This window comes from Denticeps clupeoides, chromosome 6 (assembly GCF_900700375.1).
Source record: "Denticeps clupeoides chromosome 6, fDenClu1.1, whole genome shotgun sequence".
Lineage (NCBI taxonomy): Eukaryota > Metazoa > Chordata > Actinopteri > Clupeiformes > Denticipitidae > Denticeps > Denticeps clupeoides.
The window spans coordinates 13,220,665-13,499,852 of record NC_041712.1 but is presented as its reverse complement, the minus strand read 5'-3'; the positions used below and the strand labels follow the sequence as shown (position 1 = coordinate 13,499,852).

At 42.1% G+C, this 279,188-nt stretch overlaps 8 protein-coding genes and 1 long non-coding RNA gene across 15 annotated transcripts; 3 read left to right on the top strand and 6 right to left on the bottom strand.

Moving 5' to 3' along the window:
* Nucleotides 1-11,419: 11,419 nt before the first annotated feature.
* Nucleotides 11,420-13,713, bottom strand: LOC114792635 (UDP-glucuronosyltransferase 2C1). The gene has a single exon (XM_074933633.1). The coding sequence runs from the start codon at nucleotides 13,671-13,673 to the stop codon at nucleotides 11,955-11,957; it is 1,719 nt and encodes a 572-aa protein (XP_074789734.1). The 5' UTR covers nucleotides 13,674-13,713; the 3' UTR covers nucleotides 11,420-11,954.
* Nucleotides 13,714-14,666: 953 nt separating this feature from the next.
* LOC114792636 (cornifelin homolog B-like) lies at nucleotides 14,667-17,118 on the bottom strand. Of its 2 annotated transcripts, XM_028983955.1 has the most exons (4): nucleotides 16,654-16,789; nucleotides 16,354-16,468; nucleotides 15,904-16,058; nucleotides 14,676-15,749 (listed from the first exon to the last, which is right to left on the bottom strand). In XM_028983955.1, the coding sequence occupies exons 2-4, from the start codon at nucleotides 16,460-16,462 to the stop codon at nucleotides 15,624-15,626; spliced, it is 390 nt and encodes a 129-aa protein (XP_028839788.1). In that variant the 5' UTR covers nucleotides 16,463-16,468; nucleotides 16,654-16,789; the 3' UTR covers nucleotides 14,676-15,623. The 2 variants fall into 2 exon arrangements, with proteins under 2 accessions (XP_028839787.1, XP_028839788.1); XM_028983954.1 differs by lacking the exon at nucleotides 16,354-16,468 and having other exon boundaries at nucleotides 14,667-15,749; nucleotides 16,654-17,118.
* A 3,924-nt stretch (nucleotides 17,119-21,042) lies between these two features.
* cldn7b (claudin 7b) lies at nucleotides 21,043-25,206 on the bottom strand. The gene is made up of 4 exons (XM_028983724.1): nucleotides 24,763-25,206; nucleotides 22,393-22,557; nucleotides 22,216-22,300; nucleotides 21,043-22,102 (listed from the first exon to the last, which is right to left on the bottom strand). Exons 1-4 carry the CDS (start codon nucleotides 24,983-24,985, stop codon nucleotides 21,946-21,948), a joined length of 630 nt encoding a protein of 209 aa, XP_028839557.1. The 5' UTR covers nucleotides 24,986-25,206; the 3' UTR covers nucleotides 21,043-21,945.
* Nucleotides 25,207-37,473: 12,267 nt separating this feature from the next.
* Nucleotides 37,474-75,873, bottom strand: fgf11b (fibroblast growth factor 11b). The gene is made up of 5 exons (XM_028984616.1): nucleotides 74,362-75,873; nucleotides 53,162-53,272; nucleotides 49,392-49,495; nucleotides 39,731-39,929; nucleotides 37,474-38,411 (listed from the first exon to the last, which is right to left on the bottom strand). Exons 1-5 carry the CDS (start codon nucleotides 74,552-74,554, stop codon nucleotides 38,278-38,280), a joined length of 741 nt encoding a protein of 246 aa, XP_028840449.1. The 5' UTR covers nucleotides 74,555-75,873; the 3' UTR covers nucleotides 37,474-38,277.
* A 22,424-nt stretch (nucleotides 75,874-98,297) lies between these two features.
* nlgn2b (neuroligin 2b) lies at nucleotides 98,298-181,840 on the top strand. 5 transcript variants are annotated; one of them, XM_028982512.1, is made up of 9 exons: nucleotides 98,298-98,497; nucleotides 135,807-136,700; nucleotides 149,186-149,239; nucleotides 155,952-156,101; nucleotides 173,867-174,052; nucleotides 175,813-176,078; nucleotides 176,469-176,622; nucleotides 176,722-177,088; nucleotides 177,761-181,840. In XM_028982512.1, the coding sequence occupies exons 2-9, from the start codon at nucleotides 136,202-136,204 to the stop codon at nucleotides 178,698-178,700; spliced, it is 2,616 nt and encodes an 871-aa protein (XP_028838345.1). In that variant the 5' UTR covers nucleotides 98,298-98,497; nucleotides 135,807-136,201; the 3' UTR covers nucleotides 178,701-181,840. The 5 variants fall into 5 exon arrangements, with proteins under 5 accessions (XP_028838345.1, XP_028838344.1, XP_028838346.1 ...); XM_028982511.1 differs by having other exon boundaries at nucleotides 135,803-136,700; XM_028982513.1 differs by lacking the exon at nucleotides 149,186-149,239 and having other exon boundaries at nucleotides 135,803-136,700.
* Nucleotides 181,841-198,215: 16,375 nt separating this feature from the next.
* LOC114792166 (uncharacterized) lies at nucleotides 198,216-202,564 on the bottom strand. The gene is made up of 5 exons (XM_028983069.1): nucleotides 202,039-202,564; nucleotides 201,267-201,969; nucleotides 200,455-200,732; nucleotides 198,417-198,690; nucleotides 198,216-198,242 (listed from the first exon to the last, which is right to left on the bottom strand). Exons 1-5 carry the CDS (start codon nucleotides 202,200-202,202, stop codon nucleotides 198,216-198,218), a joined length of 1,446 nt encoding a protein of 481 aa, XP_028838902.1. The 5' UTR covers nucleotides 202,203-202,564.
* A 5,052-nt stretch (nucleotides 202,565-207,616) lies between these two features.
* Nucleotides 207,617-222,182, top strand: gigyf1b (GRB10 interacting GYF protein 1b). 2 transcript variants are annotated; one of them, XM_028983384.1, is made up of 25 exons: nucleotides 207,617-208,271; nucleotides 208,642-208,959; nucleotides 209,196-209,263; nucleotides 210,975-211,104; nucleotides 211,181-211,276; nucleotides 211,642-211,756; nucleotides 212,177-212,279; nucleotides 212,539-212,732; nucleotides 213,043-213,254; nucleotides 213,345-213,465; nucleotides 213,551-213,733; nucleotides 214,098-214,261; nucleotides 214,375-214,603; nucleotides 214,805-214,971; nucleotides 215,160-215,257; nucleotides 215,390-215,490; nucleotides 215,689-215,753; nucleotides 216,301-216,432; nucleotides 216,526-216,747; nucleotides 218,893-219,077; nucleotides 219,898-220,052; nucleotides 220,148-220,317; nucleotides 220,410-220,454; nucleotides 220,678-220,786; nucleotides 220,935-222,182. In XM_028983384.1, exons 3-25 carry the CDS (start codon nucleotides 209,229-209,231, stop codon nucleotides 220,994-220,996), a joined length of 3,093 nt encoding a protein of 1,030 aa, XP_028839217.1. In that variant the 5' UTR covers nucleotides 207,617-208,271; nucleotides 208,642-208,959; nucleotides 209,196-209,228; the 3' UTR covers nucleotides 220,997-222,182. The 2 variants fall into 2 exon arrangements, with proteins under 2 accessions (XP_028839217.1, XP_028839216.1); XM_028983383.1 differs by having other exon boundaries at nucleotides 220,407-220,454.
* A 2,536-nt stretch (nucleotides 222,183-224,718) lies between these two features.
* Nucleotides 224,719-225,927, bottom strand: LOC114793180 (uncharacterized). The gene is made up of 2 exons (XR_003750208.1): nucleotides 225,351-225,927; nucleotides 224,719-225,093 (listed from the first exon to the last, which is right to left on the bottom strand). It is a non-coding gene; the product is annotated as an uncharacterized LOC114793180 (long non-coding RNA).
* Nucleotides 225,354-257,248, top strand: efnb3a (ephrin-B3a). The gene is made up of 5 exons (XM_028984929.1): nucleotides 225,354-226,311; nucleotides 238,390-238,685; nucleotides 254,060-254,152; nucleotides 254,765-254,827; nucleotides 254,959-257,248. The coding sequence occupies exons 1-5, from the start codon at nucleotides 226,214-226,216 to the stop codon at nucleotides 255,396-255,398; spliced, it is 990 nt and encodes a 329-aa protein (XP_028840762.1). The 5' UTR covers nucleotides 225,354-226,213; the 3' UTR covers nucleotides 255,399-257,248.
* Nucleotides 257,249-279,188: the final 21,940 nt, after the last annotated feature.

The following is a 279,188-nucleotide window of genomic DNA, read 5'->3' as shown; positions in this document are numbered from 1 at the left end:
AATTTGGGGGCCAGTAATTATTCACGGACGAATTTGTATTATTTTATTATTATTGTAATAATTATGGTTATTTTTTTTATGTTTTTAGAATCTCGATAGTTACCATAGACACCAGGAAACCCCTAACAGTTTAATTTTTTCATCAAGTTTCAAAGCATCTGCGTCAGATTATTCATAACATTGATGTAAAAAAAAATGCATATAGAAGTATTTGGCTAGAGACGCAAATACGCAAAGCCACTTTTATAAACCTGTTTTCGAGCTATTCTTGTTGTATTGTTAGTGTGGGTATGGATCGTTGTTGCCAGATTCGCGCTACCAAACCAGCGCAACTGTAATTAACGTGTAATGTTGAAAGCGCACGACCCTTGCGAAACCAACACCGGTACACGTGTTGAACGGCCGCCATTCTTCCCAGTCGGTTCGAGGGCCCGGTGCGGTGCAGGCTGGGTTCGCTGAAGAGTTGCTGCAGCCGGCGGTCCTGGCAACGCCGAGTCAGGTGACGGACAGCGACGTCCGGGAAGCGTGAAATGCGGCGAACAAAAGGCGCCGCTGAGTAATTACGGCGCATCTGCATACGCGGGGCGCGTCGTGGGTCGCGCGTCGCGCGTCGCGCCCCCGGCGCTCTTTTTATTGCGCGTGTCTGCCGTTGTCAATTTCTGCGCACATTTGGAATGGAGGTCTGGCAGACGATATGCAAAAAGACGCGGCTGCTTTTGAATAATAAATGACGGCGCTTTTATAGCCGCTCTAAAACGCCCGTGATGGTACAATATGAAAAGGCCACGATAAGTAATAGTGCATTTAAAAAGGATCTAGTATGTTTTTATTACTAAATTTTAAAAAGGCACGGTGCGAGGGGGAAGGAGAGAGGGATGCGGGTCGGGTGGGGAGGGGGTTGGGGCGAGAGAAGGAGAGAGATATCAGTATTATTGCAATAAAATCCATGAAAAAGACGAGTGAAATTCCCTCCCAGCGAAATACTCTGCTTAATGAAAGTTTAGCGCCTCTCTCTGTCTCTGCGCCGTTCTTGTCTCCCCTTATGAAATATTAACCTAAATTTTATATAAAGCTCTAAAACTTAATGCTCTTTCGTGGATTCACTTTTTCCCCCTTTTCTTCGGCTCCCTGCCGTCGTTTCCACCTGATTCTCTGCCAGTAATGGAGCTGCTTTTCATTTGCTTCGCACTGAGCTGCGGATCGACAAGCAGCTTGGCGCATTTGGATATCAGGCCTTTCTTTCTTTCTTTCTTTCTTTCTTTCTTTCTTTCTTTCTTTCTTTCTTTTTCATCTGTGTGCAGTCGTTTCTGTTGAGTGCCTTTAGCTTTGTAATACAAAACACTTCAAATACTGACAAACAACATATGCTTCTAAATGTCTTCATTACTAATTCATAAGGGATAACACAAGCTTTCTCTCCCCCTCTCTCTCTCTCTCTCTCTCTCTCTCTCTCTCTCTCTCTCTCTCTCCCACACACACACACACACACACACACACACACACACATATACACACATCTCTTTAGATGGAACAAGGTGCAGAAAGTTTCAGATATGTGTGTTAGAAGCATCAAGTGCAACAATTGATTTTCATTTTTTTTTATAAATCTGCGGTGGACTTTTTGACCTTTACGTCAGTGTGCTGTTACAGATGGGCTCTCTTTACACAGCTTCACAAGGAGGTTTTTGCACCGTGGCAATTGGTTCCTCGTGTTTGTGATCATTATTGTGGATACAGAGGTTAGTAATATTCACATGTATTCATACGTGAAATATCTACATTTCCCACATGTCTATTTGTCTGTCTGTTCTCAATTAAATAAAGTAAATTGTTGTTATAAGAACAGGATACAAACTGTAAAGTCACTTTAGATGACATCAACTACCAAAGGCCATACACATAAAATGTAAATATGTCCCCACTGGCTCCCCCATATGGAAGGGTGCCATTTACCACCCATATCTCTCTATCTTTCCCTCTCTCCCACTCTCGCTCACGGGATTTACCGAATGTATGGATGCTTAGACAAACAGGAGTGAAATGTCATTATCATCACAGAACCATCAAGCTTCAGCGCAGCACTCAGAAGAGGCTCTCGGCCAAGAGGGAAGAAAGGGGAGCAGCGGAGGACGTGGACGCTCTATGTGGACCTGTGTGCGTTTCAGCCTTCAGCACTTGATTAGGAGACATGAAAAGAGGCGGGGTCGAGCGGCTCACAGGAGGGCCAGATAATGGCTCCGCAACTGACAGCTGTTTAAAACAATGGGGCAGGCTTCACAGTAACCCGCTCGCTGGGAAAATTTAAGGAAAAAAGATCGGAAAGAGGATCCGCCTCGGGGATGGAACGGATACCGTCCCTGCCCCGATACGTACACCCCCCCCCCCCCCCCCCCACCTCCCTGATCCCTCTCTCGCCGTCGTCTTGCTCCCTAACCCCAGCGCACAGATGAGCAACGCTCCATTGAGTTCGGAAACTGAGAGGGAGTTTAACACGCCACGCTGAGTGGAGATGAGTAACAATCGGAAGTACTTTTCTTCCCGCCCTGTCTCCACCCCCACCTCTCTCTCTCAGTCTGTCTCTCATCTATAAGTGATTGTCTGGTTTTCAGAAACACTTAGTCTTTGATGGATATAAAGCAACACTTAAGGTCCCATAATAAACTCCGACACTGTTACGACTACGCTGAAATATATGCATGCCAGTGACTCGGTGCTTCGCAGGCTCTGGAAAAGTCTCGTCTGGCCAAATGATGTGATCTGAATGGTCATTTCATGGACTCATAAAGATCAGAGAGGACATGTAGAAAGATTATTTATTGCCATCCCAGCCGTATACAAGAAAACAGAAAACGTTCGACTATAAAGTTCAGGATGAGCCATGACGGTGGCCAAGACATGGACAAGACGACGTGACAAATGACACCATGAGAGGGTGGGTTAGGTCGGGCATGGATCCGAACGGCAAAGTGGTGGCTGCTCTGCTCGGCCCTGGTGTGCTGGGAGAGAGAGAGAACGCAACTGCCTCTCTGATGGTTGAATGCCTGGCTGCTCTTCACGCTAATCAAAGGCACGGAGGGGGCGGCTCGGTGGTTAGTTTATCGAGGGCTTTGAAGAGGGGGGTGGTGACCACAGAGAGGGACTTTGTCTTTTTGGCTGCCATGGATACAGATCGGGGAAAAGAACATGTAGAGTTATTTTTTTTTGACGTATACCTTGTCTGTGGGTAGTGCGTTTAATTGTGTCGTCTCTGGCTGATGTAGTTGTAGAAGTGTGAATGTGCGCTTGAGTAGGTGCGCGCCTGTGTGTGTGTGTGTGTGTGAGCAGCCAGACGTGTGTGTGTGTGTGCGGTGTTGATGTCAGCCACACTGCGATCTGTGTCAGAAGCAGTCAATAAAAGGCGATTATCCTGTTTGTCGCTGTGCCGCTCTTTGTCTTCCTAACGACTGCCTTTTGACCTTCTCACCCCGCCTGCTGCCTGACGGCAGGGGGGGTGAGTGGCGGACCAGCTGCCACCAGCCACAGTGTTCCTCTCCTTGGCAGTATCGCTACTCCAGCCCCCTGCTCTGCCCCGGCCTGCTGGGCCCTCAGGGTGGAGCAAGCTGTTGAGCCACCAGCCTCCCCCTGCCGCCCCACCTGCCCTGCCCGAGGCCAATAGCCCGTAGCCTGGCTTCACAGCCCCATCACCTCGCCTCGGGCTCTGCCACCACCCTCCTCCATCCATCTCTATCCACGTAGCCCCGCCACCACCAGCCCTTCCTTTCCTTCTCTCTCCCTCTCTCTCCCTGTCTCTCTCTCTCTCTCTCTCTCTCTCTCTCCACAGCTCAGCCTTTCCTCGCTTTTGTTACTGAGTGCTTTGTATTGCAGTGATGGATCTCGTTCATCTTGAGGGTCATATCTCCCTCCCACCTCCACTGTTCCCGTTTTTTAATTGTTAAGTGGTCTCTTGCAGGGAGAAATTAATCCCAACACCACTGAGCTCCAGTCTATGCAAATTACATTTTACTTACAGCGCTTTATAAAATGTTATTATATCAAAAGTCTTGTAAGACATCGTTAACCCCCCCCCCTCTTAAGTAAGAGTGTAAAGTGAAACAGCATCATGCCCACACAAACACCTCCTAACCGTACGGAAATTCACAGAATTTTGATTCCATAAGAAGCACGCGAAAGGGGCGGCTTCAGTCGGTCTGCTGCTGCTTCTCTTGCTCATGATGGATGGGTCTCAAACACGGACTTTATGAGCTGAGGATTCATCTGGATTCAGAGCAGCGAGAGAGGAAGAGGGCGAGGGAGCGGACTGCAAGGGAAGAGGAAGAGGAGAGGCAATGTGTTTGAAGTCTTTTTTTCTCTTCCACGGAAGGCCACGGTTCGGATGGAGATGAAGACATCGTTTGGAGAGACGTCTCATGAGCAGGACTGGTGCATGTGGCCTTCGGCCCTGTAAACGAATCAATAATCAGGATCAAATTGCACCCATGTGCTGGAGGACACTCCCAAAGAGGGTTTCCACCTTCAGTATCCCACTACTGCAGACAAGGCGTCATGGCTAAGCTGTGTGTGCTGCGTATTTCAGTCCCTGCAGGATTTCACCATGTCATGATCACAACAGTTAACACAAATTCAGTCCACCAAGGCCAATTCAGCTCATCTTGCAATGTTCCACATGTAATCATCATGTTCTGCTAGATCTCGGCAGATGTTCTTCCACCAGATGCACGTACTGCTGCGCACACACTGGGTTGTGGTTATTTTTTAGTTTTCATTAAAATGTCTTATAATGCATGTATGCTGATGTCTAGATGCTTATATTTTTATGCATGCTCTTGCCAGTAAGGCTTGGACAGCCAGACATAAGTCAGACATTTTAGGATGCAACAATTCCCCGCCTCCCAAAAAACTGGAGAAAAAAAGTCCTGGATTTTTGTTTGTATGCTTATCTCATTCAAAAAAATTCACATTTTTTTGTGCATGATGCTGTGTCTTCTTGTATAGAACTCTCACTGTTTTTAACCCTATATATTTCCTTTTAACCCGACATATTTCCTTTGCATGGCAAAAAAAAAATGTCACTTATGCCATAATATGTCTAAGGAATTTAAGTTTCCGATGACCATGAAAGGCCTCTGAGTTATATAATGAATGCTCCTCTTCTCTGTCTATGTGCGCCTCTCTTTCACTTTTTTTTTTCTCTCCCTCCATCCTTCGTAGCGATTAACGCCCTGAGGAAAAGACAATAAATCTAGCATGCGCTGAATGAACGCCATTCATCATATTCATTTTCCTGTCGATACAATTATGAAAAGCCTCTGGCCTTTCTCTCTTTCTCTGGAACTCAATTCTGCTCAGGGAAAACACAATTAGTGTGGGGTGAGTGGGAGAGGGGCTAGCTGAAACTCCCCGGCCCCCCCAAATCCAACTCTCTTCCTACTTGCCCAACTTTAGACTTTTTTCCTGTCTTTTTCTTTTTTTTTTTTTTTTTTTTTTTTTTAAGTCAAAACCCTTGACATGTGCTTATGAGAACCAGTTATAAAGACTTCTCCCTGGGTCTGATTTTAAACTCTGTCCAAGATGAGAGTGGACTGGGATTAGTGCTCGATACTGACCTCTGCTGGCCAGTCGTTGCATTAATTTTGTGAAGCACATTTAACGTGAAAGATCAGAATCCCAATCCCAGTATTTTGTTGTCAAAATAAGCAATTAATAGGCTGCAATAAATTTTGGCTTGATGTTATCATCATAATACAACAGTAATAATTAAATGCATTTTTATGATATGTATATGTGCAAATATATATATGCATGATTGGATTCTTAATATTACCATAATGATAACATTATAATATTATTTTTAATATAATAAGTCAATGTAGTAATATTATGTCATGCAGTGTGTAATTTGTTGCTTATATTCTTTTATATCTTTTAATATTTACTTTTCATTAGTGATTACTAACACTGTCATACTTTTATTGAAGGAAGCAGTAACAGATTTTTTATCACCAATAAAATCCTATAGATCTTTTTTAATAAAAAGACAAGATAGAATAGGAGGCCAGGGGAGACCCTGGTGAAATGAGAGAGACAAAGCATGAAAGGAGTTAAAGGAAGAAAAGCCCCGTTGCTGTGGCAGAGTAAATTATTCATCCATTGACAATTGCTGGTATGCAATAAGACTGGCCCTCTGGCCCTGTGCAACTAGAGTATTTAAAACTTATTAAGACAGATTCTTAAAGAAAGCAGGAGAAAAGGAGAGAAGGCAAGGTGAAGAAAGGAGCAAAACGACGGGAAAAGGTGAAGTAGAGAAAGCAAAGCAGAAGAGAAGAAAGAGAATAAGACCATGAGCGCAAGTGAAACTCAGATAGGAATCCAGCATGGACCGTGTCTGAGAAACAGGGCTCAATGAAGGAAAAGAGAGATGAGCGAGAGAGAGAGAGAGAGAGAGAGAGAGAGAACAGGCCAGGTGTGAGAACAGACAGGCATCCTCTCTGGGTCTTGCCCCCCAGTGGTCTCATGCATGGCCCACCCCCCTTCCTGGTGCTAATTGATTCCGACTGAGCTGGGCTGATTGGTGTGAGGACTCCTCAAGGTAGGGGGGTCAAACCAGCTGTCCCTGAGCTGTGCGGACCCCCATTCGGCCTTTGCACTCACTGGGGGCACTATCGCCTCCTACTGGATAAGGCCAAATCTGCACAAACGCCAGAGGAGGAAGAGAAGGTGGAAAGAAGATCGGGCTTCAAACCACCATCTATGTTCTTCCACGTGCCCCACAGAAAATATGGAACTGCAGGCTGTGAGAGGTGAAATATGGCAGCAGGCCCTGACAGGATTCTGATGGAAGCCAATTGCACTGCAATGTATCCAGTTTATGGGTCTTTATGTGCAGTTATATGACCTGAATATGAGTTAAGCAATATTTTATGTATAAAACCTCCAGCAGTTACGAAAGCCATTTCTGTAAATTACGGTTTCAGTACTTTGCGCAACTTGAGTCAGAAAATGTGATGGAATGTGATGTACAGACCTGGGGATACGCTCTGTTTCAGGCATTGCACCGTTTGCTTTAGGGCATAAAAAAGAGAAAGAGATGGAATTTTAAATAGGCGTGAAGGTAAAGCATAAATCTAAATGAAAACAAGTGAAACAACATTATAGCCAGGCTTTTATTTCCTGTCTTTCACAGGAAACCTGCATGTCTGCTCAGACTCTCAACAGAAGCTGCCATCAATTACCCGCTGATGTGTGGGTGTGCTCACAGTAAGCTGCAATGAGTGTTAATGCCGACCTGTTTCAATCCATAAAACTGTGTGTGTGTTTGTATGTGTGAATGTGCATGTGTGTGTTTGAGTCTTTGGTAATTGGTTGTATATTAAAGATAGTTGTGATGCTGCCCTCTCTAACATAGCAATAAAGCCCACTTAAAGTGTATTATTAAAAACTCACACACTCACAAACGAGCACACACACACACACACACACACACACATTTATATGTATACACAGAGCTGTGGGGAGGTGGAAGAGGGACGGAGGGGAAAAGTAAGAAGAGAGAAATATTGGACTTTTTCTCCCATCATTTTTTGTCTTTAAAAGTCCAAATGACCACTCAAATTGGGTAGTGCATCATTTTCTGTCAAGCCACAGAAAGCATGGCAGACAGTTCTAATTCATCATTTTGGTGATTTAATAGCGGAGAAATATATTAAAATAATAAAAAGAAGGCTGAAATGCCCTGGATTTGCAGTGATAAATAGCCTTCCCTGTCCTGATCGGATTAGTCCCGCTAACAGATATATTGCGGCCAGGATTCACGCCGGCACGCACGATTGTTTTCCAATAAAAAGTTGCATATTAAATTCCAACACAGAAGAGGAGGGGATAGGTCCTTCTCATTCCTTCTCTCTTGTTCCTTTTCTCCCTTTTCCTTTCGCTCCCTCTCATTTTCTGTCCCCTTCTTCCCCTCGAGATAAAAAGAGAAGGGAAGTGAGGAGGAAAGATGTAAATACGACCAAGGAATCCGTGATTAAAGATTCAAACTATTATGCCAATACCACAGCAAGACGTATTATCTGTGCAAACACAACAATAAGTGAGGATCAAAAATGTACACGCATCAGGCTGTAGAAGCTCATCATCTCAGGAACACACACACACACACGCACACACACACACACACACACACACACACACACACACACACACACACATGCAGTGTTTTTGCCTTCCTCTCATGGGATTCTCAGGCCAAAAACTCATCAGTAAGTGCTTAATTGTAATTAATTAGCTCATTTGTTTATGCAAATGTATGCAATTAAGTCATATTGTTTACTAAACAGATCACTTTGTAACTCCTGAAAGCACGCCCCTGATCTGAGAGGAAATGATGTTCTTCTAATTAGGCTCATTAGTCTAAAATTGTAATTAACAGTGATAATAATTAGGAGGGAGGAATCCTTGTGTGTACTGAAGTAGCAACACCACCCAACACTGGGGAAGATATGAATAATATTATTTTTTTTTTTTTAGAATGTGTTCTAAAGTGAAGAAACACTAAAACTCCATAATCAGCAAACACGACGAAATGAAAAACAAACGAGAAGAAACATATTAACATTACATTACATTACTTCAGCAGCCGCTGGAAACGTTTACAGATGCGTTTCAGAATTTGCTGCGGTTTCAGAACAAATAGCACCAAAGAAAAGTCACTTTTTTGCAATTTTTCTTCCAGAGTTTTTTTTTTGCCTGCCCAGTAATTGGGAGCATACTTAACATTGTAGTATTGCTTGTATGTAAATTATGTACCAATGTCTGGGTTTCTGTATTTCCAGCCTTAATCTTGGCTATGTGTGTTCTTCGTGTGTGTGTGTGTCTGTGTGTGTTATTGCTAGGGTTCATATATCGCATATATTGTGCATGCCTGCATGTTACATTTATGTGTTTGTGTGGTCTTGTATTGTTTTTATGCATGTAGTTACATGCGTGTCTGTGCTCATGTGTTTGGCTTTCTGTGTGTCTGTGCTTGTGTGTGTGTGTGTGTGTGTGTGTGTGTGTGTGTGTGCAAACGCAGCCAGGGTCAGAGGCGCTGGACAGTGAGGGGTTAAATCCCTTTCATTATTACTCCTCAAAAGCAGCCGGAGGGGATGCAAGTATAAAAGATTAGAGAGAAGAGGGGGAGAGTGAGGGAGACAAAGTGAGAGGAGGACTGAGAGAAAAGAGCTCAGCGCAGCCGCGTATAAATCATAACCATCATAACCCCGGGACATCTCATGAGAGAGCACAGGGATGCGGGAGACGGTGCAGCCAGAGAGGGGGAACGCCGGAGAAGTGGAGGAGGAAATGAAAAGCAGGAACACACACAAAATGATGCGGCGAAAATCATTTGCTTACCAGTTATGCTTTTATAAGAACGTGACAAGGGCCAATTTGATCAAGGAATCACAAAAAATGTGTTTTTTGAAAGAAATTCTCATTCAATGCTAATGTACAAGTCTGGTCAGGGTGGGAGCTGGCAGTCATGTGACACCAGGCCTAACAGGGCACACAGGACAATGCGGGCAGACGGACTTCCGTTATCGTTCAGACGGGAAAGCGGTTGGCAGAGAGTGACGGAGTGGACGGAGGGAGAGAGATGAAAGGATGCCTGACTTCTTTTGGGACCTCGCCTCTCTCTGAAGCGATTTCCTCTGGGTGAATCTCGGAGAGAAACAAGTCACAAATGAAAAAATAATGTACAAGGATCTTGTTTCAATTTTCAAGGGAAGTGTGCATGTGTGTTTGTGTGTGTGTGTGTGTGTGTGTGTGTGTGTGTCTGTGTGTGTGTGTGGGGGGGGTTGTGGTGAAATTGTGAGATTTACACTAAACCAAGAGTAAAGCTACTGAGAGCAAATGGGGTCAAAAAGAATCTCTTTCTGAGTGGAGGAGGGACATGAGGATTTTTTTTATTGGTGCTGCTACACATGCACACACACGTACGCACACTCACATGTAATAAAACTGCCGCAGTGGGTTTATATGGCAGACATCAAAGTATTTTGTATGAAGAGCTGATTAAAATTATAAATGAACATTTTTGCCGGAAAAAGCTGGTTTTCAGATGGTAGAGTAGAGCACCCAGTCGTCCAGATGAGTTCTGAGTGACCCAGTAGCTGGTAGGGTGTGAGGTGTGTTCCGTGCCTTAATTGGTTTTTAGTTTTAATTTCTTTGTGTTTAACACAAATAGGACGGTTCTATTAATGCTAAGTAGGCTCCTGTAATATGTTTCTGTGACCTGCAGGAATTCATAATTATCACTGTGAGCGCGAGCTAATGACCTCCTCATCTCAAACGGTTATTAAGAACATCATTCTCTCTCTCTCACGCGCACGCTCTCTCTCTTGCTCATCTCTTGGCTTGTCCCCTCCCACCTACTTGTCTCTACATTTCTCCAAAGGAAAGCTAATTAAAATAGCCATTTGGCAGCCCTATATCCTAATTGCTATTCCCATCATCACTAACCAGTTGGGATAGGGGGTAGTGAGAGAAAGAGTGAGTGAGAGGAAAATTGATAATGAGATAATGAGTCATTAGAAACAGACATTAGTGACTCCAATCCCGCTTAATATCTTTTTGCTCAGTTTTATCTTGCTACACTTTGCCCAGCAAGTCAATGTCCTTTTTTTTCTAATGGCATCGTCGCTCCCTTTCACTCGATTGTTCTGGGTCCCCCCCTTGGTTTAATCATCTATCATATGATATCTATAAATGATGTTTAATGGCGGTGCCAAAGCCCCTTTTAGATGGCTGTGTGATTCTCTTTTCCAGGGAGCAATTCCATCCATCTCTGTCTGATGGATGTGTTCCGAGATTAAAGATATCTAAATCTGACCTATTTTAAACTGGACTAATTATGCTGATTGGGGGTCATTTCAGAGTTTCTTTGTTCATTTGCTCAAGAACATTTCAGCCACGTTGTTCTCTCTGTTCTCTCTGCAGTCTGATTGGGTTCAAGGAGTTTGTCTTTCTGCGCCATCTACTGGTGAGTCCATGTAATGAAAAGAATGCTCAAATTGTTTACTGTAGCTGCAATATTCAAAACACAAACTTAAACATTTCCTCAGTAATTAAAATGTATTAACATTACTATTTGGCAGTTTTGTACGTATTGTTATTTTGGACAATGACGTCTGAATGACGTCTGTATAGCTTTTTGTTTCCCAGTTTTAATGCAGACGTGCCGGTCAATCAGAACGAAATTGTCAACCAGGGCTGCTTATAACAATGCATAAAAAGAAACATTTTTAACCGACTCAAATGTAAATCATTTTTATTTTCAGCTTTTATAAGCTTATCAGAGCAAAATGAATATTTGAACAGAAACCAATCGTCTGAAAATGATTCCCATGGCAATTATTCCACTTTTTGTCATTTAATTAAGTGTCTGATTAAAAATGCATTCCATGCCATTTCACAAGTTTCCACATTTTTTTAGAGGTTTGTATTAACAGAGATTACGGGAGTGCCTTGAAACGTCTGGATCCAATCTCATGTTAAGCTTCATCATGCTGTTTAGGCTTTAGCCTGATGTTACTAAATTGGAATAAACTAAAAACGTTTATTGAGGGGGCAAAAGATTAAAGAGGATTTGGGTGGACTCAGAAGTTTATTCCTGGAGACTTACTGGAATGCTTCATCCCACAGAGCAACCAGGTATTTTATCTACAGTATGAAAAACCCCAAAAATCTACAGTAGCAGAGAAAAAAATGGTCAGAGAGAATTTTATCTGGTAATAGATTTAGCAATAAAAGAACAAACATGCGACTCTCAGTTATGTCTTAAACATGTTTGCAGTAAAAGAAAGATCAAATGGATACTGCTTGAATATGTTAATCTAGACATCCAGGTTTTTGCTCCAAATGTATTCTGTATTGCTGTAGTGTTTACTAAAGCTGTAAAGCTGCAGAAATTTTTTAAATAGTCAGTCTGCTTTCCGTGACTTGCATTTACGTTTCAGAATGTCTTTTGAATTCAACTGTGGAGCCCCCTTTGGTTTGTTTGGAAGAGTGTCCTTTGATTCATCTTTTAGCCTCTTGCTGGGCAGCTTTGCTTCCATCTTAGATTGTGGCAGTTGCATCCTGTTTGCTTTCCACTTCCACGTGACTCTAATGAGCAGGATGCAGGGAAATAAGCCTCCTAAGATCACCGCCATAAGCAGGGCAGCTACGTCCATGCTGTAGTAGGAGTACCAGGGCATGCTGTATGCATCTGTGTGCAAGTGTGGGGCTCCTTTGTTGCGTAGGACGAACTCAGTCCAAAATACGGCTTTATCCAATGGATGGAAAGGCTGGTCACGGTGCAACCGTGAAAGTCTCTGCATGTTTCTGCGATAGGATTTATTCAGGAGGACTTCCCGGAGACCCTGTGAGAATGTTTCTGCCGTGAGCGTCGCTGTGCTTACAATCTGTGCCGCTCCTCTTGTCTGCAGACGCACCAGGTTGTCCATCTGGTCAAAAAGCAGCGGCAGGCCCAAGATGGGTATGCCATGGTAAATAGCTTCATAAATGCCATTGGTGCCTCCATGAGCAACAAAAACACAAGTTTTAGAGTGTCCCAGTAGGTCATTTTGTGGAATCCAGTCCAGAAGCAGAGTGTTGTTCCCCAATGATGAAGGCCTTTTACCCTGGAATCTCCAAACTACCTTCTGGGGCAGATGGGCTAATGCCGTGGCAATAGCTTCTGTCATGTCCTCCGGCAGGGTACTGATTAGGGTGCCGAAAGAAATGACTACTACCCCATACTTCTCCGAGCTTTGGACGAAGGACTCTAAATCACTTGGAAGTGGTTCAGCCGGTCTACACTGAAAGCCTCCAATGTAGACCAGGTTAGGCATGCCTGGACGTGGAAACTCAAGCACAAAGTCCACCCGAATTAGCCAAAGGTCTGCAGCTTGCTGCATGGCTAAGAGGTCAGCTCCAGGAGGGAAGTGCTTGTGCAGCAGGTCTGTGTAGGTAGGTACAACCAGCCAACGCTCTTGCAAAAAATTCAGAAAGTAGTGAAAAAGGTTCTTGAACCTCTGGAGAAAGTTCATCTGATCTGTGAGCCCAGACCCTGGTACAGGGACATAAGAAATTGGGGACGGGGCAATAGAGAAATGAACCTCTCCGAAACTCATCCAACGTGCATTGTACACCATGGGCAGATGAAGGTAATGGGCCAGGATGACGCCAGCAGGCATGGCTGGGTCAGTCAGCATCAGATCAAAATTGGCATCGTCCAGCTCCCTCATGAGCACCTTGTTCTCCAGCATGACAGACAACATGGAGCAGGTGGCGCTGTGGGCAAGCTTCAGAATCCTGATCATCTCTCTCACCTGAGCAATGGAACCCATCAGCAAGCCCTTCCTCTGGCTTTCAATGATCTTCTTCGTAGCGTCCTCAAATATCTCCAAACCTATGTCCTTCTCAGGAAGCTTCACGGTGACTGAGGAGTAGTGGGGCGAGTGCTCGTGGATAAACCAGCTGTCCGACTGGCGCACCACGGTCAGATGGTGTCCCCTTGAATGCAATTCTCTCAGCAACACCTTCATGTTTATCCAGTGGCTGCCATCCACAGAAAATACCAAAATCCTGTCACTGTGGCAGGCAAGGGGCAGTGCCAGGAGCAGAAAATGAGTAATGTGGATGGGGAAAGGCCCCATAACCTTGCTTCGTCCTCTTTTCTTGCTCTAACTGCTACTCTTGCAGAATTCTCACAGGTGTCTGTCAGCAGCGTATTGCCCGAACTGCTGCGATTATGCACTGCTAAGGTAGGGAGCAAAATCGGGCAATGGAAAAAATCTACTTAAAATATTCAGCAAACAATGGGGTGGAGTTAAAGGCTTGGATTAACATTTCTTAGTCCAGAACTAATGCCTCAGTTTGGCAACTATATTTTTGTTTGTGAAACATTTTTCTTTGAGACGTTGGAATGAGTTTCAGGCCTTCTGATATTCTTTTCTGATTTTCTTAATTTTTACATTTTTTTAGTTTGGTGATTTTAGATGAAAAAGATGAATCTATGAAAACTTAACTGGAGTATATGGACAAAATTAGAGGTCAAATTGGTAAGGAACACAATTTGAGATTGAGCCGTCATTGCTGCATTCCTAGTGCAGCTGTATTATGATATCACTTCCTGGTTTTAAAAATGACTCAGGCTCTCACATGACTGCCTTTGACCTGTTTATCTGTTTTTGCGCAGAAACATTCTATTCAGAACATTCCATTCTATGCTATACTATTATATTCTATTCATTTACAGTACAGGCCAAAAGTTTGAACAAACCTTCAATGTGTTTTCTTTATTTTCATGACCATTTACATTGGTAGATTCTCACTGAAGGCATCAAAACTATGAATGAACACGTGGAGTTATGTACTTAACCAAAAAAGGTGAAAACCGTCAAGGTATCACTGAGGTGCCAATGAGCAAGGTACCATTCCCACACACAGCTCACCAATGTGAGGGTTAAATGCAGAGGACAAATTTCGTTGTTTGCATTGTGTGCTGTTCTGCAGTGTTTCACGATGACAATCACTTCACTGTGTATTTTTACACCGACGTTTTGATGTGCAGTTCCAACCAGATGCTTTACTTTATTTCATTTACTTTGGAATAAAAAGGTATCATGGCATTAGACAAAAATAATTATGCAATTCATTTGAGATATTGAACAGTCCATCACCAGCTAGGATCTCTTTTGTGGTAAGCCTTAAAATTTCATGTCAAAGACCATAAAACTTCAGGTGATGGAAAATAATATTTTCATTCTTTTACACAGTACAGAAATATTTTCTGGATGAGCCACTAAAATTTTTAAACAGCCCCTGTCAAAGTAATTAAAGATGATATTGACTTCATTGATCTGCATCAGTTCCCTTTGCTGTACCGTAAGTGTAAGTTTACACTTTTAAGACTGTACTGGAAATGACTGCCATTGGATAAAACAATTATTTTCATTAGCAATTATTTGTACATTTTATTCATACCAATACAATAATAATGCATTACAAATTTCAGTCCATTCATAATTTCTTCTTAAATATATTTCCTGTTTCTGATATTATTAACGCAGGAGGAGGTGTCACTTCTGTCGTCATAATATATAAATACCTAAGGTCCACATCTTTAAGTCTTCATAGCCTATATATGTTGCTTGATAAAAAAGAAAAAACTTATGCTACATGTGACAGGGATCTCTGAGATAAGTTCATGACTGAATAGCAGCGTGTATGGAGACTGAAAGTACTGTCCTCCAATATCAATGATTTGTTTGGGATATTTTGATTCATTTAATGAAATAATAATAATAATAATAATGGATATTGCTAAGTAAATTGAAAATATAAAAGGTATGGACACTATAGATCTCAAACACTCTCTTCAAATAGGAGCTCAGGGCACTAGGCAAACCTAACAAACACTGAGCTACACCCTCGCCTCATGGGACAGTATAAAAAAGGCCGGATGTTAAAATGCTGAAGATCATTTCATGGTGAGCATGAGTGCTGAGCGTGAGCAGCAGCTACATGGACGTTAATGATGCAAAATACACAGGCGGCATGGTGATGAAGAGAAGAAAGGAGGAAGACGAGGCTGCTAATGCCCATTAAGCGGTAGGCTTGGCACCAATGAGGGCAATGGGGATGGTCCTCCTCTTCAGCTCTTTAGACATCTGACACCAAGAGCAGGCCCTGCAGCATGTTGCGAGCAGGCAGTCTCTGCACATGGTGTCCTGAAAGCAGAAAGCACCACCCTCCATCACCAACTCAGTGGAACCATCCAGAACAGGGTAACACTGCTTTTACTCTTATAGTACTGTCATTAGTGTTTTTGATTAAAATAAAGCGTGCGTTATAGTAGTCAGATCAAGGAGGAATACAACTTACTCTGATTCCGTACCGCTCACGCATGGAAACCCTGAACCCATAAGTGACGGGAGGAATAATCCAAAACAGGTCCAGCAGTGGGAGACAAAGACACTGTCCATACTCACGAGAAATCTTACAGGCGAAGCAGGGAAGGCAGCAGAAGGCAAAACAACCTGGAGACAGAATGTCAAATGAGTGCAAAAAAGGTTTTAAGAATTGGACATTTCCATGTGCTGAGGTTGTTCGTAACCACATACGGCCATAACGTACACTTCCTGGAATCACAAATCTGCGAGGTTATCTTATCATGGATGTGAATCTATGGCCTTTCGCTAATATATGTTTTAGTGTCGAATATCCAGAGGGGAACCGAGAGGTAAATGACTATTATACCAAAATACAGCACTGGCAAGTTTACCTCTGAACAGAAAGTTTTAACACACATTGAACAATTAAAATCAAACTCACACTCGGCTTTATCCTCACAACAGTCACAGATTTCTGATCCCCACTCATCAGATTCTCTGGACTGTAGGAGGTCGACTGGCTGCTGCTGAATCACAAATTTTGACGTCATTATGATCTGAAAGGGTCCAAAGAAAACCCAGAAAAATGTATTGTTTCATTAAAATGGTCTAAAAACAGCATTATTTATATTTTATACATTTGTACCGAACTCCAAAATTCGAACTCTCAGCAACATAAAAAGTGCAATTCCATTCTATTAATTGAATTCATCTTTAATTGAATTGTAAATGGCCAGCATACCTGGGAGTTGGAGGCTCTTGTGAACGACAGAGAGACTGAACACGCAGTAAAATAAATCTGAGGTGACTGCGTCAGTGTTGCTACATACAGTCTCACACACGCAAAAAAAAAAAAAAAACTTCACAAACGTGTTTGACCTGAAACTGGCATTCTCACAAATCAGGCTCACTTGAGAGGCATCTGATGCTTGCCAAGAATGCGCTGTGCTGATTTCCTTCGGCCCGCACATGTTTGTAGCTTTTCGTTTTAATTCTCTCCTTGCTCATGAGATTCAATTACCTGACGTTGCTCATGTTTCTGGAATCGTTCTTGCTTGTGACTTTCGAGGTGCTCCGAGGGAGATACAGTGGCCGCATGCTTATGCAATGCACGCGTGTCACCAAATCACTTGTGAAGGCGTGGCCCTGACACTAACTTTTCAAAGGCAAAAGCATTAGTGTTAGAGGAACCAATAATCATTAATAATCAACTCCATAATTAACTTCACCTTTAGTAAAACTGAGGAATTTAATTCAGAAAATCAAAACGAGCTCATATGAATGGTGATTCCCCCCCACCCCACCTAAGGCTTGGTTTATATCATGTGTCGTAAAATGCTGTGCTGCTTGGTATTTTTTCACGGGGTGAAGACTCTTTTTGTGTCCAGATCATAAGAACATTCATAATTCAGCAACATTTCCCAGTTGTTCATCAAATAAACCCCCGCTTGCCTGCATCATTTGACGTAGCCCCAAAACGACCACGTGACCGTGGCGCCGCGTTGATGGGGAGGAGAGGCCGGGAAACCCCCGAGAAGCAGAAGAAGGGCGTCTCCTTTAAGACGTCGCGGGAGGGGGCCGCGCCGCGCCGCCGGGGAAGCCGGGGATCGGGCGCTGGAGGAACCGGCCGCGGGGACGAAGGTCAGTATGGAGGCGGCACCCGGCGCGTCGGGCTCGGACTGACGCACATGGACGGTCGGAGGACGCCGAGACTGCGGACGTCATGAAAGACATCGGTGCGCGACTGGCGACGGTGCACCTTGGTTCGCAAGTGAAAGTCGTGTTTTGACGGCGCTGGTGAGCGGAGAACAATCTCTCTCTCTCTCTCTCTCTCTGTGTGTGTGTGTGTGTGTGTGTGTGTGTGTTTCGTGTGTCCTGCGCAGGCTTTGGCGTCGCATTGACCCGTCCACTGTCCTGCATGCTGTACTGTTGCGGAGGAAAGGACGCGGAGGAGGCGCTGGGGACCGCGGGATCGGATGTGCTGAGGGGACGGGACGAGGTCCCCCTTTCTGGCTACGACATGTGCGGAGTGGCGGAAATGCCCGAGCTGATCCCCCCGACCCCGTCCTTCCACCCGAGTCAGACGCCCACCGAATACCGGCCGGGTTCGACGCACAGGAGACCACCAAAGCTGGGACAGATAGGGCGATCTAAAAGAGGTGAAGGTGGCCCTAAGAACCCCGTTTTTTTTAAATATACAGAGGATACATATATTCTCATTTGTTGTAAGAAGACCAGGAAGATCTAAAGAATATGGTAAATATTGCATGGTCCGGCCAGTGTGACCAGTCACCAGCATTATTCTGGAAGCATCACCAGCAAAAACAACCCATTAACCTGCCATCTTTGATGGATGTCAGAGCAGGGAATGCCTCGGTTCCAACAGGTCATTTATTAAGGAGGAGGATGGGAAATGCACTCGTGCAAAGGGGCTTGTACTTAGTATATCAACGAATACATTAGCCCAATGCCCTGGAGTATGCGAGGCATGGAGACAGCCGTGGTTACCAAGGAGACACAGCACAACGGCGTTAGATGCCCCCTTAGTGCTCAATCCCCTAGTGTGGCTTTTAATCAAACGGCTACTGCGCCTCGAACCAAGTCACTGGTCCAGTCACATCGTGCTGCATCACAGCCTTGAACTGTAGTGAAGACAGATGTCCATTCCTCCAGGTCCTGGAAGCCGGAGGATTTGCGTCGCCGTCCAAATTTAACACCGTCCACTTTCGCGTCGATCCTGAGCAGATTTCCGTTACACGCCAATAAACAGCATCATAATGATTTAGTGTGGCATGATACACGCCATAGAACCTTCGTCCACTGGGATTTTGTCACATACTGTTAACAAAACTAATTTTCAGCTTTTTTTACTGCTACTTTTTTGTTGTGGCTCCTCGCGTTTTTTTTTTTTTCTTTTTTTCTGGCCACTCCACTCTGGAGCAAACACGAACAAACATAGAGCTCATCGCAGCTCCCTCTGTGTTTTCTTTGATGTCTTTGTTGCATCTCCTATGAATGTCCTCTTTGCCTGGCCCGTGAGTCTCCTCTCGCTCTCTCAGGCTTGGAGTGGTGCCATGTTCATTCCATTTGTTATAATGGATTTAATGTTGTCCCGGTGGGACGTTCAGAGTTTGTGATGTATATACTGTAGGTTCTAATACTTTCACAAAAGTACAAGGTTAGTTTCAACATTTATCTTTCTGAACACCTCCCTTTAAATGGGGATATTCCTACGCTCTTGTTATAACGTTATGTGCTTCTGAGTCCATTTTGTGGGAATCTGACTAAATAACAAGTGCAATCAGAATGACAAAAATGTGGGTTTGCAATATGTTCCTGCCGCTCTGTCGACAATAGAACTTTCCAGCTGGTCGAAATGGTGATTTTTAAAATGATAATATCAGTATTTTGCGTTTTTGAATGTTTGAACTCTTGAACCATAATGTGGAGAAGGACTGATTGTGTTTCAGAAGCGATCTAGGAATAAAGAAACTAGTAGTAAGCAGAGGAGGCGTTGCTCGTCAAGATTAGGTATTGAGGAATTCTCATTTGAGTATGTTAAGAAGTCAAGGCGTTTGAATGCTTATCATGCTGTTGATAGTTTTGTGTGTATTTGCCATATTTTTGGCCCAGGTCTAAATTGTTAGAATGAGGAAGTATGGTGCATGAGAGTGTTTTTTAACTCTAAATTTTGGATGTACATCTGGCTCATGGCTATTGTTTTGCCGATATTAATAAAGAAAGGGTGCAGAAATATAATGGATCAGATGTTACGCTTCTGACTAGGAAGTTATACATGAGGTCTGCAAGAAGTATCTACGTATCTTCTAATTGATCTCTGAGTGTGTCTCCTAACACTGCTGATCTCTGTGTTTGCCTTCAGTGGTGATAGAGGACGAAGACTTGGATGACATCATGAACAACAACGCACCGCTTCCTCTGCAGATAAGCCATTCACCTGCCTGAGCACTGCAACGTTGCCCATGGCACCTGCACATTACTGGGTATGATATGAAAGCCGCTCCTCAGAGAGTGGGCATCACCCAGAAACAGTTTATTTCTTTTTTTTTTTTTTTTTCAAAAGCCTGTTCTACGTTTAATTCTCTAGCAGCATGCGCATCACTCGTAGTTTAGTCGCAGTGTAGGTTGCTGGGAAGTGTTTGGTGTAGTCTGAAGGTTGGGCGCATGTCTGCTGCAGATGTAGGAAGGTGAATTGGGGGTGGCGGCCGTTTTGGTGCATGGTGCACCATTGCACAACCCTACAAGTGACAGATGGCTAGACTACTGTCACAGTCACAGTCTGATGTGTTCAATTGAAGTGCTTTACTGGAGCACTGTGTCCATTGAGGCACTCAACAGTAGGTTTTTGTTTCATACAATGCTTAAAAGCACTGTAAATGTAATTAAAGTTGAGTTCATATACATTTACCAAGACCACTGCCATTTCTTGACCTTCTATGTCTTTAATTTTTGTGTGTATTTTATGTTCACTGCCAGCTTTTAGATTTGTTTCTTGTGAACAGTCCACATAATTTGAACAAAACCTTTATCACTGTGAAAATGTAACAGTATTTTGGTTAATAAAATAGAATATTTACATTATTTGTCAGGGTTTACTGTGAGAACTAGCAGGACAAATCTGCTTTAGTCATTAATGTATCTAGAACAGTATTTCACATGGTGCTAGAACATAATACCTGCTGTTAACTGTTTGCATTAACAGTGTGCTTATGGACCATGTCAGTACTGTGATTTTTTTTGGCATCATTTAGCCCGCTGTGCTGTAATTGCATTTGTGATTGAGTGTCCTGCAGTTACTTGTTTGGACACAAGGGGGTGCCAAAGCCAATGTAATTAATGGCGTTAGCGTCATGCAGCCTTCCTCTTGTTGCATGTGTTGCTACTGCTCTGCTGTAATTAAATCTTATCTTAATTTTGATCCCATTCTCGTTTCATTTATATTCTTGAGTGATGGCATGTGGGAAATATGGAAGAATTGAGAACAAATATATATATATATATATATATATATATATATATAAAACCGTATCGCCATTAGTTAATTTTGGTTATATGTGGAATATTTTATAAAAGGTTTGTAGTGGTAAATCACAACACACATACCACATAGTAATAAAGAAAAAATGTTTATTTACACTAGGTTAATTCAATGATAAATCAAATAACAAAAACCATTTAAAAAAAAAAAAAAAAAAAGTTCTTAACTGTGGTGGAAGTACTATGCAGTTCCAGTAGGGAGGAAGAAAGGGACTGATTATTAACTAGTCCATGTGGAGGTCTACAGGTAATGAAAACATTTGTTCAACATTTGAGAACAGATAAAAGGAAAATTGCATAGTGCTCAGAAGAGGTTAGGCTTGGTGATCAGTAATTGAGGCATCTTAATGTCTTGCACCACAGATAAGAGTCTCACACACACACACACACACACACAAAAATAAAAAAAGGTTATAAACAATGCAAAATGTACTAAAGGGGCTAAACTTAATTTGGCCAAATAAAAAACTACAATAAAAGCTCCTAGAACAGTTTATGGAGCTATTAGGCTGCATTAATACATTAACCTTTCAATTCTCCAGAAAGGCCTGGAAACCAAAACAGAAGTGAAAGCACGTATCGTGATTGATCATTAACAGTTTTCCTGCCTTCTCTACATTCCAGGTTGAAACTGCCTGGTTTCGAACAGGAACTCAGTGGGCTAAACTGTTCAGTTTGGGACTATGACAACTTCAAGTGCCTTCATATTGTTATTGTTTATCATGAATATATTAACAGCACAGGCTATACAATAAAAAGAGGAGCACAGTCTGACCAGGGAAAATACAGTACACAAAGAGCAGGAAGTTTCCCTGAGCATCTGCACATCATAATATTTGCTTCCCGTGAGGAGGCATTAAAAGAAAAAGTGGACAACTGGGCGAAAAAGCAGTAAAAATGTGTCAGCAGTGGACAGGCCAGACTGACACTGACTCGAGATATTTTTCTTTTTGGCAATCTAACAGGCTGGTACTTTTTACACGTAGTCTCTGGATTTGCTTGCTGGTTTGGATGCGATTGGGTGTTTAGGTGTGGGTTGCCTACGGGGACAGGAGGCAGCCATCATCGCAGCTCCCATTACATCAAGGAAAGCACCAGCCCAGGCAACGAAGATCGCAGCGCCAAACTCGTACCTGAGGACAACAGTCAAGCACGGAGTCAGATAGAATCCTTTGTAAATGCTTTGTCCCAATTGCCCAATTCCTTTGACCTAAAGTGCAAAAGTGAAATAAATAAAAATACATACTTTGTGTTGACTGGGGTAAATGGGTTGTAGAAATCCCTGATGATGTTGCTCGTAAACCACGAGCAGGCGATAATGGCACACAGAGCTGCAGAGCAGATCAAAGACTTAAGTACACAGACTAATCTTATGAATAACACTGAAATCCAAAGGTATTTTTTAAAGGTAAACACCACTCACATCCAAGCACCATAATGATTCCTGCAGTCATAGCGATGCGGGCTTTCTTCACTTTGTCATCACCTCCACAGGTGGTGCACTTCATGCCCATGGAGGCCACGCCCAGACCGGCTGCAGTCATCAAGATGCCCACAATCATGAGGGCACGTGTGGCCTGGATGGCACCTGGAGATTTAAAAAAAAAAAAAAAAGCGATCAGCACAGTGAGGCCAGAAATCGCAGGACGTCACAAAAAACGCGGTTAAATGGTCACAAACTGGAGTCACAACGAGATGGAGCAAAGATATGCAAACTACTGAAACCATAGCAACAGAAATACCTTCTCATGTCCCTTAGTGCTGCGTAACACCCCTCCCCCTCTATTTCATCTCACCTGTAGTCAGGTGCAGCAAGAACTGGTTTGAACCAGAAGCCACCTGAGGGAGAGAAGGGGTGGGAATGTGTCTGTGTGTGTGTTTGTGAGTGGGAGAGAGAGAGAGAGAGACATTGTGTTTGCCCTTCCTCGGTAGCATAAAACAGGTCTGACCAGTCGTGACTGTGACAAAAGAGAAGATCGGGTTTCGCTCGCGCGAACCTTCCCCATTTCACAAACAGATCCAACCAAGATTTGCATGGGCTTGGCCACTCCTTTTTCGGTGAAAACCGCATCCACCGTCAGTTCCTGAACTTTCCCAGGCTTTCCATGGAAGCTCTTGCTTGACCTCGTCTAAAGAGACTTCCAGATGCCCTTTACAGGTTTATAGGGCTCAGTGGAAGCTGGACCATGAAAAACCGTGCTGCATTTAACTAGGAACCTTATTGGTAGAACACGGTTTTAAGGGCCCGACAGGCACAGTTGACATTTTCAATCATCTCGGAGCGAATAAAAAGGAACATAAAGCAAACTGTTCTATCTGAAAGTGTTATCGGCCAGTGTTATCAGAAGCAGGCTTGTGTGCATGTTTGCAGGTGCGATAACACAGAAGAGTTTTTTTTATTCCTCAAATATATTATTCCAACACGCAAGTCAAACAAATCCCAGACACCTTGGCCATAAACAGTCAGCCCCACAGTGTCAAGACACCAGGCGGATCCCCTGTTCACGCCGGTTGCAGCAGTGAGAACAGACCAATGAGGCTTTCCCTCTCAAAACCGGAGCCACGCCCAGGCTACAGGAACAAGCAGGAGCCGGGATCAGCGGCTAAGCAGTGAGCCCTAAATGAAAGGCCTGCGATGCCTCAAATGTGCACGTCTGCATCACCGTTTTCAGGGCTGTTATCTCACGGCCGACGTCTCTGGAGTGAATGTGATTCAAAATAAACGGACATTTAAAGAAGGGGGAACTTGCAGAAAATGCAGTTTTTAAACTGTTTTCCACGGTCCTGAAAGCTGCAGCCGTACATTTGGTGACAACAGCAAGGTTTTCAAAGTCAGATGAATCACAAGCAAGGGAGACCCGGCCCGTCCCATCCGTGATCTGTGCTGCTGCTACCTTTCCATCTGATCAAACGGACTGTGATTTATATAAAAAAAAAAAAAAAAAAAAAAGAAAAAGGCCTCAAGCACACTGCTGACTGCGGGCAAAACAAACACTCAGCTCGCTCCTGCATAAAGAGGGGGGGTCTGTTGGCACAACAAGATAAGAGGCTTCTTAATCCCGGCCGACCGACACCTCTCACCTCCCCGTCGCTGGGGCGGCGGCCGGGGCCGGACAGGGCGGGGCGGGGCAGAGTGATTAATATTCCCCCCTGTTACAAAGTAACCCAAGTGGGTCTACAAGTGGATTCCCCATCAAAAGCTAAAACTTGATTTAAAAAAAGAAAAAAAAAAAAAACGTCGTACCTCAGCACGGAAACGTGATGAACCTTGATTTTGGAGGAAAATAAATTTTTTAACACCCCAACCCCACCCCACCCCCCCATCTTATGACCGGACGCAGTTATGCCCGAAGGCAAGAACCTGCGCTTCAGTTGAAAAGCCAGTTTGGAGCAATTCACCCACCTTGAAACAAAAAAAAAAAAAAAAAAAAAAAAAAAAAAAAAAAAAAGGGTGTGGGGACGACTTCTAAAAACACCTGTTGGGTAGTATTTTGTAGTAAAATCCACCAAAATAAAAATAAAGTTCTATCCGGGGATTTTAAAACATGGTTTTAAAAGAAGAGGCATTTTCGTCACTACAATAAACGTTCACACCAGGTTAATACGCCAACAGCGTGGTTATTTTTATCCGAGTTAACATACGGGGCCCAGATGCTCAAATAATTAACACGGGGGCGAGAGTCCGTGCGCGCTCCCGACTCCCGGTAACCGATCTCACCTGCGTCATCCTCGGCGGGGACGCGCTTCGCTTTAGAACGAACATACCAAAAAAAAAAAAAAAAAAAAAACTTACTGTCCAGCTGCAGGATGGAGTCGTACACCTTGCACTGCATCTGCCCGGTGCTCTGATACGCGCAGGACATGAAGAGTCCCTGGTACATGGCCACCGCCGTGATGATGTTGTCCCCCACGTACGCGGACATCTTCCACTGCGGCATTATAGTCCCGGCGAGCAGGCCAATCAAGCCCAGCAGCGACAGCGCGAATCCCAGCAACTGCAGCCCTTTATGTGCCATCTTCCGCCTCAAAGTTTCTTCGCGACAATAATAATAATTAAAAAAAAAAAAACTGTATAAAAGTAATATAGAAATACTCAGAAAAGTCCAGACGAGTAGAGCGGATTTACTCCTTCGCTACTCCCCCACAACGTCCTCCAAAAAGTCCGCGGCGTGAATGAAAAGGAACTTTAAAAGTCGTCCTGCTGGCGCACCTGTTGGTCGCGGCCGCGCCTCGGATGTGAAACGACTGGCGCGCGCGCGCGGGAGCGCTTAAAAGGAGGCGCGTGCCCGCGGTGGGGTGAGGGGTGGAGGAGGAGGAAGAGGAGGAAGAGGAGGAGGAAGAGGAGGAGGTTTCGGCTCCGGTGTTCCCGCTGCTGCTGCTCCTCTGTTTCAGTTTTGGAGCCCACGGGTTTCGTGACGTCATCACGAGTAGCTGAAGAACGTCGGCAGGTAAGAAGGGAAAAAAACGCCTTCTGTTTTCCACCTGAAACAAGACGCACTTCGAGACGTCTGAAGGTGAAAAAAAGAGGCATGACAGTACTAAAACACTAAAAGTAATTAGACTTTAAAAAGGCTATTGGGGAGAAATCTCAATTAAATTAAGTATATTTATATTATAAATTATAAAATATACACTGCACTTGAGGATATTGTAATTTAAATATATGACATAATAGTCATAGTTGTATTTTTTGTAATTTTTCATTTTGCATGTACTTTGATTATTTGTTTTTTTTTTTTGTCCCCGTCAACGTAATGCATGACAGTCATCTGGAAGTATTACTGTAGACCAAAACTACAGAAGTTTCTGTTTCAGTCATGCTCACTATGTTACCTTCCTGACAGGATGTGTGTGTGTGTGTGTGTTGTGAGGGGGTGTGGCTGTAACATGACCCCGGAGCTTTGGCCTATTGAGCAGTAACAGTAATATCTACAGTACTCCTAGTACCACTGACTGTACTACGTTTCTACACCACTTAACGTAACCCATGATTTTTTTTATCAACATTTTCGTTGTCGCTCGAATCATACATGTTCAGGTTTTGCTACTGTTACTCTTCAGTGACTTCAGGTATAGGTGCCTCCCAAGACAACAAAGACCCTTTTGTATGAGTAGAGATGACCTGAAACATAAAAAAAATGTGGACGTGCATGGCAGACCCCGCAACGTCCTGCTAAACCCCCACAAAGTCTTAAGGACTTTTTTTTTGTGTTCCTCATTAATCAAACATTACTTTCAGGTTAATGAAATTTGTTTTCTTAACAAGTGTGGTCAGGAATGCCTCTCCCTGGCCTTGTCCTAACAACAGACCCCATTAAAATTCCCACAAATAAATTGTCTCCTAAAATGTACAGATTAAAAACATCTTATGTTGCTTTGATTTAATATGATTCATGACCGAAAATTAAATACTCGGTTCATTTCGGTTCAGTTGTATTTGTACAGGGTTCTAATGTATACAAACGCCACAAAGCCGCTTCACTAAGAACCTGAACCACCCAGCTTAATCAGAGTGACTTAGAACAGACTGCCTGCCGTTGGCTGACCAGGAATTTACCTGATTCAGAGGATCATAATGCAGGAAAATTCACTCATTGTGTTGTAAAGGTTGCAGACCAACTGCAAAGCATTGGTGTTGCATTTTATTGATGAGAATGTATTAAAATGGTGACAAGAAGATATGCCATTTAATAATATGCATTATTGTATTATTTGATTGCAATATTGATAATCGATTGGTTTAACATTTTAAAGAAAACAATGAAAAGAAACAATTTTCATTAAATGTCTAACATCTTTTGGTGAACAAAAAGTCAATATGATATTTTTAGGCTTGAAATGCTGAAGTGAGTTTCACATTGTACAATTCCAGAAATATTTCAGCGCAGGTTGTGTAATGTCTTGACAAATTGACTAGTTGTTCTCATTGGTTGGTAAGTATAATAAACGTTATTTTGCAGCAGTCAGACTGACACTGAAATTTGTCTCTCTCCGATTCTAAATGGAAGACCATGTCAACAGATTTCTAAAGCAATAAGATGTAGAACAAAACCAGAAATATCACCATGATTCTTTCATGTTCTTTTTGGCATAAATTACCCTGTTTTCTATCTGAGAAAATGACATTAAGGAGAGGGAAAAGTCTGGTCACTGCTAGCTGATATTGGCAATTGGCAACATAATTATCAGATGCTGTATGACGAATATTTTATTGGTAATGTGAGAATAAAACTTTGTATTCTTTGGCTTGTGAAAATGGCCTTGAGATGCATTCCAAATGGGCACTGATTGTGACAGTCACACCCCTTCTTAGTTTTTTTGGCATGGGGGTTACACTGTTTATTGGGAATTGTGCAGAGGAACAGTATATTCAATATATTGAGTAGAATTTTTGAGTGGAAAATCTGTAATATTTTGAATCCAATAGATTCAAAAGCAGTTAAGGAAGTGGCCCCATAATCAGAAAGTTGCCGGTTTAAACCCAGATCCACCAAGGTGCCACTGACGTGCCACTGAGCAAAGCACCGTCCCCACACGCTGCTCCCCGGGCGTCTGTCGTGGCTACCCACTGCTCACCAAGGCTGATGGTTAAAAGCAGAGGACAAATTTCACTGTATGCACCGTGTACTGTGCTGCTGTGTATCACAATAACAATCACTTCACTTCTCAAATGACTGTTTTACTGTATGTTTTTCATCTTGAAGCTTTTTCCATTTTAAAATTATCCAGGTTGACTTACAGTTCTTATCGATGGTTGCTTCAGTAAGCAACAACATTGATATTGATGTATTTCTACATTTATTTAGCATGACTAACTGGAAACAGATTTGACTGATAAACTGTCAGGATTGGAGACAAGAGGACACAACAAGAGATCCACGGCCACGGCAGCAGGAATCAACAATGTGGTCGACCGAGTACACTGGACCTTTGTCCATGAGTCGAGGGGGAGGAGGAGGACGAGAAGGAGGCTGTAGAGGGGAGGTTTCAGTTCATAACAGTAAAAAACTGGGTGAATTTGAAGAGATGGAGAGAGACGAAGCAGGTAAGGTAGGTGGTAGTAGCCTAGTGGTTAACACACTCGCCTATGATTTAGAAGACCCAGGTTCAAATCCCACTCACTACCATTGTGTCCCTGAGCAAGACACTTAACCCTAAATTGCTCCAGGGTGGGACTGTCCCTGTAACTTCTGACTGTAAGCAGCTCTGGATAAGAGCGTATGATAAATGCTGTAAATATAAATTTAAGACACAGGATTGATGTTGGAGAGGATTCAATATGGACCAACGAATCGGGGGTTCTTTTTCTTTGACTCGGTCCGAAGGTGCAGGTTCCAGGTGGACAGCCATACTTGGTCGCCAGGACCTTTGGCAGTCCCATCAAAAAACCGAACACGGACGTTGGGGAAGGGGTGCAGATTGAAGTGGTTCCTGACTGTGGTGTAGAAGGTGCTTTGGAGCTGGCACACACTGCACAGGTATTGATATACTCCTAGACGTCATTGCCGATGGAAGGCCATCAGAACGCTGCGGATGAATAGGATGGTGATCAGGGTGAACCGAGAGGGCAGAGTAGTAACCCCAGTGGATTACAGCAGACGAGGGGACTGTAGAGGTAACCTTGAGGTGTGTTGGATGTCTGGTTTCCAGAGACCGACACAGCAGACAGACGACACGGTCAGGGGCCAGGATGGACGCTGGGCACTGTATGGGATGGTGTTGGCTTGAAAGAGCATCTGCCTAAATGTTTTTAACACCGGAACGTGTGAAATTGAATTGTTCAGAAAACAGAGCTCACCTGGCCTGGCATGAGATCAACTTTTTAGTGTTGTGGGTAGGAGCCACAACGCAACTGATTCCAGCTTCCTGGGATCCATGGCCACACCCTGGGAGGAGATGGTAAAGCCCAGGAATGTAGTGGATCGCTGGTGGAATCCTCACATTTACAAGATACCTTTTCAAAACAGCTCTCACATGTTTGCACCTGCGATTGAAAGGTAAATTCGTATGTTGTCCAAATAAACGTACACCCACTGTCCCAGCATGTCCCGAAGGACATTGTTACCAAAGTGCTGAAAGACGGTGGGTTCGTTACAGAAGCCAAACAGAATCACCAGACTCTCATAGTGGTCTGTAGGGGTGATGAAGGCCGTCTTCCACTCATCACCCTCGCTGATGCGAACGAAATTGTCGGCTGATCTCAAGTGGTAAAGATCGGCGCACCACAGAGGGCATCGAGGGCGGTGTTGATGACCAGCAGGGGGGCACAGTTTTTGATGGTGATTTTATTGAGGCCTCTAGAATCAACGCAGGGCCTTTATCCCCCATCCTTCTTGGAACTGAAGAATGAACATGACATGCACTATGTGACTTTCCCCCTCCCCCCATTTAAGGGGATGGGATGCTCCTGTGGGACCCACTGTGTTCCTTCGTCTGTTTATTGCTTTATGCCCCCACCACCAGACCAATGACAAACCTACATACCTCGAATAAAAGCACTCAATTAGGCTGAGATCAGAGGAATGCCTGTGCTTGAAAAGCGTTAATCATCAGTGACAAAAAAAAAGTCTGGAATGAGTGGAGGTGTGTGTCAACACGCGATGAGTAAGGCCTGAGAAACCATGATATGCCAGTTTCATTTCAGGAGGGAAGGGTTTCATGGGTTTCAGTTCACACAGTGCTGCAGGACCATATCAGCGCTATATTTCATCGATGGCGAGCAACAGTGATGGCCGGCCTAAAAACAGTATTTCATTAGCACGTTTTGGAGGTTTTCCACGGCTGTATATTTTGACAGCTGTGTGGGAGCTTTTTTCAAATCTTTGTCAAATCGCTGGGAGGGACGTCAGATAAAAACCGGCCAGGCAGGTTTAGTAAGTATTTACTGAGCCTAGAGGTTTTTTTTTTTTTCCAAGAAACCAACCAAGTCACACACACACACACACACACACACCTACACATAGTCCGATTCACACATATATTCACTTGTAATCACTGAAGCTGGGGTGAGGCATTTCACACACATGACCAGGCACATGAGGATACTGCCAGAAAGAAAGCCACTCTAATCGGAAGTTCTCTTCTGACTGTCAGTGTGAAGGCAGACTTCCTATAAATATTTTTAACATGGAAGTACAAAAGTAATCCTGTTTTTTTTTTTCTGCTGCACTCGGCTGCATGATACCACAGAGCACGTGTGTGTGTATAACAATTGAGGTTGAGGAAGCAAGTGAGAGAGAGATACAATATTGTCCTCCTAATCTTTGAAATTCATATTTGTATTTAATTTGTATTACAATTAAACAAATGACAGCTGAATATGTAAAAGCCTGTCTGGTTTGAGGCCTAGTGTCTTTTTTATACATTTAAACACTGTCTCCTTTCTTCATGGTGGTTATAGTCAGTCACTTTGTATTATGAGATGTGTGATGTGTGTATGGGCTGATGTTGCATACATGGATCCATTTAGATTCATTTAAATGTAAATGCAGGAGTCCATAGTGCATCCTACCTCCCCACTCTGCACTATTTAAATCCCACCCGATCAATGTGGCACACATGCCAGATGCAAACAAAATGAAGCTAAAGACACACAAAACTATCGAATAGGTATTGGGGATCACATAAGATACCAAACCAAGAATGCAGAAAGATTATCTGCACCTGTATTCTACAATTCTGACTGGTGAGCAAGTGACATTCTGACATCTACCAACGTGTTGTTGTATGCAACATAATTCAAATTCCCCCTTCACGCAGTTACCTTTTTTATACGAGATGTTGAGACCTTGTGATCATATGTGTGACATTTTAAAACAATTAATATGTCAAATGCCAAAACAACACACTTTCAAAAGCATGGTGACATTAGTATGATGTATGCTACTGATACTGATGGTCACAATTAATTGGCATTTAGCTTTTAAACACACATTGTAGCACTAAGTGTAGAATTTTTGTGAAACTTCAAAATAAGGTTGTAAATACTTTTTAATTTGTTTAAAATGTGCCAATTGCCTGAAGAAAGTGTTTAAATGTATTTTTCACACTTAAACTCTTAATCCAGTTACTAGTGAAAAATTAAATAGTAATCCTCATTGCGTAAGCAGTATAAAATGAGTCTCAATTGGAAAGGACAGAGTATATGTGCCTGTGTTTGTGTATGTGCCTGTGCTTGTTAATCTGCCCGTCTATATGCTAGACGATGGACAGTGTCATTAGATTTCATGGCCTGCTGAAAAACATGCCGTCAGCACCTTTCTCTACTGTCTGCTTTCTTCAGCACAAAATACCCCTGTTGTGCTAATCAAATACTGTGATTTGTTGTTGTTTACAGAAAAACTGCGTTGTCCTGTGTCATTGTGACTGTTTTCGTAGATGTTTTCGAGTTTTCTAATGTGCCCACAAGGTGGCAGTATTATATAGGAATTTTAGATAATTTCTAAAGAAATGTGTATGAGTGTGTGAACCTGAATGTGTGTGTGTGTGTGTTTGTGTGCATATGAGTGTGTGAACCTGTGTGCATTTGTGTGATTTTGTAAAATTTGGAACACATTCCAGTTCCCCACTTGGAAAAAATGCTTTATTTACAGAAGGTAAAAGGAAAACGAAGCCAGTCTTTCCTTACTTAGGGATGCTGAGGTTAAGTAGTGTTATTACATGTTGAGTAGTCTTATTACTTTGTTGTTGTTGTTGTTATACCATATTTATAATGCACATGTTGCTGATTGTCCTAAGTCCTCATAAAGATAGAGGATCCTTGTGTATGTGCTCATGTGCGAGCACGGATGTTTATTTCATGATAACACAATTATAAATGCATGACAAGAGTGTGCAGAATACCTTAATAGTTTAGTGGCAGATCAGAGCGCAGTGCATTGAGCGAGCCACAGTCCCAAACCATCAATTCTAGCCAAACACTGGAGAACAGAGCATCTTCAAGCGAGGTTGTGTTTGCATTTTGTGTGTGTATGAAATAAGGCCATGTATAAATGTGAGTGTGTGCCTGGTTGTGAATATATGCAGATGCGCATTTTTGTAAACTTTGCATGCTCATGTGTGAGTATTAGGTTTGTGTAATATCTTTGAAGAGTTTTTTCTGTGTATGTGTGTTCACAGGGAAGTCCCAGTCTAAGCCCAGATGGCAGGAAAATGAGGAATGCATGCAGCATGAGAGGTGCGTCTGTCGCCACGACGACCCCCTTGTCCTCTGCCTCCCCCCGGGACAGGAAACATGAATAATTTATGAATGAATTATTACCTTTAACGAGCAGTTTTCCTCTACCGCGAACACTGAGCCCACAGGGAGAACACTCAGGGTTTATGTGGACACTTACTGCTGTGTGGATTGCACTGAGGAGGGTTATTAGCAATTTCCAGAGCTTAAGATCACTGAATAAAAAGCTGCTGTTGATTTTTATTCATACATGTAATTGTGCGTAGGTATACAGTACGATTCAGGCAAAGTATTAGGCATGCAAATTGCCTGCTGCTCTGGTGAACTATGATAACTGAACCAAGTGTATTTAGGAAGCTCTCAAAGAATCTTGTGTCTGTGAACTTCAGAACCCAACTACGAACCAGTCACCTCAACCCAGTACAGGCTATTTATTCAAATTAATGAATTACCAGATAATTTTTCTGATTGGCCAGTTATTCTTTGCTTATTTAAAATACACCCTTTGCATTTGATCCAAAAATATATTTCACAGTATATATAATATATATTACCTTTACATTACATTTAAAATGGTTTATTGTTCAGTTGTAGTTTGTCATGAAATGGATTTGTTAGAGTGTTTCATTCACTAGTTAGTTACTAGGTTATGCAATGTGACTAGTCAGCTCATTTGTATGTTTGTCCATTGGAGGGTCAGCTTGTTAATTAACTTGAAGGTTTGTTAGTTGAAATTCATCATCTGTTTAGCAGAGGAGAGGAGAGGCAAGGAGAGGAGAAAGGATGTGAGGAGAGGAGATTAATTGCTGCTATTCATTGCTTTAATGATGTGTGGGGTTTGGAAATGGTGGCTGATTATTAAGTGTGAGATGTGTGTGTAATCCCATCTTGAGGTTGATGCCTGAAACGTCTGGGCCCTTGAATTAAAGCTGCTTACTCACACACACTCACGCACCAGCACAGTCACACACAGATGCTGCACAATGTTCATTTTCTTTGTGTTTGTGATTTGTCTTTCCATGGGGGAGTTCAGATGCTGAAGCATCCATGTGCCCTTGATGAGTAACGACAGAGCAAACCGACTACAGATACATGAACTGATATCTGAATGGCGTGATTTTGTATATTATAGTCTCATGTGTATTTCCGTAGGTTTGTGCATATGAGAGTGTGTTCATCTGTCTGCAAATGTGAGTGTGTGGTTGTGTAAGAGTTGAATGCATCCTTTTCTGTGTGTGTGTGTGTGTGTGTGTGTGTGTGTGTGCACGTCACTCTGGTCTAACCTGTGAGCACCTGCCAACACCATCTGGAGCTACAGTATCACATCATAATTAAGACACACACATCCACGCACACACAGAACCATAGTCACATACGCTAGACACTGGCGAATGCTGTGCATTAGAGCTCTAATTAACAGCGCACATGCAGTCTGGCCCGACGAAACGGTGCAGTGCTGGTGTAACACAGAAATACACATAACACACAAAAATACACAAGACGCACCTCATACAATCATACAAATATATGTTTAATTCAATAATATTTGATAATAAGACACCCCCGTGGGTCAGGAGTATTTGTTTATATATTTTGAAAGAAGTTTTCATTTATAAACACAGATCTTATTTTTGGCAGGACAAGAGATGTCCGTGTTATTGAGTCTGCCCTGCTGTCTGTCTGAAGTGATTAAGTGATGGTGCATGCATGCTTCAGCACAGACCCCTGTGCATAGCGAACGTTCATCAAGTCCTCCTGTGCCTGCGGTCGCAGCTGCCCTCCCTGATGGTAGGTCACCACTGGTTCGGAGGGACATCTTTTCTATGTTCACACTGAGATCAGTCCATAGTGCAAGGGACCTTTATTTTGAAGTTGGCCATGCACGGGGACTTTTATGTTGTAGTGGCCATTCCTCCTCCCGGCCGTTGAGATGTTGGCTGCGTTAGAGGCAATGGAGCGAGCAACTTTCTGTTGTTGCCTTGCCTCCGGTGGCTACCTGAGTGCCACCTCAGCTGAATATGTGTGTTCTTTCGCTGGGTAAAGACACCCACACAGATCATGTCTCATTCCATTCGCACATTGCAGGAAGACGTTACGCCTGCTTGGAAGACAAGGTGGCGATAAAAAAGAAACAAGGAATTGCAGTTGGAAGACTTATGCAATTTCGAGTTTAGCAGGTTTGATTGACAAGACATGTCTTGTCGTGTTTATAGTTTTTTCTTTTTTTTTTCGGCTTGGGGGGTGGGGTACAGTGTTGGTTTGTTGCATGTTTTCTGTTTTTCACTTTTCACCTCTCATTACAAGTTTATTGTTGTGCAGGAAAGCGCTTTGCTTCAGGGATGTTGCAATATTCTACAGGTACTCGGTCCTGCAGATCCATTGAGTCAACAGCTTTTATCATTACAACATTCTCCTCTACATCCCGGTATGCAAAAGATGCCCAGCTGAAATTAACAACAAAAAAATATGAAACCATAACTACAGAGAAAGCATAATTCACAAATACATAACAATAAAAAAGAAAATCAATATCATATAAGACAGTCACATTTGTATAGATATTTATACATGAGCATTATTGATTATTTTTATGAGAGCTGGGGACAGGGAAGCACCAAATCAAAGTGTAATTATGTTGTCCATCCAAGCACTATCCCTGGGTTTCAGTTCAGGAAACAGCCCCATCTGCCCAATAAATAATATTCAAATATTGCATCATCATTTACTATTTAATGGCTCATTGGGATCTGGCCAAAGCCAAGGATCAACAGAAAGGAAAGATCAGACATTGCTATAAATCTACTCATTCTTTACATTGTATTTATTATTTCGTAGTGTTTGCATGTTATTTTTCTTTAAAGCCCAACCTGATTTTTCTTTTTAGTTTCTTGTTGTTTTGGTGTCATGTGAGAATTCAGGATAAATGTGACAGTGAACTGAATTTATCCTCAAGTCTTCAGAACAAGTCGTAATTTAAGATTTAAGTGAATATGTAGACCTGACTGGGGTCCTCAATACACAAAACCCACCAATCGACTCACACACACACACACACACACACACACACACATTTCTTTCACTCTCTCTTTCGTACTTCATCACACAAGAGGACAATCAAAGGGCATAAAACCTGAGCAGCCTCGCTGGACAGTCAGGGTCGATAGCGTGGGCCGCGTGCCGACGCGAGCATGGGGAAGTGCAGCAGCAGGCGGCGGGGGGGCCTCTCCCGCTGTTTATGGCGAAAGATCCGGGCAGGAACACTTGGAGAGTTCATTATCAGCTAACGCATTTACTTTTCCTCAGTTGCACAGGGAAATTATTGCTCTCAATGCTAGACTATTGCTCTCCGGTTTGTCTTTTATTGAGTCGATCGATCGCTCTCCCTCTCTCTTTTGTCTCTCTCACTCTAACTCACACTCACCGACACACACATTCACACAGCGAGAGAGAGTGCGGGAGGGAAGGTTAATAGCCAGTGGACACATAGGATAGGGTTTGGGGAGATTGCTCAGGAAATGGAGCGTGACTTCTGAATGCACATGAGGGGGAGTGTCTGAGTCGCGTTTGTCCTTGTGTTCTTATGGGCTCTGCTGAGGCTGGTAGAACTTCTCCCTGAGCCGCCCACTAACCTGTCCTTCCACCACTGGGCCCAGAGGACCAGCTCAGCCTCAAAAGGCCACCTTCCCACCTTACTCACTGCACTGTGGCGTAAGCCAGTAACATACCTTCAAGCACGAGCACCACAGGAGCCGTAATAGCCTGCCATTACCCTCTCCAATTTTCTCTTAGTTCACCAAACAATTTGCTTACCTTCCTTGAAACCTTACACATTAAAGCCTTTTCACGTGTACATGCTATGTTTCCAACAAACATTGTAGATCCTGGGGGCAGACATCAAACTGAGTCCATCATTCTACCTGCATTTATGCCCCCAAGTCGGACATGGGATCTACATCTGACCAGTAACATGTAATGACTTCCACGTTACATTCAGCGACATTCTCTCACCATCATCTACATCCTCAAAACATTTTTCCGACTTCCCGGAACAATCCAGATTAGGAGAACTAGTTAACAACTACCTCATACATGTGTTTTTTAGGTTCTTCCATCACTAGCAGCATCACCTCCAGCACCAAAACCTGCCAAGATGTCATTTTACTGAGCCATTGTGAGCTCAGGTAGGATATGCTGTGCTTATTGGAAGAGGATGAACCTTCATATTTGTTCAGGTCAACGGCTCTCTACAAATGGGTGAGGGTGTTATGCAATGTTTTTGAGAGTTTGAGAGCCAAGGCAGAGACAAGATCAAGACAGGACACCGTGTCCACTGTTAGAGCTGAGGTCTCACTTTGTGGCGGCGGCAGTGGCACACTCATATTCAGAGATACACAATCATGTGCACATTAGAGATTAGAGATTATTAACTTGGCCAATGCCCCCTTTCTCTCTGTGTTTTTCTCCCTTTTGTCTTCTTCTCTTTTTTAGTGGATTGGATGAGGACAGTGAGTGGATAAGCAGTTAGACATCTTTGGAATAATAAGCAGCATTTCTGGCTCTAATGCATCCATATTGCTTTGATGTTAAACTCTTGGGTTTCATGGTGGTGATGGTTGCCCAGGGATGACAATATGAAAACAATGCTGTTGCCCCTCTTGTAAAAAAAAAAAAAAAAAAAAAAAACATCATCCACACCATGTGATTTAAAATGAACACACATGACCCATGCCATTTATATGAAATGATCACCATTGATGATCAATTTTTGGGTGTGTTGGGCCGGGCTGATAAAAAGAAAACCTCAAAAGTGCACAACGACAAGCACATCACACAAGAAAACTCTTGCTGAGGACATTAACATTCACCAGCTCACAAAGAGCAGCATTGCCAGACAAACGCTCGGCTCCGCGCGGTGCCGTATCACTGCAGACGCCGCTGCCATTTCCTGCCTTTTGTGTGAATAATTTAAGCTGTCATGGCTGAAATCCATACAAATCCCCTGAAAAAAATTCCTCCAGAAAAGGAAGAAGAAGAAAAGGAAGAAGAAAAAAGGCCCCGTCTTAATCTCCTGTGTCGTTTTTTGCCCACTCCTCCACCGTGAACCCTGAATTTGACCTGGAAGAACAGCAGATTATTGCATCGAATTTCGCTAAGCAGTTGGCGTGCAGAATGATTAGGAGATTAGCAGCTGTGCTAATGTCAGTACCGTCACAATCATCATCGTGATTCAGTGTTTTTCGCTCAAGTGAGCCAAAAAAATGCATAAACCAAATAAATAAACATCAAGCCAGGTTTTCGAAGGTCACCCCGTCGAATCTGATAAAGAGACGCTGTCCTTTTTTCTCCCTTTTTTTTTTTTTGCCGCTAATGCTGCCTGTCCAATGAAACGTTTTGCCAAATAGAATTGTTTCCCCTGGCTTTGGTCCGAAGCAAATCAATCTTCCCACTGCTGCCCAATAAAAATCGATTTTTTTGGCCCCTGCCATCCCGGTAAGGACTCTAATTTGCTGAAGGTTTTGGTTGGTCACCAGGCCGACAGCAGATAAGCGGTGTCACTGGGATGACTACAGAGAAAAGCATAGTTTTATCTACCCTAGTGAAACTGACTGACTCCCGTACACGCTCTCACACACACTCGCATAGGATACACACTCATGATAAATGAAAGAAAAAAACAAAACAAAACATAAAATGTAATAATGGGCAACTTAAGAATAACGCATGCGGAGCGAACTGATGAAACTGGAGAGGCAAAAAGTGTTTCACATGTGTTGTCGTCAGCTTCCCAGCACTCGTGTGCAATTTTCATGTTCGTCCAAAATGTCACGATGATTATAGGGGCTGGTGGGACTGTACGCTGGGCAGGGGGAAGGGCAGACAAGTCAGCTGTGGTGACAAAGCGATCGGAGGGAGTCTGCTGTGTATGGCGTTGCCATCCGAGGCGCCGGTCGACCAAACCTGAGTGAGCTCCGACAAGAGGTCGAAAGGTTGTCCCTCTCTGGTGACCCAGGTCACGGACCCCCGTCCTGTGTGGCTAACGCTAGAGCGGGACTGGCCGCTCCGTTTGTCCCAGTGCGTTAGGGGAGATTCTTAGTGTCACTGCTGCCCCTCCCCTGGCCCCGCCACCCTGTGCTAGGATGCGTCAGCGCTGGTGATCTCTTTCCTGCCGTTCTGGTGCGACGGTGAGTCTGATGTTTTTACGGTCTTTCGGGGTGGGCTCTGCTCGCCTACCAGCTCATGCAGTGATGGCTCCTTGTACATGGCCACTGGTGAAGGAGACAGAGAGAAATCGAGGTATTATTAAAATAAAGTTTACCAAAATTTGACAGAAGGTATCATAACAATCATTCATAAAGCTTTATGCTAGCAATTACAATGCTAAAAACACTTCTATTCTATTTTTATTATATTTATCACCCGAAACAGCTTATTTTAAAACCCATTCAAGTACTGATATACTGACTACAAAAATTTGCACTCAAATGTCATTCTGTGTTACCAATAAATCTGAGACTAGTTCAGTCTTTTTACACCCATAAATACATCTGGGTTATATCTGTGGAGAAGAGTAATAGCTTCAAACACTGGGGGAGGAGTGCTTTACCTGGCTTAGAGAAACTTTTTAAACTTTTTTCATTTTTACATGCTTGGAAAATGCTTTTAGAAAACTTCATACACACTGTGTTAATATATCCATTTTCAAAACCAGTACCATTACCTATATTTCTACATTAGTTTCCATATGAATGTCAGAAATTCATTATACTCGTATAGACAAACAGTATTAAATCTGATATTGCATAGCTCTCATTAAAATATATATTATGAATTGATTTCAGTGGTTCTGTATCATGAACATATTTATAACAACTAATCATGAATGATTATAGTATTCTGAGCAAATTTTTACACACCAACAAAAGAGGGTTTTCTTGTCCTTGTCTTTTTTAACCAAATAAATTTATGGGAATAATGAACTTACCTTACATTTGCAAGCAATCCCCATGTATAGCACATAGTGATAATTATTTTTGTCACCTATATGTCTTTATTTTATATGTCATTGTCTTAGTTGCTTGTGTTGCGTGTGTTAAGGTGAATGATGAGTGACCGTGTAAGGACACTTTATTACTGCTACCCAGAAATACATATAAATTAAGTAAGCTGATCGTTTGAATTTGAATCCTACTAGAGCCCATTCCAGGACATGCAAGGTAGGGACTCACCCAGGCCAGGGCGCCAGCCCACTGCAGTTCAATGCAATTCGATACCAAATTGTCCAGCCATGAGTGTTGCACTGGGCTAGAGCCTCTTGCATATTGGATGTGAGAATTATTTCAATCTGAATCATGGTGTCGAATGATGTGCTCACATCTCCACTCCACTGCAAAGGCGATTAGAGGTGTCAGTGCAGCTTCTAAATCAGCCGCAGATTAATAGCTACAAAACCAGGTATATGGCCGTTAAGCCAATTAACTCCTCCAAACGGTCAGTTAATCCCATTGAATGAGTCAGGTGAACCGTTCCTTCATAAAGATGATGCTGTGCCTGGCTTCAAGAAAGAAAGGTCCTCATCATGACTGACCTTCGATGACTTTCGGCAGGAAGTGGGCAGCTCCTTTGGTCTTCTTCACACGATTTCCCTTCATCACCTGACCTTCACGGTTGATGCCGATGTACCACGAGCGGCCCGACTGAGTCTGCCGGTACAGCATGGAGGAGTATGTGACGTAGTAGTTCTCAAACACGCTCTCTTTAAACTTGCACTCTGGATTGAAGTGTTCCTGAAAGTAGGAAAACAGACATGAAATTGTAAAAAAAATTTAAAGCAAAGGCAAAACCCCACAGCAGATTATGATCAGGTGTATACACTCTTAGATAAAAAAAAAAAAAATAACAATAATAATATTTGCATTTAACAGCCACATTATTAGAAACACTGCCTTGAATAGCAATGAATCTTGTACCATTTTTGATCTGCATCTATTATCCCTTCATTAGCATTCAGTAACAATGTCCACTACATTTCAAAGTAAAATCATACTTTTCCTGCCCTATGTCATACAAAATAGTTTGGGAAAATTGTACATGTGTGCAAAAGCATGACTGGCAAACTACAAACTAGTTCCTATTATAATTAACCTGATTTTTCCATTTGATAGCCAATCAAATGGCAATATAGAAAAGGAACATTTTGAAAATGAACCTTAAACTTGTAAGAAAGTCAAATAAATCTTAAACAGAATCACTTAGGTTCTACCTAATGGGAATAGTTTCCCTTAAATAATTTTTTTATGATAATGTAATTAATGACATTACCTTACAAAATTGCTGTGCCAAGTGTTTTCCACCTAAAACAAGTTGGTTAAGTAAGAGCTCCGTTACAAAAAAGAGAATAGTGCATTTGAACCATAATTAATTTTGTACTTTTGCTCAAGTGGAAGTTTAGTACTCTGCCAACCACATCTGACTGGAGATTGAAGTGCGTAAAAAGCAAAGTCTTTTACAGGTACACTGTACAACAAAAATACTCAGAACTATGAAATAATTGTGTTATGTAATATGAAGTAAACAAAAACAATTGTAAACAAATCAGAAAATTTCGTGGATTCTTGCAACCGCCCTAAGTCAATGGGGATTTTCAAACAGTGCCAGAGGTCCAAAGTTCTTGTTAGTGATCATCTCATTAAACTGTTTATGATGAGGAGTACACAAAGTATTCATGAAGGTAAAGAGGGGTTACTCTGAAGACATGATTTCTTCTGTTGAAACATAAATGTTTTAAATAGCCTTAATAAGGTATGCATGCACTGTACTTGTACTGCTTGAGTGAATAAGAAGACACAAAGAATACGTGTTTCTAATCATGTGACCAGTGAAAGATGGAGAAGGAGTCCTTAAAAATACATTTGAAGAACCTTACTTAGTCAGCAAGGCTCCAGTGCCCTGCAGAGAAAATTAATATAGATCACCACACAGAGAGCGTCCGTTCATTAGCATTTCTGATAGACTTTGCATCTACTGTACACAGTACAGTAACAGCACACACACACAGTCCTAATTATACATGTGAACTCAAAGATGCTTTTCATTTTCCTGTGGCGGACCACCACTCTGTCCACTCTGTCCATCACAACCAGATCTCATCAAGGCTCAAACCTGCCATGTAAACATTTGTGTTTTCAACCAAAGCTCAGCTCTCCAGGCTTTACGCCCCCACCTATTACCTCCCTTCCAGCCCACGCAGGCCATGGTTGCACGGTGACTGTAACCACTAGTGACAAGTATACATCTCTCTTAGTCATCCTCAGGGTCTTTGCCTTGTCACAGCGCAAACCCAATCTGCAGGATTGATTTAGTGAGAACGAGTGCAGCAGGAGTGAAAGAGCTGACCGAACACTTTTCCCGTCATGCCAAGAGAGATGAGCAGGGGACGACACCACAGAGACTCAGACAGCACCCAGCTACATCTGTCTGCAACTGGTCTGAGCCGTGCCCGACTTTCAATGTGGAATTATTATTTGGGAATATGGAAACAGTGTGCACAGATAGTGTACTGGTAAACCTGCAAATTGCACACAGTCCGTGAATGTGTGATCAGTTGGAAACTACTCTGAGCTGTCAGTAATTTTATTTGGGCCAAAGTAACCAAAAAGAGTTTAGATCTTAGTAAAATGTTTGGGTTTGGGCTGACAAAAATGCAGGACTGAATAAAGCTCATTGATCCATTTTCCAGCAAAGCTAATTGATTGCACCAGACAAAGGTTCTGGTTTGGAAAACACACCATTCTCCCCAGTACAAGTGAGTTTAATTACCATATAAATGAATTTGAAGGAATTTGATGTTCTGAACTGTGCATTGTTCTATTAAACAACAATGCTCAAGGTTTTAGCTGTTTTCAGCTATTTTTGGGAATGAGGAAGGACCATTCTCAAGCACAGTCCAATTCATCATAGGGTGCAATGAAATTCAGATATATTTAATATTACTGAACACATACTTTATTTTACGGTTTGTTGTCTGTGCCCCTAGCCCAGAGCCGTGACAGTTCTTGATGTCCATCCAGTACCTTGTGTATATATAATTTTGTGATCTTATCCTACATTGTTTGAGTTTTGTATCTATGTATTGGAAAAATATAATATAACTCATTTAATGGGTGAGGGTACTACAACCCTAAATGCACACAGATGAACATCCATGAACAGAAAAATTAACCCTTATTCAGTTCATGTATCATAGCGGCCTCTAGAGACCAAGGCCTCATACTTACTCTGTTCTATTGTTATCCTTTTGGATTATAGACCTTTTCCTCTCTATTTAAAAAGTGATATTTAATGTTTTTATTTCACTTTTGTTATTGTAATCTATGACCAGTGTTGGGTACATTAATTTAAAGAAGTAATTATTTTTAGTTACTAGGTACTTCTTTCAAAAAGTTACAGAATTATAAATGTAACTAGTTACCCAGGAAAGTTACTTAAAATGTCCAAAATCCGGATGCCATGGCTCCATCGCCATCGCTCCAGCGGCCCCGTAATTAGAAGGTTGCCAGTTTGAATCCTGATCTGCTAAGGTGCCACTGAGGTGCCACTGATCAAAGCCTCCCCGGGCGCCTCATGGCTGCCCACTGCTCACTAAGGGTGATGGGTTAAATGCAGAGGACAAATTTCGCTGTGTGCACCGTGTGCTGTGCTGCTGTGTATCACAAGTGACAATCACTTCACTTTCTCTTGTTTTGAATTGCTCATAAATGATGTGGATAAAGACCTAGTTCCAGGGCATATTGTACATTTAACATACACATTCTTACCTTTTAATTTCAATCAGGGAAAAGTCATGTCTGTTTTTCCACAGTAAAAATGCTACTTTTAAACTTTAATCACTGTATCTCTCTTGTGTGTGTGTTTGTGTAAACACCTGCCCACCTCTTTCTGTCGTTGGCTATAATTACAGCTTAATTTCAGTAATGCTTTGCATGTTATCAACAGTAACAGTAATGGCATTGTCAGGATGGAAATAGTATTTGGTTAATTACTCTTTTCAGAAAAATTGCCTTTTTTCCCCTGTGAAACAGTTATTGTAACACTGTTATTCCCATCACAGAGGTTCAAGTAAACTTAATTTGATACATTCTGCACTGGTAGGTTCATTCACTACTGGATCAGACATTGCCAGACATAATATATCCTGATATCTGAAACATTGTATTCAGAAAATCTATTTACAGTGTTTGCAATATTTGCAGTATGTTCAGTTGAGACATTTTTGAAAACTGTTAAAACTGTGCACCCTTAATGTGTGAGGTGAGCTTGATTATGACCACAGTGATGCACTCTCCTTACAAAAGGTTTCGGTTGTTAATGATAACAGTATTTGCTTTCTGTGCCGAATGCATTAAGTTTCCCATGAGATATTCTGCTGTTAACAGACAGAAGGTGAACAATTGTCACACACACACACACACACACACACACACACACCCCAACTTGGTGTGTATTAACATGGCTCCCATGTCTGCCATAGCAGGTCCTGCAGACACATTAATGTCTACCCAGGGGCAGATGGATGTCTGCAGCTCTCACTAATCACCTGAGACACAGACGACAAGTAACAGAGAGCCCTCCATAGAATTATCTTTTAACTGCCCAGCGTATTTATCGTTACCACCTTGTTTCATTCACACACACACACACACACACCCTGACCTCTGTGTCAATCAGGATAAACCGTAACCACCATGGCTGTAAACAGAATGAACTGGTTTTCTTGCTCAATACAATGTGACCTCCTGAACCAAAACAACAATGAACTGCAGTTTCACTGTACATTGCTACTATGGCAACAGAATAGGAAAAAGGGTCAAAGATTTCCTGCTCAGAGACAAAGGCATAACCTAAGATCTAACGATTAAATGGCACGAATAAAATAAACCACAAAAAATGTAGCATAATATATAAATCCTTGGCTTGTGACTCATTGACCAGATTCAGCGGCGTCTGCCGCCACAATGAATTCTAATGAAATCTGCGGCGAGGGGTAATATCCGGCCTCCGTGCAGAGAATCCGCAACTCCGGGAACAGCCTTTTATCATGCGGAGCGGCACTCCGTCCTTCCCTTTCGCCCCTCCCCTCTCCTCCTCCACCGGTGTGGGTGTCTGATTACATCTATTCTACCTGCTCCACAAAAGCCAAACCTCGCCTGCTCCTACCACGCTGCTAAAGGCGGATAACAGCTCCTTAACCTCTCTCTCTTCCCATCTCCTTTGGTTTTTTCTCTCTTTGTTTCCTTCACCACCCTCTGCCCCAGTTCTTCTAAAGCCTGACTCAGGAGTCTCAGCACACCTGGTGCAGGGCTTCTTCTTTGGAGGAAAACAGCATGAAAGGAAAAACAAAGACGGTAATAGACTGCATATTTTTGCAGCGCTATACAAGACATAGAGTGTTTCTCGTGTTCGCAAATGTCATATTTAGTAGGTCACCAACCAGAATGTGCTCATAGATGCTCATATGGATCATAACCACTCCCTTTTTGGTTTGGTTGTGGACATGATGACTATTTTATGCTGTGTCCTGATGCCGCAAGTACAAGAATGTTACAATCATAGAGAATGGATGGAAATGGAGGAGGAGATATGGAGATAGGACCCTGTGCTTTACCTGCACATGTGACATATTAAATCATTCAGAATGAGGAAGTAGGGTGTATGAGCGCTGTCAGTCATCCCTCTTGGCTTCTCCCATTGTAAATCCAGAAGACATATTGATGTGACATCACAGCACTGTGAAATATCAGGCGTTTGGGCCTTCATTTCTCTTTTAAAATGAAAAGTCCTTGCTCTTTTTTTCTATAAAGAGCTCTTAGAAATGGGTCTGGTCAACTCCCTATTTGGCTCCTTTGTCTGTCTCAATGTGATGCAATGACCTTGTCTATCAAAGCAGTGGCTTCAATTAATTTATAATTCATGAGAACATCCCTACTTTTTTAGTGGTCCTGCCAAATTAATTAAAGCAACTGTCTGATAGTGATGCCCCCCTCCCCCACTTTCAAGCGCTGTTGATATGACTCCAGGATGAGAGCACAATCCTGGCCAAAGTATCAATGAGAATTCAGAAAATCAATATAGAGCTCAGGCCCACATTGTAGCTGTTACAAAGTAAATGTTTACAAAATGTTCTAATTCTATTAATTTTTTTTTAATTGAACACAGCCATTCTGCTCTGGGAACGGTAATCTGGGTATCAAGTCTACTTCTTTGTCATAAATCTGACTTTCTTGTGTTCTCCAGGTCCACTCAGACCAGAGTTTTGTCTGTCTGATGTTGCCCTGATTACCCGATTGTGTGCATCTATGTTCATGTGTATAAATGTATCCTGATGCTTCCGGTCATTTTTTTTAACACTGTTTTATACCACTGCTTCATTGTTTATGTCTATGTATTTTTCCCCTGTCATAATGCATTCCTGACACATCAGAAGATTCTTAAAAAGGACTTGTCTTTTTAAATGTTTAATGTTTTTTATTTATGTGCAACAGCACTATGACAGCATCAATTGTTTTCAGTTTTCATTGATACCACATATGATCACATGCTTAGGTATTTTGTGTGTAAATTCTGACAGTATGTTTTGTTAATGTTTTCTGAACGCTCCACAGATGTTGCATTACATAAGCCAATAAGCCATGAACACAGACAAGCGTGGGTTAAATGGATATGCCATAAAAGACCCAGAGCTATGTGTTCTGCAGAGAGCCAGCAGGGCACAGAGTGCACACGTGTCACATTTGAGTGACAGGGTGAGGACCCTGTCAATTCAACTCTGGTTGAAATGATGACAGAATGCAAGCAATTTACACCTTAATGTATTCCATCTGTCTTTATTGGACTGCTAAATAAAGACTGAATGAGTATTTTAGATATTTTTATTATTAAGTACTTCTGTATTAATGTTTATGTCTAAAGACAATAAGACATTGTCTTCTGCATTCTATTTGTTTTTATTGTACACAAATCACATAATTTGGTTTGACAAAATAACAATGGGATATATGTGATTTTGGGATGTCAGTGCAAAAGACTGTGGTTGGCTGTCCAGGGGTTTTTCCTGCTCTGCGCCCATGCATGGCTTGACCCAAATAAGTGGGCTTAGATAATGGATGGGTGGATGGAGGATTTACTGCATTATTAACAGATCCAAAGGATGATCAAGATCAAAACACCACACAAATCTGTGCGATCTCACACATGCACACAAACATATTAGTATGTTATTCTCCATTATAACACAGTTAAATAAACAGACTCTTCTTCCCTTAAACTATATTTGCATCAGTATTTCTCTTGGTTGTCAATATTCATTTGATGGCACTGGTTTGTCAATATTCATTTGATGGCGCTGATACCTGCAGTCTACTCAAAAGCGCCCCTTGAGGCCAGCAATGCATGTGTACACAGAGGGAATCTCCATGGGCTCGTGTGTTTGTTCAATTACCTGGAGGGGAGGGGGTGGGCACTCTACCTGTGGTTGGGCAGGGTAAAATGGATCCATGGTAAAAATAGTAACCTGAGTCCTGCCCTGACCCACTTACTCATTGGTGTGCTCCGGAAAACCCTCCTGGGCTGTGTGTGTGCGAGCAAGTGTGTGCGTGTGTGTTGGTGCATGCGCACTCTACACTCAATTTTACTTAATGAGCAAAGTCCAGGTTAAACCAGCAATTTAATAACAGCTACACAGCCCCACCATTAAATTATGGTGTGTCTTGATTTCACGGTACATCATGTACATCTCGCTTATGTACAAAGAGAATGTTCCAATGGCATCCAGCCAGGCTGAGAGAGAGAGTGAGAAAGAAACAGAGCAGGAATTAAATGGTGTAAAAGGGTGTCCCCTGTGTCTTCAGTTGTCACATTGTCACAGCTCTCCTGCTCTCGTTCTTCTCCCTCTCTCTCTGGTGATAGTCATGGTGTTGCTGTAACCAGTACAGATATTTGTCTGCTCTGACATTTCCTGTCATTTATGTCCTCTCCGGTGGATTAAGCTCTTGCTTTAATGATTAAAACACACACACAACGATCCGCACATGCATTCACTCAAAAGCACATTCTTCATTTTTCTTACACAACCATACAAGAGGGGGTTGGTGATTTGTGCCCCTTAATTTAAGTGTCAAACTCATAGCAGTTGCTTAATAAAGCCCTGTTTACCTTTGCAGCTACTGCCACAGGCCATACTCTCACAAACAAAGGGCACTTGGAGACATCTTATCAAAACCAAAGCCAGAGGGCTGTAATTAGGCCTTAACAATGTGTCAGTTAATCTGTTGCATAACGGCTCCCATGCCAATACCCTGAGCTGCACAACAAAGACATGGGTCAAAAGGGACCACGACAAGGGGACAGTTTTGGAAGGACACAATGATGAGAAGCCCAGAAATAATGAAAATGTGAACAGGGAAGAGCACAAAGAGAATAAAATGCATAGGACAGATAATAGGACCTGGACATGAAAGATGTGACAAAGAGCTTAGGGCACATACAGGATTGTATATATGAGACAAGACGTAGATGAACAGGGTTTGAAAATTAAAAACATAAAGAGAAAAGGCCAGACGTAACCGAAAAGGACACATTTAGGACACAGCGAACAGGACACAGTCTGTCCGTTCCTGAACTTTTTCATGCAAAGCAAGGATGACTAACACATGGTATATAGAGCATATAGATGAGGACGTCCTCATGTTCATCCCATTGACATGAACAGTACAGCAGATACTTCATAAACAGCAATAGGGACACAAGGAAGTATTAACCAGAAGCTGTCTGATTTGGACATTTGTTTTAAACTGGTCACTGGCTCAAACTCTGCAGTTGTTGGGAACAGACATCTAGAAATGGGGGTTGGGTAAGAGTTACACACAGAATAGGTCATAAAAATTAGGACATTGAAATTAGGACATGAAGGGTTAGGACATGGACACAGGTGCCAGGAATTAAAGAATTAGAACAGAAGGGTAAGTGGGGTATAATAGACAGAATAGACCAGACCAATAAGGACAAAAGGACATAGTAGAAAGGACATAGAAAGGACACCAGTGGACACATATGATATGATACCCACAAATATAAACAGTAGAAGTGCATAGGACAGGAATGATGGTAGTAGAGGAAATAAAGGACAAAAATGAAAGGATGCAGCATCCATGACAGGACGTAGCTTAAATGTAAGGGCAACAATGACATACCATTGATACTAGGGCAGAGTTAAGGACACAGGACATTCCAAATGATGCTGTTTTGTATAAAAGGTGTCAGTGATCCTGTGCGAATGAATGAGTGGGCTTGCTTTGAACAAAACTGCGCCCTGCACTTCACTCCTGCTTTGGTTTTCAGTTCACTCACAGACAAGAGACAAAAGCAGCTTCTGATCCTGCATCCTAATCACCAGATTTGGGACGTACTCCTTGTCCCTCTCATCCTTCCCACCAGACAACATGTTCTTTACATCTCCACACAATCACATATGGGAGCATATGTAAATTATTCTGAAGTTTTCCATTTTGAAGGTCTTTGTCTGTCTCCAAATATCCCATTCACCTTGTTTGATAATGCACTAATATGGCTCCTCCTGTCTTTTCTTGCTCAACATCAAAGCCATAATTGGTCACACCGCAGCGGATTAATCCCTTTCTTATTATTTGTTGCATGTGAGCTAAATAAGAACAGAGACTGGGCACCCTCATGTGCTTAAAAAACACCAGGAGACGACGAGGCAGCCAGCCGAATCTGGGAGTCATCAATTCAGAGCTGTCTACCCGAATGTTGCTCCTTCATTTGTCCATGTATGGGCTGCAAAAATGGGTGCCGTGGCTCAGTTTCTACTCCCAACGGTCTTGGTAAAAGGACCTCAGCTAATCTGTATTCCCTTGCATGGGCTTGTTAACACTGGTGCTTCCACATTTTCTGCATCCAGAGGTCAGGTGTGATAACACAGTGACACAATGGAGGCACAAGTGGCTTAAGACTATAGGAACTAAGGATCCCATTAAACTCCCTTTCCATGTTTCAGCAATTCTTCCTGTGAGACCATGAATGAGTTTTTCTTTTCAAATTTGGTACATTTTATTATGCTGTAAAAATGCTTCTGCTAAATAGTAAGACTTGCAGGATACATGATTTTCATTACATTATTGAGAATGCACTTTTATTAATTATTATAACCATGGTTATGTTTGAGATAGACTCACAGAAGTGTAGAGGAAGCCCTCACTGTTCATGCCCAGGTAAAGACCGGTCTTCGTCCCCTGGATTGCTACTATCCGCAGGCCCACAGGAATCAAGTTGAACTGTGCTGTCAGAGAAAAGATAAAGTAACGTGAGAGTCCAAGCTGGCAGGATGGGTGTGTACACATGGCTGGTAACCACAGCTGTGCATCGTCACAAGTTTGTATTTACATTTTACATTTACAGCATTTATCAGACGCCCTTATCCAGAGCGACTTACAATCAGTTACAGGTACAGTCTTCCTGGAGCAACTTAGGGTTTAAGTGTCTTGCTCAGGGACACAATGGTAGTAAGCGGGATTCGAACCCGGGTCTTCTGGTTCATAGGCGAGTGTGTTACCCACTAGGCTACTCCCACCCTATGTCATTTCCCTATGTATGTCATTTCCGTCAGCTGATTTGAATGTCCATGCTGTTTCCCTGCTAAATACTGTTTAAACTTTTAGTTGTGATCATAAATGATGAAAGCCTCTGAATATTGTTACTCACTAGCCATTGCTGGAACTGTTTTATCTGGTTGTGTTTGCTACATGTAGTTAATGAAAATCGAGTTACTGAATGCGAAAAGTGTCATTTGTCAATGTCATACACAGCACAGCTCAATGGTAGCTCAGTGGCACCTTTCGGATTTTAACCCTTCGGTGGTGGTAGTAGCCTAGTGGGTAACACTCTCGTCTATGAACCACATATTACCATTGTGTCCCTGAGCAAGACACTTAACCCTAAGTTGCTCCAGGGGGGGCCTGTCCCTGTAAATACTAATTGTAAGTCGCTCTGGATAAGGGCGTCTGATAAATGCTGTAAATGGTAACAAGTCTGCTTCCTAACTTGCTGAAGTTTTATTTACAGCATGTCATCAATATGGTCCTGGGAAGCTTATGCAGCCAATACTGTGTATTCTAGACATGCATTATAGAAAATATCAGTATCGTATTTTTTATCAGCACATTATTTTTTAGGCATCTAAGCAACATTTAAATGACTATCCTATGCTTTTTATTGTCCTTCCATTGTAGTGCAGTCTGGAATACATGCTCTTGGAGACAAGAATGGGGCAAGCTAACATTTACAGGCCTCATAAAGTGGTCAGCTGTGTGTGTGTGTGTGTACATTTTATATATGTATATATTTATCTATTATACACACACACACACACACACACACACACACACACACACACACACACACACACACACCAACCAATCATCTACCTGCCAGACCAGCTCTGATAATGAAGGTGGTGAAATGAGCTACCACACCAAACAAGGCCTCCTGTGAGCTTATTTAGGATTTATCAATTTGTCACAGCATGATCTCCAATGTCACAATCATACTACCGAGGCCACACCCCTTCAGTTTCGATTTGTATTACACTCGGCATCATTTAAAAAAAAAGACATCTTCACTGGCGCTTTGAGCGCAAGGCCCTAACTCAGGCGAGGCGAGGAAAAAAAAGGGAGAGAGATGACAAAGATGAAGAAGCGTTAGAATAAGGGTGGGTGGCATGGGGGAAGACCAAAGTGAATGCTAGGAAGAAAATGGCAGAAAGATGAAATGGAGAGTGTTGGGAGAGGAGGAAGAAAAGTGCCAGAAATGACAGTGATAGTGAGAATGTGAGTGATTGCGACAGTGAGGTCTGTGGAGAGGTGAAAACCTTAGTATGTTTCAGCAAAATCACTGTGCTGTGCCAGTGCTATTTCTCCTTTAAAAGGCCTCTGCCTTGCCGAGCAAAAATACAGAGGAAGACATCTGAGCAGAGAGAGCAGACGACTGGGGAATGTGTCAAAAGGAGGGAGGGGGAACAAACATATTGAAATGTACATTTTAAAAAGCCTCTCGAGAGCCATATGGTAACATAAATGAGTGGTGCAGCCAAGCTCATAACATTCATAAACACATCTGGCTTGTTTATTCCCTGATCCCTGAAGGATTTGGAGGGGGAAGTGACATCCAATAAATCTCTGTCCTTTTTTATGAATTGTGTTGTGAGTTCCAGCTTCAGAGGAGACCTCGCCATTCTGTGTGGTTTTAATGCACAGATAAAGAGTAAAAGAAAAATGTCGCTCTCTGATGAGTGTTGTACGTAGCGACCCCACCATTACAGTGGCTTTGGCTTTGATTAGTTTGGCAAATTGCAGATCCCATGTTTACTCTGCAGAGTGCTCCATGCCTGTTTCTGCAATTCAGCAGCCACTGTCCAATGGACAAGCTGGGGAGCCCTGTGTGGTTTTCTTAAGTGTGCAATGCATGATTACGCCCATATGGAGGCATGCAGAGTAGACCGAATCTTGACTAAATAACTTGAATAATTACTTTTGAGTTTCAAAATCCCAAACATTATTTCTTGTTTCTGTAATTTAGTAGCACACTTTTTGTTATTATGCTAAATTAATATATAGGAACTAAATAAATCTTCTTTGTACAGTCACTTATTAGCTTTGGTTGTAGTCCATTCCTCTTCTCTGTCTGTTATGAATGAGCCTTCTCATGAAGCACAGTGTTTACATTGACAGTTGTGCCACGTGTGTTGCTGTCGTTTCTCACGGCACGCTGTTAAACTGTCTGAAGGCCGAGGCGCAGCAGCACCATTTCATTATGCCCTGCACAGAAGCTGTTCATGCTGGTCAGGGTTACAGCGGGATGCAACTAATCCAGCAGTACGGAGAAGCCAGCGGAGGAACACACTTGGCAGTTTGCCAGTCCATCACAATTCACGGAGTGTATCTGCGAAGTAGGCCATCATGCAGCAAATGGCAGCTTACGGAATCGTTGCCCTTACATGTCCTTTTCATTATTTACATATATGAATTATAATAGGCATTTTCATGTTTTTATAAGCAGTAAGGTAAAACCCAAAAATACTGTGTGTACCAGCAGTGTTATCATGTTTCCAGTTCATATTTTTTATTCATTTTTTTGTGAGTGGAGTTTGCATGATCTTCCTACGCGGGTATCCAGAAAATTGTAGGTATGGGTGTGCGAGTGAATTGTATATGTGTGTATGTTTTGTGTGAACCCAGTAGTAGGCTGGTGCCCCACCCCGTGAGAGTCCCTGTCCTGGCCCAGTGTCCCATGATGGGCTCCAGTATGGAAAGTGCGTGAGTATAATAAAATAAGAAATATATGTATTTCAGTATTTTCTAATTCTGTGAAGGCATCAGTGCAATGCAATGCATATTTGGAAAATATCTATGAACTGTCCCATATGGATCTTGGAGGAATTGCAACTCCCTGTAGAGAAATGTGCAATGTCATGGAAAAACTCTTCGGTTTTCCTCTGAATTACATCATCTGTGTTTTTAATATATGCTGTGACACAGCTGTCTTCTTCCAGGCCTCAGCCTCCCCCTCCCATCAGCTTGTAACACCTCTGTCCCACCCGGAGTGGAGCTTTAGAGGAATGGGCTTTTAACTGCTGCTGGGACCTGTCACAGGGTATAATACACCTGGCCACTGTCCAGTGGGTCCAGCCAAACCACAGCTTTCAGATTAATTATCACAGCAAGGCACAGAGTTACAGAGTGGCTGGGGGGGAGAGGGGGAGTAAGTGAGCATGAAAGATTTAAAAAGAGAAAGTAGAGAAATAAAGTAAGTGCTAGAGGGAGTACAGGAGATTGTATTAAAAATGGAGAGTCGTTAAAAAAATGCTGAGTTATACAATAAAAAATTAACACATATTTATCCTGTCTTTACAAATATGTCCTCTTTCTTGCATAAACACTCACACACTTACAGAAGGAGCTGCTCTCGTCCCTTGTGCCGTCCAAAGTGCCGTCTGGCAGCATCTGGAGGTAGTAGCCATGTTGGCTGTACAGACGAGTAACAATGCCTTTTAGCTGAGGCTCTGCAGACAGAGACAGAGAGAGATACGGTTACATGTGTGTAGGACAGAGGTGTGTACATTGCATGTTTGTTAAGATACTGTTTTCCGAGCCAGATACGTGTTATGTTGCTTTTCTCTTTTGCAAAAGATATTTACTCAAGACATGAAATTCCAAGAACGTTTAAATATGATATGTGAAGGGAAACATTAAAAGTCCTAAAATTGTAAGCACTTCAGGGGAAAGGAACATCTACATGTTGTCGCCTACACAATATACAATGTTTCTATGAGTATATTCAAAGTTTATTCTAGACCCCTTCATTATTCAAGTCACCATGAACACTGCTGGATTGCACGGCCCCCGTTATATGTATCCATTTAAGGTAGGTACTGAATAATGAAGAGGAGCTGTCCGTGGTGCTGTTTCCTACATTGCTAATGGAAAATGAAGCTCCAAATTTCATTCATTTGTTGCATACAATATAATATGTGTAGAGTGATTAACTGTTTTAAATAGTTATTATTCCTTATGTTGTGCAGTAAAATGTATTTCATTTTTAAAAAGATTTTAAGATTTATTTGCCTTGAGACCAATACATCAGCCTAACTTTTTACAGCATCCAGCAGGCCTCTCCATAGAGGAAACTGTGACCAAGTGCTTAACAGAAAAGCTGAACCTAAGCCCCCAGCATTATGGGAGCAATGCAGAACAGACCCAAACTCATGGGGGGAGCCCATCTGCCTGGCCCACTTTCTATCGAAACTATCTGAACTAAATACAGACATTCAAAAACGGAGACATTGTTCTGCTGAAGGGCCAGACTGTTCTGTAGTATTTTGCCGGATTGCTTTGCCACTGCCTGACAAATCTGGCTCCGAGCTTCTGATCCTGCCTTAAAAAGTTATTGCTAGGAAAAGGTTCACAGCTCTCATGCTGTAGGGCATCTCGAAGGTGCTTTTTGCAGGGTTAAGAGTTTATGGTCAGTGTGCCACAGCAGCACCTGTACACCAGGCTTTCTCGGTGCAATGGTGAAAACAGCAGCTGTGCGTGGCGCTGTCCTGCTGTCAGGCCAGGTCAAGTGTCCTGATGCATGCTGCAAGATCACATCTGTGGCAGTGGCTTTGGGGGAAATCCTGCTACATGACTATAGGGAAGCCAGAATGGAGACTGGAGACTGGAGTGATTCAGACAGCCTTTAAAAAAAATTACAATTAGAGACCCCACTGACTAACAGAAATTAGCCTTTATGGTGGAACATATAACAAAGATTAATGACATATTTTCCTTGGGGAGCTTAGTCCCCAATGGACTGAGTAGCCTAGTGGTAAAAGTGGATGACATTACAAAAACCCTTTGTAAAACAAAGACCAACAAAATCAAGAAGCCCCCTCTTTTTATGGGTTCAGACAGTTTTTTGTTAAATGCTGGGTTTGACAAGCCAAACCACTTGCCTTGTTGGCTTCAGCCAGTCAAGCATTTTCTTGTAGCAGGCTAAGTTGACATGATTGGGAAATGTTCCCCCTGGACCTTGCTGGGTAAAAAAAGTGCACGTATCGGCCCTTTGTGTGTTTGACAGTTTACAATACTACAGTGCTTACAGAATCACTGTATAACACAGACTTGGTCTTGCTCTCTCCCTGCTGATTGTTATTTACTTTTTTAAAAATGGTATTAAATACAAGTCATACTTTTAATTTTTTTTATTGATTAATTTAAAGGTATAGTAGTAACAACAACAACAATAATAACAATAATAATAATAATTATTATTTTTATAGCAATGAGAAGAGAATGAGATGTCATTTTTTCCACATCTCCTTTCTTTATCCAACAGTTTATCCAACATTCGATTCAATTTTTACCCAGATGACACACGTCTCAGTCGCTCTTAAATTAAAGGAATTCTTTATAAATGCTTCCCCTGTATTTGTCATTGTCTGTTCTATGTATCACTCCTTCCCAAGGTTTCTCTCCTAGAGTTTTTTTTTTTTGTGTGGAGTAATTCCTTGTGTGCAGAAGGATCAAGTGTGGGGGGTGTCAACTGTAGGGCTTGTGAAAGCCCATTGAGACATACTGTAATTATGGGCTATATAAGAAATAAATGTTGTTGTGGTTGTTCACTTGGACTCTCCTTGTCATAAACATATTAATGATGTCTTAGACATTTTTTTCACAATTGGCTAAAACTGTAAAAGCTTCATCAGGCAAAAACTGTATTAATCCTGTTTGCTTCTAATATGGCCGAAATGTTCAGCAAATGTCTGTTGTCTGGGTCTCCCAGGTTCTGTATGTGACTGTGTTTTGAAAAACTTTGCTTAATGAATCGATGACATAGAAACTAATGAAGACTACGGTAAGAAACCAGGGCTTTAATATACAGATGTGGAAACCGGGTGTATTAATCAGCTGAATTTATTATCACTTGGTTGGCAGCGCTTGTTCATTATGTGAGAGCATGCAAACAATGTCTGCAACAATATAAATGAGGCGTTAGCATGTCTTCCCCTACAGGCTTCAAGGTTGATTTGATAGCTATCATTTTGTCTCTGTGTAATGGTTGGTCAGTCCATTAAAATGCCCACAACTCATAACAGACGTTATGAAAAACAGAGTTGCAAAGTCATTGCCTGCTCCGCTGCACAAAACTATTTTCTAGTTTCCTTTGTAACATCAATTTCCTTCTAATTGACTCATGCCAAGGTTAAACTCTCTAATATAAGTACACCATGAAAGCACAATTGCACAGTTGCCATTTTGAACTCAATTCTCAGGACTAATCTGAGTCCTCAGATGCATCACAGAAATGCCAGTAAAGCATAAAGCGCACATTTCATTGCCATATTTATGACAAAGAATCAGACGTCACTGCGAAAACTGCATTTATGAGTCAGTACACTAGTCTTTTATTTCTTCTTGTTCTAGTTTTTAAATGAATTGACAAGTGACAAGCTGTGCAACTTCATGAAGCCAGACTGCTGTATTGAGAGTCAACCTGACTGTTTACCATGTTTTACGTTAAGGTGGTAATGTCACACACACACATGATAGAGAATCAGGTCCACGGTCTGCATCTTCACTGTAATTGGAAGCAAGCTACAGATAAATAGCACCCTTACCTCCTCTGCATGTATTAATTTCATACTTATTCTCAAAATGCTCATGTTCTAAGGCTGGCAAATGTTACCCCCGTGCCAAGACCTTTCTGTGATGAATCGTGAGTCCTTTACTGTCCACTTGGCAGATTAGCTATGCACGGTGCACTCATGACAACCTCATTCTCTTGTGACTTTAACATGAAATCTCTCCCTCTGTGGAGCTTTGTGCTGCACACACTGAATGTGTCTCATTATCGTTGTTCCTTTGACAACCTTTGTGTATATTTGGGCAGGAGAGTGATGCTACTCTGGTACATACACACACACATACAGCATACCATGCAGCAGTATATATGATCTGTTTCCCTTGTCAGCTCTCTGCACCCACCCTCAACCACTTGCAAAAGTTTGAATAGAGACATAGATGCGTACCGCACTTTTGGTGGTATTTTAATAAAAATCTTATACAAGGATGGCATTGAGTGGACCTAAATAGAAGTCCACAGGAATGCTGACTATACCCTAAGTGGAAGGGCTTTTACATTTTGAATAATGCACTGTTCTGTGTTCAGTTAGTGACAATTTGCCCCCATGGATAAACATGTCGTCATTAAATTAATTATTTTCTGTCTATTCAGAGTTCCAGGGATACCACATACATAATTGTCATTTCCAAGCTTGTGCAATGTACAAGTAATTTCCCAGATTAATGTCATTTTTTCTAATGTTATTTCTAGGGTAATAAACACAATGGAGAGAAAGCTGAAATTAATTGAAAGGAGTGGACTTTATAATATTATTTATTAAATTACCATTAAAATTGAGATGTATATGTTATACTCCCAGTTCAGTGGTTTGCGACCAACATTTATGTCTTGGACTTCTGAAGAAGGTCTAAGAGAGTTTCTGCCCATAAAGGTAATCAATTAGGTCATGTAATCTCAGAGATGAAAATAAGAACACAATAACAAATAATTAGTTTAATATTGTCACGTCTACGGACTTACGGGGGAAGGAAGCGCAGAGGTCTGACATGCTGGGAAGGGATTTTATTACAAATTAACAATAAATACAAATAAACAATGGCGCGGTGGCCAAGAACGGGAAATAAAAGTGGAACAACTAAAACAAACCCGCAGGCGTGTGGCGATTGCCAGAACTGAAAATACACTAACACACAACAGTGCACTCACAACAGTCCACGAAAATGCCTTCCCTCCCGAAGGGGCGGAAATGTCTGGCTTTTAAGCGCTGTCAGGATTGGCCACCGGTGATGAGCCCAGCTGCAGTCAATCCTGACAAATATAAGAGAAATTGAACTGGCATGATTTGCCCTTTTGCTGGGCCTCCATGTGGCATTTTTCTGAATAAGCTAATATGTTGGGTTCTATACAATACTACCAATCAAATGTCTGTGTGTATGTTTGTGTGCATGTATGTCTGCAACACTTATCTCCAAAGACATATTCTCCCATTTTACTTCCTGTCCTCCGTTAGAAATCATGCATCATCATAACCATGTGACTGAAACCCACCTATTTCAACACTGACAAGGGTGACAGCGCAAGGCTGCTGAGTGGCACACTGTGCTTGCGCTGTGCTCGGTTCAGGGCTTCGTGAAGCCCATTGTGCATGCATGGAAATGATTGGGCAAGTGTTTCGGATTTGGCAGCTCATCCGCTACTTGTGGTATGCTAGTTACAGTGTAGTTCATATTTCAATGAATGGATTTAATACACGTAACATAGTGAATAACCATAAATTAATTGCCAATCGTAGTTTTTGTCAAATAAATCGTGATCAGTTTTCAGTCAATTGTTCAGCCCTAGTTTAATTACAAGCTATATAAGTTAGATACCTACTTGCCCACTAACAAAGAAACAATCAGTCTGTAATTTCAATAGTTAGTTTATTTGAACAGTGAGAGACAGAACAAAAAACAATTTTTTTTTCATTTGAATTTGCATTTTTATTGATAAAATAAGTATTTGATCCTCTACTAATAAGCAAAATTTCTGGCTTCTAGTTCTATTTTCATATAACAACACTGAGAGCTTCTGAACTCATCCATGGACACCTATGGACACCTGTCCATATAATCAATCAATCTATCTACATTCCAACTTTGCACCATGACCCAAGAGCTTTGCTTTACTTCGCCAAAAATGTAGTTTTTGTTATCTTTGACTCATCCTGTAAATTATATATTTTTTATTGTGCATGTATTTTTATTCATCCTTTTAAAATAGTTTGGTTACTGCATATTACCTGGCAATGGAGCCCTGAACTTGTTAATGCATTTTCCTGCCCTGGCGAGCTATAGACAATAGGTGTCATAGGAAAAGTGATGAGCAACCTTCCATATGTCTGGAATAGATAAGTGCACATTGAACAGTGTTAATATTGCACATTAACTTTCACTGAGCAAATTATAAAATGATACTGCAAAATAATGAGCACCGGGTATGAATAATGCACATTAATGTTAATTGTGAGTCTTTTGTCTTGAGGGCAGAGCCTGTCACCAAACCTTATTATGCATGTATTGATAGTCCTGAGCCTCTCACCATAGGGCTGGAGGTAGAAAGGTGGCAGTGCAAGATGCCTGCATCTTGTGGATTTGTGGTGCAGTGCATAGTGTAAGTACATTTTGGCTGTGAATGTTTATGTGAATGGTCTGCATATAAAAAGGCATTTAAAAGTATACAGTGCTTCTGAAAAGCATTCACTTTTATCCACAGCCTTATACCAAAATTTATTTTTTCCTCAGAATTCTACACACAACACCAGAATAATGACAACATGGACAATGTTTTGGCAAATTAATAAAAAAAAAAAAAAAACTTAAGTATTCACAGCCTTTGCCATGAAGCTCAAAATTGGGGTAGCCTAGTGGGTAACACACTCACCTATGAACCAGAAGACCCAGGTTCAAATCCCGCTTACTACCATTGTGTCCCTGAGCAAGACACTTAACCCTAAGTTGCTCCAGGGGGACTGTCCCTGTAACTACTGATTGTAAGTCGCTCTAGATCAGGGTGTCTGATAAATGCCATAAATGTAAATGTAAATGTAGGTGCCGCCTGTTTCCCCTGATCATCCTTGAGATGTTTCTGCATCTTTATTGGAGTCCACCTGTAGAAAAAACTGTTTATTGTACATGATTTGGAACACAGTTGAACATTTATGCCAGAGCACAAACCAAGCATGAAGTCAAAGGAAATGTCTGTAGACCTCTGAGACAGGATTATCTCGAGGCACAAATCTGGGGAAGGTTACAGAAAATGTTATGCTGCTTTGAAGGTCCCAATAATCACGTTTGGAGGAATCCAGGTACTGTGCATCACCAAGTCATCCCTACAGTGAAGCATGGTGGATGCAGCATCATGCCGTGGGGATGTTTTTCAGCTGCAGGAACTGGGAGACCAGTCAGGACAGAGGGAAAGATGACTGCAGGAATATACAGAGACATCCTGGATGAAAACCTGCTACAGGGCGCTCTTGACCTCAGACTGGGGTGACGGTTCATCTTTCAGCAGGACAACAACCCTAAGCACACAGCCAAGATATCAAAGGAGTGGCTTCAGGACAACTCTGTAAATGTCCTTGAGTGGCCCAGCCAGACACCAGACTTGAATCCGACTGAACTTCTCTGGAGAGATCTTAAAAATATCTGTGCACCGACGCTTCCCATCCAACCTGATAGAGCTTGAGAGGTACTGCAAAGTGGAATGGGCAAAACTGGCCAAGGATTGGTTTTTCAAGCTTTGTGGCACATTGTCATTATGGGGTGTGTGTAGAATTCTGAGCAACATTTAGTCCATTTTGAAATAAGGCAACATAACATAATGTGGAAAAAGAGACCCACTGTGAATACTTTCCGGAAGCCCTGTGTGCATTTGTTGAAAATAAATTATATCACATAAGTTAAATAAAAATTAACATTTGTGTGTCAGTGTGTACACTTGTGTAAAACTTTCTCATGTAAAAGTTTTGTGTGTAGATGTGCTGCTGAACATGTCTTCTTGTGTATCCATCTGAGTGTTTTGTGCCCGACTGCATCTGTTTGTGTGTCTGTGTGTATGTGTGTGTGAATACCAATCTCATCTCATGTCACTCCATCGCTCATTCAGCAAAGCCTGCCAGAGTCTGCTGAACTTTTCACTGAGCACAACCAATCCCACCCACCCACAGCCTGATAAAGCATCTACAGTTTGTGTGTGTGTGTGTGTGTGTGTGTGTGTGTGTGTGAGTGTGTGTGTGTATGCATGCTCCTAAGCATTAACTGCAGTGTGAGCGTTGGAGAATTTAGCTAATCATTAATTGAAAAAGAGCTCCAGCTTTCATTACTGCGGCTGATTTAAATATCCTTCTTCTTCTCCTGCTCTCTTGCACTCATTCTCCACCTAATATCCACTGAGTTATGTAGGCTTTCATCCCAGCCAATAACTTCATACATCACCCAATCAGAACAGGAAAGCAAGCCATTATCCTGCCACGGAGCAGCAGGAGCAAAAAGCAAGCGGAAGAGAGGGCAATGACACATCATTTCATTAGAGAAAGGATGGCTCTATACAGACGCCGCAGAAACATAAAAGCAGACATTTTACACTATTGCCTTGATATGACTCTCAAATGCCGCATGGCTAATCAAGAGTTCCACAGTCTGAATAGAGAAGTGACAAGAGTGATTATTCACCCACAGAGTTACCGCTCCGGACCGCTTGTAGAATCAAACCCCCGCACTGAATAAAAATACAGAAATACAGAAATGCTGTGCTTTTTTTTCAGAATGTCAGTAATGGACACAGATAGCTGGTTAGGGTACTCAAGTCGGCTGGAAATGCTGCGTTCTGTTATAAATCCTGCAACTGCAGTACCAACATCGGTGAAGCGTTGCATGTGCACAGACATTAATGTTTCCCAAACCTTATCATCCCTCTGAACAGCCCTTACATCCACTACAGGACTGCTTGTCAGCCAATCACGTGAGGGGGGTACCAAGAAGAGAATTTCCAATTTACTGATGGCCATTACTGTTAAATGCACACCAGGTTAGGGAGGTGATATTAGGACAGTAGTGTGTTTCAAATTAGGTGAACAAAAAGAAGTAGAAGAGAACAAAAGAGGTTCACTATAAAGAGGGATGAAACACAGAGATACAGCATGTGAGAGAAAGTGATAAGACAGGGACAAAGAGAAGACCAAAGTGTCTGTCCAGCAATGTATTATTCTTTCATAAGGAAAAGCACATGGAACATGAGTGTATATAACCTTCTAATGCTCAGAAAATCTGCAAGTGAAAAATGTTCAATGGCAGCAGAAAAGTTCCATGTGGAATATATTGATTATTATAGATTTTATTATAGCATGGCTGTCTATGCCATTGTGTTATTTTATGGTGTTATCTTATTTGATATGGTATGGTGTTATATGGATGTTATGGTATGGTAACAAAAATCCATTTTCAGCTGTGCATATTTTAAGATCTGCTGAGCTCCTAGTCATTAGCAGCAGCAGAAAAGCCCATGATCGTGCTATCATGAAATATTCATGCACTGCTTCCCAACATAGTAAACCTGTCACCTCAATGTATGGGCTTGTTTAGAAAGTCAAGGTCTGAAATATACACCTCTCTCCCCTCCTCACTCACATGCTCGCTCTCTCACACACATTTTCTGATTGTCAGTCTGAGTTTGCCAGGTCCTTGCACATGTACAGTGAGTGTGTCAGGGACAGCGGTGTGTCATTCATGCCCAATATTTTTCCCAGTCATAATGGTGTGTTCCCAGACTCCATGTCACACGATACTGTACTAATGCACTGCATCATCCTGAATACAAGCAGAGACAAAGCAACATCTTCTTTTCTCTGTGACAGCAACACAGACACACACACACACACACACACACACATATTACTCACATATCAAATATCTGTGCAACTTTCAGATTTCAGTTCTGAACAGAATGAACAATTCTGTAACACAATCACACTGTACTCTATTTTAGTGTCTGCAAACAGCATTATTCTTTCTCTTGTACCCTTTGTACCCATGCCTCTGTTTAATTTAATCTCACACATCAATACCCTTTAATTAATATGATCGGCTGAGGAATTTTCTTATGGAGATAGTTTAGTTTCAAAATTATCACACAATTCACAAATATATTTCTTTATTCAGCAACAAATGAAACAAGATTAATAAATATAATTTATGACACCATTCACAAATTAATTTCTAAAAAAAAACCGATAAACCTGCATTTGCAAACCGCTGTATATATTTGTGACTAAATACCTGGATACAAAAATTTGTGAAAAACATACCCTGGATACAAGAATACAATCTGTAATTCTCTGAACAGGTTAACAGCAAAATCTTCACAAGCCAATGAAAAGGTAAGCTCATGTGCAGAGTGTCTTTCACCAGCACGTATTCGCATCTGTATGTGCAGGGTGACCAGATTATAATGTGATTGACATATTTAAAATGAGATTGAAGTTAACCTGGGAATGTCCCAATATACCATAACCAGCAGGTAAAGCAGGAATCACCCAAACTTACTTGATGGGAGTTCGGAAGTTTCAATAATCCACAAATAAATGTCAGGGTATCGCCAATATATACAGCGGCTCAAGTGCAGGTTTATCATGTATAACTTTTGTATATGTCACTGCACTGATATTTGTGCATCAGTCGAGAAATGCATTTGTGAATGGGGTTACATTTCTTGGTAAATCATAAATTACATTTGTGTGTCTTGTTACATTTGTTGCTGAATCAAGAAATATATTTGTGAATGGCGTGATATTTATTCGTGAAATTTGAATCTTCATATTTTCTTGCTGCTTCATTTTGTTTAGTTTCCCTCCTGGTCCTGTCAGTTGGACCCAAAACGAGACGTGAGTGGAACACATCCCTCATTCGTTTTTCTCTATTTCCTTCCCACCTCGTTTTTGGCCTGACACATCATTATCTCGCTGAGCATACCAAGATCAGCCAAATGTGCAGAGCCTGGCAGTCAAACAACAGCCAGGAAGGGAGTCACAGCCAACATCTGAGCAGTTAAACAAATGTGTTGGATGTTGACAGAAAGAGGGCGAGACTGTGATTCTGCAGGATAAGGTCTTCCTGGGAAGCCCAAGTAGGACTGCTTGAGACTGTGCGTGTTCCCATGACACTGTTTTATGGGACTGTTTGACCATTCTTCCAGTAAGGCTGTAAAAAAAGTGATGTGCTGAGAATAGTTTCCGGATGCACTCTATGTATTTATTGTTCATGTTGAAGCAAATTCTTGCACTTACATTTTTACACGAGTTAAACCGATCTAGTCTATGGTACATTTACGTGTGTTGTACTCGGTATTACTACAGAATTATTCATACCCCAGGCAAATTTTTACTTGAAGTTCTTTTTATTCAACCAGCAAGTCTTTTTTATTGATCGGAAATAACACAGGTGTCTACCAAAAGATAATAAGATAATGAATAAGAGGCATCATTGTGGGAAAAACAATCTCAGCTTTTCTTTACATTTCAGCAAAATGTACTTGGGTGAATAAAAAAATGAACAAAATTTTCCAGGGTTATGAATAATTTTGGTCTTAATTGTATAAACACGCTCATCCATGTCTTTATGCATTGTGCTGTGGTGTCATGTTGGAACAGGAAGAGACCATCTCTAACCTTTTCTTGCAATTAAGTTGTCTAAGATGCCTTGGTATGCTGAAGCGTTCGGGAGTCCCTGGAATAAATAAAGAAAACAAGCCCACAACTCCAAACCCCCAAACTCTCCACCTGGCACAATTCAGTCAGACACGTTATGTTCTTCTGGCATCTGCCAAACCCAGGCTCCTCCATCAGATTGTCAGATAGGGAAGCGTGATTCATCGCTCCAGACATATCCACTGCTCCAGAGTCCAGTGGCACTGCGCTTTACAACATTTTGCAATGCACTTGGTGATGTAAGGCTTAGATGCAGTTGCTCAGTCATGGAAATCCATTCCTGTTCTTAGAAAGTGAAGTGATTGTCATTGTGAAACACTGCAGCACAGCACATGGTGCACACAACAAAATGTGCCCTCTGTTTTTAACCCATAGTGAGCATTGATCAACCTCAGTAGCACCTTGGAGATTCAGGATTCGAAACGGCAACATTCTGAATATGGGTCCGTTTCCCTATACACTAGGCTATGCACTGCCCCGCGATTCTAACAAGGGGGTTCCTACGCCAGAGACGAGCAAAGGAACCAAGTGGATATGGAGTACCATAATGAACTAATCTGTAGGCACCTCACCTTGTGCTGACCCCGCTCTCTGACCTGGCTCTTTGTGAAATTATGTTGTTCCCAATTCCTTCCACTTTGTTATAATACTGACCGTAGAGTATTTAGTAATTTCATGAATGGACTTCTTGCTTAGGTAACATCTTATCATGGTACTATTCTGGAATTCACTGAGCTCCTGAGGGCAAGCTATACTTTCACTAATGTTTGCGGCCTCCCATCCTAGTGGTTTGATACACCTGTTGCCATGGAAATTATTGGAACACCTGAATTCAATGATTTGGAGGGGTGCTTTTGGCAATGAAGCCAATGTGTTTCTTTGAGTGTATGCATGCATGTGTGTGTGTGTGCATGTATGTGTGTGCTCTGTAAATGTGAGAGTCAGTATTCATGTGTATATGTGTGTATGTAAGTGGATGCAGAAATGTCCGACTATAGTGCCTGTATGTGGGTAAGATGTTTGTAGTGAGGGAGTCCAGCTGTGTGTGTGACCCTAGGCTCTCTCAAAAGTCTCCCTTGCCTCTCTCCAATTCACCCTGGGTCTTCAGTACAGCAAAGCTCAGATTCGAAGACATCAAATCTCCAACTGCCACATGGAGAGAGCAAGAGAGAGAGAGAAAGAGAGAGAGCGAAACCTGCAGACCACCAATTAAGGGGCCGATCCTCAAGGAATTTGATTAATATTTCAAGTGAAAAATCGAAAAGATATGCTTTAACATAGCACTTCAGAAGGAAGAGGCTTTTCTGCTACATTGCTACAAATTGGGAGGAGATGCTGACTGTTTGCTTGACTTGCTTTGTGACATTTTCTACTGTTACTGCACAGGAACCTGTCTAAATCATTCAGTTAGCAAGTTTGTTGTATTTCTGTTCATGACCTCCAAGCACTTAAACAGCAGTCAAACTTCCATCAGTGCTCCATTTATAGATGTCCAGGGTGTCCAGGATGAACCATGTACAGTAACAGTGAAACATTTGTACATACCTTCTCACAAATGGATCTGACAGTTTTCTTAGTGTTGTTAAATTGTACGACAGTCCTTTTTGGCCGCTTTTCCTTTACTTGTGTTAATGAGCATTTCATAAAGCTGGTTATGATGAGGTCATTAGCGTGTGTGTGTCCCAGCCTAACCCTGCATACGCCCAATGCTATGGACTACACAGTTATAGATGGACAGTGAGAGTTGAGAAGACAGCAGAAATGTGGCACATGTGGTTTAGTTGGCATTTAAACAAATTAAAAAGGCATTTGAAGCCTTTCAATGTCCTCTTCATCAATTCACTGTTGTAAATGCGCTTCGCAAGTCTGTCATACTTTCACTAGTTTTCTAAGGGCATTCATGGTCTTCTCTGACTTAAACTAGTTGACGTTCCACTTAGAGGTGGGAAACAGGACGTTCTGAAACTCTGATTCACTTTGAATAATTAACAAACTAAACTCTGTTATCCAATAAATAATTAAGAGGATATTTGGGTCATTCTTTATATGCTTTGAACCACTAGAACAGAACTCTTATCTGGAGTTTTCACTGAAATCTTCTGTGCTTTCAACTTAACATACAGTACAGGCCAAGAGTTTGGACACACCTTCTCATTCAATGTGTTTTCTCTATTTTCGTGACCATTTACATTGGAAGATTCTCACTGAAGGCATCATATGGAGTTATGTACTTAACCAAAAAAAGGTGAACTAACTGGAAACATATTTTATATTCTAGTTTCTTCAAAATAGCCGCCCTTTGCTCTGATTACTGCTTTGGACACTCCAGAGCTTCAAGAGGTCGTCACCTAAAATGGTTTTCCAACAGTCTTGAAGGAGTTCCCAGAGGTGTTTAGGCCCTTTTGCCTTCACTCTGTGGTCCAGCTCACCCCAAACCATCTCAATTGGGTTCAGGTCCGGTGACTGTGGTGGTCAGGTCTCCACTTTTTGTTAAGTACAAAACTCCACATGTGTTCATTTCATAGTTTTGATGCCTTCAGTAAGAATCTACCAATGTAAATGATAATGAAAATAAAGGAAAAAAATGAATGAGAAGATGTGTCCAAATATTTGGCCTGCACTGTACATATCATATAAACTGAAGATTATGACCACTGCCAGAGGAAATGAATAAAACTGATTATCTTTGTGCTGTAGCACCTGGCAGTTGGGGGGGATAAATTAGACAGAAAATGAAAACCTTGGACACTGTTTTAAAACTGGCTTTTGGCCCAGTGGAGCTTGGTTGCTTGTGTAAGGTCAAAGACATTCCTAGGATTTACATAAATAGATAAAAGATGAAAGAACTGCTGGGTAGTTATCAGTATCTTGATGAAGATAAATTAGCTACTCTTTCTGTTGGTTTAACATGATATTTTAATTATTTTTGAATAAACAGATTCTACAATGGTAGTTAGGATAATGACTGTAAAAATTAATTCTGTATTATCTCAATTGCTGCCCATCTATATGTCATTTACATTTACAGCATTTATCAGACACCCTTATCCAGAGCGACTTACAATCAGTAGTTACAGGGACAGTCCCCCCCTGGAGCAACTTAGGGTTAAGTGTCTTGCTCAGGAACACAATGGTAGTAAGTGGGATTTGAACCTTATGATGCTCTGCCTTGGGGGTTGTTACCCACTAAGCTACTACCACCCTCGTAACCACCCATATATGTCAAATGTGCAAGCATCATAAATTATGGCAATGCTTTCTTGATGTACAAGCCCCACTCTTAGCATTTAGCACTGCGCTTGAACTTGAATATTGTGCCTTAAAGAAAAGTGCCTTTTTCCTTAAAGTTGACATACTCATTTATAGTCAAAAAAGAGCAATTGCAAAAATTCAGTTCCACCTTAAAAATCATGATGGTTTTGAGGAACATAACAGTGAGTTGTGAGGTGTTGATCCAAATTCTCCTGAATTCAGTCCAATATTGCATCCGTACCATGTATGGTGATACCACCACCAATTACAGAACCCAAATGATCTAATTATAATGGTTTGAATTCCACAGCACATCTTCTGAGGTCTAGTGCAGTACATGCAAGTGGGTCCGGGCTGTTTTAGTGACAAAAAGTGGATCTGCTCAATTTTAGGCCATAATATTATGGCTGATTGCTGCTCTTTCTATACACTGCCAACAACATTCTTTTCCTGTAGAACTCTGCATTGTCTGTAACTATCTGCTTGTCTGAGACGACGTTGGACATTTTGTCCCCTACGGACATCTTTGTCCTGTTTCCTGGCAATGTGGGACACAGAAATGGTTGCTGTTTGCCTGCTGTGCTTATACACACCGTTGAAGAGGTAGCGAATGTCCTTGCCCTTTCCGGTTTGGAGCAGTGGCCCCGCTGTGGGTATGTGCGTCGGGTCGTTCGTGGCAGGACTCGTGGCGATAGGCGTGATAAGGGAACTCAGGGTAATTACAGGTGCCACTTCACTGAGCAGCCAAGGGCGCCTCTTACCCAGTGGCCGCCGCCCGATCCGCCTCGGCTTCCCTCAGCCTTCGTTAGGAGGACTCCCCGCCTGTTCTGTGTGCTCTTCTGTTACACTGTATATCTCTCCGCCTCACCCCTTCTCCATCTAACACACACACACACACACACACACACACAAGGCTGCAGCGGCTTCCCCTTCCCTCTCATGACACATCCTGCAAATTCCCAGTTAGCCAGGTATTTTCTAAGTGTATATTAATGAGGGCCTGCCAGGGAATCATCACAGAGGCCGAGTCGGACAGCTGTATGTCGCGTGTGTGTTGTGCCCTTGTCAACGCAGCTCTGAGCCACTGACAGCTGCTGACAGCCGTCCCCGGGGACGGCTTACTTATTTAAGCATTTGCTACAGTGGTGTGTGACTGCGGCGAAAATGTATTTTGGACTCTACGCGTGTTCAGGTATACCTTGCAATCCTAATGGTGTGTGTGTGTGACACTCACACACACACACACATCTACACATATAGTCACAAACCCATATTGTGCATATTTAAAAATGATAAAAGTGGCGTATTTTATCTCTTTTTCTGTATTAGCTTCTTTCTCTGTCTCTGTAGCACACAAACACACACACACTCTTTTGGCACTCTCCCCCTCTGTCTCTTGTTAGAGGTCAAACTCAATCTGTCCTTGTCAGGTTTAATCAAGGTGTCCACAAATTCAATTTTGGCTGTTATGTGAGAGAAGCTATCAAGGCGTTCTTTGTCATCCGCAATGTCTTTAGGTCGGAAGACGAGGTGCTGCAGGGGTGTTTTCCTGCGCTTATGTGTTTGCTCATCATTTCATGAGTAAATAAGCATTCTGTTCCCAGCCAAGATCCTGATAAACACCATCACAAGCAGCCACCTTTTAGGTTTAACTGCACACACAGTAAACCACAGAGTGTCGAGCACTGTGGCTAAACGGTAACCTGAAACCATGTGATGTGCACTTTTCAGCTTTGATGGGAAAATAACCTGATTCAGGGGAGATGAGTGCTGTCATGATACAAACCTTTTCAATTTGACATCAATACTAAGTCATCACTTTTGATGCTGAGTTCTTTCTGGACCTGAGACACAAAACCATAATTCCAAAATAATAACGTTTGTTCATTAATTGCATAATTTCCATTTAAATGTATGACATTTATCAGACACCCTTGCCCAGAGCGACTTAGAATCAGTAGATACAGGGAAAGATCCCCTGGAGACAGTCCTGCTCAGGGACCCAATGATAGTAAGGGGAGTTAGAACCTGTGACTTTGCACTTTTCAGGTTCATAGGTGAGTGTTTTACCCAGTAGGCTACGGCCATCCAATTGCGTGTTATGTGTTTGGCTAGTTTCTTGTTTTTAATAAGTGGGGCATCAGATCCTACTCTCTGCTAGTGGGCATGTCAGTGTTTGCATTGTACAAAATGCTAGTGCCAAAGTACTAGTTCACTATATCTTCCATGAATAGTAAAAGAGAACAATAGCACTGCTGTAATATAGTAACTTTGTGAATGAACTTGGCCTTTTTTCCAAGAATGTTCACCTTTCGTCCTTTTCATAAATATGAAGTAATTCCATAGAGAAACTACATCAATATAGGCAATGAATTTTGCTTAATATGATGCAGGATGCTCAAGTTGATGAATGTTTTGCAAAAAGGATGATCACAAGGACCTATCCAAGACCCAGATTCAGCAGAGGACACCCAACTCATGAAGATGGCAATTAGAGTAATATTTGCTGAACCTCTCAACACTCCTAGGGTCCCCAAATAATGAAATTATTCCATGTAGTTTCTGAGCTGTCTATCGTGATCGCTCCTGAGGGCTTCTATGGGTTAAATTTTGCGCCTCTTGCAAAATCATGTGAATCTTGACAGCAAACAATAAACCCTCAAAAACAAAAGTATGAATAACAACTATGCAAGAGAAACGGTCCCTTTTCTCCAGCTGTAAAGCCTACGAAATCGGCTCTGCAGCAGGACCGTAATCTTCTGTTTGCGTCTTCCGTGTCCTCGTTATTAAAGCGCATGCAGGAGCTGGGCACAACGACTCAACAGCCCTTTCAGCATCCAGATGCATACGTGGACGTACGGTGGTGTTCTGGCCCTCGTGTCCCGCCTGGCAGTGGCCGGAGCGCGCTGAACCGTGGGCAGAGACAAAAATTGCCCAGACAAGGCAAAGGGGATCTCTGTCAACATTCTGGCCCGGAACAGTCAGTTACCAGCTGTGCACTGCACTCGGCCAACAAAAGCTCTGCCTCGGGGTTTGAATCCGGTCTGTCCATTGCCTGATTAACAAACATGTTTGTGGCGTTTGATGTTTGTTAATTCACACTAAGGCCACGTCTGTTCATTGCTGCCAGAGTGGCGGCGCACAGACGCAGGTGGGTTCTAGGCGACGTGGAAGTTAACATCAGAGCCATTACATGCTCCAAGTAGACCGCTGCCATCACCGTTAATAATCATCGCCCTCCGCACGCTCAGTTATGGCTGTCGTTATGCACAGGACTGGATGCCTCACTGACCTCCAATGCACCTCACTGGGGAGCGCCTGACCCAACAGCTGCCGCTGGGACTCCGATTGCAATGGGAGCAAATGGAAAGCAGGCATAATGTTGTTCAGGGCAGCTTAAAGTGGTCCAGCAGAGAGTCCTGACCGCTCGGGAGCTGTGACGATTTCATTAAGATAAAGTGCTGAAATATTACGGTGTTCTTTACAGAGGTCTAATTAAAAGCTATTAAGGTGAGCTGCAGTGATAGAAGCTGAATTAAAGATCTGAACATGGGGGGTGCACCGTAACTTTTGACAACAGAAGCAGAAGCTCACATACAGCAAATGGTTTAAGGTTTTTACAAGGCGATTAGCACTTTTCTTGATTCATGCATAGCACTAAATAATACATACCACTTTTTTTTCACCATCCACTTGTTTTTTTCTTTGGTAAAATTTTAGGAGCCCAAAAGAAGGAAAATCCTGGCAATTGCATCATGGAACACGCCAAACCCTCATGCCTACAATTGTGTGTGTACATGCATGTATTTAGGTTTTTTGTACAGATACAATGATGTTAAATGTAATTTACTTGCATTTACCTTAACATTTTTTTTGCTAACATGGTGCAATTGTGTCATGTGTAAGTTGTACAAAAAGCATGCAGCAGTACCACACAGTACATTTTTCTGCCTTTTCAGTTCCATATGGAATGACAGAGGGAAACCTTTTAAGATGCATGCATTCTCTGCCTGGGGTTTCTGGCCTGTTTACACTCCTTTTGGCTTTTTTAGATTCCCCACGACATTTATTCAATGTGCTTTTCTTTCATTTACTTATTCTTGGCTTTTTTATTTCTCTTCTTTTCATTTCTCCTCTATAATAAACAAACAATTTGAGGTATTTACAAGGCAATCAGCATTTCTGTTTTTCTCCTTTTCTGTATGCAGAATAATATACAGTCCTAGTTTTTAACTTCCATTCTTTGTTAAACCCATACAAATACCTGTTAATATATTAAATATATTCACAAAGTTTCTTCTATGTATTAGCATATTTGGCCACCAGTGCAGTGTAATATTTAAAACCAGAGCCAATACATGAAACCCCACTCTGAGCAGCACAGTGTGCTCCCTTCCGCTTATCTTCCGTCTCTCCCTCCTTACCCAGCGCCTTCCTCCTCTCTCCTCCTGCATCCTTCCTTCCCCCCCTCCCTCCCCCACCTCCTCTGACCCCTGTCACTGTCACTGCTCTGATAAGTGGCTACCCAACACGGTGCGGGGTGATCAGGTGTTGTTGAGTAAGCGCGTTGAGGCCCATCCTTTGCGGTCAGCTTAATGTTATCCTCCATCGCGTCTCCTCGTGACCTGCTCTCAGCTCGCTCTCCCAGGTGTGGTCTCGCTGCACGCCGCAGCACTTTTGCCGCCCGGCGCGTCTATAATACCTGCTGATGCCTTACTACAGTCCTCCTTACCGAGGCCCGGGCTCATTTTCTCTGGCGCTCCTTGCAACGCTCTCTCTTTTTCTGGAGCACACTTTTAGGTTTTTTAAGTGCCTCCCCACCTGCTCTCAGGACCAGATGAGAGACATTAGCTCATGAGAAAACTTTTTTTGGTTTTGCACACCCAGTTCAAAGCTCTTTTTTTTTCAGGTGCAACTGAAATATATAGTTTGTGCACAACATATTAATCCATGTTTTTCTTAGTGCTTATTGCAGTAGAAAATAAATGGAGCTTTATCAGTATAGAAACTCATTTTACTTACCAAATGACATCAGAGCAGTGTACGTATGTGAGATAGAGAGAGGAAATTGTATGTGGTGTGTGTGTGTGTGTGTGAGACAGAGAGAGAGGGAGGGAGAGACAGAAAGAGTGTGTGAGCCAGGCGGTGGAGAGGATGATTATTGATTAATCAGTATAAGGTAATGAGGTGTGTGCCAGTGGCGGGGGGGACAGATCGTTCTGATCGTTCACAGAGCGAGAGTCCTTACAATAGCAGGGGGGGGGGGGCGGAGAGGGAGAGAGAGAGTGGAGAGAGAGAAGAAAAGGGAGGGGGGCATTTGTTACGCTCCGGGCACTCCGTGAAAGGCAAGCGCAGAGCCGAGTTCCGTGGCGTCTCCGGCGCGATGCCCGCGTTGATGTTGGCACAATGCAGCCGTAACAGTGAGTCAATCTTCTGGCTATGGGCAGAACGGTGTGACGGGAAACGACGGTGCTGTGAGCCCCGTCGATGAGGCCCGCCGGCCTCACATGAAAGCGCGGCGCGCAGTGCGTGGCACGCGGCGATGGGGCGAAGGAGAATGAGCGCACCGGAAATCACCGCCTCTGGGGAGCCGCGCTGCACAAATGGCCTAGAAACGAGCTTTTCAGTCTCACACATCAAAGAGCCGCGCTCGGCAACCATTTCTCACATCCATTAAGAAAGTAGGCGTCCATGCACAAGCCCTTGTGTGTGATTGTGTGTGATTGTGTGTGATTGTCACAGGGCCGGGGTCTGTTAGCAGGAGTCATTTCTCCCCTTTTGCATTAGTAATTTATTTCATTGTTATTATTTTTTTATTTACAAGACATTAATACACATCTGTTATCAAAAGAAAATGGATTCAGATGGTGTCAAAGGAATTGAAATGCAACAAAGGAAAGCTATTTCAGGCTCATGGTATGGCACTGAAAGAAAACTTCATCTCTAGGTTGGATAAACAGCTTAATTTCCATAATGTCCTGAGAAGCAATTTTGATCAGGCCGTAGATAAACGACCCCGCCTTTCAGAAACATTTATAACCTGGCCTGTCATAACATTTGTTTACGCTCTAAAACACGCCTGTCTGCCTGTGTGTGTGTGTGTGTGTGTGTGTAAACATAATATGTATATAAAATTATGGTTATTGTGACAGCAGCCAGGAAATGTTCCATAACTGTACATCATTGCTGCAGCAGATAAATTACTTTCAATAAATTATCCATGATTCGATTAATGAAATGCATATTTTATTAACACTCTCTTTTACGTGGTGACACGATTGTGCATATTTGGCCACAATGCAAATCTCTATAAATTGTATGCGTGTGAATTAGTTTGCAAATAGTTTATTGCAGTTTTACAATGTACCCATGTTAGTTTGTGTTCACTTTTGTTGTTTAATTCTTTGTCAAGATGTGTTGAGTTGCAAGTGTAGCTGGTGGCAAGGTCAAATGGCAGAGCCCAACATCTCATTAAAAATACTGTATCAGTTCTGGAGCAATCTGAGGGGGCTTAGAGACAATCATAATTACACATTAGGTTAATGTGATGGTAATAGAAAACAAACTTTGGGTATCTCTCTATCTCATACACACACACACACACACACACACGCACTCACATTGAAATCCACACCCACACATAATAAGTAGCTCTGCATCAATTATCTTCCCACGTGTGCCTGTGTAATGTGAAAGGTGACAGGAACATGATGCTTAAGAGGGGTTATAAAGACCAGAGTTACGTGGGTACAGACCTGGGAATGAGAGGCGTGGGTCACTCTCTCTCTTTCTCACTGCAATAAACTGTGACCAAGCTCAGTTCAGAAAGGCCCTGATGTGAATCCGAGGTTCATGGTATTTTTAACCAAATGTCCTTTTAAACAGTTGGGAATTTGGATTTTGGGACCTAAGGACACTTCCTAGTTACATGTTTGTACATTATTCTTAAAACGCCCAAGCCCAAGAGTAGTGTATTAAATTGTTCTTTTCAGCCAATCAGAAATCAGCGTTAAGGATTAAATGCTGGGACCTACCTGGTCTTTGGTCGTTCCGTCTTCTTCGACCACCACATAGTCGTACTTTGGAGATGAGGACTAGGATCTGTTTCTGGCACAGGGACTTGTTGCTCTTGGGGCAGGGTTTGCGCTTGTTGGCTACTGGCCGATTGGCTTGGTCGTCCTTGACCGCCCGTTTCTGTCGAATGAGAGAGCTGGCAAGTGCTGCCATCTTCCCCCCCTCTCGCCTTTGGGAGGGGGGTCTCTTTTGCCCTCACAGAGCCCTGCTGCTTGGTCTTCTCAGCTACACACCAGAGAAATGTGAGGGCTGTTGGAGGTTTGAGTCTACAGTCACGCAGGTAAAAGGATGTTTATCCCCCCCCCTTCCAAAAAATGGAAGCAGTAGGAACACCAAGGTCTAATTCAGTCGCCTATCCAATAAAGCGTTCGTCACAAAAAAAAAAAATCTATTATATCACTACTACTAATAATAAACTCAAATCTCTATAAAAACACAATACAAATAAATGTCCAGTAGTGTCCAGAGTAAAAAAGACAAAAAAATTGATTTGGTCACATTTTTTCTAAATGAGAGTCCAGGGGGTTGACCAAACATCCACTGCGACACCACCTGCGAAGACGCCCCCCCTCCCATGTCATCGTCGTCCCGAAGAATGGAAAAAAAAAACAGACAGCAGCGAAGGGAAACTTTAGCCCAGGACTCCCACACGTAAACACTCGCACGAGGGTGCAACTCCTCGCACCGAGACACAGAAAGTTCTCCCCGACCGGCTGCGAATAAATCAACAAGACTGGAAGCGCACACTTACACACGGGAGGAGGAGGAGGAGGAGGATAAAAGAAAAGAGGCAAATGAGGGCAGAATGGATGCAGAGTTCGGCAGATGGTGACCCTGCAGTCCCTGGATGTCTAACTTTTGTTTTTTTCCCTGAAAAAAAGAGAAAAAGACAGAAAGGATAATCTGGAGTGGTAATCCAGTGAGATATATCCAGAAGTGGCGCCGCGGACAGGACAGGGGAGCCGGTGTCAGAAGACTGAAGAGCCGGTAATGGAAGGATGGACAGAGAGAGGGAGAAATTTCCCATCCGCCTCTTCTGGCATGCTCTGTCTCTCTCTCTCTCTCTCTCTCTCTCTCTCTCTTCTCAGCCCTCAGCTACACACCCCCCTCCCACCCCCCCCACACCAAGCCAGTATGGGGGAACGAGCGAGAATTCCAGCGGATACCACCAGTAGAGGTGACATTCATGAGAGAGGGAGGGAGGGGGAGAGAGAGAGACAGCGAGAGAACAGAGGGAGTAAAAGAGAGCAAGCAAATGAGAGCAATCGAGTGTTAGAGAAAGACGGATGGAAACAGGAGAGAGACGGAGAGGAAGAGAGAAAGAAACTGGGGGTGGAGGGGGAGAAAAGAGGCTGGCTGCTCTCCACACAGAGTTAACTCTCTGAGACGAGCTTCATCTATCTGCCTGCCCTTCAGAAAGAGAGAGAGAAGCAGGAAATACCGTGGAAAAGAAGGAAAAACCAAGTGCAAGATGCCTGTAGTGACATTTATCAGTCACACACAAACACTTTCACTATTTTCAAAGTCAGCCCACATGCAGGCATGCTTGCTAAGCATTTTAAGGGAACTGCTCGGTATTCTCTGAGAATATAGATATTTTTCCCCATTCACTCATCCCCATATCTCTCTCTTTTCCACGTGCAGAATTTTCTTATCGGAAATCTCAATTTCCCCCTCTCCCTCACTGAGATTCATTCCAGTCCCAGTCTTTTCCGCTCACAAACACACACATAGAATCAGGCAGGATTTCAATGGGGTGTTTTTAAAGAGACAGTTGCTCAGGGTGTGTGTGTGTGTGTGTGTGTGTGTGTGTGTGTGTGTGTGTGTATGTGAGAAAGAGAGAGAGGGGACCGGTTGCTGTTCTGTGCTAATGGTGACAGACAGATGAGCGGAGGCTCACCCCAACACCACACTTTCACCACCCTGCAATAGCAATGGCAACGTGTGGCTCACACACACCACAAACACACAGGGGTATTCTGAGGATAGAACTTGCCAAAGAGAGCCAATCGGCTTTGTGATTAGCATTGATTATATAGATATCCACCACTAAGAGGCTTTGGGTATGCTTCCTAAGCATAATCATATCTGTCATTGCTATTTACAGATCAGGCAAGATAGGTTGAGAAAGGGGAAAAAATAAATAACCCCGCTGTCACCTTGTAAGGCTTCCTGATCCCAATAAATCACACTGCATGGGTGAGTCAATCAAAGAGTGATCAATCAATTAATCAGACGTTCGCACTTTATATGGTGCTGTGGAAAGCATCTAGGAGATGCAGGGCTGATTTACGTGGGTGCTCTGCAGCAGAGAGCAAGGTCATGATCCATCAGGGGATGAATGACAGGTGACAGGATGAGCTTGCCCTCACTGAGGCTGTGCAAGTGTGTGTGTGTGTGCGCGTGTGTGTTTGCAGGATGCAGTTTGAATGGATGCATGATTCCATGCAAACAAAAACGTTATAATTTAGCATAGTCAGGTCTCACCAGTTCATGTTTCTTCACCGTTTACATACAACCTTAATGTTAAGGGTCACCTATAAATTTATTGACCTTTACACTCTAAATATGTGGTTTGCAGTGATAGACATAAACGGATCAGGATATACAAATCCACACAATAATTCTGATTCAATCCAGTTGGTTTATAACTGAATTCACTGGTTGACACAAAATCCTGGTGTGAATTTGTAGTTTCTGATGCTGGAAAGCCCATCACAGTTTGGCTGTTGTAATGATGAATTCTATTAAATAATAATGTGCCATGCCAAAGTTGTCCACAAAAAGTGAAAGACAAAGGCATTCGGTTTGACCTGAATTAATGGGATGGAAGAAGGAGACTTTGATAAGATTTATTTGGTGATTTTTTTGGCTTGCACTCCAGAGGTGGTGCTTTCAATGACAAAAGCACCTCAACACTGCAACTTGATGTTTTTCAGTGCCACATCAATAACTATTAACAGTAACCACTGACAAAATGAAATGGAAGTAGTGGAAAGAATTTCCACATGCGCTCATCATTGTTAGAGCTGTTCTACGTCCTGCTGTCTAAGTGGGCTGGCTGTGGGTGGGGTCTCCTTCTTCTGGCTTCAGAGGAGCCTGCAGGGTCTATCTGTCCATCTCTGTCTGTTTGGCTCGCGTGTCATCTCAACAGCCTGGCTCTAACCCCACGCTGCTTTTCCGATTTCACTCCTGCAAGGCCTTCCCCACTGTCCAGGCAACTCTGGACGTTCCTTCTCCTACTTCCTGCCCTGCGCTGCCAGTACACAAAAAAATACATCTGGCCTAGTTCTGTCTTTCTTGTCTATGTAATTTCTATATCCATTCCTCGCCTCTGTCTGTCTCCCTTCTCTCTCACAGCTTGTGAGAACTTTGCTGGGATGACAGGAAATATTCCTCCTGCCCACAACCTCGTCCTGCCTGTGTTACGTAACACTGAAATTAGGAGGCTTCAGTTCTGATGTTTAGAACACACATGACCCACGGATCAGCAGCCTCTTTAGTCTGAGCTGCAGCTAAATAGCCAACCGTGGTGGCTGTTGCTTATGAACGTTTCAACCGCAAATGACACTGCATGGCTGTGTTATGTTTTGCGTGTGACAGAAATTGAGATATGTGTGTCAGTCATTAATTAATCCCCATTAAAAGTTGAGGTATTTGTTTACCCATGGATATTATTAGTCTGTCTATTGGTGGCAGAAGGTGCTTTCTGTTATTTATGCCTGTTGTCACATTAGTTTTCTATCTGACATGAACAGCATACTGTCAGATCTAATTATAGGATAAATATAAGGAGATCGGGTGAAAAGTGATTCTGAAACGTTGTGTTGTGATCAGATTGTGTTAGTAAAGAATATATTTGGTGGTAATTAGGAGTTTTCGTGAAAAATTGTGAAACTATTTTTGAAACTAATTAGGAACCTTGTTGTCAAAATTTATAATGGGTTTGTGACTGAATGTGCGGTTGGGAGATTTCTGTTCCACTACCGGTGCCGCACTCAAGCAAATGAAAATGTCATAGTTAAAATCTCATAAAATAATGTCAACCACTTACCCCCACTTCTGGTGTGCCACTGTTTTTGTTTACATCCCATTTCAACAAGGAAATTTGCAGCGTTCGTGAAATCGCCTGGACGGCCCTATGTGTGAACTGCAAGCATCTGAGCTCCTTAATGCAACAGAAGCCGAGACTTTGAGAGGAGAAGTCGATTGAGGAGAAATGGGTGTGTGTGGATGGGGTGGTAGATTTTACAGAATGTTCCGTGCCCCCTCTGGGTTAAACAGCATCTAAGACTTCCAAATCCGGCCCAATCCGCTCTTGAGATTGTCTGTGTGCGTTTTCCATTTCATTTGCCTGGAGGGAGTTAGGCAAGGGGGAAAACATAAAAATATGAAAGATTAATTTGACACTTAATCTGAGAGATCAGGGAAGGGACTTTGCTTTCTTTACCACTCACGATGACTCGTCTGATATCAGAGTTAATCTAGCAAGAAGGGCCTTTTCCAAAAGGGTTTTAGTAAATACAGATAGAGATGGAGAAAGAGGGGAAGATCTGCTCTGATGTGTCTATGTGTATGGATTTTAGCATGTGTGTATGTGTGCACAAAAAAGAAAGAGGCCCAGATAGCAGCATTTAGTGATCCTCTGCTTATAGTAATGCAAATAGATCTACAAACTAAATGAAACGCTCCACCAGGAAGCCGTGGCATGGGATAAATGAGAACTTGTTTGAAGATCTACATTGCAACATGATTTATCCCTGCATAAAGTATTATAACGTAAATGGTCTGAGTAAAGCACTTCATGTTTACTAAAGCACAAGGTTCCTTAAAATTAAAGTGCTAATAGAGGTAGCCTTTAATGGTATAATTAATAAGAGCCACACACGGCTTGTAATTCCCATGATTTGTCATGCACCCTTTGCAATGATCCACATCCTATATCATTAAAATATTTAAGGAAGCCTATACATGGAATTACACACATCGACATGCATCCACATAAATAGTGCTTAACATTAAAACCTTTACTACCTACAAAGAACCAACCAATTATGAAACCATTGATTGAAGGTCTGAAAGTTGAGACATCGTTCTTTAAAGAAAGAAGTCCAGTCCATTGATTAAGGGCTAATTTAATTTAATTTAATTTCAGTGTCCCAATAAAACCTCTGAATTATTATAGTTTTCACTGCTTCTTTTTTATTTTAAATGTTGCTTTGACTCATTTGAAATTCTGCCACAATTTGAGAAATATTACATTTCATATTTCAAATCATCACTGACATGTCAGCTCACCTTGTTTATTTCAAGCTATTTTTAGATACATGATCTGGGCCTTCTTTTTTTTCGCAACAAATGTCCCACAATGCAAATCCATCAAAACTGATGTATCAAAAAAGTGGAAGTGAAGTGATTGTTGTTGTGATATGGTGCATTGTGGGTGGAGGCTGTTGTATACTTACATCATTTTACATTCAAGCATACAACGTTGTGTTATTTAATTCCAAGATGCAGAGAAGCCTCTGCAGAGAGCCAATAGAGACAATGTGGAGAGAGCTGAGCTGCCAACCTCTGTAGGAGTCCGTATTTAATATGTGCCACATTCAGAAGTGGACAATGTTTTGAAAGCAGCAATCGTAAAGACTGATTTTGTAAATGATCTAATATGTGTCAGATGTTGAGAATTTGCTAGAATGAATTAGAACCCATCACACAGTGCTCTAGGAACATCCCATTTTGGGATTGTTCCTATTCTTGGATAAGATGCTGAGCAATAGTATCAGTTTCGACCGCATATGCTAATCCCATTCACGACGCTTGGCCTGTCACAGAATCTTGCTTCCTGGTGCTGTGGAATGAGCGCAGAGATGGCAAACATGCCTCACAGTCACCTTGAGATGGTAACCTGCATTGATCCAGACTAAAAAAGTCACTTGTATACATAATGTGTCTCTGTGGGTTTTGCATTGCTAGCTGCTTATTTTTTGCAAACAAACTTTTAATTCCTTCTAATGATTTTTAATTTGCAGCGTGAACTGAGGGTGGGTGCGGAGCTTCTGTAAGTGTGAGTAATGTGGAGTCAATGTTTCACGTAGCACCTTTCAAACGCGGCTCAATTAAGCAGATGATGAGTGGGAGGGTGGTATGGGAGCGGGTTTTAATGGGCAGTCAAACTTTATCAGGAAAAATGGGAACTCTGCAGATACTTTCGGCATCACGGGGCTGTGACCACAGACACTGATGCGAGGATGTGTAGTGACAGCCATGGCCTGTCTACACGTATGATTGGATATGGCTGGAACGGAACTCTGGGCCGAGGTCACGAGTTCACATTTCCCTGATGGTTCGTCATGTATACGCTGTTACACAGCCGCGACGCAAATAGCACCCCCCCCCCCCCCCCCCCCCCCCCCCCCCTCGCTCAGAAGCACTTTGCCGCTTGGCAGGCATTAGCCGCCGCAAATTATATTTTATTTTGCTTTTAATTAAAACATTTTAAGAGCCTTATGTAAAGGCATTAGCGGCTGCATGGCTCAGCGCAATAATCATTTCTGCTGAGATTATCTAAAGGCAGATGATGTTGTCACAGTGAGACAGTAACAATGACGACGTTTAAAAAAACCAAGGGATTTTGGATGATGGGTGGATGAATAACTGGTACGCTGCTAACCGTGGATGATAAGCAGAAAAAACAGGGCAAGGGTTATGGGATGAAAATAATTCCATTCACTTTGTCTCTTTTTTACAGGCAGCTTTTGAAACACCTGACTTGACATCGGATGGACACCCTAAAGTTCCACGTTGCTTGTTTGTCTCTCCTTCTCTCTCCCCCCCTGTTGACAACAGTGTGGCTTTGACTCGTTTCCGCATAAGGCATGATGAATGAGTGCCATCACCATGTGGCTCAATTACCTCTTCCAGACAGTTTTCCATTTTTTATTTTTCTGTAGCACCCTGTCTGCCCCTCTGCATTGCTCCTTCTAAATGTGGACAAACAATTGGCGCCCCACAGCGCCTGAGACAAACACAGTATTCCTCGGTTTAATAGGGGTACATGTCGGACCTCCCCTTGGCAGTTGCTCTCCATGGCATTTATTTGCTGAAGCTCTATTTACTCTATACAATACAGCAATACACAGCATGCAGCAGAATATGGACTACAACCTTTATCTAAGCATGGTGGATGTTAGGTAAGTTTGTAAGATGTTCTACATGCCCTTTAAATCAGTCCACTGCATGGGGGTTTAATAGTGGACATGGACGCATATTTTGGACTCCAGCATTGTGAACACCCCCCCCCTTGCCTCAGCACTGTGAGCTCCTGTTTTATAATCCACAACGAGCATGCACAATCCACATGAACACATCATCCGAATCTGGCATGGCAAACCGGCATGATCTCCTCACAAGGTCACTACAGCATTCAAAATGCTCCGCCAAGGTCTCTGTTTCTGACCACAGCAGATAACAGGGAGTCTCTCTAGGGCTTAACCGCGCTGTGGGAGTGATGCAGACGAAATGCAAAGCATAAAACATAAAATGCTTAGAATGAAAATCGTCACTTGTTTTTACACGCGGATAAATCAGCTGGTGACATGTGAGGAGACTTGAAGAGCTGGACGGAAAGAGTGGCTCTGCCTCCCGCTGCTGATGTTTCCTTAAATGACTGTCCTGTTGACCTTCAGAGATTTGATCAGAAAGCTGATTTGTATCTTGTACACTCTCTTCTCTGACTCATAGAGATAACACACAAGCACACGCATCCCTCTGAGGACACAGGTAATAACTATGTAACATATGTTTTTTTATTATGTGTTTATAATTTTATATTAAATATATAAGTATTTATCTGCATAATACCCCAACTTTGATGTTTTGTACTCTTTGTAGTTTTTGCCCCCAAATAGACACAAACACACATACACACATACACACCTATATAGGCTATAGGCCATAGATATTAATGTAAGACACTCAAATCCGATAAAAAAAAAAATGCAAATATACCTACACATGCACATCACAAGAAAACATGAAATCTTCACTGCCGGGGAAATCAGGGTCTGTTTTTTCCCCTCTTTTGTTTTGAAGCGCTTCTCTTTATTGAAGATGATCTGAAGAAGTCTGGAGTGTCAGCTCTCTCTGGACCCACCAACACTATAGAGATGATTTCATCACATCTGCATGCCCTCACCTGCACTTTGAATGTGTATGTGTGTGTGTGTGTGACAGAGTGAAAAAGAGACTGGGATTGGTTGGCGATATATTTGACACTGTGGGTGACATGAAGAAAACGAAACAAAAAAAAAAAACAGATGGAAACAGGGATAAACGATGGCTGTGATTTACTGCGGTAAAGGTGTTGGTGTGTGCAGAGCACTTCATCATGCATACCTAGCAGCTGGATCTTTTATGTAATGCATTTAACATCAGACATCAGCTATTTATTATATATTAAACACTAAAGTCACAAACCATAAATGTGTGGCCGTAAAGCGCCTGTGTGGACATGTTCTTATAAATGCCACCCTGAAAAAAAATAAAACGGTTTTGTTTTCAGAGCCATTTGGGGTTGGAGCATGAAAAAGAAAATGAAATGAAAATAGAGTGTTCTTCAATTACCAGACTTGAACCCAGCTGAACTCTTAATAAAAATAATTACATCATGGTACAAGGCCATTTGTTTCTGTAATATAATTGTCACGGTTCTGCACTCCGGATCCGTGTGCCGGGCTGGGGTTTTGTGGTGTTGATGTTATCTGCCTGAAATTCCAAATTGTGCTCATCTGATGTTGTCTGAATTTAAGTACATTGCATGTCTCCATATATTCGCCTGTTGTTGTATGTTGCTGTGTATGGCATGCCATTGTTAGAAATAAAATCCCTTGTCTCTGTGAAGCTGTTCGTATGCATCCTGTGTTCCTATGCCACACCGGACGCCATTATCCATGGCAAAAATCCTAAAAACCAGCCTAAAGAATACACGTTTCATAATTTGGAATATTTTTACTGATTGTATGTAAAGTTGTAATAATCTGAGATACTGTATTTGAGCCATCATTCATAAGATAAACACACAACCATTCACACCTATGGCTAATTCAACCAAATATACATGCTTTAGCAGGGTGGGGGTAAACCTGAGGACCCAACAAATGCTGTTGGGTTGAACTCTGACCTTGGATGTGTGAGGCCATAGTGCTACCCATTGTGCCACAGTACCACCTCATGACCTTTTTGACAATATTACATATTTTTTTAGATGCACTGTGTGTTGTGTGCTGGTCATAGGATCATCACATTATTGTACATTCTCAGTCATGGCTTGGGAATCTGTTGGGAAAGCTGTTCCTCAGACCTTTGTTGAAATTTATGTGGGTTTTCGTCTTGTCTGTAGAATCCCAACAGCTTTTCTTCCACCAGCCGGAGAATGTTTTACAGCGCTGTTCAGAACTATTTTATAAGAACGCTGGGACCAGTTGAATAATTGTGTCCCTGTATAGTAAATGCCCAATGTTTACAGTGATGTTAGGAAGTGCATTTCAAAGTCTCACAGCTTTGCTGGGTCCTTAGTGGTGGATGGGCTGTTGGATGGATAACTGGATTCAGTCTTATCACCACTGCCCAACCCCGGAGTTCGGAGCCGGGCCCAGCCATTCCGAATGTATCCTCATTCACATGCCCTCTCTGGTGGAAAACGACTCTCTATTCTTAGCAGTGCACTCCCCTTCATTTCTGGGGCTTTTCCAGTCACTCAGGCACCTTCACTGGAGGCTAAATGCAGCATTGTTCTCAGCACAAACACTGCCACCAGGCTCTAATCCGGCGAGGGCCGATTTACAGCTCCTCCGTTGTTACAATGTGGTGATTCCTCAGCTCTCAGTGACAACAGTCCCGGCCTCTGAGGACTCGGTGATATGTCAGAGAAATGATACAAACATCTCAGGCCTTGCAGCCTGGGTCCGCTGTCAGAGAATGAGGACAAAAAGCCAGAAGGCGAAGAATTAAAAAGGACGGGAATACAGGGCAGATAAATCTGCAGAGTCTTCCAGGGATTTTCTGAATGAAAGGAAGCTGGCAGACAAACCAGCCGAGGAAGGAAACAAAGTTTGGCTGATATAGTTTTATACAGGATGTTATAAAGAGATGGCCAAGCGATGATGAAAACGGATGATTGGGATTTCAAAGGAATATGGTGGTGGTGGTGGTGGTGGTGGTGGTGGGGGGGGGGGGGGTAGGAAGTGAGGAAGAGAGAGGAAGGCCTGATTGCAAATTACCCTGTCGACTGCTAATCCAGTTTTCAACCAACTTCACCCAAGCAATTTTACATCAAAGGTTTGTAGACTTGGCCAATTATAGACCATCCCAGAGTTCCTTTTGGACAAGAAAATATATATAATTGAATGGGGTTTTTAATTAATACAGATGCAAGGGTAAAGCATAAATCTTTCATCTGACAGAGATCATGTGAAAGGGCTATATATAGAAAATCGCATTTGCTGAGACACCCAACAATATGATACGTTTCCTTGGTTTTTTTTTCAGAGCACCCTCCCCCGCTTGAAGCACAAGTGTCTGATTTCAGTAAAAATACAGAAATAGAAACTAGAGAAAAAAGGAAAGAAAGACAGGGGAAAGAATCAGTTTCAACACTTTTTTATTAAATTTTAAAACTACATCAAATCATCACCACATATAACAGTATATAAAATGAAAACCACAAGCTGTTTATTTGCTCAAATGAATTCAGGTTGGACGGTTAGAAAAATGAAAATCAGTTGATACCCCAATTTCCATCCAAAAAATCTTGTTTCCTTCTGTGAAAAACAAATATTGCCATTAATGCAAGAAATTAATGGCAATGGATTAGGAAATTGAACAGCATTCATTTAAAACCATAGGTAAAATTGTCCTTGAAATGTAAAAAAGAACAAAAGACAGAAGGAAAAGTAAAGATTCAGAAAAAGGATCTGATATAGTATCCGAGGGAGGAAAGAAACTGTAAATTTTCTATGCATCTGTTTATCTCCATGGTAAATCCCTCTACCCATCACCACCCCTCCCCTCCAAAATCCAGCAGCAATATCCTTTCTGTTTTGCCCCAGAAACTATTAATACTTTTCCTCCGTTAATGGAGATTACTGTACGTGGGAGCACCGCTCCACAGAAGAGGGGGAAGGAGAGACCACAAAGACTGAGGGGAGCAAGAGAGCGAAGGGTTGGGAGAGGAAGGGGGCATGTGAGGGTGGACTGGTAACAAGGACAGGGTGAAAGATGGATGTGGTGCATTAGAGAGGAAGGGGGGCACTGCTGACTGCCCCAGCAACAAAAAACACCTTGGTAAACCGAGGTGACCCCCCCCTCAGCACACTTACCTGGCCCATGCTGTAGCATCTGTACCAGGGCCAGACTGTTTTGTACAGGGACAATTAAACAATTGATTGCAATTTAATTATTTCCAAATTGCAGAGACAGTATTGCTTTTTATAAAAGGAACATTTTTTTTCCTGACAAAAGTTGATTATTGCATGAAATATGTGAGTGTAACATTTGTATGACCATATTAAAATAAATGCTCTTAACAATTTAACCATTCTGACTTTTTCTTAAGAGCCCGCATTGACTTTTACTCCACCGATATTTGATGTGCCGTTGCAGTGCACAAAGGCCCTTTACACGCAGCATGCATAGTCAGAGAACAGACAGATATCACAGGCTTGTGATATTAAAGATTCAAGCATTCAAGTCAGGGTTCAGGGTTACACTCCCACTGTCTGGACTAAAGCTCTGTGGATTATGAGAACTAACTCAGAATGGGATAAGTAATAAAACAAGATTTAAAAAGTAAAAACAAAGAGTCCATCAAGAACTTTGATATGTCATTTGATATGTCAGCCATAACATTATTAATATTGAATAGGTCCCCTTTTTGCTGCCAGAACAGCCCTGATCTATTGAGGCATGGACTCTGAAAGCATGCTATGGTATCTAGCACCAAATTATTAGTATGAGATCCTCGATGGATTGATCTTGTTATCCTTGATTGGATTGAGATCTGGAGAATTTGGAGGTCAAGTCAACACTTGTCAAAGTGTCAAACAATGTTTGTTTTGTTTTTGTGCCATGTTATAAGGCTTTTCCTGCCTTAACAGAAAGGTGTTGCCTCACAGCATTACAGCTTCTGCACTAATATATTCAGGTTTTTCACCGTGTTCCTATAACAAAGTGCACCAACTTGCTGCCCTCCGACTTATCATAGCAGATCGTCCCCGGCCACCCAGCAGTGTGATTGTTGTCCACTTTGAAAGTGCCTGTGTGTGTCTGCAGCTGACTCTGTGTGGCTGCCTGGCACAACTGGAGTGTGGACCAGACGGGACAAGGCAGTCAGGTTATATAATGTGGAGGGGACAGGCTGGTGTGTCCGGCTGTGTTTGTGAACCGGACGTTCCAGGAAACCATCTGCATGCCATAATCTTCTAATCCATGCCAGATTGGAAGCATATCACTGCTTATGTTTTCATTTGTGCACAAGTTTGTATTTTTTATGTGTTTGTATGCGTCTCTGTTTGTATACTCACAACCGTGATCCTTCTATCAATCCTTGAGTCCTTCCTCATGTGTCTTAAAAAGTTTGGCACAGAATCTGTCACTTTCGTGATCCAAATATTCTCCTAATCTTATTTGCAATCCAAGAGTATTGGTTCTAAATTGTATGCATTCATGGAACCTTCCTTTTATCATGGACTCTGGGTCGAACAGTTGGTGGTGTGCAAAAAAACTCCCATATAGTTTTGTACAGATCTTTCTCTGGTGCTATATGTTCATTTCTACTGTATATACTGTAAACCATATTTGAGAAAATTTGCTAAGGCCAACAACCATGAACACACTTACACCTTAAGACAAACAGAATTTGGAGGGCATAGCATAACCCCCCCCCAACACACACACACTCCAAGAGTGAAATGGAGGACATCTCATCCTCTCATCCTGCAGTTGGGGGCTTCCTTTTGGGATGGGGGTTGGGAGGGGGGCATCAATCTGGGCACAAGATGGAGGGAACTAAGCCTCCTTTCTGCTGAATGTGTGAAATAGCATCCCACACCCACACATTCCTAAGAGCAAGAGGGAGTGCGAGAGAGAGAGAGAGAGAGAGACAGAGAGAGAGGGAGAGAGAGAGAGAGAGAGAGAGAGAGAGAAAAGGAGAGATGGTTAAGGAGCATTGGCGTTGGTCCCGATTAAAGCGTCCAGAGCAACTGAAGGAGAGTGAGGGGTGGAAGAGACACAGTGTCTGATCCCCTGTCCTGAAGCAGCACTCTCTCCTTTCCCCTCTTTTTTCTGCCCTCTGCATTTCCTCTCCCTCTCTCATGCCACACTTCTCCTCTGATGCTCTTATGTGCACCGTGACTATCTCCCTCAAACAGGCCTGCTGTAGGATTAGGCCAAGCGCAACGGGCGTTGAAGCAGGGAGAAGCTGCCCTCTGCTGTCGGACGGGGGAAACTGCAGGTAACAGCACCGCAGCAGCTGCAGCAGCTGCATGCTGATGACTGGCTGTCTGTTTCACTGAGTCATCCTCAACCCCCTGCCACGTCCCGGTTCGGCTGATGAGCCGTGCGGGGGTGTCTGTGATTGGGAATGAGGGCAGAGTTGGTTAATTATTGGTTGTGCTGTCTCAGCAGATGCGTGACTACAGTTTTTCTTGTTTTTGACCAAATAATATACAAGAAATTTGAATGCATTGATGTGTGTCATCTGTGTGTCTCATGAATTTCAGTAGAAAAACATAAGAGAGGAGATAAAAGGTTATGTGTAGAAAAAAAGGACAGAGATGACTCATCCACATCGCCTCTCTCTCTCTCTCTGTACCATTCAATTAATTTCAAAAGCAAAAGGCATCTCTTTTTTTTTTTTTTTTGCTGACTACCTTTTCCCAAGCCGGATAAATATGGCTAGTGGGCATCTCATTAGGTCTCCCTCCTTTTAAATGTATTCCGTCTCTCTGCTTCCCTTCCGTAGCTTTTAAGAATGTCCTAGATCCCTCTGTACTCAGTCAACTTTAAAAACACTGAGGCATAGGTTCCCCATGAATTTTAAACACATTTACACATATGCAAACACATAGACACACATTCACAGTTCAGACATATACATATGTTTTTGGAGGAACGCTTAGCCCCTAAAAGCTTTAAATGAGTTAAGATGATCTTGCTTACTGAATTACCATGCGTGGGATATGCTAAAAACCCAAAGCTTGACTGTTTAGTCACATTTGACAGAAATGTCCCTGTTCCTGTGTTTTTTTTATATACATATTTGCATGTATGTGCGAGCATGGTTACATGTATAAAGTGAAAGTAAAAGTGAAGTGATTGTCATTTTGATAAAAAAAAGAGATCTATGTACATTTCTACTTGACAATGTTCAGTATGTGTCTAACATTAATCTGCTGTCAGTTGTCTCCATACCATTCTTTATTCAGCTTCCATCTCACTCCTCAAAATTTTAATCGACCATGTAAATTTGGGCTCTCTGTTCATTGCACAGGAAAAACAAACAAGATGTCAGAACAGTCTCCATGGAGAAAAGAAAAGGTCATGACCTTTTCCATGAGAAACGATTGAAAAGAAATGCTCTCTTCATTATTATCACCCATCACTTGTCTTGTTGTCTTTCAGACCAGTCATTTATGAAAGAGATAAAGGTCAAATCAAAATCTTTAAAAAAGGGGTGTGTGTGAAGCAAAGTTTTCTTTTCCAAAATTGCAATCTCACACAATTCATTAAATATTCAGAAAGGGCATGGATAGCCAGGCTCTAATAATAGTCTGTTCCTGATACAAATTTTCTTGCAAAGGTTGTTTTAGAAGTTCTTTCTCTGCAACGTTTGCCTTTTTTATTTATGCCATGTTAAAACCACACATGATCTCAGTACATAATAATAATAAGAATAGCAATCTTGCAACCTTTGTGATTTAAAGAAGATTTAGTTATAATATATAAATAATGTATATATGTATGTATGTATGTATTCATTTGGGCAACTTTGTAGGAAAAGTATAGGACTCAGGCAGGATTTCTCATCTGATTTGTGGCAGTGTCATGTCCTGGAGCTGCTGAACGTCCTGGGGCCACTTAGCCTGATTATTGGGTCCTGGTCACTCACAGCTGCCACTTATTAGGCTTCTTATAAAGGACCCTTTATAAGTTTGTATGCAGGAGATTAGGGTGAGTCCTGCATTGATGTCGATACGTGTTGATGTATTTACTGATGGAAAGTCATATGTTGCTGAGTTTTCTGCTTGGCCGCCACGAGTGATTACAATCTCCAATCCAGCAGCAGCGATGACCCTGCCGCTGGAGGGCCTCGAGCATATCTGGCAGCCGCCAGGCTCAAATACCAGCGCCTTGGCTTGTATATTTGTGGCCCAAGGAGGTCCAGGGAGCAGCGCTGGCCAGGAGGATTCCTCCTCCTCCTCTGATGATGATGACCCCGCTTCCAGTGGTTCCAAAGGGGTACAGTACAGATCAGAGTCTCTAGCCAGAGTGCTGGATTGCTGAGGGGAGAGAGGGCTGACTCTCCACCTTTCTGGTTGGGAGGGGGGTCCTTTTCCTTTCTGTGAACCCACTTTCTTTGGAGCCGAACTAGTAGAGGGTTGGTCAGGCTCCATGGCCACCAGAGGGGACACGCAGACCCTGTCTGCTTGCGTGCTCCCCAAATCACTGGACGAGCCGAACAGGGGCTGGTTTCTGAGTTGCCTGATGGTCTAGGTACGCCTCCATGCCTGACACCGAGAGGGATGCCTGGGTCCGCATGAGCCTTCAAGGAGAAGAGGGACTATGACTAGGCTGACAGCATGGACCCATGTATTTAACGGCAGTGCTTGGCCATATAATTGTAAATAACAATGGTGAGAATTTATTTGTATAATGGTTCAGAAAGTAAGTATTTGGTTAATAGCATAATTTAATCACCTGTACATGAAACTTCACCTGTAGGTCTTCAGGCATATTGTCAGTGATCTTGAATTTATGGATTATTATTTAAGGCTGCGTTAAAAATTGTCGTGCACTTTTATTCTATGTCTCCTACCTCCTATGTCTTTGGACACAATAACTATGTATAATAACTGTTGTGGAATTTCACACCTCTTTAATTTTTTTGCTCATCTTACCTGCACTTTTTCCCACTGCTTACTTTAAATAGTAACTATCCCAGAATGTGTATATTTAAATTCTGTTTTTATTTATTTTTAAAATCTGCTCGTCTACTCCAATCCTGTAATTGTGTAGTGACAATAAAGGCATCTTGTAGAATCTTGTTCCTGGTGTCATTCAATCATTCATTCAGTCATTCAATGGCATGACACTTTTTTTTTTATTTTTTTATTTTTTTTTTGCACAATCAGTGGCTGCCCAATATTTTTTTATTTTGCCCCACTGTAAATAATATAATCTAAACACTTGGTTCACAAACTATGTAAGGGCAAATTGTGGTGGAATATTCCCAGCTGCTATGCATTTAGGTGCAATGTAATATTGAGTTAATATCCTCAATAGGGTCAATGCAGGCAGGAATAGGGCGCATAGGCATAACTTTCACAAGACGGGGATTTACTTAGAACAAATGCATATGATACAGAACCGTGGAGCGTGGACACAGAACAGCAGGTGAAAACAGTCACATATGAGTGTGACGACATTCACTCCACTGAACGGCACATGGGACCAGAGCATCCCCCACAGTCAGAACCGTGACACCTCACTATAAAAAAAATAAGCCTACTGTATTTTAATGCAGACTTGAATCTCTTTATAAAAACACAAATCTAAATCCAATATTAACTCCAAAAAATGATGTTGCAGTATATTGGAATTAAATAGTGTGCAAGTATGTAGCAGGTTTTAAAAACTGTGCCACTATGAAATAATGTCATTCCCAGGTTGTAATTAACTATGGTGCAAAGGCAGAGATCAATTGGAACTGTGAGTTAAAGATGTGTGTCCAGCCTAGCAACACCCCTTTGTACTCATGACTTACTGATCCATTAAATGATGATTGGCGAGAAGTTAAACGCGAGTATTGACCTCTAATCATCACAACAATATTGGCTCCATATGTCCATATCCACAGTATAGCTCAACTGACAGAGGCAAGGATGAACGAAGATACAATCTGGAAATTAAGCTATTGATAATGTTGCTAATGCTGTGAGGGCCCACTGCCCTGTGATATACACACCATGCTAAATGGCTGATAAGTGCCGTGGTGTTCTCGACAGTACAGCACTTCTCCTGGATAATTACCTCACACAGCTCTGCCAACAAATGTTTTAAATAAAGAGCAATAAAATGTTGCGGTCTACTCTAGTCCAAATTTATTGGTTCTGGATGTCACAATGCCAGCTGACGATCGGCCCAGGCTGTCAGAGAAGATGTCTCTGGGCAGGGGAGGAGCTGGTGCAGGCCACTGAGCAGGGTAACTAAAGGCAGTGATGCGGTTAGGTGTGAGAGCCTCAGAGAGTTGGCGCAGTGTGTCCTGTCTTCTATAGACTGTCGCAGTGTTCCCCTTCAAACACACACACACACACACACACACACACACACCATTGGGGAGACCTGTCAGCCCCAAACATGCCTCAGCCCACCGTGGAGTGTGTTTACTGACAGAGACTGCTTCACTCGGGTTCCACACCACTGAATAACACACCCTCAGGGAGTCAGGATTTCACCACTGCCTACGCTGTTCTGTTGAGCCATGATTGCCAAAATTCACTTAAACCTGGTGTTGACCCATGACCCCAACTGACTCTTCCAACACATGGCTGGCCAGTTCATCTATGTTTTACTATCCCAAAGGCGCAAAAACCATTTAGCTTGAATCAGGGTACACTTACCGTGAAAACATTAAATCTTTTTTCTTTTCTTTTTTATTTGCAATGTAGGCGTTCTGTTCCAAAATTATTGATGGTGCTCTAGCAATCCACAAAACGTACTTATTTTCCAGAAAAAGAGCATAGCTCACTATATCTTTTAGTGGTGAAACAAGTTTTGTGGTGATGATACTAGTTGCATGTAAACATTGTGGGAAATAAAAGTAAAAATATCTTTACTCATTTTCTACCACCTCATAATCCAATAATAGAACCCAGCAGAAACACTTACCGACACGGAGAGAGCATGCAGACTCCACACAACTCAGCCATCAATCCATCCTTTCTACTAATTTACCAGCAAATATCCCCTGCACAAAGTAAGCACTGGGCTCCACCCAATATCCACAAGTTCTTTCTTTGAAGGGGAGCTACAGCGATAATGATGGACTGGGGGAAATTGTCTTCAGCTTCTGTGAGAGGAGGTGCACTGTACTGCAGTAAGAGACCGTAAGAGGCTTACGACTGTCATCCCCTTGATACGAAACGAGAAAAGAAGAGCTTCTAAGACAATGAGACAGAAGGGATGAAGGGAAGAAAAAAAATGACACTTGATGAGTGGGAAAGGAAGTTGGGGAAGACTAAAAGAGAAGTTCTAAGAAAGATCAAAGGAATAACGCCACCTTCTGGTGTAATATGAAATCTGCAGTGCAGTGGGCGCTGATTAAAATGCAGAGGCTGCTGTTACTCTGTCTGTGTCCTCTAATCTCTACTCCCATTCACACCGACAGTCGTGCACCAAACAGCCGCAGTCAGACTCGCTCCCCAACACAGAAAACACCTTCTGAGCAACAGCGCACAGGAGCGTACATCAAACGCCATGAGAAACACAGAACAGAATGAAGGGAGAGGAGAAAGAGCATCTGCTGAACTGTTCTTCTTTATGCACTCATTTCTATACAAATACCTGATGGGATGAAATAATAAACAATTTTACAATAAAATATTATATGCTGTGCATTTCTGATATGATATCATATATCATAAATTATTTGTTCCAATTAAATAAAGAACTTTAGTTTAAAAAAATTATCAAATCAAAAGATTTTGGGCAATTAATTGTATTGTGTTTTAGATTAGCATGCTAATCACTTAGCATAATTGTTCTCAAAGCCCCTCCCCATAAAATCGTACACAACTTTTGCTTCTGAAGTGGAATTTTAAATGTTGTAATTCAAACAAAACTGCAAAACAAAATGACTTCACAGTATTATTATTAGAATGCATCGTGTATCGCACAGCCTTGCTGCATTTTAACTATCATTTCGGTTTTTTTTGTGCCCGCTACCTTCCTACATTAGCTACTGAGCTAGCAGCTTCCTGCCCAGTCTTGTAATACCGTTATGAACCTTATAGGTAATACTGGGCTACTGCATGGTCAAGTCTGCCCTCAGTCCCCCTGTCCAGAGGACTTAATACCTCCTGTCAGCCCCACTCACTTACTGTTCTTGACCACTGAGTCCATCCTGGCCTAGTGCAGGAGGAGACTTGGGGAACCCGGAGGAACTAACACAGGGGTAGGATGCGAACACCACATGCGCACACTGACCACCACGCCTCCGTGGGGCCTGGTTATTAACATCTCCGGCTCCACTCCACGCTCCACAACCCTCCACCATCATATATCTTCCCTGAATCAAACTGTACATGCACTGGTTAGAGCGATGATCGTTTTATACAAGCTGAGATTGCAGTGCTCTGTTTTTCAAGTGGCTATATTATAATATTCAATGTTTACCAAGAGCAAGACATTATTAGGAGTCAACACACAGGGAGGTGGGACAGGTGGTGGTTTTTGATGGCTCAACCTAAATTCCTTAAGGTGACTTGTTCTTATTTATTACCCCTTTGACAAATAACTTCTGGCCCATGAACCAGAAGACCACAAAGATTGTAAGGTTCAGACCCCACTTCCTGCCATTGTGTCCCTGAGCAAGACACTTAACCCCGAGTGTCTCCATGGGACTGTTCCTGTAACTTCTACATGGTAGGACGATCTACTAAATGCCATAAATGTAAATTATAAAAATTTTTGGTAGATTAAATCTTCTTTTCTACCCTTTTTGTCTTTGACTTTGACAGTCTGCGATAATTCTTTCAGTCAGAAGGCTTTGTCCGTCTCTGAAGAATACCCCATCTTAAAACTGCGTGAGAGTTCTGAAGGGCATGGCCAGAAGAGTTGACTGAAAGGGCCATGAGTGCCACTGCAGAAGAGTCTTGGACAACCTCTGTGCTCTTGTCTCATCCAAAAAAATATGTCATACAGAAAAGGACGCGTGTTGAATTCAATTAGCATAATGGCCGTGGTGTTGCTGAGATCTTAATGTGCCTTAATACAACTGCATCTGATCCCACCTGAAAAACAGTTCATGTCATGTTTGGATTAAATGTATAGCATGAAGCAGATTAAGGTAGGCCTTTATTTTGGCCTTCAATTTGGCATTAGGTGCCAGTGGCATGGTGGGTCCGGTTTCAGTGTCTCAGCTGATGGAGCTACACTTTAGATTCTTGCACAATTTCCCCCTCTAGGCACACCTGGCTTTATATTTATGGCCACGGTGTTGTGCCTCAACCTGAAATCAGTTCCACTGCATGTGTGTGTGTCAGTGTGTGTTCGTTCGTGAGTGTGCATGCTTGCGCATAGTATTCATGTGCAAGTGTCTGCAGTGTTTGTACATGAGCTTGCACTCTGTGTGTGTGTGTGTGTGTGTGCGCGTGTAAGGCCCACCACGGTTTGTTAAAAGGTTTAAGCTGTTCACAGAGGGCTGTGTGGGCGCCAGTCATTGATTCTGAACGAGCCGCCTCTGTGATATGACATTTGAAGGCCCTGGTGTAATGTGTTAATCCCAAATCAATTAAGCATGCAGTCATCACCCGAGGAAACGGCACCTGCATTTTTAAAGACACGAAGACCAAGAGAACGGAGTACGATTACAGGAAGAGTTCAGGGCCTCTGCGGTTTTGGCAGTGGAACGCAAACTCTGCACTCGATCTGTTCTAAACACAAAACAGTGGCACTAGAAGCAGTACGCAGAATTTGAATCAGATTATTATTTGCATGCAGGTCTGAAAAAGCACGCAACTGAACATAATGTCCAGGAGGTGGAGACATTTCATCATTCTCTATTTTACCTTCTTTTTTTTAACCTCGCCTCTGTTTTTTAAGCAAATTAACTAGTAGAAATAATTGAAAGAAATTCAATGTATGCCTATAGTGGTCTTCTGTGTGTACTGTTATCAATATTATTATGCTGGACACACTGACAACAGCATGATTTCACGTGGGTGTCACAGCTCAGCAGAATTCATGATTGATTTGTGTTTATGAGGAAATACATTTATCTGCTGTTCCCCATAAATACATGAGCTTGTGAGTCATAAACACGGTAAGCATAATAAATCTATTAATATTTTACACGATTTATATGATTCAAATCCAACACATGAGGAAGTGGGGGCACGTTTTGAATAATTATATTAAGTAAAATATACTTCAGAAGTGCCTTGTGTGATTCCATTCCATCCTCTGTAATTGGTAGAATTAGCAGTCGGGCTAATTCGTTTCTTATTAGAGTCTTCTGTGCCTTAAGAGAACGCAGGCAAACTGGCTTCCAATTAACGCCTGGCTAGGGGACATGCTAACCGACTGCATGAAACAAAAATCATTAAGCACATGTGTGCATCGCAAACCACAAACACACACACACACACACACACACACACACACACACGCGGGAGGGAGTGCAGACTGTGTGACTGTGCTTGTTTCATGCACACCAGAGGACGAGGTGCTCCGAACAGCTGCTTTTCTGGCGCACCGTGTCTCACTTCTCGTTTCTCACAGACCGCCCTGCCTCGCTTCTCCTCCGCTGGTTGGGAGGGGAGGGGGCGTGAGGAACCCCGTGGTGACGTCAGGACCTCAGTCGTGTCGTACGCTACTTCTCTGAGAGAGAGAGAGAGAGAGAGAGAGAGAGAGAGAGAGGAGAGAGAGAGAGAGAGAGAGAGAGATAGAGAGAGAGAGAGAGAGGAAGAGAGAGAGAGAGAGAGAGAGAGAGAGAGAGAGAGAGAGAGAGAGAGAGAGAGAAACAAAAAAAGGGCACATTGAGTCACGAAGTTGCCGGTCCGAGACTCCTTTTTGGCGGACGCTGCTGGCCCCGCTGTCGCTGCCCACTGGCCCGGACCCTGCTGGACAGCTGCAGACCGGGAGACCTGCGTCTCTGCAGGGTTGCCAGGTCTTACGACGTAGAAAAAACATGTGCAGGAGTATTTGACTTGGTTGTCAAAGGAGCGAAATTACCGTTGTTCATCCAAATGTGCTCAGGGCCTTGGTTCATTTGTTAATTTTTTTTTATAGATTTTACCCCTTTTATTTGCACGGTTGCAAATACAATATTGAAGCCACAGCGATCTGTTGTGACATGTGACACAGCACAGCACACAGTGAAATGTGGTCTCTACACTTAACCCATCCTGAAAAAGCAGTGGTGTGGCAGTCGTGAAAGTCGCTCGGGGAGCATTGTGTGGGGACGGTGCTTTGTTCAGTGGCACCTCGGCGGGACCTTGGTGGGTCGGTATTCGAACATTCCGATTACCGGTCTGTTTCATTACCTGCTAGCCCACCACTGCCCCTGATATAAATAATAGATGTCCATGTGACATTTTACTAAGAAATATTTATAATACAGTTACTTAAAAATATTAGAAAAATTATATTTGAATGCATCTTCAGGAATATAAAAATGTAAAAAATATATATATATTTTGCTTGCTCAAATGTAAAAGTGTGATGTTAATGTTAATCTTAATATTGATATCTTATCAATGTATAGCCGTCACTACTTTTTGGAAAGAAATTTTCTCTTACTGAACTGTTCCGCCGGGAGTGATATTAATTAGCGGGGTGAAAAAGCCAGACATGGCAACACTAATCCTCTCCTCTGGCGCCAGAAGAGAAAAGGGCTTCTGTCTCTTTAACGTCGCCTGGCGTCACTATGATGCGGGTCTCCCAGCTTTGAAACACTTTTTGCCTTTTTAATACAAAAAAAAAAACAATAATGATAATAATAATTAAAATCTGGGGGAAAAAAACGGAAACCGTAGCGTCATTTTGCGCGGACCCCCAAAATACGCGGGGGACCCCCCAAAAATATAACCGCGATCGGTGTGGGAAAAAAAAAAACAAAAAAAAAAAAAACTTCAACATGTGGGGGGGGGGGGGGGGGGGGGGGGGGGCGGAGAAGAGCGACCGGCGGCGCTGCCGAGAACTGCAATCAATCCGCAGTGGCGAGCGTGGTGATGAGGGCCAGAGGAGGAACGAGGGTAGGATAGAGGGATAGGATAGGAGGAAGGGTGAGACACGGGCTTTTTCTTTATTATTATTATTATTATTATTATTATTATTATTTATCATCGGTTTTTTTTCTGGAGCGCGGCAGCTGCGGAGAGCGGGAGGGGGGGTCTGCTAACATATAGTCGACACCGACAACGTCGTGATGCAGAAATAATCGGGAAAAGACAGCGAGGCGGCGTTACCTGCCAACAGATTACAGATATCCATCCATCCTAGGTGAAGTGTGTGTGTGTGAGTGTGTGTGTGTGTGTGGTATAGGAAAGACTGGGAGAGAGAGAGAGAGAGAGAGACAGACCGTTCCTCTTTTCCTCCTTGTCCAGACCACCAGGTGTTTGTTCCGCGGTGTCTCTCCGGCGCGATGTGTCGTGGGGAGGCGGCTGAGGGACGCGGGTCCGCGGCTTCGTGTTCCTGCGTGGGGTCGGGGCTCTGATGCGTCACGCGCATCTGTTTCTACTGCTGTTTTATTTCGCCGACAGATAAGGAACCGACGCGGGAAGAAAATGTGGTGATCGCGTTGCCGACAGGGGAGAGAGAGAAGAAGGGTGTAGTCAGAAAAAAACCGGGGCAGAGAGGAGGAGGGGGGGGGCGTCAAGAGGTGTTTCTTTTTTTTTTTTGGAAAAGGGGGGAGACGTGGTCTGACACGGAGAAGGTGAATTGATGTGCAGACGCCCGCAGCGCGCAGTTTGACGAGAATAAAACTCTACAGGAAGGCGGGGGGACAGCAAGGCACGTTGATGGCATCGAAGCGGCTTCCGACGGCCGAATAAAGAGGAGAGGTGACCCTCGGCGCATCATCTGGAAACCTTGGATCCGGTAAGCGTCCAGACCTCTTGGAAACTGTATTTTCTCCAGATGTGTGTGTGTGTGTGTGTGTGTGTGTAAGAATATGCACTTGCATGTGAGTGACGCTGTTGCTTCACTCCGGCTTGTCGTGCGTCCATCCTCGGACCACTGTGACCGCGGTGTGAAATGAGACGTCAACCCCCCCCCTAAAAAAAAATATTCGCCGTCGATCCGTCGCTCCTCCGTTCGGTGCGTTGCCATGGTTCGCATCCGCAAAGCCAGCGGCGGCGCGGCGCGGCGCTCCCGCTGTCCCGTCGCGGCGAGACCTCCGCCTGCGTGTCCGTCCACGCAGGAGACGCCTGGGATCGTAATTGCGCCCATTGAAAGTCCGCTCGCACACCGGTTGGGTTTCCTTTACAATTTCATTTGTGATCGTGATAATTATTATTTTAATTGGCGGGCTGCGGAAAAGCGCCGCATCTGGCCGAGTTATCGCGCCTTGTGCTAAATGTTTAATGGCATTTATATAAGTGTGTGTGTGTGTGTGTGTGTGTGTGTGGGTGTGGGGGGGGGCAGAGGGCCGAGATCGGCAGACCTGTCTCACTGTCATATTATCCATTGGTCATCACACACACGATCAGCCATACCCATGTGATATTTTAAAGCTTTGTTCCCTGGGATTTTGGAGCCACCACGCTCACATCCTCGAGGGCAGAGCGCATTTATATGCTGTGCTGGTTGGGCAGTGCTCTGTCAATGGCAGAATTGAGCAGAGACAAGGAGACCTCTGTTCGCATGGAGGCCGAGGATATGCCTGCTCTTTAAAGTGCTTAATGGCCACGGATGAGCCTAATAGCTAATATGGCCGTGCTACTGTGGGCCGGCTAATGAAGATGAGGCAGTCTGCTGCCGGGGGCTCATGTCTCATGGGAGAGGTTAAGTTGGTTCTCCATCCCAGAGTCTCGGGCAGGCTCCCCTGTTTTGGGCAGAGAACTTTGGTGTGGGAGTGAGGTTCTTATGCCATATGTACACCTTCTCATTCAATGTGTTTTCTTTATTTTCATGACCATTTACGTTGGTAGATTCTCACTGAAGGCATCAAAATTAAGGCATCATATGAATGAACACATGTGGAGTTATGTACTTAACAAAAAGTGGAGACCTGGCCTCCACAGTCACCGGACCTGAACCCAATCGAGATGGGACCACAGAGTGAAGGCAAAGGGGCCAACAAGTTGGAACTCCTTCAAGACTGTTGGAGAACCATTTCAGGTGACGACCTCTTGAAGCTCATCGAAAGAATGCCAACAGTGTGCAAAGCAGTAATCAGAGTAAAGGGTGGCTATTTTGAAGAAACTAGAGTATAAAACATGTTTTCAGTTATTTCACCTTTTTTGTTAAGTACATAACTTCACGTGTGTTCATTCATAGTTCTGATGCCTTCAGTGAGAATCTACCAACGTAAATGGTCATGAAAATAAAGAAAACACATTGAATGAGAAGGTGTGTCCAAACTTTTGGCCTGTACTGTATATTAGAAGTGCAGTGTTAGTTTGCAGGTGTTCATCTGAACTTCCATTGAATGCAGGATCTTCTGGAGAGAAAGAACTTCCTTAATTGCCCCTGTGGGCCTAAAGTTACCGTGGGTTTGGGAATTTAATGTAAATGAGGACAGATATGTTTCTGCATTTTAAGAAGTCTGGGTGGTTTGTATTACACGGAGCTGTACAGTAGAACAAAAACGACAGAAATATTCCTTTGGCTCGGTTACCATGCAAAGCTAAAACTGCCCTTATTCAAACTGTGACTGTACAGGTTTGTGTTAAAGATTTCTGAAATGTTAGGATTAAAATTTGTAATAAGTGGTGTATATCAGTCGAGACGTCTGCATGGAATTTGCATAGAATCAGTTCAAAAAGTGTTTTGTTGGGCAAAAAAGGTTGGATAAATAATGGCCTAATGTTCTGAAAATGTACTGGTGATGTATCTTCATGGTGAATGGGGTAATGATATTTTTAGAACATGATTTGTGTCATTATTTCTATATGATAATGTTTTTACCCCCTCAGTGCAACATCATGGTACTAATGGCCTGTTCAGCACTCTATAAACAACAACCACACCTTTCTGTATACATTTGCATCCATCTTTTAGTCGAGTGTTTTCAGTAATTTGGCAGGACTGTATGTTATAATCTGCATAATGAGGGAAAGTCTCTTATAACTCAGCGCCGTTGAGTTGCTGGTGACACATAGGGAGCAAATGTGCATTATAATTTCTGTGTAAATTTGCCATTTACTTTGCATTAAATGCCATAATGATTCACTGGGAAGTGATTGGCCTTCACAACCTCGCTGTGGGTGTTTTAGAAGTTGGAGGAAAATTATGACTATGATTTTTTTCCTTCTGTTTTTGGACGATCCATTTGCTGTTACTGTGGAGAGAAGAGGTGTGGGTGCCTTTTGTAAAAAAAAAAAAAAAAACAGAAAGAAAGTGCACAGCTGTGCCACTCTGCATTTTGAGTTTTAGAGTAAACTCTAAATGTAAGTTTTTCACCCACCAATGGGGAGGACAGGGGGCGTCATGTAAAATTGTGCATGTTACCAAATCCTTGCTCGGAACAAATGAATTATGTACACTAACGCCCTGTTTGGAGCTGTTCATTGCTAAGGAATATGTGTGTGTGTGTGTGTGTGTGTGTGTGTGTGTATGTTAAGCCTGAGACAGCAGCTTGATTAAACTTTAAAGTCAAAGGGGGACTGGTGTTCTGTTTTTGAGTGTGTGGACGTGTGTGCTTTGCATAGGTGGGTGTGGAAGTGTGTGTCATCATGTGTGTGAGAGAATGTGAGTGGGTGGTTTGTGGGTGTGAGTGTGGGCTGCTGGGATAGGTAGGTCATTAACAGTGAAATTAGAACAAAGAAAATGAAAATCCTAAATAATAACCAGGAAAAAAAAATTGCATTTTCCTTGTTCTTCGGTTTGTAGTGTTTGGTTGTGCACTGGTTTTGTGGTTTTGTGTCTAAAGCTGTTTGACTATGGAAAAAATGTTATTTTTGCACAATGTGATAAATATTCCTTTCCGGACTCAACCAAGGCCAATTTCAATGCCCACGTCTCACACTGATCCCAGGTCAGGGCCTCTGAAATGAATCATACATGCACATTCTTTTTATATATCCAAGAGCCATAATCTAATTAGCATGTATTGTGTATTTATTTGTACATATTTCCAACAGACCTTGGAACAGTCTTCCAATGCTTATGCCTGCATGTATCCTGACAGTCTTTCATTTTGATCATGTATTTTGTCACCCATCTGTATCTTGGGATTCAGAAAGAATTAGAAGGACTCTGGTATTTGCACAATTGACTGTTATACATGTGACATGCATCATGTTCATTACGAAAACAGTTATATTGAGAAATATATACTCTAACACATTTTTTTTTATCATTTTCATAATGTACTGCATTTCATGATCAATATTGCTATTGTAAATTCAGGTGTTCTCTAGAAGGGATCTTTTGCATCTAACCTTCCAAACATTTTTATTTGGGTTCTATTTGGGTCACGTTTTACAAGTGACAGTTCTAAGATTAGATGCACATATGGGAGTGTGATTTCACGACATGGGCTGAGCTGGGATCAGCTATTGTCAGCAATGCTACACAAATTCTTCACACCACATATTGAATACATCTGCCCTAGAGTGCTGTACAATTAAGAAATAAAGAATGAAAAAGAATCGTCCTTGCGTCCGGAAAACTAAAGTCCCTTTCAGACCAAACATGCACTGTGCTTTACTCTAAAACCCATGTTTTTTTTCACATTGTGCAACCAATACAATCAATGCATCGAAGCGGGCAGTCTTCCCCTTCAAAACACAAACACGCAAAGTGAGAATGGAGGAAAATCTGATATTTGGAGTTTGGAAAACCAGTGCAAGAAACATCTTTGGTATTTTTTTGTAGCAGGAGAGAGTGAAGTATATTTGATGAGTCGCCTCCTTCTACCTTCATTACTGCTTTGTTCACTATTGCCATCATCGAAAGATGCTTCATGAGATGCTCATTAAAATGAGTGAATGATAAGAAAGTGTTCAGTCCTTCAGGACTGTTGGAAAACCGTCCTTGTTTACTTGGTTGAGAGAAGCCACTTTTTTTTTTAGTTGTTTACTTCATGTGTGTTATTTCATAGTCCTTGAGTTCTATAATATAGAAAATGCAAGACCCATAAAGGAGTAGGTACGTCCACACTTGTAATGTACATATTTCTAATAAATTGCATGCTTAATATTATTCATTTGTTGTAATATTATTCAATCCTTGGTGCTTTTAAACACGTGGGTTCCCTAATCTTTGCATACGTAAGAAAATTCTGTATCATATTGTTTCTTGTGTCTGCAGGCATCTGAAAAGGACATGACAGCACCCATGGTATTAGGTACATGCTCTATCTACAGGGACCAATCACTAGTCAGGGCTCTGGGCTCTGGGTCCCGGCTGAAAGCTTTACAACTGACATATTCATCATCTAGGATGTAGACAGATGTCATATTGTAAATTTTTTCCATCATTTCATGTGACATGATACCATCCGCAATACTGAAGAAGCTGGGATTAATAATTTTCTCTGGTCAGGGTCTGTATTTCGGCATTCCAGAGGAGGAAAACGAAAGGGGGAAGGAGTCATGCTTCAGGAACATGCTTATGTTTCTGAATGGGCAACATGCCTAGCTGGCATAGCCCCAGGGAAGGCCAGCCATGAGCAACAACCCTAACCTCACCTGGGTCATATGGAGAGCCTCACATAGGACTGGCAGAAGTCTTCTTCCAGGATGGTACTGCTGAGTAGCGGCAGATGTTTTTTAATGGATGAACACCAGTGACAAAAAGCAAGTGCAAATCCTCCTGGAGCTGATCACCAATGAATATTGCATATGGGTCGTATATATATGGCACGCTACTTTCGTACACTTTTCACATTGAGCTGCTTCAACTCTCTGCTCTAATGCATTTCAGTCTCCAAAATGTCAAAAGATGATGTTGCTGGAGCATTGTCAAGGGCACATTTACAAAAGCGATGTTAGTTATATATACACACACCTGGACTATCATATAGCATACTTTACATTAGCCTGGCCTCAAAGAGTAACCATCAAGGGTTGGAATGCTCATCTGGATATTTTGTTGGTCTTCCATCAAAGGAAGACCAAAGAGCAAAAGAATAGAGAGGAAAAGTGAGACTGTGACAGCTTTCATCATAATTTGTGAATCGGCCAGTTTTGTGTTTTCAGGGAAAATGCATTTTCTGCTTCCATGATCTTTCTGGTACACACATACACACATCACACATACACACACACATATATAAAGCAATGTTCTTTTTTTCCTCTGCCTTTCTGAAAAGCTTTTTTTAAATTATTCAGTTGTTTGGGAACCTTGATCACAGCTGGACTACATTGCAGATGCCACTCTGGAACAAACAAACAGTTATATAGCAGAGAGGATCACAGACAGACAGACAAATACAAGTGCAGGTAAGCTGGGGGGAAGTGGTGGCCTAGCGGTTAATGAAGCGGTTGCCTGTTCGAATCCCTGAGGTGCCACTGAGCAAAGCACCGTCCCCACACACTGCTCCCCGGGCGCCACTGCTCACTCAGGGTGATGGGTTAAATGCAGAGGACAAATTTCACTGTGTGCATCGTGTGCTGTGCCGCTGTGTATCACACGTGACAATCACTTCCCTTTCTTTCTTTCTGTAGGGATGTTATAAAATATGCAGTTTAGGTGGCGATTTTAACTGCTGATCATCTACAACATTTTGATTACTGGACTAATGATCCCAAGCATAGCTGGCAACCATTTAGATTGGATGCTAAAAGTTCATAGGGTTGAGACACCTCAGTATCTGTCCTCTAAATCCCGGTTGGCTAGAGGAGCTGCTTGCTGACTATCTATTCTACGTGCAACGTAAATCCTGTGGCATGAATTAATTCCGAAATGTGTAATGTGTTCTATTTAAAGTGTTGCATATCTCCCTGAAGGAAGGCATCTGGCTTTGTGAATTTTGTTGCATAGCAAACCAATCCTTAAAATAATGCAGAATATTAGGCATTCATCAACAGGCTCGCTTTTGTGGCCGCTCTGATTGGCGGGCGCCTGGCTGATTTCACGAGGTGCCTTTTCCAGCCACATGTTTCCATTCCAGCGGTTCAATTCAAGCTTATTACAGATGTGAGGTGACAGCTAAATGGTGTGGCGACTGCTCATTTTAGGCCAACCATTGGTGACCTTCAAACATCGGGGTGGCATCTTGACATCTCCCGTCTCCACATGTCCATTGTGTCTCTTGGCCTATTCCCTGCCCAGCACAATATTAACACCACCGTGGGTCCTTGAACCCTGTAGCTAAAGCACAGTCCTGACCTTTAGAATAAGGACCCATACAAAGGAATATGGCTGCACTCTTCCGCGTGATGAAATGTACTATGATGAAATAATTCAAAAATTTTGAATGATGATTACAACATGAAGCTTTAAGGGCCTGTTGTCATTTTTTACAAGTTAAATGAATAGCTGTTTTGATTTGTGTTGGTTTTGCTTTTCGTTCTCAGGTCAGGCCACGGCAGCCACCATATATGTGGCACATGAGGGCACCAAGTGCAGACTGTCCTGGAATAACACAATGCTGCACCGCAATGTCATGTATACTATCATCATTGGTGACTCACGTGCAGTGACATCACAAGTCATCCCCGACAAGCGGCATGGGAATGACAGAATTACGACATCCCCCTCTTTCAGTTACGTTTGATTCTGTTCATTCTGTCAAACTTCATTTATGTAACTCTTTTTTCGTTTAAAAAGTGCAAATACTGTGAACAGTTTGCCTTTATGCTTTCATATGAGGAGTAATACAATAATCTGCAAATGTCATGATGGGTTAGGAGTGATGACCATATACTCTCAGTCCATTAGTTTCTCCATTAGCCTCTATTATGAGGCACGAGACTATCATCCTCCTTTTGTGATGGCAGAAGTGATCTGATGTCAGTAACATTAGACCATTCCTTAAACTGCCGTCATAAATTATTGCACTGAGAAGATGGGTATTATGTTTATATATAGGGGCTATTATGACACATTATCCCACCGACATTATACAAGCATAGTGATTGGCAGAAGAGTCAGACAGTGCTGAAATCTTGCAATTTTATCACTCTGACCGCAACCATTAGTTTAATGGTTACAATTGACAAGCAACATAAATCTATGTGCCCCGCTTATGTAATGTTGCTATTGTATCAGCTTTTGCAAAGATTTTTCGTAGTAGAAAAAGTAGTTTTTTTTTTTGTCATTAAAGCCATACTCAATAGTTCAAGCTAAAATTCTCCTTTTTGTGGTTTGTCGCTTAATACCACAACACATAATATATATACTATGAGTCAAAAGTTTGAACAAAATTAATTTATGGACCCCATGGAGACTACAAAGGATGCTATTTTGTGAAACATTGTATGTTTCATGCCTCATATTCTTCAGAGTTGCCTTTTGTTACTTTAACGACAACTTTGTACAGTAATGGTCATCATGAATGGTCAGTTGTGAATGAAAAGCCACCAACAAAAGTTCGCTGCTTTGAAGAGCATAAAATATAAAAGATATTTCTTTGTTTACAGTTTGTCTACATAACCTCACATGTCTTATTTCTCAGTTTCATTGGCTTAGCTCTTCCGTGTAAAAAATATTCATTGACTAAACACTGGCTAAACCGCAGCGAGGGTTATCAGTATCGGTTGACAGTATGGAAACTGGCTTCTGAGAGCAGCATCTCCGCACTACGTTCCAGACAAACTAACTGCTGAATCTGTGGGTTAAGACATTTAGAAGTTGGGGTGATAATGTCAGAGGGAACTGGCATCGGCCTTTCTGACTGATGAAATTGCCTGAGGAGGTTATTGGCGACGGCGAGAAGCAGAAATACGTCCAGCAGATGTGGCGCCCAGTCATGAAATAATATAGTGCGTGGGTTATTTTGTCCAGTCTTGCTATCATTAAAGAGCTTGTTAAATATTACCGGGAGGGAGAGAGGACAGCAGCCACCACATGCAGCGAAACGATTCCGCATTGCCGTTTGCATATTTCATTTTAATGCGCCTTCCTCTTAAGATGCTGCTGGTAAAAATATAGTGAACCGGATACTGCATTAATAAATTATTCCAAATATCTGCAGCTAATACAAAGAGAAAGCAGCAAGAGTCCATTCGGTGAAGATGAAGAACCATGGTTACGGGGAGGGAGAGGGAAGGAGCGAGGCATGGGACATGCGACGAAGGCCTCGGTGGAGCCACGTGATCCGGCTATCTTTCAGTACTTCTCCCTCGCGGACGGCAGCAGATTGCAGGCGAGCGTGTGAGGCACACAAAGGCCTGGAATGAAATTAAACTTCTCTTTGTCTAATTTTGTCTAGTAGTCCATTTTGCACTTCGAATGACTAACATGAATGCTGTATTGTAATTAAGAAAAGTGACTTTACTGATTGGGCTTTTTGGCACATTTTTTGTCCGATGGTGCTAGGTATAAGAATGTTGTTAAGTTAAAAATGTCTAGTAGTAGCATTTACTGTAAATAGTGATCCTAAAAACACCTAAATAGTTAAGATTTATTGATTTTAATCATGCAAAGGTTATAATTTGGCTGCTGACGAGTGGTAGGATAATCAGTGGCCACCACGCTTGGTGCCTTTAAATCATTGGGTCCAGAGAGATGGAGTAACAGCTCTCTCTCCAGGGAAAACATATCAGTCGAACCCAACCTCCCGACCCTGGATCGATACTCCAGTGCAGCCTCTCCCCAGCAACACTAATCATTCTGTACATGAGAATGCTAACCAAGCTGAAAACACGTCTGAGGAGATGCTGGCTGCATGCTTGCGTGTCTTGCCATGGCCTTCCAATTTTAATTCCAGTTTTTGTCTGAACTGGCTGACTCATGATTTCACTGTCATTCATATAATTTTTACCATGGTTTTCAATAGAACATCACTCCTCCCTGGGTTACAAGTCATCTCTTCTGACAGTTTGCAGTGGGTCAAGTAGAGCACAGATGGTGCAAAGAGTGGCCAGTAGTCTCAGCTAGGGGTGGGAATCTTGTTCAGTATGGATGGGAATGCTTGTCCAATTATTATATTTGCAAATACCAAAAATACATACTATCCTTGCTCTGGATTCGGTGTTCACCACTGGGCTGAACAACCACTTGTGTGCGTTTTCTCAGCAGCTTATTATCAAGCAGGTTTTCTCAACTTTGGAGCCACACGTGCCACATGGACTGCAGAGTTGCTTTGCCGTGGATGGGGACTTCAAGGTTTAAGGCAGGATGTTTAGGGGCTGACAGGAGTTGTTAGGGCCACTCTTTTTAACAAAGCAGATCAAATGTTGGCCCGTGGGCCCATATCTCATCCCGTGCCTTGTTTTCTGCTTGTGAGTGGTGATTTATAGAGCCATTGAGAACATACCCCATACATACTGCTGCCCCCTAAACATACACACACACACACACACACACACTGTGTCCCTCCGATGGGAAAGTGTCGCTGTGTAATTACTTTACAAGATGGATGGAGCCCATCCAACCTGGCCTGGACCCAGAGCTAAATCAAACCTCTCTTTCCTCCAAGGCTTTCAGAGGGCTCTTAAGAACGACTCTCATATGAAAAGAAAAAAAGTGTTCACCTTCCATTCATTTCTTATTTGCTGAGGCTCTCACCCTTTGTACTCGAACCTCACCTGCATCCATGAAAGAAGAAAAAAAGAAAAGAAAGACCAATAAGGATCTTACAATTGCATTTTCCCTGAAGCCTTATTGCCAAATGTTAATTCAGTGAAATAGCGAATTTAGGAATACATGTGGAAAACCAGCCTACACCAGCATCTAACCCATCATAGACGTTCAGTTCATTGTTCCAGAAGACCACATCTTCATGGAAGGGTTTCTGTGGGCTCTCGCCACTGCCGTTTTCAGGATGCGCCTTCATGCTTGGCATACATGTAGCACATTTGGTTGTTTTCTTCAGTTATATATGCCTGGTTATGCTTTTTTCTCTTTTTATCTATGTTTATTGACTTGCCTGTAGCTTCCACTGCAACTCTGCTGTGTGTGTACAAAGGATGTATCTAATGGCAAAACAGCTTTTATGTACAATAATCTAAGCAAAACCAAATGTGAAAGTTTGCAGAGGCAATCTAAATTAGACAGTTGCTCTTTGAAAAAGTTTGGCTAATCATAGGATAAACAAGCCTTTTTCAAATAATCTAATTTAAAGAGTTGTAATTGAATTCATTTCACAAATTGATGAATTAATGACTTTTTTTTCTTTTGTTTTTATTACTTATAGAAAATTAAGAACAAAAATGTGATTTTGATGGGACGTGGTCTTTAAAACCCATGCAGTTGTGGATAGATAAAACAAGATATAAAGTGGTTTGAACTCCTACCAACACGAGGTGTGTGTGTGTGTTTGTGTGTGGCTCCTTTCTGCCTGATTCTGCCCATGACCATATTAAGAGGATGGAGCAGTAATGGAATTACTTGGTGGTTTTTAATAGGAAAATGCATTAACCAGGCCTGGGACCCTTTTACTGCAGATTCCCAAAGCCTTGAGTTCAATAAAGAACATTTCACTTCAGGAGCTGAATGAAAATGTAAGACGTTGCAACGTTTAAAGTCATTAAGGCCGCTCCACACATATCATTCCGGTTTCATAGGCCAACCTGTATGAAATTCTCTGCACTTCACCGTCTTGTTTTTTTTCTTTCATACTATCCCGCTCCTTTTCTCTCTCCCCAAATTCTTTCAACATCTTTCTCTTTATTTAGTTTTTTATGTACAGACCATCAAAAAATGGTCTATACCTTTGTCCTAATTAAAGCTAATTTGTGAAAGTGCACGGCACATAAGGAACACTCAGACGAGCACATGGTAAGGAAAATTAGAATAATATAATCAAACACTGTGTATCAATGAATTCTTTTTAGTCCATGCATTATGCAACATTACACTCTGACCATAACACATATTTACAGCTTCCCACACATTTCTGTACATTTCACAGTATGGCCCCTAAAAACAATAAAATTGCCTGACACAAGTCATGAATGTTCACTCACCATGAAAGCTATGAATCCTGGAAACACCGGCTAGAGGGTCAAGGTTGAATGGATCCACCTTGATGGTAAAATCTACAGTGAAATATAGTAAGTTCAGTGAGTTATATACAGAACAGGAAAAAAATGATTTACTGGGATGCTGGACAAAGTGATATTTTTGCTGCCCAGTGTTCAGTGTATGTGGGAACTCAGTGTTGCTGGAAAAGGGTCCCGAGTGCCTGTCGTGAGCCTGGTTGAGAGAATGCCAAGAGTGTGTGCAAGGCTGTCATCAAGGCTAAAGCTATTCTTTTGATTTGTTTAATACTTGCTGTTTGGTGCATAATTTAATGTCTTTTGGACATTGTGGGGTCTCCACTGTTATTCTGATAGTTACAAGCACTTCTGTTCAGGGATTAAAAACATGTTTTTTTATTTTGGTTCTTTCAGAACAGAAACATTCTGTTCTGTTCATGTATTTGAGTGTTCTTAATAACTAGTTAGAGCAATAGAGAACAATGGTTTATAATGTTATTTTAAAAAACCTTTCCCTGGTCCTGGAGGACATTTATCTTGCGGGTATTTTGGTTTAGCTTCTTGTAGCAAACCTAATTTATCCTAGTTGAATCAGGCGTTGTGGAACATGAAACGATCTTTACTGTGCAGGACCAGGTTTCATGACACCTACAATACAGCCCAAGCCGACTAAGCATGTAGCAGGCACGGAACACAAGATAATGAGTGAATTTGTTTGTCAGCATGCAGCAGATGCCTATTTTTCATGCTGGTAGCAAAGACAGGCAGATGAACAATGTATATATTGACATAATACTTGCAACATAGTCGTACACCTACTATTACGCTACTACTGGCCTAGTTTGTACAATTCAGAAAAAAAATATACTGCAGATTCAGTTTTTCCTTCTTATTGTAATGATCAAATATGGTAATTAAAAAAATACCATGAATTCAGTTGAAAATACTGCTATTTTAGAGTTTATCTTTTTATTATAATGATCAAATACCTTTAAAGGGATGGTATCATTGTGTAGTGAATTATGTCTTGTCAGTGTTGCTTGTAATAAAAAAAAAAAACCAAAACATACAGTTGTACAGAGAGTACACCTTCACGTTCATTTTGTCCTTACCAGGTTCTAAAATTATTTAAATAGGATTTAAAAGGGTAACAAGCAACTGGGACTGTGCGTATAAACGGTATGCAATATGAATTCTGCCCTATCGCAGGAATTTCCACTGATTGAAATGTTTTCCAGCGTGTAACTGACTAACAATAAAAATAAAAGCAGCCTCATAGTAGGATAGGCACCTGTATATTATTGTGTACAGGGCCAAGGGGAAATCATCAGAGCCACCATGTTGTACAACATGGTGAATTTTACAACACTTCATCAGAGCTCTTTATTCCAATTGTCCATTTCACCCTAAATGCTACTCAGCCGACTGCACTACCCCGTTCTACTGTGCCTGTACAGTGGATAGTTTAGCAAGGGGTACATGCAGAAAATCTACACAATTTTTAGATACTTCACAGATTAAAACATAGAAAATACCTTTTTTAATCTGTAAATGCCGACGATCTCTGCGTCCATTCAAATTTCTGTACTGTTCTTTCACATGAAATCCTTGGAACTTCGCTCATATGCACATCGGTTTATGGCAAATATGGCCATTTAGAAATAGATAACAAGGATTGATTGCCATGGGCCACTGAAAATGCACTTGTTTAGACTAAACTATGAAGTGTAGAAATAAATTTGTTGCCTGTATTCAGTGTAATATTCACCTTGAAACTTTGCTCATATTTGTACTTTGTACTGCACATATCACTTTATGTATAGCACATATCACTTTATGTATATATATATAACTTAACTTATTTGAACTGTATCCTGCACTTGCTGCTTATTGCACTTCTGGTTAGACCTAAACTACATTTCGTTGCCCTGTACTTGTACATGTGTAATGACAATAAAGTTGAATCTAATCTAATCTAATCTAATCATATGCACAATGGCGGGACAAATTCAGACATACACGTGGAATGTGGCCCAATGCATTTAAGTCCTTCATTGTCAGCCACCAAATGGCCATATTTGTCATACAACAATGTGAATGTGTTCCATGCATTTCGATATATATAGATTTAAAAAACAGATTTTCTGAACACAAGATTCGCTAAGATATCCATTCTAAAAAACGACTAGTGCAGTCTTCAAAGCAACATTTAAGGTGGAATGGACAACTCGAACACAGAGCTAACTTCAGCGTCGTTGCCAGCAAGCCTGTTTCAAAGATGCTGCTTACACCGGCAACATTATGTAATTTTACTCACATATGCAATTCAAATTCATAGTACGGTGTTGCTTGTAAAAATGTATGTATGTAATTAATTCACGCCGGCATTTTGTGCGACCTACCTGTGCAGAACCGAACATGCGTCTCAAGGCTGGGGGTCTCACATGGATAACGCGTCCTTCCACCTTTACATTTACATTTACAGCGACTTTACATACAAAACCCATGATCAGGGCAGCAGTCCTCACAGTGCCCGCAGATAACGGGAACAGGGTTAACAGAAACGTTGAAATACAATAAAGACAACACTTTCATATACATGCAAAATGCCATGGTTCCCCGCCTGCACCGGTGTAACGGTGACCTGCGCATGCACATGTTTGTGTTTCCTACAGATGTTGACGAAAACTGGTTGGTCTATTTAAGAGCTATTTAGTGCTGGAAAATCCACAAATAGAAGTAAACAGAACAATTGTTTGCGTCCATTTGGCATCTATTAACACTGTTTATTAAACAAGGATAATTCAATTCATGACTTTTGTCCTGATTCATTTTATGAAACGTTTTATTTTTTTGCAATTTGACATTGTGCGAAAGTAGTGCAATATTGTCAACAATAAATGTAACTCTCGAACATCAGTGGATGTGATTGACTGTAAACTCTGGTGACATTTGATTTGCTACTTTTTGGAAAAAAAAAAAAAAATTGTGTATCAAGCAAAAATCCACAAATAAATGTAAATGTAAATGTAGGTTTATCAGTTTGTGAATAAATGTAACTGCACTGACATTTGTGCATCACATAAAAAAAACTTGAGTCAAGAAATGCATTTATGAATGATGTCAAATTAAATATCAAACAAAAACAAGGCAATGAAATGTAAAATAAGTGGTTGGAATTTTGACAACATACTTTTTTGCTTGCAGCTCGCACTTTTTCATTCTCACCTGTGAGATTTTCAACTTCATTACTAGTTTTTCAGTTTTGCTGTTGGCTTTTCAGTCACACCACCCCTTTTATGTTCATGCTGCCTGAGGAACCCAGGAACACATCAGCCATTAGCGTTTACGTATGGATCACAGCAAAATCAACATATTTATCAATGTACAATTGCTTAATCGTGCAGTTGATTGTGTGCACAAATCTCATTCCATATGTGATCGCTAATGTGCTCTTGCTGTGGTGTGTGTGCCAAATTTCACAACTTTTTACCAGATTTGTGGCCTACAATGGATTAGCATGGCAAACGAATATATAAATTAAATGTGGTTTGGTTATTAAAATATTTTTCAATCGAGGGCTAATGCTAAACAATGAACTGGAGATCATGTAATCTGGTAACAGTGCCATGGAAATAAAGGGCCTATAGAAACGTTACAGCTTTATTAGCTCTTGGTGCGAATGTAAAGTGTGTTGTTTGGGACAGTTAGCATCGCAGAAGTCACCTAAAGGCCTGGGGTGAATGTTCCCTGTTTGCTGTGAAGGCCTACATGCTTTGCAAAGAGCTGTAACTATAACGGACAAAATATCGTTTGTTGTTCTGCCCAGCCTGATTCACCGATGCTACAGACATATTGCACAGTGCGTTTTCAGCTGAGAGTAAAGTGGAGAATTAGGTAAGAACCATATATATTACCACCGTAACATTATGAACACTGGAAATGTGGCACGGTGCTGACTAACAGTTGTTTATTTACATGTGGACGTTTTCTATATTTTCTAATGCATGCTTTTGGAAGTCACTTAAAATAAAAACCATCATGCAGAAGGCTCACGTCAGTTCTTTATGGCTTGGTGTCTAGTTTAAAGCCTGTACCCATGAACAGATTTAAGGTAGCATGGGAGGAGGACTTGGTTGGAACTCTGCACTTAAACTTGTGAACTCAATCTCTATATGTGCCCATCATCGTTTGATTCAGTTCAAAGTGATCCAGAGAGCTTATGTCTTCAAAGCCAGACTCTCTCGCATGAAGTTAGTGCAAAATCCATAAAGCATATCTTGTCCATATCCTTTGGTCCTGTCCCAGCCCTCATGAATTCTGGACAAGAGTCTTTTACACCCTTACAGATGTTCTGAGGGTTGAGTTGGAGCGAGACCTATGGTTGCCTTGTTTGGCGTTGCTGGAGAGGGAGTGTACTTAAATGCTGGTAAGCGATGGGCCCTGGCATTTTGCTTCCCTTCTTGCTAAATGTTCAATTTTGATCAAATGGAGGGATGATGAGAAAAAAATCTGGTATTCACACCAGCATTTAAATACTGAGTTTTCGGAAATATGGGATCTTTTCTATATACTATCTAAAATCTTTGTGAGTACAACTGAGAGTACAGAGAGTACATGACCCAGTGCTTGACAATTTTTTTTTTAATTATTATTTTATTTTCATCCATAAACTACTGGCAGTGACATGGGTTAGTTTTTGTTTGCTTTTGTTTAATTTTCCCATTTTAACTTTCCTGTGTTGTGTTATGTTTAGTTAGGTTATATAGTGACATAATTCTAATCTGTATTTACCTCCCCTTTGTGAATTCAACATTTCCTTTTTACTTTTGGTCTTTTGCAATGCCATGTAAAAATCTCAATAAAAATATTTTTGAAGGGTGAAATACAACTTGGACTTAAATGTAAATATACATAATGTAAAACTAAGGATTTATCTAAAAATTACCAATTTTTAGTTTGATTATATAAACTGTTATATAAACAGGAAAATACAGTATATATTAAACAGATTTTTTCTTTAAAAATAATAATTCCTTCCTGTGAAATGTAATTTTTTATTACTAGAATTATGCTTTAAGTAACAGTTGGTTTATTAATTCAGTGAGGATTTTGCACACAATCATTTTCTTTATTTTTTTTTTTGGTGGCCTAGCGGTTAAGGAAGTGGCCCCGTAATCAGAAGGTTGCCGATTCTAATCCCGACCCGCCAAGGTGCCACTGAGGTGCCACTGAGCAAAGCATCGTCCCCACACACTGCTCCCCGGGCGCCTGTCATTGCTGCCCACTGCTCACTCAGGGTGATGGGTTAAATGCAGAGGACAAATTTCCCTGTGTGCACCGTGTGCTGTGCTGCTGTGTATCACATGTGACAATCTTTACACTTTACACTGAGCAAGACAGTGAGTGTCTCCAGGGGGGACTGTCCCTGTAACTACTGATTGTAATTCACTCTGCATAAGGGCATCTGCTAAATGCCGTAAAGTTAAATGTAAACACGACAGAATGGATTCCAACCAGACAACTTTTACTAGCCCTTAATAGACACAGTCTAGAATTGGGTCTTAGAAATTTATTTCTCAAAGTGTTTCTAATTTATAGATTACAAGAATACATAAATATAGTGGTGGCCTAGTCTGTAAGGAAACTGACTTGTTACTGGCACTCTGGTGCAACAGTGACATCCACTTTTTGGAGACCACAGAAGAAGACACAATCTCCACAGCAAGCACCTGAGCCTGTAAACGACAAGAGGGCAAAAGCCCTCCCCACAGGTTGTCCAATCACTGGACATTTCTGGACAGGGCCTGCTCTACGCTGGGGCTTGTAATCTTGTGTTTCATATGTTGTTTTATTAAATTAAATTTTTTAAAGAAATTTTTCCTTGATTTGCAATTCTTCCTGACAACATGTGGCCACCGTTGTCAGGTGATGCATTTTAGTTATCAAAAGAGAGATGCAAAAATGGATGCTGAGGAAGTTTACAGCTCTACTGTCTGTTGCATAGAGCAGACTGGAGGACCCAGGCACAAAACCCTGTCCCAGCATTCAATTCTGCTCTCAGTTTCATGTGCTGATGCAATCACAGTGATTTTAGTAAAGCTACATCTTATTCACTTTCCACCCCAGCAGCTCACAAAGTGAAAGTTAATGCTGTGAGATGCATCCGTTTTTAGTTTTGTTAGTATAGGCAACAGTGAGAAGTGTTAGTATTGGATTAAAATATATTTGATATAGACCATCCAATTAAGGTAAATGTTCTGTTTTTAGTTGTTATAACCTGATGATGAATATTTTATTCTTTCCCCCTGAGGGATTGCCACTTTATTTTAGGATAGAGGTTAGGGTAGAGGACTTTCCCGCCTTCGTTGCCCCCATGTGCTCCCTCCAGATTGTTGTCTGCCCCCTCATATATGCCTGTCTAGAACTGGCCCTGCTTCTGGACCAATATTCATATTACATATTAAAACTGAAATCCTGCAGTTCATTAGGGCGTTTGGACTGTGCAGGGCAGACTGAACAGTTCGGCATTTTTCAGAGTACCTTTGCACCTCTAGTCCAGACACACTTTCATGGCTGCCTACTGCTCATGGGTTATGGGTTTAATTCAAGAAACACGTTGAAACACGTGTGCACCATGTGCTGCATATCACAGTGACAAAAAACAATCGATTTCATAAACTTTTTTTCCTCCGTGTCCTCCATTATCCTGTCTCTCAGGGAACTAGAAATGTGCACTGCCTCAGCCAAAAGAGGAAACAAAAGGTTGCATATTTGTGGAGACCTGTACTTCAGCAGTGCAAGCAAAATAGTTCTGCATAGATGTGCACTTGTTAGCCAGCGATATTTATATAAATTTGAAGATGTTTACAATATAGCACTCAATCCTTGGCTTCCAAAGGGATATGATTACTGTCAGTAATGTGGTGCCCATTTCTATTAGTGTCTGACCACTGTATGCTGTAACATAAAGATCAGCCTGTTTTCATATTAATCCTGCATCATGTACAGGTAACCTGCTCCTGATAAACAGCTCCTGTTGTGGTACGTGGTGAGTGGTTGATGGTTCTGTTCATAAATGTATAGGTACCACATCTTGATGGCCAGCATGCATCTGTGCCTGACTCAGCTATGATGTCTTTTTCATGCCTGTAGGATATTAACAAGGGTTTTTTTTTTTTTTAAATAGTCACAGTCTCAGACTCATCTTATAGGATTTGGTTCAATGCGTCATTTCATTCATGTCCTAGAAAAGCCATGACTAAAAGATACCAGTTAAATAGTGTTTAGATGAGGGTAGACAAGTTTTTTGTAGTGTTTTGCAGTCTTAAATGTCTATTCACGTCCCATGCTTATTGAAACATGCATAATAGCATTACAAATGTTTTGCGAAAATCAATCTTTGAGACCACCTATAAGACTGAAGATTCATCGTCATCAGGAAACACAGCCCAGGAAAAAGGCCTTTCTATTGAAGTGCTGTAATGATCATTAGTCAAAGCACCTTTTCCATCAGTGGATTTAATGTGAAGAAAAGTTTGTCAGATAGTCAATGTTATTGATTATTGGGATATTTTTTCATCATCTGGACAAATGAGCTCCTACAGAGAGTTGTCACAGTGATGAAGTATGTGTCGATAGAGGTACTCCAAATGTACAGTTATTAACTGTGCACGAGTTACAATTACCGTAAACTTTTTTTCAGGTTTTCATGGATGTCCCAAAAACAAAATTAAAAAAAAAAAAGTTTTTGTTGTCAGTGCCGTCTTTGCAGTGACACAATTAACTTTACACAATTGAGGAGAGTATAATATTTTATATAATGTTTCTATGTTTCTATATGTGTGTGTGTGTGTGTGTGTGTGTGTGTGTGTATATATACACACACACACACACACACACACACAAACACGTATATAGACACACACACACACACACACACACACACAAACACACTTGACAATTCCTTCAGGTCCTTGCTGTGATCACATGTTCGAGGAACACTCTATACAGCATCTCTTCAGTGCAATGACTTAAATGTTGCTCGGCCGCTTGGAAAGCTATTAAATCTGTACTAAGGGACTAAGCCTCTCTCATTCCAAAATGCAGTTGGCCATTGAGCTTAATCGCTGTTGGAAACCTGAGCCAACACAATTTAATGAAGGTCATGCTCAGATCTCTATGTCCTAAAAATGGAATTTCAGCACCCAAGATTCTTCATGTTGCCGTGCCCTATGGTCGTCCTTTTTTGTTATGCTGTATCAGGGTGTTTCTCGAAACCGAGAGAAAAAATGTTCATTTGTTAGATACGTTACATTCCCCTCCCAGCTAACTACTAAGCCAGCCTTTTCTTGTTTGCTTAAATCCAGAAGAAGTACATGACATTTGTTAAAAAATGCCCCCTAAGCTAAAACTCTCAAATGTAAAACGTGCAACACTTTTTCAACTTACAAATATGATGTTTTTACTCATTTTTTGACACATTTTCTCCCTCTATCCTGAGGGTTTTATGAGATGGGTTGGTCCATGGCTGCTGCCTCACACCCTGTACACTCTTTAAATGAGTAATTAGCAGTTTACCATATTATTCACTCTGTTGTGTTGTGGGGACACAAATCCACACAATCTTATGGTGGAATGGGAAACTGGAATGAAGCTGGTACCACACACATTATGCACATTCAAATGAACATAACGGACCCACAATTAGGAAACCCGTTCACTTTCTGAATTCCCTCAGGCTGCTGGACTCGTGCCTTGGCTCTGGTGAAACCAGTTTGAAACCAGCATAGGCACACTTCCACAGCCTGTTTGTATACCTGGAGCTGAATGAAGGTGGGATCTGGCCAGCCCTGTAATTGTTTTCCTACGTAAAGGAACTCAGTCTAGCCTTGTGTCTGCCAAATGTCATTAGGATGCTATTGTTCTGCAGTGTTGGCCTAGCAAGTAAGGAGGCATACTCATAACTGAAAGGTTGTGGGTTCAAATTCCGAATTGTTAAGGTGCCACTGAGGTACCCTTGAGTAAGGTACCATCCCCACACGCTGCTCCCCGTGTTGCCCACTGCTCAGAAGGGGTTAAATGCAGAGGAAAAAATCCATTGTGTACTGTGCTGTGTATAACAATGACATAAACATTCACTTTCACTTTCATTGCTACAGCGGGCACTAGTACAAATACAGAACACCCACTTATCACTCTCACTGACTCACTATCTTTAACCACTTTGTCCTGGCTCCCAGGACACTGGGCACAGGGCGGGAACTCACCAACAGTGAGACGCCAACCCACCACATGGTGCACACGCACCATTCACTTACACACTCACACCTATGGTCAATTTAGAGTCACCAAAAAAAGTCACTAGTATCCAAGTTGATCCGACTTGACAAGTACAGCTTTTTAAAACCCTGGCTTTTTTTGCACATGCTAGACTTAGAGGGAAAGGAAATGTGAGGGGAAATGAGCAGGTTTGAAACATAAGGCTAGCCTCCGTTTCACCTTCTCAGCATCCATTTTCACATCTCGTGCACAATAATTAAAACGTATCACTTGACAACAGTGGCTGGGAATTGCAAATCATTTCGTAAAAACATTTAATGCAGTTAAAACTGTTTTAGCAATCACCAAATCCAATATACATGCAGCAATTCGTTCGAAAAGAATATGTATTATAGACCAGAAGTCTGTGTTTGCTGTCATTTATCACGCAAGCTCGACCCGACCTGAGCCAGGCTAAAATGATAAAAATTCAGTCCGAACCCAACCTTGGCTGGTGGAAACACATCTATAAAAAATTGTCAGGATCCGGTCTGGAAGAGGATACTCTGGGTTCTGGATTCCCCTTGATTCTAGATTGTTGTCCTGCAACTGTGACAGAATTTCTTGTAGAAGTGAGGCCAAGACTCTAGTCACACCACCATGCATCCTTATGTGCTTATCAAAACGGCAATTGATTAAATATAATTATTATCAGATTTATTCTTATGTCCTTATTCATTTTTGGTGCAATGTCACCATGTCAGTGGTCAGATTAAGTGATCAGTTTAACAACAACATTTATTTCTTATATAGCCCAAAATCACATACAGTATGTCTCAATGGGCTTTGACAGGGCCTACAGTTGACACCAGTTTAATCAACCAACCCCAGAGTTTGAGCGGCTTGATGTGTATGTGTGTTTGTGCATGGGCCTGTGTATGTGTGTAAGTGTAAGAGTATGAAGAACTGGGGTTCCCATGGTGATGCATTGATTGTCTGAGCAAACAGAGGGCCGTTTGTGTTATTTTTCACACCTTCCTTTGGTCTGTTGCTTCTTGTCCCGAGTCTCCTTCACTTGCTCGTTAACAGCCCTCTCCTGCTTCATTAGAGCCTCCTTAATTGACTTTTATTTGATTATTCATGAGCTCGTACATCTGAATGTCTCTCACGCTGTGGCTTGTGTGGACGCGAGTGAGGTGGAGTGGATTGAAACTAGTTGCAGATGTTGGTCCGAAAATTCATCTGCTCACCCTCATTTCTCCTCCCCCCCGTTTTCGTTCAGCAGAGTTATTTTTAAATGTAGATTAAGTTAGAATTCTGTGGTGGAAAATGTGCCATGGAAGTTTGTTTTTGTCATATTTTCTCTGCCTGCCCCATGCTGTGTGTGTATATGTGTGTGCATTGCAATGTGATTTTTTTTGGTCTGTTTGTGTGCCTCTGGGTGTGGATTTGTGCATATGCACATGTTTGAATGTAAATGTGTGTGCATCTGTGTGAAGCAGATAATCAATTTTATTGATCATTGTTTTTTTAATCCATTTTAATCAAATGGACACATAAACAAATTCATCACATTCTGTAGTGCCATGATGCCCATGTGAGGCTGTTGCAATGTTTTTAATTGTTACATTTTGCATCTTTTATAGCCATTTGTGTAAACATCATTGTGTCCTTCTGTGAATGTGTGCATGAACTAGTTACTTTTTGGTATAGACTTGTAACAAAATCATAAAATCTACATTTGTGTGGCAAAACAAAAATGCTCCTAAAACTGGAACCAGTATAAGATAAGATATGATGATCCTTTATTAGTCCCACAAGTGGGAGATGTACACGGCAGGAAGTGGACAGTACAAGAGAGCAGACCACACACAAAGAATGTTAGCTGTTTTAAGAGTACAGTAGGTTGTCTTGTTACAAAGATGTACAAATGCATATATTGCATTTTTTCTTCTCTGTATGTGTGCAAATACAAACTGGGCCTGTTCACACAAACAGTGTGAACAGGTGTGTGTGTGTGTGTGTGAACTGGGACTGAATGAGTGGGACTCACTACTCATGCCCAGCGATGGCCTAGAAGCACAGAGTAATTATGAGGTCACGCAGAAATTAACATTCTAACAAGGAGTAACATCCTAAAATCATTATTTTCTCAGACAGATTAACCTCTGCCAGGATTCGGCCGTCCAGAGGAGATTTTGTAAGACCTGATTTAGCCATGAATCTGAGTGGCGCGGCCGGGGGGGAAAACACTGCAGTCCAAGCACATCAACTAGGAATAGATTAATTTAGAATAACATAAAATAGGTGAATTACAGTGCATGTGGAATCACAGTAAATTAAGTTAATCCATGTTCTCTGTGTGTCCAGATACATGTGTGTGTGGGTGGTAAGGTTCTGAGTAATGTGTATTTTGTGGTGTGAAGTGATTGTCACTTGTGATACACAGCAGCACAGCACATGGTGCACACAGTGAAATTTGTTCTCTGCATTTAACCCATCACCCTGAGTGAGCAGTGGGCAGCCATGACAGGCGCCCGGGGAGCAGTGTGTGGGGACGGTGCTTTGCTCATAGGCACCTCAGGGGCACTTGAGGGGGATCGGGATTCAAACCGGCAACCTTCTGATTCCAGGGTGGCTTCCTTAATCGCTAGGCCACCACTGCCCTGAGTAATGTGTATTTTGTGGTACGCACATTTAAATGCTGGAGGTGCACCTCTGTGGAATTATTATTATTTTGTCGAGCTTTGGAGAATGTGGGCTGTTTTTTGTTTGTTTTCACCCCATGTTGAGCAGCCACTCAAGTTATTTTTACTCAGCAGACGCCTTGTATTTTTCACAAATAATTCCATTGTTTTGCACGACTTAGTTGCTGTTGAGATGTTGGTGGAGGATCATCTCTCATGACAGTGGCCTGCGAGAGGCATGTTGTGTGGCTGCTCTGGTGCCATGGCGTTTATGGAAATGCCACTGTCTCCTCCCGCAGTTTCACACCCCACTTTGAGCATTAGTTCCATAAAGTCCCCTCCATTGCAGCACCTAAGGGAGGACTTAACCATCAAAACTGCTCACCCACAGGGCTACACCAGGGTGGGGTTCAGGTCTTCCCATTGCCAAAACCTCATGCATACACAGACCCCTCTGGGATTACCATGTAACACAGGAAAAGGATGGATAGGCATGGATATGCTTTACAGAACACAGATGAATTGCAGCTAAACACACACACTCAGAATCAGAGTTGCCCAGAAACACACATGTGAAGATTAAACCATCTGTAGAGAGCTGATAGAGCCATGGAAATTTATGGCCATATACAGGATTAGGTTCTCACCAAACCAGGTCATGAGCAGTTTAAAATGCTTTGAAATGAAGCAGAGAATTTAAGGACTTTGAGGAGTTCAGATTACTCAGCATATTGATACTGACAAAGATACAGTAGCCAGTTTTGGAGGTTGTCTGTTGAAAGATGTCTTTACATGAGGTTAAAATGACCCAAAATTGCCTATGTTAAAATGGACCAGAGTCTCAAATCCAGGGGTTTTCTATGGTGCAAGCCCTTATCCAGAGCGACTTACAATAGCTACAGGGACAGTCACCATGGAGCAACTTAGGGTTAAGTGTCTTGCTCGGGGACACAATGGTAGTAAGTGGGGTTTGAACCTCTGTAGCCCACTAGGCTACTACCGCTCACATGTACAATGCTCTGATTTCTTATTGATTTCAACTTAGAGTTCAATGAATTGCTTGTCTGTCTGTTATTGATATTATGTAACAGCAACTTGACAACGACAAAGGTTTTACTTGGAGGACATGGGTACAATGGTTTCCAGGGATTCTATTGGAAACATAAACAGAGACAAGAACAGAACTCAGATGGCAGAGTTGAGGGGAACACTGTCTGTTGAAGATGAGAATGGGTATTTTGATATCAGGCAAGATAATGCATTTTTTTAAAAGCATGCTGTTATATCAGGGGTGTGACCGTAGGAAATTTAGTTAATTTAAAATAAACAGGACTAATTATGGTTTAAAGTGTGTGAAAGCATTTTTTTTTTAAATCAGGAAACAGTTGTTAAACATGTTCTCTTTCTGTTCAGGATCTTTTACTAAACAATGTGAAATAAGATGAAAAATGTGTCCATACTATATCACGCTGTACAAAAAGTGCACAGTGCCAATAATTAACGCACTTAACAGTGGACGCTCTTTGGCGCTGGATCGTGAGTTTGCACCACTGTGTCGTGGCTGAGTCGACTTCAGCTCCAAGGAGCAAAAATATGGTGGCGTTTGGCTGCACTGGTGCCAGTTCCAGCACATGATCACAGCCCTGACATAAGCAGGACCTGCTGCAGTTTAGACAGGGAGCAATGAAGCTTGAGGTTTATAGGGAAAAGATACGAATATCCAAAGAGCCAGAGGCAGCACTTCACTTTCACAGCTGATAACACAAATTTTTCTCAAATTTACTTATGTGACCTGTCTGTCACTACTATATATATATATATATATATATAGTAGTTTATTAGCAGGGCTAATGCGCCTGCATCTGCTGCACATCAGGTGTAACCAGATTAAATTATTTAAACACACACAGTATTATAAGACACGAGGTTCAGATTCCCTTACCCTTTAGAACGATAATTTCAATTTGAACAAAGTAAATAAAATGATATTTCCATTTTTCCCCAAAAATGTCTATTTCATTCTTTCACATTTGCAATAATAGCAATTAATTCATGTGTGATAATGTTTTTTTTTTAATAATTGACAGACCGATTTTTACATTTGTAAGTACATTTCTATAATATATAACTGGTGCAGGTGAGGCATGGGGCTGTGCGATATGGCATACAATTCATATTGTGAAATAAATTGCTGTATGTATTGTGTATGTATTGTGCATGTATTGCGATAATTTCATCTGTAAATTTAAATGTAACTGTTTTTGAAAGGGTAACATGTGTTCTTAGCAAAGGCCCTGCAGTACGAAGTTGTAATAAGTATAATACAATTTTTACAGATACATCAGCATAGCCATCTACCACATAAAACACTATCTGGGCAGTTCTGGACTTTCTGTCACACCCATAAGGCCAGTTAAATACTAGATATTTGTATGATGTGAGTGATTAAATAAAATTGAAGGACTTCTTGTATTCAACAGTAGAGTAAACGTTACATAAAAATTATTTTCCGAATATATTTCTTAATTTATCAGAAGTCCCATGCACGCTGTGACTGGCAGATTACTGACAGATTGAAGGCTTGTTTCATTTGAATCACTGGGTTTGCCTTATTTTTAAGACCTTTAAGTATATAGTCATTTAGTCATGATATTTAAGGCCTGAATTTTGGTGCTCTCTGTAATTTTCCAAAATTAATGGCTCGTGCTGCAAGTTGGCGTGTTTTTGCACAGGTGATGCAACTTTTTCATTTTCAAATATTTCTGCGGTAGACTGATATAATGAAAACGTCTCACAATGGCCAAATTTATTTTGCATACCATTTATACAGTTCATACCACACAGTACACAACCTTAAAAGTGTAATAGGTCTCACCAAACAACAACAATTAAAGAATATTCACATGTAATGGAAAATGGAAAAAACATAAGCACCAGCGTGAACAAACATAAAAAAATAGTATATTCTGCATGTTCCTGCTGCATAGTGCTTTAAAACACACAGAGAGTGAAACAGATGGCGGACATTCGAAGTGTGTGATTGGTGTCCAGGGCTTGAGGAGTACTCACAGCTGTACCCGGCCTCCCACTGCTGCAAATTAGCTGCCCGTTTCACTGCCTAATCCACACATATTCATCAAAAAACATCAGTTACAGTGCTTTATTTCCCTTTCTTTTGGTGCTGTGGCGTGGCTTTTTTAAAAGGCTGAAGATAATGGACACCGAGGATATACAGTATTTCACAAAAGTGACTCGAGTCTGATGTCCAGCAAACAAGATGGGGCCAGTGTGTCTGGCTTGCTGTCTGTCACTGCCTACTCTACTTACATTTTCAGCATTTATCAGACGCCCTTATCCAGAGCGACTTACATTCAGTAGTTACGGGGACAGTCCCCCCCTGGAGCAATTTAGGGTTAAGTGTCTTGCTCAGGGACACAAAGGTAGTAAGTGGGATTTGAACCTGGGTCTTCTGGTTCATAGGCGAGTGTCTAACCCACTAGGCCACTACCACCTTTGTATTTTACTGATTTGTAGTGTTTTTTGTTCTATACCTAATGTCAACTCACGTATGACCACTGAACACTTCTCCGACGTGAAATGGATACAGCCCGGTAATGAAGAATGAACTTGTCTTTCCAAGCTCTTCTCAGGAATACCAGCTTTTCCCTGCCAAACTACAGGCCCTTCTCGCTGGAGAATGTGGTGGGTGGCTGGTGAAGCTAAGGGCTTGCTTACCTTGCCAATTCAAGGTCTTTGTGGTCCAACATTGACTGGATTCTCGCATTTTTGTGCCCGGCTGCACCCAGAACTGTGTCTTCGCATGCTTCCCCTGTGTCAGCCGTGCTAGTCTCCGCTTCCATGGGTCTGATGAAGGCCAGATCACTTTCTGATCAAACTTTCATCCTCAAAGATTTCTTCACTTTGCAGGGACTGGACTTTTTATGTTTAACCGAAACAGCGTTGCCATACATACGATAATTATCTAATTTGTACCATAATTTTACCATCTGTATGATCAATAATTCCAATAAATCCCATAATGTATGACCATTTTATCCCTTCATTTTATGGTTAAAATGTTTTTCTATATATTTTATTATTAGCACGACAAGGTACAGATCTGCGCAGACATACTTTGCTTGTTTATGCAACACATAGTGATGCACAAAGTACAATGATGAGCAGTCAAAGATTCAGACTTACAGAAATGAATGGGAGAAAGACCCAGGTTTTACTGGGTGGTTAAAGGCTGCAGCTAGCACTAAGAGTAAAACGGTCTGTCACTGTTGCAACGTGTAAATTATATTTTGGGAAAATGAAGTGATTGGGAAACACTGCAGCACAGCACATGGTGACACAACGAAATGTGTCTTCTGCTTTTAACCCATTACCCTTGGTGAGCAGTGGGCAGCCATGACAGGCGCCCAGGGAGCAGTGTGTGGGGACGGTGGTTTGTTCAGTGGCACCTCAAGCGGATCAGGATTCGAACAGGCAACCTTCTGATTATGGGGCTGCTTCCTTAACTGCTAGGCCACCACTGCCTGATGTTCAGTGTAGGGGCTCATGCTGCATTCCACACAGGTGGAGACTCTGTTCTGCCCAGAGGTGGTTTTTACAAACATTCTGTAGGTAAAAGTTGCATTATACACTATAATATGCACAGTCTATCATGATATGTGTTATTGGAGCAGATTTTCTGAGCAATGTCAGAATGAAAATTGCTTTTCTCAAAATATGATAATTTTAAGTTGCTTCAACATTTAAGATCTGGCAACACTGAAGGGGAACCTGGATGTCTCCTGGTGAGTCCAGTGCTCTCATCAAGCTCCTGCCATGTTACTGCCTATATTTTAATTCCCTGTGGTGCTAAAGGCTTAGCGACTGTTTTTAACTTTAAATAAAGCAACTCTTTTAACAGGCCCCTGTTATTTCTTTTGAAATGAATTGTTGTTGGAGATATTTAATATGCTGCCCTGCTAAAGGACTTTTTGGATTTACTCTTTTAGTATGGTACAGTCTGTAAATGGGCCCACTCAAGAGTGGGGCATACTTTGTTATAAAATGGGTTTTAAATTGGTGATGCAGTGCTTTCACTGCTTTCCATATGCCTGTGAAATTTCATTTTATTCCTGTTTTTCAACCTGTTTGACCCAGTGATCCTGCTCGGCTCCGCCATGTTTTTAAACCTTCCACTACTGCTCAGTTCTCCACTTCTTTTATTTGTGAGAAGAAGCTGCAACCCTCTGCGTCTGTCTCTGAGGAGCTATTACTTAGACTTTATTCCACTTGCCAAAATACTCTGAATTTGGTAGAACCACTTAAAACTCAGTATCCAAAGCCAAAACCGGAGCATTGGTTAAACAATAATACTTGAGCTATTAGACAAGTGTGTTGGAGAGCTGAGCAAAAGTGGGAAAAATTATGCAGGTTTCCTTTGGAATGTTACATGAACACTGGCGGGGTTTTCAAAAAGTGGTGAAAGCTGCAAGATGTACATTTCATTCTAAATTTTCTACCAAATCTCATAACCACTGCTTTCTTTTTTAACATACAGAACTCCATCTCAGGATCCTGTTCCTTTGAAAGCTTCTGTTGAAACATGTGAAAACTTTCACCATTTCAGTGGTACGCATGAGGTCCCATATTGTACCTCCTCAGGTCGATCCATTCATTTTTTTACATTTTTTTACAGCATTTATCAGACGCCCTTATCCAGAGCGACTTACAATCAGTAGTTACAGGGACAGTCCCCCTGGAGCAACTTAGGGTTAAGTGTCTTGCTCAGGGACACAATGGTAGTAAGTGGGCTCTGGCTCTTCTGGTTCACAGGCGAGTGTGTTACCCACTAGGCTACTACCACACCTATTTTAAACAGAGTTCAGCTGTGTTTGATTATTTTGAACTGGTCTCTCTCTCTTTTGTAGAGAAGTTGATTCCCCATTAGATGTTATACCACCTTGGCTTTTAAAGGAAGCATTCCCAACTTTAGGGTGCACTATACTCAACATTGGTAGAACAACATTGGGGCAGTGGTGGCCTAGCGGTTAAGGAAGCAGCCCCGTAATCAGAAGGTTGCCGGTTCGAATCCCGATCCGCCAAGGTACTGTCACGTTCCTAAGTCTAGGGGTCTCAGAAACGCAACAAGGGTGTGGAGAGGAGGAGGTCCCTGTTACACATGCAACCAAACAAACGATACAAACAGTGCTTTTATTTACAGTGTGCTAACAGGTTCAATAAGACAGAGGACTCAGGACAGCTAACTAACATCAAAACAGCTTAATGGAAGGGATGGGATAACAGCAGGGATAACTAAAACACGTACAAGTTACCAAAAACGGCACATGACAAGCTAACAGCTAACAGGCTAACAACAAAGGGTCTATCACACAACGAAACAAGAAACACGAATGAGATCCCCAACGGAGCTCTATGCAGATCTCCGTGGACCCTGGGGACCTCCCAAAAGCATAAGGGCCTAGCAGACCCTGGGGACCCCCCGAAGACCATCTGAAGTCTCTTTAAATAGGTGCAGGTGACCAATGGCAGATGGAGCTGGTAGGCCTCAACTCCTCCCACGAAGTCAACCTAAAAGGGACAGGACGCAAAAACACAGCCAAACACACAGCACGTGGGAGCATACGTCCAGGGACGTAACAGTACCACTGAGGTGCCACTGAGCAAAGCACCGTCCCCACACACTGCTCCCCGGGCACCGGTCATGGCTGCCCACTGCTCACTCAGGGTGATGGGTTAAATGCAGAGGACAAATTTCACTGTGTGCACCGTGTGCTGTGCTGCTGTGTATCACATGTGACAATCACTTCACTTTATACTTTATTACATTGTTAACAATAGCCTAATCTCAGGTGTGGTGCTTAAAACTTTGAGAATGCTGTTGCACAACCTCTATTAAAAGAAACCTGGTCTTGACCCCACTGTTTTGCTTAGTTTCAGGCTTATTTCGAAGCTACTTTTCATGGCCAACTACATCCTTTTTTTAATGAAAACCAATCTTTACAGATTTTGGTTTAAATCTCACCCCAAAACTGAATCGGCTCTTCTAAGAGTTTTCAATTATATTCTTTTAGTAAACAACTGGGGACTACTTATGCTTTTGGATTTTTTGACACTATCGACCACGAAATTCTCTCCAATGGTTTATATCGTACCTCTCATATAAATGTTTCTGTGTTTCTATTAATGACTTTACCTCAACTTCAGTAGCGCTTCCTTGGGGGGGGGTGCCACAAGGCTCCATTCTGGTTCTTCTTTTATTTTCATTATACCTGCTACATCATGGAGCTTTTTTTTTTAATAAAAAAATTGTTTCACTTCATTGTTATGAAGATGACTGTCAGGTTTATCTGCCCCTGGAGCAAACATGTTCTTGCCTTAATGATGAATGTCCTTAAGTTTCTTGTATCTTAAAGAGAATGAAACAGAATGCGTGCTGTTTAGTCCCAATGGTGGTAACGGCCACACCTGTGTAGACCTCGCTTCTCTAGCTCCTTTTGAAAATCAATTATTACAGATCTAGGTGTCAAATTGGACCCAACTCTAAAATTAGATGGCCAGGTGAATAATGTTGTACGGTCCTGCTTTTTTTTTAGCTGAAGCGGCTGTCCTATCCAAAATACCAGTCATATCCAAATGCATCCTGAAAACACTGATACGCGTTTTCATTACTACTCACATTTTTTACTGGTACAAAGAGACCTGAGCGCATTATGGAGATATGTGCTAAGGACACATGACGACACACAAATGCTGTTCATAGACTACAGTTCAGAATTCAACACCATCAATCCTCAGCACCTGTTCAAGAAGCTGAGTCTGCTGGGCTCACCTCCCTCTGCAACTGGACTTCCTGACTGAGAGACCTCAGCCTGTTATGCTCAGGAACAGCTTCTCCAGCACCACCACACTTAGCACTGGAGCTCCTCAGGGCTGTGTGCTCAGTCCAGTGCTGTTCACCCTGCTGGGCCACGACTGTGCAGCAATGCACAGCTTCATCCACATCATCAAGGTTGGCAATGACATGGCCGTGGTGGGTCTCATCAGCCAGAACAATGAGTCAACGTACAGAGAGGAGGTTTTTTTGTATGGTCAACAATCTGTTTCTGAATGTGGACAAAATAAAAGAGATTACTCCACTTGCAGTCCATCTTGTTCTCTCACTTTTATCCATACCTAACTGCCATGTTGGCTGGACATGGCGAGGAAGGAGGACGCATACGCACAACGTCACAGGACAGGGGTTTAATACATAATACACAGGACAGGGGAACATCACCAGACAATGACCCGACGGCGAACAGGCACGAACAGGAAAGCTTTATACAATTATATAATTATACAACATGTGAACACGATCAGGAAATATTGCACAAGACTAACATGAAACTCCGGTCTGAAGTAACCCCTGCCGGACCGGATCATGACACTTAACATTTATTTGTTATATCTTATTGGCTTTTAGATTTTTAGGTTTTATTTGGTTTATTTATACATTTTATATTCAGTTTTTTTTTATTTGTGGCCTTTCATTGTCAATGAATGAAGAAGAAAGAAGAAACTCTACTCTAATGAACTCCATGCCCAAGAGAGTTCACTTAGGGATGTACTCACTGTTATTGTCAGTGGCTTAGAAATGAATGGCTGTGTGTTTTTTTGAAGGGACAGCAAATGTACACTCTTACACACTCTAAAGCTGTAAACTGACTACTTTACATTGTATCAAAGTGTCATATCTTCAGTGTTGTCTCAAGGAAAGATATAATAAAGTTTTTACAAAATTATCTGGGGTGTACTCACTGTGAGATACTGTAGACATGAATCAACCCAAAAAGCAACATTCTGTTAACTTAATTCTGTTTTTTTTCATGCAAAAGTGTTTTTATTATTTATTATTATTTTTGGGCATTGGCTATGTACATGACTTTTTTCAGGAGTGTTTTCGAGGATTTTTACACAAGCCTGTGAGAGCGAGAGCGTGAGGGAGAGAGTATGTGTGTTTGCCCTGTGCAACAATTTAGTTTCTGTATGATTTATTTATACATTGGGTGTGCAGAGTGCTCTGATAGGCAGCATCCATCAGTGCCTGCTCCTGGTGGAGGCCAACATTAGCTGGATGCATACGAGGGTCAGAAAGAAAAGTTCAAAGCAAAGATATCTGTGTGTGTGTGTGTGTGTGTGTGTGTGTATACCTTAGGCCATCACAAAGATGTTGAAACATGTGTGTTTGTGCTGCAATGCATTACTTTCGCATCAGTGATGAAGATGCTGCAGTGAGCATCTACGTCTGATCTCGCCTCACACACACAGTGTTGCTACTGAGTGCTGACAGCCCTGCAGCCCTGGATCTAACGCCGAGTTAATCAATGAGGACCCTCGTGTGGGGGTTCATTCACTCAGGACACAGACACACACCACACATGGGCACACAAACAAACACACATGCACATTCACTATGAGTTTTCAGACTGACCTTCTGCCATTATCATAATTAAATTCTGACTGAGGCTCATACCTTTTCCTGGTATCTCACAGCCTTGATTTTGAATCCTCCATTAGTGTTGATTTTATAACAAAATCAAGGCCTCCAAATTCAAGCTACACTGTAAGCAGAAATACAGAGAGCATGTTTGGTGTAAGCACACACAAGTAGCTTCTAGGCTTGTCGTGAATCTGAAATTTTAAACTGGAAACTGATACTAAAAGGAGAAATAACTGAAAAAATTCTATTTTCTTAAAAATAGCCACCATTTTGTGGTTATTTAAAAAGCAGCAGGACCAACTATGCCACAGAGTGGCACACAAGGAATAAGGGCGGCAGTAGCCTTGTGGGTAACCAGCAGACCCAGGTTCAAATTCCAACAACTACCATTGTGTCCCTGAGCAAGACACTTAACTCTGAGTCCTGTAGGACTGTCCCTGTAACTACTGATTGTAAGTCACTCTGGATAAGGGCGTCTGATAAAAAACATTAAAATATTTTAATTTAAGTAGGCTTTGTTCTAGTCTCCCCCCCAATCGCCCACGGCAGCCACATCGACAGTCTTCCAACATTTCGAATCGAGCGCCCGGCCTCGACAACCGCCGAATAGACAAATCTTATTTCTCTCACTCTTACTCTTTACTTTTCTCTAAATAAAGCGCTTAGAAAACGTACTGTCTTTCGCTCTTTATGTGATTGTATGTGGGCAGCCGAGATCAGGTAGATTTTCAGCGGGAGAAATCGGAGGTATGGCGTGAGTGCGTGTGAAGACAGTCAGATGCGTTTGTCTCACGCTGATTGGGGGAGAGTTGGCAGTCTTGCATTATAAGCATTGTGCAATTAGATAATTATAAAAAGCAGAGAGAGAAGTGAAGACACGGCCATTCTTATAGTTAACTTACATAATTGTTTGACAGTTGCAATTAAAATATAAATATTAAGTTTGAACAAGTTTACTCCCCTCTCGAAACCCTGTGTATAATTCGGAATGATGTTGTTTCAAATGCTTCGCTAAATTTGTCGTGCTGCTCACTTTGTCACAAACAGCTAAACACAAATGCAGACAGGCATGCCTTATCATGATGCTAAGAAGTGCAAAAAAAATGTGAGCCATCCATTTAGCATTTTTCATGTATGCTCACTAATGAATGAAACCATAATAAAACCAGAAAAAGTATGGTCACACATATGTGCATGCACAAAAACACACACACACAAGCATTGAGTGATTTATGAGCTGACCTTATCATCATTCGGTTATATGAATAAACCCTTGTCTCAGAGACACTGATGTGTGTGTGTGTGTGTGTGTGTGTGTGTGTGTGTGTGTGTGTGTGTGAGTGTGTGTGTTGTGGTGGCTGACTGGGTTGGACAGCTGAATTAAAAACAGGTCGGGTTAAGAGAATCACTGGCCAGCAGTTTGGCCTGTGAAATGCTGCACTCTTCAGCAAACTCGCTTATCCCACTGATGCGTCCATTCTGCTTCGTTCCTCTAGCTCTGCGTACTGCCTTTTTCTACTGCAGTAGCTCAGCATGGTGCTTTATATTGCATCCCTTTCTCCATGACATTTAAACTGAAAATTGCTTTGCAGAGAGGATAGGTGCTGGTTGCCTTTCAGGGGCATTTACTTCATTGAAGGCTACCTGCACTGAAATGAAGTCAGGCATTAGGGGGGATTAATAGGGAGCCTCAGGTTTTGGACAGTTTCGGACATTATGCTTTACTAGAATATGTTCTTATGGTGTGTTTGCAAAGAGGAGATTGTGGGTCAGAGGGGCTTATCGTGGAGAATAAAAAATGAAATGCATATTTATTACCCTCTCACCCCTCCTACCCAGCACTCACACACACACATGCACATGGGCCTAATTGTGCCTCATAAATATGCATAGACCAGGACATTTAAAGATCTCCAGGTTGCTGCATAAAAACAGGAAGATGTTCTCTCAGCAGTGGACCATCACACGATATACTGACTGTGTGCTTAGAGTGCAGAATGCTTACCTCCCTACATGCCAGCAGGGAGTTCTTGATTAGCAAGCTGTGAGCTTTGTGACCATGTGTGTGTGTGTGTGTGTGTGTGTGTGTGTGTGTGTTTTCAAATGTGTGTTGTTTGTGAAAATGTGATTGACTTGATACAATCAGGCCATTTAACAGCTAAATGCAATTGGTTGTAAAAGCAGAAAAGTATAAGGATACATTTTTAAAATATTTTAATAAATAATATGGTGAGTCTCCAGCCTTCACATAATGTCCTTAGATGGACATGTGGTTATGGGCACTTACTGAGTGAGTGTTTAGTAATGTTTACTGATAATGTACATATTTTCCTCTATAATTTATTAATACACAATACAAAAAAGCATTCAGAACACAAATATTATATTAATATTGTTGCGGGCGATGGTGTGAATGGATGGACAACTTGCATGACTTGGCACAAACAAGGTTTTATGCATAAAACTCAATCACACAAAACAACAAGCCATGACCTGACTACGACATGAAACGTTACATATATATTCACCCACAGTTGCAAACAATCAGGGCAAGGAATGCTACATCGAACTACAGACCTGGACTGCCGGTTTCCACTCTCATGCCCATTATAAAGAATGGGGAGTGAGTTTGCTTGCTTTGCTTTGCTGCAGGTGATAATTTATGGCCTTCTCTTACTTTCATGTTGTATTGCACATCTTCTTCCTTACCGCCTTTGACACCAGTAGTGTCTTCATAGTCTTTTCTTACATTTTGTCAAAGGTGCGATTAAGTGACTATATGAGAAGTCAAAATGCTGCTTGGCACAGAGTTGGCACCATAGTCAGCAGGTTTCACCATCTTAATATCGTTGAGAGGCAGATAGGGTGACCAATGGATCATTTGTTCTGCTTTTGCACTGACGTGTCAGTAGCTGAGCCAACCAAATGCACTCAGCTGAAATTTAAGCACATTCACCATTTCAGTCGTAATTGTATATTCTGCCCATACATAATCAACCGATCACCTCCAGACATCCAAATTCAGCCAGTAACCTCCAGCCTTTCATATAATGCCAATTACCAGAGGCTATCCATATGTTTCCATATGTATTCAGCCATCCATATTCTATGGGTGACATTTAACCATTCCTATATGGCCAGCTAACTCAATCTATGCATATATTGTCATTAATTAGGTCCTGAACTCAACAGTAGGTCCTACTGACATGCTCCAATCACCACTGTCAGCAGCCAACCATTTACTTTTTTATTTCAAAATCAGAGAAGTGATGACATTATTCTTTCATTCATATCTGAAATTATTGAAGAGGTTAATGGGAAATGGAAAGGTGATCAAGTGGCAAATTCCTAGTATCATGTTATTTTGTTGTATATTGTGAAGATCAGTCTCAGACTGTGATTCTGGTATCTATAAACCATCCGCTTTCTGCAAAGAATTAAATCAAAGGTCCATGCTGTCAACGTTGGCTTTTTCCTTCAAATCTATATTTCATTATGAAGCATAACCCTCAGTCAGTGTCGGCTGACATCAGGGATCAGTCATTTCGGATGTTTTATGGAAAACAGAGATCCATATGTACAGTTGGGCCTCCATCACACCTAGGTGCCTGTAACTACAGCAGAGAGGCTCAATTTAGCATCGTCCAGCTGAGCAAAACCGCACAGAAGCAGGAGTCGGTAACAGGCCGGAACAGCGTGGGGCGGAGTGTATTACACGGCACATGCAGGCAGTGGAGCAAGATGGGTGGGTGGGTGGGTGATTGTCAGATATTTATTGGCCCTGGCTGATGCGTCAGCTGACATATATTGCTCTGGTTTACCCCTGAGGAGCCAAGTCAATTATGAAGTAGCATTAGCATTTCGCACCTCGCAGAGTGCTAGCCTGCGAACATGTCTGGGCTGTCGGCCCGGGAGTTGCGGAACATTCCGGCAGAAGAAGGGAGCGAGAAGGGGCCTGTTGTTTTTCAGAAGCTGGATGTCGTTTTGTCTCTGTGTCCCTGTGTGACAATGTGAGAGCTGAATTAAGACCAAAGCTGTAATTTGGACCAGTGGCCCAGAGCATAATCTAAGCACATGGTGGTGGTACAAATAAAAAAGACTAATTCAAATATTAGTTTCTAAATGTAGAATAGAGAATTGGTGAATTGATGCACTTTAATTACATTTATCGCATTGAGTGTAGTTAGAATGGGCAAGAACCTCCATAGCGCAGTTCCACTGATTAGATGGAAGAGGATTTATTGAAAAAGCGGTGGAACTGGATAAATCCTAGCATGAGTGCCATATACAAATGTCAACTTTTTACTTTTAACTTTTACTGAAACTTTTGTTTGTCAAATTTTAGTTTGTTTGTCAAATTTTGGCCTGTTATCCTGTTCACTGTCAAAAACTGTTCACTGTTGCGGAAGGGTGTTAATTGCGTGTGGTGACAAAGTGTGGCAGTGTGTACGAGCATGAGGGTGTGTGTATTTGTGTGAAAAGTAAACCATGCTTGCTTTTTCTCTACTACCGCCGGTGCAGTGAGCACTTTAAACATGCCCATTTCAGTAAATGGCAGCATTTGTCTCCCTGTGTAACCATTCAAATTTATTTTGTTTGTCACCCGAAGATGCTTCTCTCCCTCTTTTGTCGTCTAGCTCACTCTTTGTCATGCTGACCACTGTTCTCTCTCTCTCTCTCTCTCTCTCTCTCTCTCTCTCTCTCAAAGGCAGGCAAAGCTGCTGGTTGTTGATGGTTCTCACGCTGATGAGGAACTCGCAGCAGCATGGAACCTTCTAGAGAGACTGCCTGAAGAACTGCTCCACCCCTCCCCTCCCTTCTCACTCACACTTCAGCATCTGTTGGGCCAACAGAGGCAACACGCTCCACACTTTTTAACCTAATCTCCCTCAATACCCTCAACCCAAGCCACCATTATCCCAATATCTCCCATAATCCACTTTCTGTTTGCCGGGGAGGGTTACAAATTCTTTTCGTTTTCTTCTCCACGTCAAGAACAGCACCCAGTTTGCCCCCTTTGCTCCTCACTCCTGTTATTTGGTTCTGTGTTAATTAAAGCACAGCAGTAGCAGTAACAGAATTTTTATCTGGTCCGCCAATCTCAGTCATGTTTTTTCTGTCTTCTGGCGAAGCCAGGAGGCGATGCCCATCGTCGGCATCCCGATCATGCCCCCGCCGCATGTCTGATACCTGCCTGGTGTGGCTGCTTGGCCTGGCACTCCGCCTAGCACTCTCATCCTGCCAGAGGGCTGACCTCAGTGCCACTAAACACCCTATAGTCGCAACAGGTTACGGCAAGCTGCGTGGCGTGAGGAAAGAGTTAAATAATGAGATCCTTGGCCCTGTGGAACAGTACCTGGGCGTTCCATACGCTACACCTCCCATCGGTGAGCGCCGATTCCAACCCCCCGAGGCACCGGGGTCATGGCAGGACGTCCGAAATGCCACACAGTTTGCGCCTGTGTGCCCACAGAACATCCATGGTGTTCTCCCAGAGATCATGCTGCCTGTCTGGTTCACAGACAACCTGGATGCGGCCGCAGCCTATGTTCAAAACCAGAGTGAAGACTGCCTTTACCTCAACATCTATGTCCCAACAGAGGATGGTGAGTGTTGCCGAAGAATCTATGTACAGTCACAGAAATATGCAGATGACTTTTATACAGTGCGGCAAAAAAGTATTGCGCAACTTGTCCCATTTAAAAAGATGAGAGAGGTCTGTAATTTTAATCATAGGTATACTTCAACTGTGAGAGACAGAAGGTAAAAAGGAATCCTGGAAATCATGTTGAATTTACCTCACCATGAGGTTCTGAACGCTGCAGGATTTTAATCCATGACGACATAGTGTGTTACTAATAGTAACCTTTGTTACTGTGGTCCCAGCTGTCTTCAGGCTATTGGCCAGTTTCCCCACGTGTAGTTCTGGGCTGTTTCTTCACCATTCTCAAGATCGTTTGTACCCCACGATGTGAGATCTTGCTTGAAGCCCCAGATCGAGGGTGTTTGTCATTGAGCCAACAACAGGTGCAAAATACTTAAAAATCATACATTTCATTTGCTGAATTTTACATTCTGTCTCTCACAGTTGAACTGTACCTTAAAAATTACAAACCTCTCTCATCATTTAAAGTGGAGCAACTTGTGACAACAATCAGTGGCTGCCGAATAAATTTTTGTCCCACTGTACATACTGAAACCTAGATGAAAAACATACATGGACTCAACTATATAGAAATATGTTTTCAGACCATGTGTTTCAGGTGCTAAATAAAGTGTAGTTCATGGGGCATGTTCACTAATGGATTTACTGGAATAAATAGATACAAACAGTTAAGTGCTGCTTGCTAGTTTTGTGCGTATTAAATTAGAAGAGGAAACATCTACCAAAGAGTAATTGTGAGTAATTGTGGTGAAAACCCAGTAGATGGACTGTAAGTGAAGATTAAAATCAGGTGCCCATGGGCATGACTCTCAAACACCCTCCTGTTAAATTCTAGACAACTTAAACCTATTATTGTCAATATGTCACACCCCTAGTATCACACCTCTTTCCTTTATGTTCTGTTTCTTTTTGTTATATATGCTATCAATGTGTCATATGGTGTGTCAACAGATTCCCATCATCAAACCAAACAAACGGCTTAATGATAATCTGATGGGCAAACTAGTTAGTGACGTTAGTGAACACTCTCCAAATGTTACATCTTTCAATTTGGCAATTCTGATATTTAACCACACTAATATTTAACCACACCAAATATATTGACCTATTTTTGACTGTGTATGCAGCCACATAAAATGTGTGAGGAAATCAACTCAACAGAATTCTAACTCTGAGGGCCTTTTTATTCCTAGAGATAAATAGATGTACACCTAGACCCAAATATTTTGACATAAATAGAAACAGAGATTGACGCGCAAATTTCCAACAGACAGAAATATACACGGACGTAAATTCATAGACATAAATGTATGCACACACAAATAAAGCTGCACACTAGTAAGAGCACACACACTCAAGAAACTAGAGGACTTTGCAGTCCAATGAGCCAGTCTGGTAGGAAGGTCTGAGATCTGGTGTCTGATTGGAAGTTAATCATCTGTGGCCACTGTGAATGTGAGTCTTGTTTGGGTCATATTTCTGCATAACCCTGGGCACGTGGACTATGGAACTTTTAAAGTTGCGGGGTATTCGAAATTAACGTCTTCTGGACTGCAGCTAATGAGGCCCATGCCGGACCCTGTGGCTTAGTAAACGGCCGCTCTCTTTCCTGCCCTGTTTCTGCACTACAGAGTTCTCAGCGGATAAAAAAAAAGAGTCTCTTCTCACTGCATTTTCCTAATTGCTATTCATTTTTGGCATGTTTTTTGTTCAGAGTGGGCTGTTTCGACTCTGCAGAGGGTGTTATCTTCACAGGTAGTGCTGAGATAGCGAAGAGCCCATCAGGAGATCGTTCGGTAGGGAATCAAGTGCTCTTAACCGCTGACACTATTTCCCATGAGAATCCTAAAGAATAAAAGTAATTACACACACACACACACACACACACACACACACACACACACACGCTAACACTTCTGCACAAGCCATCTGTTAATGTTTCTGTGTCTACATCTGTGTGAGTGTGTGTTGTGATTATTTTCCTTCAGCCAATTTGGACTTCGGTAAGCTGCTGTTTTCATGAGCTCTTCTAAAAATGACAATAAAACAAACTTTAAGATAATACAACATAACAAACTGCCCTTAGAAGCATTCAGATATCATAAATGTCTGTGTTAGATTTATTGGATTATCATAATAAACAAACAATTTGCCCTTAAAAATATTCAGACATCATGAACTTGTTAGACTCATTGGAATCTCTAATGGCAACTGAGTACAGCTGCATTTATTTGTTTATTTCAGAAAAACCATTGTACAGTGCATGAAAAAGACAAAAAAGGGAATTTAATTTGTATTCAGTGTGACTTAAAATATTCCTGAATAAACACGCATACACAAAAAATTGTTGTGCCATGGGAAGATACAAACAGACAGAAAACTGGGACACATGAACAAAGGAAAAACGTGTTTTCTTAATTAAACAAACGGGCAAATTGCATGCACAAAAGACAATATTTTTTCAAAAACATTTTAATGTATTATGTGGATTTTTCCTCCTCAGCAAGTTCTCCCCAAACAGGGCTTGGGCACTAGGCTGAATGCAGATAATAAATATGAGCTATGTGAACCTGCTATGATACCATGCATTCACATAACATTATGCAACAGAGCAAATGACAATAAATAAACAAACAAATTATGATTGTGAACCAACTGCAGTTGGACTCTCTGAGGTATTTATGATTATCTCTGTTTCAATGTCAGGTGGCAGTACTTTACTGTAATGTGAATCTTTAATTTCAATAAACCTAGATCAAAGAGGTATAGATTAATATTTTTCACAAATTGGGTTGATTGATATACAAACTTTCTTATCTCAGTTTATACCACTGTCACTCATAATTACCTTCATGGGGTGTCCATCCTCCTTTGAAATTAATAGAGAGATTTCCATCCCACTTTGCGTCTTTCTTCTGAAACTACCATAATGCCATACAAGATAGAAGATAGAAGTAGCCAATCAAATTAACAGGCTCTTTGGAACAGACATTCACAAATAAAGTGATTGGGCAAAATCAAAACCTTTTCACTTTTTTGTTTTAGATCATTGCAATATGAGGTCAATAATAAAGACTTAAAGAAAGTGACTTTCCCCACATCTTTGATCCTAAACATAGATATTGATTTTAGTTATGGCCAACCTTTAAAATTGGATTTCAAATTTGCCACATTTGTGGCAAAAAGCTTTGAGAATGACACAAAAACTGGTTTTCACAAAGTTTGAGGCTTCCGTTTTTTTATATGGAAATTTGAATATACTCCAGAATGTTGTTTAGAGTGATCAGATGAATTGCAAAATTGACATGAAAATTTACTTAATCCCCAAAAAACAATTTCCACTGCATTTCAGCCCTGCCACAAAAGGACCTGTTGAGATAATTTCAGCGATCGTCTTGTTAACACAATTGAGGGTGTTGACAAGCACAAGGCTGGAGATAATTTTGTCATGTTGACTGAGTTAGAATTGCAGATTGCAGACTGGATGCTTTAAGTGGAGGGTGATGCTTGATATTGCTTCTACTAAGATTGCACCTAAATCAACCATTTTTAAATCCAACCGGAGCATCAAAAACTTCAAGGAGAGAGGAAGAAGGAAGAAGGGTGCCAAAAAAGTCCAACAAGCGCAGAGACGTCTCCTAAAGATTATTTAAATGCGTGATCAGGTGCCACCAGTGCAGCATTTGCTAAGGAATGACAGCAGGCAGGTGTGAAGGCATCTGCATGCACAGTGAGGTGAAGCCTTTTGGAGGATGGCCTGGTGTCAAGAAGAGCAGGAAAGAACTAAATTCTCAAAAAAATAAAAAAACATCAAGGACAGACTGATATTCTGCAAAAATTACAGTGATTGGACTGTTAAGGACTGGGGCAAAGTCATTTTGAAAAATACCAAAACAACCTCCGTCAGCAACTTCTCCCAACAATCCAAGAACAGTTTGGTGAAGAACAATGCCTTTTCCAGCATGATGGTGCGCCGTGCCATAAGGCCAAAGTGATAACTAACTGACTCTGGGACAAAACATTGAAATTTTGGGTCCATGGCCAGGAAACTCCTGGACCTCAATCCAATTGAGAACTTGTGGTCAATTCTCAAGAGGCGGTTGGACAAACAAAAACCCACAAATTCTGACAAACCCCAAGCACTGATTATGAAGAAATGGGTGCAATCAGTCAGGATTTGGCCCAGTAGTTGATTGACAGCATGCCAGGGCGAATTGCAGAGGTCTTGGGAAAAAAGAGCCAACATTGCAAATATTGACTCTCTGCATAAACTTGATGTAATTGTCAATAAAAGCCATTGCAGCTTATAAAATGCTTGTAATTATACTTCAATACACCACATAAACAACTGACAAAAAGATCTAAAAACACTGAAGCAGCAAACTTTGTGAAAACCAGTATTTATGTCATTCTCTTTTGGCCAAGATGGTACTTGTAACCTATTTTGGTGTATTGACTTTTTATCTATAAACCATAGTTATGAATATTATAATTATTATATTTCAATTTAAATCCATACCATCCACAATTTTCAATTTGGAGCATCTCTGTCTGAACATGAGCTGATTCCCATTTTCCAGCTCACCATTGTAACCCTATAAGTGAATCGTTCTTGTTCTAATCACCTTTCAATTAAATGTTTTTGTTAATGGAATCAATACAAATGTTAAAAGTAGTGAAACATTTTATGCTTCGGACTCATAAATCACTTACGGAGTGTTTAAATGCATTGTGAATGAGGAGGCACTCATCTTGTTCACTGCTGGCCTCAATAGCTCATTTAATTTCATTGCTTAAATTGCTGTGGTCCCCTAGAAGAAGTGAACCTTAGAACCTTGACTAACGGTAATGGTAATGGTTCCATCATGAGCCATCAGGCTTTTTCCACAGCAGAACATAAAATTATTCAAATTAAAGCAGATCTGATTGGTCAGTTTTAGTGGCATTGAGCAACTGACGAGATATACAAGCACGAGGATCACCACAGCCACCAACACCATAATGGCTGAAGGGCCTGTCAAAGCTGCCCATTGAGACATACTGTATGTGATTTTGGCCTATAGAAGATATATGTTGATATAAGTTGATGTTGTTGTGTGCTTGTAATTTAGTCTTTCAAAAAATGCCATGTCTGAGACTTCTGTAAATTAATACCTGAATTATACCAGTCACTCACATTCCAGTAGGCAGGTTTGAAGGTCTTATTTGTTAAAAATGTTGTTTAGATATTTATTGTCAAATAATCAGTCTTATGACATTAGATGTGATAATTGTTTCAATGATATTTTTAGAAAATCTCAGGCTTTCTGCTAAGTAGATTTCATGTGAAGCAGAGGACATTCCTGCTTGTAGAGACCATATAGCGCCCCCCTCCACCTGTGGCCAGATGTAGAACTGTAACAAGCCCCGTTAGTCAGCCGCTGGGGCAGAACTAATTCAGCCCATCTTACTGGTGAAATACTGTACAGAATGGAGCATGGAAGGGATTGGTGTAGTGTGATTTGCTGCTGAGTTCATCAGCCTCTGGCCAGAGATCCGGACTGCATATTTAAACAAGAACAGAGTGAAGCAAACATAAAACTTGTATTCAGTTAAACGTCATTGATCAGTCTATGAATCTGCCCCAGCAGAGTTTATGACCAGGAGCCATTACTGCATAAATTTTCCCCTGACTCTATTGATGCTTTTCTGGGATGCACAGCAGCACAGGTATATCAGATCATACCGCTTGCTGATGATTGGAAGTCCTCCGCTCAATACAAAATGCCTACATCCAGGCAGAATTCCAAATTAATACCCACTTAAATCCCCTTCACAGCCAAACAAAACGGTGGTGGTAACTGTTCAGTCGCTATTTAAAGCTAATAGAAATGTAGATAGCGGTGATGGTGATTGAGGCTAGTGTGTGGCTTCAAGCAGAGAACTGGAGGTGGGGGGGTGTATATAAATATATAAATCGCAGTCAACACTGCAGAGAAACTATCGTGCGAACTGTCTTTGATGCAAGAACAAACCTCAAACAAATTATTCTATTTTTGCTATCCCAGCAGCCCTTGATGTGGTGAAAATTGGATCAGGATTCTTCTGCGGGGGATATAAGGAGCAGAGTACAGTGGTGCTCTTCTTCTGTCTGGATTGGGCCTTTTAATTAGCTGAGAGACTGAAGGTTTATCAAATTCCGTGTATACAAAAGATCAAGCCTTTGAAATGCGGATGCTACTGGGCTCCACATGAAATTGTTTTTTTTTTCTAGAATTGCTACTAAAAGATGCGTTAAACATCTGGTGATCAATATGACAAGGTCTGGTTGGATGATTAATTGAAACATTGTGACATTTTTACAAGTGGGTGCTCCCAGTGTTTATAAATGTTTTTCCTTGTAACACCAATGTTCAGATATGCGCTAACAAAAATGTACACCATACAGTAAAAGCTATGAGTGCTTTTAAAAATGTTTATGGACCTATTTATCCACTTGGTCAGCATCAACATTAGGATTGTATGAAATGTTTACACAGAGAGCGCCCAGCCCAATACTTTCTGCCCCCTTCTTGAAGCCTTGGCACAGTGAGATATATTTATATAATCAGAATATGTTCATAAAAGCACTGGTAATCTCTCTGCATGCCAGGTTTGGAAGTCAACATGGTCATAAGGCAGCATGTTTTATTATAAGGACAGGAGGAGGGAGGAGACTGGAGCATGTGCTCAATATATATGTGGTTTCATATTTGGTATTTTCTGAGAAAGTATTGAGGTCAATCATCAGGAATCTGGCTACACTATTTGCTACATGATACACGTAACTATCCTTTTTCCTGATTTTTATTTTTATCCTGATGACTATACACCAGCGGAAAAGCTTCACGCATCGCGTCTTTTGTAGTTCTTTGAAGGTAGGGCTCAATATGGCAAGTACATTTGGTACTCCTGTTTAAAACAAAAGGTCAGCCAAAGAGAGTTTGTTGTTTCTGGGCTGCCAGACCATTCTGGCTGCACTGATTTTTAAGTGCTCTGCTATTATGACAGCTGCTGTTCCGCAGCATCAGCCTCGACCAGCCCGCGTGCTCGTCCTTCACAAACACAGGCCAAAAAGTTTCAGGACCCATGCTGGAAAAAAGCACTAATCCCCCTGTCAGCTCCATAACCATGCTGAGAAACAACACTAACATCTGTGTCATCCACATAACCGTAGTGAGAAACAACACTAACCTTCCTGTCAGGTCTGTGGCAGAGGGTTTCGTTCTCAGCGTAGGTGGCTATGGGAATCTACGGTGATGCACTGCAACTCTACTACTGCATACTCTGAAGTTGCTTTTCACATATTCAGACCTTTACTAATAATCATTTCTTACTCTGCGTAGGGTCTGAGTACTGTATGCACTGAATTTCATTTAGAGTTTTGAATGTTAAGGCTGCTATGTGTTTTTGATCATTTATCTTTAATAAATATATGCTATGAAGGCTCTCACTCACTCTCAATAACCTCGTAATCTAGGCCTAGCATTTTTGCCTTTTGGTAGCACAGGGATTGGGAAAATTGGAAAACCCAGAGGAAACTGCCAAAACCGGGAGAGCAGGAACAGGCACAGTTCATTTGCCTAATTTGTATTTGTCTATGGAGGTTAATTTATTATTATTAAATTATTAAATGAATGGCTAATTATTGTAACAGTAACTGTCTTGCTGTCTACACATTTAGCAAAAGATTTATGCCATTCCTGACGAACCCTCACCATTTACCCCAAAATGACTCTTGAAAAAGCTGTGGTCTACATGGTACTCTAATACAATTACAGGTTAGGTTTAGGTTTAGCCGCTGATTAGATCATTCAAACCAAACCCAGTCTCCAAAATCTGTTTCCTTAATTAGTCATCTAATTTCAGCAAAGTCGAACGTACAAACTGTCCACTACGGCCCGGGGGCAGCATAGGGTCAATTAGAAAGAAAATGGTTTTCAATATGAAATCATTGATCTACAAGATTAGAATTTATAAATGCTAATTACAACTCTTTTTATTGGCCATATCTGCGAAGTTCCCTGTCCAATTTGTCAGTTTTATTACTCAGTTTAGTTACTTAGAGCGAAACTATAGTTCTCTTCAGTGGTCTGTGTTTAATGGTCACTTGAGAGTTAAGATGAGATCTCCAGTGGGAGCGGCGCTGGCCCAGGCAGCGTATCGAATGGCTCCATTATTGATATGTTGTGATATGGAGATGCAGGCTGGGGCTTTTTGGCCCACTTGCACTTCCCCCTGCGATCAAACAAAGGGGATGTTTAACTCAACACATGCAGCGAGTCAAGCAGCATGACCTCTGACCTCCATAACTGTCAGCCATCTGCAGATCAGTCATCAGGTCACACAGACCCTGGTGGCAGCCTCCTGTTATTGCTCTTCTTCTATCGCTCTTTCTCCCTTTTCACACACATACACCTCGCACCATACATGGGATAAAGATAAAACCCTGCAGGCGCTATTCCTCTTTCTGTCTTTTTTTCCATTGCTTGCCCTCCTTTTTAGTTACTCTCTCTCTCTCTTCCCGGCTCTCAGGTTGAAATTCATTGGCAAAAAACCCAGTACGTGTCCATATGAATAATAACAAAAACACAAGAGCCGTAATAGGTGCACAATGTATCCATTTTCTATCTGTCTCACCTATTTTTCTCAGTCTCTCTTTGTTATGTTCTGTGCAGCTCCACTGACCCACTACTACAGTGGTGAGTGCCAAACCCTCACACACAGTCACATTCACACATTAACACACAGATTCACACACTGGCAGGAAGACGCACCCACATGCTGCTGAGCGAATTTAGACACACACGAGGTAGGCTTTGCCCTGACCCTCTCGTCCCTCTCCCTTGCTCCCTGTCCTTCACTGTCTTTCTTTCACTCTCTCAGCATTTCTGTCCTCATTTCCCTCCCAGCTCATCTCAGCCACTGGCCAGAAATCCTTCATCTTTATCACTGCTGGAGCAGCCATTTACCGGTCAGCCCCTTTTATTAAAAACTGTATTTCAGACGAGCTATCGGGTGGGGGAGGGGGGGTGCTGAAAAGGGAGGGGGGGAGAACATGAAGATATCGAGCTGTGGGGGTCACAGATAAACTGCATTTCTGAAAGAACATATCCAATGGAGCATTTTCCTGTGCTCAGTCATATGGGTGTGAAAGGCCTCAATGCAGAAGTATCCAGACTTGCTCCTATACAGTTTAGTAGTAAATAGATTATTAACTAGGCCAGGTCACTGTGCCTGTACCCGACTGGTCTTTTTTTTCTTTTTTTATAAATCACTGGTGAACATCAGGATTCATGACCTTACTGTATGCTTACCGAGCAGTCTTTAAAAATGTACTGCATTGCAATGCAACTTCATCCAGCCGTAGCCTCGGGAAGATAATGCGTGTAAACAGTAATGTGTGGGCCAATGGATTTCACAGAACAAGTCCCACGTTGCATCATCCATCAGTTACTGCAGGCATTGGCCTCGGATTGGTGGCATCTTTAAGGGAGGGGCTGTGACATATTTCAGCATCTGCCCATTTGCTGCGTTACCACTGCCCACTCAATCAAATTAAAGTTGTAAATAATACCCTGCAAATCATGCGACTGATCCAGCTAACACATTGCCTGCTATCTTTATCTATTGGTTTCCTAGAAAGGCAGCCATCGGGGAGTACTTACCTTCAGCATATTTCACAGAATGAAGATTAAAGCCCGCTCACCTAGACCATGCGTTATTGGAGCAGTCAGGTGAAAATGGCTGCCCTGGTTAGGGTGGTGCAAGCTGGCGCAGGTGTTTTTTTTTTTTACTACTGTCCGTTTAATGGGTGTGACTCCCCCCCTTCATCCAGTTTTATGTGCAGTGATAGATGGTCTTATTCTGGAACATCTCTGTTGCAAGAGATGACTATTATGAAGCACAATATACTGTGAAAGCATCACTAGTTAAAATATTACTACATCATTTTTATTATAAATCTAGTCAAGTCAGGTGTTCTTAAAATAAAAAAAAAAGATTTTCTGCAGAGTAGAGATGCTTGTTTTGAACAGGAATTAATTCCAATTCTTGACACATTTAAATAGATCACTATAGAACAATAAATATAACCTTTTATCCCCGTCTGTCTATAAATTAAAGCGTTTTCTAGGTCTGCAAGCATTTCTTTCCAAGAACCAGAATAAGATGAAGCTCATTAAATCTTTTTGTCTTTTTTGTTTATATGTGTTCTATCATTCCATCACAGGTTCTCTCCAGTGTCATTGCAACCACACCCCACACTCCATTTCTAAACATGTTATGACCCTACCATGAACTAAAACCATTCAAACTCCACTGGACCCCACCATACCCCGCCTTCGTGGTTCACTGATGTCCCTAGTTCTGTCCTTTCAGCCTAGACCTACTGTTACATTCGAACTTTGACACAATGTGGACAGCCAGTGTGGTAATATTGCACAACAGGCAAAGTCTTCCTAAATCCATTCAAACTCCACTAAACCCCACCATATCCTGCCTTTGTGGTTCACTGATGTCCCTAGTTCTGTCCTTTCAGCCTAACCCTACTGTTACATTTGAACTTTGACACAATGTCTGTTTCAGATGAGGCGAGATTCGGCTTGCAGGCCCTAGTGGACAGCCAGTTTACAACTTTCTGTTCTAACTGGAGTGAGAAAGGGAAAAAAGCAAGCTCTTGACAGGAAGCAAATTAAATCTTATGGTTGGACTTCATCTGCATCAGGGCAGGGATGTCTAATGGCTGTGGTGAAATGCATTGAGAGATGGAACTTTATTAGGCATTAGGCATGGAGTGAGAGTGAACTAAAGAGCTGATAAAGTGCTGAGGTGGGCAGGGCTTAATCTTTCTTTATCCCTCACCCAAACACACACACACACACACACACACACACACACACTTCATGCCCACTGCACTTTCCTGTCCATTCCAGTGTTTACTGGAAAAGTGTAAGTGGCTATGCCAGTAGGCTCATATATATGGGGGTAAATCAGGTCAGCATTGATCAGGACCTCTGCTAAAGTGCAGTTAGGCCCATGGGGATGGAGCGATGCCCACTTTGAGCTGAGTACTGGTTCTTCTGCTTCCTGCCCGAAACTTTAGTGTTAGTCCTCATAATGGAGGCCATGTGTGCAACTGTGTTTGTGCACGAGTGTCTGTGTTGTTTCCTGTCTTAGTTCTCAACATCCTGAATATGCATGAAATTAGTCTATAAAAGTCTCTGAACTGCCCAGAACTGGTGGTATTAACATAGTGTGTGTGTGCGTGTGTATGTAGTATTGGAGAAAAGCCACGCTGACAGATATACACAATGAATAAATGAAGGCGATCCGTATCAGCAGTGTGAACAGAGTGAGCGCCAGCGTGGTCAGGACAGCCACTAATGGCTGCTGGCTATAGAGTGTTTAACCTCGCTCAGTGTCCCTTATGTGTGTTAATGTGGCCTGTTTCATGTATCTGTCACGCAACCAGTGGAGCTGGTGGAGATGTCACAACAAATCGGCGCCCATAGGCCAGCTTTATGCTCAGAAGAGACACAGTATAGTTCATGGCATTTTTTTCCATTTTTATTCCATTTTGTTTGATGTTAGATCCCTGACGCAAATTGCTTCAGTTGGTAAGACATCCTTGTGCATTCTGGGGTCTCCATGCATGCAACACATTCAATACATATATTTAAATTTTCAAACCAGCCACATTTTCGATCTACTTTATGAGCTTTGATTGGTTCATTTACTTATTGGAAAGAGATTTTTGTCCAGTCAACACCGTTGAAGTTAAAGTTGTATAATCTGGTGTATAGACTGATTACATCTGAACATCTGTTTGTGTGTGTAAAGATGCTGACTTTGGTGTGCTCTGCTCTGTTTGACTTTGCTCTGCTGTGGAGAGTCGGTCCCTCAGGACTCTGGTAAGCCAGTTTGCTGTGGACACAGTTTTGCCTCGGGGCACCGGGACCTGTGCTGTTGTGTTGTCTTCACTGGTGTCTTATCAGCTTGAGTGTCTGACCACAAGAAATGATTGCTTGATTCTTCCCCCCCAACGACGTATTAACTTATAAGCAACGCAGAGCGAGAACCAGGAGAAAAGAATGCAGCACTGTTCTCTCAGGGGTTACAGAACGAGACATGACAAGGTTTCTCACCATCGTTTGAGTGATTCTCTTAGAGGGTCTGTGCTTTGTGATTCGCTTTTTTCTTTTTTCTTTTATGTCTCCTTTTTTTATACACAATATGAGACAGATGCTCTCTTGGTGCTGGTTTGTCATTTTTACTCCTTTCTTGTTTTGGTGTTTTGCAATATTTTTTCTTTGTTTTTTATTATTATTATCTTTTTCTTTTTTGACTAGTAAATCTTTTTTGAATTTTCTCTTTTCTCTTTTTCCCCTCTTTTTGTCCTAACCCTAGGTCCTCTCACAAAAAAACATGATGAATCTTCAATGAACCGGCCAAGGGATGAAGGTATTTTTCTTGCATGTTTTTTTTTTTTTTTTTTGTCTTTTTGTCGTATATTTTTCAGAATTCTTTTTTTGTGGGTGGGGTAACTGGACTGATTCATGTCTTACACGTCTCATGTCATTCTAATAAGCTCAACATTACTTACCCAAAGCAAGCCTGAAGGCTTTATTCAATCTGACCCACAGCACATGTATGCACACACCAGACAGAATGTGGGCTTATTGGATTTCATTCTTGTTTGTCTTTTTTATGTTTGTTTCTTTTTTGTTTTTTAATACAGTTTTGATCTCTTTCTTGGATTAAATATATATTTAACATTTTTCTATTATATTCTTGTCCTTCATCCTTGCTGGTGTCCTTGGCTTTATTTTTTGTTGCCGCTATCGGCACAGTTGGTGTTTATTGCATCAAGTGCATTATATATTTGCTTTTCTGTACTTTTTTCATAATTACCAGTAAGTGGGAGCTATTTTTCAGTGTTGCCTGTGAACACAACAGATCTACTGTATGTGCAAACCCCATTCTGCACATAACGTTGTCTGTGTTTCCTGCTCTTACAACACAGCCTTAATTTACACTCCCTACACAAACCCTACACTCTTACTTACAAGTTAACCTCTCTAATTTAAATCAGTTCTATTAAACCCGTCAGATTAACGCAAATTTAATCAATCTTGGCAGTTCAACCTGCCCAGAACTAGGATGATCATTTATTCTAAGTCTGGGTTTAAATTTAAATTTAAGATGTGCATTTTAATCCAATTAATTCAATTGAGCCCTACCAAACCTAAGCAGCCCTAGCCCACTGCAAGTGACCCCAACCCATCTATCTAGCACCATTACTTTACCTGCAATATAAACCCCCTGCAACATTTCTAATAGATGACACAACCCTACTTATTCTTGAAAACCCCTTCTCACCCAAGACTCCAAGCAAACCTCTCGCCAGTGATAAAAGTCTGTCCTTTCACATCAGTTCTTTCCAGCAATAAAAAGAAGATAGCCAACTCAACCTTGTCCAACTTTGTGAATTGCCAACTCGATTATACTCATTTCTGACTTTTGCTCCTCACGTCAATTACTCAGCACAACTCACTTTACAGACTCAACCTGCTAATTCATCTTGGTTACAATCTCTGGCCAAGCACCCTAGCTTTCAGTAACATGGCCTAATTATCCTAATTACCTTCAATCCTGTTCTTCTAATCAAACTTTGCCTGAACACTGATCTTTGCTAAATGATTTGATTTAAGACCACCTTTTATGTGATTTATTAATGTTTTATTCCATTTAAACTGCTAACTACCCTGTGAACTGATCATGTTGTACCATTTTAACCACATGCCACCATTAACCCAGACAGCTGAACTCCACAGTTTTCTAACGCCCAGGGCAGTCAAGGAATCTGGTGGCGCTGGAGGTGTGTGTGCGTGTGTGTGTCTGTGTGTCAATCTTTGGATTCTTAGCATCTCTAATTGGTGCAGTATAAATGCAGATGGATCCTAGCTAATCCAATTGTGCATTTCTGAGCAGAAGAGAGGAAAAAAGAGGTGGAGTAGAGAAGGAGAGGAGTTACAGAATCCAGATGAAAGAGAGGAAGAGAACGCTGCAAGCTGCAGAGAGAATTTTTGTGATCAAGACAAGTGCATGATGAAGTGACACTCATCTTCAGCTCTGGAAGTGAGTGAAGGAGATGGCAAGATAGTGGGGGAGTGTGGCTTAGAGGCAGGGTGGGGAGAGGGAAGCGAGGAAGGGAAAGAAAATTAGAGGGCGAAAGAAGCTGAAATGGAGCGAGAGAGAGAGCACCTTTAATATAAAAATGACGGTTTGCGGTCTGTAGTGCATTTAGAGTACTCAAGAAATGCACAATGAAATATTTACAGTTGTCACTCCCCTGTCATCACGTTTGGCGCTCCAGCACTGCCGACTCCTGAGTGGGCTGTCATCTGCGTGCTGTCTCCCCTGATTACCCAGATTCTGTTCACCTCTCCCCATGGGTTTAAATGCCACCTTTTTTATGCTCAATCTTGTGTGTCCTCCATTTGCCTATCTGGCCTGGATGCTGGTGTTATTTGAGTTCTTCATTCATCCAATGTAAACATGACAGGGCGACAGATGCAAAAATAGGAACAGAATACTTTGCACTGTCTGTCTACCTTGCACCTGGAAGGTTACAGCGCGGCAATACAGGATGGGACTGGCTGGCCGCCCATAGCATCACCTCCATCACAGGGCTACTGCAGTGGAGTTGGAGGATGGGAATGACTAGGTGGCATTATACACTTGGAAAAACCAGAAGAGATGTCATACTCAACAAACTCCCAATGATACCAGGTTAATGGATCTATCTCCCGCATTACAGACAGTGCAAGCAACCCATGCTCTAGACATTGCATCATATGCCAGCAAAGTGACTTTTAGATTCACCTCCTCCCGCTATGGCCAACTGCTTCTGTCCACCCTGTTCCTGCCACTAGTTCTCTACACTCATTGTCTCAAGTTCCTAATCCTTAAACTGTGCTCTCTACTGCTGTGCCCGGCTTTCTCTCTCTGTCATGTTCCTCAGATCCTGACTGAGGTTGGTCAAGACAGTAGCGATATCATAACAAAACCACTGGCCAGATCTGTTTTTGCGTGGCACTGCTTGAAACCATTGGTGCTGTTGGGGACTGTCATCAGGTGCACCAGCCATCAAGGTTTTTCCACAGGTCCTGTCTCCCCTGATTGCCATGAACCGATCCCTTTGTGTACAAAGGCCTCCTTTTCATGGCCCATCTTGATTTGTCCTACCTACCAATGAACGCATGTCTGTTAATCTGCTGACTGCTCTGGCTTCTTTTTGGCCTGTGCCATTATTATTTGAGTTAATTTTGACATAAAATTCTGGATTAAGTTCACCTCAAACAAACATGACAACAATACAGCAAACAATTCTCCTAAACAACATTATGAGTCAGAACAATGAGAGAACACAGAGACAGAACAATGAAGACCAATGAAAAAATTTACCACACAAAATTTGATTCAGGATGATGAAGGGAAAGCATAAAAGGGAGAAAAATGGAATAGGGAATTAAAAGTGAGTAGGGCAGGAAATAATAATACTTTTGGTTGCCATATGGTCAAGATATCAGGTATTTATCAGAAAAACAATCTTACTGTCATGTCAGCGAGCTGACGGGTGAAGGAAGCGCAGAGGCGGGACATACCGGGGACAAGGATTTATTTATAAACAGAAACAAAACCAGCACGATGGCCCGAAAACAATGAAACAAAATGGAAAAACACAAACTAGCACAAGGATGAACATTTATTTTAACATTTTTTTCATGCCATTGTTTTCAAGGGTTCTGACCCTGAGGTGGAATTATGTCCAGGATATGTAGACCGGGCCAGGCTAATGGCATTCCAATCCCATTGGGATTGCCAAGCATCGCATGCCACATAGAAAAGGTCCTGTGACATGGTTGTCCCCAGTCAGGTGTCTCTTTTTATATTGACGTGGTAATGCTGGATAACCAAATATCTCTACTGAGAAAACTCCTGAGTCACTACAGAGTCTGGGAGAGATATAAAGGGAGAGAAGGATGCAGTGGAATGAGAAGTGGAAACGTGAGAAGTGGCCAGAAAAAGAAAAGAAAAACCTGAGAGAGAAGGATATATGTGTATGCATGCCCACTATTCTGTCTATGAAGTGTAATTGTGCAAAATATACAATAAACACATGCCTGTGAAATGCATGCCTGTGTTTGTTAAAGTATATATTATATATTTTCAAAGAAATATAGCGTTACACTACAGGTTACACTACGTTTGTGCATGTGTTGCAAGGTCTTGGGCGAGCATGGTCTGTGTCAGTTTTTGTGAGCATCATAATACATGCGTCTTTGTGTTTCTGTGTGTGTGTGTGTATGTATTTGTATGTATTTGTATATGTGTTTGAGCACTATTGCTTGCACATTATCTAATGTGCTTTAATGCATTGTGCATGTGTGTGGTGTAATGCATTTGTAACCCGAAATTCAGGTGGTGATGCAGTCGCGTGTGCAGTTACGTGCGTAGAATTAGTGTCCATGGCAACAAGCCTGAGTGAGTCAGAGCGGTGGTATGACTGCCGCGCTTCTATTAGGGAGAGAAAGAGAGAAATGAGGCAGTTTCCATAGCGACCCAGCATCACAGCTGCCTCTGTGCGTGCGTGTGTGTGTATATGTGTGTGTGTGTGTGTTTGTACAGAACCTCCATTCTGTGCAGTGTGTCGTGAATGGACCGTGGTCTGAATAACTTTTTTGTGATTTTTCATTTACTTCTTATTACCCATTTTTTCCCTCAATCTCTCTCTCTTTCTCTCACTTGCACTCTCTCTCTGCCTCATTTCCTCTCTGAGGAAAATGTCACTCTGTCTCATGCACTCTATTCCCTTCTCTTCCCCCTTCCCTTCTCTCTGCCTCTCTTCCCCCTCTTTGTCTGACTTTTCTGCAGAAACTGATCATGGTTAGCAGATGCTGTGGTTGTTATTTATGTTTCCACTCGGTCTGGCTTTCATATGAATTAGCCACAGGCAGTGCACCGCATACTCACAGGCTAACTGGCAGCTCAGCAGCCCTGTTTTATTAAAGAGACTGCACCAACCGCGCTGGGAAGGGGTAGCGAAGGCAGGCCATACCATCCACAGAGACAGGCAGTACCAACTGGGTGCGGAGCGACAGGGAAGCTGCTTGTGAATTCTTCCAAAATTAGCCCCCTTCCTCCGAGGCCGGCTGGAGACAGATGGATAGAGAGGCGGTGGCAATATGGCAACTTGGCGGCCCAGCTGAAGTTGTCAGAAATGTTTAGTGTCTTGTTCACCCATCTAACCAGCACAGACCAGAGGAGGTTTCACCCAGTAAAACGCAAACCTCCAGCTCTATGACTTCCTTCTGATGTCATCAGTGCAGTGGCAGAAATATTCTCTGTGTTTCTATATGTGTGAGAAAGAAGATGACACTTTTATATATAGAGTGATGAATGGTTAGAGTGAGAAGAGGAGAGGGAAGAGTAGACAGGTCAATCCATTGGCTGTACCAACATGAACAATAGGAGGGGAGCTTTTACGTTCAGGCTGCACCACTCTGGATATAGAGCTACAGCCAGGGCTGGGGCCAGTTAGAGGAGCAGACAGAGACATGATGAACGCATGAGACCAAAGCGAGACAACAGGATGTTCAAAAAAGATGGAAAGTGCACTTACCTGTTATGCCGTCACAAATGGGACTTCTGACCGTATTAAACCCATCAAATAAGGCATCAGAAAACAGGCAAAATAAGCTTAAGCCTCACAGGCTTCAAATCTACTGAAATCAGATGTCTGTTCTGTAGCTTGCATGCATTTTTACACACGCAGACAGTCGTAAACTTAGTCAACTCACACATCATATGCTCATGTCGACCTGAACCCCACTTAAACAATTCTTTTTAAGACTTGATCCTGGCTGATGCATTATTAACAGAGCAGTCTAGAATTTAAAATTAGCTCTGACTGTAACTTCTTACGAATAAAAAAAATCCATCGCAGAACCCATATTCAACACATTTTAAACACATATATCATGCTAAAATCATTCAAATGTTGGGCAGTGACTTCATTTACCAGCATTTGCCATTAAGAATGAAACATACATTAAAAAAGATTCAGATTTTAGCTGGATCAGGATAAATCAGATTTTGTCCTTCAGTGTCTACTTACAATCTAACCAATGTAATGGATAATATATATGAATATAGGAAAGTAAGAAGTATATACAGTTTTTAGGCTATTTGGATTCACATGTTATGAGGTAATGACATGGATATTTAAAAAATCTGTGAACGTATGCAGAGACCAATTATGTATGTACTTAAATGAATTCCACCACCTAAAACAGTCTGTATCTTACGTGGCTCAATTTATTGTTAGATCATATTCTGTATGTCCATCCAAATTAAGCCTGAGGAGGTTCAGTAGCAGTATTAGCATTATCATTCTTGTTATTTATTTATTTATTTTTCTATTCACCTGGCAAATATCACACAATTATGTTTTCGTAGTGTTAGAATTGGTTTGTCTCACTAGGTCCTGGGTGACACCTGACTATCTTCTTAAGATTGAAAATCTATTGACCAGGCAAATATTATGACACTTAGATACCCTCCTACAAGATCCTACCTCAAAGTCTTTTCCATGGTATGAATGAACAGAACCAATGTTTAATATGTGAGATTGCTGTGGAAATATGAGAGATCAGAGATTGCTCCCCGTTGCTCTCTTTCATTTTCTCTGTTCATTTCATTGGATTTTCTGCATCCAGTGCTGGGGAATTGTAGTGCTGGGTGTAGGTATGGTTCAAAAGAAAGAAAAAATCCAGTGGACAATTATGACAACAATTAAACTTTAGCAATGAAACACCTTACTGTCATTCTAAAATATATTGAGTCTGAAAACCATTTCCCCTATTATTGTTTCAACCAAAATACTATTTTACTATTTGGATTTTCATCTCATAGCAATTTTTAATTAGTATTGTTTCAAATCTGTCATGTCCTATGCACACTACAGCGCTTTCCTTTCCTTGATGGATAAGACCTTACTTTTTTATTCCGAATGCACCATGATGTGGTGTGTATGTGTGTGTGTGTGTATGCGTGTGTGGGCTTTCTCTGGCTCATGTCTGGATCTGTTTTTGTTTCTCTTCCTCTGCAGACATCCGTGATCGCAGGAAAAAGCCCGTCATGCTCTTCATCCACGGCGGCTCATACATGGAGGGGGCGGGCAACATGTTTGACGCCAGCGTACTGGCTGCCTACGGCAACGTCATCGTAGTCACCATGAACTATAGGCTGGGAGTACTCGGTGAGTCCTTCCTGCCTGTGTCTGAGTCAAGAGTGGAGAGCATGCCGATTTGGGGAGTTTTATGCAGTAGTGCAATATAGAGTACAATCTAACATACACACATAGTGAAGTGTCACATACAATCTGTCAAAAAGTCCTTGGACAGATGGGCCTATAAAGAAGCTCTCAGTGTGTGTGTGTGTGTGCACGCATACATGATAAGTCAACTATGCAGTATGCCTGTAGTCCTTTTAATGTGATTTTTGCCCAGTTTTGGAGTTGTGTACAAACCTGCCAGTGTGCCTGGGTTGGAACATTCTGGTGTGTGACTTTCCTTAATGCACAGTTTAATCCCTCACCGTGTGGCGTTTAATTCACTCATCCAAACGTCTTTTCCCCACTGTGCAGCCTGACCTCATTCCCAAATGCCAGTGTGAAGGTGTGTGTGTGTGTTCAGCCTTTGTGGATTAGCCTGTCTCTTTTAAATTTCACACCTCGTTTGTATGTGATTTCTAAAGTGAACATGGCTTTCTCTATTATGAGTGTGTCTGTATGCGTGATAGTCTTGGGAAAAGGAGGAAGACAGATGTTTGGCTGCTCATTTGTGGGACGCACACACACACACAGACAGAGGGATGCAGAGGTGGAGTAGTGTCCTCAATTCCATTAGCATGGTTCAGCATATTAGAACATGCAGCATATGTATCAGCACTTACACATATGCTGCATGTTTCCCCTCACCATTGCTTTAATGTCGCTTTCTCATTCCAATGAAAAGAGGTTATTCTACAGCAATGCAGAGGATTATGTGTTTGTGTGTGTGTGTGTTTGGGGGGGGTGGGGGTGTTGGGGGGTGGTATGCTGCCATCTCTGATTGGATGAAGCTTTTTTTCTGAGATAAAAGGAGAAAAACAAAGCAATGTACCACAAAATTGTGAGCAGACTTAAATCTTACATCCCAATCTCTTACACACACAACCATGCACCTCCACCTATGCACACCTGTGTGCGCGCGTGTGTGTGTGTCAGTGTTGAAATATAAAATGAGAGTGAGGATGAGAGGGGCTGAGAAACTGACAGAGTTGGAGAGAATGAGAGAGAGAGAGGAGAGGAACAGAAGGGGAAGATGGGAACAGGCTAAAAATAAACCCTCAGAAGTGCTTTTTAAATATGCACTGAAGCAAAGAATTCATTCAAACAAATGGCAGTGCTGTGCGGACGCACAAAAACACAGAGGAAGCTTGGAAATGCACACACACACACACACACACACACGTCATTAATTCAAACTTCTGAATAATGATTGTATCCTAATACCAAAGAGCATTGATGGTCTGAACATATGAGTCTTTGTGAGTGTGCGTACACCAAATTACTTCACAAGGAATGAAAAAAAAAAATACAGATAAAAAATATACATGTTTACAAAAAATATACACACATATGTGTGTGTGTGTGTGTGTGTGTGTGTGTGTGTTTGTGCTTAGAAAGCTAAATAGAAGTGATTACACAGAATGTGCATTTATAACAGCAAGCCTTTTTGCACCAGAGGAAGTACTTTTGGCATATTCATAGTGCAGGAACAATTTTAATTGTAGAAACACCAGGTTTTGGGGACTAATTTACTGTATCTCCTTCTTCAGGGTAGGGCATAAACTGCTTTAACAGATGTAAACTACAATTGTTGTCAGTTTACATGGATTGGCGTTTACAATGATGTACGTATATATTTATATATTACTCACAAACATGAAAATAGAGAGGACTTACCATTAATGGACCAATGCCGACTTACATAACTTCACAGTTCCTCCTGGCGGTATGACTACAATGAGAACCTGTGGGAGAAATGTATTCTCTGGGGAGCTCCCCAGGTGGCTAGTTCCAATAACTTGAAACTGGAGCCATTTCAAGGCACTTTGGGAGCCCCAGGCAAACAGCATCAGGAGGGCTCTACATTGAACCAAACCACACCTAGTTCTGGGGCTTGAGGGTATTAATTTGTAGTTATAATTGTTTGTTTTACAGCACCTGATCACATGCTTAAATGGATTAATAGATTTCTTTGACTTCTCAGGCCGTTAAAATAAGCATATTGTATCAGACTTAAAGAGATTAAAAGATTTTATGTATTTTAATTATTGAATTTCATTTGATAGATGTATTGAATGTTTGCAGAAAATACACAAAATTAATATTTCACCATATCACTATGCATTTCCATATTTTTGTGATGCTGTCAATTTATACAATGGATTTCTATTGATAATTGGAGTTCCTTCTCCATAAACATTTTGCATTGCTTTTAGTAGTTTTTGGACAGTCCCTGATTTAGCAGCACTAGCGAAAACCCAAACTTTGGTGGTGCGTTATGTATTAATTATTTAGTACATAATCAGCCTTTCTCAGGGACCCCCTTTTAGCTTGGGGCCCTAGGCAATTGCCTGATTTTTCTACCCGGTTGCAATGACCCTGCATATGTACCTAATAATGCGTTCATTTCTTGCGTGGGATGTTGATTGGCTCAGAGGAATCTTGGGAGTGACAAAATGTCCGAATAATGTCACTTTGACACATCTCTTAACAGCCTTCAGAATCAACACCCCAGAGAGCTCCTCTTTAGTTTTCTGTATCAATGCTAAAAACCCTTCTGACATTTATTATATTGTCTATGGTCACATGGCCATGTGCATATTGAATAGGAGCAGTGTGATTAAAGAAGGCTAACATGTTTCTTTCATTAGAACCAATAACCTAAAACTATGGAATAATCATAATATCATAACACTTGGAGATGGAGTTTTTTTGTATTTACACTGGAGGTGTGTGTGTTATTTAGCATATGTGTGTGTTATTTAGTGTGTGTCAGGAGTAATGGCTGGTCTTAGTAAATGTATCTCCAATCTGTATTTTTGGTAGCTTGGTCTGGCCTTCGTCCTGCAGGCTACTACCCAGGGCACCAGAGAGCAGCGCAGCCATCTGCTCAGACTAATTAACTAATTAACCAATTAGTGAAATCCGGGGACCAACTCGACACCCATCCATCCTGCTCCCTTGCAAGTAAAAAAAAAACCTTCTCTCTTGTCACCTTAGAACCTCGCCACCCAACACTTGTTCAGTCCCATCCACTCCAGAGAATTACATTAATTAGCTTCCTAATGTCATCCTACACTTTATGTTATAGCACCTATCTCTTACTTTCTAAAAGAACACACAACATCTCTGAATTGTCATGCTTTCTCAGCACTTTTTGTACATAACCTCTTTTTAACCTCTTTTATCGCTTTTATGTGCTGATATTTAGATTTTAAATAGGCGTTTCAAACAACATGTAAAAAGTCTCTCAGCCATACATAAAAAGGCAAATCTTGTAAGACTGTTTAGGGAACCAAAGCATAAGGCTAGTATACGCCACACACATTGGGAAGATGAGCAAAAAAAAAAAAAAAAAAAACTAAAAGCTGTGCCCTACAGCTAAAAAGAATGTGCCATTGGACAGATCAATGGAAAGCGGCAAGCGCTTTGCGCTAACTGCCCTGTCCCACGCTCCGAGCCTCACTGAGCAGATTGCAGCAGTGATTTCCGGAAGAGTTCTGTGTTAAGTGAGAGATTTATACAGCAGCTCTACCGATCTGTCGAAGCTGCCCCATACATCAAGCTTTAGGCTAAACTGCGGCTATAAATACACGTGATGCTAGTCGTAGCATTGTAGCGCGGTAAGTAATTGGCCTCCTGTTGTAGTGTTTAGAGTTCACGTTGCGAAGCCACATTCCTCCGCGTTTGCACTCCTTGTTCATCGCTCAGACGGGTGGGCATCGTGGAGCGAAGCTGGGTCTGCACACGACAAATGCCTGCGCCTCACCTACACCACTACGAAATGCAGCTAACCATGATTAAGCTCCTCAGACAGACATCTGGATTTGTCTTACGGGGATGATACAGTGAACAAGAACAAGATGGAGGGCATTCATAATCTCTGATGGGATGGGGTCATTCATCTGAAATGAGATAATGATGCAAAGAGGTTCACTGCAGCCCTATCCAAATGTAAAGAACCACTAGTTTTGTACAGATTTTTTATTTAACTTAAAATCTCAAAGGTCCTCTTTCAAATCCCTATATACTCTTCATTATGGGTATAATTTCCCTCATTCCCTCAAAACCCAATTTTTTATGAACCATGATGCTATTATTATGTTTGGGGTTGTTGTTAGTGTTGTTCTACGATATATACCATCATATGTGGCCCTAAACTCATTAAGTAATCTTTTGGGAATATGGATGCGTAGAGGGAAGATGTCCAAAATTTGACCTGCTCATCATAAATATTTTAAGCATTTAAAATGCATGTAACACGTTTATTTTTATTTGATGCTGTCAGGATCCGGTCCGAAATGGGGGTTACTCCGGTCCAGGATCCGGACCGGAGTTTCATTGTTGTCCTGTGTAATGTTCCCTAATCGTTTTCACCTGTGTTAATTGTATAAAGCTGCCCTGTTCGTTTCTGTCCGCTGTCAGGTCTTTGAAGTTATGTTCTATGTTCACCAGTGTCTTAGTCTCGGATGTCTCCCCTGTCCTGTGATTCACCAATTAAACCCCTGTTCCGTGATGTCAGGTGAAAGCGTCCTTCATTCTTCGTTCCTCGTCACTCCTCGTCCTCCTCTCCGTTCACCCGCCGCGTCATTCCCGCATGGACGTGACAGAAAGACCTGACCCACATTTGGACGCCACCTGACGCAGCCCCGCTGAGATCGGAGGAGCCGCGACTCGCCGGGAGGACGCCGCCAGCTTCCTTGTCCCTGGCCTTCCATGGCTTCATGTTCAGCAGGGTCCCGACCCCTGCCTCTCAGTCCCATGTCTGGCGGCGTTGAAGGTGAGGAGCGGCCATTCAGCGGGGCGAGCCGGAGACTGACAGGGAGCGGCGGACGCATGCGGATGGCGGACGAGGTGCCGGTACCTCACTGGCCTGAAGCCATCTGCGCCGGAGAACCGCCGCTCGTCCATCGTGAATACCGGACCATTCATTCATTCATTCATTCATTAATCATTCATCTCTGCTCATCTTTTCTATCCTGGTTCACTCGATTCGATTCCGTTCGATTCCTCCTGTCCACTCGGACCATTTAAGACTGTGTTTTGGACTATCCTCCCTCCTTCATGGACCGCTTCTTCTGGCCCGCCAGGTGTCGTGCCATAGGAGGGGGGATTCTGTCAGGATCCGGTCCGAAATGGGGGTTACTCCGGTCCAGGATCCGGACCGGAGTTTCATTGTTGTCCTGTGTAATGTTCCCTAATCGTTTTCACCTGTGTTAATTGTATAAAGCTGCCCTGTTCGTTTCTGTCCGCTGTCAGGTCTTTGAAGTTATGTTCTATGTTCACCAGTGTCTTAGTCTCGGATGTCTCCCCTGTCCTGTGATTCACCAATTAAACCCCTGTTCCGTGATGTCAGGTGAAAGCGTCCTTCATTCTTCGTTCCTCGTCACTCCTCGTCCTCCTCTCCGTTCACCCGCCGCGTCATTCCCGCATGGACGTGACAGATGCTCGGTGTTGTTATTCTATTTTGACATGTTTTACCCTCAGAACAAAGGCATGCATTTCTTCATCTTTTGCTCTCTCCTTTCGTTTTGGCATCTGCAGCTTTCTGACATAATGAGCTCCAGATGAATGAAAGTGACATCTTGTCCCAGGTAATAGAGTGGGCTTGGGTGAGATAGATTGTGAGACAGAGGGGATCATGTTCTAGAAATTGGTGGACCTGACTGTTTCTACACAGTTAACAAAGTTGGAGATGATGAATCACCTCCCTACATTTTTACAAATGGTTTGTGTAAGTATTTTGAGATATAGATTGTTGCAATTTATACAATACAGGGAGTGCAGAATTATTAGGCAAGTTGTATTTTTGAGGAATAATTTTATTATTGAACAACAACTATGTTCTCAATGAACCCCAAAACTCATTAATATCAAATCTGAATATTTTTGGAAGTACTTTTTAGTTGTTTTTTTTTTTTTAGCTATTTTAGGGGGATATCTGTGTGTGCAGGTGTCTATTACTGTCCATAATTATTAGGCAACTTAACAAAAAACAAATATATACCCATTTTAATTATTTATTTTTACCAGTGAAACCAATATAACATCTCCACATTCACAAATATACATTTCTGACATTCAAAAACAAAACAAAAACAAATCAGCAACCAATATAGCCACCTTTCTTTGCAAGGACACTCAAAAGCCTGGCATCCATGGATTCTGTCAGTGTTTTGATCTGTTCACCATCAACATTGCGTGCAGCAGCAACCACATCCTCCCAGACACTGTTCAGAGAGGTGTACTGTTTTCCCTCCTTGTAAATCTCACATTTGATGATGGACCACAGGTTCTCAATGGGGTTCAGATCAGGTGAACAAGGAGGCCATGTCATTAGTTTTTCTTCTTTTATACCCTTTCTTGCAAGCCACGCTGTGGAGTACTTGGACGCGTGTGATGGAGCATTGTCCTGCATGGAAATCATGTTTTTCTTGAAGGATGCAGACTTCTTCCTGTACCACTGCTTGAAGAAGGTGTCTTCCAGAAACTGGCAGTAGGACTGGGAGTCAAGCTTGACTCCATCCTCAACCCGAAAAGGCCCCACAAGCTCATCTTTGATGATACCAGCCCAAACCAGTACTCCACCTCCACCTCCACCTTGCTGGCATCTGAGTCGGACTGGAGCTCTCTGCCCTTTACCAATCCAGCCACGGGACCATCCATCTGGCCCATCAAGACTCACTCTCACTTCATCAGTCCATAAAACCATAAAAATCAATCTTGAGATATTTCTTGGCCCAGTGTTGACGTTTCAGCTTGTGTGTCTTGTTCAGTGGTGGTCGTCTTTCAGCCTTTCTTACCTTGGCCATGTCTCTGAGTATTGCACACCTTGTGCTTTTGGGCACTCCAGTGATGTTGCAGCTCTGAAATATGGCCAAACTGGTGGCAAGTGGCATCTTGGCAGCTGCACGCTTGACTTTTCTCAGTTCATGGGCAGTTATTTTGCACCTTGGTTTTTCCACACGCTTCTTGTGACCCTGTTGACTGTTTGAATGAAACGCTTGATTGTTGGATGATCACACTTCAGAAGCTTTGCAATTTTAAGAGTGCTGCATCCCTCTGCAAGATATCTCACTATTTTTGACTTTTCTGAGCCTGTCAAGTCCTTCTTTTGACCCATTTTGCCAAAGGAAAGGAAGTTGCCTAATAATTATGCACACCTGATATAGGGTGTTGATGTCATTAGACCACACCTCTTCTCATTACAGAGATGCACATCACCTAATATGCTTAATTGGTAGGAGGCTTCTGAGCCTATACAGCTTGGAGTAAGACAACATGCATGAAAAGGATGATGTGGACAAAATACTCATTTGCCTAATAATTCTGCACTCCCTGTAAACAATTTTCTAGTTTGGGGAAGTTTGTTTTTTTGGACAGTGTTGATTAACTATAAGTTTTGAAGACCCATTGCTGAGATGGTGGATCCTATGTTCAATCCCATGTTATTCTCTGGTGCTGAATTCTGCAATTTACGCAGCTAATGGCTATTAATCTCCATCACTCCTTTTAGTTTTATGGCTGTGTCATCCACTGGTGTATTTAGGGGTGAGTCTCAGGTGGGCTGGTGATGGATACCACCATCTCCTTTTGGCTGTGTAAGTGTGAGCTGCCAGCCATAACCCCTGATTCCTAGCTGTGAAACCCCCACCCCACTACTAAATTTGTAAGTAAGATTGTTCTAAGCACACATCCCCACTGAATTGTTGACTAAATGTACTCAGTAAAGCTGGAATCATAACCTTATTGTTACCTAGTTGTACTTTTATTTATTCGAGCTCCACTGGGGAAAGAAACCTGCACCCAAGGTCACTTTTGCAATGTGTGCCTAAAGCTACATTGCTCTGCATGTTGTTGGATTTTGGTTCCAATAACAAATGGTTCTTGTCGCTCTTGTCGGTTATTGTCGCTCTTCTGTTCATGTAAGAATCATACGGTTTCTCATTGACTATGTCTGCATGTGGTTCCTATGCTGAGAAGTTCAGATCTAATAAGTAAAACACAGAGAGAAATGTTCAACTGATTATTGCAGTGAAATGAAAGGGTATAAGGAAGTCTTCCTCTTAACAGCATTAAAGTGTATGATAAAACAGCATTAGCATTGTATGTAGGTGTATCAAATAACCCCCTTCCCCACCCCCATTCTTTCTACTGTAGAAGTTCAGATCGGTTAGCCTGTTCTCTGCTGAGTTTGGCTTCTGCCCACTTTACCGCTGAGAGCAGCAGTTTAGCAGGCCAGTCTCATGCATATTCAGTCACTAACGGCCAGGAGGGGTGGATGGGGGAGGGGTTACAGAAGGGGATGAGAGAACAGTACATAGGCACAACAGTCGACCTTTATGATAAAAAAAAAAAAATCTGCTACTTAGCATCACACACTGAAATGATATATGCAGTCTCCCCCCATGCATTGTTCCACTTGTGCATTAAACACTGGGCATCATGTTTGAATGTTGAGACGTAATGACTGATTTGCCTACTCACCATCAGGGTGAGTTTTACTCATCAGGGTTTTATGCAAAGTTCATATCTCATGGTAATGTAATGGGTCTCAGAAATGAATGTCTCAAATATGACACACGCAGTTTATATAAAAGAAGTACACAAACCATGTTCTTGAGTATGAGTTACCCAGTGTAAAAGTAAGTCCTCCTTTTAAATTTATACTTCGGTAAAAGTACAAAAGTGTATGCATTCAAATGCACTTAAATATCAAAAGTAAAAGTACAGTGATTTATTGTGGCTGTAACATCTCAATTTGTTTTCATGGTTAAATCAATTCATTTTAGGTAAATAAAGGTAATATTTTGACATACATTTTTAGTGGAATGCCATTAATTACTGATAACTACTAAGATTATCGTTTATGTCATTCTTCTTTTCTACAACTTTCAACTTTCAACTGGACTATTGCAGGTCAATACCTGCGTGCTGTAATTTGATTGGTGCACTTATCTGTTGTATCCTTCTGATGCATCGCAGGAGACACAGAACACACGTTTCTCCGATGCCATGTGCCGCTCCGCATCTTACGGGTCAAAGGTTAGATTCTTAAATGTAAAAAAGGAAGGACAACCTTTTAAAATAATTGTGGAGTAAAAGAAAATGTTTTGACATTGAAATGTACCGGAGTAAGAGTAAATGTAAAGTACAGATACACAATCCAAATGTTAAGTACAGATACGCAACTACTTAAGTACAGTAACAAATTACGTTTGCTTAGTATCCACCACTGTACCGGTTAAAGTTTTGGCCTTTTTTTTTTCTCTGACAGTCATCCACAGCTTCTGGACTGCGTACCCATATTGTTGAATCATCAGTTATGCAGATTTTAATCAATGCCTTTTATCTGAGTGCTTAAATATAGCCCTCTATTCCTATGTGAGTGGTATATGTATTATTAATGTATCGTTACATTGAAGTGCACTCTATAATTAAAAGATTTACAAAATTATGTAAAATGCTATTGCCAAGCACTTCTGAAAGGCCATGGCATGTGATCCTTTGACATTGAGGATCATTAAAATGGCTGGGAGCCTGGATGGAACATGGTAAAGAGAAAAAAAGCAAATATTCTTCATTATTAGTGAATTTGATTCCTCATGTGAGCTGTGAGCAGCAGTGTGTCAGTGCCCATGGCATGGGTAGATTGAACATCTGCGTGAGCACCATTAAACCAGAGAGACAAGTTTTTGAGCAGCATATGATGATATCCAGAGGCCATCTTTTCAAGGGACATCCCTGCAGGACAACCACAGCCCACATACTGCCTGAACTACCAGTGCAAGAACTAGACTGGCCGGCTTGCTTTACTGGCTGTCTCCGATTTGAGGATTTGAAATGCAAAATATGTCACACATCTGAGGATTAGTATACTGGTTGAATGGGGACAGCCCATGTTCTCACACCCCAAATACATAATAAGCGTTATTACATGAGTATTTGCCTGTACTAGAGAATCACTGTATATTATATTGAAGCATCTACCTATCTTTCAGGGGTGAATTGGAATCATAAAGGCTCAAATCTCATGTTTATTCTGCAGTCGGTCTTCATATTCTCTGTCTGTTGCTTTAAAAAAAATACCTTTCACGGCATTGCTGCTGCTGCACTTACAGCAGCATGTGAACGCCTGTCTCTCTCACAGGCCCTGGATGGTTGCCAGGAAACAGGCAGCAAACAGCAGCACAGAAGCAGGTTAATATGATGGCAGACAAATCTTCCAGCGTAGCATACCTCTGTCCCCACTGCAGTGTCGTACATACAGCGGCTTCAAAACACTCCGGAACTCCCCCATCATGCCACCACAGTAACGTGACCATCAAGCCCCGGCGCCAAGCTCACCGATCACCCATCATTGTCCTCTCCTGCTCAGCCATGCAGTGTTGATCTGTAGAATAAAAGTGCAAACAGCACAGTTCCTGCGCTTGTTGTCACGACACTTACGGGTTTAAAAATTAGGTCAAGGAGGCTGTGTTGTTGCAAACCCTAAATCCATAGAAACAGGGCCGTCACAACCAGGTGTACAAAGTGGGCAAGTGACTTGGCCGCCAAGATGAAAGTTGCCCCCAAAGGCATGTAACACCGGAATGACTGATTAATCTAGATTTAAACCTAAAGGCACAAGTGCGCTGTATATTTATATTTAATAAGGGAAGTCAAAACATCCAGCATGGACAAAACATAAAGCAATCATAAACCAACAGCATGGTCTACCTGTAGCAACAGGACCAAGACACATCAGATGAGTGATGTGAAGGTATCCCTCATACCTTCACATCACTCGTCTGATGTGTCTTGGGGTTAGGAATATGTCAGGGAAAATCTGATTACCTGTGAAATGGGAAATTCATGTGGGGAAACATGAGGAAGTCAAAGAGAAAAGATTAGGGTGTGGTGCACTCAACAGCAGAGTTTCTACCAAATAAAGTACTGCAGGCTGCATAAAACATGTACCGAAAAGATACCTCAATTTAAAATACATTCTGATAAACTGAAAAAATTATTCTGCCAGAAATCTATTAATCTCTTTGACCATGACAGGTGGTGATCTTAGTCTCAAATGGTGTTGTCACCGCTGCAAATGGGCGGGGCATTCATAGACATGTCTCAGGGGCAAACAGCTGGCAGTGGTGGGGGGATGATGTCACCAGGCCATGGCCGGGAAGGCAGCGGCTGCAGGGGAGATCTGTAGCAACTCCGATTTGCTGTAGTTAGCAGCGGGGTTCAAGTTCAGGGTCGAAGGATCATGAAGGCGAGGTGGACTTTCAGAGCGCCTGGCAAGCTCAGGTTCACAAGAAGGTGCAGATACAGAGTTCAGAGTCCAATTCATGGGGCGCATAGAAACAGACTGCATGAGGCAAAGTAAATCCGTAAAGCTGTGTGATCTGACCTAACGGGGGGCTGTTCAGCAAGGGCAGTCGACAAAGCCAGGCTGGGTGCAAAACTGAGGGTCAATCCACTGAGAAGGCGTTGTCGTCGTTGTCCTCCCCTTATCCACATCTGGGTCGCGGGGGCAGAATGCCAAGTAGGGAATCCCAGACAGCCCTCTCCCCAGCCACCTCCACCAGCTCCTCTGGCAGGACCCCGAGGCGTTCCCAGGCCAGACTGGAGATATAATGCCCGAAAGACCTCCCAAGGGAGGCGTCCAGGAGGACTGGCTCCTTTCGATGTGAAGGAACACTGAGTCACTCCCGAATGTCCAAGCTCCTCATCCTATCACTAGGGCTGCGCCTGGCCAACCTACGTAGGAAACTCATTTCGGCTGCTTGTATCCGCAATCTTGTTCTATCGGTCATGACCATAGGTGAATCTTCTCAGGCCAATACTTCAACACAGCACAAGACAGAGGATTGGGGCATAGATCGACCGGTAAATCGAGAGCCTTGCTTTCTGGCTCAACTCCCTCTTCACCACTGCAGACGCTGCCCCAATCAGCCTGTCGATCTCCTGCTCCCTTCTTCCCTCCCTCGTGAACAAGACCCTGAGATACTTAAACTCCTCCACTTGAGGCAGGACCTCTCTCCCGACGCGGAGAGTTGGCAAGCCACCCTTTTCCGGTCAAGAACCATGGTCTCAGATTTGGAGGTCTCAGCCGCTTCACACTCGGCTGCGAACCTAACCAGCAAGAGCTGAAGGTCAGAGCCTGATGAAACTAGGAGGACCACATCATCTGCAAAAAGCAGAGACGAGATTCTCCTGCCACCAAACTCGATACCCTCCACACCACGGCTGCACCTAGAAATTCTGTCCATGTAGGTTATGAACAGAAGGTCAGCCCTGGAGGAGTCCAACCCTCACTGGAAACAGTTCCGACTTAATGCCGGCCATGCGGACCAAGCTCACGCTCCTCTGGTACAGGGACTGAATGGCCCTTAAAACTAGATTTACTAAGGCTGCCCAAATTTGCGTAAATACCCCACACCTCCTGGTATTCTGCTGAGCTCCATTGTTCGCTTGATTTTTTTCTGAAAACAAAATTAAGGCCTGGTACATTTGCATTTGTTAGCTTAAACCAAGGCAGACCAAAGTAAAGGAGACACTAACACTTCTAAGCACTGAAGTGGAGAATACCTCTCGCTGTTTGGTGTCTTTTGCAAGTTGAGGAAGTCCGGACCCTGCCCAATAGTGTTGCTTTGCACTGCAGCAATCTGTGCGACAGTGACAGTGAAGTAAAGAAAATGTCCGTCATGACATTTCTCCCATCATCCAAAAATGGCTCCATCAGATTCATGACCACGTTCACTGCCTGTCTCTCTCCCTTCTGAGGACTGGGGTCCTTTACCAAGTAAGGAGATGCATTGCAGACAAACTTGGTCTCCAAATCCAAGGCCATCAAGAAATTTGTCTGGCTTGGTTGCGATATACTGTGTGAATGGACAACAAACCTTGGTAGGGAACAGCTGTTCATCTATGGTCATGTGTTCTCCTGGAGTGAAACTCTCAGCACAGTTCTTCTTGTCCAGATGTCGGAGACTGCAGCAAATTTGTCTGTTTTCAACCGTTCTGTCACCCGTGTGTCCTTGTCATCAAATCGAAGGTGTTGCATAATTGAAATGAATCTATCTCGGGGCATTGTCTCTTTGATTACTGGCACCAGAAAGTTTTCTGACCAGCAATCCACAATGGCACCAATGGGACACATGATCGCTCTTACAAACAGAATTGAAATGAATGCCATCAGTTCATGAATTGCCAAATTCCAGTCCGGCTCTGTTCTGAGATTTACATGAACCTCACTCTAAATGGGTTTATATAAATATCATATGTACTATGACAATGACAAACCTTAGCAGACTTTGTGGGTCCAGCTTGCGCAGTGAAGCACGAGTGATTTGCTACTGCACTGGGCATTCCAATGGTCTCCTCTGCAAATATAAATGTGCCTGGCCGCACAGGTAATGGGTGGTTTGCACAACAAAAGATTGAGGATAATCAAGCTGAAGACCTGTGAAAATCAGGGGTGAAGAACACCTCGGGCCTTGCACCAGAAAATAAAAAGAGTCAGTAATTGTAGTGTTAACCAAAGGCCATCCAACCCCCATGGGGTTCTCCTGGGGACACGGTCATAAGCCTTCTCCAAAACACATGTGGATTGGATGGGCAAACTCCCATGCCCCCTCCATCACCCCAGCAATGATAAAGCTGGTCCACAGTTCCACGGCCAGGATGAAACCACATTGCTCCTCCCATTTACATTTACATTTAGTGCATTTAGCAGATGCTCTTATCCAGAGCGACTTACAATCAGTAGTTACAGGGACAGTCCCCCTGGAGCAACTTAGGGTTAAGTGTCTTGCTCAGGGACACAATGGTAGTAAGTGGGATTTGAACCTGTGACTCTGTAGTCTTCTGGTTCATAGGCAAGTGTGTTACCCACTAGGCTACTACCATCCCACTGAGAAGACAAATCTGATGAGCAGAATGGGCAGTCCAGGAATCACCAGTATCATATCTCCATGAGGATCAATGAATGAGCGTATCTCTTGCATATCACAAGACCTGTTCCTGAGGTCACATTTGTACTTATTTCAAGTTAAATAAGTTTGTAATGTTCAGCCTGATTTGGGTATTCCTGGTCCCTTTTGCTTGAAATGGCCCAGCATATAGGGATATAAAGTCATGAACATACAGCATGTGGTGCAGCCTAACAAGTACTATATTTATTTTTCAACTTTATATTGTCATTATGTTCGCTTCATGAATTTGCCTTGCACCAGATGACCTGGAATAGGCTTCATCACCCACAACCCTAGTGTGGATTAAGGGGTTATTAAGTTTGTGTGATTGTGTATTTGTGGGAAGACTAGATAATACACCCAAATCTGTTGTGTAATGCACAGAAAATTTGATTAAAAATGTATTTCCTTTCTTTTGGTAATTTCTATTGTTCATCCACACACACACATCTTCCACAGTCAACATTTCCAGCTGTATTACACTTGTTTTCTTGTACTCTTGTGAAAACTGACTCAGCATTGCCTGCCTGTGATTGGCTGTTGCTGAAAGCAGCGACAGAGTGCTGATGGATGGATGCACCATTTGACGTGGCTTAAATACGGTTGGATTTTGGCCTGGGGACTCCAGACGGCGCTCTACTGGCAGTTGTACCCACAAGCTGCTCCTCGTCCATGCCCATTAAAGACAGATTTCAGAGGACTGGGGAAGTCACAGGCCAGTGGGACTTTGACCTGTCCCTTACTCACATAATTACTGGCCTGGCCGTGCTTTTGTTCTCTTGACTGGATGGCATGCACCGTCTCCTGTTTGCGTCTATAAACATTAATCAGACTCCTGCCAGCGCCATCATTTACCATCCAGCAGTACTACAGCAGCGTACTGAAAAGAGGCTGTTAATGGGGACTAAAAGACCGCCGTCCTGCAGTCATTTACACCTCAGCTCGTAAAAGAGACTGGAGACAAGCAGATAACAGTTTTGCCCTTTACACACACACACACTCACCCTCAGTCAATAACAGTCCTCACACTCATCCTTTCAAAGGGCTAATGCTGACTGCTTTGTATGATCCACACTTTGAAAGAAATAAAGATGTTCAAATCACTTTTATTGCAACATTTGGATACAAGGCTTTTTTCGCAGCAGTTAGACAGCCTTTGCCCACCTGTTCCACACCTCACACCACCCATCCAAAGCCCATTTCAAGGACACAAGGAACTTTACATGAACATTACGGGGACTCCACATACATATCTCACCAGATCACAACATACATTTACAGCGTTTAGCAGACACTTTTGTCCAGAGCAACGTACATTGTCAGTAGGCAAGGCTTAAGCTTTAACCCTAACCCTTTTTTGAAGAGAATACTCTCAAACCCTACCATCCCATTACTGGGGACAGCTCTGTCCAAAAATTAGCCAGATATACATTTATTATATGTAAAGCAAAACAACTAAATGAGCGAGCAGCATTACCATGTTTTTACCAGTAACTACCAAACAACAATATTACACATACACTTTGTAATTGCTGAAGTACACTGTGTCAGGCACATTACACACATTACACATGCAGGGGACATTTCAGGTCTTCACCATAAAAGCCTTTGTGTTTGTAGTATGATGTAGTGCCCTCCACTGAAGGTCGTGCAAAACCCTTTTCTCCAGCGCTGCAAAAATGTAAACCTTGGGAAGGAACATGTCCTTCCCCACCACTACAAAGCACATTTATGAACCCTGTGAAGCTTTGGGTTCATGACTGGAAAAAGGGATGTTTGAGATAAAGTTTGAGATAAAACCAATCACTTAAAATGTTATAACCATACCTTAACCATCCACTGGTGTCACGTCCACAAACTGACAAGTTAATGAAGCTCTGGTCTCTGTGGGATTTAAGGATGAGTGTCAGGCCTTTCATTGGTTAATACAGGACTTCACTCTTTTGATGAAATTTCTGATAAAACCGCCTGAACCTGCTAATAAGTGTCATAAAACACACACTGCATCTGGGTTTGTCTCTTCATTTTGTAATTTCCTCTTCTGTTCTCTCCCTTGCTCTTTCTCCTTGTCATTTCCAGACTCTGTTTGCTCGATTACCTTTCCAACAAAATCCAAACCCATGCCAATCAGTTCTTCCGTTGTTCTCACACACCACTTGCCTGACTTCATCCTTGTCTTCATATTTTTCCTGCCCCTTCATTTTTCCCTTATCCTCTAAGAGTTGTGTAATTTAAACACATTTTTTCTTGGTTCTCTCACTATTGGATATTTTACAGGAACATGAACACATCCCATACCACATCCCATGGGTGGTAGTAGCCTAGTGGGTAACACACTCACCTATGAACCAGAAGACCCGGGTTCGAATCCCACTTACTACCATTGTGTCCCTGAGCAAGACACTTAACCCTAAGTAGCTCCAGGGAGACTGTCCCTGTAACTACTGATTGTAAGTCGCTCTGGATAAGGGCGTCTGATAAATGCTGTAAATTTAAATGTACCTGTTACGAACATCAGTACCAGGCATAAATTGTCTGAAATGCACAATCAAAATATCTGAGGTCAATTATGAATGACTTATAACTGAAAGTTGTAGTATAAGAAAAAATATTTAGTGTAACATTATTAAAATTCAGTTGTAAAGTATAGCTTTTCAGTTTAATTTTTTTTAATATTCAGTCTATCTAATCTCATATACTGTACATGCTCTGCTACAATATGTATAGCTTATCATTTTGACCCAGGTTTAAAATATATTGCATAAAGTAAATCTTGCAATTCTCTGTAAGTCTAATTTAAATAAAAGATTGTAGAAGTAACTACTAAAGGGGAATACTTAATTTCAAGTGTTTTGAGTATTTATTTTAAGTAGGTCCCGCAGTTGAAGAAATCTAGAGAGAAATAATAAAAGTAGGTTTATGCACTTAATTCATTTTTAAGTAGTTTATACTTGCTTGATCTACAAAATTTTCTGATGCAAAAAGTCCCAAGAACAATTTTTAAGGTCTACTATTCACTTTGTGAAATTATTTAAAATTAATATGCATTCACCTAGCCTGTTTGTGGTCCTGCAGTGGCTAGAAATGGCGATATGAATAAAGAGTGCTTTTGGCCATTCAGCTTTGTCGTTCTGAGAGCGGTCAGAGCTGAAATTTGTCCCCTTATGTCGTTATACAGGGAAAGGTTACCCCCCCCTTTCTTATGGTTTGTCCGCCCAGAGAATTTCCCACCCCGCTCTAAAAAAGTAACTCCACCGAACGTGGTTTTTAGTTCCGTCATGCAAGACACTGTAGTACCAGCCAGTTAATTTTATATAAAAAAAAAAAAAACACAGACACGACTTCCTGGTTGCAAACATTGTGGTTGGTGAATAGTGGTGATGACGTAATTTCTCCGACTGCCCACTGACTTCTCCTCCTCATTTGAATTTAAAGCAACACACACCAAAACGGTGCCTCCTGGGGAAATCTCATTGTGGGACTGGCTAAAAGTGTCTAATTCTGCACCATGGCTGAATTGTGGAAAGAGGCTTCAGCTATAAAAGTGCAATTCAGAGCAATTCATTTTTTTTTTGTATTTAATATGCCGATTGCTTGTTTTCACTATGAACTTTGGTTTATATATTTAGATTATTTTGGTTCATTTTCTTTTGAAGAGCATGAAACGTCTCCATCTCCTCTTTATCCTCTTTGCTCCTGCAGTGAAGCCTTACTGTTCTTTTCTTCTGGCAGGCTTCCTGAGCACTGGTGATCAGTCGGCAAAAGGCAACTATGGCTTGCTGGACCAGATTCAGGCCCTGCGCTGGCTCAACGAGAACATTGGCCACTTTGGAGGGGACCCGGAGAGGATCACCATTTTCGGGTCAGGCGCGGGGGCATCCTGTGTCAACTTACTCATTCTGTCTCACCACTCTGAGGGTGAGGCTCATTTTCATTACTCATAACTAAAACCTCTGATTTCTACCAGAAAGGAGAACGTCCTATTAATCCTTTTTGTTCCATTTGGATTTTTTTAAATTTTATTATAGCACTCCTGCTGTGTAGCTTGTGGAACAAGATCCCCTTAGTTACCGTAAAAAATAAAAAAAAGGGGACCCAAAAATGTCATAATTAAATGGATTTTAACAAAAAATGTATAGATAGGAATCCTCATAAACATGCAGTGTTGTTCAGAAATGTATGCAAGTTATGCATTGAGCAGAACAAGGAGAACATTTGAAAACTAATGTGAACATTCACATTCTAATACTTGTGCCTGTGCAAGCATGAGAGCGACAGAAAAAGAAAGGTTTGTAATTAGAAGTGTGTAAATATGTGTGTGCAGTTTATAATGAGGAGTGTGTAATTTAAATAAGGATGTGTGCATCTGACTGTGAGAAAATAGTACAGATGCACCAAGAAGCTGAGCTGCCTGATTTCACAGGGACAGGAAACAAGAAAGGATAGAGAGATATAGCAAATTTATGCTTTTGTATGAGTGTGAGTGTGTGTGCTTGTGCATGTGTGTTTGTGCGTGTTTCGCTTTGTGATTGGTAAGGGGTTCGAGCCTTTTTAATTATGAACAGTAGAATCAGCAGTTGAAAACAAGGGGAGATAAAAACAAGTCTTTATATAACACTCAGCAGTTCATTCAGATCCAAAATGGCCGACCAAGATTCCCTTGTCTGCATCACAACAGACCTGCTGTGACTAACAATTATAGGCAGGTGAAACAGCACAGTTAGTTTTTAGGTGGCCTAATATGAATGTGCTATGCCATATGGTGTTTGAAATCTGAATGGGATGCCCAGTCGAGAGGCAGATCATGGAGAGGCAGGACATGGAATTGCACATCAATGTAGTTTTAATGATGGGAAAACCTGAGATCACAAGGACACAAAATGTCATGGAGCGGGGGGCCTGGTCCAATCTGACATGGCCGGGCAGACTTGGGTTTTTGTTGGGTGTAGTCTGAAACCCACCTGTTTTTTATCTTTGATTTATCTTGGCATGGATGCCATTTGTTATTTTTATAAATGACAATTTATTTTACAAAGTAACAGCAACAGAACAAAAAATAATTAGGTTAACCTTAAATGACTGTCATATTTGGTTTATATCAAGAATTAATATTATAATTTATGGAAGCATTATTGGCTGGAACTGCCTGAATGTCAAAAAGAAAATGAGATGTCAGATAACCAAGGTATCTTAATACTTTGATTTTTCAGATTAATCTGGAACACTTTTTTCATGCAAAGTAACACTAATCCAACATACAACCATTATTCTAGAATGTTCTTGCCAATCATAAAAGTGACTGGTTGGCTTCTGGAGTGCTCTATGCCAAGTAGCTTTTGGGGTTGGCATCTGTGGCTGTTTGAAGTATTAATGTACATGTAATAAACATGTGATATATGCTATTTAACCTATGTGAAATACAGTTTCTATGCAGTTTGAACTGTGAAAACATCCAGATCATTCTGAGCAGGTAACGTGGAGCAGTTGAGTAGCAAATTAAGACATATCTAAAACAGATTTTTTTTCCCCGATTCTGCTGACTGCTGACTATACACGGCTTCACACAGACACTTTTGATTGTATATGCACGGAAAATCGAGGTGCATCAACAAAAAAAACACCCCTTGAAATATATATATAAAAATGAGTTTTAAAACTATTCACTCCATTCACTCCAGGTCTGTTCCAGAGGGCCATTGCTCAGAGTGGTTCTGCCATTGCCAGTTGGTCTGTCAACTACAGACCCCTGACATACACCAAGATCCTGGCCAAGAAAGTTGGCTGTAGCCACAGTGACACAGCGGAGCTTGTGGACTGCCTGCGTAAGAAAAACTTCCGGGAGCTGGTGGACCAGGACATCCAGCCGGCGCGTTACCACATCGCCTTCGGCCCTGTAGTGGATGGAGACGTTGTCCCTGATGACCCAGAGATTCTCATGCAGCAGGTGAAGGGATATTTTAGGGTGAATGTGTATAGACTACTATCACCCTTTGTTTGAGGAGCTTCTAGCACCCTTAAAATCTATGGGAAAGGATTAAATTGATTTAATCATGGAACTGAATTAAATCTTTGGCTTGAACTGAAACTTGCATCAACTTGAAGCTCCTCAATCATTTAAATGGTGATAGTAGCCTATAGTGGCCAACATATTCACTTATTCCATTAACCCACTATGTCATGCGTTAGCTAAATGAATAAATGAATGTGCTGAGTAGTTGCTAAATTATTAACAAAAAAAACCATGTGGCTATCATCTTTGGAGATTATGGGGTTATAATGTTACTAGAGATGTTTCAGGAGGACTGTGAGTTTATTTTTGGTTTGCTGTCATTAGGGGGAGTTTCTGAATTATGACATCCTACTGGGAGTGAACCAGGGAGAGGGCATGAAGTTTGTTGATGACAGTGAGGGGGAAGATGGTATTTCAGCAGCTTCATTTGACTACACCATCTCTAACTTTGTGGACAACTTGTATGGATATCCTGAAGGTGAGAAATTCATATTATATTATATTATATTATATTATATTATATATTATATTATAAAATGTTGTTCTTAAAAAAATTGTCCTTCTGTTTCTCTGTCAGGTAAAGACATACTGCGGGAGACTATAAAATTCATGTACACAGACTGGGCAGACCGTGACAATGGTGACATGAGGAGGAAGACCCTGCTTGCACTTTTCACCGACCACCAGTGGGTTGCGCCAGCTGTTGCCACTGCAAAGCTCCATGCCGAGTTCCAGTCTCCTGTGTATTTCTACACTTTTCACCACCACTGCCAGACTGAGGCAAGGCCAGAATGGGCTGACGCGGCTCATGGGGATGAGATCCCATATGTGTTTGGCGTTCCCATGGTGGGTGCCACTGACCTTTTCCCCTGCAACTTCTCCAAGAATGATATCATGCTAAGTGCCGTGGTCATGACCTACTGGACTAACTTCGCCAAGACTGGGTAAGTGTCTAAAGCTTATCTACTTGCAGCATTTTACCAATGAAAACAAAGAAAATGCTAGTGCACAGTGTATTTTGTATTCTTGTTTTTGATTACAGTGCCCTAGAATAAAATTTAGCTCTGCAATTAATACAAGCAATATGAGACAGATGTCCTTCAGATTTTTATGCATAGATAAAAATAACTATAAATCCTTCTGTAACACGCAATTATCTCTTGATGCTTTTGTTGAATCAACACGAGTATATCATGAATTACGTGTAATTATCAGCTAGTCAAATACCTGCCTCAAGCGATACTTTTAGATGTGCTGTCTTGTAGTTGTCATTCAAAGCTTGAAATTCCCTTAGTATTAATGATTTATCCTTGAGGTTTTCCCCTACCTTGCTCAATGCATCCATTACTGTTAAAATTTAATTACGCTTTAAACTTTAATTAAAACCGAAGGACATAGACGTTGTTCAGAAAGGAAAAAATCACACAAATGCTGTGGGCATTGCAGCTTGAAGGCATCTTACACTGTGTCTTACTGGCCATAGTGATTATGTAAACCATTGCTTCCTGAAAAATGTCTGATCTTTCCTCTCTTAGAAGAGATATATGTCCATAATGACCAGCAACTTTTATTTTCTAAAAAAGTTTTATCTATCCTCCTCCTCCTTTCTCATGCAGGGACCCAAACATTCCTGTTCCTCAGGACACCAAGTTCATCCACACCAAACCCAACCGATTTGAGGAGGTCATATGGACCAAGTTCAGCTCCAAGGATAAGCAGTACTTGCACATCGGATTGAAGCCTCGTATCCGTGACAACTACCGCGCCAATAAGGTAGCCTTCTGGCTGGAGCTGGTCCCCCATCTTCACTCCCTTCACGAGGAAATCACCACGCGCCTACCACCCGGTGAGCCCCACCGGCCTGGGTGGAAGGGTCCACCACAGTCCCCTGGTGCACGGTCCACGCGCCACCCTGTGGTGTCCACTTACCCACCTGAGCCTGAACTGGAGGGATCAGAACGACCTCGCTTCCCTCCATTTCCAGCCGACACTCGGGACTACTCCACCGAGCTGAGCGTTACCGTGGCAGTGGGAGCGTCGCTGCTGTTCCTCAATGTGCTGGCGTTTGCTGCACTCTACTACAAACGTGACAAGAGGCACGAGCTGCTGACACGGCGACACCGACGTCTTTCACCTCAAAGGGGCGGAGTTATGGGCGGGGGAGGGGCAGGGTCAGGACTGGGTATTGCGGGGGCTCCACCACATAATGATCTGGCCCTGAGCCAGGAAGAGGAGCTGATGTCACTGCAGATGAAGCAGCAACGAGCAGAGCTGGAGCATACGGGTACGCCGCTGCCCCCACCACGCCCCGGCCTCCATGGTGACCTGGAGCCTCTGCGCCCATCCGTGTGCCCACCGGACTACGCCCTGGCATTGCGTCGTGCGCCGGAGGATGTTCCGCTCATGACGACCAACGCCATTCCCATGATCCCCAGCACCATCACCGGCATGCAGCCGCTTCATGCCTTCAACACTTATCCCCCTGCCCCTGCCCCGCCCAGCTCAACCCACGGCAACAATGCACTGCCCCACCAGCACTCCACCACCCGTGTATAGTAGCGTCTCTTCACAGGGGGTTACACATCCCTCTCTGAATTACTGATTCCTCGAACCCCCACGTCCTCTCAAACTACTGACCCCCCACACCAGAGAATCAGGCAACGCCCCCTTTCTACAGCTCTCATTTTTATGCATTTTTTTTTTAATTCTCACATTTTTCTCTCTTTGTGTCTTTCCTTTTCTTTCTGTCTGCACCTCAGTGGCAGTGTTCTCTTGGCTTGCAGTAAGGTGTCCAGTTTGAGTCACACAAGTGGAGGAGTGCTCCATTTTTTTGTGAGAGTTGGGGTGGGCTGAGTAAAGACCCCTCAAATACCTGTTTCACACCTCTCCTACACTTTACAGCCGTGGTCCTGTTTTCATGCTGCCCGTCTCTCGATGATATGTTTGCCAACTTCTTTCTTCTCTCATCTTTTTTCGCCCTCTCACTAATATTCCTTTCTGGTCTCTTTCTTTTGTTCTGGTTTCTTTCTTTGCTCATGCAATCAATTTCTAGCTGTTCAGAACTCACTTTTGCATATTTTGAAGTCTTTTATAAACAAAACAAAACAAAAAAACAGGAACCATGTGTATAAGATGTATATTAAATATCTTGTAAGAATATGAATGAAAAAAAGAGTTCTAATATCTCGTTTTTACCAGCATTCTTGTGCCAAGTACTGTGATAAATGTCCTCTAAAACAAAAGTGTCCAGTGGACCGGCTGGGAGAGGATTGCCTGAACTCATTTTTATTTAACATGTTAGCATTGACAAAAACAAAAAAGTGCCAAACCTTTCTGTCATTTTTCCTGTTTTATCTTTTTTTATAGCTTTTGGTTTTGCACTGTCCCTGGTCCCTGGGAAGGGTTGACATCTTGATTTAAAAAAAAAATAATAATAAAATATATATATATATATATATATATATATGAATAAATGGATATATACTATCATTATTGAAATATAAATGCAGAATAATAACACATTGTTTTTTTCTCTTCGAGACATTTGCATGATTTCTTTTAGAAATGGAATGAAGACATTGGAAAAGAAAAAAGTTCAGTTGAATGCTTTTGGTTTTTGGCCTTTTTTATTTTTTGCATTTGCTATTCTTGTGTACTTCATGAAGAAAACAGTCCAAACTATGAGTAAAAGGAAACTTGTGATATTTTTTTTCTTTTTTTCAATTCTGTTTACTGAGGCTGTGCAAAAAAAAAAAGGCCCAGACCCTGAAATCATAGACTGATCAGACCCTTGCCCCCAAATCCCTGTTTCCTCTTGCCAACCCTTGATAATTCACCAATCTACACCTCTCTGCCAGTTTACAGGTTGTCACAGGCATCTTTCTATATAAAAGAACTACAAAAGAACTGAGAATACTGATTACCACTCTGTATGTGTGTGTGAGTGTGTGAAAGAGAGAGTTTTGGTCCAGTTTGTCTTTCCAGCCCTGCCTCATTATCATCATATGTTATACTCCTCCCGGCTCTGGGTTCCCAACTCTGAATGATCTTAACTCTGAGCACACTCTTTATCTAGAGGGACTTAATTCCTGTTTGCTATCTTGGGGTTGAAGCTGGTCTGATCAGTTCACCTTGTACTGTGTGGTCTGTGTCCCAAAGGTCAGAGGTCAGTATTGCAAGTACACGCTGACCAGTCTGAGAGGCATTTCCAATGCACAACAGGACGGAAATGCAAGGGACATGGCGACAGATGCTGGGGCGTTCAATGGTTGAATACCCCATAACCTGACAGAATTGTCACCACGCAGTCATCACTGTTACTGCTACAAAAACAGTGACGCTAAAGGAAAGCAACACACAGCGCAAAAGGGTTAGATATTAACATTTTGTCACAAAACACACAGACAGGAAAACTGTGCGAGTAATATGTATTTCTCATCATCTGGTTTCATTTGATTTCTCGTGTTGCTTTTTGGGATTTCCACATTGAAATCAGACTGCTTTTACGCCAACATGGACCTGAGAGAGGAGGGGAAATGTGGGGGGGCTGGGGGGCAAACCAACAATTATCATGAAAATAAACCTGTACATTTTTTAATTGTATGAAAACAAAGGGTATTTGTAAATATTCTGTTTATTGTTTATGGTTTACAGGTGAAAATGGACAAAATGTTTCCTTTGTGACAGCAGGTGCAAGTTCATTTGGCTGGTTGTCTCCGAATGGCATTATTCTTCTTTAACTCGATTATCTGGCCTTCTAAGCTCTTCATACATCACTGTTCAAATGCTCATGACTTTCAGGACTTTATCACTTCAAGGATGAACTCAATGCTGTAAATTTGATCAGATCCAATAAGCTGATGTTCAGTTGGCCTCTTTATAGGTAAATAGGAAATTATGGAATGTGCTGCGTGTGTTTGCAGCATTTCAGAAGGAAAAGGTCTATGTTCTTTTTATTTTATTTTTTTGTTATAGAAGAGCACCCTGTAGTGGCCAAAGAGAAAAACTACAACTTAGAGATATGGGTGAGCAAGGGGTCTTTTTTTAATTTACTGAAAATATCAGTTACCTACTGCTAAACAAATTGAGCAGAGCTGAGGATCAGCTCCTATGCAGCCACATAATCATCAGGCTATGAGTGATGGGTGGAGACAACGTCACCATCCAGTGATCCAGAAGCACAGTCTCTATCCTCAAGACTGTTTTCTCGCAAAAACACTCTGTTCACCCACTGGATCCGCCATCGTTCCATCAGTTGCACCCATCATCCCATCCGTCTGTATTTTAGCTACCAGAGTTTAAAAATAAAAAGTCAGTCAGTATTTTTGTAATGTGAAGAGAGACGAATCAGAAATATATGTATGGGTTTATGGGCAGCCACCAGTCACTGGAAGCACATTCTCACCGGATTTGAACGGTGATAACTTTTACTTGCGTCTGAAGTTGCCTATAATAATTCTGAAGATGGATGATGTTTTGCTCTAACCTTGATGCCGGGTTGCCACTTAAGACTTGCACCTGTTGGTTTTAATTTTGTCAAGTTTTCAGCAACCTACTTGAGGCTTAAGACAAGGGAACTTAAGGACAATAACGGGTCTAAAGAATTAAGTTAATATTTCTATTTCATATAGAGGCTATTACACACTGTATGTTGTGTATCTGAACTGGAGAACATTAAAAAGACATTATTAAATGAACCAGAAACTCTTCCCCCTGCTTTCATTATTTTCCTTATCATTATCATACACTATGCTCACAAAGAATTTTTTCCTATAAATGAATCCATGGTTGCCACAAAATTGGCACAAAATGTGCCAATTCATAAAAAGAAAGTGGCATTCAGCTTTGGTGGTGTGATAAATGAAGTCCTTAGACCATGTAGCAGGCAGTAAATAGCTTAAACTTTTCAGTGTCTGCTTGTGTGAGGCAAAGATCACTGATTTGCGGAGAGCAACTTTCATGCTAAGTAAATTATCTTCTCTGTGTGTATAAGGCATTAAAATGCAACCCCAGCCCTGCACCTGAGCCTAACTCCGCATACTTATTTTGAAAATGATTTACATAGAATCTTACCAAATGCTCAACCCTTCTTCAGCAATGGCCTTGGATGCTTTTAAACTATTCATGGAATTCAACATAGTTTACGCTGAAAATATTTGTGAAAATATAAGTGTTTCTGACACTTTTTATTAAATGCATCATGGTCTTGCAATGATATTCTGTTCACAGATCATTTTATTTGATGGTATTTTGGTGTCTGATCTGATTCCAGAGATTGGAATGGAAGACAGCTCATCTCATCAGAGTTGAAGTGCTTCATCAAAAGAAACATATCAAAAGGAATGTATTTTGTACTTAGGCACATAATTTATTTTGTGGCCTAATATGCATGTATGCATGTGACCATGTACCTAAATAATCATTGAACAGGAACCTAATTTGTACAGGTTTTGTTTTAATTAATGCTATTTAGTCAAGATTGAGGTAAAATATATTAAACAGGAAATTATCTTTTTTAAAGATGCATTGAAAGTAGCAATAGCTTTGCAGTTGCTATGAAGAAATGTCTAAGAGGGCAACAAATCAGGAATAAAATGTGTTATAAATTCTAGTGTGGAAACAGCCCAGACCTACATGGGGGGAACTGGTCAATAACCAGAAGAGAGCTGGGACCACAGTAACAAAGGTTACTATTAGTAACACACTACGTCATCATGGATTAAAATCCTGCAGCGCTTGAAATGTCTCCCTGTTTCAGACAGCACATGTCCAGGCCCATCTAAAGCTTGCCAGAGACTGGATGAATCTGGATGAACCAGATTCTTCAGGTATGGATGAAAGTCATAGGGTACAGGATGACTGATCCGTATTAAGAAAGGATGAATGGAACATTGAGAATGTTTTCAGAAACCAATGTTCATTTAGACATTGAGAATGAGACATTGAGAATGTTCTCAGAAACCAAGTCCATATCATAATTTCATGAAAATAGTGTAGCTTTTGAATAATAAAGAAGATCTGCCTATGGAGCTGAAGTGATGTTCTGTCAACAAAATCTATGACAAAATATCTTCGTCAACAACCAGTTTTCATGTGATGAAGACGAGATGTAAATGTTGGCCATGATAACTATAATGAAATATATCATGTAATATTGTTGAGGAATAAAAAGGAGACAGTGTGGTTTACAAGATAAAAACTAGAATAAAATATCTCCTTTAAGATTTTGTCAACTAAACGTTATTTGCTCATGGTTTCTGCTTCCTGTATCTCTCATCCGGTCACACAGATGACTTCCACAATAGCAACATGAGTTAGATTGCAGGATATCTAAGGATTCAGGATTTCAGGAACAGATTGTTGGGAGAAAATTACGACGCGATCTTTCGACACACTTTCTGTCAATGAAGTTAAAAAAAAAAAGAATGTGTGGTCGAAAAACATAAAACAAATAAGACCGTCTTCCGTGTCTGGAATGGATGTAGAGTATTCTTCAGTGCGTAAAGTAAAAATAATATATTTGATTTAAGGCTCTCATTTATCATGCATATGACAGCTTTGGTGCAAAGACAAGACTAAAACTTTAAGTAAAAACAGGCCACAAAAAAACATAGTTGTCACTTGGCGCAGGGTGTTCACATGGAGAGTAGAGAATGGCCGTTAGCCGTAGATCGGAAGATGACCTAGGTCGGAAGGTCGGAAGATGACCATCCTCTGCTACTTTACTCTTTACCCCACACACTGCTCCCATGGCTGCCCACTGCTCACTCAGGGTAATGGGTTAAATGCAGAGGACAAATTTCACTGTGTGCACCGTGTGCTGTTCTGCTGTGTATCACATGTGACAATCACTTCACTTTACTTTAGACTTTGGTTTTCACGTAGTAGCAGTCAGAAGTTTACAGACACTTATCATGAACAGAAATATTCATTTAGGGCTTTCATCCAATTGAGCCATTATTTCTTCCCATTTGCAAAATGCTTACATTTGTATTTTTCTTTCATGCTACCCTTGTGTTGACATTCTAGTTTAGATCTTTTATCAGTTTTTCTTGTTTGACTCATTAAGCTCCTTGCCTTTTATATTGCCTTTGTTTCCTCGGTTCCATTTATTTATATGATCAAATTCCCTTTTGCCTGAATGTGAGCCTATACCAGCCTATTGGGTAGTGTTTGCACATATGGCACATCGCACAAAACAGAGGGGCCTTAGCATTGGATGGAAAGATTCCAGAATTACATTTAACTTTAATTTTCCTAAAATGACAAATGCAACAGAATTCACATTCTGTAATATGTAATTAGTTCTAGACTACAATAAAATCCCATGAATAATAACCAATTTCATAAGAGCAGAGGTAAACCATGGTCATGCAATAAGGTCTCAGTGGCAGAGCTGAAATAATACCATGTCAAGGCAGTGTACCAGGCCCAGCAAGGAGAATGGACATGCTACTTGGCTAAAGTAAGCAGAAGCATTGTCTAGGCTGTTGTCAGGTTTGACGGCACCTGGACTCATCACCTGTGGCCCAATCCGGACATCTTTTAAAAGCCTGTGGCTCCGCCCCTCTGCAGCGAGGGCATTTTTGTGAACTCTTAGTGGACCCTGCACCCGTCTGAGTTCTGTTAAGAAGTTCTGTATCTGGCAACCTTTTGAGTTCTGGCAACCGCCACACGTCTGCGGGCTAATTTATGTTGATCCCCTTTATTTCCCCTTTATGTTTATTAGAATTAGGTTACAAAAGAAAACAGCTCAAACTCTCAAACCTAGACCCCAATAAAAAAAAACAACCAAATAAATAAAAATAAAAAAACAAGATAAAATAATATATATATATTGATACACACATACATATTCAGATATTACACCCAAAAAGAGGGAAAATCCACCCCCACCATCAACCTATACAAAAATAAATAAATAAGTAAATACATTTAAAACCACCTCTGCAGAGCTCCACTGAGACGCAGACTGTATCACCCAGGACCAGAAGGGAAATTCTTATTCTTGACCAGATCAAGGAAAGGACCCTAAATCTTTTTAAATGTCTTAAGGGAACCCCTAAGTGAAAGTCTTATCCTTTCCAGTTTAACAAAATAAAAAATATCTTGTATCCAGTGAATTTGGCTGGGAGGTTTCGAGTATGCCACTTGCCACCAGTTTGGCCATATTTCAGAGCTGCAACATCACTGGAGTGCCCAAAAGCACAAGGTGTGCAATACTCAGAAACATGGCCAAGGTAAGAAAGGCTGAAAGACGACCACCACTGAACAAGACACACAAGCTGAAACGTCAACACTGGGCCAAGAAATATCTCAAGACTGATTTTCTAAGGTTTTATGGACTGATGAAATGAGAGTGAGTCTTGATGGGCCAGATGGATGGGCCCGTGGCTGGATTGGTAAAGGGCAGAGAGCTCCAGTCCAACTCGGATAAATAATTGAAAATGGATATATTTGTGTTTTGTTAAGTTGCCTAATAATTATGCACAGTAATAGTCACCTGCACACACAGATATCCCCCTAAAATAGCTAAAAATAAAAACAAACTAAAAACTACTTTCAAAAACATTCAGCTTTGATATTAATGAGTTTTTTGGGTTCATTGAGAACATGGTTGTTGTTCAATAATAAAATTATTCCTCAAAAATACAACTTGCCTAATAATTCTGCACTCCCTGTATATTAAAAATCTGATTATAAGTATGAGAAACCGAACCTTTCAGAGATGGAGTTGGTTTAAGAAGGTCATCTAAAACAGAGTCTGGGGGTAGATTTGGAAATGTGGGAAAGGTGTGATGAGCAAAGCTACGCACCTGCAAGTATCTAAAGAAGTCATGCTGAGGAAGAGAATATTTATGAAGCAGTTGTGAGAAAGAGGCAAAGACATTGTCTATGTATAGGTCTTTAAAACAGAGAATTCCAGCTTTTGACCACATAGAGAACAGATCATCAACCAGAGATGGAGGGAACTGGTGATTTGCCGTCAGCGGGGCATAGGTGGAAGTTTGTAACCCAAAGTACCGTTTAAACTGCACCCAAATTCTGAGAGTAGTTTTAACAATCCTATTTTTAGTATAATGCAAAGTGGAAGACAGAATAGCAGAATGCACTAAAGCTCTCAGAGATGTAGGTTTGACCGAATTTGCTTCTATTGCCAACCAATTGATTTGAGCAAATTATGGTTCAGACTGAAGCTACTATATGAGGATGCTAATATTAGATGCCCAGTAATAAAGCCTAAAATGTGGTAAGGCTAACCCACCCATTTTTCTTGGTCTTTGTAAGTATTGTTTGCATAGTCTTGGAACTTTCTTGTTCCAGATAAACTCAGAGATCACAGAGTCAACTTTCTGAAAAAATGACTGAGGCAGAAATATTGGTATGCATTGAAACAGGTAAGAAAAACATGGTAAAATATTAATTTTCACCGTATTAACACGTGCAGTCAGGGACAGATTGAGAATGGACCACCGTTCACAATCCTCTCGAACATTAGACAGCAAGGAAACAAAATTAGCCTTTACAAGATCTTCAAATTTAGATGTGACACAGACACCAAGATATGATAAAATTATGATGGGCAATTTTGAAGGGTAAGCTATAAAGAGGGTAATTCCTAGCAGCAGTACTAATGGGAAATTATTCACTTTTATTCAAATTCAATTTATAACCAGAAATCTCAGAGAATGATTGAAGAGTAGTAAGAGCAGCAGGGATTGAAACCGGTAAATTAGAGATATATAACAAGAGGTCATCTGCATAAAAGGACACTCTCACCTCCCGCCCATTCCTAACAATTCCAGTAATCTGAGTGTTACACCTAAGTGCAATTGAAAGAGGTTCAACTGCAAGCGCAAATAATAAAGGGCTTAAGGGGCAACCCTGTCTAGTCGAACGATAGAGGGGGAAATATTCAGATTGAGTATTATTTGTTCTAACAGATGCTTGCGGGGAGGAGTAAGTTTGTTTTAAAGCCAAACCTTCCCAGTGTACACTCTAAAAACTGCTGGGTTAAAAACAACCCAATTTGGGTTATTTTGGTAACCCAGCGCTGGGTCAAAAAGGGACCAACCCAACGCTGGGTTATTTTGACCCAACAAGTTGGGTTACACGTTTAACCCAGCATGCTGGGTTGTGATTATTAACCCAACTATTAGTTAAAAATGACTACGCTGCTGGGTTGAATGGAACCCAAAATGGGTCAGAAATTTAATATAGAAACTTGTGATTAAAATTACTAAAATAAAAACAATTATACAGCAATACATATTTCAATAATGGAATTTTATTAATGACAAAACATGTAAAAAATGTGTCCATATGAATTTAAGACTTTTTTTTCCATCTCCACCTCAACATTAAGACAATTTTTATGAAAATGTATCAAACTGTAGTCACAGTGTTTCTGGAATAAAGTCAGTAACAATGAATCAGATTGAAGCCAAATTAACTTTAGAAAAACACAATTTGACATGTAAATGTAATGAAAAAAAGTTTTCTTATCATGCATATAAGATATAAGAGTCATCTGTAAGAAACACACAACAAAGCAGGCATTAAGAACATCTATGCAGTAAGGATCAGATTTGGTCAAAATAGACTTGCAACTTTCCTAAAATGTGCCCTCTGTAAAAAAAAAAAAAATAATACAATACTAGACACATCAAGCACAAGAAGAATCAGATACAAAATGAACAACTGCAAGCCTATTTGCTCTAATCACTGCAAATTAATTGTACAACAATCAGGCATGAAGAGCTGTGCTATAAGCATAATTGGGTCTTACCCTGCTAGCTCATTCTTCAGCTTCTGAACCTTTGGAGGTAGCTCACTTCTACCTTAATTTCACATTGCCTGCTGAATGAAGGTAAACGTGTTTTCAAGCACTTTGGGTGCTGCAGGTGAAGTGTGTAGGTTAAGCCAAACAAGAGGCACATTGCTTGAGGTAGGTTGGTGAGTGCTTCCCTTGCCCTCTCGGTTGATGCCCAGTCTTGAGGGGTTGAGTTATGGCAATGCTAGGCTTGCTGAACTGTTGTCCTCATAATAGAGGATTCCCACTGGGATGTCCATGGAGTCTCCATAGACTCTACATAGTGCAAGAAACATGACAAAAAGAGAATATGCAGGTTAACAGCAATTTGTCTACAATCAACTGTATAGAATTAGCTAATATTATAGATTTTGTAATTCAATGTGATTTTATTTTAGGCACTGTAAACAATCTATTTTGTGTGTTTATATATAGGCGTCTTTCATGTTGTGACAGTAGGTGGTATATAACACAATTTGATATTTGAATGGTACAAATGGAGAAAGGGTTTACTCACTGAACTGCTCTTGAAGAACATAGATGCATCATCTCCAAGAATTATTGGAAGTCCTCTCAGGACAAGGCATCTAATGGCTGTTGGCTCTGTGCTCTGCAAAGTGGTATAAAACACACTTGAATGTAGAACAAAGGAAATAAATCTTATAGCAGTTTATTTGTCCATATAGAGAAATACCACAAGAGAACAGTTTATGTATTGAACTAACCATCAATATCATTATGAGAAGAAAAGAGAAATATCAACCCACCGTTGTGTTGTAGCAGGTCAGCTAATTGCTTTTCTATCCGACCTGTCTTCCTCTTGAAATTTCCATCAAAATTGGACACAACCCATCAAGAACACCAAAGAACTCTTCTTTAAAATTTCTACCAACAATCCTGTTAAACTCCAGGTAAACCTGAAAAATATTAAATATGCTCAGTTTTGATATTCAGGCAGAGTTATTTATAACACAAATAAACCTCTCTGAACATCATGTATGTAAAACAAATAAGAAAAAAAAACATTAAAGGACACATCCACAAACCTGGTTTTCAGTCAAAAAAGCACTGGCCAGCTTTGGATCATCTGGTTGATGTCAGGTTCATCCTTTACAACCTCCTCTCGTCTAAGAACAAACATGATTCCTGATGCAAGCAAGGAAAGGGCTTAGTTCCTTCTTGCATAAGTTCCATATTTTAGCCTGTAACGTTTTAAAAAACTGTGCTCTTCTCGCAGATAGTACTTGCATTTCCAAAGCATATTAAAGTGGCTTTAAACAAAACTAGTAGTGCAAAAAAAAAAAAACTGGCATATGTTGAAAGTGGGTGTTTACTTTTTCAAACCTACATTGAAATAATTTGAATTCTACAAAACTGTATGTAGATAAGTAGAGAGCTACTCTAAAAACACATTGCTGCAAGTATCAAATGCTCACTGTTCCCTTAAGATGACCTCATAATTAAATGCATGTTTCAAACTACAAATGTTCCAGCAGTTTCTAATTTGAATAGAGAAAACAACTCACCTTGTTCATCCACAAAATGGTTCTCGTTGCAGCAAGCAAAACTCCTTTTAAAAAAAAAGTCCAAACTTGAGGGAAACAGACAAATGTAGACAGAAAGGTATACTTCTAAAATACAACATTAAACCCCAAAACCCCCTTTCACATTGTATATGCAAAATAAAGCTTACCTATCTCCGTGTGAGTGAGTACACACAAATTGCTGGCCCCAATGCAGTCGCAAGATATTAAGCATTGTTAGCATAGCAAGTGTTAGTTAGCAAGAAAAAATTTCTCCTCTGTCCTTCTACCCGCAGCTTTTGCCTCAGAATTTTTTTCCGCCCGTCTCCTAACCCCGCGGCTTTCGCTCATAAAATAATTTTTTCGCCCTTCAGAAAAATTTTTTTTTCGCCCCTCAGAAACTAAAGACGGTGCAAAGACAATGGCGGCTTCTCTCGCTAATGTCCCAGGTAGTTGACGTGACGTGCGTGCTCTCTTTCAGGTCCGCGTTCCCAACCCAGCACCGCTGGGTTACAGATCGAGACCGATTTTCAACCCAAATTGGGTTAAATCAACCCAACAACAGACTCAACCCAGCATTTGGGTTGAAAAAACAACCCAGCGTTTTTTAGAGTGTATGAAAAAGATAGGGCCATTCCACTCTATCAAAAGCCTTTTCAGCGTCAAGTGATATGAGGACCTCCTGAGCTGAGTGTTATAAATTGTATTAAACAGACATCTAAGGTTAGAGAAAGAGTGTCTGTTTCGGATAAATCCTGTTTGGTCTGCAGAGATGATGCTTGGAAGGGTAGATTCCAGTCTTACAGCCAACCATTTTGATAAAGGTTTAAGATCTGCATTCAACAAGCTGATTGGGCGGTAGGATGGGCAGCACAAAGGATCTTTGCCCTTTTTTAAAAGCAGTGAGATGGTGTCTTGTGAAACGGTTTGAGGAAGGCAGCCAGAGTCAAACGATTCATTATACATGTCTAGCAATAATGGAGCCAGTTTATCTCAGAACTTTCTATAGAATTCACAAGGAAATCCGTCAGGTCCGGGACATTTTCCACTTTGCTGAGACATCAGTGCCGATCTAAGTTCTGCAATGGTGATTGGCTTCTCTAAATCCTCAGCAATGGATGTGTCTATGGAGGGAATATGCAGTTTGTCAAAGAAATGATCAAACTCAGCAGAAGAAGATGTACGATCAGAGGAGTAAAGAGACACATAGAATTCCTTAAAGGCTTTGTTAATTTCCAGGGGATCAGAGGTTTTGCCCGAGACTGTTTGGATCTGTAGTATTTGATGGGATGCTGCTGTCCGACATATCTGGTGTGCCAATAACTTGCTGGCCTTGTCTCCATGTTCATAATAGTTAGCTCTGGATTGAAGTATCATTTCTGTAGCTTGATGTGTCATAAGAGACGCTCCTTGTATAAGTCTGGGGATTGATTGATGGCGTATTCATTATCTAAATGATAAATATGCTGCAACAACTCTTTTCGCTTTCTAAGTTTTTTCTCATAGCCTAAGTAAGAGATAATCTCCCCCCTTATATAAGCCTTCAGGGTTTCCCACAACAGTGTCTGATATGGATGAAAGTAATCTATTATCCACCAAAAAAAGATCAATACGAGTGAAGGTATGGTGAACTTGAGAAAAAAAGGAGTATTCACGTTTAGTAGGATTGAAGAAGCGCCAGGCATCAGAAACTGCATATTCTTTCATAAAAGATAAAATAGCCTTAGCCGACCTAGAAGGAGCACAAACTGCAGAAGAAGAGCGGTCCATGTGGATTAAGCCAGCAATTGAAGTCACCCCCTAATATTAGATAATGTGTAGACAAATCAGGAATCAATGAAAAGAGACGTTTGAAGAACATTGTCGTAATTGGGGGCATATATATTAAGTATTATGAATTTGGCCCGTAACAATCACGAATCTCCCATTAGGGTCAGATACTATACTTGTATGTGCAAAAGGGACAGATTTAAGCAGTAGTATGGCTACACCTCTTGCTTTCCCTGAGAATGAAGAGTGGTAGGTTTGATTGATCAAGCCCTTCTTAAGTCTGACATGGTCTGAGGGTTTGAGATGTGTTTCTTGTAAAAATATTACATGGGCACCTGCGTAATGAAGACAATGAAAGATCTTACTACGTTTTATAGGATTGTTGAGCCCCCTACAATTGAGACTAGTAAATAAAATGTTGCCCCGACCTGGGATCGATACAGAATTAGCCCTGGTCATAAATTAAAATAAAAGAGGAATGTTGTCTCAAAGTAGAACTCTGCAATAAAGTGAGAAGTGGAGTAAGCTGAATGAAAAGTAAAATTAAGAAAGCATAATAAAACAAAAAGGAAAAATAAATAACTGAAATAAAAACCAAGACCCTACCCCACCCAACCTAGCAGAAGCCTCTCCCAAAACTGGAGGCGCGCCACCCACCCCATAACACACCATCTTCTTGGCACGTCCGTGGATGGTGCAAGTAACCTACTGCCCATCACTACAAGACGTTCCTAATGAAGAGTGACAAATTGGAAATCCAAAAATAAATATATTATAGTTAGCCCTTAATAACAAATTACTCTAACCCTCAGTAGGAAAAAAAGGATTAGTAAGTGAAACATAAACCTACAACTTGAAAACACCGGCAACATTAATTCGCATTCACAATACCTAAAAGAAGGCACAGTAAAAAAATAACTACACACACACAATCTAAATTTCGATATTTCACCAATAGCACCAAGAAAGAAAGATAAACATCATAGCTGTATTAGAGTACATAATCAGATCATCTTAAAAGAATATAAAGCTCACCTTGTGAGAAAGTTTTAGAACAACAATTCCGCGATGTTACCAGCAACAATGGCACGTTAGCTAATTAGCTAGCTAGAGGGAGTCTGGAACCACCACCTTTTTCACTTTCTTCTTAATGAGTCCACGCCGAAGCGGGATCCTCGAACCTGTGGGTCTGACCGTTGGCCAGTGTAATGCGCAGTGTAGCTGGATAGAGAAGTCCAAACTTAATGTTCGGGCAGCAGTGGAGCTCCTTCTTCACGTTAGCGAATGTCGCTCTTTTCTTCGCCACCGCCGCTGTACAGTCCGGGAAAATAGAAATCTTCTTACCCATGTGGAGAAGAGGAGACATTTCTCCCCGGCTCTTCGCAGAATCTGGTTCCGAACCTGGAACAGGTTAACACTAATAATAAGTGGACACGGAGGTTCGCCATCTTTGGACCTGGGATGTAAGGTACGGTGAGCACGATCCAGCACAGGTTTCTCATCAAGACCGAGTAGGTCCTGCAGGAACTGCGCCACAAACTCAGTTGGTCGTGGGCCCTCCAGACCCTCAGGAAGTCCCACCAGTCCCACCCAGTTTCCGAAATAATAGAATCAAATTTATAAAGGATGTCGGTTCGCATCTCGTCCATCATTCGTCTCATACCCAGCAATAAACTTTCGTTAACGTCCGACTGTGAAGTAGCTTCCAGCTCAGGAGAAGACCGATGTTTACTGCGGCCTCGGTTTTTCCGCGGTTAGCCATTGTGCCATTCACTAAAAATTAAAATAATAGGCGAGCAGCTTTGGCACTAAAGTTTGGTACGAAAAAGAGGGCAAATCAAGTGCACTTAAAAAGTAAAATTTATATAAAAAGTCACCCTTCTGAGGAGCCACTGGAAACCACGTCTACATCCCCCTGTCTCCGCAGCGCCCCCTGCCACAGGCTTTTAAAAGCTGTCCGGATTGGGCACAGGTGATGTGTCAATCCTGACAGCTGTCATCTGGAGGACTTCACAAACATGCCTAACCTTGTTGCTCACTGTGCTCCATCAAAAATTGGAAAGATGCAGGATGCTTACAAATGAATCATCACTAAACTTTCTAACATTTGGCAGTTCAAGTGGCTCAAGTACTCTGTACAGGTTGCCAGAAGCTGTCTGAACCCACCATTTGGGATTTGGATTCTGATGCTTTGCAGACAATTCAGACATGTGATTTTCCATGCTGGCATGACAGGAACGAGCCTATAGAGGAATGTCTAATAACTGGGAGTGTCTAATAACTAAGTCGCTTTGGATAAAAGCGTCTGCTAAATAAAGTAAAGTAAAGAAGAGGTCAGGGTCCAGATTGTTTGGAGGGTCATATTCTGAAGCTCATTACTCTAATGAGGTCAACTGCAGAGGATGTGGGTAGACAGGGAGTGAAATATGAGCAAGTGTTGATTATTGCTTATAACCTTGCCGCTGACAATGGAGCAACAGCAAGAGATCGAAATATGCGGGTCGTTGGAAGTCTATTACATATGCAAAGTGCATCTTATTCAACAAACTCTTATTCAACTGAGGCTTGTGTATTAGTGAAGATCAAGTACATTCTCAATGTGTCACAAGTTGCAGATACATGATTGTTCCAGTCAGAAATTCACACACAAAACTAGCAAAAACCAAGTCGTTAACTGCCATGACTACTTCACACACAGTTACTTCTGGCTTTAGGCCACTTAATAAATACATCAGCGAAAATCACAAACATGGTCTTGGGATCATGTTAGTGACATACAGATGTTTGGGTCCCTGAGCATTCCTAAAAACATCCATTGTGAAATATTTATTGTATATTCCTATGCTAGTATGTAGGAACAACCCTGACAGTTTACGCTACAGTGTTTCACTGTCACTCATTTGGTCAGTCAAGATTAAACTTTAACATTAGGCAGGTATGTGAGGTAGGTGGTTAATTCCAAATCAAATTGCCATTCCAGAAATGCAGTAAACTCAAATGCAAAGCAGGTCTCTGAGCATCAAGAAATGTTGTAGATCATGCAGCGCAGAGCTGATTAAGGCTTTGGCTGATGATCTGCTTCTAGCTCGGCTCTTACCATAATTTGCATAGTGAGCCTGCACTGATGTGTTTCTTGATGGGATCAAAAAAAAAATGAAACTACTAATTATGGACTGATTTTTTTTTTTTAACCAAATGATATGCAACTGTAAAATTGTAATCAAGGACACTTACAATTAGGGAATAAAAATCCTGCCAGAGGGCAGTCCTGAATAGGAGTATAAAGTCATTTTATGTTGCATTTGCAAAAGGCGTTTACTGGTCCCAACCTTCCAAATCGCATTTTGTCATAATCTTCTATTTTCATAAAAAACAAGACTTGTTTTTATGACTAATTCTTGTGTGGGACAATAAAACAAAATGCTAATACATGACTATAAGCACTATATGTCACTGTCATGTTGGGCTGGACAAGGCAAGTAAGGAGGTTGCATACGCACGACATAACACAAGGCAAGGGAACATCAACACGCAATGACCTGATGGCGAACAGACACAAACAGGATAGCTTTATACATTTACTGTATATAAATATACAACAGGTGAACACGATCAGGGAACATTACACGAGACTAACATGAAACTCTGGTCCGAACCCCTGCCAGTCCGAATCATGACAGTACCCCCCCCCTCAAAGGCACAACCTCTGGGAGTGCCCCACAAAATGGTCCATGAAAGGGGGGGGGGAGTCCATAAGGACGAGTGGCGGCAGTCCTGCACCGGTGGCGTCAGGCCCGGGCCAAAGCATGGCTTGTCCGTGGGGGACCGGCATCCTGTCCGCCATCCGCAGGCACCCGTCACTCCAGTCAGTCTCTGGCACACCCCGCTGGAAAGTCCATCTACCTCCTCGTCTCAGTTAATCGTCGGTACACCCCGCCTCCGGAATCGCGGCGAACAGACACGAACAGGATAGCTTTATACAATTATATAAATATACAACAGGTGAACACGATCAGGGAACATTATACGAGACTAACATGAAACTCCGGTCTGAACTCCGGATCCAGAGTAACCCCTGCTGGGCTGGATCATGACAGTCACATTGCAGGATACATGCATGAAAATAAGTTTGCTTTGATTAAATAAATCCTGACTCGTTGCTATGACAAGTGCCATAGTTACAGTATGTGTCAACTATTTCCAACTACTCCCCATAGCTTACATTTACAGCGTTTATCAGATGCCCTTATTCAGAGAGACTTACAATCAGTAGTTACTACTACTGTTCCCCTGAACGTGTGACATTTTATGTCCTATATTAATCAACTGACTTGACTGGCACTGGTCAAAGTTCACACAGAGTAGTGCAGTATTATATCCGTATGACATGACCACATGTTTGGTTTGTTTTTACTGAATATTAGCATTTTAGAAGAGAGTGGGTTTGGTTGTCACAGTGATCATATCTCAGCCACTAGAAGGCAATGATCAAAACTGCGGAGACAGAAATGTTTGTAATTAGTTTAAGTGAAAGTGAAGTGAAAAACTGCAGCACAGCACATGGTGACACAGTGAAATGTGTCCTCAGATTTTAACCATCACCCTTTGTGATCAGTGGGCAGCCATGACAGGCGCCCGGGGGAGCAGTGTGTGGGGACGGTGCTTTGCTCAGTGGCACCTCAGTATCATCTTGGCGGATCAGGATTCAAACCTGCAACCTTCTGATTATGGGGCCACTTCCTTAACCGCTTGGCCACCACTGCCCCATCAGATGTCATGTACATTGACAGAGGAGGTGTAAGCAGCACAACCTTGAGGTGAGAAACTTTATTTGTAACTATAAAGCTGGTATTCCTATTCTTTTTAGAGTGGACAATAAATAGAAATTACATCAGGAAGACAAGTTATGGCCATACACCACCCAATTTGATGCTTAGGTCAGGAGCGGAAACGGCCAGCTCAGACAGGTTTGGTGCATTTGTAAAAAGACACTCCTCTCATCACATCACTTAGAATGCCAGAGGCCACCAGCGTAGGCCAAACCAGTTCTTTGACAACTCGGAGGAGGTAACAAGACTCCACCATTTTGAGCCATAGACTATGGGCATAACAGTCCACAAGCCAAATAAAGTGGTGGCACGTAGAGGTTACAAGCAGGTGGGGCTGCTATCATCTGGAGAAAGGAGAACCTTGGTCACCCTCACCTGTGTAGTCTCTGCAGTAGGGACTTTCATTCCTCCCTTCTTTGTTTTCTTCAGGGTCTATTTCCATGACAATTTCTTGAGAGGTGCCCACACATGGCATCACGATGCTATCATTCCACCCCCACTGCTCCCATCGCTTGTATGGCCCTCTCAAGAATTATGTCAACAAAGCCTCAGCTGCATGGATCCTGGGAAAACTATGACTATGTGACAATACCCCGAAGATTGTGGCTAGTTTCACAGTGGAAGTAGTAGTTTTCATTTATATGTTTCAGTCTAAAAAGGAACCAGTAAAACATATCTTATGATTTTATACACGTGTTTGGTTTGGTATTTCATTGACAATAAAGATTTTTTTAAAGCGTTAATTTCAATCATATGTAACGAATTAGCTCATGAGGAAATATCTAGAATTAATTATAACTGGTTATAATTAATAATAAACATTTAGACTAGATTTGGGAATAAGCTGTAGCAGAATTAATGTTACAATTACTTGATCTGTCCGTCCACGGAGCAGATAATATAATTATTTATCAATTCTGGGAATGATTATCCCCCCTCTTGTCAGGAAAGGTAGCTTTCCCACTCTGCGTACTAGCAGTAATTTAGCATGTAAACTTAAAGGGTCAAACGTTCAGTGACTCCAGATGTGAGCAGCACACAGAAACAAACGATTGTGAATTTAAAGAATTTAATAAACACGGCTATAGGTAACATACAACAATTAGACAAACATATACATACAGGGTAAAGGAAAGTGATGAAAAGAGAATGGCAGTATTACACATCAATTAACCACAGCCTAATGAGAATCGTCAGAGAATTCTTATGTTCACCTTAAAAAGGGGTTTAAACGTGCATAGTTACTTGCATTGGTCCTTATTTCATGCAAAGGAGTCCTGATGTGGTAGGGTCGCGATCCTCCTTGAAGGTAAATTTTGCCAAAAGAGTCAAAGTGTTGAAAGAGGTGTCTCGGAAGGAAGAAGAGAAAATCTGAGCATTCGTGCCTGTGTGACGCTCTTTTTTGAATGCTTTCTGGCACGCCCATCATGTGGCCTGAATAGCCAATCACAAGTGTGACATTTTGGCGGGAGAAGTTTCCTTTGTCTGGGTTTACAACTGACCGGAATTTTTTAGGGCTGGTCCAGAGAGAGACTGTAGTTTGTTGCAGTTACAATTTCTACCTTATAGAAATTGTATGATGTATTTTGTGATCACATGGTATGCATCACTGTTCCAGTAGTAAAGAGAAGTTCCTTCTGACACCAAGAAAGGGACCTTTAGGAGGTAGGAAAGTAGAGATACACTTATACACTTAATTATAGGTAATTAGAGTTTACCTAATGCACAATAGAAAGTTGTAACTAGTATAATTCATACAAGGGAACGTACACACAACGCGTGCATATACGGGATCCACTTATAATCACATATTCCTAGCACAAGATACAGACAATATGTTTTAAGTGTGTGCGTGATTGTGTATTGCGAAGGTGGGGCCAGACAGGAGGTCTTTGGAATGCTTTGAAGCTTGGAGCCCCGATGAGCAGTTTGCAGACCCCGTCTGCTTCGCATCGTCTTGGTGACAGTGGGGGCAGACGGGACAATCAGGCTGAGGGTCCAGGTTGTAATTGGTATGTAAATGTCAAAGGTTAAAAGGTTCTTTGAAGATCAACCATCTGTGATCCTACGCAGATGCTACAAATCCCCCCTTGTGGCTGAAAAGTGTTCAACTAGAAACCTTATCAGACACATTGGATCATGAAGGTGGGATGACAGATGGATCCTGTAAGTCAGATAGCAGGTGGATCAGCAAGCCTTTGGGTCTTCCATCCGGGTGTTCCCCTTGGTCAAGTTCAGCACTGCCTCCGCCTGGGGTACTCTCCTACGGCGGTTTTTCTTGAAAGGTCCGGGGAAATGCAGCCGTGCACCGGTTCATGGACCTTTGCACCAAATTTACTCTGTTAAACAGGACGGAGGCAAGGCCGAGAGTTAGGGTGCAACTGATCGCTGTGGCGAGGCAAAGAGCTGTGTCGGCCGCAGTCCAGGATCGGGCAACAGGAAAGTTGGTCTGGACAGGTTGCCTAGACAATGCTTGGAGGGCTGTGTCGATTGGGGTGATATCAATTATCTGAGACCCCCCTTCCTCAATGCTCTGTTCCAGTTCGGGCTCCAGGGTGAGGCTGTGATCCTTGACGAAAGATGGAAGTTCCACCTCGGACTGGTACTCATCGCTCGGAAGGTGGTACAACGCCAGGTATACTTGAGGGTTACGGTCGTTGGTGATGAGAAGTCCATGTTGGTCCCTCAGTGCAATGCCGGATGCTGGACCTGGGGATGTGATCTCAGGTTGTGGTTGTCCTCTGGTTAGCTGGAGGCATAGCAAGGACAGCCACAGCAGCACCCCCCTTTGTCTTTCCCTGCCAGAAGCCACATGTCTCTTGATCTGGTTACGATGGAACCATTTGAACGCTGGTTCTTTCTGTCCACGGCTTTGCTTGATCTGGTATGCGACAGGAAAGAGTTTGTCCATGATCTCATGCGGTCCAGTCCAGTGTGGAGGAAATTCCTTTGACAGCCGATGAGAGGATGTCTGAGGCGGTTGTATGTTGCAGTAATAACAGACCTTGTCACCCATGTCCAGTTCTTGGTGTGATGCCTTCCAGTTGTAATATGCTTTCCGGCCGTCTGCACTCTTTTGGAGTCGTTGTTGGGCAAAAGCAAATGCGGTTCTCAAATGCCGGTGCGGTTCCTCAAGGTACTGGTGAGTGGTGTAGTTGGTGTCTCCTGGCTGGTATAGCAGGTGTACTTGTATTCCCAGAAGTTTCCAGGTTTGCTGTATAATCTCAGCTGTGAAGTTGGTGCCCTTGTCTGAGTTGACTCTCAGTGGCAGCCCGAACTTTGTGAACTGGAATACGACTGTGAGGAAATACTTGTAGCCTCTAGTTGACCTAGGCAGGGGTCCAACCCAGTCACTTTGGAGGTCTGACCAAGGAGATGTGACTCCTCTGCGCTGCAGTGAGGCTCTGTGGTTTGTTTTTGTTGGTTGGAATTGGTAACAAGAAAAGAATTCTTTCACATACTCTGCCAAATCTTGCTGCATGCTGGGCCAGTATGCCGCTTGTTCTAGTGTCTCATACGTGGTACTTGTGCCATGGTGTCTCGCGCTTGGTGTGTCGTGAGCATATATTAGCATGACCCCCCTTAGGCACTGTGGCACCACAAGCCTTGGCGCAGTGATGTCATCAGGGCAGTACCCAAGAATATTGTGCATCACACACAGCATAGGTTTCACGTTGAGTAGTGCTTTGAGGGTTGGCGTATTGGCCATTTGTGCAGCTGTGATAGGGCGGTTGGAGGGGTCAGAGAGGTGGTGAGGGATAGTGTGTATAGCTGGGTCAGAGGCCTGCATGTCAGCAATGTCCATGGTGGTGATTTGAGGAGCCAGCGTAAGCGGCTGTGAGGTGGTCATTGAAGTGGGCTGAGTCTGTTTGCTGCGGGTTATGGCAGCCACATTAAGGGTGGGTGGGTGGGCAGGTGGATACCATAACTCGCCGTGTAGTGCACCTGCTGTAGCTAGCTGGAAAGTGCATAGTGATGACCTTGAACCTTGCTCTTGGGTCGGTGTGTTCCCGCAGTTGTTGGCGAGACCTTCTGTGGCCTTTGTGACCTGGCGGTCTGTCTGGCGTGATCTTGGTGACTGAGGAGGCAGAGGTTCTCGCACTTGAGCCCAAATTTTTAGATGTTTGAAGTCCAATAGGGGCTCAAAGCGGTCTAGCAGGTCTTTTCCAATAAGGAGCGGGTATGTGTCAAATGGAGAGATGTACACAGGGTGTACTAAGGTCATAGGGCCGATGGTTAGGTGAATGGGAGCTAGTTGTTCTAGTTGTACATCATTTTGGCTGTATGATTGTACGTTCAGCACACAGTTCTTATATTCGAGAGTTCGATTCTGTCTCTTGGCAGCAATCTGAAGTCTGTCGAAAAGCTGGGCTGACATCAGAGTCAGGTCTGCTCCTGTGTCCACCAGGGCCTCTAGCTTAAACTCACTCTCCAAAGTGGTGGTCAGGTAGAGTTTCTTGGCCACCCCCCTTTCAATTAGGTTCCCCAACAGTCTTGGCATTGGGGCTTGCGTGGTGATCGGCAAGCAGTCAGGACCCGTCTCACGTGACTCTTCCGGAAGGCAGATCACCAAGACAGCACTCCCAGGTACGTCAAGGTCCTGGCTTGAGGCGTGATGCTGGAAATTGGCTGGCTCTGGTGGTTCTGTAATCATCTGCGGTGGTTGCGTGATGTCATCACCTGGTGGTGGGGCCTCTCGTTCTGTGGTCAGCAGAGGATTATGTTTGAGTTGGTTGGGAGGATTATGTTGAGGGGACTTTGATTGGGTGATAGGGTCAGACTGCACGCTTAGTCATGCCTGATCTGACTCATCCTTTTTGTCCCCCCTGTGGTGCCTTTCCTGGAGGAGTTCCTTCAAAACTCTCATAATCTCTGCTGCTTCAGATGTGGCTTCCCAGTTTGGTCCTGCTGGTGATTTAAATCTGGACTGATCCAGAGAGTGTTGAGAAGAGTTCGGCTGCTGCCAATCTGATCTTGACGCTTGTGTTGCTGAAAATTGGCTCCTTCTGGGTCGTCTCTTTCCTTCCCATGTGGCTTCATCCCTTGGGTTGGAGGGTGGTTGTGACCTGTCCCAGGATCTTCCGGAATGACCAGTTTGGTGTTTGTGTCGGGCCCCGTCATGTCCACGCTGCCCCCTGTTGGCTGGAAAGGTTCGTGACCATCTGTTGTCATGGTGGCTTTGCTCGGCGCCCTCTAGAGTGAGTTCTGCACTCTGAGTGGAGACAGGATAGATGGTGTGGGTTTTCGCTGTCTTTTCCGAAACAGCTCTTTGTTTGGCGAAGGCCTTGTGGGCCAAGTCTCTCAGCTGTTGGGTGGACATCGTCCGTGGGCATGCCAGAACCCCCAGATAGTGACTTACTGTGGGGTGCAGGTTCCGGAGGAACAGGGATCTGAAATTGAAATCGTCCTCCATTCCTGGCTCGTTGCGTGCTCCGAAGTAGGCCTGTCGGAGTCTGTTGTAGTAGGCTTGCGTGGTTTCCTGTCTGCCCTGTTTAAGGTCCATGGCAGTGATCAGTCCATGCTCTGACTCTGGGTCAGAGAACTCCCTGATTAGCGCTTGCTGCAGTTGCTGATGATCCATTTTGACGCTCTCTGGCTGTCGGTCCAGGAAACTGCGCACCTCACGGCTAGCAGTGATTCTGAGCAGATAAAGCCTGTCGCGTGTGGTAACGTTAGCAACAGTTTGCAAGTGGAAGTCCACATCATCGAGGTATGAGTGGACATCATGGCCTCCTGCAGGGTTGGGAGTGAAAATAGGAATGTTCCTCGCCAGCTTATCCAGTTCTTTGGTTGACACGCCATGACTGGAATGTAGTCTTTGAGAGGGTTCCCACCCCCTTGCTGCTGGCGGGGGGTTTGGGATGCTGGCAGGTGATGTCCTGAGCACTGGGCTCTCCTCCCTTTTTCTGCTGGTTAGGGGAAACTCTGCGGGGTGCATCTCTCTTCTAGGGTCATCGTGCAGTCTATATGAGTGCTTGAGCTCTCTGCGAACTGTGTCAAGTTCATCTTTCAGGTAGTTTCTTTGTTGGGACAGAGTACTGACCTCGGCCCGGGCAGTTTGCAGGTGGCCCTCACAGGCCCTTGCCCAGGCTTCTCTTTCTTTAAGTTCAGTCACTGCTCTCATCAGGAGGGTCTTAGCCTCGTTGAGATTTTCACTCAGCTCCTCTCTGGCGTCCTTTTCCTGCTCTTCCCGGTGTGCTGTGTCCACGCGGAGATCAGTCAAGGTGTTCTGGAGTCTCTCCAATTCCTCCTGTAGCTCTGGGTGCTGTTTGTGTGCTGTCCTGTCCTGAGTCTCCAGCGTTAGTTGCTCCAGTTGTCTCCGAACGAGCGTCAGATTCCTCTGTGATCTCTCATCCTGAAGCTTTAGTGCTGCAGTCTGTCGTTCCTGGTGGTGGATCGTTGCTTCGCTCAGCTTTGCCTGGCCGAGGAGGTTGTGAGCCAGTGACGCGGTGATCTTGGCCAGCTCCTTGTGGCTGTAGTCCTGCGTCGGATCGTGGGCCATCAAGATGCTCAGGGTGGTAGTAGCCTAGTGGGTAACACACTCGCCTATGAACCAGAAGACCCGGGTTCAAATCCCACTTACTACCATTGTGTCCCTGAGCAAGACACTTAACCCTAAATTGCTCCAGGGAGACTGTCCCTGTAAATACTGATTGTAAGTCGCTCTGGATAAGGGCGTCTGATAAATGCTGTAAATGTAAATGTAAATGTTGTCATCAATCTGCTCTTGGCTCAGGTTCTGCAGGTCCCCGGTGGGTTCATGAAGAAGATTGCTAGTCAGGGCATTCAGCCAGACTTCTAGACGATCCCAGTGGGCCTCAGGGCTGGATGATCGAGACATGTTGGCTTGCTTAAAAGGGGTGAGAGTGGCAGAGAAAAGGGGGGGGGACAGCACAAAATAAAACCAATGCAAGTCCTACCAGTGTTAGCGACTGTGCCTATAGTACTTAGATTTGACCGCGTGACAGTCTTAAGACTTTGACAGCTTGGGTCGTCAATCTATTACTCAGCCTTCCCTGATGATTCTCAAAGGTTTGGTAAACAAACAGAAACCAGGTGAAGACAAACAAACAAATACGCCAAACACAGAGGAGAGGTATAGGATTGAGGGGGAGCACTACCTATGAGTAAACACACAGGTGTAGAGTATAGAAATCGATTCTAAATTTAAATTCAAACACTGTTTAGACTAAATTTAAATAAATCTAAACAGGAGAGGGAGAGGCTTGACTCAGTAATAACAAGAATCAAGTTAAGAGGCAAAGAGTCAGACTAAGCCTTTCAGATAAACTGGCAGGCTTAGGCCAACCAACCAAGAAAACCCACCTACTGAGACCGGCCACAAGGTGGCGTGGGTGAGCCCCAAGGGTTAGAACAGAGGGGGTGGAGTTGGAATTTAGGAGTGTTAGACAGGGTGTGGCAGGATTTCTTCGCTGCCTTTCACACATTAACAATTAAAAACAGGAATTCTTCGCTGCTTTAAAACAAATGCAATTTAGCTGCACCAAAAGGGGTGTGTGGCAGGATTTCTTCGCTGCCGTTACACACTAAAAATTAAAAACAGGATTTCTTCGCCGTTTTTACACAAATGCAGTTAGTTGCACAGCAATGTGTGGGCAGGATTTCTTCGCCGCCTCTTACACACTAACAATTAAAAACAGGGTTCCTTCGCTGTTTCTACACATATGCATTTAGGGCTCTCATTTACGAATAAGGCCTATAAAAAAGATGACAAGAGGAACGTCGCTCAAATCAATCTTTATCGCGATGAAGGAAGATTTCTTCGTTCCAACAGGCGATCTGATAATATTAAAATGTACAGCAAAGAGATTTCTTCGTCTTTACAGCACAATTTTAATATTATGAACTAATGGCTGTGTACTTTAACAGACAATGGCTGTTGAAATACACATATGGAGGTGGTCTTGAACCAACCAATCACGAGAGTGAGTCTTGCCTCACTTTAAGCTTGCATAAAAACACAAAAAGATTGTTACTGAGTTTGCTCACAAAATAAGTTTGAACGTGCCCACATTCTCCACCATTAAATGTAACGAATTAGCTCATGAGGAAATATCTAGAATTAATTATAACTGGTTATAATTAATAATAAACATTTAGACTAGATTTGGGAATAAGCTGTAGCAGAATTAATGTTACAATTACTTGATCTGTCCGTCCACGGAGCAGATAATATAATTATTTATCAATTCTGGGAATGATTATCCCCCCTCTTGTCAGGAAAGGTAGCTTTCCCACTCTGCGTACTAGCAGTAATTTAGCATGTAAACTTAAAGGGTCAAACGTTCAGTGACTCCAGATGTGAGCAGCACACAGAAACAAACGATTGTGAATTTAAAGAATTTAATAAACACGGCTATAGGTAACATACAACAATTAGACAAACATATACATACAGGGTAAAGGAAAGTGATGAAAAGAGAATGGCAGTATTACACATCAATTAACCACAGCCTAATGAGAATCGTCAGAGAATTCTTATGTTCACCTTAAAAAGGGGTTTAAACGTGCATAGTTACTTGCATTGGTCCTTATTTCATGCAAAGGAGTCCTGATGTGGTAGGGTCGCGATCCTCCTTGAAGGTAAATTTTGCCAAAAGAGTCAAAGTGTTGAAAGAGGTGTCTCGGAAGGAAGAAGAGAAAATCTGAGCATTCGTGCCTGTGTGACGCTCTTTTTTGAATGCTTTCTGGCACGCCCATCATGTGGCCTGAATAGCCAATCACAAGTGTGACATTTTGGCGGGAGAAGTTCCCTTTGTCTGGGTTTACAACTGACCGGAATTTTTTAGGGCTGGTCCAGAGAGAGACTGTAGTTTGTTGCAGTTACAATTTCTACCTTATAGAAATTGTATGATGTATTTTGTGATCACATGGTATGCATCACTGTTCCAGTAGTAAAGAGAAGTTCCTTCTGACACCAAGAAAGGGACCTTTAGGAGGTAGGAAAGTAGAGATACACTTATACACTTAATTATAGGTAATTAGAGTTTACCTAATGCACAATAGAAAGTTGTAACTAGTATAATTCATACAAGGGAAAGTACACACAACGCGTGCATATACGGGATCCACTTATAATCACATATTCCTAGCACAAGATACAGACAATATGTTTTAAGTGTGTGCGTGATTGTGTATTGCGAAGGTGGGGCCAGACAGGAGGTCTTTGGAATGCTTTGAAGCTTGGAGCCCCGATGAGCAGTTTGCAGACCCCGTCTGCTTCGCATCGTCTTGGTGACAGTGGGGGCAGACGGGACAATCAGGCTGAGGGTCCAGGTTGTAATTGGTATGTAAATGTCAAAGGTTAAAAGGTTCTTTGAAGATCAACCATCTGTGATCCTACGCAGACGCTACACATAAAATGCAATTCTTTCATATTCTCACACAACCACTCAAATATCATTTCCTTTCATCTTTTTTACTTTTTGTTTGCAAGATATTTCAGCACAATTTCAGTCACTCTGCAGTTTCCCTAATTACTGCTGAAAAACTGCTGAGTATTCAATGTTTAGTATACTTTAGTATACTTTTTTTGTTATTTTCAAAAAATGGCATTTAAATTAAAAAAAAAAAGGTGAACATCTACATTCAAAGCAAATTTGGAGTAAACCAGACAAAGGTCCTAGGATCCTGGGTTCAAATTTGGTTTATATGAGAAAATTAAACAAACCAGATTGTCTAATTTCCTGTTGGGCAGAGCTACTTTGAGTGTATCATAGGTTTGAATGTATCATAGGTTTGTGTTAATGAGATGCACATGCATATTAAATTTGGTGGCAAAAGGTCAAAGTGTGTGTGCACCAGAAAAAAAAGTGTTAAGTGCCACTGTACGCTGCCCTGCATCTACAGCATTTAAGCGCTATCCATTCATGGCTAACAACTTGCCTAGAAATGCAGTTGTGGGACATTAGTTGGCCTAGAAGATAAGGAAACACACCTGTAATCGGAAGGTTGCCAGTTCAAATCCCAAACTGGCAAGGTGCAACTAAGACAATGCAAAGTTACAAGTCCACTTTACTCATCTAATGTATTATATTTATATAATGTAAAAGGAGGCCATTACTCCCATTATGTAAATTAACAAGCAGTGTCCGTTTCTGATATGGGAGACATGGTTGCCCAGGATGGCATCATGGAGGTATATTTTTTTTCCACACGCCCATGCTGCCCCAACATCATGCCACTGCTTTTTTTGGGATTGCTTGGCCACCGATTGGTTTTCCATTCTGGGGAGTTAGGGCATCCTCCTGTCACAGGGTGTGCCTGCTGCTTGTCGCAGAGGGAGGAGGGCTAGATTCTCTGTCTGTCTGGAGTGGCATCTAATAACCAGCACACAAAATAAAAATATACAAAGGCACCAGATAAGATGATATAAACTTAAAAGTTGATCCAATGTGTTTTCTAAATTCTCTGAATTCTCTCCCCCATTTAAGCAGCAAGTGAGTGCAAGGGCCTTGATGCAGTATATAATAATGCAGACCAGCGCCCCCATTGGCTGCTGGACCAGATGGTTGTTTGTTTATGCTGGACTAGCCGCACCTCCTCTACACCCCTCCCCTTCCTGCTAGTGACTTTTTATGATGTCTTGTGACCATGTGCTTATGTTGCTTCTTTTCAGTTCCTACAATGTACTCTATTTGGAGCAGAGTCTAGGGATAGTCTTTTTTCTACTCTCCTCCTCTATCCCCATGTGATTCTGTTTCCTCTGTTCTTCCTGACCCATCTACCCTCATTTTTATATATGTACGGTCGGGTTGATACATTGCAACTGCAATAAAGAGTTCTCATCATCAGTTGACTGTGGTGGTTGGAGGTGTACGCTTTGTTCGATCCGTCGGACATGCAGCGAGTGCCACATGCACTCGCTGGCCTGCACTGTGCTTCAGTGATGTCTATTTTATGAGTTAAATGGTTTACAATTACTTATAATAAATTAATTCAGTTCATAAATGTATAATGCCTGTGATCAAGGAAAGGATACTCAAAAGCTTGTGTTCATGAAGTAGGACATATTAGTAAAAGGCTCACAAATAATAGAATCTCAAATTAAAGTTACACAAATGCTAATAAATTATTTTTAAAAAACAAAACTTTTCTTTTATCCTATTGATGAAAGAAAGAACAGATGTCTCAAAAAAAAGGTTATTCCAATTGCAACTGGACTTGTTTTTGGTTCCTTAACCCTTCATTCCAATTCCACCCATCCAATATTGAGACAGCCTTCTGGAATGGAAGAGTGAAACGTTGTCAAGGAACCAAAACCAGTCCAGTTGCCATTGGTATAACCTTTTTTCGGGATAACCATGACCTAGATGAGTGAGAACCTTCACAGACATGAAGAACAGATGTATTGATACGTGCAGTAGCTGGCCAGCCACTGTAGGGGGCGATAGACGTGTAAACGCTCCTCGTCCACGCATGGTTCTTTCAGCGTTGAAGAAGTGACCTTACACTAAATCGCGCTCTGTGATTGGCCCAGCCCGATCATGTGGCGTATGTCGGGCAGCCATTTTTGTAAAACACAAACAACAAGACGAGAAGACGATCGAGCGGGGAAGAGCGAAGTAGTTCAATTTGACGCAGCGCGGATTGAACGGTGGCCCGGTTCGTTCCTGCATCGCCGCGACACGCCGTCCTGCGAGCGAAGGGCGAACCGCTCCGACAAAGGCGCTCCCGCGGGTAGAGCCGACGGGCTGGCTGGCCCGCGACCAGTCCGCAGCCGAGGCGCCTTCATGTTGCGCATTTACGCCCCAGCGCGTCTGTAGCGGCCGCCGCTCTCCGGCGTGCGCACGGAGTTCATCTTGACCGCAGGAAAGTCTCCCGGCGCGGCACGCTGCCTTCTGCTGTCGGCCCCTGAGCTCGAGGTGCATTTCGGGGGCCGCCTGAGGGGTGTTCGATCCTCTCCGGGGCGGGAGGCGTCGGCCACAAGAGGGTCGGACTGGGTCGTCCACGGTCGAAATTCGGGTTAGATAAAGGCGTCGGCGTGACCTTATCCGCCTCCAGCTCGGCCATCTATTACGCTTTTCCTTCGGTCTGCCCGCGCCAGGCTTGGTAGCAAGTGATCGCAGCGGCGTAGCAACAGAAGCACCTGGAAGGCGAAGCGTTTGCCCGCATTTTGGTTTTGTCAGAATGGATCGTTCCCTGGAAACGTTTGCCTGAAGGAGGACACGAGGTTAGTTTTCGAGGCGAAATATTATTATTAATTCCGGTCATTTAATTCGTGTGCAATATTTGCTAATCGCTCGGAGGCCGTAGTTAATTACGAAAGTTATGAAATTCTCAGGAATGTCTCTAAATTTGACATTTTAGTAGCATCACAAGTATTTATTTGCATTTGTATTTCTTAAACTGGAATTTTAAATGGAAACACAAACAAGTCCAACCATTAATAATTTAACTTTTTCCCTCTCCTATAGTGTAAGCATGTATTATGCATCATAGTACATATGATTAAATAGGAATAGTTGGCCTTGCTTATTTGGTTGAACAAATAATATTCTTGTTTTCGTGAATCCTGTCAACTTATTTCTTTTCTTTTGCAGGCTTTGGTACAGAAAAAACACTGCTTTCACACAAAACAGAATAAAACGAATGAATTATTGAACTCTGAGAGAAGACTACAACGTCAAGCAATAGAGGAGACGACAGATTTCCCCCAACGCACACTTCCAGTGTCTGTCTAGGCTTGCTGCTCTCGGTGCCCGCTGAGTCCAGTGGAACGCTGATTGCCGACCACGCACCCCTTTCCAAATCTGGCAGCTAATTTACTCTCTCTCTGAAACTGCTGGCCTGCCAAGTCCACCTTAGTGCACAGAATAACCAAAAAAAGAGAACACCAACTGGTCCTCGCATTGGACAAGGTGAGCACTTCCTTGAACGTCAGTGTATATATTTGTTTGTTCATTTTTGTACTATTGGTGTTCCTGAAGCTCGCCTTGTTTCTAAAGTATTGCTGTTTGCTTGGGACAGTGGTGTCTGTTTAATGTGGGTGTTGCATCTCCTGGTTGCGGTTTAGTTGCTTAATGTCCATACAGTTTTCCCATCTGATAAGGGACGACAGTTTAGTCAGTGTGTGACTGGTGTTCTTGTTGTGCAGAAGGGAGCCGGTAGTTCTGCAGAGACGTGGAACATGACTGCAGAGACACTAAACTTTGGCCCCGAATGGTGAGTGGCGCCTTTTTTATTAAATGTCCCCATTACAAAAATTTCCCTTTGTGAGATTATTTAATATTAATACAAGTTCCCCTAGTCTGTCTATGGTCCTGCAGTGGCTAGAAATGGTGACATGTATAAAGAGTGCTGTGGCCATTCTTCTTCGCCGCTCAGACAATCTGGAATTTGTCCCCTTATGTCGTCATATGGGGAAAGGTTACCTCCCCTTTCTCATGCTTTGTCCCGCCCCTAAAAAAGTAACTCCACCGGCCATCATGGCTTGAAAAATGTTTAAAGCATTGCAGTTGGTCGTTGACTGAATGCAAAAATGAGCGCAAATGTATTTTTTTTGTTCAATCACATGAGACAAGAGGGCTAATTTAATTTCTCTAAAAACCGCTCGCTTCTGTAGGCTGCTCTCCTCCTACAGACACCAAAATGGCGCGTAAGTGGGAAATCTCATTGTGTGACCGCCTCAAAGTGTCCATGGGTGTATTGGGGACCACTAAGACCGATATAAAAAGCAAAAAAAAATGTTCACCTCAACCAAATGACCGAACTGTTCAGTTGGCTTGTATGCTTGACATGGCAAATTGCAAGATGTGTTAGTTGCAGCATTATCCTGGTGATGGTGATGCTTGTGTTAATCAATGCTTCAGTTTGTGCAGCCTTATTTTTTTTTAATGTGATAGAAAGAAAGCTAAAGGCTCATTACAGCAACTACCTGTCCACTGTATGGTGGAAAAGAATGGGAAATGTTCATTTAGGCCAATACAATAGTATTTTCTGTTCAGCCAAACAACTACATACAATTCTTCCAAGGCAGTCTAAACTTGCTTATAATTTAATAGTATGTGTACTCAACTCCAAGTTTACTCCGTACTGTAGTTATTTTATTTTTTTTGCTCCTCCTCTTCGCACCATTGGTCATGATGTTTTTAGGTGCAAACAGAGATCTGTGTGTTTGGGTCAATTGAAGTGAATCAGTTTTCTCAGTTGTCATGTAAATGATGTACACCAATGATGTGAATCATTTTAGCTCGGTAGCGCTCCAATATACCACATTGTGACCACATCCTTAACATGTCATTGAAGTAACAAAAGGGGACTCATTTGGTCACACATGGCGTCTTGGCAAAACATTGCTTCATGTGCAAATTTATTACAGTTTGTTGAAATTCAATAGTTAGTTTTTTTATTATGTCTTAGTAAATTATTGGACCTGCTGATCAGAAGGCAAGCATGTAATAGTTTAAGGCATTTGTTACATTTACTATATAACATGGGATATTCTTTTTAACAGATGCGTTGGGTTTTGTAATTCATCGCATGAAGTATAGTTTTCCTCACTGCGGAACTCGTGTGGTAAAGCCCTCCTTGCGCCAAAGCCCTGCCTTTCATCTTTTTCATCTTCCTGTTGCTTGTTCTCCATTTTGCTGTTGCCTTGCTCAGAAGCAGAGCTTTTTAAACACAATGCAGCATTTATCTAACAGTGCATTCTCCTGGGTGAGGAACTTGGTTAAAAGTGTGTTTTTTGAATATGTGGATTCTGGTTTGTCACCCTGCCACAATCTGCATTATTTTAACAATTATTTTGTTAATCAGGCAATTTGGAATGCATCAAATAAGTGCTGTTGAGTGGGGATTTACTAGAATGAGTGATGTCACAAATAATCTTCATGACTTCCAACATCTGGTCACATGTTGACTGTCCTTTCCTCAGGCTTCGTGCACTGTCCAGAGGGGGGAGTGTGACTTCTCCTCCTCCATCCCCAGCAATGCCAAAGTCCAAGCTGGCCGAGTACCGTTACGGCCGAGAGGAGATGCTAGCACTTTATATCAAAGACAACAAGGTCAGTGGAACATGATCCTTAGGGGAGCTTCCTGTTTAAGCTGGACATGTTTTCACAATCTGTACTTTGTGTGCAGGTCCCAGAGGACATGCAAGACAAGGAGTTTGCTGCCATCCTGCAAGAGGAACCACTGCAACCACTGGCTTTGGTGCCTCTGACTGAAGAAGAGCAGGTGTGTTCCCTGTCGCACTAAACAGTTCATCCACACAAGACTGTAGCCCTTCCACAATTATGCACACTGTCTCTGCTTCAGAGAGTTGAAAACCTGAAATCTGTTCTACAGCAGATGGAGATGGGGTTTTCTTTTGTGTCTACAGACGGCAGCCAGCCAGTCTGCTCCGTTGGAGAAAGTAACTGTGATTTGTGGCTGCAGTTGGCCTGCTTTGCTCTGATGTGCTGTGAAGATTGGGATTCTGCTGATTCTTTGCTTTCTCGCGGTTTTGCACAGACGTCTGCTCTGGGCGATCTTGGCAGCACAGCTCTGTTGGGCATCCCTTGTCTCACCCTTCACCACTTTCTCTCTCTCTCTCTCTCCAGCGGAGTTTCTCTATGTCTGTGAACAGCGTGGCTGTGCTGAGGCTTATGGGAAAGGGAGGCGGTGCCGTCCCAGCAGGTTTGGCAAGGGGCCGAGGCAGCACTAGAGGAGGAAGAGGTAACAAACTGCAAAATTTGGAATAATTACAGGAACGCATTTGTTTTAGACTCTGCCATATTTACTCTATCCTGTTTCTATTGCCTTGTAATGTGTTTTATGTCTTCATAGTCATGTAATCTGACTCTTCTTTCTCTCATGAAGAGTGTTATTTTAGTCATATTAGAGGAGAAAGAGAGGGATGAATTGCACAAATAGAGAGAGAAAAGAGAAATACAGGTAGATTGATGGCTAACTGTGCTGATTTCACAGGCAGGGTTCCTACGGTCATTTGAAAACCTGGAAAAGTCATGGAAATTATTTTCTAAAAATGTGTAAGAACCCTGAAAGGGGAGAGGTCACTGTGTTGTTATATGACAGCCAGATCTAACATCTATCTAATTATCTTGTCGTCTCTGGTTTTTGCTTGAATATGTGCAGGAAGAGGAAGAGGTGAAGGGGGGTTCTACCAAAGAGCCAGTGATGAGGAAGTGGGATTCGGGCGGAGCAGAGAGATGCACCGTAGCCAGAGCTGGGATGACAGGTGCGATTTGGAAGCAAGTGCATTTGGAATGTAAAGACTTTTCAACGTGCAGATGCATATATGCGCATAGAAACATGGTTTGTGACAGGAAGTGAGACCATAACTCACTACACCTGGTCTCATGCACTGTGGGTGGAAAAAGATTTTAACCTGATTGAGTGCCATGTTGTTTGATTTGTAAATATCTAATTTATTTAATAAAAAAATATATATTTTGTCTTGCATTTTCAATGTGTAATGTGATTTTATTGCCTTACAGAGGTGAGCGACGCTTTGAGAAGCCTCTGAGGCGCGAAGCTGGGCGGGGTGGTTTTGAAGAGGGTGGTGCCGCTGGCCGCAAAGACTATGCACGGTCAGACAGTGACAACTGGCGCACACTCCGGGAAGAACAAGATGAGGATGACAGTGGAGAACCGGGAGGCAGCTGGAGGATGGTGGGAGGTCGGCGTGATGGTATGTACGCACCTACACCCTTACATCTCTCTTAATTATGCCAAAAATAGAGAATCTTGTCCTGCTTTCACACATTACTTTTTATAAAATGACTAACTTCACTTAATCGGAAGGACTGCTTCCATTAGTTATCTGGTACAGGTCACTCTATATCGCCACCTTGAGGTTTTCTACTGTAGCTATCCACCATGAATGACTATAATGTCTGTATAATCACACAATGGCTCAGCAGGTTTTTTTTTTTTTTTTTTTTTTTGTTCCTAGTCTATCAGATCTTTTTTTAATTTTATTTATTGTCATTCTCTCTAAGATGGAGGTCCTCGATCAGCTGGTTGGCGTGACCACAGTGATGGTCGACGTAGGAAGTTTGATTTTGATTTCCGTGATGGAGAGGGTGGGCGCCGCCGTGCAGGGAGTGACGGATTAGAGGACGATAGAGATGGGCTGCCAGAGTGGTGCACTGATGAGGAGGATGGAGAGATGGGAACTTTTGATTCTTCTGGAGCCTTTATGTGCATCAAGGTATTTGTGCGTGTTTTTATGGTCTACTTGGTAATGATACTCAAATGTTATGTCTTAGCAAAATTATTATTTTTTTTTTTGCATTTACAGAAGAGCTCTAGAGATCCCATACGAGATGACCAGGAGCTGGAGTTTGAGGCTCTGGAGGAAGAGGATGAGGAAGAGGAGGAGTCAAAGGCTCAGGAGAGGAAGGGAAGTGCTGGTGAAGGAGGTAAGACAGAAATCAGACATGCTGCATTTGAACTTCATTCATGTGTAGATTTGAAACCTCACTTCACAATTTTTCTATTTAACAGCCGATGAGAGTGAAGCAGTGATGACTCTGAGTGAGACAGAGGTGAAAGTTGGGACACCGTCCCCTCCCCTCCCTGTTTCTGCACCTGCCCCCCCTCAACACAACCAGCTCCTCTCCGGAGAGACTGAGCTCAAACCTTCTGCTGCTGCTCACCTGAATAAAACCAGCATGGTGCCTGCTGAAGGTGTGTGTGAGTGCATGAGTGTAAGCTGGTTTTAGAAAGGCCTTTTTCATGGTGGTTTCTAATTATTGACTGCATCTAGAATGATTTACTTTGGTATTTTTGCACTTGCCATTTCTAGCATTTATCAGATGCCCTTATCCAGAGCGACTTTCTATCAGTAGTTAGGACAGCCCTCTGGAGCAACTCTTGGTTAAGAGTTGCACAATGGTAGTAAGTTGGGTTTGAACCTGTGACTGTGGTCTTCTGGTTCACAGGCGAGTGTGTTACCCACAAGGTGACTACCAGGCTTGTTAGTGGGCATAGGGATGCATGCATGTTTGTTTGCACTCAGAAATTGAATTTTGAAAATGTGTTCATGCTGCAGATGTTGTACCTGTTGGAGGTGTGACTACAGTAGGATCCATGGTGTCTGCAGTGGGTCTGTCTCAGTCCAGCAAGGGCACCTTACTGCCTACCGCTGTACTTACTGATCTCCATCCACCAGGAGGTGACAATGAGGAGGAGGATGGCATGAAGCATCTGCAGCAGGTAGTGTGAAATGGCAATTGCTCTTGCAAAGTGCTGTTAATTTTTTATTAAACTTTATAGAACTAAACTGATACTCTTTGAGATCAGGGATAGCTAATGAGTGTGTTTTGTAGGAGGCAGAGAAGATGGTAGCATCCCTGCAGGACACCTCCCTGGAGGAGGAGTGCTTCACACAGGCGCTCCAGGAAAGCCACATCCCCTCACACACACACCCTCACCCGACTGCACATTCACACGCACACCCCACCCCACACACACTTGCGCACTCCGCCAGCGCACTGCCTCTCTCCCATGAGGCTGCGATGAAGTGGTTCTACAAAGACCCCCAAGGAGAGATCCAAGGTACATGCATAAATTCTGCATCTCTGCTTTAACTCATGCAGCATGCTCTCAGCATGAGTGCACTTTTCTCACGTGGCACTTTGTTCCTAATTCTGCAAATGTTTCTATTTATTCATATCCACTCTATTTCCCACATGATCGCCCCCCTCTATATTCAGTTTTACCTCTTCTTTTCATTCGGTCCTCTGGTTTTGTTCTCAGGTCCGTTCTCCACAGTGGAGATGTGTGAATGGTTCCAGGCGGGATATTTCACCATGACCCTGCTGGTGAAAAGAGGCTGTGATGAGGGGTTCCAGCCCCTGGGTGAGGTCATTAAGATGTGGGGTCGTGTGCCTTTCTCTCCCGGACCCTCTCCACCCCCATTGCTGGTAAGAATTTAGTTCTGGTTCTCAGGACTAAGGGTAGAGAGCAACCTAATCATGCTTGGAGAAAAAAAACATGTTAAGTATTAAATTTGTTATTTTGTTAGAATGAAATAAAATTCGACTGTTTTGCTCATGTGACTGTGTGTGTCTGTACACTGTATACTTTATTTACAGCTCTATGATCTGTTTAGGGCAACATGGACCAGGAAGTTCTGAAGAAGCAGCTGGAACAGGCGGCCACAGCAGCTTTGTACCAACAGCTTCAGATGAGGTTCCAGCAGATGAACAGGTATGCGTTCTGTTAAGGTGTGTGTTATGGAAACTGGAAAAAAAAAACTTTTGCATTAGTGTGTACATGTATTTTTTTTTTTTTTTATTGAATGCAAACTGATATGACCTACCTTCTGTATGTGTTGTACAGGTGTGGAGAATCCGGTATTCTGCCAGCCATGAGCAGGTCCATGTCTGTACCTGACAGTGGAGCAATGTGGGACATGCATACCTCAGCTTCACAGCCTTCTGGTAATGCAGTCCACACACACACACATGCATAGAACACTGTGAAATATTTGACGACTACTAACGCACTCTCTCCAAATAAATACATCAGAACACAGCAAGCAGATCACTCAGACATACAAACGTGAACAGATACAGACTGTGGCTTGACCGTATTAGGTAAAGAGGTGTTTGTATGAAACTCTGTGCTTTATCATGTAGGCGGTGAAGCCTCGCTGTGGGATTTATCACCTCAGGGGCCAATTTTGGAGCAGCTACAGCAGAAGGTACAACTTTTTTTTTTCTTACCATGTTCACTTGGCAGAATTAAAATGTGTGTTTACTTTAAATAATATATTATTCATTGTTGCATTGTTGAAATTAATCATACAGTGGGTACAGAAAGCATTCAGACCCTCTTAAATTTGATAAAATTAAGTTAATTTTTTCCCTCAGTAATGCACACCCCATATAGACAGAAATACTCAGAATTGTTGCCATTTTTGCTGATTTATTAACAAAGATAAACTGAAATCACATGGTCCGAAGTATTCAGACCCTTTGCTATAACACTCATATATTTAACTCAGGTACTGTCCATTTCTTCTGATCATCCATTAAATAGTTTGATTATACTGACCCATAGACATCACTGCCGCGTTTGGTTTTATATTTTCTCAGATGAGCAGATAAACGGTCTGTTCAGTCCATGCAAATGTTGTTTTGGACAGTTGTTCTGGAAATGTTGGAACTGAAGTTCATAAATACGCTCATGTTTTATATGCCGAGTTTATTATACTGCATTTGATGTGCGGTTCGTGTTGTATGTTGCAGCTCCAGCTGGAGCGTCGTGAAGCCGAACTCAGGGTAAAGCGAGAGGAGGAGGAAAGGAAACGGAGAGATGAGAAGAGGAGGCAGGAGGAGCAGAAGAGGAGAGAGGAGGAGGAGCTGTACCGCCGAAAACAGGTAAACAGATTAACAAATTTCTCCTATAGAGATGCACCCTGGTAATTCTGGTTCGGTGTTCAACTGTGTATGTTTGTTCTCTGTGTTGAGCAGCAGTGCAGGCAGCAGCAGGAGCTGATTCTCAAGCTCTTACAACAGCAGAGTCAGCAGCAGCAGGGAGGCGTGTGTGTGTCTCAGCAGGGATCCAACTGGAGCTCCTCCCAAAACACCACCATCCCCAAACACCAAAAACCTCCACTCAGTGTGCTGGAGCTGGAGGCAGAGAGACTCCTCAAACAGCAGCAACAGCAGAGGAGTCAGCAGCAGAGAGACCGGGTGAGATTTGTTTACATTTTTAGCACCAAAAATGTAGATTTTTCCTGAGACTTGTTCAGCTGGCCAATCCTATAGAATATAATGGGGATAACTTTTTATATTTAATATACATACACAAGTGGCAACATTGTTGGTACCCTTATGTTACAGAAAGGAAAAACTCACAATAGTCACTGAAATCACTTGAAATTGACCAATGGAATAAATGACAAAAAGAAATTAACTAATTTAAATTAGAGAATGCTTTTGAATTGTGATTGTGATCAACACAACTATATTAATGAACTCACTTGTGAAACTTGGCTGGACAAAAATGAGACTGCAAATAATTTGACAATAAGCACAAACTAAGGTGTGTTCTGTAATTAACATCACATAAGGGTTATGCCACTTTTGGAAGCAAATCATAAAGCAATGACTAATTTGCCAAAATATATATTGACGTTCCACAAAGCTTCTGGGAGAATGTCCTTTTGAGACTAAACTTCCCTTTTGGGTAGTCTCATCAGTTCTATATGCACAGATGCATATAAAAAATGAAGTGTACAAAGAAAAGAACACTGTACCTTTTTGTGAGCTGGAGCAGGTTCAGACATTTTCTGTGGCTGCTTTGCTGTGTCTGGCACAGTGAGTCTGTGCAATGAAATCTCCAGACTATTAAGTCATTCTGGAGCAAAATGTGCTGCCCATCTTGGTCTCAGTTGTGGGTTCTTCTACAGGATAATGACCCAAAACACACCCCTATAAGAACATTGGACTATTCTGAAATGGCCTCTTGTGAGCCGTGATCTAAATACTATTGAACATCTGTGGAAGAGCTGAAATGTGCCGCCTGGAAAAGGCACCCTTCAAACTTGAGACAGCTGGAGCAGTTTGTTGACAGGTGCCGAAGTGCCTCATTGAGAGTCGCTTGAAAGAAAACAATATAAATTTCAAGTAATTTGATTGGCCATTGTGGGTCTTCCTTCCTGTAACGGGAGGGTACCAGCAATAAACTATAAATACAGTGGGGCAAAAAAATATTTAGTTAGCCATCAATTGTGCAAGTTCTCCCACTTAAAAAGATGAGAGAGGCCTGTAATGTTCATCATAGGTATACCTCAACTATGAGAGACAAAATGAGGTGGAAAAAATCCAGAAAATCACATTTTTTTAAAATAATTTGTTTGCAAATTATGGTGGAAAATAAGTATTTGGTCCCTAACAAAAGTTCATCTCAATACTTTGTTTTATACCCTTTGTTGGCAGTGACGGAGGTCAAACGTTTTCTTTAAGTGTTCACAAGGTTTTCACACAGTGTTACTGGTATTTTGGCCCATTTTTCCATCCAGATCTCCTCTAGAGCAGTGATGTTTTGGGGCTGTCGGACTTTCAACTCCCTCCGAAAGATTTTCCATGGGGTTGAGATCTGGAGACTGGCTAGGCCACTCCATAACCTTGGAATGCTATTGCAGCCTTATGAAGCTCTACAATTTTGTTTCTGGTGTCCTTACACTGCTCGTTGGTCTTGGCCATAGTGGAGTTTGGAGTGTGACTGTTTGAGGTTGTGGACAGGTGTCTTTTATACTGATAATGATTGCAGGACAGAGGAGCCTTTTACAGAAGAAGTTATAGGTCTGAGAGAGTCAGAAATAATTTGACCATAATTTCCACCATAATTTGCAAAAAAAATTCTTAAAAAAAATTCAGGGTGGTAGTAGCCTAGTGGGTAACACACTCGCCTATGAACCAGAAGACCCGGGTTCGAATCCCACTTACTACCATTGTGTCCCTGAGCAAGACACTTAACCCTAAATTGCTCCAGGGAGACTGTCCCTGTAATACTGATTGTAAGTCGCTCTGGATAAGGGCATCTGATAAATGCTGTAAATGTAAATGTAAATGTAAATTCAGAGGATGTGATTTTTGTTTTTTTGTTTTTTTACATGAAAATTTTTTTTGTGATTTTTTTTTTTTTTTTTTTTGTGATTGTGATTTTTTAATGAAAATTACAGGCCTCTCATCTTTTTAAGTGGGAGAACCTGCACAATTGGTGGCTGACTAAGTCCTTTTTTGCCCGTGTGTGTGTGTGTGTGTGTGTGTGTGTGTGTGTGTGTGTGTGTGTGTACATTTGTTAAAAATCTTTCTTCCTTTCCCCCGTTCCAGCAGCAACATGGAGGCCTTTCATTGGGTGCTCAATGGGGAGATGGTGTGGGTGGTATGTGGGGCAGTGGCATGGTTGATGGTAAAGTAGGAGGGTCCAGTGGGGCAATGGGGGTGTGGGATGAAGCCCTGAAGAGTGCCCATCGCAGTGTTGGACTGAAGAGCAGCAGGAGCAGCCCCTCCCTCAGGTATGGCTCTGTCACAATAAACTCATCCTGTTTTCAGTAGGGGTGCTTACATTCTAATCGGTGAATCGCAATGTGGATGCAGGCGGCGGCATAAAATTCTCGTTAAAAAGTTGTGCCGCTAGCGACAGTGGCTGCATGATCTGGGGCTGTTTGCGTGCACCGCGGTCAAATTTGAAATTTATTTTGTTTGACCCAATAGATTCAAAGCGGGCTAGTGTTTGGTCTGCCCCTTTAAAACACACAAAGTGGGAAGGTAGGGAAAGCTGATCTTAAGTCTCTGAGTGTTCCGAGATTTACAAAAACAACATTATAATCTTACTGCATGTTTTTTGCGCTGAGCCCTGTGGGGAAACCTCGTGGCGAGGGCAGCTCAGTGTTTGCTCTGAAAGCAGCTCTAGGTTTGCTCCACTGTCGCCGTTCAGTCCGCCCTCACCTGATGCCACGGATTTCTGAAACAGGCGTGTTTTTGTGCCATCAGGTGAGCGTGGACCGAACGCCAACAGTTTTTTTCTGCTCGTTGGAGCAAATCAAAGCATCCACATGGGTGAACGAAACCTTAACTTGTGTATTTAAATACATTGTGATGTACTGTAGACATTTTATGGGATGCATTGATAATCGTAATCAAATTGTGTGATCAGAACCTTTTTTTTTTTTTTTTTTTTTTTTTTTCTAAATTTAAAATTAGTCAGAAACCACCCATGGCCTTTTGATGACTTCTCAAAACATGTTTCATTACTCTAGTAAAAGTAGCTGTTGCGGTGTAGACATTTACTCTTCAGTAACTGAGTGAAGTATAAAGACTACTATGCATTCGCAGTGATCAGTACATACCTCGTCGCAAGCGTACTGAGGAAGAGGAGAAGCTCCTGAAACTGCTGCAGGGGATGAAGCCTCAGGATGGCTTTACGACCTGGTCTGAGCAGATGCTGCACGCGCTTAGTGCCTCAGTCAACAACACCTCCTCCTTGGATGGTAAGCGTTCCTCGCTCATCTCCTCTGTTTAGAGTATTTCATAAGGTTCTCTGGACAAGGTCCTCTCTGATTCTAATTGGCTCTGCATTGTGTAGTGGCCACCATTGTTGCATATTTGAAGGAGGTGGAGTCGCCTTATGAGGTACACGACTTTATCCGCTCCTACCTGGGTGACACCGTGGAAGCCAAAGAATTTGCCAAGCAGTTTCTGGAGCGTCGTGCCAAACAGAAAGCCAACTATCAAAGACAGCAGCAGCAACAGCAGGTGTGTGTGTGTGTGTGTGTTTGGGGGGGGCTTCTTTCAACCTACTTTCTTTACCCCGCTTCATTAACTCATTAACTTGTGTCTGTCAGCAGCTGTCTAAAGAGATGTCTGGATTGAATATGAATTTCCCGCTGCAGGTAGGTCCCAGTTTCAGCAAAAATACTTTTTTTTTTTTTTTTTTTTTTTTTTTCTTCCCATACCCCCCCTCCCTGACCGGAATGTGTGATAAGTCATAATTGTAGGATTTCTTGGCTAGCTAGTTTATGGGAATAATTCAGTAGCTGGACGATTGACTTGACAATGAAATTTTATTTAATATTGTATACAGTTCATTCCAGTGCATGTTTGTTCTTTCTGCAGTCCATGTTCCAGGCATCACATATAGGGAAGGGTGGTCTGTACGATGCCCAAGGAGGGAAAATGAAGAAAAAACCGAGCATGATGCTGCACTCCGACCCCAGCATCCTTGGTAATGCAACACAATTATTTTAATTGGGTCAAGCACTTCACCCACTGCCTCTTGATTGTGGCACTACGCCTTCAGTATATTCTGTGTATTAAGTGTGGGAATAATAATAGAATAGAAAAGATCATATTGCATACTGGTTCTCGTGCAGGCTACCTGGGAGCCGGGGAGCGGATGATCCTGGGTGAGATGGAGACCGTGGATGATTATTAACCCACCGGAGCCTACCTGAGTTTACCTGAAGCCTTAAACCTGGAGAAATCAGCCCAAGAATGTCCACTGCTCAGCAAAGAGGGCAACCTGCTCTGCCAGCATTCTTTCCTTTCTCTCTCTCTCTCTCTCTCTCTCTCTCTCTCTCTCTCTCTCTCTCTCTTTCTATTTCTTACTATTTATTCTATCTTCTCTCTTTCTCTCAAAGGAAAGAGAGGGTTTGGGGTGTTGTGAGGTGAGGCGCCTTACACACCTTGACGACAAGCACCTTAAGAACAACTGAAGCACTTTATTACAGTAGTTTCAATATTTGAAAGGTTTTTTTAATGCAAATTGTGTGAATATATTGTTGCATATATTATGTGTAGAATATTCATATGCACATTTTCATGCGTGCGTGGACACATACACACAAACACCCACACACCACATGCACACACAAGGAACCAATGGTTACTTCTCTGTTTTAACATGGTCAGGAAGATCATAGATTAGTGTAGAGTTTTGTTTGTTTGTTTTTTCTTTCTTGGGTTGGCAGATAAAAAAAATATTCCTGAAATACACTGTTGTATTTTTTTATATTCGTGTAAAATGTAAAGCTATAAAAAGTCCGCATTTGTAAAACTTGAAGATTTGCACTTGTTTAAGAAAAAAAAAAAGAAAAATTCTTAAAAAATATATTAGAGTAGAGGTTTTTTGGAAAGACTTATTTTTGTGATTGCCTGTGTGATTGTGTGAGTGTTGGATGAAGCAAATTCTGCACAATTTTGTTTTATACCAGCATGTAAATGCCATGTTTTTATTTTGTTCAGATGATAACTTTTTGTACTTCATTGCGCATGTATACACAAGGGTGCGATTGTGTCTGTGAGTGATTTTTTTTTTTTTTTTGTTTGTACTTGGGCTCAAAAGAAAAAAGTAGAAGTTAGCAGACTTGTGATGTATGGCATGTCCATGCCATTACTACACTTAAGCCAATGGCTGACTGAGGTGTCTGCGTTTGTCTTCTGTCATTGGTGCTGTAATGCCCTGTAATACTTTTGATCGGACAAATTTCGGGCCAATAGACAGAGATTGGCTGATAATTGAGCATAATTTTCCCCCCCCTCTTCATGTGAGAAGGCGTAACTGCCCATGTCTCTCTCATCTCAACTTGAACCATGAGCAGTTATGTAGTCTCTCGCCCAAGGTGACCTTGGGGATTTTATGGGTTGGGGGTTTGTAGGGGGTTAGGGTGTGGTGGGATGACCTAGATATGAACTTGTTGCCTTTAGCTCTGTGTGAGTGTGATTTGCAGATTTCTAATCGGCTGGTTTACAGTCACCATGGCGCTGTGATATTGAAAGTGTGACTTATTGAGATGTGAGTTTTTTTTTTTTTTTTTTTTCCCTCCTTGTATACATAAACTGAAAAGTATTTGAACTTTATGATTTGGAGCACTTTTAAGGCTGCTACCTTATTGTATTTTTTGAATATGTTTGAATTATTATTATAAATTTTTCTTTTTTGCTTTTTGCCTCCATGGAAAGTGTGATGAATGTATTAAAATGTAACAAATGTATAACATTGTTTAGATGAGGCCAGACCCTTTCAGCAATGCTGCAGGACACAAAAAAAGTCTGGCTTGAACACTCCGGAAAACCTAAATGTTTAGAAAAGAAACTAAACCAGAAGAACCCTGAACAAGGAAGATGCAATGACTGAACACACTGCATTCTCCTGCTGTTCATTCAAAACTCAATTTTGTTTTGTGTTCCTGGAAACAGGCTTAAGTGTTTTGTCTCATCAGACTTACTCTTTCTTTATAAATGTGAATGAATGGAGATACAGAGCGATGTATACCCCCCTTCTTTTTTTTCTATAATTAAATTCCTTTGGCAGATTAAAGCCAGGGATTTGCTGTGTGTAGCGAAAGAGCGATATCAAAGATTGTTTCCCTTTTTATTTTTTAAAGTTCAGTTTCATTTGTCTGATATCAAATGTGGGGGATATGCATCAAGAATCTTCCTATTAATTGCCCCCTTATCTTGTGAAAAAAAGACACTTTGAAGATGGGGGCATTGAAATTATCTGTAGTTTATCTTCTGAAATGGAAACCATCCCCGCCTGAAGCGTATTTCATTCAATATTTCCAATATTTCTTGTTTTTTTTTTTTTTTTTTTTTTTTTTTGGAGTGGGGACTGATGCCAGGCCTCCATTCACACAGAGAGGAGTGGATCACCAGTAGAAACAAGGTGCTGAAACAAGGTTTTAATGGGTGTGACTTTTTCGCCCTCTAATCCTTTTATAGAGACAAAAACTACACCCTTTTGTCTTGGAGAAAAAAAAAAAACAGTTGCAAGAGGAGTTCAGAAGAACGTGGAAATGCTCGAACAAGTTCTACTGAATGTTTCTCTCATGCGCCAACCCCCCCCAAAAAAGAAATTGAGAACTCTGTTGGTCAGTGGATTTAAGAGCAAAACTATAGAGTTGAAATAGACCTTTTTAACCCACATAAAAAAAAATGTGCGGGTGAGACTACAGCGCTTTTCAGAACATTTTGTAGAGAAACATGGATCCTTGGAGAAGAAGGATTTTTTTTTTTCTTTATTGTGTAGTTTTTGTGGAAATTACTGTTCTTGGACTGCCATCATTCCTGGAAGTATTGCAGAAAGAACACAGAAAAGCAAGGAAATCCAACAGACATACTTCAGCTCTTGCTGTGTTATGATGGTATGACTTTCTATTCTCTTTTTCAATTTGGAGATTTTTGAGCAGTTTGTACAATAACAGGCGTTTTTGTTGTTTTCAGGCTTTGCTCCTGCTGTGGAGGGGTAATGACTATGGTGGTGCTCAGGCGATCTCCGGTCCTGGTCACTAAACCTTGCAGCCGGCTGACTGTCCGATGACTCGGGAGATAGGATGGACCATTAGTTGCGCCGGACAAGATGAAGACCAGACCCTAATCCAGAGCAGAACCGGAGAGGTTGCACATACCAAGAACCACCTTCCAACTCTCTGTGGACAATGATTTTATTTTTGAAACTCTGGCGCCCCTGTCCCAGAGAACAGTCTGAAAGTAACTCGATGCTTTCACGATACAGACATCCGTGTATGCTCTCAACCCACACAGGATGCGTCCATCTTAGGCGGCATGGCACTGGCTGCCCTGTAAATAATGTACATTAATTTTTAACCCTCATTATGTTTTAGTTTTTCAATTATTTTTTTTATTTTTTTTTTTTTTTTAACATGCCTTAACTCTACAGAACCGTAGTGGGGATGATTTGAGGATCTACTTGGCTTTTACAAGACCAGCAAACCCCCAAGGAAAAGTGTGGAAAAAGAAGCAGAGATGGATAAGACTACATCTGTTGCAAGTTTTTGTTTGATATGGACTTTTTTTTTTTTTTTTTTTTTTTTTTCTTTTTTTTTTTTTTTTTTCCTCCATGAAGATGAGGGTTAGAAGCAAGAACAGTGACTGTCATTACTTACTGCAGTACAGTTTTAATCATCTGTAAATAAAGACAGCGAGGACTACCCACAGAACTAAGGGCATAGTATTTTCTGTGCAAAGATCAAAATATGTTAAGCAGAAAATAAACATCATTTTCAAACATGCTGTGTTTCCGGTTTTTCATTTTAGATTGCATAATAAAACACTATTGAACACTATTGAAGCAGCTTGTGATGTGTGCAAAGCACATATTGTGGAAATAAAAACTAACTATAACAACATCTATAATTTATTCGTTGAAATTCTAGTTTTATTACAGGTGACTTATTTTAACACACACGAGGGAAACAAAATGCATTCTTGATTATAACCCAAGTAATTAATCTGCGTGTAAGGTCACAAGCCAGTCACACGATGGCGCCACAGGCCAGCGTGTAGATTTCATTGCAGAAGCCACCTGTTCGAGATCCACAGCAAACGTGCTCGGCGTCGGACCAACACCAATACAGTCATCACCGCAATAAATAACAGCGACACGACCCATACAAAAAAAGCATATTGTGAGTCAAAAGATTACAGTCTGCCCCGTCGCACCAGACGTCTTCTTCAGAAGCAACGACCTTCACTCCAGCATTACGGTAACGATGGACAGCAGGGGGCGCACTAAATACAGAACAAAGGTTATTTCACCCAAATTCACGGCAATGCGCTTGACTATAAGACGCTCTAACATAAAAAATATATATATAAATTACGCTAATTCGTTTATACGTGCGAATAAATGCGATCATTTTTCTAAATAGATCGGAGTTCAGTTTCACGTTAAAATCTTTTTATGGAGTTAAAAAAAAAAAACACTAATTACTGAACACATGTTTTACTTAATGTAATAACAGAGGCTTAGTCTACAGGACACATACACGCCGTGCCTTCGTCCCTCCTCCTCCTCCTCCTCAGACGCGCCTGCACTGACAGCGCGCGAGTCAAGTGCGGACATCCGGAGCCGAGAGGCGACGCGACGCGACGCGCATCTTCAGTGGCCGCCGCGTCGCTTTCATCATCATCATCATCATCACCACCATCATCGCCGCCGTGGCTCCGCATCATACGCGCCGGTGAGGACAAAGCCCACGTGTTGGCGCGAACCTCTGCGTGTCTCGGACATTCGCTTTTTTTCTGCCTCCCTTTGTCTCACCAGGCAATAAGTGGACATTTGTTGTATATTCGGACGTAGCGGACCTCTTCTTTATTTTTTTTAAGTTGGAGGCGAGTTGAGTGCTGGCGGACAGGACGGAATAACTCGGACCTTTTAAAATACAGAAGTTTCTGCATTAGCGAGGGACTGAGTTGGACATGGACATGATAAAAAGGGGAAAGGAACGTTCTAACGACGGATAAGAGATGGACGACGGTCTTACGACGCGAACTGAGAGCTCGGAAAGGAGGCTGAAATTCAGTCAAAAATAGCAGAAACCAAAAGGAATAAATATACACTTGTCAAAAAGCAAAAAAAAAAAAAACTATTTTGCGGGGTTATTTTGTGAGTTGTTTTTTTTTCTCATTTTCTTTTACACTTGAACTGAACTTGACAGTCATTTGAAGGCACCAGCCAGCCTTAATCGGCGCGGGGAATCGATTAACGTCGCGATTAGTCGCGATTATTCCTTTCGGCGCCCTTCGTGACTGCGGCGGCCGAGGTCACGCCGTCTCTGCTGCGTGCTCCGGGGGATTTGGTCAACTTCAGCCGGGCTTTGTCTGCAGCGCTCCCTCAGCGCGGGTGGCCATGGCGCTCCTGGGGCTGCTGCTCGGCTTTCTCCTGGACGCCTCGGGAGCCGCGGCGACCAACCTGGAGCCCGTCTACTGGAACTCCCTCAACGAAAGGTACCGGCGCGTCACCGGCTCTCGGCCCATTTTTTTTTTTTTTTTTTTTGTGGCTGTAAATGACCCTGCAGTTGTTCCTCCGGGCTTCTCGGGCGGAGACTTTCCACGGAAGCCGAGAGGCAGGTCGAGCAGAAAGCGGCGTTTGTTAATAAGACCATTGTCACCGTAGTCTCTGTCTTCTGAGGTGACCTGTGCTTTGTTAAATGCGTCCTCGTTTTGGATCCGGTGCAGGAGTGAGCGTGGGAAACTTCAGGGAGTCCGTGGTCAGGCGACAGTGTCCCGAGGCGGAGGTCTGGGCCGGTGGGGTCGAGCCCCCTCATTAAGGTTCACGGGGCCCAGCGCTGGGACGTTATTCGGGGATCAACAGGCAGCCTGGACTCCGGCTGGTACATGAAACGCATAAACAATGAGGTCAGCGTTGTTATTTAATGCTGATTGTAAGATGGGAATTCTTAGTGGAGATCAGAGCGTTCGGAAGAGCGCAGCTCGGTGACTGAGACGCACCGGGGTGGGAGTCATTTATGACACAGAGATGTTGTTACAAAAGCAGATTATTACCAAAAAAAAAAAATAGAGGCAGAGAGAGAAGAAAGAGGAGACAAGGGTCGGGAGAGAATGAAATGACAGGAGCAGAAAAGAGAGCGAGGCGGTGAGGCAATGAGGGGAAAGCGATGGGGGACAGATAAAGACTGAAAGCAAGAGGTGAGTGCAGTCGTTTGAAGCAAGAACTCATCCATATTTAGAGACCTGTTCCACTCCTGACTGAAAAGGTCAGCATGTTTACCCATGGCCCATCAGGCAACATTTCGGACCTCTGATGTCTGGGGACTCGCGCACACACACACACAGAGAATACTAACAGACTGTCTTTATTGGATGTTTAAGACCCATAAGGGCACGTACCAGTAAACCCACCGTCCTGTTGAGGCGAATTTAAAGAGGATGAAAGATCAGAGCATCCTGTAATCTCACACATGACAAGAATTCTGATATAAACGCTTCCCTTGCACTGATTTAAGATTTTTATGCTTCCAAGATGACGATGGCAGGATGTTCTGTCGAATGTGATTCATCAAGAACGGCTTGAGGGGACGTCTTCAGTTTTAGTAAATAGTTGTACTTTTAAGACCAGCAATGCATACAGCATATAAAACAGAGGCGGGACTCAAAGAGGTGGGGGTCAAAGGTCAAGGTCATTGCGATCACATATATGATCACATTGTATTAGACAAAGGCCTACCACTCACAGCAGCCAATAAAATGTGCATAAACTAAGGAGATTACAAAAAGGTGTAGATTTTCCAATACAACTTTTATATTATCTTAGAATTGAGTTCCAAATCCTTGAGAAGCCGTGATTTCAGTACAAAGCACTAATAACAAAGCAACTGTGAAAAAGGGTTGAAAGGCCATCAGACTATGAATCTTAAGTCCTTTAACTGTGGAAACCGGCAAGATGAAAAATGGTGTGATTGAGACGCGACGAGTGACGAAAGGTCTCTGGCCTTGCAACGCTAATTGGAAAGCCACACGGGCAACTCATTTCCTAAACAGTCACCAATCAGACAATGATGATGTGTTAAGCAGCTGCACTCTGCATAGCTGCATAGCTAAATATGCCTTATTTCCCCTAACAGCCGTAAAATGGCTTTGCACCACTGCCAAGATCACAATCCTCGGTGGGGGACTTCTGCTCGCTTCCTCTATCCAGCAGTGTGCAGGCCGCTAGATCATGTGTGCAGCGGTGCAAAGACTCAAACAAATGTAGATTTCCGCTTCTCGCATGAGCCTCGCAAAATCTCCACTGGAGATTGTGGGACTGGCACCAGTGCCAGTGAAGAAAGATGAGGACATCAGGAGAAAAAGTTCACCCTGGAGGGTCCAATGAGGTTCATGTAAAATTGCATGAGGCGGATACGTTGTGCTCTAGTGGACCTGCTGAAGTAAGCAGAAAAAACACACACACACACACACACACACACACACACACACAGAAATGTCCTAATGGAGATGTGTGGCCATGGATGGAGCATGAAAAAAAGTTCCTCACTGCAGACTGCATCTTCATCAGGAACATTGGGCTTGCAAATGGTTGTCTCTCAGTCTGCACCATTAGTGATGCGACTCCTTCACAATTTCATTGTTGTTGTGTCAGTACAATGGCATGTTTCTTTGGAATGTGTTTCTGTGAATAGTTAAGTGATCGTTTTAAACAAAGCGGGTTTGCATTCATTCACAGCAGCCTGAAGCAATATTTTTTTTCACCACCCGGCATTGGTCAGTGCTTTGCCACATCCCATTTGGCAAGTGTCACTGCTCGCAAAGGCCTCTTCTAGCCAACAGAGAATGCTTTGGTTCTTTCTTGGAAATGCAGCCTCACAAATGTCTTTTAATTCTGCAAGAATACGGATTCATCTTGCATGCTCTGCTCCTCTGAGATTTAGGTGAGGGGACCCTGAGGATGGCAAAGCCATCACTGTTGAGGAATGGCTTGTTGGGATCATTATTTTGCAGTGGAACCCTTCCTGTTTTAATCTTCAACTTTATTACAGATGGCGTGTATATGCTAATATGTATGTTAATTTGTTAATACGAAGGCCATATTTGAAGTGAAAGTGTCATTGTGATGCACAGCATAGCACACACTGCACACAACAAAAATTTGTGAGCAACCATCAAAGGCGCCCCAGGGAGCCGTGTGTGGGGAGGGTGCCTTGCTCGAGGTATTTCGGTTACTAAACAAGCCGTGGCTCAATAAGCTAATTACGATCTGTATCTTCGCTAAAAGTCAACTGAGAGCTCAAATTTGCTTTCTTTTCTCACTCCAAATATGCTGATGGGAAATAAAATCAAATCAACCAAAACTATTTCAAATGTATGTTTAAATGCACTAATATCAAGCAGAGCAGCGTGTGCAGATTTTGCGGTTAGTTGATGTGAGGAACGGTGGTGCCCTGTTGCGTGGGCAGATTGCTCCAGGATGGTTGCAGCCTATTTGTGTAGGCAGATTGCTGCAGGTCATCTGAGCTTGTCCACACTTCACAGATTCTTGATGGGATTGAGGTCAAGACTTGGGGCCTCTGCAGGACCTTCAGCTTTTTGATCTTGAGTTAAAAATAGATTTCCTGTATCAGAGGAAACTTTTTTTGGAGGGTGTTCTGCTTTATCTTGTTCTGGTCCCAAATACAATAGTGTCTATGCATAAATTGGATGTAAATGAATTTATCTGCAAATATCTTTTTTTCCACTACATTTAATTTTACATTTACAGCATTTACCAGACACCCTTATCCAGAGCGACCTACAGTCAGTAGTTACAGGGACAGTCCCCCCCTGGAGCAACTTAGTGTTAAGTGTCTTGCTCAGGGACACAATGGTAGTAAGTGGAATTTGAACCTGGGTCTTCTGGTTCATAGATGAGTGTGTTACCCACTAGGCTACTACCACCCATGGTCCACTACATATGTACTAGTAGATGGACCAAATAGTTGATGATCCTAAACATGATCACCTAATTGTTTGACTTTAATATTTTTTGCTTATGATCTTTTAATGGACATCAGACTAATTTATGCTATTTTACTAATAGATTGTAGTCCAATGAGTGACATTACAGACTTTTGTCCTTACATTAGTAGATTAAGCAAGAGTCCTGTCACAAAAGTCATAAATGGACATTAGAGCCGTAATCTATCAAACTACTTTTAATTTAGTGACTTTAATTTAAGTGAAACATATTTTACTCAAGTGGAGGAGTCCTTGGTTTAGGATTAGGATGCTTCATCCACCACTGGCTGATGCCGACTCACTCTTCACTGCATGTTCCTCTGTGCCTGCATGTGTCACCTGGACGTGGACATGCAGGGTCAGCGAGGTTCGTGAGCGGGGATGGGGGGTCGCTGACTCTCCGAGCCAAATACTTTACGCTCAGTAAACAACTGTAAGCATTTGTGAGCGCGGTCTGTGTCCCTGCATCGCTCAGGGAAAAGTTGTTGTACAACTCTCCGCCTCAAAAACGCATTAAAAATTAATCCTTCACAGGCCGTTCAATATTTAATGACTCTGCTGCTAATTGGCCACAGATAAAAGCCTGGTTAACTGGGTTAAGCGTTTCAGATTAAAACATTTTAAGGGTTGGAAGAAAAGAAAGAAAATGTGCACGCTGAGATGGGTCAGCGTGTGCAGGAATTAGTAGGGACCAACTGTGGCTCAGGTCCTTGTGCGTTTTTTTTTTTTTTCATTGTCTAAAGCATAAGCTGTAAAACAGTCATTACGTGTGTATGTGTGTGTCACTGTGCATTACTCTGCTTGTGTGTTAACTTGCAGTTGAGTGGTTGACAGGTTTTCTCACCACTTCGGCAAACACATGGAGACCGACGGGTAGCAGTCAGTCAATAAAAATCAATTGAGCAACTAATGAAGTCAGTCAAGGGTTTTGACGTGTGTCTGTTGTGGTGGGTCGGTGGGCGGGGTGGCTTCTGTATATGAAAGACATGACAACATGACATTTTATGTACGTTTGGATGTTGATAGGGTGTTTGGGGGGGATTTTACCCCCAATGCCCCATCCTTTGGATCAGACCACCATCTACCAGAATAACAGATTATGCTCTCTCTCACTCTCTCTGTCTCTATTAATTATGGGTGGAAATCACATAATTGCACACACACACACACACCCACACACACATATGGACTTGTTTATACATTAAAGAGAAAGGGTATTGTAGAAGACTTTTAACAGTGCTTGCCTTCAGATCCGTCCACTTTTTTTTTGGCTTTAAAAAGACATGATGATATGTTGCTGCATTGGTTTTACTGTTACTAGTTCCTGAATAATACAGAGGTGCTGTCTAAGGTGCTGATTGACCGCTGCATGTGGTACAGAATCGTATGTGTTTTAGTTGTAAGGTGTAATATCACTGTATTAGAGAAAAATATATAGGATTTAAGTGAAAATATGCATCTGAGAGAGCGACGGAGAGCAAGCTGCTGGGTAGAAAAAGGTATAATTTACTAGGCATCAAAAGACAAATTTGTTGCATTTTGTAATGAGAGCATTTTGCTTACATGAAATTGTTCCTGTGTGGATTTATTTCCCCCCTGCACTACCTCACGGTATCTAACCATTCTTGTCTCAGGCACCTAATCAAAAATCCCTGCCATTATGTGAGAATCCGTTGTTGGGAACGGTGTAATTCCAGCCTACAGATAGCGCTGGTGGTTGGGGGGGGCGGAGCCAGAAACGCGGCGGACTGACTTCACTTTTTCACCTGTGCATTTTATCAGCACATCTTTTCTTTCCTCTCTCTTGACGTTCACTGTGTCCCTGTCTCTTTTTTTTCGACGTTCATCATTCATTTTCTGTCATTTCTTCTGTCCCTTCTCCTTCCTTTCCTCCTGTCATCCTCTCCTCATTGTCCTCTTTTTTTTTTTTTTCCTGCTTCCTTATTTTCTGCCTGCATCCCCCTTCCCTCTGTTCGTGAAAGGTTAAGCAGCATGAGCAATGCCAGCATCATGCTGCATGTGAAGGGGGGGAGGCGGGGGTTGTTAACCTGCAAACAACAAATGTCAAATTACATAGAATAACAATGTCATCCGATGCGGCGTACGACGTGAAACGAGTCATTCAGTAAAAAACATTTCTTTTTCTTACAGTGGAAATGCACAGCACCCATTATCCAGCCGCCCTGTTTAAACCTCATTATCTCCATCTCTTATCTCTGCTATTCTGTGGTTCGTCCCTTTTTTCTTGCCCTTTTTTTTTCTGCTTCGCTTCTCTTGAAATTCCTCATCTATCATGTACGTAGTATGCCTCTCTTTCTGTGTTATTCTGAAAGTTTAAAAGTGTGTGAGAGAGAGTAAGCGCAGGAGCAAGCGCCGTGAGGAGGATGATGACGAGGGCACACCCTCTTCCTCCTCAAAGCAGAAGGCCCTCGCTGTTCCCCCCTTCGCTGCCAGCTGCTTGGTAATGCGGCCCTGATGTATGTTTCGATTGGCGGGAGCCTTGAGGGGGTCTTCCGTTGGTCTACCAAGTGCGGGTTGACTTATCACATCACATCCGTAAGGAGGAAGGATATGTGCTGTCTCCCACGGTGACAGAAGCAGAAATGTATGTAGCTGATGCCCATGTGTTGTCTCGTCCGGGGGCTCGTCAGATGCTCTTGTATCTCACTGTGTATGTGTGTGTGTGTGTGTGTGCGTGTGTGTGTGTGTGTGTGTGTGTGTGTGTTTAGGTGATAGATGAGTCATGTTGCTGGAATGAGACACTTATAAAGGGGACCTTAACTCATTAAATAGCGGCGATAACAGCATGAAACAACACTCAGAGCGCACTCTGGCCAGTCAGCTGACACTCAACAATACTCAAGGGCCTCAGTGGCGCTGACCTTCGCTCTGACCAAGTCCAAAGACACAGGCACGCATTCATTTTAAAAATGGATTTGAAATGCTGAGGGAGCGTTCAGAATTTGAATAAAGTCACAATTTTAAGGCAACTTGCTGAACGTCTTGGCAATGATGCGTTATTTGGACTAAAGTTAATTCGTTGTTTGAACTGTATGCATGTGACTTGAAATGTTCAGTTTACTTTGCATTTTCATCCAAATATATACTTGCCAAGGAAAGCCAATAGACAATATGCAAACACAAGTGTGAATACCTTGATGTCATTGTCACATCTGTTTCTTTTCATTGGCCAGATTTTGGTGTAGTTCAGTTTTCTTTGTCAAAATTTCTGCTGTTAATTGCAAAGCTGCTTAACAGCAATGAATACTGACTCCTTGATAAAAACCTGAGTGGGTTTTTATGGTGCAGGTGCGAGCTGAAATGCGGTGACATGAGTTTTAGTCACCGCACTATATTAAGCTGCTTTGAGGAAAAAAAAAAAACCTGCTCCCTGCAAATAAGATGCAAGGCCATATGAGAGAAAGTGGAATATATCCACGTTTTCACATTCAGGTGTTAACTATTAAAGAAATATTAACCCTCCCCCTGTACAAACTACAGTTGAAGGTGTGTTGATATCATGGTTCAGACTGGTTCGAGAAGAGATTTTCATCAAGTGGCCTTCGCTATCTCATCGGGACACCTCGGGACAGTCTTCAAGGCTATGCATTAAGCATATCTGATCTAAATGATCTGTTTAATGACATGCTCATTCAATATTTTCTTCATTCAGTAATTTTGTTCAGTTTAACACACATGACCTTTCAAGGTTAGGGGGTTAAATAGTTCCTCTTGAAACTTTATAAACTCGTTTTTTCTTATTCTTCTTCTTCTCATAGTATGAAAAGGAAAGAAATGTGCTCCCATTCCTAGCCCATTTGCCCTGTTTTTTCACACAAGAAAAGTTATATAGTTGACCCAGAAACTTAGTTTGATGATTGCCCCAGTACTGAATAATTTACAGCGAGATGTTTTATGTCCTTATACATCAGTAACACATTTCAATGGGCATCTTCTGTATAAAATTGTATAAAAAGTGCAAATGAAGCAAACGAAAGTTAACGCAAAAGTCCGACTGGCTTATAACAATCATTAATGTTTTATTTTGCTGCTGTCAAGTTGTCATTTTAGTCATGGGAGAGAAGGACACCTGAACAGGGGTGAAATAGGATTTTAATTATAAAATAACATAATGGTAACAGGAGGCAAAAATGAATGAACAGGGATTGAATGAAGAGGGATTAGTTCAAGTTAAACAGTGGACAAACTCAAAGCCAAGGACAAACTTAAACCAAGACAAAAAATGAACAACAATACATGTAGGTAGCGATTTCCATCAGCCACTTTGGCAGATGAGTGATAAAACTGAAGAAATTTGGGGAAAAGTAGATAAATCATGCCATCATTGATCACATTGATTACTAGTTAACATTTCAAAAGCATCTCAGTACAATTGGCAGTCTTGGCAGTGTTGCAGGTCCCAGATTACTGAACTGGGTCTTTGTCCTCTGCCTTGCCTCATCCTACCGGACTACCTTGATTGTTACGAGGTAGATGTGTGATTGGACTGGGATCTGAGGAATTTGGAGGCCGTGTCAGCAATGTGGCGAAGGTGCTTTATCCTGCTAAAAGAGGCTATTGCCATTAGTGAATGCTGTTGAAGGGGCTTATGTTCTTTGCAACATGAATGCTGGACCCATGTTTTGCGGGTGAATGTTGCCCAGAGCTTCACACTGCCTCGGGCGGCTTATCTTCTTCTCGTATTTCACCATGCTGCCATCTGTGCAGCTGGTAAACAATGCAGTCACACCTGGACATCCGCATGATCTCATAGACATTGTGAATCATCGTGATTCATCCTCCCCGTTCTTTTTTCTTCAGCTCTGACACTAACATACCCAATTTTGGAGCGTTCAGTGGTCAGGAAGCACTGTGTCTCCTGTCATGGACACCATAACATTTTTCAGCAAAATGTGCCCTTTTCTCCCCATTCTCTGTCATTGGACTGGCACCTGTTAGTAGGTACTAACAGGTGTTTTTGTCATTATGATGGGCAGAAAGTACAGAGCACGGTGCACACAACGAAACATATTTTCTGCATTTAACCGATCACTATTTTGTGAGCAGTGGGCAGGTATGAAATGTGCCCGGGGAGCAATGTGTGGGGACGGCACCTTGCTCAAGGGGACCTCAGTGAAGGCCATTGCTCACAACTCACTATGACAAGGGGGCATGGTGAGACAATGAAATTTATTCACTTCGACTGGCAATGATTGTGGCTGATTGTTCTGCACTGGCCCTTTTGTATCCAGTTACTTCAAACAGTATAAATAATTAAGTATACACTGAGTAATTATTTGGAACTTTCAATGACTCAAGCAGCGATTTACAAGACTGTGCCCTCAGTCAGCTGTTTCTTATTGGACCACAGAAATGGTTCTGAAAATGTGAGCCTCACAGTACTGCACCTGGCATTTGTGTACCGCTTTCAAAGGCCACTTTGAGACGAAAGGTAAATCATTCAGGCTTTTCCATCGTTTAAGTGAATTCCATTGAGTCCTAACGAAATTTTGTCTCAAACTGATTGAATTGTCACAATTGTATTTATAGCAGATTTGTATTGAGCAAGTCAAGAGGAAAAGCCCCACTAAAATATAGAAGCTTTGATAACACCTCAACAGGAAGCAATTTTCCATAAATCCAACTGCCCCCTGGGGCTCGTGATCAGTGGCCAGCTTTTGGCTGCTCCAGAGGGGGTGGAGAGAAGAAGCAGGGCTCCCTGGGTGGTCAGACGAGATTCTCCACAGATGAGGGGTTGAGTGGTTAGCTGGCTTTGTGTAGCTTGGTATTTGCGGGGCTGTGGGTAGCAGACCTGTGGCTCAATGAAGGATGACTTCCTTCATCAAGGTCATCAATGCAGCAAAGCTCAGAGTAAATATGGGCATTTCAGATTAAATCTGACAACATATGGACCAAAGACAGTCACATTGCAACATAGTCAACATAGTAATGATTTGAAATCAGTCTTTCTAGTATATCTTGGTGATATACCGATATGAAAAAATTAATGATCACAATAAAATATTTTATCAAACAATGACTGATATCACTTGTCAATAATCTGGTATATTAATTATACCACTGACAAAATGTAAAGCAATAATAATCCACCAATCAGCTTCTGTCTAGTGTTTTTGGACATAAAAGGAACAGAAACTAGAACTTAAATGACTAGAACTGAATAAACCAAAATGTTGAGATTGTTCAACAGGTGAAGATTCTTTTGAGAAATGTTTTGGTCTGTGGATTATACTTGATGGAGCCAAAAGTCAAAATCATGCTTTAGTGGTACCAACACTGACCTGGAACCACGTTTTTAGGAAAACAGTAGTGTGCATGGAACTGTCACAGTAGAAATGTTTACTCCGCCATGGCCAGTCCTATCACTGGGTGACATCTCTATGTTCCCTATGCGCTTTCATGTGTGTGTTAATGATTCAGACGGCCACTTTCACACGGAAAAGATTAGAGCTGTATTTTGCTTATATAGCATAAATAAGTCAGGAGAATCCATCGTGTTCGTGCAGATTGGGAGAAGGAGGCTCTTGTGCTTCGTACGCAAGTGCCGCTGATGAAAGGCCCGGCCTGTCAAGGTATGTTTTCAGCGCTCAGATCCTCTCTCCACCCAACGTACATCCACTGACAGCCGCTTTAGCCCTGCAGAACATGATGTTCTAAATGATTTATACTGTTCAGATGAGTGTCTGCTATAACCGGCCAGTGTTTGGGACACCTGGACTGCAGCGGTGCTCTGTGTGAGAAGACCCAGCTGAACTCCAGGAACATTTCAATGGAAGGCCAATGCAAGATGACAAGTGTGTCACATATTCTCTTAAGTATAGATATTCCAAACATTTATAAAATTTATATAATCCAGCACATTTTACCTATGTGCCTAAGATAAAAATATATCACCATTTCAACATGATACATTTTTAATAAATTGTTCGTCAATAGGTTCAATTGGTTATAACCTTATGCTGGTGGAACCAGTGTTATTTACTTCTGAGTAAAGGCCGCATTTGCACTAAACTTCCTAAATTGTTACAAAACAGATTAGATAGATTTCCAAAATGGTTTTGAAAAATGGATGAGATAACAGTCCTAAGAACAAATCTAACAATCAATAAAATATTTTATTCGAATCCCACTGAAATGCATAAAAACATTTTGTACCTGAATAAATGACATCTAGACCTATAGATTCTACTTTTCCTTTTTTACTATGTGCACATGACTAAGTTTGAGATATTTTCTGAGTAAAGGAAAAAAATCTCTCCTAAATCAAGTTCATGGTGAAACTGGAAAAACCACGGAAATAATGACTGTTGTGTTATAGATTGTACGTGATGTATACCCGCTGACAAAAAGCCTCTCTCCCCTGTCCGATGCTCTTTCCTTTTCTCTCTCTTGGTTTATGTGCCAACACGCCTCTCCATCGCGATTAATTCGACTCCTGCATCCTAGTCCGCACTGAATGGAAATGTCACACTATTCTCAGGGCATTAAACTCTTTCTGGAGAGCATGCTGAAGACTCCAAACCGTGCCTTTATCTCATTTAAGGGTAATTTTTTTTAGGTGAATTGTTCACCCCCCACCCAGAGAAATGCCCCCCTTTTACATTTGCTAAATGAAACTGAAATGTCACGCAGTAAATGCCAAGAGAGCAAAGCACTGCATTTAGAGCAAAATCTCCAACAGATCAGCACTGGATAAATATAGCAACGCCTTTCCTGCCTGAGCTGCAACTCTGAGTTCTTTTATTTTTTTTCCAGTGAATCACTCAGTTCCTAAAGTCCACAATGCGGAGGCTTGTGTTTCTACTCGGCTTTTGAAATCGTCTAATGTATCTTTACAGGCTGACAGCTACCCAGTTACCCGATGGATGTGGTTCTGGGCATTTTTCTTGTTTCATTTTGCTTTTATTTAACCAAACACAGCTGCTTTTGTTTCTGCTGCAGTCCTCGTTCAGCCGTTTAATTATGTTCTGTTGTCATTCCTGCTGCTCCGAGACACTCCGAGCACACGGGTTCTCTTAATGATAAAATAATGCGCTGGGCCTGAAGGGCTCTCCATTACTCTCATCAGTCACTCACACACCCACACACTCATACACGCACAAACGCAAACACACACTAATGTACACCCACTGCTCAACCAAACATTTTCATACACACACTCATAAACACCCACAACCACACAAGCTAGGTACAGGCAAACACTTATTATACATCTACTCGTACTCACACTGACAGTCGCACCCTTCACACGTACAAAAGGGCGCCTGTACATGTGAAGGGCGCCTGTCGTGGCTGCTCACCAAAGTGATGGGTTAAATGCAGAGGACTGCATTGTGTGCACTGTGTGCTGTGCTTGACAATAACTTTACTTTCATTTGCCCTTTATTTGTACAGAAAGGCTTTCAGACAAACACTAATCATGAAACACACTCACACAAAGATCTCACATTTTATTCTGTTGTCATAGAGAGACTTAAAGAATCCAGCAGGACATCTGCCAGAGTGGGAAAATGTGTCTGACGCTATCACTTTTATCTCTCCCTTCCACAGATTTGGTGACGACAGGGGGTATGTGTTATACCCTCAGATAGGGGACCGCTTGGACCTGATCTGTCCGGCATCGTACCCTCCCAGTCCAAGGGCCCCCTCCGAATACGAGTTCTACAAGCTCTACCTGGTGTCCAAGCGCGAGCAGGCAGACCGCTGCGAGGTGATTGGCACCCCCAACCTCCTGCTCACCTGTGACAAGCCTAACAGTGACATGCGTTTCACCATCAAGTTCCAAGAGTTCTCTCCCAACCTGTGGGGACACGAGTTTAAGACCATGCATGACTACTACATCTTAGGTATGAAGCATGTGTACGTGTGTGTATATCAAATCATATCACAATTGTATCACAATTAAAAAACATGCAAGACAGAGCAACGGCAAGGCACATGAGGCGGACCTTCACACACATTTATCACAAAATTAACAGCAACCAGTGAGGACAAGACAAGGCACAGGGAAAGCTTGGCACAGGTAATGGCTACTATGACCACTGAGGCTGGGCGTGATAGCAGTGTATTTTTTTTAGATTCTCCCCATGTTGGTTCTCCATCCAAAGGCCTGCACACTTGGTGGATTGGCAACTGATGAGAGAATGGTGTGTGCGCCTGGGATTAGTCCCCATGGACTAATTCTGTTGAGAGTGTATAAGGGTAAAAATTGTAGCTATTTGTCCATAGTGAAACTGGGTCAGTAGCAGCAATGGGGCTTGAACCTTTGTTTTTCTGCTGATTGACAGTTTGGTGTTAGATTACCAGCACATTAACACGCCTGCTGTTCTGCTATTAAGGATCACTTTTGCACATTGGGAGAATGCATCAGTTCTGTTGTAATTCTGAACAGGGCTGACTGTGCCAAGGCATCCTTTTCTTGTCACTCTGTCTTTTTGCTGGAGTCCATTGACTGAAAGGTTAACTTAATCCCAAAGGCTTTTCAGAACAAGGTTCTATTGTAGTATTTCCATGTTTTTGCTACATCACTTCCTTCTTGTGTGTAAACAAGATGCCTAGACAACTTGTCAACACCATGACAATATCATCTAAACACATTTTATGCTTTGAAAATGCCTTGTCCTATAACCAGTTTCAGATGCGTTCACTTCATGACTCTCAGCGATGACAGGAAGAAGAGAGATGGAGACAAGCAGTTTTTCTGCTGTGTAATGGGCGCATCGATGTACAAATAGAAATAAAAGAAAATGTTTCCAGGAAAACCTCCAATGTCCATTATACCCTGCTCAAAAATAAAGGGAAAACTTAAACAACAAAATGTAACTCCAAGCCAATCACTTCTGTGAAATTAAACTGTCCACTTAGGAAGCAACACTGATTGAAAATCAATTTCACGTACCAATGAAAAAGACAACAGGTGGAAATTATAGGCAATTAGCAAGACGTCCCCAGTAAAGTTGTGGTTGTGCAAGTGGTGACCACAGACCACTTCTCAGTTCCTATGCTGTCTGGCTAATGTTTGGTCAGGTGTGAATGCTGGCGGTGCTTTCACTCAAGTGTTAGCTTGAGACGGAGTCTACAAACTAAAAGAGGCTCAGGTAGTGCAGATCACCCAGGATGTTTGCTGTGTCTGTCAGCATAGTGTACAGTGCATGGAGGCACTTCCAGGAGGCCACAAATGTGCATGGTCAGAAACAAGACTCCATGATGGTGGAACGAGGGCACGACATCCATAGGTGGGGGTTGTGCTTACAACCCAAAACTGTACACGTTTGGCATTTGCCAGAGAACACCAAGATTATCAAATTCGCCACTGGCGTCCTGTGCTCATCACAGATGAAAGCAGGTTCACACTGAGCATGTGTGGCAGAGACTTGAAACGCCATGGAGAACTTTCTGCTGCCTGCAGCATCCTCCAGCATGACCAGTTTGGCAGTGGGTCAGTAATGGTGTGGGGTGGCATTTCTTTGGGAGGCCACACAGCCCTCCATGTGCTCACCAGAGGTATCCTGACTGCCATTAGGTACCGAGATTAAATCCTCAGACCCTTTGTGAGATCATATGCTGGTGAGGTTGGTCTTGGGTTCCTCCTAATGCAAGACAATGCTCGACCTCTCATGGCTGGAATGTGTCAGCAGTTCCTGCAGGACGAAGGCACTGACACTGTGGACTGGCCCGAGCACATCTGGGACATCATGTCTCGCTCCATCCACCAACTCCACATTGCACTACAGACTGTCCAGGAGCTGGCAGATGCTTTAGTCCAGGTCTGGGAGGAGATCCCTCAGGAGACCATCCGCCACCTCTTCAGGAGCACGCCCAGGTGTTGTAGGGAGGTCATACAGGCACGTGGAGACCACACACACTACTGAGACTCATTTTGACTTGTTTTAAGGTCGTTACATCAAAGTTGGATCAGCCTGTAGTGTGGTTTTCCACTTCAATTTTTTGTGTGAATCCAAACCAAGACCTTCATGGGTTGATAAATTTGATATTGATCATTTTTGTGTAATTTTGTCAGCACAGTATTTAATAAAGTATTTAATAAGAATATGTCATTCATTCGGATCTAGGATATCTTATTTTTGTGTTCCCTTTATTTTTTGAGAAGTGTATATGTGCAAAGAGAGCAAACATTTCAATACATGATACTTCCTTCCATAATCATACTTCCTTCCATAACCTCTTCAGAGTCTTTTACGGTCAGCAGATGGGGAGAAAGATAAGGTGATGTCACGCGTGTGTGTTTTTGAGTGTTTCATCCTTGGGGAAATCAGATTTAATTAACCTGTCTTGCCATTTGTTAATTTACACAATATGCGTATAATGAGTCACAGAATGGGGGCAGGGGGCACAGAGGAAATTGTTCAGTGGTTCTCTGTCTTCATTTGTGCATCAGCATGTAGAGGAGTTACAACCGCTTGTAATGACACTAAATGAATTAAGGGCAAGACTCCTGCAGTGTGCATGTGTGCGTGTAATGTCCGAATTGGACTGAATGTCAGCTATAGATACTTTGTGTGTCTTTGGATGTGTGTGTGTGTGTGTGTGTGTGAGATATGGATGCATCTGTGTTAGTGTTTTCTCGACTAAAGGGAAAATGTGGAAAAGTTCTAAGCTCAGTTGATGGCACAAACACACACACACACACACACTTATTTCCCCAAGGAGCCGTCTCTCAGAACCCATGTGAAAGGACCATGGTCACACAGGGTGCAGTGATCACATCAAGCCAAACAGACTGAATAATTCACCAGCACAGGGGAAGGCCGGCTTCCGTACAGCTTTCCACTGCGCTGGCAGCTGTGCTGCATGTGATGTGTGAGTGTGCGTGCGTGCAAGTGAGAGTATGACAGCGAGATGCTGTAGTGTGTGCGTTCTTGTATGCTGTCTTTTTGAAAACATTTGTCGTGTGTTGGACGTGTGTGTGTGTTTTGGCTGGGCATTGGGCTATATTAGTGTGCGTTGCAAGGCGTATTAAATTATTGAAGAGTGTATACTGGTTTATTTATCAAGGTTAAGCTGAAATAACAGATCAAATCAAGCGTGTTTGCTTCTAAAAGTGCGTATGTGTGTGTGTGTCTCTGTGTGTGGTTGGATTGGGAGCTCACAGCCGTCTCTCTCATGGGAGATTTTGAAATGTTTTCATTGCCTGAAATGTTAAAAGTGAATAAGATAAATGATAGAGGTGAGGAGAACCTCAACATACCTCACCAGGGACTGGTGTGTTTATGTGTGTGTGTGTGTGTGTGTGTGTGTGTTTTATGAATATGGCAAGGTTTCTGCGTCTCGGCTGTGAGTAACACAAAGTGACATGTCGTCTCCCCAATCTAGGTCACCCATCTGAATGCCATTGTACCATACTGTGGCGTGTGTCTGTGTGTGCATGTATGTGGTATGTGTGTAGACGGTGCATGTGTTTGGATGGAAAGTCTGACATTCGTCTGTGATTTGTGTGTGACTGGGCGTGAGTGTGGATGTGTGTGAAGTGAACACCTTCTGCAGATGGAGCGCAGGTTTATATTTCCCTCTTATTAAAGGTCATGCAGGAAGACTACACTAATTGGATAGAGAAGGTTTAACACTGTGATTCATTAACCTTCTGGCTGATGGATCACAGCATACTGCCCCCCACTTCCAGCACACACACACACACTCCCCTCGTTTATATATCAAAATTAATTTATGTGAATTCCAGGAGATATTATTAGTTTTAATGCTAGGCTGCAGTGAACCAAAAAATAATGAACAGGCACACAAACTACACATAAATGTCATTTTCACAGACATCCGTGTGAGTTGAGAGAGATTACTGCATTCTCTTCAATCAACTGTTCACTAGAGACAGAAGTACAAATCTGAAGTTGGAGAGAGGGTCTGGGTTTGAGAGGGTGGATTAAGAGAATTTTCAAAGGCACACACACACTTACACACTCTCTCTCTCACACATACACACACACACAGATTAAACCATTAACCCAGTCTGAAAGCAGACGTGATAATGCACAGCAACAAAATTGCCATATCCACAAACATTAACACACACACACACACACACACACACACACATATAAATAAAAGTTCACAAGAGAATGCACATTTTATACACACACCAGTTTTGTAGCCCCCCAGGGTACTGGCTCCAGTGAAGCAGTGGGATTTGTCTTTTATGCTAGAGGCAATTGCCCGCTATGGCGCCCAGTCACAGCAGCCAAAACATTAATAGTCGTTAAAAATGCAAAACAATTTGCACAAATCGATTCACCACTGTGGTGCCTGGCCAGGTTTAAGTCCACATTTGCACATTTCCTGGGGCAGTGAAAATTCCTCGGCTCCGAAAGACTGACATCTACTTTAATTCTCCTGAAAGAACGTCTGACACTGACTAGCACTTAACTCAAAGTCATTTTCCAAAATAATGGGCTGTACTCCAGTATCCCTCTTTATCCCCACTGAACTTGAAATACACTGGATTACCATTCACAGTCATTCCACCTCTCTGCCTCGGTTACTTTAGCCATCAATCCCCTGTCAACCAGCGACACAGTTTTGATGTGTGCCATTAAGAAGGTAATTAGGATAATTAGCTTGCGTGGAGTGGGGGAGCTGGCCTAGCCTCGCTGCTCCCGAACGCGGTGGGTAGAGTCAGCCGGCAGAATTTCTGTTTGGACGAGAATTAGGAGAGACATCAGCTAACCGCCACCAACAGAGCAGAGCTCATGCTAATGCCCTCTCACAGCAAACGCCAGCAGAGATGTTCACAGCCGCGAGTGGCCAGGGCCCATGGTTGGAATATCCACGGTGTGATGCCTAGGTGCCCATTGCACCAAATCACAGGAGCTGCTGCTCATTCGGTGTGGGTGACTAGAACCCTTCATATGACATTTTAGGTTAAGAGTTGTATTCATACTGCCCGTATGATGCGTTGTTTGATTTTGAGTTGTGTTCTGGCCACTGTGCCTTTTTTTTTTTAAAGTTAGACATTATATGACAATGTTGAGTGTTTGCGTTTCTCCCTCAGCCTTGGCATTACACACAATCTTGCATCACTGAAAGAATAATAGCGATACACATTTTAGCCTGTAACACATAAACATTAGGGCTGCACGATATTGGGAAAATATGCGATAGGCGATATTGTTGTTAAGTATTGCGATAACGATATTTCTTGCGATATAACATTTCCCTAGAGAAATGCTTTTTAAATTATTATTATTATTAGCTATTTAAAAAAATCTTTTATATATGTAATGATGATACTAAAATAAACAGGTAATATATATTCATCTGATCTAATTAAATCTAATTCAGGCTAAAAAGAAACAATATGTCAAGGAAGTTGCAAATATTTAGACTTCAAAATATTATGAATGACTTAAAACCCTCAGTAGATATTCTGATTTCTGGTTTGCTGTTACCATAGACCTGCCAACACAATATGAATTGCTTTCAAAGATTACTTTTTATTTACATGTAACCATACACTTAAATCAAGTGCATCTTTTAAACAAAATATTTCCTTGCCTTGCCTGTTTTTTTATAAATATAAAAAATATTATTAAACAAAAATGAAATAAGAAAGTACTATTAAACAGGCCTTAAATAAATTGTGTACAGGCCTTAAATAAATTGGTATGTAGTGGAAACACTAACATATTGTCAACATCCACATAAATAAAAATTAATATTAACATGTAAACATGTTTACATGTCTAGCCAATAACATTATATCACCTACTTGGGAGGCGGGTATAAAGATAGTAATGGTCCATCTGATTGGTCAAATTTGGACATATGCTTGGCACATAAATGAATGCTGCATCCAAACTCGCATACTACTTGAGTAGGTACTACATTTGAATGTGTATGCTACCGTTAAAACAGTGTTTTATATAGTATGAATGAGGGTAGTATGAATGGAATTCGGACGTACAACATCCGCTGTGTTGATGTTGTTATTTTTTACCTTTACAGAGGGCCTTTTCTCACAAGTGTAATTTAACCACAATGAACAACGTTCTCCTTAAGGTACTTACATTTTAAAAGAGCCATTTACCGCCATGTTTTGAATATGACGCCACCTCTCCCACTGCCCTATGGGATAGTGAAGTGTCCATCAAATGCCTACTAAAGAATTCGGCTGGAAGTAGTACGACATCCAGGTACTTCTCGTCTACTGTTTTTCGAATACTATGAATTCGGACATACTACTCGCCTCGCATACTGTTTTTCACATACAATAAAGTGTGGCGGCAGAGGCCGGCCATGAGTTGGGACCAGCATGCCTTGCGGGTGAGATACGCGCCCGGGGACTGTAAATAGTTAACCATGTTATGGGTAAATGTGTTCTGTTGGGGTTCGGGATGTGTGTGTTATGGGGATTTAATGTAGCGTGTGCAAGGGGAGAATCTTTACACCGGGAAGTCGAGGTGTAGGGCTGGAGGAGAAGAAGAGACGCCTCCCTGTTATGTGAAAGCCGGAGGAGTTGGTATTGGCGGTTGGCGCCAGCTACTGTCTTCCATTCAATAAAAAGCGTTATTCCGAAACCCACATGATGGAGCCGATTTCTCCTTTGCTGACCTTGCGGTGACGGCTAGTATATAGTATGCAATTTCGGCCGCAGCATGAATTTCATTTTTTCGCAACTCTTTGCGATACAGATATCGCGTATACTATTATCGCGATAACGATATAAGCAAATTAAAATCTAATTAAGTAATTATTCTCTTAATTGAGGGATCTATTTTATTCAGGGAAATGTTCCCAGACCTGAATAAGATGTAGTGTGTGAATGCCCATCAGCACTGACGGCTGATCTGCCTCTGCGTTGGTAGTGGCCAAGGTCCTAAGATGTCTATTAGAGTTTAGAATGTTTGCGATGTCTAGGAATTAGCCCAGTATAACAAGGTTGAATCAAGAAAATGAATGGAGACTGGATCTTACCCTTTTAAAAATCATTAAATATCATGTGTCAGAAATAATCAGACAGAAAGTTTCTCTTTTCCAACCATACAGATTACTAGCAAGGAGTCTTGTCAATCCACATTCTTGATGAGACATTAACGAACACTCCCCATGAACGAATGTAATAAAGCACCAGGAAAATAGTACTCATTGTCTTCATTATGTGATAATGGGGTAATAAAACCAAATCATTACATTAATTGTAATCAAAGTATTTCTGCAATTCATATATTTCTGCAATTCATATATTTCTGCAATTCATATAAAACACCAGGGACTGTTTTTCTCATAAGACCAACAGCACTGGACAAAGGTTTTGGCAAAAACTGAAATGAAATGAAAGTTTTCTGTCTGGGAGTGTACAAACGAATCAGTTTTGAAAAACACTACAAGATCGTGCACTCGCAGCTAATGCCAGAGCTAATGCATGCTCATAGCGAGCACTGGCGCTAATGCACGCATGCCACTAACTCCAGTGCTAATGTACCATCATCACCAACACCAGCGCTAATGCACCCTCACGGCTAATGCCAGCTCTAATGCAAGTTCTGCTACCACCAGCCATAATGGCGCTTTTCTTTCATAAGACTTCATAAATGAATGCAGTCGTTTTCATTGGCGCTTCTCGGCTCTTTGCCCACAATAGCAAAAAAGAGAACTTCTAATGTAGGTAAAAAAAAAAAAAAAACATATTAAGGGTTTTTAGCACCACAGCTCGGCTAATACGTGGCCATCATGCCATTCATGATGCCGTGTGTTTTGGCCAGCAGACACAGAGCTTCCACCATAAACAGAGACGGAGTTAATGGGGGTCCTCGCTATTTTTCTCCCTCTCTGTCCCTTCATAGCTGCCCACTGCCCGTGTTGTCAGGGAGAGTTAGTGCGGCTGGTTGCCTCTCTATAAGGTCTCTTTATTTTGCGCTCTTTGTGAAATGGGGTTGCATTGTGTGGGTGGGGCGCTCTTTGTACTCGAGGGGGGGAGCAGGCTTTGATGGCGATGCCCGATTCAGATCTCAAACCTCCAACACGTCAATCTGCAATACTGACAGTGCAAGTCGTAAAGCACACAACATACATGTACCGTCATGTACATGTACCGTCTGTGTTTTATAGATGGAGATATTTAATATTAATACTGTGATGTTTTATTATCATCACAGTGGCATCACAGGGTGTGTCTTGGGTAATATAACCAGACTCCCACCAGGTGAAGCTCTTTGTATGAAGCAGGCAAGATCTGTTTACCTCTTCTTTCCTCATAGATGAGTTACACTACAATTATTATCAGTTTGTGGTACAGTGTACTTGTGTTATGGTGATGGTGCGGTAAATAAACTTGCCTACCTCTGAATGAGTAAATCATGTTTACTTTTTAGAATCTAAAAATAAGATATTCTGTCTTTTATTTCATGTATTGTTAATGCTTGTAAATATTCAGAATCAGAAATTGGTCTCAGGCAAATATAATAACTTGGAAAATTCGAAATAAAAGTTTCATGTATCCATATATGTAATCTGCAAGAATTAGAAAGTAACCAAATACTCTTAGTTAGTATGCTCAGCGGACATACAGTACAGGTCAAAAGTTTGGACACACCTTCTTAGTCAATGTGTTTTCTTTATTTTCCTGACCATTTACGTTGGTAGATTCTCACTGAAGGTATCAGAACTATGAATGAGCACATGTGGAGTTGTGTACTTAACAAAGAAAGGTGAAATAACTGAAAACATTTTTTATATTCTAGTTTCTTCAAAATAGCCACCCTTTGCTCTGATTACTGCTTTGCACACTCTTGGCATTCTCTATGTCTCGATGTTTTCCAACAGTCACTTGTTGGCACCTTTGCCTTCACTCTGCGGTCCAGCTCACCCCAAACCATCTTGATTGGGTTCAGGTCCGGTGACTGTGGAGGCCAGGTCTCCACTTTTTTTTGTTAAGTACATAACTCCACATGTGTTCATTCATAGTTTTGATAAAGTATAGAAAAGTGAGAATCTACAAACCAAAAAAAATATTTTACATGTTCTCAAAATGTTCCCTTAATTCATGACTTTTTACCTAATGATCATACAAAGCAAATGATATTGAATACATGATTTAGATCTGGACATGGTAGCGTGGTGTGCCAGGAGTCAGTCGCCCGGTCGGCTCTGGCATCCACGCTGCCACCGGCTGGTGGTTTGGAGTGAGCAGGTGTGTGAGCTGTGTATGGTTAGCGGTGTGGGCTGCCGTGGCCGTCTGTTCTCAGTTTAATGTCTATTAGCGCAGCGTTGTGGCTGTGAGTTCGCTCTCTATCTCCCAACTCCAGCTGACAGGAACATGACCCAGATAAAACCTTTCTGATTTCAGTCGCAGATTGCCCCTTTTCCCCCTCGCTCCCCATTTTTCCCCTTTCTATCTTCATCCGTTCTCATCTCTGCCGCTATCTGCCCCTAGATTGCATGTTCGCAGCGCTTAATTTAGATTTCTCTGTCTGTCATTGCTTTGCTCTTCAGTTCTTTCTCCTTCTGTCTGTCTGCATCACTTTGTTTCCTCAGCTGCATTTATTTTTTACTCCGGCTTCCCTCAATCCCACTGATCATTTTTTCGTCAGATGGGATGACTTCTACTCACAGTCTACGTGACTTTTGTTTAGATGAACACGTTAGATGCCTAAATGGGTTTTGCACAAAAGCTCCAATGGAAAGAACAAGCTATTCAATGGAATGTGGGGTACTGTCAGTGAAAAAAAACAGCACCCAATCAGATTGTGTGTCTAATTTGTTCCTCTAGTTACATATCAGATGCAGCAGGGATGTCTTTTGGCTCAGATGACACTCTGCTCCTGTGACGGACTGGAGAAAACAGATAGTTTAACTAGATTTTGTGACACGGTTCTTTGAGGTACAAACAAGACAAAAGAGCCTGTGTTCTAGAAACAAGGAGCGCATTGGGAGAGGTGGCAGAAAACATGAAAGAATGGAAGAGGGGCTAGGAGACAGACACACGGGAGCAGATGATTAAAATGAGTCTCTAATCTTAACCTTGCATCGCAGTGGTCGGGAGAAGGTCTTTATCTGCTTTATCCTCTTACGGTTTAATATCTTGACAAGCCTTTTGCAAATGCCCGTTCTCCTCGCTTCATTTCTGCTGGCTATAAAGACGCATTTAGGAGAAGCCAGGAAGCAAGTGGACGGTCACCAAGCTGCTCCTTAGGATCCTTTACAAAATCTGACAGAAATTTCTGGTTTTATTGTGTCATTTGTTTTTAAATGCTGTCAGAGTGTTAAGCCTCTCAATGGGGTTGCGATCCCAAGGGGAATTTCACATCCATGTTTGGTTCCGTGTTTTTTCCCTTTTCTTTGCAAAGTTTACACGTCTTCCCCACTTGTGTGAGTTTCTGAGGGCAGCTTGGTTTTCCATGTTTGGTTATGAAATCTTACTACAGTAGGCTATTTGTGTTTAAGTCTTTGGGGGTTAATTTCTGGTCTGTAATGTTTGGCAAGATAATATCCCAGAGAAAATGTGTGCTTTTTATACAAAATATAACAAATGTGCAAACATGTCAGGCATGATTTTATTTTATGTACTGTATACGTTTGCATTCTTTAACAGTAGCGTCTGGTTACATGTGTCCCACGGTTTGATCTGCAAAACTGTGTTTCATAAGGAACTCTGATTAGTATGATTTGCACATGTGTGCTTTTTAACTTCAGATAAAAGCTTCAAGTAAATTAGGCCCAAGGCTAGATGAACTACCGGTCAAGGCACAAGCCCTGAGGACATGTGATGATCAGCACCTCTCCTGTAAAATCATCCATCAGCCGTAGAATTCCACAGGACAGTTGTTCCTGCTTAAACATTCCATGTATCAAACATAAAAAAACTGACTTGTGGACTTTATTAACCTTCTTCAAGAGCTGTGAATGTCAGTAAGCTCATCAGCTCATCAGATGTGTCATGAATGTCAGTTGTCACCATGAGTTTTGGTGACAAATCTGAGGTCAGCTTATAGAGTGTGGCCAAATGTCACAAACACATAGATCTGATTATTATATTGAAATAATTTACATGTGCAGCATTATCCAGTGTGACTAATAGTCAGTAGTTACAGCAACAGCCACCCTGGAGCATCTCAGGGGTAATTGTTAACTGACCTATAAAATCTACAACAAGAGTGAATAAAAAGATTGTATTCATAGTTGAGGGTCCTCAACTAGAATGAACTAGAACTGATCACTTCATCGATGGTAACTTGAAAGCATGTTGTAAGTCGCTCTGGATAAGGGCGTCTGCCAAATGCCTTAAATGTAAATGTAAATTGTCTTGCTCAGGGACACAATGGTAGTAAGTGGGGGTTGATCCTGAAACATATGGTTCATATGCGAGTGTCCTACCCAATATGCAACTACCACCCTGAAATCAAATGCTATGACAAAAAAGACCAGCAGCGCATTGAACAGTTGCTTAACATTTCCCTGACACTGTCATAAAACCAGTTGCTGAATTCTCTGAAATGTCAATACTCAGAGTAAATGGTCCTCCTTCTATGCTCAAAAAGGCATTAATATGTAAAGTGTTAGTATGTCAGATTCAATCTTCTGAAGAAATGCATTGTTGGAGAAATCACTCAAACTATTCAAACAGTTGCCTAAATTTTAACTACTGCTGAACATCCAGTGTGCTCATAGCTTGTGCATTTTTAAGACAGTGTCAGAACTTTTTTTTTCAGAAGACTATTTAATATTGGAATTATATGCATCAAATCACAACCACCCTCCATTAACCACTGAGACAGGTAGGAAGATGCTCTGGCTGACCAGACAAGTTAAATGAAGCACCTTGAAGACTGTAACCCAAACATATATTGTTTTTTTGCGTTCTAATTCCCGTGTTGCCCCCTGCAGGTGTCTCATGACACTACACAGGACAATGCTGGTACAGCAGGACCCCCTCTTCGATGGTGACAGCTGTCGACATTGGCAGCTGTTGATGTGGATTACATCAGGTTTTTTTTTCCTGCCAACCGACAGATTTACTAATTCCTCTGGTTTAGACGTGGTTTGTTTATGGGTTAAAGCCATCTTTTCGAGAGGCCCCGCAACTGCCTATGGTCAGCGCAGGTCAATCACTTATCACTTTACAACATACTGTCCTGGGTGGACGCTTCAGTCTGGGGGGTGGTGCCGTAAGTGGGTCAGTGAGAAGCTCATGTGAGGAACCCCCAGTCCACAAGAGAACATCACCCTGCCCCTGGCTGTGTGGCAATAGTTACATGCGTCAGTGGTCGTTCTTGGTTTACTTTGTATTATTTATAAAAAAATAAATAAATTCTCCATCCAATCCCCCCTCATTCTGCATCATCGTCTCATTTACTTCCCTCTCACTGCTTTTCCTACCTCCGACCCTCAATCATCTTGTCCCTAATGAGAACTTGTCCCAAGCCCCTCCTCAGTGTCTTCGGTCATTGAGTCTCTGAGAGCTTTTAGCGGTCTCTGTGCAGGGGCGGATTTTTTTTTTTTTTTAGCACTGTTATTTGTCTGTGATCATCTGCTTTTTCCTCCACCTCCCTGCATCTCTTTTCTTCCTCTTGTGCATTTGTTTTTCGGCTGCTGCCCCTCATTAATGAGCCATCCGCTCCTTTCTCCGTCTCAGCCACTCTTGCACTCAACACTTATTCTCTCACAGTTTCACTCATCCGCTCTCTCTGTTTGTTTGTCTCTCAGCCTATTCATGTCTTCTTCTCTTGACTACACTGTATTGAAAATGTAATGCAGCATGTCACATCCCCGTTATGTCAGCACTCTAACACCACTCCATGCCTGCATCTGGGATAGACCCTGACTGCATTTACTAGTGTTCCAGACTTTGCCTGTGTCACCTCCACCTGCCAGTAAGGGACAAGCTACACTGTTCATTAATTTTGTTTTGGCCATCAAGCCTGTTTTCTGGTGTAGTTCTGTTAATAAAGCCAATATGATGTACTATGGTGGTGTCCCATTGCTTCCCATATCAAGTATGGCTAAATATGTGTAATGCAAGAACTGTAACAATATAATTTACACAGAATATAATATAAACATTTTTCCTTTTTTTTTTTTTTTTGGTTTCATAGCATTCATAACCTTCAGGTTGCTCTATGTGCTCTCATTTGCCTGAAGGATTTTCTCTCTCCTCTTGTCCTTTTCTCCCCCTTCTGTTGGTCTATTCTCTTCTCATCCTCCTGAGAGATGGAGGGGAAAGGGTGGAGGATAAAACTCTGTTCCCCCACCTGCTCTGCATGATGCTGAGTAATCAGATGCCTGCAGCTGTAGGACCCCGTATTGCTGTGTTGAGTTACGGGTCAGGGTTTTTTTTCTGGGTTTCACAGTGCTGTACAGTTACTGTTTTTTTAGGCAGTTGTGTTTTTTCGTCGATTTACTCTGTGTATGACGTGAAATATGAGATTACCAATCCCAAGATTTTCTGTCTGAAGACAACTTTAAATTCCTAAAGGTCACCACTCTCATATGGGGTAACTGAGGAGATGATGGACGATGTCTTTTTTTGTTCCCATGAGAGTTAGGAGGTGATTGTAGACCACCTCATCATTCAACCTTGAACTGCACTATCTTTTACAAAAAATCCATAATGGTCAAACAAACATTGTCTTTGACAGAATATATGAAGTCTGTGATTTCTTGTTTGAGTACACTGCAATAAAAGTGCTACAAACACCAACAATCCACCCCAAACCAACATCAAACACATGTACCAATCCTAACTCCCCAAGAAAAGAAAAGGGATCCACACAGCTAGCTAACAATTGCTATGTTTGCCTAGGGCTCTAATCTACCTGCTAGCTGAGGCTGGGAATGAACGTGCCCCAGATAGTCCATTTCTCAATCTTATGAGCAGCCAAGTTCTAGTGCTTCATGGTTCAGATTTAACAAATATAGGTGATGGTAATCCACAATGAAAACATCCAAAACAAAAGAAAATCTTCAAAAATTAATTAGGGACCAAAACCACCTTTTAAAACACCTGGTCCCTATTTGAACCCGTGGCACTAATTTGCTGCCACCCCCACAGCCTTCTCAAGCATCAGTATGTTTTTTTCCTAGCTGAAATGTTATTTAAGACACTGTCTGTGGCCAATTCTTGGCTGAAATAGTCAGGAATTTGGCAACCCTGACCATCATTAGACGTGTTTGCGTCATTAGACATGTGCCTGTTTGGTGGTCAAATTAAGCTCCTAGTTCAGGAGAGCTCCTAGTTCTGGCACCTGGTGTTTTTGAAAAGCTGTAAGCGTTGTTTATACAGAGTATTTACAGAGTGTCATTGTGTTGACCAGTCCTGACTAAAAAATGTGTTGTTTGAGTATGATTGCCGATCGCCTGTCAATAGATCTATGTGCAAATTACATCCTTTGTGTTATATCATTACTTATGTTGTTCACGGCTCATCCCTGTCCTCAGGGATTTCGATTTTGCTTTCATGTGATGGGGCGTCATGAAGCCTGCCTGACCTGTCCTAGATGAGCTTTGACTCAGCTTTGAATTGTGTGACTGCTGTTGCCAGCTCATGTGTTTGACCTTTGAGCAGCAAGTGACTTTTGCTGAGAAATTGCATGAACACACCATGGTTCAAACCATGCTCTCCTATTGCTGTCTGCTCTTTGTCTTCCTTCCTTGGGTAAATCATCATTGGTCAGCACCGGGGTTACTACTCATCTTTCTCTCTAGTCTGGCTTGCATATATTTCATGTCCTTAATGTACCTTGTCCTCTTCTTCAGGAAATCTTATGAATAGTCCATTATCTCTGTTATACGTTTATATGTGTCTCTTGTCATTTGCTTTTTCTCCTCTTTGTTTTTGGTGTTGCGTTCAGAAAGCAAGTGAGGAGGTTCAGTGTTCACTGCTGCATTCAGATAAAGGTTAATCTGGTTCCCCTAACTAGGGAACCATGGAACAGCTGTGTAAGTATATGTGTTGGAAAGTGGATAGGCATATATGAACACCTTTGCTTATACTAAATGCATGCTGCTGGGCTGCACACAAACACAGACACGAACAAATGGATTGGATATACACCACCAGACACGAAAAGCCCAGAATCAGACAGAAAAACACTCAGAGACCCAGACAGGCAGCGAGCTGTAATGATTAGCTGGGAGCACATCGCTGAAGCAGGATTATGGGGACCTAGCTGGACTGGCAGTACAGCCATATTCATCATGTTTTTATGCTCTGTGTCTCTTACCAACCCCCATCCCACCCCCCACCCCATTTTCACAGCTACATCTGACGGCACCAAGCAGGGTCTGGACAGCATGAGAGGGGGAGTGTGTGCAACGCAAGGGATGAAGGTGGTGCTCAAAGTGGGACAGAGTGAGTGTCACAAACATTACTGTTGTAAAAACATTAGTGCATTACTGCCATCTTTACTTCTGTCATATTTAATATATAGCATAATATTCAATATGTTGAGTCAGTTTAACCATGCTAACCATAACAAATACAAGCCATACTATTTGAAGTCTTATCATCAACATGATGTCAGTAGTATTACATCAATATCATCATCATGAAGATGATATTAAATTAATTATGAACTATGAATTATTTCTCAGTCACGCAACTATTGAATACCTTATAAACACATTCGGAATGTTGCTTCTCATGCTCCTCTTCTTCACCGAGAACCTAAATGCACCCTGGCACATATTACCTCATCTCTCATACTGTCACTTTTAAATTACAAGACCAAGTTAAAATCACCTGTACAATAATTCCATGTTAAATTATGTTGGAAGATAAATGTTTGACTGCAGCTAAATTTGATATCAAAAGGTCATGTGATTACATCTGTTCTGTTAATGACTTTCTGCGCTGTTCAGAAATGCTGTACTAATTAACATTGCTCTGGGCCATTCTAAAAATCACATGACCATTCTTACAATCACATGACCTCATTTTGGTCATTATATATTTGCTCCACAGCTCCGTATGGCCTACCTCCAAAACCCAAAGCCGAAGTTGGACGCACAAACTCCAAGAACCCAGGTATAACCGTGAGGTTTTGAAATAATTAGCCCTTTGTAGACCAGATGACCAGCTTTTTGTGACGTGGCTCACTGGCATTCAGATCCAGGAGTTTTCTCTGAATAGAATGGGTGATTTGTGTCTCTTTGCAGGACTAGGTGGTGGCGGCACGACAGTGAATGATGAGGGGGCGTCTGGGGAAAAAGACGAGAACAGTAAAGCTACTTCCAACAACATTGCAGCAATTGCTGGTGCCGCAGGAGGAGCCGCCTTCATCTTGCTGGTGTTGGCCATTCTTGGTGTGGTGTGTTACCGTCGACGAAAGGCCAAACACTCAGAGACACACCATCCTGCCCTCTCCTTGTCCTCCCTCACCCCCAAGAGGAGCAGCACCACTGCCACTGGGGCTACAGCGGGCAGCGGGGGCAACAACAATGGCTCAGAGCCCAGTGACATCATCATTCCACTGCGGACTTCTGAGTCAGCCTATTGCCCGCACTATGAGAAAGTCAGTGGGGACTATGGCCACCCTGTTTACATAGTGCAGGAGATGCCACCACAGAGCCCTGCCAACATCTATTATAAAGTATGAGGACCCAGAATTGATCCCTATTGCACTTACTGGCTGTCAGTCACAAAACCCGGCCTTGTAGACCTCCAACTCCTCTCAGCCTCCCTTCAGTCAGGTCTTCTATCTGTATTAGCCCTCACCTAGCCAAGGCTCTCCCAGCACTACAGCTGTCCCCTTGACACTGTCAAGATGTGATTGGAGGTTGACAGAACTCCTGGAGTAGTGTAGGTTCACCAAGGAGATCCTGGATTGACATCTGTCTTCAGAAATGTTACAGAAACTCTACATATGGCAAACTGTAGGACTTTGGTGGATCAGCAGTGTTAAAAGTCTGTTAAAAGTGTTAGTGTGTGTGTGTGTGTGTGTGTATATGTGGTTGCTAGGGGCAACTGAGTATTTGTGCTGAAATCTTTAACTGTGTGTGTGTGTATGTGTGTGTTTGTATGGGATAGTATGAATAAAGGTGTTTGTGTGTATGGGCTTGTCATATAAAAAAAAACCAAACCACAAACAAGCTTTAGAGACACGATTGCATTTGAAAGCTATTGCAGTCAGCATTGATGATTGATTTTGTATAGAATATAATTACTTCTAATGTTTTAAAGTCCTTCCATAATGTTTTATTATTTTTTTATTCAGTTGTCATTTGTGTGGTCTTTGTGTTTAAATGTCCTGTAGTGAGATGTTGGAAGACCAAAACATTTTTTCTTTTTCATTTATTTGTGAGGATAAAACTCAGTTTTGGACTCCTCACCCTTTCAGGGTGTTTGCTTCAACTTTCAGTTGCTTCTCCTTAACATAGGGTGGAATCCAACTAAGAACAAAGGTGAAAATGGCAAATCAATTTCCAGAGGTCACTATATGTGGCAAATGTGGCAAATGAGTTTTTTGGTCAAAATCATTGATCCATCCTTCTCTCGGCTATAAATTTCTGTTTTAAAAAAAGTCGTTTTTGCATAAATGTAGTTCTTAAAAGGACACAACTCATGAACATCTTCACCATGTGAGCATTTGCTTGTGTTTGATGTGTCATCAAGCACATTTTGTTGGAGCCAAGGATGTTTTTCTGTCTTCTGTTCTTCATGGTCTTGCGGTCCACTAACAGTGAGATTAAAGACTGTAAAAAAAACTCTCCTAAGATCAGCACTTTGACAGTTCAGGTGGATCTGTTGACCTGGTGTAGCCATGCTCCTGGGAAGACACACAATCTCACACCTTCTCCTGGTGTCCTTTCAGCCTCTCTGGTTGGATTAAAGGTGACAGCGCAAGCCGAGGAGAGCATGCCACACAATCAGGAGAAAGAAGAGATTTCCTGTCAGAGGAAAAGAAAGCATGAGAACCCTTCTCTACCTCTATGTTCACACTGAGGTGCATCACTGAAAAAAAGAGAATTATGCTGCGATTTGGGACTCAAGATTGTGCTCTTGTGTGTGTTTTTTTTTCTCAGTAATTTCTCAGCTCATTACTTTTCACCTATTTTGTGCCAAAAGAAGAAGAGAACCCTGTATTTCATCTTCTGTTCTATGCTGGACTGTGGTTGATGCATTTGAGAGGGTCAGCTAGGGGCTGAAGAGTTGGTAACGAGACTTCAGCACGACGATGATGAGCCAGGAGCGAGAGGCTGACAGAACGTGTCAGCGAATGGAGAGAGTTCTCAGCAGAAGCGCTTTCACGGCCACATCTGATCTGTTCATCCACCACACTTTATCCAGAACACAAACCCGTAGCAGGACTTGAACGAACTTATGTGAGAGTTGGTGATCTTGATCACTGACGACCGCAGAGGAGTGAGGAGACTTTAGGTGACAACTGTGTAGATTTTGAGAACAGAATGAAGTTTGTGTGTTGTAATGGTTTTGTAGGATTGTTTTTTTTTTTCGGTTGTTCATGTGACCTCTTGGGCCACTCCCGTCTCTTTTCTGTTCCACCCATCAATAAAATAAAAGTACATTCCAGCTCTGGAAGGAAGTTTGACGTAAAATGGAGTTGTGTTTCAAAATGTGCGGCTAAAGGCTCTTCTGTTCTTAAACTGGGTCTTGTTTGGAGTCCAAATGATCTTATCTACCAGTCAGACATATTTAAATGCACACATACTCACACCTCCACTTCTGTCCTGTTGTGTTATCAGCAGACGGCTTGTCAGGGTCAAATGCAGCCATAAACGCAGGGTGACATCACTGGCATTTTAATTGCACGACCACTGCTCCTCTCTTCCCTCATCCTCGCACGCCCCCCTCCATATCGCTCAGTCCCCTTGCTCTCACCCTCTGCCTCTCCCTGTGTCCCTTATTTCCTCCTTCTGGCAGCCCTACTCGTGTCCTCTCACTGCTACTCGTTTTCCTTCTGAGTTTCTGCCTGCCCTCTTTCTCGCTGCAGTCTTTGTTCCCCCCCTCTCCTGCTCTCATTTTCTCCCGTCTCCTCCTTTCTTCTCCTTATGGTCTGTCTGTGCGTTGCCTCTGGCTCCTCTCCCCACACATCAACAGTTGCCGTCTGCCTCTCTTTCAGGCTTGAACAGTCAATCACACAGGCAGATTGACAAGGAGAGTAAAAAAAAGTTAGACGACCTCCACACCCCGTGTCCCCTAAAACCATATTTATTTATTTAGTTAGTTATTTATAGGTTCTTCTTAGTTGTGCCTGTGCTGATGGAGTCATTTTGTCTGCTCTGATAATACCCAGAAGGAAGCAGGCGCTTTGTTACTGCCACAGCAACAGCTGGAGACACACACACACACACATTGACAGCAGGAGATGAGTCCAGTAAAGCACGATGACGAAAATGTACACATCCTGCATCTGCTACATGCGTCCTGCCTCTCTGCCTCCATCTCCATTTTGTATTTTTCATCGTACTGTGACACAGCTTTCTTTGACCTCCCTGCCATTGTGTGAGGTCTCAGATCATTAGGAAAAATGAGAATTCATGATCAGGCTTTTCATCACATATTTATGTGCAATGTATCAGCCATCCACACCAAAGCACGGCACACCAAATACACAAGTCAGCCAAAGATGTTAAAACCAACAGACGAGAATATCACTGACTGGTTACCGTGTCTCCTGCACAGGCAGCTGATGGTCAGGGCATCTCCAAAATTATTGGTCCTGTGGGCGTTTCCAGCATCCAGTGGTTACTGCTCAACAAAAAGTGTCCAAGGAAGGACAATTGTTGAACTGGTGACAGGATCCTGAGCACCCAAGGCTCAATGACGTGGACGGTGAATCATGTTTTGAGAGCTTCAAGTGTGTTCTTTACATGGTAAAGGCAGGACAGCAGCATTTACTGTATTATATTGTACCTTGAAACAGCTCTGTGCTGTGAAAAGGGACTAAAGAGTCCAAGATGCTCACTTCTGGGGCTGAGTGGGACCGAACCAACATGTAGTTTTAATGTTGTGGGTGATCAGTGTATTTTTCACTGGAATGCGTTTGGAGCTGAGTTGATCGTGTCAGGATTAACTCTGATCTGGTTTCTAGGTCATTCTGCCTGTCACACATGTTGTGCACACATATCCACAGTGGCCCACAACACACATTTGTATGCTCCCCCCCCCCCCCCCCCCCCCCCCCCCCCCCCCCACACACACACACACACACACACACACACACACAGATTAGCATCCCTTCCCAGGGAAGCATTGAGGTCTGCTCTCGATCTGTGTGTGTGTAATAACAATGGTTTTTAATTATCTCTGTCTCTCATGCACCAGTATTCTCATTTCCATGAGCACAAACAGCCTCACAAGAGTGCACTCAGCCTGTCAACAATGGTTATTCATTCTCTCACACACACACACACACACACACACACACACACACACACACAAACACAGGCTAGTTTAAGCTGCAATATCAGTGTGCAGCAATACAGTTGCCATGGTGGCTGAGTCCAGATGGACCGGACATCAAATTCTAATGATAAATCCTCCAAAATAATAAAAACGCATCTCACCTGGGTCTACACAAACAGAGGAAGACAGACACACAGCAGAATACACACACCATTAACTCCTCTTTCATTTCTGTGCTTGTCATGACCTTTGACCTATCCAGCATCAGAATTTGAAGAGTGAGAAGGAGGGGAACTTTTTTCTTCATTCAAATTCTTGACAAAAGGTCTGTTTGTAGATTGTGTGTGTGGCTGGGCACACGTTATATTGGGACATTGTGTGTATTAACAGCTGGTAGGTGTGTGAGCATACCAGTGTTTCACCTCCCAACCCCCTTGTCCTCTGCTCCTCATTAACGTAACTCACACACCCAGCCAGCGTGGTGATTTACAGAGGTTCTGCTGCACACACAGCGCGACCTTTCATCTGTGTCCACATCAGAGCACTGTGTTGTGGTGCGCGGTCGGAGGCAGTGAGGGTGGGGGGTGGGGGTCTGGTGCTCACTGCGTGACATCATCACTCACGCTCTGATCGCCGCCACCATGAGGAGCCCAAGAACCCTCAGCCTCAGTGAACAGATGAGTTTAGTGCCGCACCCCTGCAGGATGCTGCAGACACCCCTCCCCAGTCCGGGACTAACAGCCACACAAATACATCGACTGACTTTCAAACGCACACTGGTGTCCACTTTCAGAGGAGCTCCCACAGCTGTCAGTGTAGCTCCTGGGTGGCTAAATCCGTGCCAGAAAGGCACACTAACACAGAAACACACACAGACTCGCAATCCAGTCAGCTCAGCCTCTCAAAGGTCACAGTATCCCAGAAGCCTCAGTGTATCGGCCTTTTTAGCTGACATTAACAGTCTCTCCATCTCTGGCAAACAAACAAGTGTCTGGCCTGGAACACATACCAAGGGGTTAGCCTGAAAACAGGACATTTTAATACAGTACAGGCCAAAAGTTTGGACACATCTTCTCATTCAATGTGTTTTCTTTATTTTCATGACCATTTACGTTGGTAGATTCTCACTGAAGGCATCAGAACTATGAATGAACACACGTGAAGTTATGTACTTAACAAAAAAAGGGGAAATAACTGAAAACATGTTTTATATTCTAGTTTCTTCAAAATATCCACCCTTTGCTCTGATTACTGCTTTGCACACTCTTGGCATTCTCTCGATGAGCTTCAAGAGGTCGTCACCTGAAATGGTTCTCCAACAGTCTTGAAGGAGTTCCCAGAGGTGTTTAGCACTTGTTGGCCCCTTTGCCTTCACTCTGCGGTCCAGCTCACCCCAAACCATCTTGATTGGGTTCAGGTCTGGTGACTGTGGAGGTCAGGTCTCCACTTTTTGTTAAGTACATAACTCCACATGTGTTCATTCATAGTTTTGATACCTTCAGTGAGAATCAACCAATGGTCATGAAAATAAAGAAAACACATTGAATGAGAAGGTGTGTCCAAACTTTTGGCCTGTACTGTATATACATTTTTCTGAAGAAGTCAAGTGATCATCTTACATTCTACAAAAGGTCCTTTTTATGAACATTTTATTTTGTTTTATATAGGTCATAGTGGTCCACTAATACACACCATTTCAGTGTCTGTAGCTTTAAATCCCAATGAGGAGGAGAGCGGCCTATAGAAGTGCACAGGCATTCGTGGAAATGACATCACTTCTTGGTGTAAACAGGAAGACATGTAGGTGTTTTCCCAGAAATATATTTTTTTAACCCTCAGGTTCTTCAGAGTCTCGTTTGATACATTTGTGCTCATTTTTACATCCAATCACCAAGCAACTGCAATGCTTTGCTCGTTTGGAAGACATGACCTTTCCCGGTATGACTATATAAGGGGAGCTATTCCAGATCCGACAGTCTGAGCTGCATTTCGCCATTTCTAGCCACTGCAGGACCATGCGGGATGGGCTAGGGGAGCTAGTATTAGTGATGAATAATATCACAAAGTGAAAATTTCATAATAGAGGACCATTAAAGGAAAAACAGAAATCAGCTCATATTTATTATCACTTTAATTTTGGGTCAACGTGGTTTACCAAACATCACAACCAATTAATGCAAGACATGGTGGTGTGACTAACATTTAAAGGGTCCTAGTCACTAAAACCTGACAGGCAGAACCTGAGGGTGATTAAGACTCAGCACTAATGTGAATGGGTGACACCTGGCTAGCCCAGGGACGCTGAGACATCACAGTTTGACATCTGACCTGTTTGAAGTCCTGTTCCACTACTTGCTGAGCCCAAGGCTGTTTTAAGAGTCCAAGCTGGTGACAAGCTCGAATCATTCATAAGAACTGCGGTGTGTTCGTAATGGCAGGACTCTGTAAAGAGGCATATAAACTCTTTTATACGAGCAGACTGAGTCGTGGGGAATGCAGTGACTGGGAAGCATGGCAATGTGTGTGTGTGTGTGTGAATGAGGAAGGGGGTATAATCACCGGCACATCAGCTCACGTTGGCCTTGTTTTCCTCTCTCTGGGAGTGTTTGTAACGTATCAGACGTGGTGTAATTGTGCCTCACATTTTCAGGGTGTGTGATTGGTTTGGCAGGGAATTGAGTCAGTACAGGTCGGTTTGCCTGCATTGCTGCATTTTTTCCCACCACACCTTTTTAAAATTGCTCCCATTTTCCCCCCACTGCCTTGTCGCCTGTCGCCATCCGCCATTCGCCATTCGCCATCTCATTCTCAGCTCCGCCACAACACACGCAGCTTTTTCAGCCTCCCTAATTCGCTCTTCTTGATTTTTCAAACATTAAGTTGGCTGGTGTTTATGGAATGATAAACACCAGCCATCTGCATAAACACACGCTCACCGCTTTCCACATTAGGGCTGGGCAAATGGAGGCGGAGGCTCTGGAGGTGCTGTGGGGTCGAGCGAGGCGATGAGGTAAATATTTACCCTGTAGACAATCAGAAGAGCGTTCATCCTCACTCTGTTTACAGGCATGTGTGAGGGAGTGTCTGTCTGCCGGCACTCGTGTATTTTACATTTTCTCCGTTTGTGTGTTTTACATTTCTGCCTTCATGCGCTCAATAATATGGACATGTGGGACAAACTTGCTTGTGTGTATGTTGAAGTGTTTAAACACTGAGGTGAATATTTTACATCTGGAATGAGGAAGCATGGTGAGTGAGACTTATCAACCAACCTCCATGGGCTCCGATTGGGCTCCGATTTTATAAACTATCATCTGTTCTAAAATGATCGTCTTCTAAATTGGTATTTTATTTCTCCACTCCAAGATCAAGATATTGCTTTTTTTGTATGAATTCAGAAGACAAATGATGAAAATCAATGTTACTAATCAGACCAGTGAGCGAGAGAAAGAGATGTGGGCAGGTTTTTTATATTTATATCATATTGGAAACCAAATGTATTCACAAAAATAGGAAAACAGAAAACTGTATGAAAGTGAGGACTTAAACACACAGGTTGTTTAATGGTGGGGTTCGGTTTAGCTTTAAGTTTCGAAATGTCTTGTTCCATAAATATCTTTGCATATTTATAATTCATATTTAGCACTTTTATTTGCCACTGTGCTCAAACCGATGCACAAACAAAAAAATTGCGAGTGTGTATATGTGTGTGCACGCAGCAGTTTGGGAGTTTGCCCTACATTCTGTCCTAACCCAGTTCAGTCAGCTGGAATTAGCAAAATTTACCCAACTGAGCCCAGCACATAGCAAAACTGTGTCAACTGATGGGTGGACAGGTTCCCTCACACGTCAACACACACATTCACACAAACACACACAGACACAGCACCTGAGCTCTGCAGCATGTGCTCATGGCTGTGCCTCTCTAGAGCTTTAACACACTACACATCAAACTGTACAGATGTTTTGTGTGTGTGTGTGTGTGTGTGTGTACAAGAAGAAAATACCAACGTTTTGATTAGAGAGATACAATAAAATCAAATGTTTGCCATAAAGTCATCAAATTAACACCATCACACATCACACAGTCATGCAATGCTGCTATCACAGCAGCAGCAGCAGCAGCTCTTCCATTGCACAGTCCCATTAGATTTGGCTGTTACGTGCACATAGTTTCACCATACCCTACATAATGTGGAATGTATACAGTTTGTGAAACATAATTTTTATGTAGACAATTATAAACTACATTATCTGTGACTAATTTGGAATTAATGATGTTTGGAATTTAATAGACACACTTTGATAAAGCAAAGGATTGTGCTTTTGGTGATGTGTTTGTGCCTACACGCACATGTCGCTGGTCTTCAGACCCTCATTCCATGTGACCTTCAACATGTTCCCAACAATCATGTGCAATCAGGTGCAAGAAACAAGCAAGATCTATTCTGAAATCAAACTGCTTTGAATCCAACCCCTATAGGAGGACATTGCATGTAGGTTGGTGTCCCATATCTTTTGATACTTTCGGTATCTGCTGCACCAGGAAAGCTGTCTGCTTACGAAAGCAAGCCATGGAAAACTATATTTAGGAGACTGGGGCATTAGCCAGGTTAATTTATTTATGTGCCACTCAATTTAACTGAGCTTGTTAAATATCTTAAGGCCTAATGGAAACATGCTGGCCAGAGTCTAAATTATTACAGTTGTCTGTATAGCAGCAACACGGATGGAATCCAAAACATCACCCACTCTGCTTCAATAGAACACAAGGAAGAGAAGAAGAACAGAGCATTATCACAATAATTTCTATGGTCAAGTTCTATTAGCATCATCCTGTTGGTTTGATTATGCTTTTATGACATTAAGGTCGCATAGGGAAATTTGTGAATCAGGTGACATCACTGAAAATAAAGCCTTTTCCCTGTGGACAAAAGAGCAGCATGTGCTAGTTCCAAGCATCACTGAGTGTTGGGCTGTTCTCTGTGCTCTGACATTGATGAAATTACAGAGAACATGTTTGTTAAAACTGATTTTTCAACCCAAAGACAAGCTTTAATAATCTGTATGATATGAATCAAAATTTGGCAAGTGCAATACTTTCACAGATCAAATCAGTAGAAGACGTAATGCATATATTCAATATTAATGAATTCGATGTGTATTTGTCAAGTCAAATTAAATGAGAAAGTCTCCTTAATTTCAAATATTTGTGAGAAATTGGCTTCATATCCACCTGCTGGTTAATGGCGGTAGTGCAGTGGTACATATACTTGTTGCCCTATTGTGAAACCATACACTAGAGCTCACAAAATCACCATCAAGCTGATAAAACAGAGAACGACCCTAAATAAATTATCTTTAAAAAGCATATTGGGAATAAATGAAACAAGGCAATAGGCAAAGAGAGAGAGAGAAAGAAAGCGAGATTCATATCAGATACTCAGCAGGCAGCCGTCTGGATTCTATGACAACCAGTGACCTGGCAACGGCATAGACAAAAGCTAGGTTTCCTTGACAACCAAATGTGTCTGTCTATCTGTCAGAAAGGGAGAACTTGTTGGAGTGGAGGGAGGGTGGCAGAGGGGGAGAACGGGAGCAAGAGGGGGCATAGAGGAGGCAGACAGAAAAACACTTCAGGAACATTTTCAACAATTATACATATTTCACATTTAAATAATGCATTGCCAAATAATATACTGAAATCACCAAAAGTACAATATTCGCATGTTAAATGGCTATGTTTTCCTCTAACGGTATGGACAAATTTCTCAAATGGAAAAATAATAAAAACATACTTCCCATAAGAACGATTCTTGGCAGTACACCATATAAAGAAATTTACAAAATGTAACAGTCTACAGTGCTGTTTCACTGCTGGTATGGGTCTGGACAAACTAGACATGTAATTACTTTATATTAATACAGTAACTATTGACAGGAACTGTGTGCCTGGACTAGTTGCTGGTCAGCGGCTCAGTTGGAAGTTTCATAAACTACCCACCACAGCGTTATGAGAACAGCGTTCTCTTAAGTTACAGCGTTCGTATTAAAACTCTCAAAATCCGGCCTCAGACATTAGTTCAATTTATTTATTACAGCCTTTTACTTTGTGGCCTGCTTTCTGATTTGTTTCCCTCTCAGCTGGACTGTTTTTCTGATGCAACTATTTGCTTCAGCCTTTGAACAGTTGATCTTTAATTTCAGAACACAATTAAAAATGCTTACAAAAATTGAATATTTCTTTAATCACTTCAATTTTGTGTACTGTGGCTCGGAGCGATCTAATTAAATTTCACTCCAGCTTTTTCATTTTAAACGCAATGAGTAAAGGTCAATTGGAAAATGAAATCGGTCAATTTGCATGACAGATGGAGGAAAAGTGTTTCTCTGTGTTCCCAACAGAACTGGGCACCGAGTCAAGCTGATCTTTTAGAGCACAACACAGTGCAGCCGAGAACGGCTAATTAGCTGCAAGTTTTATCAGACGGAGACTCTGTCCGGCACGTCCGTCTAGTGGACATGCTGCACTCAAGCCTTCCCAATGATCTCCCACAGCGGGCCGAGGGCCTGTCGTCCAGTCTCAGTGTCCTGTCTCCTTCCGTCCGCAGGTCGGCATGTCTGTCTGTCAGAACAGCCGTCTGGGTCCAGTCCCCTGTCAGACAGAAGAAAAGAGCAGCAGATTTAAAGCCGGGCCGTTTCTATGTATCCATTCCTGCATGTCTGTGTGAACACAGTGACCGAGCTCTGAGTTGACTATGTGTACACACGGCACCCAGGACACAATGGTGCCCTCACCACCTCACACCCGACGTTAAACAAGTCAGCAGCTAAACGGAGGATATTGGAAGGGAAGCCGTGTGACATTTTTTTGGTTTGTTTCTAAATCTCTAACCTCACCTCGGACTATTGAGTTCTGTTTACTTCTGCGGAAAAAGGCCCCCGATTTCTCACGGAGGCCACTGACCTGGCTGAATGTGAGTGAGAAATCAGAACTTTGCAGAGGGGGAATATTTCATTTAGACTGAGAGGGCCTTTATGTGTGATGCTGTAGGAGAGTGCAATAAAACAACACACCCAGGGAGAGCTCAGAATGGGGGAGATCAATATTTATAGAGTGAGAGACTATTTAACTCTATATCAGGCTTCTGACCTTAATATACCAGACAACAATTAGGTTTTCACACACACACACACACACACACATGCGCACATTCAAACACACACAGACAGCCCAATCAGACACATACGTGAAGAGATGTGTATTTCTACCAATGCATGATGGGCATTTCAGCCAGATGAATGCATTGCTTGGCCACGCTCCATGGGTCCACTGCTTATGGTCCATTAACTTTTGTTATTTATCACATTAGTAAATCCACTTAATTGCTGAATGGTTGTGCTTCCTGCTTTTTCCTCCCTGGCCATCTGCCACGACCTTACCGCTGGTGCAAATGTATTTGTATACAATGAATGAAATGATGCATTATTAACACTTATTGTTAAGTGTTCATTGTTAATCACTATGTCCTTGTATAGCTGTCACATTGGCTGGACATGGCGAGGAAGGAGGACGCATCCGCACAACGTCACAGGACGGGTTTAATACATAATACACAGGACAGGGGAAACATCACTACACAATTACCCGACGGTGAACAGACACGAACAGGATAGTTTTATACAATGATACACAGGTGATAACAATCAGGGAACATTACACAGGACGAACATGAAACTTCAGTCCCAACTCCGGACCTGGAGTAACCCCTGCTGGACCAGATCATGACAAAAGCATAAATATTGCACAGTGATTTGTAACTTGTTGTCACTATGCTCATGCCACCTGTATAAAGTTTAAGACAGACCGACAAACACAATAGGCCAACGACCTCTCTCTCACACAACCCATACACAGATTCCACATGGGGTATCATACAATACTGAAGTACAGTCTCACCAGAGGCATTTACTAATGTAACTCATGTCAAGATTCAGTTGCACCCCTAGCTTATTCATCAGAGTACTGCTGGTAGGAACAAATTATCTGTGAGCCAGGTTGGTTTTTGTCTGATGGCTGCAGTTGGCACTCCAACAACAGGGGACGCATCATGTACATCAAGTACTTATCATTTCCTCACCATGAACTTCTGCAGTTGTCCAGCAATCTTGCTGGCAATGTTTACTTCCTTGTATACGGGGGAAGCGGCCCCATAATCAGAAGGTTGCTGGTTCGAATCCCGATCTGCCAAGGTGCCACTGAGGTGCCACTGAGCAAAGCACCGTCCCCACACACTGCTCCCCGGGCGCCTGTCATGGCTGCCCACTGCTCACTCAGGGTGATGGGTTAAATGCAGAGGATAAATTTCACTGTGTGCACTGTGCTGCTGTGTATCACATGTGACAATCACTTCACTTTCACTACTGAACTCATGAAACAAAATGTTTCTAGTGTTTGCTGCACTTACAAATACATAGATAAGTAAGGATTATAAGCTTATTCTTTCACTAAAGTCATAGAAGTATTTAATATGCTTATAATGCATTATATGTGTTTTTTCATTTATTATGCTGGAATCTCAATAATAATCATTTGATGAAAATATATAGAACATATATAAATAAAAGAAAAAATAGAATATGAAAAAAGTATAGACATATAAATGGAATGCTGTCAGTCAGAGTCCCCGAGCAGAACTCTGGGTAATAAATGGGAAACTCTTTTTCCCCTTTTTTGTAGAGACAAGTCCATTATACGCTAAAAAGATCTTGCTCTAATCTCATTTATATTTAATATCATAGCATCGCAGACACACCGCGATGACAGTGCCCATGGTGGGGTCGTGTTGTGGTGCCCTCTGACGACCCCTCTCCTCGGTGTCTGGCTGCTGACTGACTCATCAGAGAAAAACACTTTAACCTTTTGGCGCACAGGAGAAAAACAAAGTCTCGGTGGCGAGCACAAACACAAACATGTTTTCTCCCGACCACGACGAGGCTATTCCCCCATCGTTCAAATAAACATCTTTTTAATTAGCCGCTCATAAACAATTAACGTGGGGAGAAAATTAAAATGCGAATCACAAATGCCAAGCACCAGAGACTTTAAACTGGGTCAGCAATAACAATTAAAGTTATTGCTTTTATTAACTAAGGCAGTAAATCGATCTATGTGCAATTAATGCAAAATGATTTTTTTTTCATAGTACAAGGCAGCATGACTGGTACAAGATCACTATGTTCAGATTTGATTTATGATGCCTCTAGTCACAAAACAAAAGTTACGTTCATAAATGAATCCACTCATTTATTTTCATTGCAATCATAATCATTACAACTTGAAAATGAACATCAATACAATTACATATCTTAGGCTTAAAAATCACCTATTCTGCAAACATGCTCTCCAGGTACAACAAAATGGCACAGTATTGACACAGTATTGATTTTTTGGTTTATAGGTCTGAAAAATGTTGCTTTTATTTATTTATTTGTTTGTTTGTTTGTTTGTTTATTTATTTGTTGATGAACAACCATTTGTAGTTTTAGTGGAAAAGGCTGAATACCTGGTTTGTTATGTTTGTGTATGTGTATGTATGAGTATGTGTTTCACTGCCCTTGTTTGAATCTTCTACACTTCTTCAGGCTTAGCCAGTCATTTCCCACTTCCATTTGTAAAACTGAGGAGAATGGTTATAAACTCTCTCTCTACACACAAAAGCACTGTATTCAAACCACTTCAAATTGATGTTACCTGGCAGAAAGTGGCATGGCACAATAGAGGTTAAAAGGATGAACAGTTTCTAATTTATTAACACCAGTAAATTATTATTACAGTTACATGTGAACATTGCATGTTAAAAAGGTACCAATGTTACAGAGAAAACAAAATGAAAGACAGGAGGAAAATATAGAAAAAAAGACAGAAAAGCCTGAGAACTGGAAGGCCCAGTTCCGATGGAAAAGAAGCTGAGAAAAAAGTCCCCTGCTACCACAAGTGAACATCCTTTATACATTTGACCCACAGGAAGTTGTCACAGACCAATCAGAATTAGTTCTTTCTGTCTTGACCTGCCACCGGTGTCTCCCGTCTGTGGCAGGCATTTCAAACCTCTTGCCATTTGACAAAGATATGGAAAATGTAGGTGTTGAATCTCTACGCAAAACAAAGGTGCAGAAACGTCATGGCCCTGCGACGTCCCAGCTTACACATTCAACCAAACCAACAAACACTCTTTCAGCAAAGGACCACATGACCTCCTTTATACTTTTGGGTCATGAACCTTTAACTACAAAAACCTGACATGGGAAGAAATGCATGTTTAGATTGGTCTCTTCTGGAAAACAAAAAATCATGTGGTGTATATCAAAGGCAGATTGTGATTTTTTTTTTGTATAGAACTATCTGTTTTTGCGAAGTATTATCAAGCGTAGAGTTGTAGCTTACTCGGGTGGTTAATGAATGATAGTTTTGAGTTTCCCTGAGGTGTGAATTAGGGGCAGGGCTAGTGATTTACAGTGAAGGTCAATCTGCTACAAAGTTGCAAACTTTTTCACCAAAAATGTCTCCATCTTCAATTTCCCTTTAACCAAACTACCATGAGTCTGAAACCTATTCCAGTAACCATCTCTTTGTAATGCTGGTTTGACATGGCGAGGCAGTAAATCTGGAACGATGGCTGGACATGGCAAGGAAGAAGGACGCATAAGCAAGATGTCACAAAACAGGGGTTTAATACATGGTGAACAGGAGAGGGAAGATATCAATTAACAATGACCCAATGGCAAACAGACACAAACTGGGCAGATTTATACAATCATATACAGGTGAAAACAATCAGGAATCGTAATAACACAAGACGAACATGAACACTTTCATGACACTTTCAGGAAAAAAACTTATTCATGATGTAGAGGCTCTGTTACCAGCAACCTCATCTACCCCCTATTGTCTTCTACTATTCAAACAAGGGTGGCAGGTAAGCTCTGGAACTGCCAGTCTGCTCTTAAAAGCTGGATTGATCTCTGTCCTCACTACTTTCCACTCCCTGGACTTCTTGGGACTGAGACTTAGCTATCCCCTCTGAATACAGCTACACCTGCTGCTCTCTCCTCTGCCTATACGTTCTCCCACACTCCAAGGAAAACTGGGAGAGGTCGGGGTACTGGCCTTTTACTATCAGGGAATCAGTCATTCACAACACTGCCTCTGACGCATCTTAATATCTCTCCTTTTGAGTACCATGTAGTCTCGGTTTCTTCTCCAGCGCGCATCCTTCTCATTGTCATATATTGCCCTCCAGGGTCACTTTGTTGATGAATTAAAAACTCTGATCACCAATTTTTCCATGGACACCCCTCTAATTCTCCTCGGTGACTTCAACCTTCCACTAGGCAAACTATCCTCTTGTCTTCTTCCCTTTCTTTACTCTTTCTCGTTGGCCAATAGCAGCAGCTCTTCCACACACAATGGATACAATGTCCTGGACCTGGTCTCCAGTGGTCCCTTCCCAACTACAGACCATTGTTCCACTCTTGTTTATATCTCTGAGAACAGCCATTAACTCGTTACCCTCTTCATTATCCCTTTCTATGTATCATCTCTGTCCACTGTCATCCAAACCCAAAAGAACTTCTCCCCCTGATACCTGGCTTGCGCAGCAATTGAGGAGAACTAAGAAATTACAACTTGACTTGGACCTGCTGCATTATCAGAATCTTCTAAGCTAAAACTGCTTTCTACAGAGCAAAACTGAAAGCCTCAGCCCACATCCCTCAAAAAAACTCTACAACATAATTCTCATTCTCATCAACCCTCCGACTCCCCCTTGCCCATCTTCCCTAACCACTGAAGATTTCGGCAACTGTTTCATAGGGAAGATGGAGCAAATCTGCCATACATTCTTCACCACTACAACTCCTACTCTACTCTGAAGACTCTCCAACTACTCTACAACAATTTTCAAAGATCACATCAGATGAAATCACCCAGATCATATCTACAGGCAATCCAACCACTTGTCCACTGGATGCATTCACCTCCACAATTCTCCAAACCATCTCTCCTGATCTTATCCCCTCCATCCAGGACCTGTACCTCTCAAGATCCAGGAAAAGGGCAGAGAAAATCATCTCAGACCCCTCACACTCTGGTCACAGGCTCTTTGACCTGCTGCCCTCTGGCAGACGTTATAGAAGCCTGCAGACCAGGACCAGCTGACACAAGAACAGTTTCTTCCCCCTCGCCATCTCCCTCCTAAACAGCTGATACTGTAAATCACCTCCATCATTGCACACTGCACTTTATGTTCACTTGTATATAAGATTTAGTTTGTTTTTTGCCTATTTATTCATAAAAAGTAGATATAGTTATTTATAAATCACAAACAATCCACAACTTGGACAATAACACCACACCCTTGCACATTGTTGTTGTTGTTTGTTGTTGTTGTTGTTTTCTCCTACTCTGTACTTGAGAGACACCATCTACCGGAATCAAATTCCTTGTATGTGCTTGCACTTACTTGGCCAATAAATACAATTCTGATTCTGATTCTGATTTCTCACATCATAAATGGTTCAATTAGATTTGGTCCTGTGCCAGCTGCCTATAAAACAGCCATGGTTCATAAAATCCTTAAGAAAAACACAGCTGATCCTGCAGAAAACCACTACCGACCAATGTCTCAGCATGGCAGTGGTTTGCATGCTACCAACCTTGATGAGCAATCTTACCAAGTGACTTGGAAAAAATCCACATCTGCTTCACTCAGAATTTCCACTGACATTCCTTAGGGCTCAGTACTCGGTTCTCTCCTTTTCTCCCTCTAAACAAGATCATTTGGTGAGATTATTTCCTCACATGGGTTATCCCACTGATATGATGATGACACACAACTCATCTTTTCTTTTCCTTCCTCAGATGTACATGCTTGTACATCTGACCTCTGCATGTCTACCTGACATTTCATCTTGGATGGCAGCCCATTATCTAAAACTCATTCCCACCTGTCATGGCTGCCCACAGCTCAGTAAGGGTGATGGGTTAACAGCAGAGGACACATTTCATTGTGTGCACCGTGTGCTGTGTTGTGTTGTGTATCACAATGACAATCACTTCACTTTCACTTCATGCAAATGAAATGTAAATTAACCACCAAGGTGCCACTGAGCAAAGAACTGTCCCCACACACTGCTACACAGGCTTCTTTAACACTAGAAGTCCCAGAGAGTTGTCATTTGACGTTTCTACCTATAAAACCCACAGGACAGTCGATGGGCCGGAATACTTTTAACTGATATCCTCAATCACCTGTGAACAGATGCTTTTGTTACATAAACAAGGTGGGGCCATGCTGAGCCACTTCAAGGACACTTGTGTTTCACTTTGATATATTAGGGAGAAATGAACACACATCGTTTTTTTTCCTTTGTTGAAGAGATTTATTAATAAAAACAGTAGAAAATAAAAAACAAACCAACTATTTGTACAAATATTTAAAATAATAATAAAAAGTGAGTGAGTACATTTCAGAAATCACTCACAATCTTGGCACTGCCATGGCATCTCCCGTCTGCATTTACCACATGATTGTTCTTGCACTGGTGTTTGACCTGGCACATGGCTCTTTTTCCAGGGCTAGGTGTGGAGGGTTGTGTCTGAAGCAATTGTTTTTTTCTTGCCTTCTTCGCAGCCATATGAGAGCTAGCCAACTCTCGTGCAAGCTCCACCAGGAAGTCCACCCGTCGTTCCTGCTTCCCGGTGCATGCTTGATATAGCACATGTGCATTCAATGCTGCCATGTCAATCATATTATAGAACACGGCAACTGGCCAGCGCCGTGCTCCTCTGCGGACAGTGTACTCCCGCACTATCTGGTCCATCACATCCATGTCACACTTTGTGGTGTTGTAAAGGGTGACAGTGTTTGGCTTCTGAACCACGCTGTGCATGCTGCTGAGAACATAGACGGTCTTCTTCTGTTTGGCCGAATACGAAAAGCTGTTCATCAACGGTGATATGTAGACCAGGGTTGTATGACGTGATGCAGTTGGTGACAAATGATCCCCACACACTGGAAATTGCAGCGAACTTATCTGTCTTTGCTCGATCACTGCAGGTGGACCTGTCATCAATGCGTAGGTGTCACATGATGTCTTGGAAGCGGTTGGCTGGCCACAGCTCACCAAGGTGATGGGTTAAATGCAGAGGACACATTTCATTGTGTGCACTGTGTGCTGTGCTGTAGTGTGTCACAATCACTTCAATTTCACTTTAAACACATTCGAATACACTCCCAGTTATGGTTCCCTTGAGCTTACTGCAATTCACTTTCCAAAACCCTGCAATTTCTTGTTCAATCTTAATTTTACAAATTGTTTCTATTTTTCCTTTAGATTATTGCTGAATAAGATGTTTTGCTAATGGAGAGATGACAAATGTGGTTGCAGACATGGGCAGCAGTTTACTGCAACAAACTTTATCTCAGCACTTCAAAAGTCTGGTATATATACTGAACCTAATAGCAAGTTTGTGCAATGTTTGTGTATTTAAATTATTAGAGAAATAAATTGGATACAAATGTTTGTGGGACTGTCTTAACTGCCTTCACATGCATTTATTCCTTAAATAAAGCACAGCTAATTACAGCATGACCTCAGGTTATGTGGTCTGTATGTAATCTGTCACTGTGCAACCGTGACCAATTAGAGCTGAACTTTCTCTCACATTGCTCAATTCCCAACAAAACATAAATTATTTATTTATCTGATGCTCTTATACAGACTGTCTTTCATTCACTATGAACATGTCTCTTTGGATCAAGTGGGTAAAATGTGGTGCTCAAGCACACAAATGGTAGAATCCAATTCATAACCCCACTTAAATAAGGAACCATGAAGACCCTGAGATGCTGAGGCAGCCAGCAGTCTATGCACAGTTTTTCAGTCACTTTTTTTCTCACATTTAAGACAATCAAGATGCTAAATGATAATGGTAAAATGATACAAAATTAGGCAATCAAAAGAAAATAATGTAAGTAAAGATCTCAGCATTTACTCATAATAAATGCACTGGTTAATATTTAATAAATTGAGCCCATAATGTAGTGGAATAGTCTTTAAAATACCTGATGCTTTAAATTCTTTTCACTTTTCCCTATTCATATATTTTGTGTGTATACCTTGTCTGCATTAACCACTTGGTGCTTATGTGCTTTCTGGCCATTGGGCCGTTTGTCAATAAATTTCAAGATATTAGTGCCTTATTATTCTACAATTTTATAGACTATTGAGGAAAGTAATATGAAACACATTCAATTCTGCACTGAGATGATGACATCTGTAACTGAGCACAGTACAGTAAAGTACAGTACAATGCTATACTTGTCTGAGCTCTAATGTCATTACTGTAACTGACGTCAGAGACCCAGGTGTTTCAGCCTGAATCGAGTGGCATATGTGCCTGTGTGTGTGTTTGTGTGTGAGAGAAAAAGCTTCTTTTACAATTCGTGGCACACATCTGGCCCTTTTACTCAGTTGAAACAAGGATCTGGAAATTAAAGCTCAGAATATCAGTTCATATTTGACACTCTCACGTGCATGCCTGTCTGCAGTGGCTAATGGGAAATTAGCCTCATTTGTGCTAAACTCAGTCAGGGTTCAGGGATATTGAGGCACTTTATGTACAATTTCCTCATATGCAGCCATTTGAGCAGAGAGTTTGGGTGACAGAGTCTGTGACCACAGGAAAGAGCTTCTGGTAAACAGAATGGCTTCAGAATTAATAATGAATGTCAGTTGAGAGAGACATGGAGAAATGTGCATGTGGTGATAAAATGTAAAATGTGTCCGCACAATCTCTGAGAATAAAGTGCATTATAATTTTACCTTTATGGGAACCATGACTTTTCACCACAGCAGCAGCTTTTCGCGTATGGGAACCATGACTTTGCCATTGCGGTTTGAAACTGGTATGCTTAGTGTTTGAATGAAAAGTCACAATGTACATGATGTAAACCATAATGTGGCCAAAATAACCCAATTTCTTGTGTTTTACACTTATTGTTAATATTTCATAACTAATTAACAATAGTCTGATTAACCTCAAAACTCAGTCCATGTTATCCACAAAGCTCTTCAGTAATCAAATACTAGAAGTTGATGTAAAGCTCCCTAATACAGATTAACTAAAAACAGTTGTAAAATTGTAGTAAATTTAAATACACAATGATTCAAAAGTTTAGGGTCAATTAGAACATTTCTTTAAAAACTTTTAATGATTATTAATTATTTGAGCAAGGAAATGAGTAGGAAATTGTCTTTGTAGTTGAATTATTGTATTATTCATTTCTCACTGCAACTACATTCAGCTGATCTAAGGCCTTCTATTAATCAATAAAGCTTTTTCTGATAATAGGTGTCTTTAACTTTATTCTCTACATAAAGTAATTTCCAGCTACCATGGTCATTCAAACAATGCATTTTTGCAGTTTTATCAATTAAATGTTATTTTAATAACATAACAAAAAATTACAAAAGAAAAATGTGTACTGGTCATGCTGACTTGGGTGAGAGACAACACACACAAGCATGACATTGTGAAAATGGAGTGGTTTTAATAACAAAAATAAACCTGGCACGATGGCCACAAACTCATACAACACAAATCCTGATGCTGGGCAGGGCAAAGAGGTAGTCTAGTGGGTAACACACTTGCCTATGAACCAGAAGACCCAGGTTCATATCCCACTTACTACCATTGTGTCCACTTAATCCTAAATTGCTCCGGAGGAACTGTCCCTGTATTTACTGATTGTAAGTCGCTCTGGACAAGGGCGTCTGTTAAATTCTGTAAATGAAAATGTAAAGGGCAAACTTGTGTGATTGCTAGAAACACCCTACATATGTCATGCTTCATTGGAACAGAGAACATATAAATTACACACAGGGTACCTTGGTATCTTATAATTATCTTATATATCCAAAAATACAGAGTGAAGTCTACACTAAATCAGTATTCATTTATTTATTTTTTTGGGACCTAGTCCCAGAAATCTTTTTCTGCGTGGGAGAGCTTGTCAGAACGTGTCTGCATTTTGAATCAAAAAAGGATTAGAGGCTGTAGAATTCTGTCATCCCACCATAAACTTCTAAATTGGAATGGGTAAATGAATCATCTGAGCCAGAATTCAGAGTGCCTTTATCAGAGAAAACATGTTTTGTAGACATACTCACAAATGCGCAAATGAATCAACATGAAAGAGAAAGGGCTTTTGTTCACAAGACTTTCTCCCACCTCCTGTGATTATGTGGCTGTGTGACGTGTTAGAACTGCGTTTTCAGATGAGCGTCCAGCATCTGTTCCTTGACAGATTACGTGTCACTGACAGATTTTCTCAGGCAATACAAGTAACGTCACAAGCTAAAAATGCTTTTTAGAACATGGTGGAAATTTCTAAAACACTGTACTTTTGAATAATACTTCTTCTACCACTCCTGCGTTAAGATGAATTTTGATAATATGAATTCAGCATGATCATTCTCTCTACCATTCTTCTCTCTCTCTTAAGGAAAGAGCAGCAGTCCATGCTTTTTTTTTTTTTTTACATTTTTCTCACCTGGTCCTTTCTTGGTACTGAATAATTTACAGGAAAGTCACTCTGCACCATTAAGCCAAAAAAGAAAAGGTGTCCCAAGCCTACTGTCTCTTATTCAAAATGTTCATTTTCAGCTAGTGGTTGGATGATCAGATGTGCTGTGTGCACTGTGCTATGTGAGGGGTTATTTGAGTGTGTGTGCATTCTCAAATAAGTCTACATATGCCTGGATGTGCCTGATTCTCCACGGTCTGAGCATATTCTTTTGGCAGGTGGGGGTGTCCTCCACAGTGTGTGGTCCAGTTATACCCCATCCCCTCCCTGTTCCCCTCCCTGTTGCCTGAGGAAGAGCTGAAGGGATGAAAGGCACTGGGTGTGTTTGAGAAATGGACTCTGAAATAGAAAAGGTCCTGGCTACAGAAAGTGAGAAATGGGGTCTGAAATGAGAAACACTTGAAGTGGGAAGATGAAGAGGCTACCAGACACCTGCTCTCCACTCTGAGCCTCCCTCCGAGACCAGAGACACGCAGGCCTATCAACAGAATGTTGTGAGGAGACAGGAGCAGCCACAAGAACCTCAAGCAAAACACTAAACAGACCACACAATGGTAGCAAAATAGTTAGAGAGCATACCATTGAATGATTAAAAAGCTTCCATTTCTAGAGACACACATGACACTCATCACCCATTCACTACAGAGTCTTGCATTTGAATAACATGGAACCATCAGTTTATTTTACTTTACTTTACTTTATTTTGCTGACGCTTTTATCCAAAGCGACTTACAGGAGGAAGACATCAGCAATTCTCGTTCGATTTCTATAGATTTGGAGTTTACAAAACTAAGAGCCCTGATAAGGCCTAACTTGTCAGCAAAGAGCATGCTCGGAGATTGTTAAGTGGTAGACGAAGAAAAAATTATTATTTTATATATATATATTTTGTATTGTTTTGTGCAGTGTGTCTGCATGTGCGTGTGTAAGTGTTAGATTTGTCGGTTTTCAACTGCTTCTTAAAGGTGGTGGTAGTCTTGGCTAGTCTAATGGAGGAGGGCAAGTTGTTCCACCAGCCAGGGACAACAATGGAGAACAGAGTTGATTGGAATCGGAGACCCCGTGAAGACGGAATTTTCAGTCTCATTTCATTTGCCGATCTGAGAGAGCGTGCAGGAGTGTAGCTAGCTAGTATTGTATTGATGTAGGAGGGTGCAGTTCCATTTACAGCCCTGTAGGCAAGCATCAAGGATTTGAACTCAATGCGAGCAGTGGAGAGAGGTGAGAAGACGCGTAACAAGGGTGTATTTTGGCTGATTAAAGATGAGACGGGCTGCCATATTTTGGATCATCTGGAGTGGTTTTAAGGTGACTGCAGAGGCTCCAGCCAGGAGAGAGTTACAATAGTCGAATGTCGAGATGACCATTCCCTGAACGAGGAGCTGCGTAGCCTGTTGCGAGAGAAAAGGCTGAATCTTGCGTATGTTGTAGAGAGTGCAGGATCTGGAGATCGCAGCAACGTCATTTGGCTGTAGCGTGTGTGTTCCCACAATACACTGCAGCAGGTTCTATGACTCAGAACCTTGTATAAGCAGAACGTCAATGAGCAGAATTAAAAAAAAAAATTAATAATGTTATTGTTTTATCTCTTTTATATGCAGAGATGTGCAAATAAATAATGGGATAGTTGAACCACAAAAGGATGCATCAGATCAGTTCTTCTCAACCTGGGAGTTTCTTCAGCCATGTTGATCAGCTTGTTTGGTTGGCGGTTCCATTGGACCCAACACCAATGAGTCTCACAGTGCCTTCTTCCAGAACCAGCTCCATGGCTGGTTATTATCCAATATTATCCATGGCTGCTCCAGACCATCCTGTGACCACCCAGAACAAGAGCAGCTTGTTATCACAATGCCATTAACAATTCCTGGCTCAATCCAGGAGGCCTTGTCCTCTTCCATCTGTCATAAGTGTGCCCCATGCCATGCGGGCAGATGAAGACTCTTTGGCATTGGCATGCTGGGGCTGGTAAAGCACCAACACAGCCAGTCCTTTCTATGGCTATCATGACGCAGTAGTGATCACTGAGCAAACTGAGGGAAGTTACTTACTCCTTTCTACAGATCATTCACAGTTACACACACATTCCTGTGTTGCAGGAATATAATTTGAGACTAGGATTGCAGGGATCAACCAGTTTGACGATTAACATTGTGAAATGTTGCGGTTAATCCACTGTGTTAATCCCCAAAATCTCATAAAAAAAATAATAAAATCTGCTGGAACTAAAGACATAGAGTAGCGTGACCCGCACAGACCATGTGAAACACACACAAAGCACCTCAACTGGATCACTGGATCATGGCAGAAGGAGAGACAACCAACAATGGGACTACTCCAAGGACTAGGAATATTTTGGATACACTCGG

Excerpts from the sequence above, each read along its gene's own strand:
- LOC114792635 (XM_074933633.1), bottom strand. The coding sequence starts at position 13,673 with ATGGGGCCTTTCCCCATCCACATTACTCATTTTCTGCTCCTGGCACTG.
- LOC114792636 (XM_028983954.1), bottom strand. The coding sequence starts at position 16,882 with ATGTGCGGGCCGAAGGAAATCAGCACAGCGCATTCTTGGCAAGCATCA. Across the intron at positions 16,059-16,653 it reads CAAGAGCCTCCAACTCCCAG|GTTGTTTTGCCTTCTGCTGC; the intron begins GTATGCTGGCCA and ends TTCTGTCTCCAG. Across the intron at positions 15,750-15,903 it reads GTGAGCGGTACGGAATCAGA|GACACCATGTGCAGAGACTG; the intron begins GTAAGTTGTATT and ends TTCTGCTTTCAG.
- cldn7b (XM_028983724.1), bottom strand. The coding sequence starts at position 24,985 with ATGGCACATAAAGGGCTGCAGTTGCTGGGATTCGCGCTGTCGCTGCTG. Across the intron at positions 22,558-24,762 it reads CTCCATCCTGCAGCTGGACA|GTGCCATCCAGGCCACACGT; the intron begins GTAAGTTTTTTT and ends TTAAATCTCCAG. Across the intron at positions 22,103-22,215 it reads TTTACCCCAGTCAACACAAA|GTACGAGTTTGGCGCTGCGA; the intron begins GTATGTATTTTT and ends TGTTGTCCTCAG.
- fgf11b (XM_028984616.1), bottom strand. The coding sequence starts at position 74,554 with ATGGCAGCACTTGCCAGCTCTCTCATTCGACAGAAACGGGCGGTCAAG. Across the intron at positions 53,273-74,361 it reads ACGGAACGACCAAAGACCAG|AGCCTCAGCTAAAAGGCATT; the intron begins GTAGGTCCCAGC and ends CTCTGTCTGCAG. Across the intron at positions 38,412-39,730 it reads CCTGCCGAAAGTCATCGAAG|TGGCCATGTACAAGGAGCCA; the intron begins GTCAGTCATGAT and ends CTCCTTCACCAG.
- nlgn2b (XM_028982512.1), top strand. The coding sequence starts at position 136,202 with ATGTTTTTTCTGTCTTCTGGCGAAGCCAGGAGGCGATGCCCATCGTCG. Across the intron at positions 149,240-155,951 it reads GAACCGGCCAAGGGATGAAG|ACATCCGTGATCGCAGGAAA; the intron begins GTATTTTTCTTG and ends CTTCCTCTGCAG. Across the intron at positions 177,089-177,760 it reads ACTAACTTCGCCAAGACTGG|GGACCCAAACATTCCTGTTC; the intron begins GTAAGTGTCTAA and ends TTTCTCATGCAG.
- LOC114792166 (XM_028983069.1), bottom strand. The coding sequence starts at position 202,202 with ATGAGAGCAGTGACTGAACTTAAAGAAAGAGAAGCCTGGGCAAGGGCC. Across the intron at positions 200,733-201,266 it reads CAGAACTCACTCTAGAGGGC|ATGATTACAGAACCACCAGA; the intron begins GCCGAGCAAAGC and ends CAACCACCGCAG. Across the intron at positions 198,243-198,416 it reads CCTCCGTCCTGTTTAACAGA|GATCCATCTGTCATCCCACC; the intron begins GTAAATTTGGTG and ends TCTGACTTACAG.
- gigyf1b (XM_028983383.1), top strand. The coding sequence starts at position 209,229 with ATGACTGCAGAGACACTAAACTTTGGCCCCGAATG. Across the intron at positions 211,277-211,641 it reads CTCTGACTGAAGAAGAGCAG|CGGAGTTTCTCTATGTCTGT; the intron begins GTGTGTTCCCTG and ends CTCTCTCTCCAG. Across the intron at positions 213,255-213,344 it reads GAGCCTTTATGTGCATCAAG|AAGAGCTCTAGAGATCCCAT; the intron begins GTATTTGTGCGT and ends TTGCATTTACAG.
- efnb3a (XM_028984929.1), top strand. The coding sequence starts at position 226,214 with ATGGCGCTCCTGGGGCTGCTGCTCGGCTTTCTCCTGGACGCCTCGGGA. Across the intron at positions 226,312-238,389 it reads TGGAACTCCCTCAACGAAAG|ATTTGGTGACGACAGGGGGT; the intron begins GTACCGGCGCGT and ends TCCCTTCCACAG. Across the intron at positions 254,153-254,764 it reads GGTGCTCAAAGTGGGACAGA|CTCCGTATGGCCTACCTCCA; the intron begins GTGAGTGTCACA and ends TTTGCTCCACAG.